Genomic DNA, 263,110 nt, shown 5'->3' with positions numbered 1-263,110 from the left:
TCCCCAGTATTATGTTCTTACATGGTTTGAAGCAATATCAGTAATCAGAAGGCTCAAGATTTTTTCTTTTTCAGAATTATTTTAAAAATATATGTGGTCAAAATCTGTTGTTGCTTTTTTAAAGTAATGTAAAATTATTGGCCACTACTTACCAGGATTTACAATAAAGGAATCAATACACAATTGGAAAACATTCCGATGACTACAAAGTTACTGTTTTTCCTGGCTTCTGCTAAACTAGCAAACCAAATATTGAAAAGACTGAGTCTACATGTAAGGAATGAGTTAAAGTAAAGAGAAAATGTGCAAGTCAATATATGATAAAAGTTGTTCACCCATTTATGACAGCAGGTTCTAAAGTGCCAACATCTCCAGCCATCTGATTGAGTTCTTATAAGCCAAGTCTTACACATCCCATGAATCATTACCTTTCAGTCAATATAGCATGGATTTCAACTTTTTGTCAAGGAATGGCTTGTTAGAGGAATCTTTAAATGTCCATTAAACTAAGTCTTGTTTAGATAATTAAAACACAGCAGGATCTGTCTAGCTCCCTCATCTGGTTGGGGACATTGTTGGCAGTAATATAATTATTCCTTTTAGGAATTTTGCAAACAAACTGGTCATTTATATGACTAAAGGTATAGATAGGGATTCTTATCTGGCTGCTTTTAAATGATTCAATTTAAACTGTCCAATTAATTATAGAATCATCTGTTTAATTTGAAAGGTATGGAAAATTTTGAATTTAACTTGATGTGATTTATTTCTTAGGTATTTTCGTTTTGGTGAATGTTTAAAAACAACAACACAAAAAACCATTCACAGATGAAATTTATGCATACACACACACACACACACACACACGCACACAGAGAGAGAGAGAGAGAGAGAGAGAGAAAGAGAGAGAGAAAACCCGGAATGGTCCTTAGGCTAAACACAAGTTCTGACTGAGTAATGACTATGGAAATTTTCCCCAACATTTAGAAACGCTGTTCTCTAATGCAGAGGAAATAATACAATACGATATCAAATATTCTTTTATGATAAAGGAAGCAACTACAGAAAGCTTTTATTTGTTCCAAGTAACCAGTGGTACCAACGGAAAATAAAAGCACACACATACAAACCCAATTCTCCCAATACTACTTTTAAAATGAACATATCAAAAGTGATTTTCATTAGAATGCAGTTATTTCTCCCCACTTGTAAATTAAAAGCCAAGACCCAGATTTATATATATGACACAATGCAAGCAATTATTAAGCTTCATCTTCTGCACAAGAATGCCAAGTTTGTCTTTGCAAAAGGCAATTACAATTTCAAGACACTTCATATTTGCCTCTTTTGCCAGCACCAAGGCAGCCTGCTGTGAATATTTCCATTTTAGGAGAAATGTCCATTCTCCACTGCTGCCTGTAGAACCAATTACTCTTTCAGGATCAAGATGTGCGGTGAAGCCTCTTGCTTTGTCGGCAGCATCTCTTTCCTTCTTGGATTTGCTGTCATTAGAGTCAGTGTCCGATAAAGATTTTCTTTTTGTACTTTTTTTTTTAAATCAACTTTTTGAGAATTAAATATTTCACTTAATGCTGGACAATCTAAATTTTCTATGGGTTCCCAAGTACTGTTAACATCCGACATCCCTTCCACTTCAGGAAATACTCCACCTTGCCTTTCACTACACCTGAATCCAGTGCTTTTTCCACAAGTTTTTTTTTTTTTTTTTTTTTTTTAAAGAGTTTCACGGTGATGGCCAGGCTGGTCTTGAACTCCTGACCTCAGGTGATCCACCCACCTTTTTTTCCACAAGTTCTTCAGGTACTGCCTCTGACTTTTTACCCTTTCATTCTGTTTTTCTTTCCCCACTTTTTAAAATTATTTATTTATTTACATGTCTTGCAATGTAGTTTCATTGAAGGCTTTTGAGTTTGTGTGTGGGTGGCGGCGGGAGTTGCTTCTTGTTTGTTTTCGGCAGACCTGAAGGACTATTATTCTTACATATATCAGGTCCTCTAAGCCATTCCCCTCCAGGCTAGACTTTCCGTGTCCTGAGGTCTATAAAGGCCAGGAGCCGCCCTCCACCAGGGAGCGCTGTCTTCATGGTCCGTGCATCCTCGAGGAGAAATAAAGGCCCAGAGTACCAGCGGTTCAGAATGTCCGTGCTCCAGGGCACCGCCACAGGGCCCACACCTATGCCCCTGCAGCCCAGAAACCAAGAGTGCCCCTCACCCGCAAAGCCTTGGGACAGAGGACAGCGCCGCGGGCCAAAATCTGTTGTTGCAAGATTTAAGACTGTGACCTCTGTGAATACAGAGATTGTTCAAATGCCCTGGGGTTCTAGGGAGGCTTCTAAGATTACTGAGCATTTGCCAACATTACTGTTAATGTTCGTCAAATAATTAAAAGACTGGATTAGTGAATGGTTAATGATATAACAGTGTTCCATTGATAACTGGAATTGTTACAAGACGCTTTTTACAGGAGGAGATGGAAAAATCATAGGTAACATTTAATTGAGTACACACTATTTACCAGGCACTGAATCACTTACAGATTTATCTATACATATTCAAACCTTCCAACAAGGGGGGCACTATTTTCCTATTTTTCTGATGAAGCAACTGAGGCTTTGGAATATTGAGTATAACTTTCCTAAGCTCTTACAGCTAGTGAGTAGCAGAGCTGGCCTTCAAACCCAGGTGTCAATTTCAAAGGACTGTGAACGGATGAGGATGATAGTGGTAGCAACAATGGTGGTAACACTAATAAAAACAATGGGATGTCTTTCTATTTCAGACTCAGACTCTTTTCAAGACTACATTAAGTCCTATTTGGAACAAGCCAGTCGGATCTGGTCATGGCTCCTTGGGGCGGCAATGGTAGGGGCCGCCCTCACTGCCCTGCTGGCAGGGCTCGCCAGCTTGCTGTGCCATCGCAAGAGAAAGGAGCTTCCTGAAGAAAAGCAGCCACTCCTCATGGAGAAAGAGGATTGCCACAGCTTGTTGTATCAGAGCCATGTATAAAAAAAAGGCTTAGGCAATAAAGTAGGGCCAAAAAGCCTGACCACACTGACTCAAAGTAATGTCCAGGTTCCCAGAGGATGTCTGCTGGTATCTTTCTGTAAAGACCGTTTGCAAAATTGTGACCTAATACAAGGTGTACCCTTCTTCCAACTCAGGTGGAACACGTCTGTCTTTGTCTTGCTGTTTTGACTCGGCCCTTTTAACATTTTTCCCCTAAGCCCATACTTCTAAGGAAAGGATGCTATTTAGTAATGAGGAACTGTTGCTTGTATCTGAATTAAAGTGCTCTTATTAAAAAATTGAAATAATTTTGATTTTTGCCTTCTGATTATTTAAAAATACATATTTTTTATTGGCCCTATCTTTATTTTAAGAAAACAGTGACAAATCTACTTTAACTGACTCCTTCAGGCTTGAGAAACACATTTTTATTTTCTTCAGAAAGCATGATATTTCCCTGTATTTTACATTTCTGCTCCAAAATATATTATGGACTTCAAATAGAAAACAACCTTCACCTCTTTCCTGTCATAGCTCTGATGATATTTTTTAAGGTCACTGAGAACAAGGTCCCAGCCTCTACAACACATCCAGCTAAGTGCCTGTCTCAAGATGTGTCCATTAAATATTTTAATGATGATAATTATATTAACATCTTTTCGAGTTCTAAGAACTATTTTATTTCCCAAGTTTAAATGCAACCAAACATTTGAAAGTTAAAAAATCATCTGAATATTAGCCTTTCTGTGGTTCTAGTAAAATAACTCATTTCTATTTTCCTTGGCTATTAAGTTTTAAACTAGGATGTTCAGATATTCCTACTACTTAAACTTTGGGGCCTTATTGATTTCCAAAAAAAGTTCAGTTGGTATTATATTTGTATCATAGCTATGCATAGCATAAAAGACTAGGACCAGTGGGTAGAAGTTATAGTGGGCCCATTTTAGTTCAATAAGAGGAAACTAAAATTTAGAACTTCAGAGAGTTCTAAAATTGAAATGGACATCTTTGGAAAACAGTAAGTGGTTACTACAGGAAGTCTTCACACATTGGATTGAGTGGCTGATTTGACTTGGAATCTATGGAGAAAACTTAAGCAGTGAGTCTGTATTATATTTATATACATTGGCTCAGGTTTCTTACCAACTCTTTCCCCACTGTAAAGCAAAGCTAACCATGCTCTATAGAAAGTGGCTGTTACTCTTCCACATTATTTCAAGGTTTTTCACCATTCCTTCTTCCAGCCTTCCAACCAAATTCATGTACTTTGTCCAGGTGTCCCTAGTCTCTGCAGTTTCCTTACACCTAGTTGTGCTTATCTGCTTAGGGTTTTCAAATAGCATTTCAGTTTGGCTACTTTTGTGTCAAGGATCATCTCTGAACACCATACTTTCTCTGTCCCTTGGTGGCATATTAAAGGCAGACCTACTCAATTCAGGCTCCTAGAAACTTCTCTGGGCCTGGCATCTGAACCTCTACATCTCCAGAAAGGTAGTTAAGACAAGGCCCGCAGGTCTTTATGGGGTTCCTTTTAGTCACAATATTCTATAACCACTAAAGGGTCTGAAGCATATGATTCTGACAGTTTAAAAATAAATTGGCTGAAAAATTTGAGCTCTTGGAAACACCTTTATCTTTGTAAGACTGACTGAAAATCAAGAAAACAAATTTTTTAAATGATTATTTTTCATTTAGTCCTATTTTAGATTTCAAAGAGGCGCAAAAATGATCCTACTTTACACATGGGTCAAGTGATTTTGGCTAATTTTAAAATCTACAATAAATAAAAATTTATAATTATTTCTGAAGTTATCTTATTAATGATCAGAAATTACTAACAATTACTAAACTCGGTAATCCTGACTCCTATTTGTTATTAGACATAAGCTAGCATGTCTAATTTCTGATAACTAGTGGAGGAAAATCTGGCAAGAAGTGGGGAGCAACCCACATGGACACAATGGAAGTCTGTGGGAAGAAACAATAAATACCAGGGATTATATCCTCAAGTTAGTACATAACCAGCAAAAAAGACTTCAAACAGCTCATTCACAATGGTGTCTTAGGATTAGAGTTAATCATATATGGGGATTGCACTAGTTAAATAAAGAAAAAGAAGGAATGGGAAAAGAAATTTGCACAATAGGTTGTAGAAGATCCTGAAGAAGGAATAACAGTGATTGGGGGCACTTTAAGTCTCAGAGCACACATGTGTGGGTGGGTCTACCTTACCTAACAGGGGCCAAGGTGTTGTGGACACTGCAAAAGAACCCTATGTGGATTACTTATCTAGGACTGATGTGAAGGCAAGATTTTAGTCCAGGGTGGTATTTTTAAATCATTTTACAATGCATTTTGAATAAAAGTGCACCTAAGAAATTGTCATTGTTATTGACAGGGAACCATATAAAGTCATTTTTTCCTTTGTCACAGGCAATTCCCTTCTTCATCACTGCACCTCAATACAGAATATTGTTTTATTTCTCTACAGACTTGAGGTGTCTGTTTGTATAGAAGCAGCATCTATGATAAAACCACCGTCACTTTAATTCCATGGTTTTCTCAATATGGCATAGAAAATCAGTCAAGTACATGACTGATAGTTTCTTTAAATTATAATCAACATTATGTTCTATGGCTTTTTTACCGAGGCCTTTATAAATTGCTTCTTTTATGTTTCTGCTTTGATTATTTTCCATTGCTACCTTATAAGCCACATTTTGTTGAAAAAAAGAGAAGCAGCTGCTCTTTTTTTATTCTTTCTGTGTTTTGAAAAAAAGAAAACGTATTTTTAGTGCCCAACCTTTCCAACAAGTCAAATATATAATTCCACATCTGTAGAAATTACATTTGCAATTAGTACAAGTCATTTCAGCCAGTTTCTCAAACTGGCTAACAACTGGCATTAATGGTGGATGCTTTTAGCCTTTTCCTTGTTTGCACAGGCTTTCATTTTTGTGGGATTTCCTTGTCATCATAAAAAGGGCCTTGCTGGGGCCACCTGTTGTGAGCTTGTTTTGGAGGGCACGTCAGTAGAACAAAGTTCCACTCCCCCTCTGATTAGATTCCTTCTGAAAGCTGCTGAAATGCAAATGTGAAAAGAGTTTTGTTTTTGTTTCTTAATAAACATTCCATTGCTTGTTTTGAAAAGCATTTGCCATTTTGAACAATGTAATGAAAATTAAAATTGGCTATGAAAACCACTTAGACCTCAAGAACTTTCAAATCGTTCAGCTATTTAAAACAATATTGGAAGAATTCAAGTATTTTTTTTAAGAAAGTCTTACCAAAACTCTATATAGTTTATGTTTATCTTATTGTTTTATGATTTCTTTTCTTAATAGCAATGTAAGAAATTATTCTTATAACTTCATGTTCATCTTCCAATTTTTATGTTTCATAATCATGGTCATAAGGCATATTCTTATGATTTCTAGTTTGTTAATTAGAAGTAAATAACAACGATGTTACAATTTACTGGGTAGTTGTGAAAGTCAAAGAACTGTGCTAGGCACTTTCATGTATGTTAACCTCTTTAATAATCTACTGTTACCAATGTGAGAATAAGTACTATTCATATTCTCAAGAGAGGAAATTGGTTGAAATAGGGTAAACACTTTCTCAAGTTTACATGTCTGCTCAGTAGTTTAGGTAATTTTTCTTGAATTTGAATTTAGTTCTTCCTAGGTGATTCTTCTTATAAATTTAATTGTTACATTTTACTCAATTATGTTGAAGTGTAATAACCAATTCCTTGCTACTCAACAGCTTTGATTTAGCTTTTGCTGCCATGGCTGTTGTGTTTAATATGGTAATGCATATCTTGGTGCACAAACCATTTTATTTCTCTTAAATTATTTTCCAGGAGTAGATTCTCTGGGTCAAAGCACATGAATACTTTCATAACTTTTCTAACGGACTGCCACAGTGCTTTTGAAAAGGGTTGTATGGACTTAAAAATGGAAAGAAAAGAGTCTAAAAACAAGACATCAGAAAGAATAAAGGCAAAAAGGTAAAGAACTTAGAAGACAGAGACATGCTGCAATTCTCTTTGAGGGGAACTGAAGAGCCTTATTTCCTTAAGTTAGAGAATTAACTTCATGTGAATTTAACATGGTATAGGCTGTGACATTCAGTGCATTAAAGATTTGAGAAAATTTTTAACATATGTGGGGTCTCAAGTCAGACTCCATGAATTTGATTCCTGGCTCAATCTCTTATTAGCTGTATAACCTTGTGTGAGTTATCTTACCTCTGTGTGCCTCAGTTTTACTATTGTTAAAATTCATGTAATAATAGTACTTTCTTCAACATGTCCTGGAGAGTAAATGTAAAGCCTTTACAGTAGTGCGTAAGTATTCATTATTATTTCACATGTTCTCATAGAGTATGTTAATTCATCATGTTGCCTGTTTTAAGAACAAAGAAAAAATATATACCCACACATTTTGTTTTTCAATAATTTCACAAAATTATGAGTGGTAATGTACCTGTTTAATAAAACGGTATTATGATAAATGTACTTTTAAGACAGAAACATTTGAGGCATAGAAATATTAATCATGCAAGTAACAGACTTATAGGTCATAAACAAAAGTTGGCTATTAAAGCACCTATAATGTGATACTGGGTTTGAACCTAATGCACACCCTAGGTCAACAGCCCCTAGCAGGATAAACTCCTCTGAGTGAAAGAATGATGGTTCACTTTTAATCATTCACTCATTTATTCAAGGAACAAGTCTTTATAGGACACCCCCTCTCTCTTGGCACTGTGCTAGAGATACAAATGTTAATAAGATTCAGTCTCCATTCACGGGAAAATCACAGTACTCTGAGGGACAAGACTATGAGCAAATCATTGCAAAATTATAAATACCATCATAAAGGAATATTTCATGTCTTATAGAGGTAATGAATACTTCAGAGGTACAATATCATCAGGGGAGCTATAGAAGATTTCAAAGAAAAGCTAATAATTGAATTATATTCCCAGAAGTTCACCACGTAGATGAGATGATCAATAATCTGAGCAAAATGGTAACACGAGCAAATATAAGTGCAAACAAGCTATGGATAACGGGCTAAATCCTGCCTGCCAGTTGTTTCTGTAAATGAAGTTTTATTGGAACACAGCCAAACTCATTCATTTAAATTACATATTGTCTACTGAGGTTTCAGTGTTACAATGGTAGAGCTAAGTAGTTGCAACAGTAACCACATGGCCCAAAGCCTACAGTATTTACTATATTGCCCTTGATTGAAAAAGTCTGTTGACCCCTGGCATAAACTAAATCAGAAAAATTTAGATTAGGTGAGGACTGATTAACGTAGGTAAAAAAAATCATGAAAGAAAACTTCACCTTAACAACTAAGACAACCATATTTGATTACGGTTTTTGTTATTCTGTTGTTTTGCTGGTTTATTTTAAAGATATAAAATGCTTTGGTGCAGATATGTAAATACAGTAACAGATATACAAACACATACAGACACACACTGAATTATCTGAATAAGATATGTGGGCTTTTAAATATTGTTCTGCCATCAAGTCTACAAACTTCCTAGATTTTTGTTTTATTCATCTTTTCATTCCCTACTGTATTAGCCAATTTTCACATTGTTGATAAAGACATACCTGAGACTGGGCAATTTACAAAAGAAAGAGGTTTAATTGGACTCACAGTTGCATGTGGCTGGACAGGCCTCACAATCTTGGCAGAAAGCAAGGAAGAGTAACACACTTCTTATGCGGATGGCGGCAGGAAAACAGAGCTCGTGTAGTGAAACTCCACCTTATAAAGCCCTCAGATCTCATGAGATTTATTCACTATCACGAGAACAGCATGGGAAAGACCTGCCCCCATGATTAATCACCTCTCACATGGTCCATCCCACAAAAAGTGGGAATTCAAAATGAGATTTAGGTGTGGACACAGCCAAACCATATCACTCACTTACTATTGCCATTAGGTTTCCTTCCTATTGAAGGTCCATCTCTGTAAGCTTAGGATCGTAAACCTTGTGAATTTCATGAGTTTTTTTGTTGTTGTTGTATTGTTTTGTTTGTTTCATTTGTTTTGAAATGGAGTCTTCCTCTGTCACAAGGCTAGATTGCAGTGGCACGATCTCGGCTCAATGCAACCTCCACCTCGTTGGTTCAAACAATTCTCCTGCCTCAGCCTCCCCAGTACAGGTACATGCTACTGTGCTCAAATCTTTTTTTTTTTTTTTTTTTTTTTTGCATTTTAGTAGAGACGGTGTTTCACCATGTTGGCCAGAATGGTCTCGATCTCCTGACCTCATGATCCACCTGCCTTGGCCTCCCAAAGTGCTGGGATTGCTGGTGTGAGCCACTGCACCCAGCCCCTGAGTTTTTATTTCATTAGTTTTCCTCATTCTTCCCTGTGTCTTCAACTCTTCCCATACTGTAGGGTCCTTAACACTTCAGCATTCATACATGCTTTACTTAAAAAAGGAAATCATTCTCCATTAATAGCACATTTCCATTCAGCATTTCCCCTAATTTTTTTATAGCCAAGCTTCTTAATAAGGCTGCTTATGTTTATGGTCTTTACTGCTATGTCTCCTGCTGACTACTTAAGACACCTCAATTTGTTTTCTGTTCTGCCTTTCCATAGGAACTTTCCTTACCGTGGTCACCAAAGGTGTCTATGTTGACACATCAGATGACATTTTTCGTACTTATTTTACCTGACTCTTTCTTCTACTTGAACACTCATTCCTTATGGTTTCTGAGCAATAACCCACCTGTAGTCATTTTCTTCCTTTCTGGTTTTCCTTTCTTGGCACTTCCAAAAGTTTCAACTCTTCTACCTCTAGATGTTAAAGGTATCTTAGTTAGGGTTCTCTAAGGCAGTAGTTTGCATGCAGGTGGTTTTTAGAATATGCTTGTAAAATTTATCATCACTCATAAGTAGGAGCTCAATAATGTGTACATATGGACACAGAGTTTAGAATAACGGACAACGAGGAATCCACGGGGTTGGCAAGGGGATGGATGATGGCAGGTTTCTTGGTGGGTACAGTGCACATTGCTCCAGGATGGATGCAATGAAGGCCCTGACTTCACCGCAAGGAAATATGTCAATATAGCAAAATTGTACTTATATCCCATGATTATATATAAATAAAAATTCTAAATAAAAAAGAAACTAATAAAAGAAGAAAAGGCAAAATGCTTGCAGAACTAATATCTCTAAGGGAGTAAGAGGAGTATGATGTGGAAGGAAGAGAAAAAGCAATGTGGTAGAGACCTCAGTCAACCCTATGGGAAGCTCTGCAGCTAGGAGGAATATGAATACACACACACACACACACGCACACACACAAACACACACACGCACACACACATATACAAACGCACACACGCACACACACGCACATGCACACACACATGGACACACACGGACACACACGCACACGCACAAACGCACACACACACATACACAAACACGCACGCACACACACACAAATGCACACATGCACACACACGCACACACGTGCACACACACACACATATAAGCATATGTGTAAACTTTTTATAAGAAATTTGTCTCACACAATTTTAGGAGTTGACTATACCAGCCTGAATTTGTAGGACAAACCGGAAGGGAAGATAACAACCTGACCGAAACTGGAACCTCTAGGACATGAGCTAAAATTAGTTATGCATAGACGAGGGTTTCTTTGACCAAGGAAGGCCAAACCCTTTTTTAAAGACTTTCCAAAGGATTAAACTTCACACTTCAGCTTAAATTGTAGATCCCTTGGGTTCACAATTCACTTTAATCATCCCTAATCTTTCACTGTTTTTTTTTTCAGCATCAATATATCAATAGCACTCAAAGAGAGCCATTTCCTTTGGACTTCCCAAACCCCCAAATTATGCTTTTGTTACAGGTGCATTCAATTCTTCTCTAAGCCCATTCCAGTTAATTCTGGTAAAAATTTTAACAAATGCCCACTATAGCATGCTAGGAACTATCCACATTCCAACTACTAGTGATGGAGTTTTCATTGCCATTAACTTGTGGATTATCCAGCAACAAAATCCTATTTCAGAGACTGTGTCCTAAGACTACTTTTGGCACCAGCAGTCTTCGGGTTCCCCAGAAGTCTCAGGTGATCCGATAGCTATCTGCAGCTGGTATGGTCTTTTAGAACTGTCCCACATGAAAGCAAGGAGCTTCAGTATTTGTTTTCCCACATTGTCCAATCATTGCACATGATAGCACCAGGCAGGAGACTCAGGCAGGAGACTCCCTTCTGTGGGCACAGTTCCTGAAGGGGGACTCAACTATGAGTAATCAGCAGCCAACACCAACAGTAGCTGGGAAATTAGTGCTTTGCTCCTTAAGGAACAATCTGTTCAGTACAACAGAGCAACCACTATAAGTGAACGATCTTATCATTCTCATCTTTCCATTCTACTTCCTTCTTGAGTATCCTTTTCCAAAATTCCAGAATTGTTGATGACACCCAAGCTTATGTCTCTAGTCCAAGCTTCATCTTAGAGCTTCTGATTGATATATCCAATTGCTTATTTTAAAATTTACTTAAATATTTTATGGCAATTAAAACTGTACACATCTAAAAGTGAACTCTTACTACCATTCTAAAAATCAACTCCCAGTGAAATTATGTCTTTAGTAGCAACATGGATGGAGGTTATTATCCTAAGTGAAAAAACTCAGGAACAAACCAAATACCATATGTTCTCACTAGTAAATGAGAGCTAAGCCACATGCCACGCAAAGGCATATAGAATAGTATAATGGACATTGGAGACTCAGAAGGTGGGAGGATGGGAACAGGATGACTAATTTAAAAGGTTACCTGCTGGGTATTACACACACTATTCGGGTGATGGGTACACTTAAAACCCACACTTCACCATTTTACAATTTATCTACATAACCAAAAACTACTTGTACCCCTAAAATTATTGAAAAAAAAGTTTCTCTTCCAAACTTCCACAACTTAATAAACGGCACCTGTACCCAGGTTATTTCTCATGCAATAAACTTGGAAGTCTTCTCTGATATAGTTTCCCCCTTTGCTTTCCATATCTAATCTATTTGCAGTAGTTTTATTTATGCCTGCAATATACAATAACTTTGGCATGTCTCCGCTTCATTCTAACATGTACTCACTGCCACATCACAGCAATCTCTCTATTTCAGTTCTAGACTAAGACTTCCGTTGTTGAAACTACTGCAATAGCGACTTGACTTAATTCTAACTCCCTCACTTGCCTTCCTCTAATCCACATAGCAATTAAAGTAACCATGCTTGTGGCTGGGCGTGGTGGCTCACGCCTGTGATCCCAGCCCATTAGGAGGCCAAGGTGGGCCGATCACGAGGTCAGGAGATCAAGACCCTCCTGGCCAACATGGTGAAACCACATCTCTACTGAAAATACAAAAATTAGCTGGGCATGGTGGCACACACCTGTAATCCCAGCTACTTAGGAGGCTGAGGCAGGAGAATCACTTGAACCTGGGAGGCAGAGGTTATAGTGACCTAATGCCACTGCACTCCAGTCTAGGTGGCAGAGCGAGACTCCATCTAAAAACAACAACAACAAACAAAGGAGGATGCTTATAACACCTCAGAAGTTCAACATTTCTCTCCAGTTAAACCAAGAACTCCTGTTTTAGCCCCTGCCTGCCTTTCCAGTTTTATTTTATGCTACTCTGCACCTTACTTGTACTACTTTGGCAAGTAAATTCAAAGGTTTTGTTTCCACTAGATAATAAATTTCATAAAGACAAATTCTGCACTAATTTTGAGAATTTATATTCCCAAATGCCTGGTCCCTAGTAAGAATAGGATAAATATTAAACAGAAGAAAGTAAAACTCATCAAAAAATTAAATCTAAGCAAATAGAGAAAAGTAAAAACAGAAAAAACAACGCTTATGCTTAAAAAACAATAAGATCTAGCTCTCACTTCAGTATGTCAAGGACATCCAAAAAGTGAGGGCTGCTGATAGTTCTAAAAGAAGTCCAGGTTGCACTAAAAGAGGTATACTTCAACTGAAAGGAAATACAGAACTCAAACTGGTAAACACAGTGACACTGTGAAGTGGGAACTGCTTATAGAAAAATCCTCCGTAGGAGTTGAAGGCATGCTGATGTGATACATGTTCCAGTTACTCTAAAAAACAATGTTCTTAGACGCAGATGGTGAACATTTCCATCAAAGCTTCCATAGCATGATAAATCAGAAAGATATTAATAATAGGCAATACTGACATAATTCACAAAAATAGCTTACCACCATGGCACGTGTATACCTATGCAACAAACTTGCGCCATCTGCACATGTCCCCCAGAACTTCAAGTATAATAATTAAAAAATTATTAATAGCATGTAAAATTTACTTTGAGAGCCTAGACACCTTCCATCTTATTGACTCATGTAACCCTTCTCCTATAGATAAAATCTAAAGCTGAGAATTGTTCTTATTGTATTTTATTTTTTATATATTTTTAAATATATTTTATTGTGTTTTAGTTTTTGGGGTACATATGAAGAACATGCAGGACTGTTGCATAGATACATACATGGTAATGTGGTTTGCTGCCTTCCTCCCCATCACGTATATCTGGCATTTCTGCCATGTTATCCTTCCTCAACTTCCCATCCCCCTGCTGACCCTCCCCAAGTTCCCCCCTCACAGACCTCAACCGAGCTCACACTGGTGAAGGCAGGATTTTAACTCAAGCAGTGTGACTTTAAATTTTAGAGAGTTTGTCTCAGAAGAAATTGTAACCACCACATTATATGGTCAGTTCTGGAATACGATAGGTTCAGAAAGACATCAATCTATAAAGTCAATTGAAAGAAATTATCAGCCATCATCTTGACAGAAACCTAAAAGCTTCTGAATCAGCATCAGTGTGCCATTTATGACCTTAAAATTTCTGTCTCAGGCAAAGTGTTTATTCTGAATTAAAAAAAATAAAGGCTGGCAGAAAAACTAGTCACTAGTAGTTTATAAAACCATAATAAAGAACAGCTGATTAGGTATATTCTATTTTTCCTAGGAATATAACCTGTTGTCTAGGTTAAAGTTAGAATTAGGAGATTCAGTGAAATGAGATAGGTTGTAGAACACAGGAAAGATCACTAAGAGAAGAAAGGATACCTTGGAAAAGCTAATTCTACTAACACAGATAACATCTACCACAATCTACTTTTGAAAAAGATGGGAAGAGATGGGTTGAGTAGAAAAAGGAGAGAAAAAAGCAAGGAATATTAGGGGGTTAGTGATACAGTAATGTTTCAATTCTGCCCTGCCATTCACCTCTGTTTTGTGTTAGGGAACTGACAGAGAAATATACAATAAACAATACGCAAAGGGAAGCGAATATTCTATTAACACCTATGTCAGTGGCTAATCCCAATTTGGGGTTCTCTGGTAAAGCTAGGTTGGTGCACAAGACTTAAGCAATAGTCTCAAGTGAAACTTTCGACGGTAAGAAGAAAATGACTCCACATCTGGGGCACTTATCACCCTTCGTCTATCAAATTGAGAAACGAAGGCAAAGAGAAAAGAAACACAACAAAGATGACAGCAACCTCATTGATGGTCCAGCATATGTCTGGCATAGAAGAAAAGGAAAAGAGAGTGAGAATATGGGATAAGTTCCTGCATCCTGTTTCCTTCCAGGGACAAAAGACAATGAGAGATGAAGGTACTAAGTAAGAGGCAAGCAAATTGTGTCAGAGTGCCCAGTATCCCCCAGGTTTACTAATTCCCTAAGAATACTCAAAGGTCTCAGTATAGTTTAGGGTTCCTAAAGACCTCCCACTGAAGTAGTTTGTCAGAATAAAACAGTTTGTCACACACACACACACACACACACACACACACACACACATATGATAAGCTTTGTTCAGGAATAAGTTCAATGTTAATGAATCAACAATATGTATTAAATCAGGTGTCTTTAAAGAGAAACACACATATACAACATTATATATTAAAAGGTTGATGGAAATTTGATCAGAGGCTCGCAGGAGCCTATCTGAGAGTAACAATTTGCTATTCACTAATTCAGTCTGTGTGGCAACTTTATAGAACAAAAGTACCATAAATAACAAGAATTGACTCCACTTTAAACATGACTTCACACAAAGAACCTCCACCTACCATAAAGTCACCGAGTTCTGCATTTCAAGGAGCTATAGCAACCATGGGCACAGAAGGGCAGTGACTGGGAAGGGCCAATGCCTCAATGACTCCTCTAAGCCCTGGGGCAAAGAAAAACCCATAATCAAGGATAAAAGTTTAATTCAAGTGCTGAATTGGGAACAGACAAACACAGAGCTAAGATGAATCCAAAAATCCAAACAAATAGGCTTTTGCCAAGTGTGGGATTAGAACTTGGGTCCTAAAGTCTGTAGTTGGGTTATTAACTAACAGGGAAAAACAAAGTTCAGGGTTAAAGTTAGGTTCAAGGAAATAGGTGAGGAAAATAGTCTATATCAGAGAACAAAAGATAAGATGTAGTAATAGTACAGTTCCAGGGCACAGCTGTGGCTCTCAGGGCTCTATCTGTTGGTTCTAATTTGAAGCACTCTTCTCCTTACTGGCAGATAAGGGTTAAACAAAAGGGGCAACTGCCTCAAAAGACAAGACCTAACAGTGTCCACATGGTTATAACATATATTACTAGATATTTTGTTTCAATCTTCTTTGGAAGACAGGTACAAGGTAACTATGCCCCTCAGTATTTTTCAAGTAACCCATTAGAGATTTAAAATAAATAACTAAACAAACCACTTTCTACCATCACTATAAGAGAAACCCAAGGCACAGAGGCTATTTAAAAATCTTGAAACCTGACTTTGTCTACCAGTCAAAACCTCCCATTGAAGTCTTTTGTCAAAATAAAACAAAAATTTAATTTCAGAAATCACCTTATCAAAATGCTCGTGCGTGTGAAATCTGTCATAACTAGCAGTTACTCTAAAGTGTATCTTTTCACACAATACTTTGAGTCTATATCTGAAATGCACAGCCAATTCTGGCCTACACGCTTACATCTCCCATTTGATTACACATTTATCAGCAAGTTGCAAACATGGCCTCTGCAACACAAGACACTTAAAAAGATTTCTCAGAGATTTTCTTACCTAATAACAAGTCTGATAAGAAACTTGTACTGTCACACATTTTCATACTTTTTAGCCCTAGGAAACACATTCCTGACAGGTGAATCAATACAAATAAAGGAAGACATTTTAGAGGAAATTTTAGTCTTCAGAATTGAGATTTGCATCAAGGCCTCACTGATTTGTGCATCTTTCAAATATTTTTTCCCCAATTATCTTCTGTGTTCTTCTCTCACTAGCTACTGCTGAGTAATTTTATAACACTAGCGCTATTAAAGCATGCACTCATGACCCCATTGTGACACAAAGCAAATAGTGCTCATAGGGAATGCAAGCACATAACTGCTAATCTTGCCTTTTAAATGCATTTGAACTTGACCTTTTAAAGTGCCCATTACAGAATGTATGACAGCTTGGCCAAATACAGGGGGCAAGACACCATCTCAGGAAAGCAGACTCTTTGAAAATAAATCACTTGAAAGACTGCAATGTGGTAGGAATTGATCGAAAAAATGCAGTACCACATAGTGAAGTAACCTGCTTAAACCCCACAAAACAAGTAACTACTTCTAAAACCTCTGTTAATTAGAGCTCAGTGGCATCTAATTTAATCCAAGAATGACTCTTAAACAAAATAATGACTAATAATTTAATGTAAAGAGCATAGGTTTAGAAACATCAATAATAAAATGTCTTGTATTCTGAAGCAAATACATTTTCTTTTTTAAAAAATTTTTTTTAAATTATTATTTTTTAGACGAGTTTTGCTCGTCACCCAGGCTGGAGTGCAATGGCTTGATCTCAACTCACTGCAACCTCCACCTCCCAGCTTCAAGAGATTCTCCTGCCTCAGCCTCCTGAGTAGTTGGGATTACAATTGTGCACCACCACGCCCAGATAATTTTTGTATTTTTAGTAAAGACAGGGTTTCACCGTGTTGGTCAGGCTGGCCTTGAATTCCTGACCTCAGGTTATCTGCCTACCTCAGCCTCCCAAAGTCCTGGGATTATAGGCGTGAGCCACTACGCTCAGCCAGCAAATATATTTTCATGCTGCTGATGCGAGAAGGCATTTCAACTTAATATACCATAGGCATATCTTAGTATTTATGTTTATTGAAGCATTTTTAGTCATCCTTTCTACTATAAAATTATCAACTCTACTGAGAGTCGAAGTCAACACAGAAAAACAAAATATAATGATTCTCAGAGAACATTTCTAGAAAAAAGTCTGATCTACATTTTACTGATGGGAAGAGAAGTTTTCAGACGGTATGAAAACACTGGCCTCCAGGACAGGGCTTATGGCGAATGGTTCATATCCCACCTTGGTAAATACCAGGAGTACCTGATAGTATCTCTACTATTAGTCTTTATTTTACATAATTTGAAAATTTCAAAAGAGGAAGATTGTGATGCGCCGAATAAAATTAAAATCTTTAAGCAGGAGTTATTACATGTGTGTAAATATGTATGGTATATTCAATATTTAGGTAAAATTGACTCCTCAGAGATCAAACATAAAAACTAAACATTTAAACTTCATAATGAATATATTGTTTTATTAATTTTTTGTGCAAAAATATATATAATTTTTATATTTTAAAATTATATAAATATTGAATGTTACAATCTTACTGGGCACAATTATGAGCTTTAAGAATAATGCCAAGAAACAAACCAAAAATAAAACCAAAATCCCAAACCTGGCATGTTAAATTTAAATATAAGAATCCTGGGTGGCTCCAAGATGGCCGAATAGGAACAGCTCTTGAGTGCAGTTCCCAGTGAGAACAATGCAGAGGGTGAGTGATCACTGCATTTCCAAACGCGTTATTACTGCCCACAGACCGGGAGATTCCTGGGCTGAAAAGCGCCATAAATTTCTAGCATGGCTGCTTCAGCTGGCGCAGCAGGTCTCCTCACAAAAACTCACACAAATCTGGGCGGCTGTTTCAACTAGTGCCTGGAATGCCTGGGAGACAGAGCTGCCCATTCCACTGAAAAAAAAGAGGACTGAAACAGGGAGCCAGGTGATTTGGCTTGGTGGGTCCCACCCCCACAAAGACCAGCAATCTGAAACGCTCTGGATTGAGAGTTTCACAGCAAGTACAGCTGGACCCAGAAACTATGGTAGAGACAGTGAGGGGTAGGGAAGTTGGGGAGGGATAACATGGGGAGAAATGTCAGATATAGGTGACGTTGGGATGGAGACAGCAAACCACACTGCCATGTATGTACCTATGCAACAATCCTGCATGATCTGCACATGTACTCCAGAACCTAAAGTGCAATAAAATACATATATATAATTATATAAAGTGCAATAATATATATATTATGGCATTATATTTTATATAAATATATATAAAATATAAAGTGCAATGTCCCTATCTTTTTAAAATTTATATATATATAAAAACATAAAGTGCAATAATGTATATATTATTTCACTTTATATTTTATATATATATATATAAATTTTTTAAAAAGTAGGGACATTATAGAAAAATAGGAAAACATGGAAATGCTTTTTGAGTTTAGGGAAATTGGAGAATAAGAACAACATGCTTCACAGGTACCTTGGAGTTTTCACCACAGTGCAGACTGAGAGCTGAGGCATTTGAAAACTAGGTGAATACAGACTTCCTAGGAATTCAGATCCTAAGAAGAAATAGATTAAATGCGATCATGCAAATGGTTGGATCAGAAAATATTTTAAAACCCAGAGAATTCAGTTATCACATTAAAAAAGACCTGGTGCCTACACTAAAATTTATTTATATTTGCCCGTTTGGGCATTGTTCCTAAGAATGTTCTTATCCTTATTACATTTCGTCCCACCTCTTTAGACTTCAGTTTCCCCATCTGTATGTTGAATGAGTTGGACTAGATGACTTCTAAGCTCCTTTTCAACTCTAAGCCTTAATAAGTTTTTTAGTTTTTATTGAATTCAAGATCACACTTGGGAATGCCTTGGTCTCATTTGCTATGAAGAAGGTATTAGAAATAACAACGCTGGTAGCCATAGCAACAACAGCAACAAAAATGCCTGTAGAATATGCTAATTAGCTTGATTTAGCCATTCTACAAAGTATACATACATCAAAACATCATGTTGTACACCATAAAATATGCAGTTTTTGTCAATCAAAAATAAATTTTAAAAAATATCCATGACCTCAAAAAGTGGCAGAAAGGAAAAAAAACTGTCATACTCCTTACTATGAATAAGGAAACTCATGGAGGACTTCCACACTTGATAATGTGGAAGTAAGAAAGTCGTTGAGAACTTGTGTTCTAGCACCTCATATAGACTTGAGGGCTCCTGGAAAAGGACCTTAAGTCTTTAACACATTCTTGGTGATTTGCATTGTCGCTGAACATTATATCACCTGGGTTTAATGCTTTTGAGGAAAACCACTATATTAAAAATCACTTTAGGTAGACTTATACAACTACTATTGTATAAGGGGAATTCAGAAAGCATATACTAGATTTAACAAAAGACTTTATCAGGAGCAGAACAAAGACAGATAGTGGTGCTGGTTTGCTGTAGGTGTTTCTATACTTGCCTAGAAAATTAAATTAAAGAACCAGTCTTTCAGGTACAATGGACTGCGACTCATAAAAGCCTGAGTTGTAATTTCTTACAACAATGTTTGATTTTTACTCTGTTATAAAAAACCTACTAAGAAAGATTTACCTAGGAAATCTCTCTCTTTACCACACTTCTCCTCCCCTCTTCCACATTTTTGCCACACTGCATCCCTGTCCATTAAGCAGAGGTAGATATTATTTCCATTTTTATGTAAGTAGTCTAATATATTTTAGGGATGAAGGCTCCAAATTTTCGGATTTCTCTCTCAGAAGCCTATTCACTCCAACACCATTGGATGTGGCTGAATAGAATGGTAACACTGGCACACTCTCAGGGTAGAACAGCATGCCATCCAATTGTATGCCTGATTTTTGAAGTGATTTCTACTTTTCCCACCTTTGATGTTAAAACAAATTTTAATGAGAAGAGAAACAAAAAGATAATCTTCTGCTAATGCCTTTCGGAGAGCAGATAACTGTCATCTTTAAATAAAGGTGTCATTGTACCTGGTGGGCACCCAGTTCTGCCAGTAGAGATGCCAAGCTGACTCAAGAGATTGTATTTTCCTAAACCTTATAGTCCCTGGGAACCTAAAGAAGAAACTGTGCAGCACGTCTAATCACAGAGTGCAGGCTATGTCCCAGGTCATGTTCCAAAATACATGTGGTAAGAAGGTATTTTACATTCCTTTGAGGTTCAGCTGCAGAGAAAAACCTAGAAAATTTAACAGCTTTGTCTTTAGCCAGTGTGTTGGCTGCAGTAAATTTTTAAGCAAGTAAGCAAACCTTCCATTTTATGCACTGTGGATATTTCTCAACACTAAAATGAGTTACACAGTCATACTAAGTTGATACTAAGTTCAAGTGAATATGCTGATATGAATGAATAGACACACTGTTATGATACAACAGAGCCAACATCTGTTTCTCAATGTCTGCAATTGTTAAGAAGGTTTACATTCCCCCGGTGGAAACATAAGGGTTGTGAAATATGACCTTGCAATAACAGTTTTAACACATTGTGTATGTGACTAGAGCAATGCATGGCATCCTGGCCTTGTTTAATGCTAGGTATATTAGAATATTTTGCAGTGCTGGCTCTCATCTAAGTGTCAGGTTCTTCTCTAGGTCAAACAGCAGCTCATCAATGCTTTATTTCTTAACGAGCCTAGATATAATTTTAACCTAAAATAAAGCTTCTTACTAAAATTCTAATGTCAGTGAAAATGTGAAGGTTCCCTAAAATCTGGCCAAACATCACATTTTTTTACATTCTTCCAAACCAGAGTAATAGCCAGTTTGCCATATATTTAAGCCTCTTTTGAGTTGTAAAAAGAAAAGCATTATTATGTCCTGATGTGTTAAATAATTTTGCTTTCTTTGATAACTTTTCTTCCTCCTAGTTTTCCTCCTATGACACGTTTCTTGCCCTTACTAGTTCTGAAAATGTGAATTTTAACACTTTGCATCAAATTGTTGGTCTCTGTTCTAAAACAACATTAAACTTTCTGCTAAGTTTAATAAAAGATCCACATGGCCTTTTTTTCTCTTATCTTTTAATCAACCCTTCTTTGCTAAGTATTAGATGTTTTCTGCATTTTCTCTTTAGAAAGTTTAGTTTAGCTAGTATTTGCAATTCTGTCCTTTGAGAATAAAGAATATAATAGTATAGAATAGAATAAAGAGTCATACAGAATAGAATAATAAAGTTAGGGCAATAGAGAGGATATTTAGAAGAGAAATAACAGTCAGTTCTCATTGTCCTGAAGGGGCTGAAGTAAATGCCAATCTCATTATACTAGATTTCATTTATTTCCTGTCTCACTAGTTTACAAAAGGCTGACTCTTCTCCTGGACAAAAAGTGAGTTATGGTCATGTGAGTAATGAGGTGAACAATAGTCATTTGTTTTGACACCAACTTTTCCTGGGTGGTTAGATAGCTGGTGAAGTTATGATTTTCATCTATGAACTTCAATTTAAAATTATAGAATTAGCATTTCCTAGAAACTACACTACTACAGATTTTCCCAAGGTAAAACTCTGGAGAACACAACCCCTTTAGCACAATTATTACACTTAAAAACAGGTGTATGAAAATGGATATTCGTAGGCAAAACATATAAGACTAACAAATTTGGAATAAGAAGTTAGATTTGTAAGAAAAGAATAATTTTCTGAATCTGAATCTGGAATTACCTCTCAGTATCTTATTTTCCACATGGCACTAAATAAGGTTTAACGGCCGATTCAAACTCACAGGGCACGATATTTTTCTTAGATGAAGACTTCATGGGGGAGGTGAAGGGCCTTTCAATAGAAGAGATTTAAAAATTTGAGCACCAGTCTCAACTCTGCTACAAACTCAACAGATGACTTGAAGCAAATCTGGGCCTCAATTTTTCCAGCAGTAAAATAAGACTACGCCTACCTTCAATATTTTATATTCAGTAATATAACTGGATATGAAAAGGTCCTAGGTAGCACAAAAAACAGAAACTGCTTAAAGTGAACAGCAACTTAAAAATCTTCCCTTTGGTTTGTTAAGAAAACTCACCTTTTGGCTGATATAATCATCCTTGAGAAAGAAAACGGTTTTTTCCTTAAAATTTCTTCTCTTTTATGTAACGAATATTCTTCATCACCCACATTATCTGTTAATGTTGACAGTCCATTTGCCTCCAGTGAGTCTCTTTAACAATGGCTCATAATTTAAATCCATTCTCCACTGTGAATGCTCCAAGTCAACACGAATTTATGGGTTTATAAATCACTTGGCTGTGTAGATCAAATCTATTCACCCTGTTCCTTCTTTACACTGCTTTTATGCTGCTGTTTTAAATGCCTATTATCACAGTCACCCAACCGGCATTTGAAAGTCACTAAATGAAGAACTACCAAGCATTTCACTTCTAACTTGAAATTTTTAAAAAGGCAAATGAAGTCCCAAATGTATGCATGTACATGAAAATGGATTTTAACAAGCAAAACATATAAGACTAACAAATTTAGAAAAAGAAGATAGATTTGTAAGAAAATTATAATTTTCTGAATCTGAATATGGAATTAGCACTCAGTATCTTATTTTCCACATGGCACTAAATAGGGTTGTATGAATGTGTATGTATGAATCTTAGTTTTTTAGAATTATTTATATGTAAAAATCGTAGCCTTTCCTTGCATAAATCAGGAGATCCAGCAAGATTAAAAACCGATGGAAAGTCCTATAGGATTCTCTGTTTGGGAACATATAACGAGAATGCCCTTGTTCACAAAATAAATGTTTTAGCATAACCCTATACAAATTGGTAGTTTGGGCCAGGCGTGGTGGCTCACAACTGTGATCCCAGCACTTTGAGATGCCAAGGTGGGAGGATCACTTTAGCCAAGGAGTTCAAGACCAGCCTGGCCAATATGGCTAAAGCCACGTCTCTACTAAAAATACAAAAATTGGCCAGGTGTGGTGGCATGTGCCTGTAGTCCCAGCTAGTTGGTAGGCTGACATAGGAAGATCACCTGAGTTCAGGAGGTGGAGGTTGCAGTGAACCGAGATCGCATCACTGTACTCCAGTCTGGCTGGAAGACTCTGTCTCAGAAAAGGTAAGAAAAAGAAAAGAGATGTATGAGTAGAAAGACCTATAGCAACAGCCATTTTGCTATTGTTGTTTTAAATGCCTGTACTACCACAGAGACCCTACTGGCATTTTAAAGTCACTAAATGAAGAACTATCAAGCATTTCACTCTGAAATTTTTAAAAAACCAAATGAAGTCTCAAAAGTATGTATGTATATGTATGGGTTTATGTAGCATGTATGTATAAATGTGTAAGTATGAATCATTTTGCTATTGCTATAGGTCTTTCTGCTCATGCACCCTGTTTTTGGATCATGTTTGTAGGTTCCCCAAAGTTATAGGGATGTGCTATATGTCACACTATGCATTTTAATCAGATTCTCAAAAAGATACATTATCCAAAAAATTAATAATTACTGATCTAATCCAAATGATACATTTTAATCTATGTATGAGAAGTAATTTGCCTTAGTCACGTCATTAGACTGTAACATTGAAAGTTCCAGACCTCAAATTCCTAAGGCTTCTCATGCTAGTGTACACTCAAATGCTAATTCCTGAGAAGTAGAGTGTTTTTCTTAAACTTGCATCGTCTTGTGAACAAATGTTGAGGCTTTATTTGTTTCAAAGTTAGAGTGAGCTTACAGAAATTTCAAGGACACCATTTCAATTTTAACATTTATTGCTAATAAAATCAGTGACTTTAAGGCTTATATTTTAAGAACTGTCCCCAGAGAAATAATTCCTCAAAATAAAACAAATTTCTCTTAAACATGCAAGATGAAGGAAGCGCTGTAGAAGCAAAAACGACCTATGTTAACATTTAACATTTGAACACCTACTGGAACTTAAGTAAGCCAGGAGGTTCATCTAGAACAGCAGACTGGCTTTGAAACATCATCTTTCTTTTGAAAAATCTTCTACCTGTTTTATTGAAATTAGATACATTAATGTAATCACATAAAGTATGATCAGTATAGAGTCAGTATTGGACATTAAGCCTGGACTAACTCAAAGTTTCTTTCTACTAGTTCTTTCTGTTATACATTTTCATGAAAATTCTTTTTAATCTAGAAAATGTTGTCAAGACGTACTTATTATTAAATATGCCTTCAGAGCTAAATCTGCATGAACATTGCACATTTCCCATCACTTTTGTGGATTCATCTTCTTTCCAAAGAAATGAGAACTCCAAGGAGAGGAAGAAATACCAACAAGTAAATATCATTCAATATGGGTTAGCATGCTTGATTGCTATTGATGAATTATAGCAAAAAATGACAGTTGCATCTACCATGTTATATTTTATGTAACAATTTAACAATGGCAAGGCAAGTCACACTGCTGATTTCAGCAATGTGTTATATTTGATAGAAATTGATGGTTGACTCCCAAACAAAATCACTAAATCATACGAATCCCTTAATTCTTAAGATAGTAATGGGGAATATTGTTCTGAGCCAAGAATATGATAGACAGGGAACAGAAAATGATAAGATCACACAGTGTAGTTCCAACAGTGACTTTAAACCCAATAGTTCCCTATGGAAGCTCAGGATACCAAAAAGTGCAACAATAATATTCTGGATTATAAACTTAAATTTGAATAAGAATACTGTATTTCCTTTTATGTAGAAGGTAAAATACAGGTTTTACTGTTCAGGAATATGACTATACTTTCAATATCTCCATCATAAACCAATGTATGACAAAGGAGATAAATCTTATATTCAGTGCCTACCGACAGACATAATGTCCTTTGGTCTCAAAGTGCAAATTAACTAAGTATCCTAAGAGGCTACAGCCTAAGACAAATTGTACCTGTGAAAAAAATGAAATAATAATAATGAAGACAAAAATGCTGAAAAAGGAAAAACTCAGTATATATATGTCTTTATAATTTATAATAGGGATATTTTCCTTTCCATGCAATAGTGATAGATTAAATAAATTAAAGATGAAAAGGACTTATTAAATCATTATGTCTAATGCATGCTAAGGGAAGGCATATTTCCCTAGAGAGAGGAATAAAAAGAAAAAAATATATATAATTGGATACTATAACAACATTTGAGGAAGGTTCAGTTAGCATATAGTCTACAGATATCAAATAGAGGTATTAGCATAAATAGTAGAGACAATTAGATATTGACACAAAGTACCCGTATCAGTACAGAGTCTTGTGCTGTGTTTTCAAACATCTAATATATTTGCCTGGAGTGCTTGCAAATTAAAGCTACTCTGTTTATATACAACATAGAAAATGGAATTTGAGCTTCAACGAATTTTTAATTTTGTTCAATCTTGCATTTGTTCAACCAAAAACAATATAAAGAGGAACAAGATGATCAGCCTTAGATTGAGCAAGTTCAGCTCCTCACTAGGGAGTTCTTAAATCCACCATAAAAATCAACAGTGTGCATCTAATAGTTTTCCTTTAATTGGAGAACTGAGAAGTGAATCATCACATCAAATATTCTTCAGGGTCTCTTTGGTTTCCAGATTAAACATGTAATGTGACCACTCATCTTGCCACATTCTCACACTTCCATTTTAAATAATCATAAATAAGAAAACCTTGCTACTCTTTGGCATAACACAGCTGTTTGATTCCACTGAGTTTCAAAGTCTTAGAAATTGCACTCATTCCTTCCTTAAAGTCCTGCTTCATGGCAAGGATTTTCAGCTGAAAGACTCTTTATTGTATTCAAATCTTGTCCCATATGAGTTGTTCTGGTTACTCAGCTTATGAAGAGTCTTAGATAGTGAATTGGGCCCACAACAGAAAACACCAACTGTTTTCCTAGAACAAGAGAGGGGGAAACAGAAAATCAGGTGTAAAATTAGAACATAACAAGAAGTATGCTTTATGAGCATGGTTTAAAGTCAGCAGTTGGCTGGGCGCGGTGGCTCAAGCCTGTAATCCCAGCACTTTGGGAGGCCGAGGCAGGTGGATCACGAGGTCAAGAGATCGAGACCATCCTGGTCAACATGGTGAAACCCCATCTCTACTAAAACTACAAAAAATTAGCTGGGCATGGTGGCGCGTGCCTGTAGTCCCAGCTACTCAGGAGGCTGAGGCAGGAGAATTGCCTGAACCCGGGAGGCGGAGGTTGCGGTGAGCCGAGATCGCGCCATTGCACTCCAGCCTGGGTAACAAGAGCGAAACTCCGTCTCCAAAAACAAAACAAAAAAAAAATAAAAAAAAAAATAAAGTCAGCAGTTGATAGATGTCAACTGCTAATCAGCTGACATCTAAATAGATGTTCAGTCCACACTGGACAACGTAAATTCTTCTTTTATTAGACATTTTACACATAGTTATCTAAAGTTCCTACATGGATTTCCAAAAGCAGTGATGAATAAGGAAGGAAAGCAAAAAGATATTACCAATTTGAAATAATAATTTTAAGTGACTAATTTACATTCACAGTAAACAGAAAACATATTCATCTAATTGTTTTTTATGTATGCATTGCAATAATGGCAACAAATGCCAAGCAGCTTTAATTATTCTCTAATATAAAATTTAGTAGTTAAATAAGACATATCTCTGACAAATAGACTAAATAAATCTCAGCAAATGAATAATATTTCAAATTGACCTTCCTCCCAAATTTGTTGATTTGCATTTGATTCTTCTTTGGATGTCAAAATGATTAATATTTCATATCATATCTTGAAAACTCCAGTATTTCTTAATTATCTTAGAATAATTAGTGCTGAATAAAAGACACTGAATCCATTAAAATTGGTACTAAAAATTAATAGTAAATATTGAAAAAATATTTTAGTCAAACTTTTTACCTTGAAAAAACAAAACTAAAAGCTATGAAAACAGAATTTTACTTGCAGTCATGATGGGGTAAGAAGGACTAGATATACCCCCTTCCATTAAAAATCTAGAAAAAAGCAAACAAAATATATGAAATAAGTATTTTCAGATACTGAATAATAGGTAGCATGGAGCTATGATCCCTGAGAAAAGGAAGGAAAACAAGCTAAGTGCAGTCACTGTATCTGCTTATGGCCTGGAGGTAAACTACCCCTACCAGCTGCAGCACAGAGAGGGGGAACTCAGGCAAAGATTGATGATTACACTGAGGGGACAAAGAATGGAGTTCATTGAGGCCAAAACAGCTGGAATTTGTGGAGCAGAATATGGAAGGGAAGGGAGATCACAGAAAGAAGCCTTGGACATTGGTAGAGGAGAATCCTCAAGTCTTCGATTGATTAATAATCTGTATATGAGAAGAAACTTCATGAATAAAGAGCTATCAGAGATCAAAAGTTCAAACAATTGCCAGACTTTACACAGGTCTGCAAATAATTTGTATTCCCACCCTTCAGAATAGAAACCCCTATAAATACATGGGCAATGGGTTGTAGTCTTAGAAAGGTGTCACCTTATTTGTAAGGAGTAGAGAGGATATTAGTAAAATTAGCCTTGGACAGAAGGCTGCTCTGGACCTGCACTAACAAATCTTAGAAGTGAGCCTTGTAAAGATGAACCTGAACCCAAGTAACATAACTGCATGCCAGAACAAGCCCAACACTATTTAAATCAATCAATCAATCAATCAAAATTTGACATCTAATATTTAAACTTTAAAATGTAAAGAATTTAATTAAAAAAATGCCAGGAATGCAAAAAGTAAGAAAATATAAGCTATAACTAAGAGTGTTATGGGCTGAAGTATGCCCCTCCAAAACCCATAGGTTGAAGCCCTAAACCTCAGTGCCTCGGGATGTGACTATATTTGGAGGTAAGGCTTTTAAGGAGGCAATTTAAGTTAAAATGAGGCTACCAGGGTAGGGCCTAATCCAGTCTGAATGGTGAACTTATAAGAAGTAATTTGAACACACAAAGAGACACCAGGGATGTGCATGCATGGAGAAAAAGCCTTGTGAAGAAGCACTGGGATCACAGCCATCTGCAAGCCAAAGAGAGAAATCTCAGGAAACCAGTTCTGCCGGCTTCTTGATCTTAAACTTCCAGTCCCCAGAACTATGAGAAAATAAATTTCTGTTGTTTAATCCACCCTGTCTGTGGTATATTGCTATGGCAGCTATGGCAAACTAATACAAGGAGAAAGAGCATTCAACAGAAAAAGGCCCAGAATGACAGAGAGGACAGACATACATGGTCTTTGAAACAGGATATACAGGCTTCATATATTCAAAGAAAAGTATCACCAAGATAAGAAGATAAATGAAATATTTTTTAAGACCCAACATAAATTCTAGAGATGGAATGCAATATTTGCAATGATAAACATATTAGATGAGTTAATAAAAGAATAGGCATTGTCAAAGAAAAAGTAATCTTGAAGAAAGAGCATTAGAATCTATCCAAATTGAAGCCCACAGAGAAAAAAACTGGAAAAAAAAAAAAGAAGAAGAAGAATAGAGCATCAGTGCCTCGTGGGACAATATCAAGTAGTCAAAAATACATGTAATTGCAGTCCAACATGACAGAAGACCAAGGGAAAAGAAAAAAAATAAAAGAGCTCATAAATTTCAAGGAGAATAAACACAAAGAAAACTGTACCAAGGCAATTGATAATAAAATGCTAAAAGCGACTGACAAAAAGAAGAACATAAAACCAAACAGGCTGGGAGAAAAGACACATTACAAATCATCAACAGAAAATATAAGAAAGGAATATAAGAATGAACGTGAACTTCTTGCCATAAACCATGCAAGTCAGAACGCAACGAAATGATATTTTCAAAGAACTAAAAATATAAAACACAACATCACTATTATATACCAAGAAAATTTTATGTCAAACAAAATTTTTTTTGAGAAATAAAGATGGAATACAAACTTTTTATACAAACACAAGCTGAATTTATTGCCAGCTAACCAGCACTATAAGGTATATTAAAGAAAACTCCTCAAGAAGCAGAAAAAATAAATTAGATGGACATTTGAATCTAACCAAAGGAAAGAACACAAAAATAATAAAATCTGTGAGTAAATATAAAATAAATATGTACTTTTACTAATTTCTAATCTTTTAAATATATGTTTGATGTTTAAAACAAAAATACTAATAATGAGAATTATAACTTATGTATATGTAAGATGAATGACAACAATAGCAAAAGGATGGATGTAAATAGAAGTACCTGAAGTGTTATAATATTATTCAAAGTACCAGCCTGGCCAACATAGTGAGATCCCATTCCTACACAACATTTAAAAAATTAGCTGAGCATGGTGGTATGCAACTGTAGTTCTAGCTACTCAAGAGACTGAGGTGGGAAGAGCTCTTGAGCCCAGGAATTCAAGGTTGCAGTGAGCCATGATCCTGTCATTGCATTCTGGCTTAGGCAACAGAGAAACTAAAAAATAAAAATAAATATAAAGATAAAAAATAAAATAGGCTGTGATAAGCTAATGATGTACACTGTAAATCTAGAACAATGTTTCAATAATTTTGGCCTCATAAGAATCATTTGAGAGACTTCATAGAACACAAAGAGCTAGGTCTCCCCATCCCTACATTTTCTGATTTGGCAGATCTTGGATAGGGCTCAAGAATTTGCTTTTCTAACAAGATTCCAATTGTTGCTAGTCAAAAAAATGCGGTTTAGAAACCAATGATCTAAAGCAATTACTAAAAAGAAAAAAAAATACAGAGGTATAGCTAATATTAGAGAAAATTGGAATCATAAATAATACTCAGCCCAAATCAAGGTAGAAAAATAAAACAGAAAAAAAGAACAAATAGATAAGCACAAAGCAATGGTGAACTGCCAGATTTAAACCCAACCATATTTTCATCATATTAAATGTAAATGATTTAAACACTAAAATTAAAAAGCTTCAACATACATAAAGCAAAAATTGATGGAACTGCAAAAACAGATAAATTCATAATTATGGTTGATGATTTCAATACTCTTCTCTCAGTAATTAATACAAGTAGACAGAAATTCAGTAAGTATATTGAAAACTTGAACACCACTATTAACCTATTGGAACTAATTGGCATTTATAGAATGATCTATCTAACAATGATGGAATACAAATTCTTTTTAAGTGAATATGGAACGTTCACCGAGCTTGAACCCATATTTTGGGCAATAAAACAGGTGTCAATACATTTCAAGGAATTAGAATTACAAGGAATTTGTTTTTAGATCAAATCTCAATTGAACTAGAAATTAAGAACAAAAAGATATCTGGAAAATTTCTGCATATTTGGAAATTGAACATTTCTAAATAATCCATGGGTCAAAGAAAAAATAACATAAAAAATAAAAAACATTTTGAATGATAGAAAATGCAAACAAACAAATCAAAATTTATCTAGCAAAAGTGGTGTTTAAAGTAAAACATGTAGCATTAAACTCTTTTATTAGGAAAAAAAGATCTGAAATCAATGACCTATGTTTCCATTTTAAGAAACAAAAAAAAGAAAAAGGTAATTAAACCCAAAGTGAGCAAAAGAAATAAAAATACATGAAAATGAATGATGTTATACTTAATACAATTTAAATTATTATTGAAACTATAATGTAGCTTCCATTAAAATGAAAAGAGAATTGAGACATTTTGTTTCTTTGTATAAACTTTCTGTCAACACTGTATGACGACAGCAGGATACCATTATTTTGTTGATTGGCTTTGACTGGGCAATTATAGAGCTAGCTTGGCAAGTTTTGCAGATTTCCTAAAGATACTTCTTAAATAATAATAAAATCAAGTATTAATTATAAAATAAATAATAATAAAAATCATTATTTTTAAACCACCCAGGATATCATGATTTTCTAGCTGTTTTTTTAAGTTTCATTTACAATTATTAACCACTTTAACGCGGATATCCTTTGTGTGTCTGTGTGTGATTTGAGGAATTCCCTAACGTCACTCTCACTAACTTAATGATATCTTACTTTTTTTTTTCTGATTTCTACAAGGACTCTTTGCAATTCGTTTGTACTAAATTTGCATTAGAGTACTGCAATCCAACAATTATCTGGAGATTTGTCTACATAATCTTTGATGGAATGGGTGGAGGTAGATTTGGGCACTAAGTAGAAAATGTGGTTTGCGGGGTAGATACTAGAAACAAGTTCCATGAATATTCATACTTGCTTTTCATGTAGACTGGTAAATGCAGAATCTTAAGTAATGAGGACTTAATCACTCCAGACAGCTTATTCACTCCTTGTATTACAGATCCAGGAGGACTGAGTCGCTAGACTCAAGGTCACAGGAGTAAATGTGAGAGACTAAACCTAGTTATTCTAAACTTGTCTTGTTTGAGAACACTACAAGGCAGTAAAATAATCTCAAACATTTCACTTAATCCCAGAGTAATAATTCTCTACTCAAAAAGCCCAATAAAGTTCAACTTTTCTTTCTCTTTTTGCATAATGCATAAACTTCACAGCTCAAAGCATGATATACATTTTAATTACAAACAATAGGAAACCAAATTTGGGTTAGATATAACAAATAATTTTCTGACAGGTTATTAAACACTAAATGGTTTGCAACATAATATTTAGAATATCTCTATTTCAAAAAAAATTGCTGCAGCATTCATAGTGAATATGGGATATGAATATGAATATGCAGCACCTCCCTCCCTCCCACCTAAAGGGAGCACGGTAAAATAAGATTGCTATTCTTTGTCTATGACGAGCTGACTATGTCCTGTGGTAAAGCACAATGAGCTTGCAGTCAGGAGATTAGCGTTCATATCTGCATTCTGGCTCATTGACTGTGGCTTTTGATAAATCATTATATTTTGAAGTCCTAGCTTCTTCATTTGTAAAATAAAGATGAAGGCATGTTGACTCCAAAAGCTCCTTCGCTTTCCATGATCATATCGCACCATCACATAATTCATTTTCTGAATTTAAAAAGGCAACAAAAGAATGACTGTCATATACATGTGGAAAGTAAATTAATTCTGACTTTTAGCTTTTGTAAAGCAGTACCTAAATGTGTATACCTGTTGAGCATTCCCAAAGATCTTAATCTACTGCAATATTCTCACATAAGAAAGTATGTACAAAGATAATTACTACAGCACTGTTTTTAACTGTAAGGAAATAAAAGTAACCTAAATATAAATAATTAGGGTAGTAACAGTCATGTTGTTCATACTATAGAATACTGTGAGGTACAATTACCCAGAAATTGTCTATGATCAAAAGAAGTACATCATTAAAAATTAGCTGGTTCCTCCTAGCATAGCCAAGAAAAAAAGAAAACAACGACAACAAAGGAAGTTGAAGAATTCGTTGTCATAGATTCTATTTTTATTAGAAAACCAAGGATTAGATTTTAAAGATATACGGTACACACACACACACACACACACACACACACGCACGCCTGCACATACATAGGTTTACATATACTTTTCTACAAACACACACACTCACACACAAACTTACATAAGCTTCTGTAAGAATACATAACAAAGACTTACCAATCATTACCTCTGGACCAGCAGTGTTTAATCCAATTTAAATTTGTATTCTACATAGTATAGTACACTAATGCCTGCTGGTTTAATAAATAATCAGTTTCTGAAAGTTAAAAAGTGTTGCCCAACATATTATATTTTAAAAGTTCAACTTATATGCCTGTCTTCCCTGCTATAATCTTTATATGCTTTCAGCAATCTATGTGCATGAGGTTAATTTAAATGCTACATCTTAAATGAAATCGTTCATTTACACAGTGCCTTTGTCCAGTTAAAGAAACCTTAAGAACGTTGATCCATTCTTCTCCTAAGTAGGCTATATAAAAGTCCTTCAAAAAATTTTTTAATGCATTTCAGGCAACTGCCTGACAACCAACACACAAAGTCAAAAGTCAAAGTGTTGCACAAAATGTCAACAGCAGATGGTGCACATTTGCTCTTCTTAAACCACTTTTCCATTTTTTCCAGAAAAAGAATGAACTACCAAATCACACACACACACACACACACACATCACTCTAAAACACAAACAGCCTAACAAACGAGACTTCTTGAGAACTAACTGTAGGAACCAACAGCTTCAATATCTATTTCCCTGTAAATAACCTGCTTTTTATGGATTTGGTTTCTGAATTCAGCCAAAGAAACTCTCAGTTTTCAGCAATATACTGTGAAAATCTACAAAAAAAAATTCTTCTCAGAAGTCAGTAAATGCCACTATTAAGAGGAACATGTCTGCAATGCATAACAAGAGACAGATGAGTATGACAAGATCACCACATCGAAGATGACTTGTTATTGGAGAAAGATGGGAAAGGAAGATGGCCAAAAGTTGGTTCATATCATTTTTTTCTAATTTCAACTCTGAACATTACAAAGAACTTCTGCTTTGTAAAGCATGCTTATATTTTCATCCCAAAACTAATTCATCAAGGGAAGGGAAATACTACAAAAGTAGTTTAAACATGGCTGTAATCTGAATCACGTGGGTAACTTTATTCCTTTTTAAATTTCACTTCCCAGGACCCATTCTGTAATTTCTAAAACAAAATCTTTGAAGGTAGAGATAGGAGCCATCTTGAATCAATGATGTCTTCAATAAATAACATTCATCCACCAGTTCCTAAATTGGATTTTTAAAAATATATACATTTAATAAGCTGGCTTGTGCATTTATAATCAAATATCCTTTTGATGTTTATAAGAACATATTTTAAAATTTATGAAGTGGTCAACTATATACTAATAATTGTAATGATAAGCTAGAAGTAAAAAATAATACTGGAGTCTATGTTTACAGGAAATTTTCAAATAAAATATTTATGTGCATTCTTGTTGTAGAAGTATGATTAGAATTAAGTTAGCAATAAAAATATGATTAGTTCAAATGAAAAAATATATAAATTATATGTGCTAATGGGAAAGAAATACAAGTTAAATGAAAGAAAAAGAATGATGTAAAATATCCAACTGCTAAGAGTTTATATATTTTTGTAATAAATGACATTAGTATCATCTAGCTATATTTATATTCCAGGGGGTATGTTACAAGAAATTACGTTAATTACTAATGTCAATATCTTTTGCAACTATTTAAACTTATGATGAAGCTATTTAGATGCAAACCTAAAAATATGTCAGTCGTTAGACACTTTTCAAAATCTTCTTAGAATTCTTATAGATCAGTTCTCTGCACTATGATAAATTTACAAAAGACAAATGGGCTGACTGGTCTGTGCCCTAAAATGAAATGGAAGCTTTCCTTCCATAGTAATTTCTTCAGATTATCAACACATAGTCTATAAGAACAAGACTCTTTATACAATTATAGCTTCTAAATAATATATTTGGAAATATTCCAGATTTAAAGACTGCATAATACAACACAAAAAAAATTTTTTTAAATGAACAAAGAAAAAATACATATTCATTCTTGTAAAAAGGTACAAAAATGTGATTTTTAAATGAATTCATTGTTAGAACTAACGTGAATTCTTTGTTTGCAAACATGATTTTGAAAGCTTTTCCCATGATCACCTGATATATGCTGTGAGAATGAATACTGATTTTTAATACAGGCCTATACAAATATATAATCAGGTGGGAGAGTTGAGCTCATAAATACATTATATGCCATTTCTAAGTCAAACTTTAATTATTTGGAATTACAGAAATGTAGGGCAATACCTGTCTTACTTCCATCTTTGATAGTGAAAGAGTGTTTCAGTGAATTTGTCATTTGTAAACTCATTGCCAAATCACTTTTTAAACTTCATGTAAATATTTGAAAATATTTTAATTAATTTATTAGCCTCATGTCAAATTTTTGAGGTATAGAACTTACCCTCTGTTACATTTTGCTATTTCATCAAACAGAAGTTTCCACCGAGGACGTCCAATAAAAAGTCTTGAATTCAGTATGTGATATTTTTCTCCAATTCTCTTTTGCCAAAAAGAAAACACTACATTATTCAAGATTTAGATAAGTAACCTATTTCTCTAACATCATTTCTGCTGGTGCTGTGATTTCCCACCAAACTGCTGTGATATAAAGAATGTTAAGTATCAAATGGCAACCTATTTCATACAATTATTTCAAAGTATCATTTCCTTTACCTTTTCCTTTAAAATCCATTATCTCCTTGAATTCCATGTTTGTTTTTAAACAAACAAACAAACAAAAATCATTCTGGTAAAAAGGTAAAAAAAATATGATTTTTAAATGAATTAATTGTGAGAACTAATTATTAGAACTAATCTCCTTGAATGCCATTCTGACAAACGGCTAATTTTCTTAGACTTCAGTTCGTTGCTTCATCTTTAAAGAACTGCATTGCAAGACAAAAAATGAGTTCTAATTGCTCACTCTCAAAAAGGCTCAGCACACTAACTTCATTGAAGTATTTGGCCACCATGAATACAGTTGTTATATATGGCTCATTATATGAGTAAATACTACAAACTGTCATTGTAAATTTGGGGAAATGATCCTAGACAAGACAGCTCAAGACAGCAGAACTTCAAAATTGGGTCTATCGACAAATGGCTGATAATGGGCTCCTGTTTGCAGAGTGAAATGCAGAGAAAGGAGGAAGAGTCTGAGTCTCAGGCAGGCAAACTGAGAACCAAATGCAAATTATGCTTCAGCCCTTCATTACAGCAATACGAGGAGGAAAAGTGATGTTGACTTACTTCATGAGAGTAGTAAAATGAAATATATTTTACATGCCAAGTAGGGTAGAAATCAGACTGGAAAAATTAGGGTTAGCTTAGTTTTGAGGTAATTGACAAACATTAATATTTTCTATTCAAAGTATTCTGAAAATGTATAACAAAAGTACTAAAATAAAATTTGCAAAAGCAAATGAATGCCTAGATTTCTACACCCGTCCAGCTCTTCAATGCTCTCTTCAAATATTAGTTTCATCATCTGCAAAATGGGAATATCATCTACTGCTTGACTCTGTTTTTATTACATAAACTAATATAAGTGAAATTGAAATACTTAGCACAGTGCCTAGAACAGTAAATAAACAATTCGTGGTAGCTATTATTACTGTTAGTTTTCCTTGGCTAGAAAAAAGCTTAATTGTATGCAAACTCATCTTCTCTCTCCACATAAAACATCCCCTCAATAAAAAGAAATCACAAGCTGTTCATGTGTAGTCTGAATTTCAGAAGTAAAGAACTTGAGGTGATGATAGTGAAGAGGGAAGGGGCAGACTCAAAAGGTCTGTTCCAGCCCCTTGTGAGAAGGACAAATGGAAGGCAAAATATGGTTGACTTCAAGGACAAGCCATCAGTTTTCTGGACATACTCCAAAGGAGCCCTTGCGCTAAGAAACTGTTCAAACCACCTGCAGGAATTTTCTTCCACCACAGCTCCTACAGTAAATCTATTATCAAGAGAATTGTTTAATTTACAGTAACATTCAACCACATACCTGTATCCCATCTGTTCGACTGAGGTACAGCTGGATGTTGACATAGTCAGGTCTGTTCTCTTGCCAAAACTGAGAGGACAGAAAAAGGAATAGTCTTATTGAAATTCTGTGGGCATACTCAGATTTTCTCCTATTCTAACATAAGTGATTCTAGAATTTAACACAACCTAGCTTATCATAGTCATTATCTATCAGAAAACAAATATATATATATTTCATATTACAAATATGAAAAAGGAATAGTCTTATTGAAATTCTGTGGGCATACTCAGATTTTCTCCTATTCTAACATAAGTGATTCTAGAATTTAACACAACCTAGCTTATCATAGTCATTATCTATCAGAAAAGGAATATATATATACACACATATATATATAAAACAAAAGCAATATATTTCATATTACAAAAGCAATATATATATATTGCTTTTGTAATATGAAATATATATATATATATTCATTTTCTGATAGATATTGACTATGATAAGCTAGGTTGTGTTAAATTCTATATACATACGCACAAATATATATATAACAGATCTAACATTAACAATCTGGCCTCTTGGTATGAATTAGGTCTGATCGTGGTAGATCTTTATAGATACAAAATTTAGCATGCTAAATGGTATACAAATATTCTCAAATATTAGTCCTTCTGAAATACTCCTTATTTTATTCTTAAAAGTCTCAAAATGTTACCAGTTTACTCATCATGAACATGATTTTCTTTAGAAAAAAGACAATAGTGATTTAGCTTATGCATGCTAGCAAATATAAAACAAAACAAATAACAAAAACAAATAGATGCTTTTTCCTGATCTTGCCTTCTGCTTATTCAGCAAGGGGCTCTGGTTTCTTGTGTACAAAAATGCATGAGGCAAAAACATACCTGCAAAAATAAATAGTCTAGAAAAAACATATGGATCAACAATTCCTCATTTCCCCTTCCCTGAAGGTAACCTGAAAGGATTTTACTGTATCTGAATTATTTACAATTTAATTTTTTTTTTTTTTTTTGAGACGGAGTTTCGCTCTTGTTACCCAGGTTGGAGTGCAATGGTGCGATCTCGGCTCACCGCAACCTCCGCCTCCTGGGTTCAGGCAATTCTCCTGCCTCAACCTCCTGAGTAGCTGGGATTACAGGCATGCGCCACCATGCCCAGCTAATGTTTTTTGTATTTTTAGTAGAGACGGGGTTTCACCATGTTGACCAGGATGGTCTCGATCTCTTGACCTCGTGATCCACCCGCCTCGGCCTCCCAAAGTGATGGGATTACAGGCTTGAGCCACCGTGCCCGGCCTACAATTTCTTTTTTAGCAATGATGTGTATTCTATTCTACCTCCTTTCTCTACAAATTAAACTATTCTAGGTACTTCCTATAAGTGGAAGCATAATATATTTGTTCTTTTGTGTCTAGCTTAATTCAGTTAGCTTTACGTCTTCAAAGTTCCCCGATGAGGTATGTGTCAGAATTTCTTCCTTTTTAAGGCTGAATAATATTACACTGTATGTGTACACCACAGTTTGTTTATCTATTCATTTCTTGATGAATATTTAGGTTGCTTCCATCCTTTGGCTATTGTGAATAATACTTCTATGGGCATTTGCATACAAATATCTGCAATTCCCTGCTTTTAATTATTCTAGGTATATACCCAGAACCAATCTTTTTATTTATTTTTTTTTGCATAAAGTCTGAAGGCCTTATGTAATCTGCCTCTTCCCAGAAAAAGTAGACGCCACCTTTCTAATTGCCTTTCCTACTATTCTTCCCCTTGCTTATTTTGCTTCACCCACAAAGACCACCTTTCCCCTCTTCCAGGACATCAAGTATACTGCTGCATCAGGGACCTTGCCTGTGAAGTTAGGTTTGTCTATCTTGAATTATTTTTCTCCAAAGTGTGTGTCTAGTCTGCTCATTCACTTCAGTCAAGTCTGTTCAAATGGCATTTTGTCTGATGGGTATTCCTCAACAAGCAATGTAAATTAACACACTCTCTACTGTTTATGCTGCTTTACTCAAGACGTAGTAATATACTGAAAAAGGAATTTGCATAAATAACATAAATAGTATGATAGGACTTACAGAACACTTAAGAGTTACCTCTGTTTACACAGATTAGGTAGGGAAGGTAGTAAGAGAGGATTTTACTTTACCATAGTTGTTTGAAATATTTGTAGCAAAAATGTATAGGTGTGTTACCTGTATAATTTGAATAAAGATAAATAGATCAAATGTTACAGATAGGATAGATAAAGATGCCTGCTTTATCTCTAAAAATTAAAACACAGAATTTGGGATTTTTGAGATTTTTGTGTTGTATACCAAAAAGTCTGGTGATCTGAAGTATTAAAGGTGGCAATCAAGGATAAGCGCTATCAGAACAAAGCATGGAAGATGTTAGAGCAGGTGTATTCTGGTATTTCCCTTCATCGTCTTTCAGCCATATGCATACATTTCTACGTGAAACACCCTATGTTAAAACATAGAAATTAACGTCTCTATGTTAAAATATGTTTTATATATATATATATATATATATATGCATCCTCACAAATATCCATATCTGAAAAGATGTGCACCTAATTGCTAACAGATATTATCTCTGATTTTTTCTGTTTAAGAGACTTATTTCTTTCCTTGCTACTACTTGCATAATTTCTATAGTTTATTCTATAGCAAACATTCATTGCTTTTGTAATATAAAAGATATAATTGTTTTTAATTTGAAAAATTGCAAAACCAGAAACAACCTTAATGTTACCTTGTTATGCAACACACAGAGTAAGTCTGCAAACCAACAGAAGGACTGGATATCTCGGCATACCCAGATAAAGTATAGTCGTCTAAGCTTGTATGGTTTCCAGTCATCCCTTTAAAATTAAAATAACATGGTAGTGATTAGGATGGCAAACAAAAATATTAAAGAATCCCTATATTTTTGACACTTTGCTTTTCATTAGTAAGCAACAAATAGAAAAAATCAGTCATTTACATTCCAGCATCTGATACAGCACTTATCATGAGACCTAAATGAATTTAATACGTAATATACTGACTCAAGAATATGACATACTTCATGAATTTAGGTGTTTAAGTGTTAAATGAACTTAAGTGTGAATAATATTTATAAGTATGCATATCATCCATTTCCAGTTGAATTCCGTAACTGGACTGGACCAGAATAATACTGGACCCTGCATCTCAGAAAAACAAGTTTTCAAATTTCAGTAAATTTGATCACAGACTGAGTAGGGCTCCAAAGGTCATCCAGTCTTGCTCTGGCTTTTTGGCAAAATTAGCCACAACCATTCCAGAGATTCGGTTGTTTATCCCCTCTTAAAAATCATTAAAAAAGAGATTTCACAATCACATACGATGTAATGCATTCCAGCAACTCATAATTCCAAGTTTGGATCCCCATTTATAAAGTAGGCTTGAGGTTAAGAAAATGTTCTTCCCTTTTCATAACATTAGGTGTCCAAATAACTCATAATGTGTTGTCAGAAACAAATGATTTTTGGCTTAGAACTTGGTCATTTTTGTAAGAACTGCCAGAAATTACCAAATTTACATCTAGTATTTAAAACTGAAATATCATTCAATCACATCACTTAAATTTATTATTTCTTTTTTGGTACTCCAAAAAAAAAAAAAAACCCAGATGTTTAATGTAAATTGTATCTACCTGAAAAGTAAATGGGATAGATTTGAGAATAACTTCCTACTGTCATTTTGCTTTGTGTTTTCATTTCAATTAACTTTTGCTTATAATCTTGAAACTAAAATAAGTTTTAGTTTAGTATTTCCTGGTCAATTGCCCCCCTTCCTTTTTTTTTTTTTTTTTTTTTTTTTTTTGGCAGAGTTTCGCTCTGTCACCCAGGCTGGAGTGCAGTGGCACGATCTCCAGTCACGGCAACCTCTGCCTCCCAGGTTCATTCAAGCAATTCTCATGCCTCAGCCTCCCGAGTAGCTAGGATTAGAGGCATGCGCAACCATGCCTGGCTGATTTTCGTATTGTTAGTAGAGATGGGGTTTCACCATGTTGGAAAGGCTGGTCTTGAACTCCTGGACTCAAGCAATCCATCAACCTTGGCCTCCCAAAGAGCTGGGATAACAGGCATGAGCCAATTATCCAGCCGCAATTTCACCTTTGAAGTTACTTTTAGTCTGTTGTAAATTTGCTAAGTAATAAATGAAGGAATTATGTGTTAATTTGTCATCTCAGAAAAGCTTTCCCTGATATAATTTTATTTATGTTTATTGCTTTATTTTTCACCTTCCCCATTTGAATGTAAGCTTTTTAAGGGCAGGAACTCTGTTTTCATTCATTGCTGTCTTCCCAATACCTATAAGACCTATTGGCACATGGGTGCTCAAAAGTATTTGTTGACTGAATGAATTAGTAGATTCACCACTGATGAGGATATAGAGAAATGAAGGATGGAGGTGAATGACTTTTAACCGAGGAAAAGGACAGAGGAGTGCATAACTGTGGTATGTCATCTTTCTACAAGAGAGTATGCTGGGAGCCACAGACCACATGCTGAGAATCTCTGAATTGTTACCTTCATTAATCAGTAAATGGAGATCCTTGATCAACAAGTAGAATAATTTAATAAGGAACTGTTTTATACTAAAAAGATATCTGAAATACTGGCAGTTCTCTATTTGGATTAATAAAGTAGATCCAAATGACATACAGCAGGGTGTTAAGTATTGATGCAAATGGAGTTACTCCGATGCCTCCAGCCACGCACAGGCTGACCTCATAGTTCAGTGATTCCTCAAATGGACTTCCAAAAGGACCATCAATATACAGCCTGTAGAGCAGTCAGACAAAGGTGGGAAAAAAATGAAATAAGTTAAATTAATTTTCTGTGCCATATAGCAAACATGATGAATACAATCTCCAGACTTTGTGATGTCTCAGGCCTTATTTCCCTGTTTCTCATAGTGATCAGCCTAAAGGGGTAACAAATGTTGTTTATGAAGTGTCAATATTAAAACAAGTACATCTGCTTGTAAGTATGCCTTTTTAGAGGAAACCGCTAATTAAAAGTACAGAGTAATATAAATAGAATCATGCCAGATAGCTAAGGACAAGTTAAAGTTCTGATCATATTAGATTACTATATTTGACTAAATTAAAATAAGAATTGCTTTTCTGTGTCTAAAGTCAATAAATATTTTTTCAATGGCTAGATCAGTAATCGAAATACTTAAACATGTACTACGTGAACAGAAAAATAATAGGAGTAAGGAAAAGAATCTACCACTGTTCCTCCCCTTGCCCTAGTTGTTCATAAGTATAGAGCTTTACTTATGAACTGACAGTGTTTTATCTGTAAAGCACAATCACAAAGGAAGACCTGAGGCTCTAATCACTCAGATCTTCCTTTGTGATTGTGCTCATATTTATATATTCAAGTGTGTGTGTGTGTGTGTGTGTGTGTGTGTGTGTGTGTGTGACAGAGAGAGAGAGAGAGAATAGAGAAATCCTTTTTAACTGCAATAGAACTGCTAATTGTTCATAAAATATTCATCCTTTCATTCTTTCTTAGTAATAGAAAATTAATTTTATTTAGGGAAGCAAAATGTCCAGCCAAAATACTGTATTTCCCAGACTCCCTGCATCTGTTTTGGCTGTGTGACTATATTTTGGCCAGTGCTCCCTCCTTCCTACACATCTGCTTTCTGAGCTACACACCCACATACACACCCTCCCCACTCCCCACAAAGCTACTCTTTGGTGTTTTGAAATAAGTTTGGACAGGACAACTAGAACTCAGCGTTCTAGTCATTTATTGTAATGGGATTCCAGACAAGTTACTTGTCCTCTCTAATCTGGATTTCCTTCATCTATAAAAGGGTCAATAAGATGTGATGCTACAGAAAAAAGATGTCTGCACAGATTGTAGAGGGCCACACAAATATCAGAAATACGCTTTGTTAACGGCATCACTGAGTGCCTACGGTATACTGACAGGCCTTCTGGGGGGCCCAGCATCGATGTAAGAAATGGGCTAAGTCCCGTATGAGCTGGGAAATATAGATGGGAATTGGATTTAAGGCCCTTCAAGAATCAGTTGTTTTTCATTTGAAATTTTTTTTTTTTTGTATCAGGTGAGACAATATTTTGCTTTTCTTGGAAAAAATAGGAAGATAAAATTACCAGTAGTTGATTACTTTGCAACATCTAGTTTTCTGAGGGAGATGAAAACAGAAACTGCTTAAATCACTTTTTTACATGTTTAATCTGATTAATGTGCAGAATACACTGCCTTGAATTTAGGAGCAGTGACTTTCTCCCTATAGTAGTACATAGTCTTTTAAAAGAATGTGTGGCAATTCCTCAGGGACCTAGAAATAGAAATATCCTTTGACCCAGCAATCCCATTACTGGGTATATACCCAAAGGATTGTAAGGCATTCTATTATAAGACACATACACATGCATGTTTATTGTGGCACTGTTCACAGCAGCAAAGATTTGGAACCAACCCTAATGCCTATCAAGGATAGACTGGATAAAGAAAATGTGGCACATATACACCATGGAATACTATGCAGCCATAAAAAAGGAGGAGTTCATGTCCTTTGCAGGGACATGGATAAAGGTGGAAACCATCACTCTCAGCAAACTAACACAGGAACAGAAAACCAAACACTGCATGTTCTCACTCATAAGTGGGTGTTAAACAATGAGAACACATGCACACAGGGAGGGGAACATCACACACTGGTCCTATCTGGGGTGGGGGGCCAAGGGAGGGATACAAGGCAGTGGGGGGATAGAGGAGAGATAGCATCAGGAGAAATACCTAATGTAGATGACGGGGTGATGGATGCAGCAAACCATCATAGCACATGTATACTTATGTAACAAACCTGCATGTTCCGCACATGTACCCCAGAACTTAAATTATAATAATAATTTAAAAAAACTCATGTTGTATATAATAGATACAATTTGTATTTGTCAATCTAAAAGGTAAAATAAAAAAAGAATGCTGTTACTATTACCATAATATATGTAACCAGACTGTAGAAATTAAAGGCAACTCTTCAAAGTCTTGCTCCAAAAGTAGAGATGAAATCAACTTGACACATTTATAAACTTCAGTTGATAACTAATGAAAAGATCCTTTATGAAGGATTGTGGATCTAAGATAATTCTAAGAATAATAGATATCTTCTTCTCTGATCTACCCCAAAATACATAAACAAGTTTTGAAATTTAAGTTTTTCCCTTGAAAGAACTTATTTACATTTAAAAAACTGATTTATTAACATTAATGAGTTTTAAGCTACCTTTCTGTTTTATGTGGCTGAATGCAAATATACTTTTAACATGGTGACTGAACATAGTTAAGAATCTGATAAATATGAGATATTTAAGAATAATATAATTAATATTATATTATTGAAAGTAAAGGTTTGGAATTTACATACACTTAATGTTTATATAAATGTAAATTTTGGAAAATTATTTGCCTTTAAAATCTTTTCTGATCAGCTGTGACTTTAAACAGTTCTTTTAATTAATAAAATATTTCAAGGGCCTGGTACAGTGGCTCACACCTGTAATCCCAGCACGTTGGGAGGCTGAGGCAAGAGGATTGCTTAAGGGCAGAATTTTGAGTCCAGCCTGAGCAACATGATGAAACCCTTGTCTTAAACATTAGCTGGGCATGGTGGCACATACTTGTAAGCCCAGGTACTAGGGAGGCTGAGGCAGGAGGATGGCCTGAGTCCAGGAGATTGAGACTGCAGTAAGCTATGATCACACCACTGCACTCCTGCCTGGGTGACAGAGTAAAACTCAGTTTCCAAAAATTTGTTCTTTTTCAATAAGTGCCCAAGACCCTTACCTCAGAAACTAAAATAAGCTATAATAACAATGGGTACTCTTTGCTGAACATTTAATCCAGGGTTGATACTGAATGTTCTATATATACCTTCACTGTTAATCCACACAACAACTTTCATAGGAAAAGTATAATGTCTATATTATTGCCTTGGGAACTAAAACTCAAAAAGGTTAAATACGTTTCTTAAGGCCACACTTATATTAAGGGAGGAGGACTGTTACTAAATTCATTCTCAGATTGATTCCAAAGCTTATTTTGTTAATAATCAGATAATAATCATTACAGCTATCAATTAGTTTGGTGAGGGATAGTATATAAAGGTAAAAACAATAAAGGTTCTGGGACATCCATCATCTAACAATTCTCTCTTCATGTAGGAAAAAAGTGATGTGATTATTCCTCAGGAGAGGATGGTACTTCAGTTTTAGATCATTTGAGTCTCAGGAGAGAATCTTATCAATAGAAATAACAAGCAAAAGGAGTGAGTATAAAAAGCCTGTGATCGTTTTCCCTTGATGGTTTTCAAATTAGTGTGTATCAGAATTTCCTGGAGGGCTTGTTAAAACACAGAATGCTAGGCCCTACCCTGAGACTTGCTGACTCAGAAGTCTGAGCACTGTAGTGTCCACCATCCCCCAGGTGCTACTGAGTTGCTGACAGAGGATGTAAGGAGGGTAAGGAGTGAGCTGGTGCAGGTGGTGATTTGAAATACAGGGGGTACCCAACTTAGAATGCTTCAATTTAAAATTTTTTGACTTTATGATGGAGCAAAAGCAGTGTGTATTCAGTAGAAACTATACACAAAATTTTGAATCTTGACCCTTTCCTCGACTAGTGGTATTTGGTACAATGTTCTCTCATGATGCTGGGCAGCTGTCACAGCTTCCAGTCAGACACATGATCATAAGCTTAAACAACCAATACTGTACTCTACAGAGTATAGCATTCAATGCATTGCATTGAATAACTCAGGCTTTGCATGGCCCAACAGTAGGCTAACTTAAGTGTTCTCAGAAGGTAGCCTAGGCTAAGCTATGATGCTCTGTAAATTAAATGTATTAAATGCATTCTCAAGTTAAAGTACTTTCCATTTATGATGGGTTTATAGTGACTAATCTCACAGTACATTGAGCAGCATCTGTATAATGATAAGTGTCCTACCTTAACCTTTGTGTTAAGAGTTGTGAGAGGTTTAACGCCCTGAAGACTTTAGCAACAATTTAAGAAAAGAAACCTTACCAGCAGAGGGCTAAGGCCTCTCTGTAATTAATTTGTAATTTTTTTTTATTGCATTTTAGGTTTGGGAGTACATGTGAAGAAAATGCAAGATTGTTGCATAGGTACACACGTGGCAGTGTGATTTGCTGCCTTCCTCCCCATCACCTATATCTGGCATTTCTCCCCATGCTATCTCTCCCCAACTCCCCACCCCCCGCTGGCCCTCCCCTATTTCCCCCCAACAGACCCCAGTGTGTGATACTCCCCAACCTGTGTCCATGTATTCTCATTGTTCAACACCCACCTATGAGTGAGAACATGCGGTGTTTGATTTTCTGTTCTTGTGTCAGTTTGCTGAGAATGATGGTTTCCAGGTTCATCCATGTCCCTGCAACGGACATGAACTCATCGCTTTTGATGGCTGCATAGTATTCCATGGTGTATATGTGCCACATTTTCCCTGTCCAGTCTATCATTGATGGCAATTTGGGGTGGTTCCAGGCCTTTCCTATTGTAAACAGTGCTGCAATGAACATTCGTGTGCATGTGTTTTTTCAACTTTTATTTTAGAATTGAGGTGGATGTGTAAGTTTGTTACAAAAGTATATTGTGTGATGCTTAGGTTTGGAGTATGACTAGATCTGCCACCCAGTTCGTAAGCATAATACCTCATAGGTAACTATTCAGTTTCTGCCCCTTTCACTCCCCTGTCTTGTATTCCCCAGTGTCTATTATTCCCATCTTCATGTCCATGTGTACCCAATGTTTAGTGTTCTGGTTTTGCACATAAACAGAAATAAAAACAAATAACTTATTATAGTCTCAATAGATGCAGAAAAAGTTTTCAATAAAATCCAACATCCCTTTATGGTAAAAACCCTCAAAAAACTAGGTATATAAAGAACATACCTCAAGGTAATAAGCACCAGCTATGACAAACCCACAACCAACAGCATCCTGAACTGGCAAGAGATGGGTGCATTTCCCTTGAGAACCAGAAAAAGGCAAGGATGCCTACCCTTACCACTCCTATTCAGCATAGCACTGGAAGTCCTAGCCAGAGCAATCAAGCAGGAAAAGAAAGAAAAGGCATCCAATTAGGAAAAGAAATCATACTATCTCTCTTCGCTGATGATTTGCTTCTATACCTGGAAAACCCTAAAGACTATCAAGAGAACTGGTAAATGACTTCAGTAGTTTCAGTAAACAAAGTCAATATAAAAAACTCAGCAACATTTCTATATACCAAAAAAGTTCAAGCTGAGAGCCAAATCAAGAACTCAATCCCACTTACAATAATTTGTAATTATTATCTAATTTAATCTCATGTTAACATTGTTGGAAAAAAAAAAACACTTTGACGTTTATCTCTTGGAATTCTGAATGATTCAGTTAAGGCCTTAGGAATTAATTAATTTAAGGTCTTCAAGGATAAAAATTCTTTGGCAAGGAGTCCCTATAAAACAATCATGCTATCAAAATTATAATCGTATTCCCATAACCATTATGAATTGATGCATTTAATATACGAGTTTTAACAAAGGAAGGACTTCAGGCTCCTTTGTCAACTGACAATTTCTGCCTAAACATAACAAACCCCAAATAAACAACAAAAATCCCTCAAACCTAAAAACTAAAGGGTCTGAAAAGATGTATTCAGCTGAACGCAGGATGGGGTAGCAAAGAAAGTAAATGGCTCTCCAAGGCACTAGTTGGAGAACCACATGTGTTTAATCTATCTCCAGAAAGTGGCTACCTGCCCAACTTGTTCTGCGATTTCAGCCACCTAACCTCCAGCTTTAGACTCAGCTTGTCCCTATCCGTCAACCAATTGTTATCTGAGTCAGAATGAGTGGTGCCCCCAGTCAGAACTACGGCGTGTTTATTGCTTGCTCATCAGCCTTGCACTCACACAGTTCTTGACTTTCATCTCTGAGCCAAAATCTTTACAATTTAAGCAACGTGTCAGTTTTACAATCCTGATGACAGCGTTTTTCCTTGTGAATCCCCGCCCAGGGGTTGGGATCCACTACCAGCTGACCTTTGGACATCTTACTCGCCTAGATTTGCAAATATCTATAGTGTGAGGCTTTCTTATAATTACATTCCACACTCTAGTCAGAATACTACCCTTTAGATCTCTTGCCATGCAGGTACGGGAATTTCACATACTGTGTAAAAGAAAGCCTAACTTTATGGATAAGAAGATGAAAGACAGTAATTCTTTAATGAAGGACATTATGTATAGTGTGGAAAATCTTATGAATTACTGTGCTTGTAGAAACTGTACTAGAATAACCTTACCACAAATAGGAAGACACACAAGGGAAAGGGCTCCTTCCTGACTATTCCAAGCAGAGCGTATCAACCAGAGCCATCTCTACCAGACAGAACAATGCAGCCCTTCAGACAGGATCTAGAATGGACTGAAGACATAAAAGCAGCTCACATGGTAGAGCCTTTCCCCCTGCCCTGAGGCAAGCAATAGCTTTGAGAAATGGCAGAACAGAGCTGACTTTGAGAGTGCTGATGAGAATTCACTTTTGCAAGAAGTCAGGTGCTTTCTATGATTTTATTTAAATGTCACAAAGACTTACAAGAAAGAATTGTGTCAGGCATTAGGCATTCCTCAAAGCAACATTAGAAGGAAAGTACCTCCATTATCATCATTTGTAATATGGAACAAAAAGTCAACATAAAGATGCTCAGATTGCCACTCTCCCTCCATCATGAAAACTTAAACCAGAACGTGACTCAAGTGAAAAAGCTTGAAGTCACCCAAAGCTCTTTCCTTCTTGCTCTCTCTCCACCTCTCCTTGCCTAATAGTCATCTCATTCTGTTAATTATGCCGCCTAAGACCTGTAGACATCTATCTGATCTTTCATATTACTATTACCACAGTATGAATTCATTATCACTTCCTGCCTGAATATGAAATTGCCAACTAGCTAATGTGGGGGCCCCATGTCCCTCTTTAGTTTCATAAGAAACTTATAAAAATGTAAGTCTGATTATCTTTCTCCTGGGCTTAAAATCCTTTCATGGATCTTCATCATCTTTACAACAAAGTCCAAGATCATTTAAATGGCAGTCCAAGCCAGATGCAGTGGCTCACATCTGCAATCCCAACATTTTGGGAGGCTGAGGTGGGACGATTGCTTGAGACCAGGAGTTCAAGACCAGCCTGTGCAACAAAACCAGGCCTGTGATAGCAATGTGTTAAGACCTATGTCCCTGGCTGGGCGTGGTGGCTCATGCCTGTAATCCCAGCACTTTGGGAGGCCGAGGCGAGTGGATCATCAGAATCAGAAGTTCAAGACCAGCCTGGCCAACATGGAGAAAGCCCATTTCTACTAAAAATAGAAAAATTAGCATGCTCCTGTAATCCCAGCTACTTGGGAAGCTGAGACAGGAGAGTTACTTGAATCTGGGAGGCAGAGGTTGCAGCGAGCTGAGATTGCACTTTTGCGCTCCAACCTAAACCTATGCCTCATAAGCTAGGCCTGGTGGCACACACCGGTGGTTCTAGCTACGCTGGAGGCTAAGGCAGGAGGTTCTCTTGAGCCCAGAATGTTGAGGCTGCAGTGGGCTATGCTTGCTCTCCTGCACTACAGCCTGAGTGACACCTTGCTTGAAAAAAATAAGGTATTCTAGGCCTTGCCCACATTTCTCCTTACACACAACTCCAAGCGTATGTGCGCGTGTACATGCATGCACGCACATGTTGTACACATACACAGTTTTCAGCCACCTGAAGGTAATCCCTCAATGACCCACCTACTTCTAAGTTAAGTGTAATTTGAAGGGCCAAAGAAATCTGGATTGGAGACCTAGCTCTGCCATGTGACTTTGGGTAGGGCACTTACCTCTTTGAATTTCAGTCCTCTTACGTGTAAAATTAGGGAAACAGTACTACCTAACTTACAGAGGAAAAGTAAGAATTAAATTCATACTGCATATAAAGCACAATTCTTGGCATGTGTAGTGTTCATTATGTGTTACTGTTATGAATGAAAATAACTTGGCTCAGGCTCAGATGACAGGTACATTACAGACATGCAGACTGAACAGAAATTGTTGAAGACGGTGATGGCTAGAAAAGGAACTCAAAACTTGCCTAGGAAAGACAAAGGAGGATAAGTTGAATAACAGACTGTGGAAAAGTCATCTGAGGCTTTGCATTTAAGGGTAGTGCCCAAAATCACCATTTGGAGCCATTTTTAAGCAGCCCATTAGAAATGAGATTGAGCTAGGACATCGTTTTTATTGTCCAAACAATCAAAGCTGTTCTTTGATAGCAAACCAAGTCAAAATAGAACAGCTCTAAAAGTTGTCATAAATGATATTCCTCTCTCTAAACAGCTCTGATATTAAGCAGCTCAGAGAATTTGATCTTTATGAGAACCGAGTAGAAATAGTTCATTCTTGTATTTTCACGATATTTTAACAAACATTTTGATTAAAACTTCCAGAGCCATTGGGTCATGTTTTACGGGCTTAACTGCCAAAATGGTAGCAAGTAATTTGTGGATAAAATTATGGCGGATGTACTTAAACATTTTACATATCCATGCTGTACTGATAAGGATAAAAATATAACTACTCTCTAGACTACGTATGTTATGAACCTAAATCCTTCAGAGTTCATTAGCAATAAAATTTATTTCTTCATCTCCACTGGTTTCCTTCCACCTACAAATCAACAATATGCACTTGGCATTAGATGCACAATCTTTTTTTATTCATTTTCACTCATCTGTCTCCTTCTGACAACTGTCATACCTGTTCCTGCTCTGAGAACCTGATGAGAATGAATGCCCGGGCTTTGGTAATGGGTCAAATAAGAGTTCACAAATGTAGAAATGTGATTAATGAACATTCTTGTATTTTAGAAGAGTGTTTCCAAGCACCATTTCAGGTGATATTTTTTGAATGGCTTTCCCTTAAACATATACACACATACACATATACATTTCAGAAAGAGTTCTCTTCATGAATATTTTTTATCTAAATAAAGGACACGTGTTTCCATATTTCATTATTTGTTACATGTCTCTTGGTAACAGGAAGCTAAAGATTATAGGGACACTATGTTGAGTAAATAGAGACCCCAGACCAAATCCAAATTACCACAGCTCACACTAACCAGTGCACAACGCATCTATGTTAGTGATGTTATGATCTACATCGGTCATGCTATGCTCTGTAAATATCACTCTGTGACATGATATAATTTTATAGGGCAATGAAGTTGCATTGTAACCCATATTTTAGGTGTCAAAACATATTTCAACCAGAAAAATGAGGTAAAAATCTCAATGTAGATATATACATATATATATCTGTGGTTGTGAATGAAATAAATTCTAATTGTTTGACTCATTTTTTAACTTTCCAGAATTTTTTTATGTTATAAAGCTACAAACTCTTCGACTTTCAGTTATCTGGAATGATAAATAAATGTGTGTGTTCTGACTGCACCCACCAACCATTTCTCATTATCATTCCCTTACCTGGGACCATCCTGTTCTCTGAGACAAAACAATATTAAATTTAGGTCAGTTACCAACTCTAAGTTTCAAGAGAAAAGAAGAGTAACATGTCTCTTACTTCTATCAATATCTAGACACGATTAAGCTTAGAGAGGAGGGCATGTTGAAAGCTGAGACAGGCATAAAGTTAGGCTTCTTGGGGCAAACAGTGAGCCAAATTGCTTATGCAAGGGAAGAAGGTTTTGAAGAAAATTAAAAGTGCTCCTTCAATGAACACATGAATAATAAGAAAGAAAAACAGCCTTACTGCTGATAAGGAGAAAGTTTTAGTGGTCTAGATGATAAAATCAGCCACAACACAACATTCTCTTAAGCCAAAGGCTAATCCAGAACAAGGCCCTAACTCTGTTCTATTGCATGAAGGATGTCAGAGATGTAGAAGCTGCAGAAGAAAAGTCTGAAGCTGGAAGAGGTTGGTTCATGAGGCTTAAGAAAAGAAGCCTTCTCTATAATATAAAAGTTCAAAGTAAAGCAGCAAATGCTGATGGAGAAGCTGCAGCATATTATCCAGAAGATCCAGATGAGATAATAGATGAAGGTGACCATACTAAACAACAGATTTTCAACGTAGACAAAACAGCCATCAAGTGGTAGATGCCATCTAAGGCGTTAACAGCTGGAGAGGAGCAGTCAATGCCTGGCTTCAAAGAGTCAAAGGATAGGCTGACCCTTGTCTATGGACTAATGCAGCTGGTCAATTTAAGTTGAAGCCAATGCTCATCTACCATTCTGAAAAACTGAAGGCCTATAAGAATTTTGCTAAATCTACTCTGTCTGTGCTCTATCAGTGAAACAACAGAGTCCAGATGAAAACACATCTGTTTACAGATAGCATGGTTTACTGAATACTTTAAGCCAACCAGAAAAAAAAAAAAAAAAAACAAGATTCTATTTAAAATATTACTGCTCACACGGGCAGTAAGCAAAGCTCACACGAGAACAATACAAATGAAATGGAATCAACCTAAGTGTCCAACAATGGATGATTGGATAAAAAAAAATACAGTATATATACGTAATGAAATACTATTCAGCAACAAAAAAGAACAAAATAATGACTTTTGCAGCAACATGGATAAAACTGGAGGCCATTAACCTGAATGAAATAACTCAGACACAGAAAGTCAAATACTCCATGTTCTCACTTAGAAGTGGGAGCTAGATGATGTGTACACATGGACGTAGAGTATGGAATGACAGACAACAGGGACCTGAAAGGTTGTGGCAGGGTGGGGGGCTAGAAAGTGGGTGAATGATGAGAAATTACTTAATGGATACAATGTATGTTATTTGGGTGATAGATACACTAGAAGCCCTGATTTAGCCACTACACAATCTATCTATGTATCAAAATTACCTATGTACCACAAAAATTTATACAAATAAACGTTTAAAATTACTGCTCATTGACAATGCACCTAGTCAACCAAGAGTTATGATGGAGATGTACAAGAAGATGAATGTTGTTTGCAGGCCTGCTAACACTACATCCATTTTTCATCCGTGAATCAACGAGAAGTTCTGACTTTCAACGGTTATTATTTAAGAAATACATTTCATAAGGCTATAGCTACCATAGACAGTGATGCTTCTGGTAGAGCTGGGCAATGTAAATCTAAAAACATCCTGAAAATTACTCACCTTCTAAGTATTATTAAGAGCATTCATGATTCATGGGAGGAAGTCATACCACCAGCATTAATAGGAGTTTGGAAGAAGTGACTTGAGCCCTCATGGAAAACTTTGAGGGGTCTATGACTTCAGTGGAGGAACTAACTACACAGTGTAAACAGAGAACTACAATTACAAGTGGAGCCTGAAGATATGATTGAATTATTGTAATCTCATGATATTATTTGAATAAATGAGGAGTTACTTATAATGGATAAGCAAACAAAATAGTTTTTTATTTTTATTTTTTCTGAGATGGAGTTTCACTCTGTTGCCCGGATGGAGTGCAGTGGCACAATCTCATCTCACTGCAACCTCTGCCTCCTAGATTCAAGCAATTCTCCCACCTCAGCCTCCCAAGTAGCTGGGACTACAGGTTTGTGCTACCATGCCTGGCTAATTTTTATATTTTTAGTAGAGATGGGGGTTTCATCATGTTGGCCAGGCTGGTCTTGAACTCCTGACCTCATGTGATCCACCTGCCTCGGCCTCCCAAAATGCTGGAATTACAGGAAGAAAGCAGCTTTTTTTTTTTTGAGATAAAACCTATTCCTGCTGAAGAAGCTATGAAAATGCTGAAATGACAACAAAAGATTTAGAATATTACATCAATTTACTTGATGAAGTAGCAACAGGGTTTGAGAGGACTGAGTTCAATTTTGAGAGAAGTTATGCTGTGGATAAAATGCTATCAAACAGCATCACAGGCTACAGAGAACTCTTTTGTAAAAGGAAGAGCCAACTGAAGCAGCAAGCATCAATTGTTCTATCCTAAGAAATACGTGCAGGTAGCCCAACGTTTAACAACCATCATCCTAATCAGTCTGCAACCATCGACATCAAGGAAAGAGTCTCTACCAGCATAAAGTTTATGACTTGCTGAAGGCTTAGATGATTGTTAGCATTTTTAACAATAAAGTGTATTTTAATTAAGGGATGTAATTAGTATTTCTAGACATATCTGAGCTACTGCATACTTAAAAGGCTACAGCATAGTGTTAAAATTACTTTTATGTGCACTGAGAAACTAAAATAAAAAGTGTGACAGCTTTATTGCTGTATTCACTTGTTGTAGTGGTCTAGAATCAAATGCACAAAATCTCTGAGGTATTCCTGTAGCTGCAAATAGATAACCACCTGAGAAACTCCTATGACTACCCTCTTCAAGCAAAGGCATTAGGCGAACAGAAAGCCTAAGAGACCGAAAAGCAGGCATCATCATCCTCTGCCAACGGCTGCTGTAAAATACTAACAGATGTGCATCAAACCTTTCGGGCACTTTCATGCTGCTGGTCAACATGTAGGTATAGAGCAAAGTATGCATGCAAGGCTGTATAGGCACATGCATGTCTTTGTGTGTGTTATCAGGGGACTGAAAGTTTATTGCTAAAAATTAAGCCTGGATTAATATTTGAAACAATGTACAAGCAATATAATTAGGATTCTATATATATTTATTTTTGTGATTATAATTAAGTAAGCATTATCAAAGCTAAGTATTAGAGGGCAAATAATTTCCCCAGAAAGCAAAGCTTATGAATACTTGAAAAAAACTCTCAAAGCAATCAAAGAATTTGGCATAGTGATTAGATGAAATATATATAAGCCAAATTCTATTCCTTTAAGTTGATGGTCTTTCTTTTGTATTTCATCTATTAGTTTATTCATTCTTTAGCCTGTTGCATACTAACTATTGAAGAAAATTAAACTCTCATAGAGGAGGCCCCAAGATGCCACAGGAAGGATCAAGATTCAGCATGCATCAGCTTTTAGGGAAGGAGATGTGTTATAAGAAGCCTTGTATTTCCTTAACCTTCAGGAAGATGAAGGCATATTCCCTCAACAAGGAAGTATGCTTATGGCATCAGTGAGAAGAAAACATCTGCCTCATATAACAAAGAGTCAGAAGATTTCACTTCAATTTTTCAATATAAATTGAATTGTTAAAATCATACCTAGCCCATGGCTATTTTGAAAATGACTTGCTACAATATAAATGAATCCTTTCATTTAAAGGACAGTAAATAGAAAACGAGTATCACTGACGAAATACTGTCCCTGTTGACACAGCATCAAGCCAAAAGAACCAGACACAGATGCACACAGCTTACTGCCCGCAATGTACAGCAGCTCCTCAATCAAAGCTGGGTTGCAATTAAAAGTAAGTCTCTTCTATGACCCAGCTGCAAAGAGCCTGAGGGATTGTATTGCAGAAGATATCTGAGTTAGTTAAGGTAAGTTATTCGGAATTTTCAGAAATCTCAAGGAAGATTACATTTTGTCTTTGCCTGCCCAAATCTCTCCCAGAACTATGCCCATTGCCTTATCAGAACCCAGTAAACTCCCTTTGCTTACTTGGGATAATTTCTAGATTGAATGAAGGGCAGAATTTCAGAGTCTTGACTAGATGGAGGCAGTAGTAAATCTCGAAATCGTTCTGTCAAAAGAAAAACAAAGATCAAGCTGTGAAAATATAAAAGTCATGAAAACAATTTCAAAATGGAAGTATTTCCTATTGGTTTGTTTTGTTAGCCATTTTGACTGCATATCCATCCTTAATAAAAAACTTACCCATCATTTTATGTATTACATATATATATACACACACACACATTTGTGTATGAATGGGTTATAATATTTTAATCATAAAGATATATGTAGCCATTAAGGATAAATATATATAAATATATTTTATATAAATAAATATAAATAATATATATTCATGTATTTATTTTAAATATATAAAATTAAGCCTGGATTAATATTTGAAATAGTTACATTTATTTATCCTATAAATTTGTATAATATAGACATTTCTTCATGCATAGACTGTGGCCCAACATTTCCATTCACAGGGATACACCCTGCAGAAACTTTCACATGTCTTAGACAGCAAGTATGAGAATGTTCACAGTAGCACCACTCATAGAACAACATAAATGGAAGCAGCTCAGTTGCTCATTGACATGAGAGAATGGACATTCGTGCTTATTCACAAAATGAAGTATTAACTGAAGTGAAACTGAATGACTCCAGTTATAAACAAAAACATAATGAATCATATTAATATAAGGTTGAATGGAATAAAATCCCAGTAGATTATGTATAACAGAACATAATTTTTTATTGAGTTAAAAAAAACTAGGCAATGTATTATTTAAACATGCCATCTATGAAATAAAGCAAATCAATTAAAAAGGAAGGACACACACAGTTCAGAATAATGATTACCTTTTAGGAAAGGTAGTGGGATGAAATGGGAGAGAAGCAAAGGGTAAATGTAAGTAATTGTTGGTGTTTCATATGTAATAATTTTAATAACATAAGTGAATGAATGAATGAATGAATGAGGGCCTGGAAAAGTCCAATGATGACTGTATATCATGAGCTAAACATTGATTTAATCAACCGCAGTGCAATGAAGTTCATAAAGAAGAAAAGAGAGTGAATAGGAGGGAGAGGGGAAAGAGGAAGGGAGAAGGAAAAGGGGGGAAAAAAAAGAAGGACAAAGGAAAAATCCTAGCTGTTACCTTGGAAATAATGTTGCATAGCTATCCAGATGGCATAGAGTATGCACATTTTCAGGAATAGATATGCATTACTTCTAGAGTCATACCTACCGAAAGTCTTCCTTGATCCCTCCATTACTTTTCATTCTCTCCTCCTGCCTGATTTGGAATAGGCTGGCCCTACTGTGTACTACCACCACACCTGTGCTTACATTTTCACAAAATTTATCACACTGTGTTTTATTGTTAGATGCATGTATCTCTCCATCCCTCTTTCTCCTTCTAGTAGATGAGTATTGTGCCACCAAGATACAGAACATTATCTGACACATAATTAAGGTGCTGGATAAATATTTGCTGAAGAACTATTTCCAACATCTATTTTTACTGGACAGAGAAAACCGTTTGTCAAGGTTAATCATAATGACTCCCAGACGAGACCAAATGGTCATCTATCAACCATGGATATGGTTGGATCCATACTCCCATCTTGACAAAGTCACACAATCAGGCTGAGATAGAATGCAAAGCTAACTAACACTCCCCACCTGCAGTAAATCCATCACTAACTAAAGGTGAGCATTTCCACAAAATAATGAAAATCAACGCTGGATGACAATTGCCATTTCCTAGTTTATGAATAGTTGGATGTTACATTATTTGTGAATACAGTGGTCACATATTAGCCAGTGCTTACTGAGCAGGAGAATGTATATTTTATCTTCACATTTATTAAAACATATAGAATCAGAGATATATAATTGGCTTCTGCTGTTTTTTTTCCCTCACCATTCTGACACTTCTTATAATATAGGTGAGGAGGAGCTAATGAGATCCAAACACAGATGTGCTTGTACTCTGAAATATAGAAATACAAAAAAGTAAAATGTGTTTTTTCTCTAATTATACTTACTATTTAATTTTAGCTCATATTTTTAAATACTAAATTATATTATTGGTTGATATTACTATTTTTACTATTTTATAAAATTATTTTCAGTTAAATGTCTACGAAACTGTTTGATAATAAATAACCCTTGGTTTTCAGTCCACTTGCCAATTTATGGTGCACTCATTAAATGATTGATGTGCAATACCTTATTTTTTGAATCTTTTTCTCATTTGGCCTTTTCCTAAAATGGGTCTTGAAATATCAAGCCCAAACTCCACAGCAAACAAGAACTTTACATATCAGGTAAAGAACCGTTAAATCAAACAGCTATATTGATTATGATATTCCTTGAAAGCTAACAGTATAAACTGAAGTTTAGTGAATATCTCTCAAACTTATTAAACGCAAACAAAAATCAGAATCCTTAGTGCCCACAACTATAATACAATACATCCTTTTAGCAGCAATAAGTTTTTCTCTTTTCACATAATCATAAAAGACATATGACTATAAATCTGGAGAAAAGAACCTCTGGAGATGTCATATTGACAGGACTAAAAACACATACACAGATGCACATGTGTGCATGCATACACACACAAACACAGAGCAGAAGCAGCATAAAAGGCATCACTTATAAAGCCATAAGGAAATCTATAACTAATGTTCCTATATTTGGAACATCCTTTAATCAGATTATCATAAATACAAAGATTAACAAGCAAACATAGCTCAAATAGCTATCATGATTGTCAAAAAGAGTTCATAGGCAGGGATTGGTGGCTCACGCCTGCAATCCCAGCACTTTAGGAGGCTGAGGTGGGTGGATCACCTGAGGTCAGGAGTTGGAGACCAATCTGGCCAACATGGTGAAAACTCATCTCTACTAAAAATACAAAAAATTAGCCAGGCACAATGGTGGGCACCTGTAATCCCAACTACTCAGGAGGCTGAGGCGGGAGAATCACTTGAACCCGAGAGGCGGAGGTGCAGTGAGCCGCAATCATGCCTTTGCATTCCAGCCTGGGCAAGAAAAGCAAAACTTCATTTCAAAAAAAAAAAAAAAGAAGAAAGAAAGAGTTTATATATACATAAAGAGAAAATATATATACTACTTGAAAAGTATGTTTTAAACAATTTTTATTTTTATCATATTAATAAATTCTTAAATATAAACAATTTTATCTCACAAAGGCATACTGAGTATTCATTTTTTCTCTATAAAAATAAAGATAAATGATAACAACTATCTTAGAAAATTTCAAGTAAATGGAAAAATTATTTATAATTATTTAGTCCTTTAGTCCCACAGATTTTTCCCTATCAATTATTTAATTAGCATCCTATTCTCTATTTCATTCTGAGGAAAAGACCAAAATAATTTGAAGTTTTATTTGTTAAGTTAAAAAAAAATGGTATATTAATGCTACTTCTTTTGCAGCAAAATGTCAAACCAGATGATCTTCCTTCTCAGCAGGCTCAAACTGTTTCTTAAGAAAATGGCACAGTTATCTAAACACTACAGCTCAGTCCTTTCACAGGACTACTTGGAAGAAATTCATTAAAGCCACTGGAAAAAAAATAGGATTTTCTGCAAAGTGATACTGTGATGAGCTGACTAACGATGTGATAATGTCTGAACATGATTTTCTACCAGTAGGAGATGGATCTTAATTAACACAAGCTTTTCTAGACTTTCACCCACTCTTCCTTTCTCCCATTCAATCAACAAAAAGATTATGAGGGTTTTAGACCTGGTTGACATACTGCACACAATTACGTTAATTTGCATGATCTGACTAATCAATTGTGACACGATATACTTAATTATTTGAAAATGAAGATGAGAAAAATAAAATACTCTTTTCAATTCTAATTGAAACTTTTCTGTATATTTTTGGGGACCAATGTGTTTCATTTTATCCTTTGCAGATAAATGGCCAATTTCTAATCCACCCAATACGCAGACTACACAAAATGCAATAAGGATTTACGTAACAATAAAAAGCACTATGCTCTTTTTTTTCTTTTCTTTTTTTTTGAGATGGAGTTTCGCTCTGTCACCCAGGCTGAAGTGCAGTGGCGTGATCTCATCTCACTGCAACTTAGCAGCATGCAAATCTATTCCTGGGATAAGAAGAAAATAAAACCTCTTATCACTACAAAGAAAAAAAGAAAAGAAAGAAAGAAAAAAGAAAAAATGAACACTGATTAATGTTATTCTTATATAACCTAAAGAACCTTTGCCTCTAGAGAAGCGATCACTGCCACCAATTAGTTTTTTCGACAGCAACCTAAGAAGGAGCAATTGTTTGCTAGCGGGACCCAGAAAGGTTTTGCCAATTCCAAATCATTGCTTTCCTTCCAGTAATCTCCCTTACCTAACTGCTTTTCTGTAGCCTCCACTATGAAAATGAATATTTTAACTGTTTTGAGTGTTAGATTTTCAGGGCTATAAAAGAAAGTCATAAAATATTTCTAAGTGAGACGGTATTGCTCTAAAGAAAAGGAATCTAAAAAGTTCTCTGTGTTTTTATAAACAGGTAATTTTTTTTCATTTTTCTCTTGATGCTCACATTACAATAATTTGCCAGTTTTATTTTTTTTTCAATGACACCAAAATGAATCCTTAAGGGATATTAAAGATTAAGATCCTGTTAAAGTCTTTATCTTAGTTTTAAAAACACCTAGTATATTCTAACCTATTAATAGTATCAGAAGTTATATTTCAAGGAACCAGACAATATCTCATACTCTAAAACAAGGGCAATAAGATGACTGTACCATAATATTGATATTATTTCACATTTTTTGGCAATATAAGTTGAGGATTACTTCTTAATGGAGGACATGCTATCAGAGCGTATATACAATAAGGGATTACCAAAGGACAAATCTCTCTTCTCTCATACAGTTTGCAGTATTTACCAGGAACAGATCATGAGAAAAAAGACACTGTTGCCAATTAGACCCCTTTTTTTTTTCCACATTTGAAAAGCAATTTATTTTTTTATTTTATTTATATTTTTAATTTTTTATTGTCATGAAGCCAAGTAGATCTTAAGTATTCTTACTACATACAACAAAGGTAATTATTTGGGGTGATGAATATGTTAATTAGCTTGAATGTGGTAATCACATTACAATGCATATGTGTACCAGACATGTACTCCCTGAAAATACACAATTTCACTTGACAATTTTACCTAAACAAAGCAGGAAATAATTGCTCTTGAAAAAAGAAAAAAAACATTCAACAGGTTGTCAGGCTGGATTCTTGACCTGTATCTGCCATTGTTCTTAACTCCTTTTCTGAACTGACAACTGAGTCAGATTAGTTCATTGATCTTTAAGCCACCTTTCAAATTTGAGTTGCTGAAAAAATATTTGCTTATATTCTCAAACTATGCATCTGACAAAGGACTAGTATCCAGAATCTACAAGGGATTCAAACAAATCAGAGAGAAAAAAACAAATAATCTCATCAAAAAGTGGACAAATGACATGAATTGACATTTCTCAAAAGAAGATATACAACAGCTAGCAAACATGAAAATATGGTCAACATCACTAATCATCAGGGAAATGCAAACTAAAATCACAATGAGATGCTACCTTACTACCACAAGAATGGCCATAATTTAAAACTCTAAAAACAGTAAATATTGGTGGGGATGTGGTGAAAAGGGAACACTTTTACACTGCTGGTGGGAATGTAAATTAGCATAATGACTATGGAAATTCCATGGAAATTTTAAAAATAACTAAAAGTAAAACTAACATTCAATCCAGCAATCCCACTATTGGGTATCCACCCAAAGGAAAAGAAGTAATTATATGAAAAAGACACATGTACATGCATGTTTACAGTAACACAATTCACAACAATAAAGATTGGAACCAACCTAAGTGCCCATTGACTAACAAGTAGATTAAAAAAATGTGGTGTATATACACCACGGAATACTACTCAGCCATAAAAAGGAACAAAATAATATCTTTTGCAGCAACTTGGATGGAGCTAGAGGCCATTATTATAATTAAAGTAACTCAGGAATGGAAAACTAAATATCCTATGTTCTCACTTATAAGTGAGAGCTAAGCTAACTTTTGAGGATGCAAAGATAGAAAAAAGATATAATGAACTTTGAGGACTCCAGAGCGGGAATAACGCAAAGAGGGTAAGGGATAAAAAACTACATATTGGGTACAGTGTACACTGCTTGGGTGATAGGTGCACTAAAATATCAAAAATCACCACTAAAGTATTTATCCATGTAACCAAAAACTACCTGCACCATAAAAACTTGAAACAAAACAAAACAAAAAACAATATTTGTTTAAGGAATGAAAAGATATCTTGTTAAAATCACGGAACGGAAGTGGGGCCATGTGTCTCTGTTTGACTGGGACTATTCTGGTTTATGCCTGCTGTCCTAGCATCCTGCTTTACTTAGTGTTCACACGAGATTTTATTTTTAACTAAATATTAATAAGGAAACAAGCTAGGGGTCATGTGGTTGATGTAGAGAAGTATCCCCCAAGAGCCTCCTCAGTGAAGAACTTCTTGCCCAGCTGTGAAGAGTGCAGGTGGCAGGCAATCTCCAGCTGTCAGCTCTATCAGGGTTGACCTCAGATGCAAAGCAAATACCTTTCACAGAGCAACTCACATCTAGTGACTAAACAGGCAAAGAAATTTCAGTGCTACACAGGCAACTTTCTTGGGCAATATTTGCTCTAGATCTTCCTACCAATTTGGCTGGAGTTGTTGAACCTGCTTTGTGGTTCAAATTCTTCCTTCACCCAAACCCTGTTTGTTATCTTTCCTGTCATGCGTATTGATCCCTAGTAAGCATTTTATATTCTCTCTCTCTCTCTCTCTCTCTCTCTCTCTCTCTCTCAACACATACACACACATCCCTTCTAGGTAATCTAGCCCGCAAGAGAGGTGCTTCATAGATCTTCACTTTGCACTGAGAACTTCTACCAAGTTCTCACCTACTACTGGGTGTGATGCATGTGCACATGTTTAAGTAGAATAAAGATCAGCAATAAATAATTTCTCTTTTTCTAGAACTTTCCAGCTGTTGCATAAATATCTCTGTGGCATGTGTAGGTGGTCACTGCCAATCCACTTTGATTACTCTTCCAGCCATGCTGCCCAGTATGCTGATCATGCCCACCTCGAATCTAACAGTTACGTATTTCCTGTTGGCTCCTGATCATATATAATAACTTTTTATTTTATATATATCTTGTTTGAATTTTTACGTTTTAGATTTGTTTGAATCTCAATTTTTAGTGCTTATCTAAAAGTTATCTATCTGTCATCTGTTATATGTGTGTTTGTATGTGTATATATTGAAAGAGTAGATACAGGGCATGGATGTGCACACTACCACACATGAATATATCTTCAAAAGTAGTTCTCATTCATACTTCCCATATTACAGATCTTGGTGTAGTATCCCCTCCTCCACCTTCCAAGGAAAACACCACACCAATACAGACACATGATACACACACACACACACACACACACACACACACACACACGCACTGCTTGAAATAGAGGGTACAAATTAATTTTCTCACATTTAGGAATTATTACTTAAATATATAAACACAAAATGTGAACATCTAAAATAAGTAATTTCTCAGTAACATTTCTGATCATGCACTATAAGTCAGGCACCAAGTTAGGTTCTTAATGGGCTAAAGGTCTAGCAGAGAAGACACACGTATTATCAAAAGACAGAAACACTACAAGTAAATACGTGCTAAATGTATGCTCGGAGAGGTCAGAACAGAGCAGTCAACTTAGCCTGGATAAGCAGGTAATAAAAAGCAAAAGAAGTGCAGAAGTGTTATAAAAAATACAACAAACCAACAAAGTAAGTCCTTTTGAGCCATGGTGCTAGATAAGGTGAACACTTTTGCTCTGTTACATATGTATCAATAATTCATGATGACATAAAATTTAGAATTGGAAGTAAAATCAATACTTTGGATAATCAGAATTTCATCAGTTAAATCATGCTTTATTCATTTTTTCACTCATCTAACAAACTTTTGTAGAGCACCTATTATTTGTCACATACTATGAATAAAACAAATTATTATTTCCAAGGCAGCTCTGCTTATTACACATACACAAATGCCAAGACAACAAAAGAACTTCAATGCCATTATAGCTACTTGAAAAGGTTTAGAATGTAATTACAAAATTATTTTTAAAAGGGAAAGAAGTACATTCTGTCTAGGGATTCAAATAAATTAATGATTTGTCAAAATTTGGTTTCATTTCCTAGGAAATATGCATATTAATCTTAGAAAAACAAATTACTTCTAAAAAGAATTAAAGGGCAGACTTAGAATATATTCGTACCACCTAGAAAGGTATGGAGCATACATTTCTCTGCCTGAAAAGTTTGTTTAAATCAAGTGAATGCCCTTTTTTACCATGGTAACTCAATACTAACAATATTTGTAATAGTAACAATAGTTGCTATTTAAACTATTACTTTCAAATCAATGTGAGAGGCACTCAAATTAGTACTACTTTACATAAACCAGGAAATCAAGTTGCACCACAAGAATATTTTCTTATTAAAGATATAGGCATGCCAGGTGTGGTGGCTCAGAGCTACATTCCCAATATTTGACAGCCTGAGACCAGGGATTTGAGATCAGCCTAAGCAACACAGCAAGACCCTGGCTCTTCAAGAACGTTTAAAAAATTAGCCAGGTGTGGTGATGCACATCTATGGTCCTCACCACTTGGGAAGATGAGGCAAGAGGATTGCTCAAGCATCGGAATTTGAGGCTACAGTGAGCAATGATTGTGCTACTACACACCAGCCTAGGTGACAGAGTGAGACCCTGTCTCTGTGTGTGTGTGTGTGTGTGTGTGTGTGTGTGTCTATATGTTTATATACACATACATATACATATATATATATATGCCTACATATATATTACATGTGTAGGCAAATCTTGTATCATAAGATTCTAGGATTCAAATGAAAATAATTTATAATTCTAGAAGAAAAAATGATTTATAATTCTAGAAGATAAAACCCTATCAGTTACACGCTCTGCTTACATAAATTTTTTTTTTTGCAAATATTAAGGCCATGTCCAAGTAATATAAAAAACAGTATTTTATGCTGCCTTATATAAGGGGGGGAAAAAAAACCTAAACCCATACATGTAATTTTCAGAAGATGACATGTGTGTACAACCAGAGCTAATAAATGAATAAGAACACCAATAAGAAAAAAAAATAAGCCACATAAAAATCCTTTACTTGATATACATCCTTTACAACATTTCTGTAATATTTTCTGAACTACACCAAAATTGATCTACTATCATTCCCACTTTAAGCGGAATTCAATTGACCATATCCTAGAACTTCTTTCTTCAAAAATAATTACACCATTTTACGGCAATAATGAACTGAGAAATTAGGAAACAACTCCCTCAGTTTGGTATATTGTAGACAAGGAAACTAAAAACCAAGCAGCTGGCTGATAGTTCCACAGTCACATGGCTGGAAAGCGGCATAGATATTTAAACACATGATAAAAACAAAACAAAAACACTCACAGTCCAGGGTTCTTTCCATTGCCATCATCTTGCCTTATTCTCTCCTGAGAATATACTGTACTCCCTTTCTCCCCTCCCTTTTTTTACTTTCTTCTTGCCTAAGGATTACAGGGTAAGAGAAAGCTTAGCAGGGTCATATGCAATCTGCATGCCTCAACACCTGGTACTTTTAAATACCGTAAGGTCTGAAGGTAGGCAATGCAGTATTACACAAAGAAAAATTATTTAATGGATCCTTTGATTTTTCAGGGGGAGCAAAATGATGAAAGTCTATTTCTGTGATACACATTATTTTGCTTCCTATTTGTTAAACACACTACTTAAAAAAAATCAAAAGCAGCTTTTGAAAGAACTACAGACAGACTTCTTGGCCTCTAGATACATCAATGAATCAATGCCTAGAACTGGATTTCTTATAAAAATATAAACTCTCTTTTATTGCCGCAGAGGCTAACCTATAACAAATGAAGGAGGGTTAAAAAAAAAAAAAAAAAACAGTTTCAAAGGAAGTGAAAGCAAGTAACAGAGGCATTTTTGGATAAACACATTATTGCTACTAAGCTTTCTACAATGTGCCTTTTAAGTAAAACGTTATATTTTCATTTGTCACATCACATGCATTTTTTAAACAATGTTGGCTTTCATCAAAAGAAACACCTCAAACTGATCAAGACTCAGCTCCATACAAATTCAGTTCCCGGTTTCCACACAAACTGAATACCTCCTAGGTTTATATTCAAGAAAAAACACACCATTTTATCCAAGACCAAGAGTCCCCCCAAAGCCAGGAGATTTTATGTTTTTATGAAGTTCATATCCAAAGACCCGAGCAAATAAAATCTAGCCATGCAATATATGGTCCTTTAAAGCCAATCAAAATCAACCATGTAGTGAGTCTTTTCTGTTCTTAAATAGAGGATGTCTTGGCCAAAGACCAAGCCTATTAATCAGGGAAAAGCAACAAGCAAATACATACAACGATTAGCAAGTGTGTCAAGAAAATGAGTACTTAAAAATGTTCCTTATGATAAGGATAATCGCACAAAACCCTTGCCCTTTTGCTTCCTGTGAAATTATTTCGTCCATTAACACTAGGCTCACTTGGCAAAGTGACATGTGCCTTCTTAGCCATACAGTACATTATGTCATGGTTTTGACATTGATTAAAAAGTTATGTTACCAAGAAAATATCTCATAATTCTTATTTTCTTTCACGTTACATAGTCAAATCAAGTAGAAAATAACTGGATAACAGAGACTCTACTTTTACCAACAGAACAATTCTAATAAAAACATAACAATCCATAAAACAAACCACTTCACTATAATTACTCTACTTCCAGGTCCAGCAATTATATAATTTGTTTATAAAAAGTAACATTTTGGCCAGTCACAGATCACTCCTATGGTCACAGCCCTTTGGGAGGCTGAGGCGGGCTGATTGCTTGAGCCCAGGAGCTCCAGATTAGCCTGGGCAACGTGGCAAAACCCTGCCTGTAGAAAAAATAAAAATATTAGCTAGGCATGATGGTCTGCGCCTGTAGGTTCAGTTACTCAGGAGGCTGACATGTGAGGATCACTAGATTTTGGGAGATCAAGGCTGCAGTGAGCCACGACCACATCACTGCACTCCAGCCTGGAGACAGAGCAAGACCTCGCTCCAAAAATTGTTTTAAAAAGTAACATTTTAAAAACTGGATAGAAAACAAAAATTTGGTATTTATTCCTGCGTTTGGGTTTGCAAAATGGCTGGAATGAATAAAACTTAATGACTAGTGAATTCTTTTATTTACTAAGCAATTTTTATGTTTCCGTGGCATTTTAAGTGAGTGGTCACCTACTAAAAGCATGACAGCATATATTTAACGTTCATAAAATGAGAAAACAAGGAAAAAAACAGTTTATCCTCTCTCCTGAGAACAGACGGGCATTTAAATTGTAGTACACATATAATGTGCCTCTCATTTTCTTGATTAAAAAATTTCCTTGGTTTCTGAAGCTGCAGAATCTATGCCCAGCTCACATGCATTGAATGATTTACTATATTGTGATAGTACATAAACCGTGTTAAGCTTCATCAGATTAACTCATTATCTTTAATGATTCCCACAGAGACTCACACGAGGCTAGAACTACAGTGTTTCATTATACAAAGCATATATAGTTTAAACAAACAAGCCCATTCAAAAGTGGGCAAAAGATATGAACAGACACTTTACAAAAGAAAACATACATGAGGCCAACAAACATATGAAAAAATGCTCATCATCACTGGTCATCAGAGAAATGCAAATCAAAACTACATTGAGATACCATCTCATGCCAGTTAGAATGGCGATCATTAAAAAATCTAGAGACAACAGATGCTGGAGAGGATGTGTAGAAATAGGAACACTTTTACACTGTTGGTGGGAGTGTAAATTAGTTCAACCGTTGTGGAAGACAGTGTGAAGATTCCTCAAGACCTAGAAATAGAAATTCCATTTGATCCAGCAATCCCATTACTGGGTATATATCCAAAGGATTATAAATCATTCTATTATAAGGACACGTGTACACGAATGTTCATTGCAGCACTGTTTACAATAGCAAAGACCTGGAACCAACCCAAATGCCCATCGACGATAGACTGGACAGGGAAAATGTGGCACATATACACCATGGAATATTATGCAGCCATCAAAAACGATGAGTTTGTGTCCTTTGTAGGGACATGGATCAACCTGGAAACCATCATTCTTAGCAAACTGACAGAAGAGCAGAAGATCAAACACTGCATGTTCTCACTCATAGGCGGGTGTTGAACAATGAGAACACATGGACACAGGCAGGGGAGCACTACACACTGGGGTCTGTTGGGGGGAAATAGGGGAGGGATAGTGGAGGGTGAGGAGTTGGGGAGAGATGCCAGATGTAGGTGATAGGGAGGAAGGCAGCAAATCACACTGCCACGTGTGTACCTATGCAACAATCCTGCATGTTCTTCACATGTACCCCAAAACCTAAAATGCAATAAAATAATTAATTAAAAAAAAGATATCATAGGTTAAGCCCCATCTTGACACAGATCCATCTAGATATATACATAGGTAATTGCATCTGTATTTGCCACTCATCTTCCCCTGCTAATCACAAGCCAGATCAGTATAAAATCAATCATTCTCATAGTTCAGGGGAAATGTAGAAACAGGAAGAATTTAGAAATAGGTTCATTTTCTATGTGCCTCTTTTTATACACTAACTCTCTCTACTTACTGTTCTCCAATGCACTAATTAATTCACAGCAATCAGTACCACTCCAAACCTTTCCTTCACATCTTCCTAATGACATAATGTTTATGAGGCTAACTGTAATACTGTTCAGTCCTATTTCATTGGACACCATAGATCACTCCTTTCTAAAAACTCAAAAGATAGTCTTCCATTTTCTTGACACCAAAAAATCTTTAATGTGATAACTTTGCTTCCAACCTAGAGTTCTTCCTTTCTATTTGATATAACACTGGCAGGGTGACCAATATAAAGGGCAAATTTGATTTCAGTTCTGGTTTAAAACTCCTCAATATTTCACCAGCATCTTTTTGGAAAATACCAAGTTTCATAGCAAGACCTACAAGCTCTTCCTTGGCCTAACATTTGGATGGCATCCCAGCCAAGCCTCCCAAGAGCATGACATTTTCCTGACATTCCAAGCTAGGTCATCCTTCTGAGCCATTCAAGCTATTTTTCTCCCTGGAATAATCCCTGACTCTAGGCAAGTTCTATACACCTCTAACCCTCGGTTTGAGCCAGAAAAGCTTCCCAAGTTTTCCTCCCAGAAACTTATACATCTTCCATGGCTCCTGGAACTATATCCTCAATTTCTCCAGCAACATAAACCTCTACTTCATTCTCATCATTAAAATAAGTGTATAAATATATGATAATATACTTAGTATACTATTATTATAAAATAATCACATACCTTTAACTTATATCTTCCTTGTCCTATTTTCTTCTTTCAGCTGTTTTTTCTTTATTTCATTTTACATACAAACTTCTTAGAAACTGTCCACTGGTATTCTGGCAAATATTTAATAGCCAGGTCTAATAATAGATAAATACATTAGGCCTACTTTACTGTTGTCTTTGTTAGAGAGCTGCTGTAACAAAATACCACAAATTAGGTAATTTATAAACAATTGAAATTTATTTATCATAGTTCTAAAGGCTGGGAAGCACAAAATCAAGGCACCAGCAGCTTTGGTGCCCGGTAAAGGCTGCTCTCTGCTTCTCAGATGGTGCCTTATTGCTGTGTCCTTACATAATAGAAGAGCGAAGAGCAAAGGGAGGAATATACACAGTAGAAGAGCGGAAGAGAGTAAACCAACTCCCTCAAGCCCTTGGTAAGGCACTAATCTCATCCATAAGAGCTTTATTCTAAATGTCAACTCCAAAAAGTCCCACCTCTTAATACTATCATATCGTTGATTAAATTTCAACATATGAATTCTAGAGGACACATTCACACCACAGGAATGATGTTCATCAATTTCTGTGGAATAACTACTATCACTGTGAGTGATGGGAAGCTATTCAGACATGACTACACTGACCACAGAGGTGGGAAGAAAAGCACCTTCTCTCAAGCCCTAGGAGCCACCCAAGCATGCTGCCAGATTTGTCTAGACTTACCAGCTCCATGTCCTCTCCTACTTTTATTATTTCTTAAACTTATTTCAATTAGACCTTTGTTCTTAACAATCTATTAAAACCACAGCTCCCAAAGTCATTAAGTCAGCCCTCATGTTACTCCACTTCTCAGCAGCATTTGATAACATTGATCAATCCTTCTTTTTTTTTTTTGAAACACTGTCCTACGGTGTCTAAGAATCAAATACTCCTGATTCTTTTCTAACTTTGGTGGCACTCCTCTTAGTTACTTTTGACAAACACTGCATGTTGAAATGTCTCAGGGCTCAATCCTCTGTTATATCTCTGTCTATCCCCATTCCTCAAAGCAGTTACTCCTAATGGGACAGCGCTACTTCCCAGGGGAGGTTTTGAGAACTCGTGGAAGCAATTCGGTTCTCAATAATATTCTGAAGTTACTAATATATAGTGGGTGGGTTTGAGGGACACTAGGCATTCTCAATGCTGTGGAGAATACTGTGGAACAAATAATTGTTTCACTTCTTGCATGCTTTACAAATGACTTGCTGGATACTCATGTAAATGTAAAACTCATTTACGATTATGAAAAATACAAAGTTTTTCCATGATTTTAATATGCAATGAAACTTCTATGATTGCAAGCATCCTGGAAACTAAAGGAATACTGAACTCTGTTGTGTATAGAATTTAACCAAAAGCTGTTCGCCATGTTGGAAAAATCACAACATAAGTGCTGTGATTTGAATTTTATCTCCCCAAAAATTCATACATTGAAGTCTTCACTTTCAGTATGGCTGTTTTGGAGATAGCACCTTCATGAAAGTAATTAAAAGGGGTTATAATGGTAAAGCCTTTATCTGATGTAGAGTCCTTATAAGGAGAGACAGGAGACAGCGAGCTCTCCTCTCATTTCACAGTTGTGTGGTTCATGTCTCTCATGAAGGCTCAATGACAAGGCAGCTCTCTCCAAGCCAGGATAAGAGCCCTCACCAGAAACTCACCAGGCTGGCACCCTGATCTCAGACTTCTAGCTCCTTAAACTGTGAGAAAATAAATTTTTATTGTTTAAACGCAGGCTACAGTATTTTGTCATTGCACTCTGAGCTAAGAAAGTGAGAGAAACAGTGCTCACAGCACTTGAATTGTATTTGAAGCCTGTATTTAGAATGTCTTATTCATAATCATTCTATATGTGGGTACAAGTATCTACCTACTTTATACTAATTCTAGTGGAGTCATGTCTGAAAATTTAAATATCCACTGAAAATCATGTATTATAAATTAATTTACGTTAATAGCTTCTTTATACTTACTAAATTAGGACCTTATATTGACTTTGTTGTGCCTAATGTCTATAAATTTCATTTTCAGACTGCAAAATGGGCACATAAAATGTTATTAAACAAAGTGTTGGATCTAACAGAGATCAGAAATACTGCTGTAGGTGATCCCATCCAGCTGCAATACTTTAAAACTATCAATATATAAATGATTCCCAAATAAAATCTCTAACCCAGACTGCTCCCTGATTTGCAGACTTACATATGCAAATGCCTATGCAAGCTCATCTTTTGGAAATCTAAAGGACCTCTCAAATTTAATATGTCTAAAATGGAACTCTGTCTACCCTTGCCTCTCAAATATGCTGTAGTGCTCTGCATCTCACTAAGTGGCAGCACTGCTGCTCACTCACTCAAGCAGAAGCCGTAGAGTCTTCCTTAATTCCTAACTTCTCTTACATCCCTCATGTAATACATCAAGAAAACCTGTCAGATGTACCTTTAAAATCCAACCACTTCTCATGAGCCAGTCACTACTAACCTAAGCCAAACTAGAGTTTTCTCTAATGTGGACTTCAGCAAAGGCCTCTCTCTTAACTCATCTCCAAAGTTACGTATATTCTTACCCCTACCATATAGCAGTCAGAGTTACCCTTTCAAAATATGAGTCAAGTCCTGATCAAAATCTTCCAACAGGTTCCTGTTACATTTGTAATACAATTGAAGTCCTGCAGTTGCTCACCTGATCTGACTCATGGGTATTTCTCAGATCTTATCAACTACAACTTTCCCACTTAGTGTCAGGAACACTGCACTTCTTACTGGTCCTTGAGAACAAGTATTTGGCTTACTCTGGGTTTTTGCACTTCATGAAATGCAATTCCCCTATATATTTCTCCTCTTTATTCAGGGCTCTGTTCAGAAAGATTTGCTAACCTGTGTTACAGTGCAGATCTGCCAGAAACACGACTGTATAATTAAAGTGGAAGAAGTTCATTACAGGGAACTAATGACTTAGGTGAGGGAAGAAGTGAGAAGCCAAATTGAGGATGGTGAAAAAAAATCCAGAGAGTAGCAGAAAACTACTACCATCCACAGGGGCTGGTAGGACATGGGGTGTAGGTGAGGCTGCTACAATCTCTAACCCACAGTCAAATGGAAGGAGATAGAGTCACACCAAAACATCTCCAAAAAAATGACAAATTTCCCATGGACCAAAATACAATCTCTCTAAGAGCAGAGGCATGGTCATTTTTGTTCAATGCTGTATCTCCAGTGACTAATACATAGTATGGAACACAGTAGGTGTTTAACACACGTTGGATTATTAGCCAAAGCTAATAGTTTACATATTATTTTACACAAATGACTAATCATTGTAATTCACTAGTCATGGCCAAAGTAACAACAAAAAGAGTACTTCCAGGCACTCCTTTGGTTATGTAGTAGTTGATAATAAATATTTATTATAAGCTTAAAGTTTACATTATATGAACATGAACTGTGTAAACTCTGTGAGATTACATATATCCAAATACTATTTATTTATTTATTGGATTTTTGCAGCAACCAAAAGACATTCAGTTATATCTAATGTAAGGTGGTTGACGTAATTGGCCTAAAATACGTTGCCATTATAAAGTAATAACATTAATATAATTTAGTGTGGTCATAATCTGACTTATAAGGAGTTTCCAAAAATGAAAAAAAAAAAATTACTTTAAACACATAACACGTTTTAATCTTTTCATGAAAAAATCTAGATAAAGCCTGACACATGAGTGGGTTCTACAGTGATATAGAAACAAATAGAGAGTTATCAACTCTTGTGTGCCCCAGTCCTTAATTAAACCTATATTTAACATTACTTGTACTGTGAGTAGTCAATATATCATGTGACTAAGGCAAATCCACAATAATATATGCCCCGTCTTCTCATTTTTAATCCTAAAAGATAACCATATCTTTGGATTATAGAAAGCTTTTCCAGTAGACGATATGGGTATTTATATCCAAGATTCAAAGAAACGTTGTCATGTGATACATGCTACAAGTCCTTTATTGAATATTTATTCACAATTATTACAAATTCATTAACTACTGAAGGAATCAATGGCAGAAATTTTACATTAATTACATGTGAATGTTATGTCTTTAATTCTGTTGTAGTACAACTCAAACATCTCTGGAATAAGTGGCTATTCAGACCACCAAAATAAGCAAGGGTATAGCATTATCTCAGACATTAATCAATACTAATCATATGTAATGAAGAAATTAACAAAACATTTTTGTACACTTAAAATGATTAGTCAATAGTCTGTGACCATATGTTTGAAACTGGAAAGAATGACTACTCTAGAAGAGCAACAAGATATTAATTCAATTAGAAGAGACACATACTTGGGTAATCCAATCCATCCACTCTACTACCATCATTTCTTTTTTTTTTTTCTATTTTTTTTCTTTGAGACGGAGTCTCGCTCTGTCGCCAGGCTGGAGTGCAGTGGCGCGATCCCAGCTCACTGCAACCTCCGTTTTCCGGTTTCAAGCAATTCTCCTGCCTCAACCTCCCGAGTAGCAGGGACAATAGGCATGCACCACCACGCCCGGCTAATCTTTTGTGCTTTTTTTTTTAGTAGAGATGGGGTTTCACCATGTTGGCCAGGATGGTCTCAATCTCTTGACCTCGTGATCCTCCCACCTCAGCCTCCCAAGGTGCTGGGATTACAGGCGTGAGCCACTGTGCCCGGTCTACTTGCATCATTTCAAGAAACCTGAATTGTATCTAAAGTGTTTCAAGAATCTTCTAAACTTAACAGGTCTTCCACATATTTAGGAGATGCAGCCAGAGGTCTGGTAAAAATGAAAATCTAGACAACAAATACGAGAGTTTGATGCTTCTTTGTCTTGTGCTACATAGCTGTTTCGCTTACTTTTCCAGCACTCGATAGCTAGGTACAGTTAATTAGTCTTAGAGAGATCATTTATGGACCTACTTTAAACCTGATCTTCAGTCTCTGTACCCTGCCAATGCAAAACATATTTCAACAAATAAAAAGTCACTATTGGCTGGGTGCAGTGGCTTATGCGTGTAATCCCAACACTTTGGGAGGCCAAGGCGGGCGGATCACGAGGTCAGGAGTTCAAGATAAGCCTGACCAACATGGTGAAACGCTGTCTCTACTAACAGTACAAAAATTAGCTGGCACAGTGGCATGTGCCTGTAATCCCAGCTACTCGGGAGGCTGAGGCAGGAGAATTGCTTGAACCCGGGAGGTGGAGGTTGCAGTGAACCAAGATCACACCACCGCACTCCAGCCTGGGCAACAGAATGAGACTCTGTCTCAAAAAACAAAAACAAAAACAGAAACAAAAAACAAGTCACTATTAAATATCTCTAAGTCAGTTTAAAAAAAACCAAACTTTGATATTCAACCTCTTAGGTATATCTTTGATATTTCCTATACCTACTGCTCTTAATACTGAGTTTTAATAAATTCTTTTAGAATAGAAACCAATGATTCTTGATCTCAAAGATAATGCTCCTATTTTTCCTTCAAAAATTGTAATTTCATTGTTGTAAGGCAGCTAAATCTCTTTCAACTACAGTGTCACACAGTGACACGATTATTTAGGGGTTCTCTGCATGAATGCTTATTTTTTTCCAAGTCAACAAATATTTCAAATCAACAACAAAGAAGGTCTATTAATTGAAAAGCATCTGACTGGAACTGAACTCTCTAAATAGAATGATCTCGTTTTTCTTAATGGCATAGTACATTAAAAAAGGAGGATAAAATTAACACTATTAAGTGTTCCTAATAGAGATGATTAAAATAGTGAGACATCCTTTATTTTAATGAGCTACTGGTAATAGAAAATCACTTTGTGAAGAAACTTGGTAACAATAGCTAATAATAAACCATCAGGAGTTTCTGCTTAGTCTTATGAATTAAATTTTGTTTTCATTGTGCATTTTCTTTCAAATATAGAATTCTACCAATTTATCATTCATGACTGAACTTAATGCCTACTATATTGGGATTCTCACCAGAAAAGAGCTTTCCTTATTCTTTATTTCCAAAACAGTGCAAAAACAAACAAACAAAAAACTGTGATTATTTCAACTGATTTTGGGCATACTGATTATTCATTTGTTCATATTCCACCAGTGTATATCTATCAGAGGATGACCATGATCTCTTTTCAATGCTACCACCTGAAAATTATCCATGTAAGCCTGGTTTTTCATGACTCTGAATGAGTCATTACCGCTCAAAGATCTTTTTAATTCATTTAGATGTTTGCCCATAGAATCCTATGTTGTAGATTTCCTTCCTTTTTTTCAAGTCCCTAATTCCAAGCTGACTATCTTTTCTAAAGACATTAAATTTTATACCTACCACTATTATTTTTTAACTATATGAAATAAGCTCTTTATATCAACTACTGTAATCCTCATTTCAAACTCGTCTTTCTTATTATTCAACATATTATCCCTCTCCGGTTTTTACTGATACTAGATTCTTCCTTCTAATGCTACCTTCTTAACTTGTGTTCACAAATGCATAACTTCCAGTTTCCATCCCGCCTCTCTACTGCCTCTTTTTCCCTCTGCCTTTAAGTACCTTCAAGTCTTCCCTTGATTTTAATCTATCTAACTAGCAACTTATAATACTATTTTCATCATGGTGCTTCAAATGCCTCAAAAGTTCTCTAAAGTCTCTCAGTTACTCCAGTATTTTGCTAAGGCATTCATGATCTTCACCAGGTTGGCCCTAAACGGCTCTTCTATACTACTCTCCAGAACAAAATCTTTGCTTTTGTTTGATTGTTTTTGTTTCATTTTGTTTGATTGACTTTGCTTTTGTTTAATTTACTAAAGGCTGATTGGATTCATCCCTTCCAAAGAGAGTTTAAACATTGCCTTTCCTGATTTTTGACAATACTGTGAATTTCACTTAAATTACCTACATCTTTCTTCATTTGCCTGATTTCTAAGCTTCAGCTCAAATTGTCTTTTCTATGAAGTTTCTCTTACAGGCCTAGATCACATTTAAGCTACATTTTTCTCGTTCCCTATGGATTTTACATGCCAACTCCTTGTTTAGCACCTAATTATAAGAATATTTAAATTTACATTTGCATTTATGTTTATATCTGCATTCTTTCCTGCAGCAACAACATAACCAACCAACAAGCCAACAGTTACTGAGTACTCGTCAGTTATTCTGGTGGGTCACAGAAATATTAATACAAGAATGAATAATGTTTCTTTTATTTACTCAGAGCTCTTAGTGCAATGCATATCTCAGATAATAAAAAGTATTTACTGAAGACAAGTAAAGTATAACCAACAAGCCTGCTGTTAAAAGTATCTATTCCAAAGATACTGTGAAGTTGCTATATATACAGAAATACAACAAAAAAATGTCATGAAAGAACTGGAAGATTCGTGTGATCTCAATACCAGGTGTTATTTTGAGAGTCAAACCAAGCACATATTTTAAACTCACGTTTTCTAAGAAACACATTTCAGCATTCCCACTATTGCCAGTAAACCTGATAAGGAGGTAGAAACCTATTATTTGCAAGCATATTGAACAATATATTACTAATAATTACTGATATCCAAGATATTCTGATTGCAAAAATGCATCTTAAAAGAGAAAATACAGATGTCAAAACTGTACAAGTAAAAAACAAAACCAAAAAAACAGAACAGCTTAAAGCATACACACATTTCTATACATGCTGGTAGTTACAATAAAACACATCCAAATTGTTACGTTCCATTATTTTCAAAGAATATATCTTAAAATTGCGTGTTCTACATACCTGTCCAGTCTCCTACTATTTTAAGATGAACCCCAAATGTTGCTTTGGTTTCAGTAGGACACTAAAAAAAATAAATACTAGGATCAATTGTGATTAATAATTACATAATGCGAGACTATAATTCAATTATAACTTTTATCCTGATAGCAAGTCCTCCAAGTCAATACATAATAGAAAGGAACAGACTAAAATCTATGTAGATCCTTATCAGTGGGAAAAAAAAGCAATGTCAACAGGTCAATAAGACTATTTACATTTCTCTAGAACCTATAAATACTTATATGAAACAATACATTACACAGGTTAAAATTGCTAGTGTATTTCATTTAACTACAAATCCTGCTAAAACATCTTCTGAGTTAAAATACATATAAGAAAAGCCAGGTTTTAATCACAAAGGAAGAAATAAAAGCTAATGAATTTTTGTGTCCTTTTCTCCCTAGATATTATATACCTATCCTAACGAATTCCAGGGAGAAAAAATTCTTAATGTGATATTAATTTTCCATGCCCAACAATTATGCTCCTACTGAAATAACTATATCATTCCCACCCTTAGTTCTCAGAAGAAATCTGGAGTGGTGAGGGTACCTGGGGAAGGGGATGGGCTGTGGAAGTGTAGGCTAAAAAAAGTGCTGTGGTCCCCTATTTAGGAAACCTAGAAGACATCCAGGTAGTCAAAATGAAAGAATAAAATCTAGTTTACAGTAAGAAAAATGTAAAACCTCCTCTTGTTTTCTGGATTCCTACTCCCTTATCCTCAATTCCAAAATTCAAATAATTTTTTTCATAGCTGATTTGGTAACAATATCTGACTTGAATTAATGGGAGGCTAATATTTCTGTGTACAAATTCATACGTAAGTATTGTCCTACAGAATTATCAACTTGTTTAAGCATGCTGACTAACATCCTGTTGGAGATATTAAGTACTATATAAATATGTATACCTTTTAAAGTACATAAATTCTGAATTCTAAAAATGCATCTAAACTAATGGCTATGGGTAAGGGACCATCTGCCTGTGATTACCCAGCTTTCATCAAGTACCCACGTGCCATGGGAAGTATTAAGTGATTTATTTTTTAAATTTACAATAACTTTAGAGACTTGTTTTTTATAGATAAGAAAATGGAGTCATTGAGGCTTAAAAGATTGACTTGCCCAATAAAAAGACAAGACAAAATTCGTATCCAGGCTTGTTAATTCTTAATTATAGCAGGCCACTGTCTCTATTAAAGCAAAGATACATAAAACGAGTGAGTTGCATAAGAAATCAAATGGAATAAGAGGAAAAAAGGCATGTGTTGATCATTAGTAGAATCCGTATGCCACAATAGGAATTAAGAGGAAATAGGGGCTGAAGTCAAGGCAAAGATGAAAGAAAACGGCAGTGGAAGGACCCTCTGATCAGTGATTGGGTTACATAAAGCAAGACCAAGACTTCAGAGCTCACTGTGTTGACTAGCTAATGGAGGTCATATGGGGATGCTATAAGGAGAGAAATAAATGAAGATGAAGGTACCATGAAGACATGTTAACAGCTCATTAGGCAAAAAGGAAAAGTAGCTCAACAATCAGTGAAAACACTAAATATGTATTTATATAGATAGGTATTATACTATATATATATAATGTTATATATAATATATATAATAAGGTAGTTATTAGTCATTCATAATAAATTATAAACAAACTAAAAGCACATAATCTATGTTAAAGGACTGGAGTTAATGTACTATGCAATGTGCAAACTACTACTTTACAATCTGTTTCTGATAGGATTATTATTGCCAATAGTAGCATAAAATATTGAAGTAAAATGAAATATATTAAATGACATTGTTTAAACATTTATACTATTAAAATTATATTTTTCTTTATAATTGTGATTATATAATTAATTGTTTTATTTACATTGTAACTTTCTTTGTTACTGTTGTTGAGATGGAGTCTCGCTCTGTCACCCAGGCTGGAGTGCAGTGGCGCAATCTCAGCTCACTGCAACCTCTGCCTTCCAGGTTCAAGAGATTCTCCTGCTTCAGCCTCCCAAGTAGCTGGGATTGCAGGCGTCTGCCACCATGCCCAGCTATTTTTCTTGTGTTTTTAGTAGAATTAGGGTTTCACTATGTTGCCGAGGCTGGTCTCAAACTCTTGGCCTCATGTGATCCATCCACCTTGCCTCCCAAAATGCTGAGATTACAGGCATGAGCCACCACACCCAGGCTACACTGGGATTTTTAATAACTGAAAGCAACCAGTTTTGTCATCAGTAAATCTCCAAATAAAAGGACATTATCTACAAAAGCCACCCACGATTTTACTATATATTACTAAAGGCTGGCCAGAGTCTCGTATAATAAAACTTGTAGCTCTCAAAACGCAAAATACCCAACAAAGATCTGAGCTACCAAACTGATAGTCCACATGACACTGGATGTCCTTCACTGTGAACTAGGTCTCAGGTTATAAAAAGATGACCTAAAATCAAGAAGAATCAAAATGGAAAGCAAAGAATGTTCGTTCTTGTGTGCCTGAGGGTACATGTGGCTTGAGTTAATCTCATAATGCATTCTAAAATAAAACACATATTTTGCCAAATATTAATATCTCTGTTAAATTCTTTCGAAGCAGATATTGTGAAAGGTAATTGCACACAATGTTTAACATCTCTTTGGGTCTCATAGGAGACTGTAAACTTCCCTTTTCTAAGTACCAGTTCAAAGTATCAATATAGCTTCAAATGCTGGTCTGATGTTGAATGGTTAAAACATAATATTATTTGACTCAATCTCTTGGAAATGATGTCTTTATAAGTCACTGATATTTCTCCAAACTAAGAACTTTAACAGTCTTTATTTAAGCATGTAGCCTCATATTTGCAAAGAAGCTTCACAGAATAACATAAAGAATGACTTCAGTATTTGTGGTTTGAAAACTGAAGATCTTAGAATCACATTTTAGCATCTTTGCATTAAAAAAAATCCAGATTCACTAATATTGCTAGAACACATTGTAGTGATCATTGTTTTCTCACTGTCTTTTTGTTTCACAAAACATCTCAAAGGGACGAAATAGTACAAGCATTGATATCTATAGCTTTGTTATTTCTGCTAAAACATGAATAAAAAGATATGCTCATGGATATTTTTCAGTTAAAAAAGTTACAGAATAATATGTGTAGTTTGGCACATATTAATATTAAAATAAAAAGACAGATATTTGTGTTTTTTTCTCATTGAAGACAATATATAATAAAAGTTTAGGAGGCCGGGCGCGGTGGCTCAAGCCTGTAATCCCAGCACTGTGGGAGGCCGAGGCGGGTGGATCACGAGGTCAAGAGATCGAGACCATCCTGGTCAACATGGTGAAACCCCATCTCTACTACAAATACAAAAATTCAGCTGGGCATGGTGGCGTGTGCCTGTAATCCCAGCTACTCAGGAGGCTGAGGCAGGAGAATTGCCTGAACCCAGGAGGCGGAGGTTGCGGTGAGCTGAGATCGCGCCATTGCACTCCAGCCTGGGTAACAAGAGCGAAACTCCGTCTCAAAAAAAAAAAAAAAAAAAAAAAAAAAAAGTTTAGGAATACTAACTTGGGAAGTATAAATAATGACAGAGAAGTCTCACAAGTATTTCATATACATATATATCTATGTTTTAAAATTGATCCAAGTCTTTGCTATGATAATAATTTTTAAGTATTTTGAAATTTTAATTTAACTGTAAACATTAAGATATTGCTGAATCTCTTTAGTTTTCTCCAAATAAAAAATAAAGTTTGGATCATGTTGACCTTAATGTAAATAATAGAATATATATTCACCTAATTCTAAGAAAAATAAAAATTGACAATTCGACTGTAAAAACAGATCTGGAGAAATATGTACTTTAATGTCCTTGAGAAAATATAACTTTAACTTCCAATTATTTCTTCAGTATGGCACTGGGTTTTTAATGTGCACAAATGGCTAATAATTTTATAACAAAATATAAAAAGATATTTGTAACTTGTCATGTTTGGGAACTAAATTTAAAAACAATGTCACTTGATGTCTCCACACATTGCTTTTGAATAAATATGAATTTATACATCATAAAACAGTTACAAGCTGCATTTTTATTTGTAAATCAAGAGCCTTTTAGTAAAAATTAAAAATGATTCCAAAATAGCAACTTTTCTAGAACTAAATGTGTTAAACCTGAGAAAATGATCACAGAATATAATGTTCTTTAATCATTTTTGTCAAATCTTTATTTTAACCCTTTCTTCCCAAGTTCTTAGTTTCATACTTTTGACTGCCTGTTAGACGTTTATACCTGAAATTCACTCTAAATTTACCATATTTAAAATTAATGTTATCTTATTAATACTTCCAAAACTATCCTCTCCTTCTAATTCCATATATCTGGAAATAGAGCCTACATCCTTCTCAGAACAGAGACTCAAATCTCTCTGACAAATACTACTTATTTATCTTGCCAGCATTCAATCACCTTTCATTTCCTTTCCAACAGGCTTCCCAATGAAAATGTCTGATCACAGCAATCTCCTATTGATTAACCTTTTGTGTTCCTCTGTGAAAAAACACCCATATTCTTTGTGTCCTATGGCCTATGGCCAAACACATCTGTTTCAAATTCTTTCTGGCTTTATATCCATGTTTCCCCTTTATTTACTCTAATCGAGCTAAACCAGTACTTACCAACTAATACATTCTCTAGTCCCTTCATCTCCCTACATACGAGCCTACTCATTTTGAGTGACTTCTTTTCCATGTCTCATATTGAATCCTAGCAACTTTTCAAGGTTTATCTTAAAAGCCCCCATTTTATAAAGATATCCTGATTTTTCCTGCCAAGAAAATTCTCATTTCATTTCCCTGAGTCCTCAAATTATGAGTATGACTTTTATGTTCCTTATTACAGTCTAGTTCTTTATTTTTATGTAATTTTTCCTGTATTAATAAACTGTAAATGTCTTGAGATCAAGAACTACTTCTAAATCATTATTACATATTCTACAGCACCTTGCACATCGAGGGTATCAGTTGAATACATATTATAATATCAATTGAATAGTAAGTACTGGATGAAAAATACAGGAGAATTAACCTGAGAATGAATAAAAATGTCAAAGGTGGGCAAGTACTTCTAGAATTTATTTATTCACTCAAGAAATATTTATTTAGTGTCCAAAATACTCCACAGACTATTATGCTAGGAGCTCATGCAATTTCACAACTGAAGACTGTTCCAAAAGTCTACAAAAAGACAAGAACATGGAACACTGAATCTTCCACAATTAATGAAATGTCATGACAGTAATCATTTTGACAAATTAAAACTTTAATGCTTTTGCGTTTATATGAAAGAAAAAAGTGTTTAATTGTATATTTGAATGAAAAATATGTTAAATATTAAAAATAAAGATTCTGGAAGAATATGTAAATGGAATTTTTATTAACTTGGATTGAACATGTTCATTTACCTCAGGTTCCTTAGGCAAAGGGAATACTAAAATAACAGTTTAGAGATATAAAAATAGATAACCACAATGGCAAAAATAACATGGGGAGTGATAAGAAAAATAAAGAGATGTCAACAAATTTTTGAAAAGTGACAAGTGGATGACGTGGTGGTTTACGAACTGGCTGAAGAAAACATATGAAGCCAAAATCCCACTGCCTTCAAACAGAGATTACCTTGAGAAACAAGACCATCTTTTGATCAGAACACTGGAGAAACTCAGGTCTTAAAGGTAATAGGAGGAAGTTAGAGTTGGGGATCATTATTCAAAAAAAAAAATCTGTTTGTGTCTGTATATGAGTTAATTTTATCCCAAAATTCACTTTGCTCTGATCACAGGCTACGTAACTACTACTCCACAAACGCAAGACAAGGAGGGTAGAACACAAAAGGTTCTATGTATAGAAATAACTGGTCATGGAAGGCAGGGCTGAGATGCCAGTCATTAGCTGAATAAATATTTAATGAAAGCATTCTAAGTGTCATCTCAAAATAACACATCCTAAGTGGAGTTGCACAAATTTCCATCAGAACCTCCTCTCCATCCCCAACCTTCCCTACCTTAATGAAATTCCAGCTGCTCAGGCCAAAAACTTTGGAATCAGCCTTGACTTCTCTTCCTTTCACATTATATATACAATCCAGGGAATAAATTTTGTTAACTCTAAAGTATATTCATAATATGATCATTTCTCACACTTCCACTGTTATCACCCTGGTCATAACCATCATCATACCTCGACTGGACGACTGCAACAGCTCCTAACTGGACTCCTAACTGGACATCCTGCCTCTGCTCTTGCTTCCCCTTATCTACTCTTAACACAGCAGCCAGCGTTATCCTGTTGAAAAGTAAGCCATATCACGTCATTTCTCTACCCACACGATTCCATGACTCCTTTATCCATCAAAGTAAATCCAAAGGCCTAAATGTTCTGGAAATATGAGCCTGAATTGCAGAATTAAAATCCGGGCTGGGAATATAAATTCGGGACGTGAAAGCAATACAGATGATGAGGGAGACTACCCCAGAAATATGTACAGCTAGAGAGGAAGAGATGTTGAAGAAATGGACATTGGTATGTTCTGATACTTAGAGCTTCCAGGAATGACCAGGAACAACAAAAATAGACTAAGTAAAAGCAGCCAGAAAATGTGGAGAAAAAAACAGATAAGTGGAAAAAAGTGTTTCAGTAAAGTGAATGATCAGCTGTATTAAGCGCTGCTTATTGGTCAAGCCCACTGTAGAGTGAGAACCTAAGAATAACATGGTCATTGCTGAACCTGGAAATGTTTTAGTGGTGTGCTGTGGGCAAAAGTTGGTTGATTTAAGAGAATGAGAGGAAAGGAACTGGATTGCTGAGACAGGGAGCGATAGCTAGAAGGGATGTGACTCAAGAAAGAAACTTTTATTCATCATTTCCTTTGGGTCCTTAGGTAAAAAGAAGCATCCAAAAATAAGGATTGGATAAATTAAGCTCAATATTTAGTAGATTTACTCTAAATACACTAACCTGCTAAAGTTCATACTTATCATGCAAACTCTCATTAGACACTAAGGGACTATTTTTATTTCCCCTGGAAAAAAGCAAAACTAGAGCAGTTAGATGATGTTTAAGTCTCAAGAGACTGAGATGTCCCATTAATTTTTCATGAACATTAATCATCTTCTCTGGTAATTTTGACCACTTTGCTTCATCTATGATTAAGATACATTGTTGCCATGTTAACCTATCATGTATCCAAGCTAGTTCTGGTCAAGCAATAAAATTGGGAAACCACAGAGCAAAGCAATTTTTAAGGTTTAAATAGATGAGAGCAAGACCAGAGATCAAAACTGCTGCAGACTTCCTGGTTTCATTTAAACCCACAAAATTAAATAAACAATAGCAATAAAATGTTGCCAATATTTGTAAGATCCATAGCCATTCTTGCCTGGTTTTCATTGAAAACTGGAAAATCTATTCCCATAGTGACTGGTTAAAAGATTAAAAACACAAGGTAGAAAAATGATGGCTAGTGCAGCTATGCTATGTAAAAGTGCAGACAATAACAAACTAACAGCTAGACATGCTTCTGACTCACGGAAAAATATGTGAAATCAGGTTATTCAAGCTTAAAAACAATGAATCATACAACGGAGAATACAGATGTCAGGAAACCACGTTTGTTCCTGACTAAAAATAATAACAGAAGAATAAAGAGGTATTCATGTAAGCATCAACTCGTTACTACTATTTAAAAGGCAGACTCTAAATTATTTCCTTAATTGAGAATCCATGAAATTAGTGTGAAAATAATGTCAACCTCAGCTAAATATGAAGAGAAGCTATATTGTGTAGTAAGCAGTAAGTTTCATGCTCTCTTAACTTAGGGCTTTTTCCAATTATCTCTAATTTATATAGCTAAATTAGGTGAGAACATACCTTAATATAGGATTTGATTTGGTAGAAAATCTTAAATTTGGTAATTGCAGAGCACAGCTGGAAAATACTTGTAGACATCCGTTACAGAGTTGAAGAACAAAACATTACATTCTACACAGGTTTTAAATCAATAAAGGTGTAAAGTGAGAGAAGAGTTAAGAAACGGGTTTGGTTCGAACTATGTTATTGATTGTATTATTTGGGTTTCTTTGGTCTCTTCAGCAATCTATGCTTTAGACCTCTCAAATGTAAATAAATTTGTAGTCTGGACAACAGACTTTTGAAGTTCAGTTGGCGTAGACCTACTAGAATTTATATGTACCTCAAATTTAATTTCTAGTGTTAAAAATGGAGAATTATCTCATAAAAGGTATATGTTTTTAAAACCTACTTAAAGGATACCTTGTTGCACTGCTTAGGCCCTTTCCCTTCCCACCCACCTCTCAACTTCCAGGATCAACACACTCATCTGCCATTCTTCCAAGCTTCTGAAGGGGTTGCCTCGGAGGGCTCACTACTGAGACCTGTCCCCGGAATAGCTATCCATAGAACAAAGCTTCCTTGCCTATGGCAACCTGGAGGTATCTCAAATCCAAGGATTGGTCGATTGGGGGTTACAGGTTTGGGCCCCTGATTTCAAGACAGGACCACTGCAAGCTGTCATTTCATCTGCAGAGCTCCCGTCAGATCTTCTGAGACTTCTATGCAACTGTATTACATAATTCAGGTTCTGCCTTGTCCTTTTAGTCAATCGTTATTGATTGTCTTCCTAAGCATACTTCACAACAAATCTGCTGCATGCAATATGCCTCCCAGCCTGTTTCCAAGGAAACCTAACCTAAAACATCATTCATCCTTAAGGCTAGAAGACCATAAAAGGTAAGTTAGTCATCAGTCCCCCAAAAGACTGTTTCTAAAACAATCTGTAGCCAAAGCTTAGTCAGTTACTACATGCTGAAGAATAAGGGGAAAAAATCTTAGTTTAATCCATGTCTTTGGTCCCTCAGTAACTATTTGAAACAACCATAACAAAATCTATTTACAGAGAGTTTGCTATATGCCAAGCTTCACACATACCACTTAATTATATCTTTTTTATTAATAGTAGAGTAACTCCATGGAGAAGTTGCTATTATTAACTACATTTTTATAAAGAAGTAAACCCAACATTAAGTATGTTAATTTTCATGTTCACAGTCTTAATATCAGAAACTAGAGCATATAGGACTCCATGCCAAGCTGTAGTATTCTAAAATCCATGATCTGATACGACACAATGTCCTATAATTTCCATCAGTTTTGTCAGCAAATGTGTGTGTGAGGTTTTACCATGAGAGAATATAGGTGTACCAACAAAAAAACAGTCACAATTTCCTTGGAAAACTCATCACATTACGATATCATTCTTGTGTAGGGAAGTCAATGTTATGTGTTAAAAATAGTGAAGCACTTTAAATAATCAAAACTCCAACTCTTGCACTCCCAATAAATCAGTGCTTAAAGCTTAGCTTTACCTTGACTGAAATAGTGTTTCTGTGCCCTATCTTTTGTACTTTGAAGTTGTACTTTCAGTTTGAAAAGCTTAATCTCCATCTTAATTAGTGAGATTAAAAAAACTACTGAATGTGAAATAGTGGTATATATTATCAGTTTGATTCTAACTGGCACAGTAATGAAAGTAAGTATTAGACTTTTACAAACAGGTGACTTACTCAAATTTCAACATTTCACAGTATTAAAAGAGCTTAGTAGTATGGACAATCCAAAGCTTTCATATTTCTGTAGAAAACACATATTTGAGTTTTCAATAAACCTCAGTTCCAAATGGTAATTTTAAACTTATATTTGTTTTCTGACTCCAGCAACATAGATGTTCAAAAATAATAGCAGTGTTAGGAATAAGAAAGCCCTCAGTATGGACGGATGGTGTGGCAGGAGAAAGACAGTGCAGAACAGTTAATGACATGCCTCAGACCGACAGGTCTGTGTTTGTATTTCACCTCTACCACAACGAAATGTGTGACTTTGGGCATGCTATTTAGTCTCTCTGAGCCACATTCCTTTCTGCATCACTGACTTAACAATACATGTCTCATAGAAACATTATAAGAATTAAATAATGTAATATTCACAAAAGCTATGAAAGAGTCTCTTAGGCACTTAATTAGTAGGTACTATTATCTTTGACAAAGATGTGATACTTACTTTTAAGTGGGGATCACCAAATGGGAAACTTTGTTTTATTTCAAAGGAACTCTTAAGACAACTATGCAGTGAAAATGTTTGAAAGCATGCATTTTACATTTCTAAGTGCCAAATAGAAGTAATTAGACAAAGAAGAAATGGCAGGAAAAGACTAAATTAGCATAACTAATGTAAAATTTGGCTTAGAAATCTTTGCTCTATTCAAATTCATTTCTAATCAGCAGCAATTTGCCTATATTCCACTTATGAAAACAAAAACTCCTTTGGGGGATAGTACAAATGAGCAAGCTTGCAACCCCCCAAAACTGGGAAAGGTATAAACCATTTTCTAAGCCTACATGATAAACAGGTGGTCTGATAAAAATAATTTCTTTGCCTTAAAATTTTATTTAGAGCCAACTATTATAAAAATTTAAAATATCTATGAGATAAAGTGGTTTTAAGAAAACAGTATTTAGAATTGAGGTTTAATAAAACTTAAGTAAAACATGCAAAAACTGATGTTTAAAAAATGATTGAACGTGAATACAAAACCTAACCTTGTAGAGTCAAGGTCTATTTCAACCTACAAGATACTACGTGAATCTAAGAAATATTGATAGGATTTGTCATATAAGCACAGATGGAGGAACAAGTAGTTTTATGTTGTTTTGCCTGATCAGAGAGGTGATGTGAAAAATGACTTTGTCATAGACCAGATATAATCCACAAATTGTGTCTATTTGTCTTTCGTGGTTCTTTCTAAAGACCTTTGCCATAGGTAGATTTTCCTTTCCTCTTTTGTTAGAGAGAAGTAAGTACCATCACCTAAAAGATTAGACTTTAATTAAACACTCTACTCTGACTCAGTCTACTTCAAATGAGAGCCACTTTGGAAATAAGTATTTTTCCTTTCTCCTTTATCCCTCCAACATTTCCTTTTCTGTAGTTGCACCCTCTAAGAAAGAGTGTGCTATAAAGAGATGAGGGAAGGAATATCTATCCACAAAGCACTTCTCACGCTAGGTCCTGAACTCTATATATGAGGTGGTTTTTACTCTTTCAACAGATATGCATCTATTATGTGCCAGATACTGTGTTATGAATTCATCTTTCAAAGGGCTCATGAAGCGTATGGTCTCTGAGGAGAACAGAAATTAATTAAACAAATAATTTAATGACTGGTGTTGAAGAGTGCATGTGGGATGCTCTAAAAAGAATGAAAAAGGTCAGGATACTTAATCTAATTGGGAGGGTCAGTGGAGGCCGCTCAGCAGAAGTGATATGAAGATGGGATGTGAAGGATGAATGAGAGTTCCCAGGCAAAGAGAATGGGTGGAGTTTAAGGGGTAAATACGTGAAAGAAAATGAGGTGGTTCCCAGGGTGAGACCTAAAAGCGGGAAAATGGGAAAGCATTAACTAAATGAGTTAACAAAATGTAATAGGATTGGTGGCATGGGATGGTTCATGCCTGTAATCCCAGCACTTTGGGAGGCTGAGGCAGGAGGACTGCTTGAGGGCAAGAGTTTGAGATCAGCCTGGGCAACATAGAGAGACCCTATCTCTATAAATTAAAAAAAAAAAAAAGTAGCCAGGCATGGTGGCATGTGCCTGTAGTCGCAGCTACTCAGGAGGCTAAGCCTGGAAGTCTAGGCTGCAGTAAGCCATGATCACACCACTGCTCTCCAGCCTGGGTGACAGAGCCAGACTTTGTCTCAAAAAAAAAAAAAAAAAAAAAAAAAAAAGAAAGAAAGAAAAAAAATAATGAGATTATATATTAAAGAACTTCTCAAACCCATTAATATATTAGTAGGCACTATGCATATTAAAATACATATTAAGCAGCATTTTCCTAACTAAGCCATTGGAAATGTCTTTTATACCTCCCTCCTTCCCTCCCTCCCTCCCAACCTCTCTCCCTCCCTCCATCTCTCTCCTTGTCTCCCTCCCTCACTCTCTTTCCTTCCTTCCTTCCCTCCTTCCGTTCCACCCTCTCTCCCTGCCTCCCTCCCTCCCTGCCTCCCTCCTTCCCTCTCCTTCCTTCCTTCCTTCTCCTTCCTTCCTTCCTTCCCTCCTTTCCTCCTCCCTCTTTCCCTTATTTCCTTCCTTCCTTCCTTCCCTCCTTCCTTTTCACCCTCTCTCCCTGCCTCCCTCCCTCCCTGCCTCCCTCCTTCCCTTTCCTCTCCTCTCCTTCCTTCCTTCCCTCCTTCCCTCCTTTCCTCTTTTCCTCCTCCCTCCTTCCCTTATTTCCTTCCTTCCTTCCTTCCCTCCTTCCTTTTCACCCTCTCTCCCTGCCTCCCTCCCTCCCTGCCTCCCTCCTTCCCTCTCCTCTCCTCTCCTCCCCTCTCCTCTCCTTCCTTCCTTCCTTCCTTCCTTCCTTCCTTCCTTCCTTCCTTCCTTCCCTCTTCCAATGCCACCTCCCAACATCTGGGATAATTTTCAAAGAACAACATTTCTTTAAAGGAATCAAAGAAGTGGTCTCCAAAACCTGGTTTACTACAATTATCCTTTTTTCTCCTTTTTGTCATTTTGGTAAAAAATTCTTATACAACCAGAAGAAATAAGAAAATTTTTTCTTAAGTGAAAAGAAAAGAAAAACTATGATGGATATAGACTGCAGACATCCAACCTCTTTATGTTCATCTCATGCACTTCTGAATCTGAATCTTCTGAAACAAGCCTGCAATGGACTCAGAGCCTTCATGCTGAGGGCTCCCTGGGCTTCCTCAAGAGTCAAGGCCCAGGGTGAGATGTCCTTTGCTAGAGAAGGCAACCCACAGGCTCCAGAGCCTCATACACCTAAAGGAGCTTCCCTGAAGTGAGGGAAGCTCTCTTGTCTTTTTCCACCAATTAAAACACATTATTTCCCAAAGTGTTCACTAAACCAATATTTGTTCTCCAAGAACAATGTACTGTTCCTATTTTCACACTTTGAGATCCCATAGGGGGAAAAACAAAGCTTTCATTTATATGACAAAAATATCAAGTACATGAGGCTATCCTCGTGTTATTTTAATTCTTGATGAACTTGTCCGATATTTATACTGCTCTCCCACTTTTCTTTTTGATTCATATCCAAACTGTTATTTGGGCATTGATGACAGTGCATACAAAAAAAAAATTTTTTTGAATTTGAAAAGTAATCAAATTCTCTTTCAAAGGTCTACATCACATGAAAGCATCAGGAATTCATGGTAACCAAAATAATTTTCATGGAATTCCAAAAAGGATTCTAGTTGAGTATGAAAATATGTTTTTAGATGATGATGTTTATATGAGTACTTTAGCAGAATCCCCCTAACAGAGACCGTTTAAAAGTGAGCTGTTCTCACTGATGTGATTGGTGTCTCCAGAACACAAGCTAAGCACTCCCATCCCTCAACTTCTCTATTGTCCTTAAATTCTCCTTTCTCACAGTGGCCTCTAAAAGAACATCCTGGAGTCCTTCAGGATTGGAAGCTGTGTTGACCAACTACTGATCTAATGCGGTGGCTGTCAACTATAGGTGATTTTGCCCCTCAGAAGGCACCTGGTTACATCTGGAGACAATTGTGTCAGTCACAGTGGGGATACTATTGTCATCTAGTGGATCAATGCTAAAAAGGCTGCAAAACATCCTATAATACACAGCACAACACATCCCATCAAAGAATTATCTGATCCAACATGTCAATACTGCCATGATTGAAAAAATCCTGATTTAGTGCAATCACCCTTGCAAATACTCCTGTGAGACAGCTCTTTGTAATTTCTAGAATGGTCTCATTGTTAGAAATGTCTTTATTATGTTAAATCAAAATGAATTTTCCTAAAACTTTTTGCCTATTGGGATCCTAAAAGAAAAAAAAGATCCTTCACCCATAGGACAGATTTTCAGATAACTGAAACTACTCTCGTATTCCCAGTTTCTCATTTTCAAGTTGAAAAACCACATGCTCATGTCTTGTACTTACTTCTTAAAAATTAATAATTTCATAAATGAAAGCAATAATCCAAGTTAAAACCAGATATTTTAAGATTATGAAAATAATAATATCTTTATTACCAAGTACTGACCAATAATGACATGCCAAGGGTTTTACACACATGATTTTGTTCACTAATATTGACAATATCAAGGATGCCCCTCCAGGTAAGTATCACTAGCACTGTTTTGCAGATGCTGAAACTGAGCCTTAGCAGGGTTGAGAGATGTACTCACAGACACAGCAGTAACAACGGAAGGAGCTGAAAATGAATTCTAATGTTTTTGCCCTTTGTGTGAACAGTTACTACTATTTTATGTCACATATAATTTGGTTTTCCTTTCTCAGCCATCTCCTACCCCCGGTTCCTTTTCTTCTGTCTGTTACCTACATTCCCTTCTCTCCTTTTTCTTTTCTTCCCATCTGTGCCTCAAGCTGGCTACAGAGCTATCACACCTGTTACCATAATCACCCTTTAAGAAGCAGGCCAGGCCACAGAAGGCACTGACTTAAAAGCCCTTCCAGCTCTACACATCACTTCTTTGTATTTTGCCTTTGCCTTGTGAAAAGGGCCTAGGCCTGTGGAAGGAAATTCGATCTAGAAGCCGCACTTCAGTATGAATATAGGTGAAAAATTCTTTGACATACTGTTTTAAGAAAGCCAAAAATGTTTTAGTGATAGAGTATATACTAAAAAGTCAAGTATCCTCTATAGTTTTGATAAATACATAAGGGTTCTTTACACTCTTCTTTCTACTTTTGTGTACATTGAAAAATAGTTTTCAAAAGTAACAAAAAATCCTCTCTTCTCTGTACTTGGTATTTAGCAACTGATTTATTTTCTTATTCCATATTCTCTATTTAATGCTGAAGAAATAATTTTCAAAATTAAGTTGCCAACACAAGGGAAAGTTAAATTCTGAAGTAAATCTCTTATGACCCCAGGATTAGGCCAAACTTCTTAAACTATTTAAGTAAAGACAAACTTGTGTATTTTCTCTCTTTTCAATTATTCCCTTCTATTTTTGTGTTACCAATTTTACATATATGGGATATATGGATGCAGATAGATGGGAACATGTTTTACAACTATCAGAAATAAAACATAATTCAGCTGAAAGCCCACACCTGAGCATGTGTTAGTAAGGTATATTGCCCAAGCCTCCTGGAACAAAGATAGTTTTATTAAACCACCTTGTAAGGCATGCATATCCTACAGGAAGGATGGACATGATACGGCTGTTTAGTTTCTGAAGAGAGCTGTGTCCTAAAGACACGAAGATCTCAATTTTGTATTCCATGCAGGCAACTAAATTTTCTCTATGCCTCCTGATAACATATTTATCCTCTTACTCCAGCCAGCCACAATGCAGCCCCAGATGAAATGGGGTCTGGACTCATCTATCATTATTATTGGGGAAACAATTATCAATTAATTCAGTCCTCATGGTAGATCAGTTTTGCTATATTTCTTGATACAATCGAATGTTGCTCATTATGTCACTGGATGTCAAACTTCTTCCTAATCATTAATAAACAAGTTTACTACACACAGAATGCAAAACTTGAAGCAAATGAAGCAGATATCATTTTTTTTCTTTTTAAGAAATGCTATCGAATGAATGGCTTCTGGTTTGATTTGACACTTCCCTTCTGTCTCTTTGGTCCTTTAAATATGGAACTTTCTGGTCTAGCTGTCTGCACAAGCATATATTTCTCAAGGGGTAAACTCTGAAAATCAAAGTCATAATAATTGCTACCATGTATTTGCATGTACCTGACATTTTCTTGTTCCAGGAGGTCTTCTACATGCCTTAGTTTATAATGGTTCACTTAATTCTACAAAAAGTATCTATGAATACGTAGCGTCTTTATCTCAATATTACACTGAGGAACCAAATTTACAACCAACTGAAGAAATTTGCCCAAGGTTTCAGAATATTCACTTGAATATCAGAATTTTCAACTTGAATAATACATCCAATTTGAAAATGATTCCCATTCACAGTACAACCCTACTTTCAAATCTCAGCCCTTTGTCATTAGTTATTTTTTTGCCTTTCCCCACACCCCAATTTGTTTGTCTTAAGCATACATGTAAATATGTGGTCTCGGTTCTCAAATGTCTTTCTTAAAAATTGAATAAAGTCCAAATCTCCATCATCAATGAGAATATCAAATAAATTACAATACTTTCCCACTGTGGAATATTACACAGTCATTAACATGAATGAGGCACATATAGTAATATGGGAAGATGTCCATCATATGTTGTTAGGTGAAAGGAGCCCATTACAAAACAATATGATCCAGTAAACAAATGTTAGACACTCATATATGCAGAAGCAGATGGGAAGATATCTGGAAAGATACATCAAATTTCAGAGTAAAGAATTGGGAAGTGGGGAAAAAATAATTTTAAGTTTCTATTTTATTTTATAACTGTGAATTGTCTAAATTTTCAAAACGAGCTCATGCTATTTTGATAATAATATTAAACAATATGCTGATTAGCTAATCATATTTGATGCTGTCCATTATTTAGCTAGATGCCCTCCCATGCCATTATTTACTCCATTTGATTTTTCTAATTTTACTTCCCATTCTGTCTCCCATTACACTGGATTTTACCTTTTCTAAACACTGTATTTTTTTTTAATGCTTCCACCCCAACCCAGAGTATTTATATTTCCCCTAAATTCAATCACTAAAGAAAATTGTGTAAATATCAGATTTTCCATATAAAAGGAGAAGAGTAAATATTCACAAAATTTTTTATATATATATAATTTATATATATATTTCTTTTTTGGACAAGGTCTTACTGTCTTGCCCAGGCTAGAGAGCAGTGGTGTGATCAAGGCTCAGTGAAATCTCAAACACTGGGGCTCAAGGAATCCTCCTCCTTCAGCCTTCCTAGTAGCTGGGACCACCACACCTGACTTCTTTTTTTAAAAATTTACTGTAGAAAAGGGGTCCCCTTATGTTGTTCAGGCTGATCTTGGAATTCTGGGCTCAAGGGTCTTCCTGCCTTGACCTCCCAGAGTGCTGGAATTAATAGGCATGAGTCATTGTGCTTGGCCTACATTTTGAATCAACAAGCTTTAATACATTTCAATTCACTACTTCCTGAATTGTAAGGTGTCAAAAAAAAATAATAAAGAATAATTACAAAGTTCTCGAACAGATAACTATTTTCCTTATAAAAGGACAGTTACTTGAACATCAGGAATACTATGATAGCCTTGAATACCTTTTAGAATGAGATAGGACACAAAAAAGAAAAAGATACATAGCACCCTACAAATGTGAAAAATCAAGAGATATGTTTCTTACCATTGTGAGGGTAAATGGATGATTTTCTAATGCAGATACACTGGGACAATGTAGAATAATATACTAAAAAGCAACAAACAGATAAGTTTTAAATGACCAATTTAGAATTTCAACTATTTCAATGATGCGATGTTTGCTAAATTCCAAAAATTACATAAGGATAAAGGCTATTTAAAAAGTTGCTAACCACTGACTCACCTGGCCAGGTCTTGCTTTAAAATTTTCTTTGACCATTCGGATTTCCATGACATCTGAGGGATGACTTATGACGGAAATGATGGTGACTGGCTTATTGCTCCGGATATACCTGTAAAGCCTTTCAGCACAGTACAGGCACAAAGGTCCAGAAATCCAAAGCCAAGTCTAAGATAAATTTTTGAAAATAAACTTCAAGAAACTCTCATATTGTAGAAATCTACACCCTTCCCAATTGCTTATTGCTTACACTATGGTAATAATATGTTAATTTGTATTTTAAATCAGAAAACATAAAAAAAAGAGTAACAAATATTAGATGTTCACTATCATTCAAATAAACAAAAGTATAAAATAAAATGGAGAGTAATATCAAAACCTACCCTCAAACTCACGCTCTGGGTGTAACTACCACAAACAAATTAGTATATATTCTTTTATACACCTTTTCATGCCTACAGATATGTAATGTATATAGACAATATATTTAATAAAAGAAGAAAGGAAAGTTAACAATGTCAGATAAATCTGGGGATAATTTCAGAAACAAAGCATGAGTCTCATGTTTATTAAAAAAGAAAGTCCTAGATTTTTAATGTATATAATGTATATGCATAATATTCATACATATAATATGTACATGTTAAATATGTATTGTGCATATTTTTAAAAAATGCAATATGCTAGGCATGTTGTTTACCACTTACTTTTATATAATATAAGAAGAACAGAAAATAATATTTAAAAATGGGAAACCATGAAAATTTTGAATATGTGTTACATGGTTAGCCCTGATCCCAGGATAAGTACACACTATGAAAAGTGCAGAAGCCTACGTGGCTAACCCTTCTCCTAAAATTACACACTCTTCTCTCACATCCCTTTGAGGCCTCCAACTAAAACTTTTTAATGGCCACCTTTTTAAGCCTCACTTTAGTTGTTTCAAATCTTCCTTATTTCATGCAGACAGATCATGCCTCTTCTGCATATAACAACATTTGGCCCCACACTGTGTTATGGGTAGCATTGCCCGACAAGCTCTGCAATGTAGCAGCCTCAACCTTTGAGACAGTCACTTACCCTTTGAGTAACAGGTCCCACATGAGCAAAAGTCACCATACCTGTCTTGTCTAATACTTGTGAATATTATGTGAAACTCAGAAAAGTTCAGAAAATTATAGAGTCTAATAGGGATCTAGAGGGTTATTATTAATAATATAACAAACACAAGACTAGTACACTATTCCAAAGTCATCCACAAATTCATCCTAACTTTTCACGTCTCTGTCTTCTCTTCCTTATTGAGACATTTGACATCACTATTTCCTATTTCCACCTTTTATAGATGAAGAATAAAAGGTGTAATTTGCCTGGGGGCAGTTCCCACAGACACAGAGGAAGATCAGGGCCCTTGCTGAACCAATTGCTGAATACTTATGAAAGTTTTCGAGGAGCAAGCATATTTGTCAAAGACCTGGGTTTGCATGCTTCTTCTGTCACTTACTAGTTTGGAGACTTTGATCAAGGTGAGCACAATTTCTTTATTAGACAATTGAGGATAATATTAATTACTTGTGAATACTGCAAAAAACATTCTGTATGCCTAATACATGTTCTGTACTAGGCATACAGGATATTTTAGCACAATGCCTAGCAGATAATATTCAGCATTCAATAAATGGATTCTGCTATTTACTATTTAAAATATTATACATAATATTATAATAAAGTAAAACAATAATCAGTAGTAGTAGTGGTAGGTTTTTTTTTTTACTACTATTTTTATTATTCAACCAACTTTTCTCAACTAATGGGAAAATGTTTGTCCTCTCTTGGCTACAAGCACCAGTGCTATTATATGCAAAGGTCATATGGTCAGTTAAGTAGAAATCTTATCTATCCTCTAATATCATAGATCTTTTGCCTTGAACTGTCAGGTACCTGTAATGGAATAATAGGCACTCACTGTTGGAACATCTTGAAATATCCTACTATGCATGAATATATAGCTTGAAAAGTATATTTACATGTGATGTTGATCAATCACATGGAAACAAATTTTGTAGAGATCAAAACACAAAATCAATCTGACCTGTGGAAAATTAGCTTGGAATCTGGGCTCTTCCACACAAATCTTCACAAATGTGTTCTGAGCGAACTCTTCTGATTTTGAAAATCCTTCAGGGAAAGGTTCATGAAAATGTTCTGAGAAATACTCTGGTAAGGAAATATTCTGAGAGCTGGTTCGGTTAAGATTGATGCAGCCGGGAGGGTGGGTATCTAAATTAGTTTGATACTTCAGCAGTCCTCTAAAATTAAATTTAAAACAAACAGAGAAATGAAAAGATATTGAAATCAGTAGGTACAGGACATTTTTTTTTTTGCTAACTTTACACATCATTTATCTAAAAAGTGTTCCTTATGTATTATATTTAGGAGAATTTGAAAAATCTTACAAATTTTAAGAAATTCTATAAGACTAAAACAAAAATTTTAGCCCTCCAAACAAATGCTACAAATATGTGGTAGAGGAGAATACGTGCAATCATCCCAGGTATTATTGAATTTGACAGTCTTCACTTCAAGGCTATTTAGGCATTCATATAATCACATACAAGCTTTCACTGCAGTAAATAGCGTAATGATGAATATTTTGCTTGATCTCCAAACATGAGGGAAAAATACAGGGATCATATTTAATTTGGCCAAGCCTGGATAAAACAAGCCTTGCTGGTTTGCAGAGAAATGTCATTCAGAAATAACTGGAAGTGGAAGTTTGTCTCTCTTGTGGTCTGAAAACAATGTCTATACAGCAATCAGTCCCTAAATCTGTTTACTTTTCAATTTTTCCATAGACAGAATCACATAAAAAGTTCAAAATAATAAATCAGGCAGGAGAGCCCAAACTATAAATATCTCATTCTGATTGTTTCTTACTTTGTGAAAAGCCAAGACAAAGCATTCAACTGTCTTGTGTTCTGCCTTTCTTAAAATAAGTGGTTAACATCTACCTCGTAGGGATAATCTATAAAATGACAGATTGCACAGGGCATCAACAAGATCACTGCTGCATAGGCAAAGACTGCATGACAAAGCAAGATTTGGAAATGCTTTAAACATTTTGCAGTGTATTTTATTATTTTGAAGAATCCTAAGGAAAAATTTATTTCCAAGATTATCTGTTCTTCGTTGGCTTACAATATGTTATTTTTAAATAATCCTTCATGCTCCGAAATACTTGATTTTAGTCGATTAAAAAGATATATTTTTAAGTATGTCACAGCTATGATGCTTTTACAAAAATAATATTTTTAAACAAAAAGTGAATAATAATACTAACAGATTCATACATGAAGGTTAGGAAAGCAATGGCCAAGCCAGCCTCTGGTGGCATTCACCCTCTCCTCGTCCTGATCACTTTGTGTTCTTCCCTCTTTGCTTATGCTCAGTAGATATGGCCTAAGTATGAGATAAATTTTTATATATATATATATATATATATATATATATATATATATATATATAAAATACAAATATGAGTGAAATTTTTGTCACTAATCATTTATAAGTTTCTGCTTACACAATACAATTGCTGGGATATGATACCTAGACAGCCCATGAATTTGATTCAACTTTTTTTACATTAATAATTTACCCAATGTTTTGTTTGTATTGGCCATCCGAAGAATAGTGGCTGATAGGTAAGTAGGTAAAAAAACCAAAAAACCAAAAAAAAACAAAACAGGCATTTATTCTACTGGCCAAAAGTTGAACAGGCATCAGCATAATGTACTTAGCACTACTCCAATGATGCTTCAGAATTCAACAGAGTTGAATCTGGTTCCTCCAGAAACTCATGATCTCGTTTGGAAGACAGCTTCAGAGAAGCTGAACATAAGTCAGACTACATATAGTAACTGGAGTAGAGTGCTTTCATAATAGCTTAGTAATATATGGAGAACACCAGGGCTAGCACAAAGAAATTTATATACACTTTACATTATCCTCACAAAAACTGCATGAACTAGGAATTATTATTCCCATTTTAAAAATTTAAAAAGTATTATAAAAGATAGAATAATACCCCAGGGTCACACAGCTGGTAAGTAGCAGAGCCAAGATTTGAATTCAGATCTGATTCAAATTCTGTGCTCTTCACCTCTCATGATATATTACATCAGTTCACTGAATCCTCACAAATAACTTTGAGAAAGGTAAGGAAGGGGGAAGATTAATGCTTACTAAGAAAGTATCACTTCAGAAATTTTTAGAACATCTATTTCTCATTTAAACTTCAAAACAAAATAATCATACAAGGTAAGTATCTTTATTTTTATTACACAGATGAGAAACCTAAGGCTTTTATTTAGTTAAGAGATTAAGTATAGTCAAAGCATGGGGTTCAGAAACCTGCCTACCTCACTCCTTTCCCCTATGCCATGCAAAGCAAATCAGATGGTTAAAGAGGTAGACATTGTAAAAGGGGTTCAAAATAAACAAAAGTCAGATTGTGTGTGCGTGTGTGTGTGTGTGTGTATGTGTGTGTGTGTGTGTGTTGGAATGGAGCTGCTTATAATTTAGGGTCCCAACACCAGGCAAATGAATGTTGTTAATACCTTCTCCTATCATAACAACATACAAGTGGATGTAACTCTCCCATGCTCTAGGTCCTCAGAAAAGTGAATGATGCTACTCTACAGTAAAGTTCTTCAGGCCAGCCCAATCAAACAGTGTTTCTGCTCTTGGCACATAAAGTGGAATGTATTATTCTAAAATTCCTTTTAATTTTGAGAGCTTTGTGTCATTGTAAGCTACACTCAAGCTAAATAGCATAGGCAATCTCTGTCTTAAAACTCCATTAAAATTGTCCTTACTTTGTCTTTTTTTTTACTTCCAGATTTCAAACTTTATTTCAAGACTATAATAACAAAAACAATATGGTATATGCATAAAAACACAAAAAACCAACAATAGAGAGCTCAGATTACTTTGTCTTAGGTATAATTGTTGTCACCAAAGAAATATGGATAAGATCTAAAGACAGACAATGATTAAAACAAAATCATTTATCAAAAAAACTCAAGTATGAAATCCCACATCATTTGGCTATAATAGGTGGCGAAGGTAATGAAAGGCCACTGGAAGGCAGGTTTTTAACTCCGTATTGAAAGGCCATATACTGGGCATGCTAGACAGTTGCTTGTTACTTCTATGGTCATTTTCATAAACTTTGTAAAAGACTTGTATGGTAAAGATCAGTGACCTCAGATTTGGAATACTTAAGCATCTCCCAACACAACAATGTCAGTCAGTGGCAAAGCTGGGATTGAAAGCCCAGTTAGTCCAATTCCAACATTCATGCTCCTTCCCCTGTACCAGGCCTATCCCCCTTGCAGAATATCCATGCCATTTTCTGGACAACCTTTAAATCGAAGACCAATGTATATATTGAGCAAAATTTGATGGCTTTATATGGCTATGGACTTAGAAAATGAAGGAGTATATTTTACCAAAAGAATAATTTTATGTGTTATTTTTCAAGCTCAAGTGAATACAATAACTTACTTTTTCATTGTATGAGTAAAGAATAAGAGTGCTCATTTCTTGAGTGTTAGTGCAGAATTTCTTAGAATTCTTATATATGAGGGCCATTAAAACAATCTTTTTCTAAGTAATTTTGAATAGAAATGTAAACTAGATATTATGGATATTTGAACTGATAGAAAAAAATCTGATATTATCTCTCTAATCTGTTTACTTCACTGTGGCCACATTTATTAAAATTTGAGGCACACGTTCTACATGATTTTTATGCTATTTAAAATTCCTGGTACCTTTATTTATTTTAGCAGATATAACATGCATGCCTTTCTTTAAAGTAGAATGCAATCTTCTCAAATAGAACAGAACCCACTCAAGATAACACAAAGCTCTGTGTCTATTTGCCAAACAATCCTGACCCTGCCCTTGCCCCACACCACCACTGTGATATAACTCCTTTAGACTTATTATTTTATTAATTTTGGAACCTTATTAGTTTCAATATTATGGCCACCGCCTTCAAAGATGTGCACGATCTACAATAGCACTGTCCAGTAGAGCCTTCTGTGATAGTGGAAATGATATAAGTCTCTGATATCCAACACAGCAACTGTTAGAGAAATGTGGCTAGTGAGAAATTGAATTGAAATGTGGCTAGTACAGGTGAAGAACTGAATTCTTTTTTTTTTAATGGATGGGGTTTCACCATGTTGTCAGGCTGATATTGAACTCCTAACTGTGTGATCCTCCTGCCTCAGCCTCCCAGAGTGCTGGGATTACAGGCGTGGGCCACTGTGCCTGGCCTAAGAACAGAATTCTTAATACTACTTCACTTTAATTTAAATTGAATGCCCACAGCACTGATATAATGGGTCAAAGTAGACATAAAAGCAAAAACAACAATTAAAAGGGGCAAAATGATTAATGCCATATAAACATATGATAACCTCTTGAGAGTACAGATGGGTAATGAACTTTGATTATAAAAGTCCAGAATGACTTCATAGAGAAGAAGGCAGCTGAGCATGTAAAGATTCCAGTGGTTAGAGACTAGGAGAATGGCATTCCAATATGAGGAAGTAAGATGTACAAAGGTACTTGATTTATACCTGAATTAGTAGAAGGGATCATGACTTATGCATTTATCCCTCATACATTCATAGTCCCTGCCAAACCTCAGCATCCCTCTAATATGGTTTTCGCACATAATGGATCTCTAATGCATTTCTAGAGAATTGACTTTAAAAGTAAATAATAATCACATAATTTGTTTTAATACAGCAAGTGTATGTAGGAATCAAAAACAGAGAATTCTCATATGTATTGTTGTAGCTTTCATAAATAAATCACAAACAATTCTAAAGCAAGAAACAAGAAGGGAAAAAGACATTAGCGAATGGTAAACAGAGAGCTTTGCCAAATTAAGATAATGACATGGCAAGGGATGAGGAAAGGAGGTGCACAGACTATGTGGAAATATAAGTGCTTATGATTAATGTTTTAAGTTTCATTGTATGTGTTCCAAATATAAATTTTGAAGTATCTGTAGAACGTCTAGTGTTCTCCTATCATGAGAAATAAAGAATTTTATTGGGTATCAAAATTGTTTTTGCACTCATAAGGATCTTTTTTTTTTTTTTTTTTGAGACGGAGTTTCGCTCTCGTTACCCAAGCTGGAGTGCAATGGCACGATCTCGGCTCACCGCAGCCTCCGCCTCCTGGGTTCAGGCAATTCTCCTGCCTCAGCCTCCTGAGTAGCTGGAATTACAGGCACGCGCCACCATGCCCAGCTGATTTTTTTGTATTTTTAGTAGAGACGGGGTTTCACCATGTTGACCAGGATGGTCTCGATCTTTTGACCTCGTGATCCACCCACCTTGGCCTCCCAAAGTGCTGGGATTACAGGCGTGAGCCACCGCACCCAGCCCAGGATCTTCACATGTGCTATCAACATCCAACCAGTTTCAAAGTTATATGTTTCTTTTTTTTACCTTGTTTCCCTCAGGAGGCATTATAGTTATTCTATCTATAGTTATCCTATTTAGGTTTTTCGTTTGTTTGTTTAGCTTTCTGTTTGTTTGTTTGTTTGTTTGTTTTTAATATCTGGCTGTGACAAAGTCATATAAAATAATACAATACATTAAATAAATCCTACTTAGTAACAACATTCAAATCATAACATGATTTTATGACAAAATATAATTATAAAATGCCACACCTGACAAAAGGACAATCACAGAATTATCCCTACTTAATTTCATGTTTAAAATATCCCACAAATGCAGTGTTGTTGGGAAAAGTAGCAAAGGAGAAAGGACTTACAGAGTCCCTACATCAATTTGTTATGAGTAACACATAAACAAGGAACAGCAAACTGCAGAAGCCACAGGAGGCCTCTGAGGAGGAAGGCCTCTCCGTGCCTCATGTTCCGGTGCAGGGTGACCTAGGCTCTGTTACCATAAACATAGTGCTCAAGGACATAAACCCCTTCGTAGCACCATGATGTAGCCAGACTTGTAGGCTCCTTGTAAGGCTCATGCTCTATCTGCTGTACATAGATCATAAACTAAAGATAACCACATGTGCTTGTTTTGTGAAACTCCCAAACTGCCACTGTCATCAATCCGTAGGATGACACACCGGTTCTGGCTCACGGATTCACTTCCGGCTCACTGATTCACTCCACCATCACTCCACCCCTACCCTATAGATCAAAGTGATTGTAATCAATAAACAGTGTGGCTGATCAGAGCTTAGGGTATTCACTGCCTTCAGTAATAAAGTGATGGCCCCCTGGTCCCACTGTCTCTTTTAATCTGTCTTTTTCTCATTCCTTGGTCACCACAGAACTCGGGGTACCCACAGGTGATGCAGGGCTGGCTCCCTACATTCTGGTGCCCAACGTGGGGCTCATGGATCCCTACATTCTGGCACCCAATGTGTGGGGCTCATGGATTCCCTATGCAGTGCCACTTACGTGACCTTTATATTTGTGGTATTTTAATCTATTTTTAAGGAGGAGAAAAAAAATGTTTTTCCCTTAGGAACCTACTTTTTTCCTAATATTCTATAACATGATTTTTTTTTCTTCATGGTAAAAATATAACTTGATTCTGACTGCCACTTTTATTTTGCTTTAAGCACAAAGAAAAAGAACTGAATTCAAAAAATAAAACCAAATCATTTATTTTAAAATTCATTGCAGTTCTCTAACTTCGTGGAATTCACTAGAATGTACACTTCTTAAAGTCAGCGGTTTATCCTACTCCACTGCTATTTTTCTAGTGCTTAAAACAGTGCTGATTACTTATAATAACTGCTCAATAAATATTCATTAAGTTAGTGATCAGAAGTGTATAAACAACTTTTGTTGTGATTGTTGTTAAAACACGTGACTAGGAAGTCACCTGGTTTTAACAGACATTTGAACTCATTTTCTACCTTCAAAAAGGAAGTCTATGTTTTAGCAAATGGTACGTAGTAAAATAAACCACGTATTTGCATTTGCAGGAAGGTAGCATTAAATCTGTCTGCAACTTATATCAGCTCTCTTCACCAGTGGGTACCTCCGAGTCTAGCCTAAGATCTCAGTCCTGCCCTGACACTGAGTCACTCCTAACCTACACAGACAGTTATCAGGAAAGTCAAGTCTACCTGACTTGGCTTTAATGTTAGGTACATTTAGAAGTCGAGTGCTGGCCAGGCGTGGTGGCTCATGCCTATAATCCCAGTGTGCCTCTAAAGATCCAGGGCACCGAAAGAGATCCTGAGCATCTGGGTACCTCCACCCCTACCACAGCTTTTACCCCCACCCCCACTTTGTTTATTTGGCCTAACAGAGTTCTTGCCTCTGTATTCTTTCCTGGCTCTTGCCTCTCACAGCTAAGAGTACTGCCATCTGCAGCTTAACCACAGCAGGGATTGTGTCTAGCTTTTACTGGTGAAGTTGTCCAAGCTTACAAGACAGGGATAGCATCATGTGTTTGTAATCTGTGCAGGTACACTTGACCTTGCTCTTTACAAAGGCCCTGCCATTGGTTTACTGCACTGTTCTCATCATCTCCAAATACTTAATAATTTTTGATCAAGGAATCCCACATTTTATTTTGTAGTGGGTCCTGCAAATTAAGTAGCTGATTCTGCCAATCTCTGTGCAGCTGACTGATGTACAGCCCAGGGTTTCAAGGGCTTAGAATCAACACTTACAACTTCCTTGAATACCTGAAGTAAAATAGGTCATTTCCTTAAGTTTCCTTAACTGAAAAAGAGAAATAGTATCTGTTCCTCTCCACTTCATGGATATATAAAGGAAGAAGCTTGGGCCTCTTGCAAAGAAAAAAATATATAAGCACCCATTACTTCTTATTATTTCCTCAGCCTTCATGCTTCACTAAAACGACCGTGGAGGATAAAAGAATTATTTCATGTTTCAGAAAAACAGTACGGTACTGAAAATGTTTCTTAAAATTAATACAGTCCTTTTTCCTTCTCCTTTACCCCAACTTTCTCACCTGTTATTCCAGCTATAAACACTTGCTAGTATAAAAAAGTTCCCTGGAATGAAACTGAGATAAAAAAATATATGAAAAAGTATTTGGTCTGAAGTCCAACATGTCTATCTCCAAAATTAGGGAAAATTTAACTTGTAGTTTGGAAGTTTAAAAATCCATTGATATATACAACTTATGGCATAAATAACTTCATGTACATGAAAATACTCTGTATATACTATATCTATGTATATGGGTAGACATATATACACACAAATTAAAGAACTATAATTCATCTTTATGAGAGAAAATACCACATTATCTCAATCCCTACCACCAACTGGCTTACAGCATAAAATACCAGCAAATGTGAATAAACCATAAGATCTTAGTCCATAATTACTATAGAGAAATACTACTTTTTACATAAAATTTTAAAATCCTATGGGAAAAAAACTTGAAGTTGACAAACAAAACTGGAGGCTGCCAATCAAAATTGGAAGTTTGGAAACAAAATATATAAAGGCATAAAAAAATATATATATATATATCATATACATAAGATATATATGATATATATATGATATGATATTAGACGGAGTTTTGCTCTTGTTGCCCAGGCTGGAATGCAATGGCACGATCTTGGCTTACTGCAATCTCCGCCTCCTGGGGTTCAAGTGATTCTCCTTCCTCAGGCTCCCAAGTAGCTGGCATTACAGGCATGCACCACCATGCCCGGTTAATTTTGTATTTTTAGTAGAGATGGAGTTTTTCCATGTTGGTCAGCTTGGTCTCAAATTCCCGACCTCAGGTGATCTGCCCGCCTTGTCCTCCCAAAACGCTGGGATTACAGGCATGAGCCACCGCACCTGGCCAAAAAATCCTTATATCTTAAAGATCATAGTTTTATAGGACATTGTATTTATTAACATATCGAACACACGTAAATATTATGGAGGAGAAAATTTGGATTCCATCTAAGAGAGATCTAATTACTCAATATTTTTCAGCCCATATATTTAACTGGAAAATTGAAGAACCAATGAGTGAAATAAAACCAATCAGGAGAGCTGGGACGGAGCATACTGGTTCTTGCTTGTAAACCTAGCACTAGGGAGGCTGAGGTGGGAGGATTACTTGAGGCCAGAATTTTGAGACCAGAATTTTGAGAAAGACCATGTCTCAAATAAAAGAGAGAGAGAGAGAGAGAGAGACATGGATTTTTTCTTTCAGAATTTTTAGCCACAGAGATAGGCAAAGACCCCCAACAAAAATGTGCCAGTCTATAATAAAACCAAAATAATCAAGACTTAAAAGCTAATACATGGGAATTAAAAGCTAATGGCATGGGAATCAATATACTGGTTGCCATAATAACTAATTACCTAGATAATACTAAATATAAATGATAGTTACAAAATGACAGTCCAAGTTATAGTTAAACAAATTTAGACATTATCCTTTATCATCTGTAATACTTTGATATTTGAGGAAAACTGGAAGAGCCTAGAAGGAAAATACATTCCTAGCTTAAACTAATTAATGCAATTCAGCTTTATCCAACAAATACTGAGTGAGTGACATGTGAAAGGGATTCCCTGCACAAAGATGGGTAATAAACACTCCTATCCTCAAAAACACTATAGTTTTCCCCATTGCTTTCCTAGGATGTGGCACAATGTACTATTTTCTTTTTCTTTTTCATGTTGGAACTCACAGATATATAACAGGGTTAGAGAGAAGAGAACACAGTGTTGCCCTTTCACAGTGAAAAGCAACGCCAGGAAGAACTCAGCCAGAGTCCATGGAGGGTGCATTTAGAACTAATCCTAGCCAAAAAGGAATTGCCCATTCTGGTGTGTGTATAGTGTCAATTTTATGTATAACAGCTAATATTTCTCTTCTAATAGGTCTGTGAAATATAATTATTTTTCTTTATTTCACAAATCAGGAAGCTCTATAGAAAACTGATTTGTTCAAGACTACATTAGTGATCTTCTAGCAATCAATCCTGTTTCTTCACTATTATAACCCAGGACATTTCACTATATTTAAAGTCAACACGCCAAAATGTGTGAGACAGCAAAACTATGGTAATTCATAAATCGCATGCTTACTTGGGTTTGTTTATATATTTACTTTGGAATTTCATTATCAAATTTATCCTTCATATTTGAATAATAACTTGATGGGTAATCTAATATTTACAGAAAAATCATAGCAAAATTCTAAAAGGTATGGGTTTTTGAAATTTGTGGACTTAACAGATTTTTCTATATGATGAATAATGTGTTTTCCCCATTGCTTTCTTTGCTATGTTTTTACTTAATCTTTTTATAAAGATGCGCTGGCAGTGATACTGACAAGAATATCTCTTCCACAACATTTTCATCAGCTTAGAAAGTTATTATATTACTATGTACCTCAACAAGGTCAAACATTTTAGGAAACATTTATAAGGCAGCACCATAAAGAAGTAATTTTCTTCTCACTCCATTTTCTGGGAGCTAGATTTCACCTTCAAAGCCTTGAACTTTATGTAACCTGAATCAAAACTGAACTTCTTATTCAAAACAGGCAAACATATATGTATACATATTCACCAACTTACATAGATATATAGAAAAGTATATCCTAGAGTTTTACATGATATAAATATTTTTATATATATTTATATATATTTTTATTCATAAGCAAGAGTACTTTCTAAATGATGAATAAATAATTCAATAATTCAAGAAAAGGGTAGAAATTAAATTCTGGGGTCAGATTTATGAGCTCAATCTTAGTTTTATCAGGTATTAGCTGTGTGGCTTTGGACAGTTGCTTAATTTAATCTTTTGTGCTTCAATTCTTCATCTATAAAATAGAAATGATAGAAAAATTTATTGTACTGTGCATATGTGTATGTGCATGTGTGTGTGTGTGTTTGTGCGCGCGTGTGTAAAGTGCTAAGAATAGTCCCTGTCACATATTCAACATTATCTAACACTAGGGAATTATGGATAGTATAATTATTATCCTCTAAAATGATAATGCAATTGTCAAATTGCTCATTATATTTGTCAAGCTCTGTTTCCAACAGTCTTCATGGGAGAAAAAAATTGCCAGAGTAGTTTTATGTTTCCCCCAATCCAGTATTTTTAACTCTAAATAAAACTTAATCAGGCTATATAAAAATGTGTCAATGTGATATTAGATCTTATAGCTCTTTGTTTAAAATCTTGCTTTAAAAACTTCAGTTTCATATTTTTATAAACTTTTTTGACCACACAAATTTTAGGGTATCTAATGAAAGCTGAGAAACCTTCTTTTAAACAAAATTTACATGTGTCTCAAAATTACACATATACATAAATATACAGATATATGTGTGTATGTATTTCAGAAACTAATGGATCCCTCAATCCATTCAATGATTCCTAGGGATTATGGAGCCATGTTAAAAACACCTATTCTACGGAAGGAGAAGTAGAATTTTGTGACAGAAATAGTGGACACCAAACTGATAATGAGTATACCAGACTTATTAAAAACTAGGCATCTAGGAAGTATTAGAACAAGTCACCTGTATCAGTGACAGAGAGTTTATAAAAGATTTTAACCACTGTCATGAACATCCAAATCCTCAGCCTTCTAATGACCAGGGTAGTGGACATCTAATTACAATCTCTAAAGTGAGACAAAGCTAGGCAAATCTACAGTGTGTATTATTTGAAGGTTCTGGTTCTCAAATACACATGCAGGGATGCTATTGAAGGTTAAGACTCCTTTTATGGCTCTAGCTAAAAGTCTAAATTAAAACAGTATATTAGCCTCTCCTAAAGCTTCCCCGCCACCTGCCTAGGAATAGGTAGAATACCTATGTGACCTGGTTTTTCTACAGCCACGGCTGAATTATCAATAGCATCCCCATTCATTCTCAAAAATATCTGATTTGAACAATAAATTACATAGTCACTGCAAATGTACAGGCAAGAAATGGGAAACTGAAAGGAATGAAGAGGAAAGTAAGCATTTTCTCCCTCAGTGATGGAACAGAATTTTTTAACATACAACTGTGGGCCTTCCATTCAAAATGCAATTTGATTTTCTTTTTCTTTTTCTTTTTTTTTGAGATGGAGTCTCACTCTGTTACCCAGGCTGGAGTGCAGTGGCGTGATCTTGGCTCACTGCAACCTCCACCTCCCAGGTCCAAGTGACTCTCCTGCCTCAGCCTCCCCAGTAGCTGGGATTACACGCGCCTGCTACCATGCCCCGCTAATTTTTACATTTTTAGTAGAGATGAGATTTCGCCATGTTGGCCAAGCTGATCTTGAACTCCTGACCTCAGGTGATCCACCTGCCTCAGCCTCCCAAAGTGCTGGGATTGGAGGTGTGAGCCACCGCACCTGGCCAAAATGCAATTTGGTTTTCTAAGAAGAGCAAGTGCCTCCCACCAGTAGTGAGATAACCAAGCCTTTCCTTCTGCCCCATCAGTGTGGGTGAAGAGACACTTCTGTGAAACTGGCTTTTAAAAAAGAAGATACCTGGGAATCAGTAACTCCTAATGCTTCACTATATTGCATAAATATCTCTATCCCCTAACAGTATATCCTTAATGTCCTCCTCCTAAGGCCTGAGGCAATAACATAGGGAGGGATATTTTCCAGTCAGCACAGTAAGCCGATTCCCGCAATATCCGTCTAATCCTGGTTAACGTATTGAGTCTAAACCCCTATGATGTTCCCTGTTAAACTACCTGCCTGTGTCACTGCCTGGGTTCATTAATGTCACTGTTGACAAAGCCTGCCCATGGTGTTCCCCTGGCGTAAAGAATAAATGTTTTTAAAAACATGCACATAAAAATACTCCTCATAGATTTCCTAGAAAAATGATTCAAGTGGAATATAAACCATGCTCTATGTTTAACTATTGCTAACAAATAGTACCAAATGGCAAAGAGGTCTACTTAGAAGAAGAATTCAGATATCATTCATATAGTAGAAATGGTCTGAGAAGTGCAGTAGAGCTAGCACAAAAAGTTATTTGCGTTATTTGCACTATTAATGTGCTGTCATTGCCTTCCAAACATCTGAGGAGGACTTTCCCCTCTATCATTCCCAGAATTATCACATTATAGTCTCTCTCACACACTTAAATAAAGACATAAAATACAATCACCACCTATGCAGCACTCTCCAAGCTAAAGCCAGTGGGAGTGTTGACTATGGTAAGATTGCAGAAGCCAAGGTGCCAAATCTCATTTACAAAGCATTCCCTCCACATTTCTTTGAAAGGAGCTGGGTTAGGCTGTTAAGCAGAGGCTCTGTGACATTCATAATTTATTTTCCCTCCCAATATTCTTTTTATCAGCAAGTGAGAATAGCAGTATGCACCTCCTTCTAATGAGTTTAAAAAAAAAATGAAGAAAGAAATATCCAGCTGTATACATGTTTGGAAAGAGGAAATGGTTTTGTTTTGTTTTGTTTTCACCAGGTGTCTTAGGAATTGGGTATCTTTAATGCAGCACACCAAGAGCAACCTCCTAAAATGGTATACTAAAAATTAAAAGCAAAAATTCCTCCATAGGAAGGCTTCTTTTACAAAGATAAAACTTTATTGCTAAAAATCAATAAAATTTTAGAGACCTTAGAATGTTATAATAATTGTTGCCATATCAAGGAATATTCTTTTGAGCTGCTAAGCAGTTTTCACTATATGTTCATCAAATTACTTTGCTGATAAGAAAATCTGGGATCTGCATTTTTCAACAGTGTTGTATCTTTATCAAAAAACAAAACAAAAAAAACCACCCTGATTTTTGAGTTAAATGTGGAGTTTCTTTCTTACAAAGCTATTAATATTGGTAAGAGTATATATTTTTTTGCCAACATTTATTGAATTTGTCTATATTCTGCCTACGTTGCTGCATTTCCTTATTTAAACCCGACAACTCTATGATGTAAGTGATTTTATTAATCCCACTTAATAGATAACAAAAAGAAAGGTCAAATTATCTGCCAAGTTTGCACAGGTATTAAGTGACGTATCTTTTAACCACTATGCTATTAATAACAACTTGGAGAAGAAAATTAATGTATTTTAAAGATGCATTTTAACATTAAAAAGAACATCTGAATTGAGTATACATGAAATGTTATCATTTTAGGGTGGCATGCAACGGATTTATTTATAAATAATAAAGAGAATTGCTAAAATAGACAACAAGAATGAAAACCAGGTTAAGCCAAGGGCACAGTTAATCATGATACAAAAAAATGGGGTCCTAAATAATAGTGATTGCAATATTTGTAACAAAGAAAGTGAGACTTTCACTCTGCCAATATCAGATCACATATTCTAACAACACTTAGTTTGGTTTACAGTTTTAAAATGGATACAGAGAAGTGTTGCCAGATGGGGGCCAGCATAATTTAGTGGTTAAGAATGTGAGTCTGGCACCTGATACTTGGGTTTGAACTGGAAATCTACTTACCTGCCATGACCCTCGTAACTTATCTTATCTCTTACTGCTCCTATACTCTCAGCTGAACATTCAGAATAACAATAATAATAATAATAAATTACAGGGTTGTTAGGAGGATTTAATGAGAGCAAATGTTAGTAAAAGAAAAGCATTCAATTAATATTAATTGTTAGTAATTCAAAGAAACAGATGAATAGAATTTAGAAAAGTGGGGGACTCAATTCCCACGGACTCCGGAATCACAGACTTTTAAAGAACTAGACAGAAATTACAGTAAAATAATTCTAGCCAAAAAAAGAAAGAATATTGTGAGAATTAGAACTTCCCCTAAGACAGAATGGACATCTTCAAAATTAGGCATTGACTTAGTACATATATTGTAGAGAAGCTTAAAAGAGGTTTCATCAAGATATCTTTTAAGATTCCTTTAAAATTTAAGATTCTATGAAAAACATGACCTTAGACAATCATATGAAGCAACTTCTCTTACTATAAAAGAAAAACCAGTCAACAATGTCTAATCACCTTGTCCTTGAAGCCTAATATTTTCTAAAATTTCTAGCTCACATTGATCCTGCAATTCTCTGAATTGTTAGCATTCACGTAAATAAAACACAGATGTTTACATTTTTAAAATATGCAGTTTTATAATATGTCTAGCTTTTCTTTTTCAAAATTCCAAATCAGTGATCAGTGCTGAAAGACTAGACAGCATGCAATATATTGCTCTTCTTCACCTTATGGTACTAAGTACATTGTTAGACAGAGAAGTTAATGCTAAGCAAATCGTGATTTTCTGTTCAGATTTAAAGCATACTGTTGAACAGAAATTTCAATATAAATCCAAGAAATTTACTTGGAACAACCGTACTTTACTTGTATAATCAAAAGCTGAAGAAGAAAGTTATCTAGGCATTTCAGAAGTAAAGATACCTTTGTTTCCAACATTTGCACAAATAAATAGACTTAATTATAAGCCAATCCTTTATCAATACAGTGTATTTTTTTTATTTTCAGAAAATTGTAAAATGATCAGTAGTAACATTTCTCATTCCAGAAGCGTATCTATGTTGCTTTTTTAAAAATTAAATTTCCTGAAAAAAATGTCCACTGTAGAATCCTTAATGTATTATGTATGGGTTGCATCACATGTTTCAGAATTAGAATAACTGCTTTCTTCATTTCTCCTATAATAAAAACCTATTCATTTAGATTAATAATTGATTGATTATATAATTCATCCTATAGAATGCCTATTATTTCTCTGCATAAATTAAAATCACTTTGTCTCTTTAATTTTGACAAAGTGTCTCTTTAACTTTGACTCTTTTCCTACGAAAGTAAAATCGAAATTTAAATATGCATTCCTTTTACTTCAAAAAATGTAGAGAAAAGAACTCTCAATGTAATCTTCCTCTTTAAAAAGAAGTCTGTTTGAATTGCTGATCCTTTAAAAAAACTGACTCTATTTTGATTTATGAAGAAATGGTTTTTTTCAGAGTTTTAATTTCACACAACATAAAGGCAAAAGAATATATAACTAATTACACTAATAAATGACTGCATTTTTCTTTTCTATATCTATCTGATATAGATAAATACACAGATGGATAGACAGATCACAATTAAAGATCACAAATAAAGGCATTTAAACAAATATTAAGTTCAAATTCTAAGAAGTACAGAACTCTCCAAAAAAACACAGCCCTGTAGTAAAAACTTAGGAGTTTCTGAATCACAATGCCTAGGTTTCAATCTAGGATCCATCAGTTAAGTAAACTTCAACAAGCTACTTAATCTTTCTAAACATCAGTGTTTCCCCCTCTGAAAGAGGTTTCTCAATGTTATTTATTCTCATAAAATTCTGAGCATTTGATAACATAAAGTATCTAAAGCATTTTGAATTTATACTTAGCGTATAGTAAGCATTGTGTAACTATTTCAAATTACTGTTATCATTAGTAGTATCTGGTTATTCATAGTCCACTTAAGGAGCACAGCCAAGCCATTTAAAGAGCAGAATATAAAGCAGACTCTTCTCCATCGAGGGCTTTCTTGGTGCCCTGAGGCTTCAGAGAATGAATTATAATGTGTGGCTATGTTTCCAATGCTCTACAACTACGTGTTCTAGAACCACGGTACTGAACAAAGCTAACCAGGACATATGGGATAAACCCATTTGATACTGCTGTCTTAACCAGCAGTCTCCAAAATCAGAGGGAAAAAAAAAGTAAAGCAACATTTTGAACATGCACCTTGAAATAAATACATGATCTATGCAAACGACACACTGTAGTAAATAAATTACATAAAAAAACATTCGAAAGAAAGAACTAAACAAAGATCTGAACCTTTCTTCAAATCATTCCTCTGGAAATACTTCAGGTTAAGAAAAATAGGGACTGTCACCTCTGTCACCAGCAACATTGTTTATTATTGGTGAAATGCATCCGGACCAAAAGGACTGTGATTAAACTATACAATCATTTTGGGACTCACAGACCTCAGCCTCCTTGTGTACAGTGTGTTCTTGTTCCCAAGGGCATCCCTTGAGGGAACATCTGCTGTTCCCAAGATACAGGTTCCTGGGGAGTATGAATGAGCCTTACTCAATGCAAGGTGGTCCATGCCTACCCACATGGTTTCCTCATCTTAAAACAGAGGTGCAACACAAAGGAAGGAAGTAAATCTTTCCTGAGCACTTATAGGGACTCCTACCGAATAAGCACCTGATATCATTCTGTTAACATTCTGTGTTTCCTGCCCTGTATCCTGCTAAACCAAGTAAACCCACTGCCAGGCCTATTATGTCATGCAAGTGTGAATGTCAAGCCAAAGCCACCTAGTTACTGCTGGTGGCCATACAGACACAGGCTTATACAAAAATACATTATGCTTTTCATCTACATTCATGTACTGTTTTAAGCACCATGCTTTTGAGTGTACTGCTTCGCTACACATACTCTCAGAATACTTTAAGTATACTGTTTGTAATAAGCTTAGGATACGGTCTTTTTTCACTTCATGATTTTTTTTTTATTTAGTGATTTTGACAGATCATTCTCTTTGGTCATTTTAAATCTCTGCCTCTCTCTGCAAGTATTACATCCTATAGAACTTTCAAAACGAAAAACCGGAAATTCCATTGTTAAAAATCTTGCCTTAACAGGACAGTTTCAGGAAATACAAGTACTAAAATATCTTCCTGATGTTCTTCATTCTGAAAATTTTTCCTTTAGAAGATATTAGGATATACCCATAGAAGCTTTAGAAACTAAAAGGTTGTGGGAGATGTAACTCTAAGTTTTAAATTTAATATACTTTATATTAGTTTCATTAAAATATGCTATGCTAGAAATAGCATATTCTTCCATTCTTGATACTATCCTGAACGGTAAAGAAACGATTTATTCCACTCTTGACACTTTTACCACTTCCGTGAAACTTCCTATAGAGCTGTCTTTCATTACCCCATTTTGGGGCACAAATGGTTTTAAATACATTTATTTTAAAACTTACCCTGAAACATGCAACATCAGCAGCATGTAGAAGACAAAGAAGAGGTTATGAGTATACCAGAAGATATCATAGTTAGAAACTCTGCAAAAACAAATAAATTCATTTTAATGCGACTTTACATTCTATCTTACTAAAAATATCAAAAATATCACGTATCATTTCAAACATATCTCACAATTTTAGAAAGCTAACATATGAATACATCTGATATTTATCTATTAATACCAAAGTATTAACACATCACATAGAGAAAACTGACAAAAATTATGAGTAAGACTTTAATCACATGGAAATGTTTATTTTCAAGTTATTATAATATAAGGCTAAGAATCAGATAGTAGTCTGCTAACATGTAGCTTGGCTTTTATTTTATCAATATTCTCAATTTTCAAATAATTTCCAAAAAATAAACAATGTTCCTCTTTCAATATATATTTTGAGAGTATTAAGGAAGACATAAAAAGGGAAAAATTTAAATAAATGATAATCAAAGTATTGTATTTTTCCCTGGACAGTGTAACAAGAATGATACCTTGATGTTATTGCTCTGGGGGAGGACAAATACTCTGAAAAGAAAGGGAATGAGAAGCATAATCTAAGGAATGTTTGAGAGAAGTAAAACAGTAACAGTTATTTTACTTCATATGTCTAGAGTGGATTTTATATATTAGAATCTTGGAAGCAGAGGGCAGATACTTACAAAAGCTTCCTATATGGTTCTGATACTTCCCCTAGACTCTTAGAGAAACCTTTATTTAAGCAGCAGGAAACTGCTTCACATTTTCTCCACTCATAGTATTTGCTATCATAAACAATATCACTACTGCCCCTTACAATATATATAAAATTCTGATCCTTTTTTTAATCAAAACTATTAGAAGTTGAATTGTAAGATTAAGAGATACACATTTGTAATGCTTTTAATACACACTGCCCATTGCCCTCTAAAAATATATTTATTAATTACAAACCCAACCATAGAGTAGGAGTGTCTATATCCCAAAACTCAGACCAAATATTATGTTTTCATTATTTTTTATAAGTAGGATGGGGTATTATTTCATATGTGTATTATTCACTTTTAATTCTTCGGTGACCTTTCTGTTCTTAATCATTACCCATTTCTATGGAGGATTTTTAATTAATATGTGTAATTGATCTAGACCTACATTTGCTTAAACTTTACTTTCCTCATAAGCTTGTAATGTCGCCTTTATTATCTAGCAGGTTCTTATATACAGTAAGGTCATTTACACGGCTTTTTACTGACTTTGCCCCTTGGTTCAATGTGTTGCTCATTTTTGCAAGTTAATTTCTACTCTCTTTTAAGTTACTGAAGTTTAATCATTTTAATGTTTAGTAAGGTTCATCCCTCCTTTTACTCCTCTTTTGAAATATGTACTTGGATGTGCCCTCAGATGAACTTTGGAATCACTTTGCTAAATTAAAAAAACAAGCAAAATAACCTGTCTGAGAATGTTACTGACATTGCAACACTCCTAAAAAAAAAAAAAAAAAAAAAAAGAACTGAGGGTTCAGCCATGGTGGCTAACGTCTGTAATCCAACACTTTGAGAGGCAGAGGTGGAAGGAGTACTTGAGCCCAGGAGTTCAAGACCAGCCTGGGCAACATATTGAGACCCTGTCTTTACAAAATAAATACAAAATTAAAATTAGCCAGGCGGTGTGTGCCCGTGATCCTAGCTAATAGGGAGGCTGAAGTGGGAAGATCACTTGAGCCTGAGAGGTCAAGGTTGGGGCTGCAGTGAGCTTAATCTCACCACTGCATTCCAGCCTGGATAAAAGAAAAAGACCCTGTGTCAAAAATTAATAATAATAATAAAATAATTAAAAGGAAGAACCATGCTTTATAGTATACAGCCTTTATTCAAATCTCTACGTATCTCTCAGTGAACATATTTGTTTTGTCTTTAGATATTTTATGTTTTGCTGCAATTATGAGTGGTATATTTTTATTTTATTCAATTTTTCAAACTGATTATATCTAATATACAGAAGGATTGTTTTTATGTTTGTTTTATATTCAGTTACCTTTATCAATTCTTTTTGCTGGTGTTAATATCAAATTTTTCCAAAATTCTCTTGGATTCTCTTAGAAACCTAATAATTACCATTATTTCCAGAAAGAGTAGATATAATTCCAGAATTATATCTTGAGATATATCTTGGGGGTGTTTTTTTTCAAAATTCTCAAGAATTATATCTACTTTTCTGTAAATAATGGTAATTTATTGTTGCATTTTTTCTAATAATTCCAAATGTTTCATTTTTTACTGTATGTAAATATTGGTAGAATTAAAAATACTTAGTAACTGCCATTTTAAAATCAATTGAGATGAGAATATGTATTCCCATCATCTAATAATGGGATATATTAATTATTTTAATAGATTGATCTATATTGAACTCTCCTTGGATTGGGAGGCTACATTTCACCATCAGAAATCAAACATTGGGGACATATTTATTCACTTGGTTTGTCTAATGCTTTAGTTTCTCCATGGAAAAAGAAAAGGTAAAAGAAAAGAGGTATCTGTCTTCATGATCCATTGAAGAATTTCAAGGTTCTAACAATAACACTTACAGAAAAGCAAACTAGATGTTATAATCTTGTTTAAACAAATTATAATAAATCATAAAGAGCACGGAACATTAAGGAGTGCTAAAATTGTTTATGAGAGCAAGTGTAAAAGCTCAGTTCAGAATAGAAGCTAATCTTTTCCATTTGACAAAGCTATACCTCAAGGATTTCAAAATAACTATGTCAGATGCTCTAATTTTCCTTCAAGAACACCTAACATTGAAAAAGTGAGATTTTAAAAAAAAAAAAAAAAGATGCCTCTATCTAAATAAAATAAAATTGCTCCCCACAAAATTGGCACTCTCATATACTAAAGTTAGTGAGTTGCCTTTATGTAAACCAATTTTTCATTCTTAGGAAAAGCTTTAAAAGTATTCTTACAATTTGACTCAGCTATCCCACATCTAAGAATTTTTCCTTAGGACATCATTGAAAAAGTATGCAAAGACAGCGATGGGGGTGCTTGTTTCAAAACTGAAGTACCAAAAAAATTAAAATCTGCCCAAAACATAGAGTAAGATGGGTCCGAGAAAATAATGTATAAAGACCTATATGGTGATGTGCTGTGCCATCACTAAAGAGAATAATAACAAAATATTTATTAATGTGAAAAATGTTCATAACATAAATGCAGTTTAAAAGTAAATTAAAGATAGTATTCTAATATGGTCCTATTTCAGTAAAATACATAGGCACATGAGAGACAAAGAATGATCTGGGGGGAGGTGAATTAGTGAAAAAGAACAAGAAGGATTTAACATATAAAAATACACTGCATATGTACAGTATTAATCTTTGGTTAGTAAGTATACTTACGTGAAATTTTGGGGTGTGTGTATGTGTGTGCACAAATGTTAAGAAGTATAAGGACAGATTCATTTAAGTATGTTACTGGGCAATTATTTTCAAAGCATATATACATATATATTTCGGTATTTCTATTAAATTTCACATTTCAACAAGTAGAACAACTTAAGACTTTTGAAGATTAGAGGAAATATATGTTATGTTTCTCATTTTTCTTTTTTGCTTTAAGTAAAAATTTTATTCAGAAACATAGATACTACAAATATTCTGAAAAATTGAATATGTCTATCAGAAAGGACATGTGAAAGTGTTCCTGATAATGTATACTTCATTTTGCTCAAAATCTCTTAACTATAAGAATCAATATGAATGCAGATAATTTCTTACCAATCCAGAAAATTTGCTAATGCAAAGATAATTTTCAAAAACAAAAAATCACATATAGAAACAGTAAACTTCACTCTTAGTAACCCAGAATAGTTCATTAACCAGGACACTACAATGGTTAAATACTTTGGTTACTCAAGACTTTTGCTAAATAACCTGACAAATAAACATCAAAATAATTGACTCTGACACTTACCTTATTGCATAAGTAGAAGCTGTGATCATGAGGAACAGCACCACTACCATGCAGACCCCTGTCAGGCCAGGAACTATAAGAATGTACACAAGTACGTTTTTACTTAAATCATAGTGAGAAAAAAGTACAAAAAATGATTATATTAGACTCCAAAATACTATGCTGTTCTGTGGGAAGCTGAATTCAAATCCCATATCTACATATATGTTGTCCCTCAAACAAGCCTTTTATTTTTCTATTTTTTAAAATAATTTTCTTAATTGACAATAATTGTACATAGTTATGGAGTACATAGAGATGTTTCCATACATACAAGGTAAAAGTGATCAGATTAGATTAATTAGTATATCCATCCATCATCTCAAACATTTATTATTACTTTGTGTTGGGAATATTCCATATCCTTCTTCTAGCTATTTGAAAGTATGTAATACATTACTGTTTACTATAATCATTCTACAGTGGTATAGAACACCAGAACTTACTAAAATCAGCACAGTTTCAAAGTCTTTAAGAAAAATCAGGGTCTTTTATCTATTTTACAGAAGATTATATTTTTTTATTCTCAAATATTCTATCCACAATGGCAAATATGTACTTACTTCTAAAGGTACATACTAAATATCAGTAATTAACACAACAGGACAGGGTTAACATTCAGCACCCTTAGTGTTTTGGTTTTAGCCACCATAGTACTAAATCTCCCTTATGCTCTCCTTTGTTTTACGAAACTAAGTAGTGCCTTCAGTTTCAATTTCAATTAACTATTCTTAGGCTTCACTACCTAGAATAATTTTAAACAGAAAATAAGCAAAGCCTAAAGTGTCTTCAAAAACCACAAGGCACAGAACAAAAAATTGTAGATTTCTAGAATAAACAACAATGTTGATGTTTTCAAAATACTTGCAAACACATTTCTTCTTAGTATGAAAAATATGCTGAAATCAGTGCTACAGATATGGGATAAAGTTTTTTTTTTAAAAAAAAAAACAAAAAAGAAAATGTACAAATATACTGTCAAAATTATAATGGCAGGATAGATTACCACAAATCTATCATTAGCACATATAGCATGTGGAAATGAATAGCTAGCTGAAAAACCATATCCTAAATAGCTAAAGTATTAATGGTTTCCTTTAGTATCATATTACTACAAAATTAAATATCCTGTCAATAAGTTACATCTGTTTACATTCACAAGCAACAGTAAGTCCTGAATACCCCAGCTGAGAGAATTTTAAATCAGACTACAACGAACGATATTGGGACAATTCCACCTGGAAAAGTGACAATCCTCTGCTTCTTGTCTTATCAAGGAACCTGCTATGGAATAGAAGGGTTGTCACGGACTATGCGTCACCAGCAGAAGCAGACACCTTGGGTACAACGTAAGAGCAACACAGGTGTGCATCATCAGAATTCCCGAGATAGAATCACCGGAAAATAACAACATTTGAAATCTCAGTACAGTAGAAACAAATTTCACTTATAAAGCACCACATGAAAAATAAGAGAATTAGTCTATAGATTCTTAGCCCTTGAGTATGTGCACTCCTCACTCTCCCAGTAGACAGTTTTGGAAGCCTAGCAAAAGGAGCCCTTATGTACCTAATCCAAATCATTTCTTCTCTACGTTTCCTTCCTAGAGTACTTCCTTACCCATTGATTTTTCCATTTCCTTCAGGTGAGTGCTTACTTTGTAGAAGTAAGAGATGAGCAAGATAACTAGCCTACTTCACTCTAAAGAACTAGCAGCGTGAAAAATACACTATTTTAGAAAAATAGCATGCCTGCAAACTAATCCAGCCATTGTGATTCCAAGTATTTACCCAAAAGAAACACAAACATATATCCATGCAAAGACTTGTTTAAGGATGTTCATAGCTACTTATTTTTAACAGTCAAAGTCTATAAACAACTCTGATATTCTTCAACAGATTAATAGATAAACAGTTGTGGTACTATCTGTGTCTGAGAAATCAGCATTTAAAAACCATAAACTGTTGATATATAAGCAATGACATAGATGAATCACAAAATTATTAGACTGAGTAAAAGAAGCTAGACCACCCCAGCCCCCAAAAAAAGTAAAAACTCTATGATTCCTTTTATATAACATTCCAGAAAATTCACACTATTCTTCAGCAATAGAAAGCAGATCCATTAGTAGGAGGGGTAGATGGCAGGATGCATTACAAAAGAGCACAAAAATCTTCTGTGATAATAAAAATATTTATCACCTCGCTTTTGGTGAGGGTTCCACTAGTGTGTATGTATGTATATATGTATATATGTATATATCAAAATGAATCAAACTGCATACTTTATATGTGTATAATTAGTGTACTTCAATTATAATTTCATTAATTTGAGAGTAAAAGGAAGAAATTGGTCTCACTGTTTCCAGGTGTTAAAAAAGAAAACCATTATTTGATCAAAAGAATAACTAAATGATAGAATCTCGGATGGCTACACAGTGTAAAATTATAGTTAGAAGGGCCATTCCAATATTTTATTGGGTGTTTATTAGCATTCTATGTCTTCATACAATTTCCTGTATGGTTCTGAAAATGCCAAGATTAGTCACGGAATGTCTGCAAATTACTTCATCGAAAGAACACCTGAAAAAACAGGATATGTTTGGAATAGAGCCATAATTTCCAAGCTGTATTATTTGAAAATTAATTCCTTGAAATGCTAATTTCTATTACTCAAAAATGCTATAACCATTCCTTAAACAGTCACAGGGTACACTGATGTATAAAAGTCTCTGAGAAGTATTAAAGTCAAGAAATCTGATTAAGCTTAAATATTTTCTTAAACTTATTAGACCAGAGAATTCCTTTTAGGTCAGAACATGAAAACATAATGGAAAGACTTAGAGGAGATGAAAGAGTTTACTTTAGTCAGTTGAGGACAAAGTAGGAGCCCCAGACAACCAGCCAATGATGTATACGGTCTGGGATTACATTCTTGTTACTGTCCCTTAGGCAAAACTCCAATCTCACTGAATCTCATCTGCAAACTAAAGAAAATAAATATGATCATTTTCCATGTTCCTTCAGATTTATAAAGTTATCTCTTTTATCTAAAGAATATGCTTCTCCTTTTTATTTCCCAAAAGTAAAAGATCAAAGTGTATAATTAATAAAGTAACAGATTTCAGATCAATGAAGAACTTACTATTAGCAAGGGCAAAAAAGTTTACTATAGGCAGACTGGTCAAAAAGTCAGGGGTAACTACCTTAAGAAACCCACTGGAAACACACAAGCAAAGGCTGGCTAGCCTATTATCTGGGATGTTACAGAGAACATCTATGCATCAAATAAAAAAGTTAAACAAATGACTTTTACACACTCAATGAATGGTTTGTAGGCATCTACAGTGTACTGTTAAATGCTAGAGATAAAATAAATTCTTCTCTACAAAAAAAAAATAAAATAAAATCCCAGTCCACTGGCGGAGACAGATAGGTTAAGCAGGCAGTTGCAACACAGGGCATTAAGTGCTCTGAAGAGAGCTAAGCATTGAGTGCTTTCAGGGCACATCAAAGGGCACCAAGCTAGCCTTGGTTGACAACTCAGCTAAGTCCAATACATTAACCTTATTACTACACATTCCAAGAATCTGCAAACGCAGGCTGGAAATCACTGGGCTAGTCTAATCTCACTGGGCAAAGTTACTCGTCCAAGTGAAGTACTTTGATTCTCCTGTGAATTTTTTTAGTCCTTCAAGTTAGGAAGCCAAACCAATACTAGTCTCCTTAGCAAAACACTTGTTTATATGTTTATTCTTATGGCTTTATGTTTATGGATATTAGTAATCAGTAGTTTTTAAAATGAATAATTTCATGACATTGTAATTTCTAAATGAACCTGAAAGATTATTTTCATTCATACCCAGGTGTGGTCAGAAATATACCATTATCTGTTCATTATCCTATTTTCCTAAAATAATTGGAAACATACTTATATTTGTTTATAAGGGTTTTTAAAATTAAAATTAGATATTATGTGTTTTATTCTCACCATATAAGGTCTTACCAAATTTGAAGATATGTAGTAAGCATTTTTAAGTGAACATTTAGATAATTCAATCTATTAATCTTATCTTATAAATCTTTAATTGGAATGTTTTTAACATTTCTTATGTAGTAAGTTTAGCCACTATATTTTGTGTCACTTTTATAGCCAAAATCTTTTCCTACAAGATAATCTTAATTTGTCAGTACTAGATTCCATTGAAAAAATTTCAATACACAGACATAAAAGAGTCTATGTAACATTAAACCAACTAAATTCCATGAAATCTGTTAACCAATAAAAATATTCTTTATCACTAGAACACCTAAAAACAAACATGCTTTCCTTCATCAGAAACTTAATTTCTCCTAGGTGCTGTGCCTGAGAACATTCAGAAATGGCTGTGAAATAGTTTTAGTCAGTATTAGTGATACAAAGCTGGATTAAGTTCATTTGTAGAAAACAGTGTCTTTCATCCCATTACCATCCTTAGACTCTACTTTGCACTCTGACCTGTTATTCATCAGTGAGGACAAACAGATGCCTCAGGAGCTCCAGACTCACACTTACGGAGCCCTGTGTCTGAGCCCCAGCTCCAGGCTGATGACCTGGGAAGTGAATGCCTCCTGATGGCCAGCATAGCATTTCTTTCTTGAAATTATGTGAGACTGTGAGGGAATGTGTTCGCTTTCCGGGTCCACGAAGGGTTGTAGTTTTAAGGGCAAGAATTTCCCAGTGCCATGCCTCCTCTCCCATCTCTCTCCATCCAGGAGATTTAACGGTTTATGTTTGAATTTCGCAGGCACGGGAAGAAACTAAGAGTCAGTCACACCAGTGGAAGTTTAAAGAAACTCCTTTCATTGGCCAGAGGAACTTGGGAAGGTGGGAATTTCTCCCAGGATAAATTCCCCTGCTCCGACACTGGATTTCCAGCTCTCTGGAATCCCGTCCCAGATGATGGGCGCTCCCTTTCCCCTCTGGATTTCCCCTCTGGAATCCTCTTCCACACTCTTCGTGTGGAACTCTTTCTCTTCTTCTCTTTTCTCTACCTAAATAAAATCACCTTTCCACAACACTTCTTGGGTCTGATATTTACTTTTACAAGCGGACGGCACACCTGCAGTGGTCCCATCACTTATTCTTGAAGAGAATGGAGACCAAGAACCCACAGCATTCTCTCGGGGGAGCTGTTCGTCACCAGCACCCAAGAAAATAGCCGGTTACAACTGGGCCACCAAAATCTTGCTAATTTGCTGATTTGGGTGAGTCAGATTGTTTATATTGCTAGAGGCCATAAAAAATGTTACCTAAGACCCTGCATATTCTAGAAGCAGCACTTCCCAACCCAAGAGAAGCTCACCTACAAGTGGAAAAGACACTATATGTAAGGAAATAAGCTTTTCTACAACACAGTATTTTCAGTCATCCTTCAGTATCCATGCGATTGGTTCCAGGACGCCTCAAAGATACCAAAGTTTTAAAATGCTCAAGTATTTATACATAACCTGTGCATATCCTCTCACATAATTTAAATTATCTCTAGATTACTTACAATACCTAATACAAAATGCAGGTACTAGTGAGATTGTATACTCAAGAGTATGATGAGGTGTTCAGTAGTGACAGGACAGCAGCTCCTGAGGTACCAGGGAAAGTTAGTAAAACATTTTGCCAAGTCTATCCCAGAGACACTCTAAGGTAGACCTAAAAAATTTGTATTAAATGTCTTCTCTACTTAGTCCAACACCATGCGCAGGGACCTCTGGGAAAGAACACAGGATGATGAGGTTGCACACTAGGTAGAGAAATTACCTGCTTATTAGAAGTATTAATTATAGTAAGTGTCATAATGTAATCTTAGTCACATAACAAATCTTTTTGTATCTTTGTAAACTAAAGTTTTTAAACTTTTTAAAGCACTTTAAAGTTTCCGAGGCTTCAATTAAACTTATGTTTTAGAAAATAATATTAAACAAAGTTTTTGTTTTTCTCTCATTAAACCAAAAAATACATGGATTCATACATAAGGTTTTGTTTTTCTGTACTTTTGTTCTCATCCAATTCTTCTGGCTTAAATGAAAACATGTTTTCAATGAGCAAAGTTGTAAGCAAAAGTAAATTGTGTTCCTAAAGAGAAAATTGTGAAATACTTTATGAGTGGCAAGTATTATAAATCTATAAGCAAAATAAATAAATAAATACATAAATCTATAAGCAAAAGCAAAATATATTTTATAAATCTCAATATATAGCTTTGACATGAATGGGAAAAGCACTAGAATTATTGTGATTTTTCATCATAAAATTGATTCAAAAGAAAAACAATGCATTTGACAGGCCAACACGCCTCAGTCCTATATGCAATTCTAATACTTAATTGGGTATTACAGTCAAAAATTTATGATAGATCATTTCAACTATGCAATCATCCTTGTCCCTGAAACATGGGCTAAAAATTTTCCAAATGCATCTTTCATCTTTATAAATGTTAGGTTGGAAAAAGAAAAATTTTAGTAAAAATTGTTAAACATCAGGGGAAGTTCTAAGATGTTTAAACATACTTTAACAAATTAATAGTCTAGACTGGGATTTCATGGACAATAAGCTTGAAAAGGTAAAATAAATTACAAATGAAATAGGAGACACATTTCAAAGAAATAACTTATTTTAATGACTGTTTCTCCTCTTTGTTGTAGATTTTAAGATTATAAAATGTTACACTAAAATGACTGAATTATAAGAACTATATGGATACCCACAGTGCTTGGTGTTTCTTTCCAATACAGTAAGGGCAGGGGCCTGTTCCACGTGCTTTATCTCCCACAGCAATTACTACGGCAGCCGGCACAAAGCAGGCCCTTCATAAGCATGAGGTTCTATTGTTTTGATTGGAAGAATATATGACAGTGAAATGTATTTGCTTATTTTTACCCTCCATTCATTCACACCCCAGTGTTTCCATTGTCTCTCTGTTCTCATTGCAACGTTATCTTTGAACTCCACACAAACTTACTCTTATATGCAAATTTTCCATTATAATTTGATAATGCTTACTTTTAAAGATGTTTCTGAATCTAAAGAAAAGACTAAGAATAACAACTTACCAGTTGTGAAGAGAAGTTTTCTAGGATCCTGAGAAAAAGGATAAAAATTAATGACTGAAAAATAAAGCACTGATGATTCTATAAAGGGTATGCAGGATCTACATGCCATATATTGGTCAGGTAAAATACTGTTCACCCAACGGAAGTGAGAAAGACTCAATTAAGTTTTGTAACATTTTTACAATGCTAGAGGAGATTACAAGTAAAAACCCAACTCAGTGAAATCTATCCATCTGAGGCAAAATACTGGATGACTCAAAACACCTAACCATTATTCTCAATGGCTACCTACAAGCTAGTAACACTGGTTTTAAGCCCATCTTTGACCATTTTGAGACTCAACATCTTAGTCATGATGTTAAAGTATTAGTATATACTCCGTCTACCATAACTGTGAACCTACATCACAAGATGTGAAGACAGAATTAAAACCAATAAAATATGTAGGGCATTTTCACATTGTAAGCTCAGTACAAAGATGACTAACTGAGAACTTTCCATGTTTCAAATATAGTGAAAAGTGATGAGAATACTCAAATAAAGATCAGTTTCTGCTCTTGGAAATATGAAACATTAATACTGTTATAATATTGTACAGTTTCCCTTAAACTATATCTCTTGTGCTCTAATGGGTTATAGTCAATTCCCTTCTACCTTCTGGAAAACCCATCCCCACTAGATTTGTGGATTTACTTTTATTTGCATGGTGCTTAATATTTCACAAGCTTTTGAATTCCTTTCCTTGTGCCTTCAATGAATCTGGGGTCAGGCCAGACTATATACTAAGAAGGAAACCATTTATATAGTGTCATTTTGGGGTCTTTGAATAAGGACCACTTGCCCAGGAATAGATCCTCACCTGGCTTAACTCAATTGACTTCTATTCCAACTATTAGAAACATGGCTATAGGGTGATCTAGGGAAACGGAACACATAAACAACCCATAAAAATATAATATGAGCTGAACAAAGTATAAGGCTAAAAATGTGAATAAATACCTATAGAAACCCAGAAGATGGAACAATTAATATTGCTAGAGAAAGAAAATGAAACAGAGTGAGAGACGGTTTCACAGTGGCAAGATGAGGCTTAGCTGAGCTATCAAGAAAGTGCAGTAATCACAAACTGGAAGATGAATCCTTCCATGCAGAGTAAAAGCATAAAACAAGAACAATAGGGTATATGGCACAAACCATCTTTTTCAAAGCCAGTTCACAAAATAACATATGTGTTGATCGTGTATGTGTGTGTATACATATATATATAATCACTATATAATATATAACATATGCATAATATATATGCCATATTTATTAATATATTTAAATATATATTATTATATATACACACTTGTATTTTCATCTATATCTAATGCATTGCCTTGTACCTATTAGATGCTAAATACATATTTATTAAAAAGAGGGAAAAAAAGAATAAAGAGAGACATGAAGGAAGGAATAAAAGAAGAAAGTGAAGGTAGGGAAATATTAACTTAAAACAATGAGTTGCCATTTTCATCCATCAGGATTGGGAAAAGAAGAACAGAGATGAGTTGTAAAAATAGGCATTCTGATATTGGTTAGAAGTGTGGAAACAGGAGAAGACTTTATAAAAAGGAATTTGGCACTGTCCATCAAAACTAAAAATGTGCAACTTTTTAAACCAAAATTCTACAACTATGTATCTGTGTAGCAGAAGTGGACAAAGAAATACATTTACTGGAGCGTGGTTCATAACAAAACCTTAGAATCAACATAATGTCTGAATAAGAAAAAGACTAAAAATAAATTTTAGCCCTGTGATATGGAGAGAATGAGAAAGACCAAGATATTTTGATACAGTAAGGCATAATACGTATATTTGTAGAAACAAGCAAATTGCCAAGGAATATATATCATAAAATGCCACTCAAAACATCAGAAAAATACATAAGAAACTGTGGCTTGTTTTGGAGGAGAAGCTTTCACTTTTAACTTCACTTATTGAGAGTTTTAAAATATTTTATATTGCACATGTATAACTTTTCAAAGAAAATAAATTTAATAACTGAAAACCTTGAAATCACTAAAAATACTGGAACTTCAGCAAAAGCATATTCTAACCAAATGAGAAAACCACTGAAGTTATTAATGACATGAATTCTGAAAAGAGACAAAAAGAAGGAAAAGAGAATCAAGGAAAATATTATAACAGGGGCAGGAAACAAGTAGCTAGTGATTTGAGCAGAGGGCAGCAGAAGAGAGGGAAGCGGGAGGGAATGAGACAGGGAGAAGTCAAGGCTGGGTCTGAAATCTTTACATGTGAAAAGCTGTCACTGGCCTGACAAGGAGTTGAAATTTTTCAGTGGTTCTCGGTGCTGGATTCACTCTACACACCCGGTAAGCTTTCAGAAAATACCAATGCCTGCCTCCCAACCCAGACCAATTAGATCATATTGGTATTTTTAAAAATACCCATAGAGGCAAGGGCTATATGAAAGGTTGCTTGCTATGTTGGTTTTGTGATTTGTTTCCGTGTTTGTTTGTTGTTACTTTTTCCTTATTTTGAGAGGAGGTCAAGCACACGATCACAACAATATTAAATCTAGAAAACTCTGGTGACCTGTGGAGGACAAAAAGGCGTGGGGAAGATGGGAAAAATCTGAATAAGTCACTACCAAACTTAGTCTGCAGAACAGGAGAATAAGGGTAGGGGATGCTGATTAAATGGGACAGAGCAGTTTGGTTTGGATGTAGTCTTGGCATTGTGAAGCAAAGGCAGCCTGAGGACTGTATGAAAGCATCAAGCAACAGAGACCTAACTGGGCTGAGCATGTGCTGTTCGTCAGGCCCTGGGCTGCACCTTGCACATATAATTTCATTTCACGGATGGCTTCACACGGAGAAAAACACTCTATGTCAGATATTGCCTGCTACAGAATTCAATTCAACATCACCAATTTGAGGAATTTTTTAAATGAAAGAATCATGAAAACTCACTAATATTTGTTAAGTCAAATAAACTGATTTATCCAGGATTCACAAATAATCAATCTACTTTTCTTCCCTTTTCCCCCAAACCCCGTATGTTAGTTATAAACTATTTTTTCCTTGTAATGGCACTGTCGACATTCTCAGCTAAATGACAGGAATTAGACAAAAGCTGCTGGGAGTCAGAGGCAGACCTGAGTGGCAACCATCTGAACATTGCAGAATATAGAAAGCAGACATTCTACCAACTCCTACTTTCAGCAGGAGAGACTATGAAATAGTAATTACTTATATTTTCTATTGAAAAGAAATAAAACTCAACTTGACAACTGCATTTTAAAAGCACTCAAAAGAAGTAGGTACAAATTTTCAGCGAAAATCACAGACCCTCATCAGTCATCTCATGACAAATGAAAGGAAAATGGGAAGACAGAGACCACCCACCTCATCTCGGTATCTTGCTGCATTCAGTTCAACAAAATCTTCACTGTAATTCACTGAGAAACTGAGGGCATTCACCAGATGGGCAGCCACGTGCACGCCTGCAGAATTGCACCATGAGCAAGTTAGTGGGATTTTCATACATGCTGTATGTCAAGGACTCTGTTCTCCTCTCCATGAGTAAACACAGGGTCAAGCTTTGACAGCTATATGGGCGATGCAATAATACATTGAAAGGTGAAGTTTTAAAGAAACAAAAAACTTAATAATACTTTACCAAATTTTCAAAGGCTATAAAGTAAGTCAGCAATAAGAAAAAACATATACACACACATGTCCTCCCCCTCAACACACACACACACACACACATCCTCCCTCAACAGATCCTCCTCCCAACACACACACACAACTTCCCCCCAAACACACATATGCACACACGCGTCCCCTCCCCCAAGACATACACACATATCCTCCCCTCAAAACACACACACACACACACACACACACACACACACATTTACATAAATGTGTGTCTAATGATATGATTATTTATTTATTTACTCAAGCAGGATATTTTAGGTATTCCATATCTTTCACGTCTTCCATAGCTCCGAACCTGCTATTAATATATATCTTGCATACTTCCCTGTCCCACAAGGTAAATTATAGGCCCACTGAAAGACTTTCAACCAGTAGAAATATTTTACAATCCAGAGATTTAAATCATAATATTTTTAACCCAACAGAAAAAGTGTTTGGAATCACTTCAAGGGACAAAATTCAGGAAAATAATAATCACAGTAAACAGAGTGCTAGCTCATATGAAAAACAGGAATGTTAGGAAATTACTAGAGACGTGAAGACAAACATTTTGGCAAAGCCAGGGTAATAAAAATCATCTTGCAGAGGCTGGCTAAGGAAGAAGAAAGTGGGATGTGCATGGGCCCATCACAACCTCCCCCTTGCCCAATCTTTGCTTGTAAGCAAAATAAGGTGTGAATTAACAGCACATTTTAATACATTGAAAAGTACAACAGGTAACTCACTGGAAAATTTGTGATCTTGGTCATATTACTTGCCTCTCAGGGCCCTTAATTTACTTCTCTATAAAATGATGGTGACAGAAACAAAAGACTTAATGAGATAAGTGATCTGAAATTGTTTAGTAAACCATTTCAGTTCACAATATATGGAGTATGGTGGTTCAAAAGAAGACATAGCCTGGAATCTAGAAAACTGTAACTTTCCACAACCCATAATACGAGATGCAGAGGGCTTAGAGTTCTAAAATACGAAAAACAATGAAAATGAGAGAGGACTAGAATGCTAAAATGCCTGAGAGTTATTTACATGACTTATAAGGTCCTTCAAGTAATCAAATTAGAGGTGGAGGAAGAGTCAGAACTTATTATAAAGTTATAGTAAACAAGAATATATAGTCTTAGCAAAGTAAAAGAAAAATAGGTTAATGAAACAGAATGGAGAGCCCAGAAATCCACCCACATAAATACAGTCAAATGATCTTTGACAAAAGAGAAAAAGCAATACAAAGAAGAAAATGACTTTGTCACTAATGGAGCTGAAACAAGGGAACATTCACATTTAAATAAATCAACCTAGACATAGACTTTACAACCCTCACAAAAATTAATTCAAAATTAATCACAGATCCAAAAGTAAAATGCAAAACTATAAAGCTCCTTAAAAGAAGCACAAAAAAGTCTATATGACCTTGGGTTTGGTGATGACTTTTTAGATACAATGCCAAAGACATGATCCATGAAAGAAAGAATTAATAAGCTGGACTTCATTAAAATTGAAAGTTTCTGCTTTGCAAAATATATTGTAAACATATGAGAATACAAGCCACAGATTGAGAAAAAGCATTTGCAAAAGACATATCAATAAAGGATTGTTATCCAAAATATGCAAAGAACACTTAAAATTCAACAACAGGACAACAAACAACCCAATCTAAAAATGGGCCAAAGATCATAGTAGATCCCTCACCAAAGAAGATATGTAGATGGCAAACAAGCATACGAAAAGATGAACCACATTATATGCCATCAGAGAAATGCAAATTAAAATGACAAGTTACCACTATGTACCTATTAGAATGACCAAAATCCACAATTCTGATAACACCAAATGTTGGTGAGATTGCAGAGCAACAGAAACTCTCATTCATTGCAGGTGGGGGATTCAAAAAATGGCACCACCACATTGGAAGTGAGTTTGGTGGTTTCTTAGAAACTACCCGCACTCTTACCACATGAGCTCACAATCTCATTCTTTGATATTTACCCAAAGGAGCTAAAAATGTATGCCCACACAAAAACATGTACGTGAATATTTACAGCAGCTTTATTCAGAATTGCCAAAATCTGAAAGCAACCAAGATGTCTTTCAATAGGTGAATAGATAAATAAACTGTGGTACATCCAGACAAGGGAATGCTATTCACCACTATAAAGAAATGAACCCTTAAGCCATAAAAAGTCACAAAGGAAACTTAAATTCATATTAATAAGTGAAATAAGCCAATCTCAAAAGGCTACATACTGTATTATTCGAACTATATCACATTCTAGAAAAGGTAGAATTATGGAGACAGTAAAAAAAAAATCAGTGGTTGTCAGGGGTTAGTGGGAAAGAAAAGATAAAAAGGCAGAGCAAAGAGGATTTTTAGGGTCGCGAACTATTCCGCATCATACAATAATGGTGGGTATAGGTCGTTACACATTTGTCCCAACTCATAGATAGTATAGCAACAAGTGGGAACCCTGATGTAAAGCTTGGACTAAGGTGATAATGATATGTCAATTAATGTAAGTTTATTGATTAAAAAAACTGTACCACTCTGGCAGGGGATGTTGATAATGGGGGGAGGTTGTACATGTGTAGGGACAAATGATATATGAAAACTCTTTATATTTTTCTTTCAATTTTGCAGTCAACCTAAATTTGCTCTTTAAAAGAAAAGTCTTTAAAAAAATTTTTAAGAGAAAAAAATGGACAGGAAGCAAGAATGAGTTAACTAACATTCAAGGATAAGTTTCCAAAGAAGTAAAACAAAGGGTGTCTAGGTGTGACACAACTATAGCACAGGTATAAAATACTATTTAAACAAAACTGTCTGTGTCATATGGCTTCATCAATACCCAAATGTATAGTAAAATAATCCTTTGATTTTAAATTAAAAGTTTATATATTAACTACATGCTCTATGGCTAAAAAATACAGAGTCATCTATAGAAGAATTACTATTCTTTCTGAATGTCTCTGAAAAAAAAATGTCATTGGTAACAGCTATAGAAAATATATCATTAAGGGATATATTCACCTTTTTAAAGGACCTCTCAGGTCAAAAGAATTTAGAGCTCATAATTTTAGGCAGTAAGGAAGCAACTAAACTAAGCACTTTGCATAGATTTTCTCCTTTGATTCTCAAAACAAAACAGTGTGGTAGATAGAGTCATCCTTATTTGGCAGGTAAGAAAACTGAGGTAAAGAAGGGTAACTTAGCCAACGTGAGACAACTAGTGACTGGCAGAATGCAAACCCTCTGGAACACAAGCTCATGCTAACTCAGTCTCTTCATTGTTCTCCAATTGAACCAGAATTCTTGGACATGATTACAGTTTAGGACAAATTGAGTCATGAATATGCTGGTTTCTTGATCATCCTCCATTTCTGACCTTTCACCCTCCCTCTCCCTAATCTATCTCTAACACTTACCACACCCTTGGTCTGTATCTCATCCTCACTGAAGTGCAAATACCATACCAGAGTCTCTTCCCATTACCTCAGAGGTGGGACTACCAACTGGAAGATATTTAGGGATAAATCAGTGAAGGTATCTGTTTAGACAATGCTTGGCAATTTTTTACAAAGCTAAAAGTATAATGATTTCTTGGCAATAGCTGTATCAAAACATTCCTGAATCAAAATGGCCCTACTATCAAAACAGCTATGTCATCAAATAATGGCCAGGTGAAAATACCAGGTGCTATGCACTGAAATAATTAACCCTTGCGATTGTAAATTACAATTAGTAATTCTGTCCTAAGAATGTCTATTCATTTCTCATTTTAGCCTTAAATCTATGAGGCAAGTCCTGTTGTCAATCCATTTTACAGTTAAAAACAACAACAACAGCAGCAACAACAACATATTGAGGATCAGAAAGGTAACATCACACCTTAAAATAGAAGGGCAGCTGGGAATAGAATATAAAATATATAGGGCAGCTCTGAGGAGTCCATGTATTTAATCACAATGTTTATTTTTTTCTGTTGCAAAAATTTAAAAAGGATCATCTAAAAGCTCAGGATCAAAATGTATTTTAAAAGGACTTACAATAACAAAAAGATCATTGCTTTATTTGTTAACATGGAAAAGAGCAGGATAAAGCTTCACAAATTTTGACATTTGTTTTCCTACCAAGCATTAATACCAAAGAAACATTAATCACATATAATTTGGGATGGAATCCTAATCTACTAATGAGTATTTTACATTCTAATTTTCATTCATGTGGCCAGGCACATTGGCTCCTGCCAGTGATCACAGTGCTTTGGGAGGCTGAGGCAGGCAAATTGCTTGGGGTCAAAAGTTCAAGACTAGCCTGGGCAACATCACGAAAGCCCATCTCTACAAAAAATCCAAAAATAAGCCAGGTGTGGTGGCACACGCCTACAATTCCAGCTACTCGGGAGGCTCAGGTGGGAGGATGGCTTAAGCCTGGGAAGTGGAGGTTGCAGTGAGCTAAGATTGTGTCACTGCACGCCAGCCTAGGTGACAGTGCCAGATCCTGTTTCTAAATAAATAAATAAATAATGTTCATGCATTTCAACTCATATTATATCATCACTTTCACAGCTTGAAAACTTTTAGTCTGTTTGTTCCAGTATTTCTAAATAAAATTACTTACTTTAAGGAAACAGTCATTATAAGCTTAGGGGCCAACTTTTGGATATCATGATGTAAAAATTATAAGACACATCCATTTTCTGTAGTTCCCTGTAGACAACCCTCTTTAAATACATGGAAAATAACTACTAAGCTATTTAATAAGAAAATCTTAAATTGCTAATAGCAAAAAATATACAGAACAATAAAAGCACACATTTTCTATATATAATTTTGAAGAGGGAGACCCAGGCATCTCAGACCAACTTCTCCTTTTCATTCCTAAGACTGTAAACCGAAGCCCTTTTCATTTGTGATTCCTGAGAGTGTAAACTGAGATCCTTTTCATATGTTAAGCTATAAACCTAAGATTCTTCCACATGTAACACCTAAAGTATAAGCCTATATAAAGAAGGAACCTTCCTTTGTTATGGGAGCTTGGCTGTTAGGCAAGTATGCCACCTTGCTCCCAGCCGAATAAACTCCTTCCTCCTGTATTCGCTGTCCGAGAGATCCGTTTCCCGCAGCCACTCCTGCTAAAATTTTACGTGTGGTTTAAAACACAAACCACATGACACTCTTATGCTGTTCAACATTAATGACATTTTATGTTCATATATCTGCAGGCAGTTACCCCAAATTGTCATCAGTGGTTGTTCTGGAAGAATAAGATTCAGGAAAACTTTCTCTGACCATTCTGCATATTTCTGGAATGTTTACATTTTAAGTGTCTAATTCTAGCAAATTATTTAATATCTTGTGGCTTTCTCACCTGAGAAAATACAGATAGTAACACCACAGGTAATATGGAATGTTCTGCTTTTATCCAACAATCTCCTGGTTCTCCTGCTTGGAACCTAAGCAAAAATCATTTAATATGGTAAAAATAATGCAACAAATGAGATATCTGTATATCTTATATATGCATATATTTTTTACAAAGTTTTTCAGTATAGCATTGTTCGTTATGTCAAAATTATTAAAATATGGCAGAAGCCTATTAATCAAAAGTTGGTGAGATTAATTTTGATCTATCTAGTTAACAGAACACCTGAACCATTAAAAAATATATGTGGGAAGGCTATATTGTTGATGGGAAAAGATGTTCAAGACACGTTGTTAGGTTAAAAAAGTTACAAAACATAAACCACACTGTGATCTTATAGTGATCAACATTAATGGCATTGTATGTTAATGTATCTGCAGGCACTTACCCCAAATTGTCATCAGTGGTTGTTCTGGCAGAATAAGATGAGAGAAAACTTTCTCTGATCATTTTGCATATTTCTAGAATGTTTAAGTTTTAAAATACTCATGATTTCCTTTTATGGTAAAAAAATAAGATTATTTTTAAATGAAGCAACATCTATAGTTTAAAACGCCTGCTTGATCTTATAACAAAATAAAATGTCAAGCACCTTTGAATCACTGTTTCACACTCGGGACAATTCTTTAAGAATTATTAAATACTGAGAGGCTTATGTGGGAATTCTTCATTCCCTGCCACTTATCTTCTCTTTCTCCAAGCCAAGGCAATGGCCAGCCACGGGGATCAAAACCTAGCAGTTTAAATGGTAGACAACCTAGAGAGTTATTTTCACAGATTACTGCATTAAAAGGAGAGCGTTTCTAAACGTAATTACATAAAGAGGTTGAAAGGTTTTCCTAGAGTAAATCTGCACATGTTAAATTCATAGAACATCAAAGTGATCTCAAGTTAACAACTCCTTTTAAAATATCAATATACAACCAGCAGAGCCTTACTCAGTGAACCCTAGGGAGGAAGAATCAGCATTCATACACACACACTTACACATATACACAACAATAGTCAAAGATGAAAAAGAATTTTTGTGAAGTTTCAAAAGAATGGCTGTTTTTTCTGTTTTCTTATATACTTCATTTTACAGCATTATGTATCACACATGACATCACAATTTAATCAAGACGTTTCTCAAGCCAATTACACATTTCAGAACGAGTATGTATGTTAAGCAGAGATACGTTTTTGCCAACACCAGCAATCATTTCATGTATTGCTCAGAGTCCAAAGGACTCTAGTCTGCTCACCTGGATTTAGCTAAGTAAAATACAGAATCTCAATGAGACATGATATAATGAAAAGAACTTAAATTAGCATTCAACTTAACTCTGTCATTCACTAGTCTCAAAGTTACTCAAAGTCTCTATGCCTGAGGTTTCTTGTGCATGAAATGAAATTAACAATATCTAATTGCAAAATCCCTGTAAGAATTTACCAGTATATATGTGAAATACTAAGCACAGCACTGGAAATCCCCTGTTAACAATATTACTATTATCTTCTGCCCTTATCTGGTGTTGCAGAGTAGCTCACAGATCATCTTGACAGGTGACATTGCTTTCACCACCATCTTAGAATAAATTACTCCAGCCAAAAGTCAGACTATGAAAACTAAACAAACTAATATGTGACTGTTACACTTGATTTTTATGCTGGAATTTGTAACTAGGACTTTTTTTTCTTACCTTCTGTGACCCCCGGAGGTAAGCCAAGAGCGTTCGGCACATGGGTAAAAGGATAAGGCTGCAGTTGAGGTTAAGAACAGATGCGGAGGCTCTGCTTAGACACAATCCTAGCTGAACAAATAAGGCAAGGTCAGCACACAGGTAAAGACAGTAGTAAAGCCCTGATCTGGCTCTACAAGCTACAGGTTTCACCTTATTGCTCTTTTAAGAATCATGCCACATACCAACTCCTTCAAGAGCCTTGAATAGTCTTTCCCTTTCCTCTCACTAAAACCCCCAAGGAACAACTAGTTTCTTTCTGTTCTGCGCTGCCATAAAAGTCAGTACTCCTCTCATTTATGCTACTGTTACAATCATCTGAAAACACTGTTCTGGCAGAAATTCCATTTCTTGTTCTGCTCCTACCCCACTGTTCTGGCTGTTGCCTTAGAGAGTTTACTCCACATTCATGCGGTGTCGGACCCTTTGTTTACTGATAAGGTCACAGTTTTAAATGAAGCTTTTCCATGTGTGTTCTCTCTCTCTGGAACACTCAGTCTCCACAAAACCCACAACACAGCTTTTCTACAAGCTCTGCTTATCACTAACTCTACTCATCTTTCTGGTCTCACAGTAAGCATGACTCTTCTAGATTACTTTTCTGATCAGAAACTAGGAGAGAACTCACCAGTATACATGTGCTCATTGCTTTCTGTACTTCCCTGATTATGTCTCTAACCCTCTTTCTAATCTTTTTTAAAAAAATTATTTTATTTTTAATTGACAAATAATTGTATATCTGTATCGTTACAATATGATGTTTTAATACATGCATGCATTGTGAAATGATCGAATCAGGCTAATTTATATACTCATCTCCCAAAACACTTATCATTTCTTTGTAGTAAAAATATTGATTTACTTTATTCATTTATTTATTATTTGAGGCAGGGTCTTGCTTTTTCTCCCAGGCTGAGTGCAGTGGTGCCATCAGAGCTTGCTGCAGCCTTATCCTCCAAGGATCAAGCTATCCTCCTGCCTCAGCCTTCTGAGTAGCTGGGACTACAGATGCAAGACATGTGGTTAGAATATTTAAAATCCACTCTTAGTTGGGCATGGTGGAATGCACCTGTAGTACCAGTTACTCTGGAGACTGTGGCAGGAGGATTGCTTGAGCACAGGAGCTTGAGGCTGCAGTAAGTCATGTTCATGCCACTGCAGGCCAACCTTGGTGACAGGTCAAGACCCTGTCTCAAAAATAAAAAAGAAGAATAAAATATACTTTTAGCTATTTTGAAAAATACAATACATTATTTTTAACTATAGTCACCATGTTGTGCCATCGATTACCAGGTCTATTTCTGCTAACTGAAACTTTGTGCTCTCTGTGCGCTCCCATCCCCACCCTCTGGTAACCACGCTTCTACTATCTATTTCTATGATTTTAAATCTTTTAGACTGAAAATGTAAGTGAGATCATACAGAATTTGTCTTTCTGTGCCTGGCTTATTTCACTTAGCATGATATCCTCTAGATAACCCATGTTGTTGAAAATGACCAATCTTAAATAAGATAGTACCTTAAAAAACTGAAATTCATGTATTTGACTATGTCTTGGGAAGAAGATATATCCATTCTTTAGAGAACCATTTTCATTTGGTAATAGCTAACTTAAAGCATTGTCTTCATATATTCACACTACATGCATTATGTGCACATTAAAACAAATGAAGAATATAATGGAATAAAAATGCAGAGATGTTAACAAAAGTACACCTAACTCTTATTAGCCACACATGGTGTGGATCCATTTACACTTATTAATACATTAAACCTCTTTCTTCAACCCTAGGAAGTAATTAACAATATTATCTTCCTTCTTAAAAAAGAAAGAATATTCAGTCATCGTGAAGTTAAGAATTTACAGAACATAATACAATCAGAAAGTTGTGGAACCAGAATTCAAGCCCAGATATTCTGGCCCCAGCATCTATACTACTAATGACTACTTTATCCTGTTGCTAAACTGCCTTTAAAAAGAAAATGTCCAAAAGGCACGTGTTAGGTAATAAATATTTTGTTGAATGACTTGATGATTAAATGAACATTTGAGGTAAGCGGTTTTAGGCAACCACCCTAGATAAGACTTCCCACCTAATAACCCTTTCCAGTGCCAGAAAGTTTATTGTTCTTGTCCTTTTATCATCAAAAAAAACCCTGAGGTATAAATATTTGAGAAGCACTAGAGAAGGTCACAGCCTCACATTCATTAAAGATTGCCTACACAGCGTGATTAGGATGGGATTCCTAGCATAATTATTCTGTTACTTCCATTTAGTGTATAACACGTTACCTTGAATTTTTCATGTTTTAACCTATTTCTCTAAGTAAATGTTAAACCCCTCAAGAACAGGGTAAATCCTTCTACAATGTTTTAATATTACCTTACATTTTAATTTTAATTATCTCATTATTAATTGCTTTTGAATATATTTTTATTGTAATCATCAGATCTACTCTGACAGGCTGAGTAGATGTTATAATTGCCATTTCAGAGATGAAGAGCTGCTACAAAATAATAATAATTAGGTCCACAATGAGAAATCCTGAATTCAGTGACTTGGGGTAGTGCTTGAACACTGACATTTTTGAAAGCTCTCCAGATGATTCTAACATGCCACCTGGGTTGAATACCACTACCTAAGGCTATTTAGCTAAACTATACTGTTTACGAGTTACGAAAAAATGACAACCATTAAATTATAATAAGTAAATATAAATGCATATTTCCAAACTTACTGGCCAAATAAAGCTTTAAAAATAGCTCTTTTTAATATTTAAAGTACAACTGCAAATAGTCTAAGCACAAATACAAACAAAGCAAAAACAGCAAATATCTCACCCACAGAAAGCTGACATAGTAAAGTACAACAAACAGGTTTACCGTTTTTTTATCATCCAATGTAGAACAGTCACTAGATTAAGCATTTTTAATGAACAACTGAAAATATTTTCAAAAACTTTATAGAGTAAGAACTATTATACTCATTTTACAGATGACTTGTATAAGGATCTTAGAAGCTGCATACCTTGTCCAAACTAGTTGAAAAGGAATTCTGTACCCTGGACCCTATGACTCTTTCATCTCAGGGTTGAAACCAAGGCAAAAAAAGCACTGAAGGATATGGAAGGATAAATATTAACTTGAGAGACATGAGAAAAGTCTGCTCCAATAGCTCCCATAGGCCATATACATTGTGCTTAGTTGCCAGTAAAATATGTTACTTAAACAAAGGTCTTGGTTTTCATCTTCCATCAAGCCTGACTACTTTAGTTTATTACTTAGTTACAAGTTACCTCTATCATCATAGCCAGTAGTTACAAGTTACCTCTATCATCATAGCCAGTACCATTTCCTCTTTAGTTGTTAAATTGATTAATGTGTTTGTGGCTTATAAGACATCAAACTTTTCTGACCTTCTCTACACATTACCTTGATTCTTATGTATTATCACAAGGACATTCCAAGGAGAAGCAGAAATCCCAAGGGTACCTCATTTCTCCTTACAACTGCCTCTCAACTCTAGGATCTGGCTTACTCCTCCTTTCACTCTTTTCCTGCACCCAGGTAGTAAGTTTTTCAAAGGCAGCATCCTTTTTTTAAAGCTGCATATCCTCAGCCCTAACACAATGGTAGTATTCAATAAATGCTTGTTGAAATAAACTGAATCTCTAAACACATGTACCATGCTCTGATAGGCATTTTATTTGGTTACAATTCTCAACTAAGTTCAAATATTTACAATCTTAGTGGTTATTTAATTTGCGAAGCTTGTATGTCACCAATAACTTTAAAATGATCAGCTTGCAGTATCATGGAAAATATTATGAAGTGGTCACTGAAAACTCCCCACTGTTATCAAGAAGATGAAGTCATTATCTATCTATCTATCTATCTATCTATCTATCTATCTATCTATCTGTCCATCCATCTATCTATCTATCCCGTACAAAAAGCAGACACTTCAAGAAAATTCCTAGTTATATTATGCTTACTCCCAGAATCTGTAGGCAAACCTATCCATCAAAATGGACAATCAATAAATCTTGAGTGAATACACATATGGGAACTAAAAACAAAAGAAATTGAACTCATGGAGACAGAGAATACTGATGGCTACCAGAGGCTGAGAAGAGTAGTGGGAAGTGGAGAGATGAAGAGGCGATGGGAAATGGGTACAAGAAAGCAATTTTATAAAAGGAATAACATCTAATGTTGGATAGCACAATAGGGTGACTGTAATTAATAATAATTTACTGTATATTCCAAAATAACTAAAAGAGTGGAATTACAATTTTCCCAACACAAAGAAATGATAAATGGTTGAGGTGATATATATCCCAACTACTGTTATTACACATTGCATGTTTGTATCAAAATATCATGTGTACTTTATACATATATACAATTAATGTAATAACTGAAAAAAATTAAGAAGGTAAATCTAAGCAAGCCTCAGAAAGAAATATTGTGTGAATAAATGACTGGATGAATAGAAATAAATATGAAGTAAATTTAGAATACATATATTTTGACAAATATAAATGCACAAATATTTCTAATAACAGATTTTGAAAAGACTAAAAACTAATCCAAAATGAAAGTAGAAAGAGACTCCAGATGGCTGACTAGATATAGCCAGGAGGAACATCTTACACTGAGAGACCAGGACATGGGAAAGACTAGAAAACTCCGAGCAGATCTTTAGCAGGAAAGCATTGAAAGTGGATAAAGAGAGGATGCAGACACTGGGCTGAACTTGGGGAGGAAGCTGGGAACCCTGTAAGGGGATGCTGAGTACTGGGGTTCATTCCTGGCCCACAACTCCTAGGGAAGGAGTGAGTTAAACATGTGAGGAGTGGTCTGTTCTTACCAGGAACCTCCAAAAATCCTGGCAGCAAGAGAGCCCATGACTCCCACAGACACTTGAGCTGACAGAGTTGTTCAGAGAGGTAGAAGAAACAGGATTCCATCCTGTGTAGAGCCCAGGCATTTGGCAGAAGAACAGCTGCAGTAAAGCATGGCCAGGGTGCCCATTCCCCCACACTCTCCATGCTTCTCTAAGAGACTTCAACCTTTGAGAAACTGTCAGGCCTGAAAAGAGCACTGTGGTGTTGCAAATGGGATGGGACCAGTCCAAAGTGCACATCCTATGTCTGCTGGCCTCTCCTGGGGCCCCAGCCTGGCTGTACCTGCTTGAAACACTCTGATGCCCAACCAAGTTGCTTCCCTGGGGTTATCATCATAGCTCCTTCACTGGAAGACCATGCCTGATTGTTGGAAAGTTCCAGTAGACCAGCCCCTGACAATGCCCACTAGCCAATCTGCAGCCTTGCCCCACTACAGTCTCTGTCTCCCCATGTAGGCAGACCTTCCTCCCTTACTCAGCCAGTACATGTGTGTACATGCACCCCACTGTGCCACCACAGCTGGTGCAAGTAGAGTTCATTGTCCAACCCCCACTGACAGAGGAGCCACCCTGCTACACTGCCACCACCAGCACAAATGCATACATGGATGCTGGCAACCCTGCCTCTGCCTCTGCCACCCCCCTACACCAGCCACACTGCCGCTACCATAGGCATGAGCATACACAGAACCACTGCAGGCTCACTGCCACCGGTGCCCCACCCAAGCCCCACTCCAACAGGAGTGAACCCTGCCAGCACCAGCATTGTAGAGTTGTGGCCAGAAGAATGGGATACCTCAGCCTCCCAACAAATCAGATTCTAAACCTCAAAGGGCCAGAGACCAAAGCTGAGGTCCTGGTATAACACCCTAGACTTAAACATGCAGTCCAGGAGTGCTGAGCTAATACTTGGCCCCCTAAAACCTTCCAGAAATAAATTCGGTCTATTGAACCTACCTTAAACCAGAACCAAAACTGTAAAAGCATCAAAGAAAATTAAAAAAAAAAAAAAAGTCACCTGAAGAACAATAACTCCAAAGACTTAGGGAACATCAGTCCATACAGATGAGAAGGAACCTGGCAACTCAAAAATCTAGAGTGTCTTCTCACCTCCAAATGACCACACCAGGTCCAAGGCAATAACTATGCTGAAATGACTAAGATGTCAGAAATAGAATTCAGAATATAGACAGAAACAAACATCATAGAGATTCAGGAGAAAGTCAAAACCAAATCAAAGGAAACTAAGAAATGCAATAAAATGATGCAGGAAGTGAAAGAAGAAATGGCCATTTTAAGAAAGAACCAAAGTGATCTGATGCAGCTAAAAAATTCACTACTAGAATTTCATAATCCAATCACAAGTATTAACAGCAGAATATACCAAACTGAGGAAAGAATATTAAAGCTTGAAGGCCAGTTCTCCAAATTAACTCAGATAAAAATAAAGAAAAAAGAATGAATGAGAACTCTAGGAAATATGGTATTAAGTAAAAGGACCAAATCTATGACTAATTGGCATCCCTGAGAGAGAGTAAGCTAATTGGAAAACATATTTGAGGACATAATTCATGAAAACTTCCCCAACCTTGCTAGAGAGTCTATCACTCAAATTCAGGAAGTGCAGAGAACCCCTGTGAGCTCCTATGCAAGATGACCATCCCCAAAACATAGTCATCAGATTCTCCAAGATCAAAATGAAAGAAAAATCGTTAAAGGCATGTCAAACTACAAAGGGAATACTTTCAGGCTAAAGTGGACCTTTGCACAGAAACCTTATGAGACAGACAAAACTGGGAGCTTATATTCAGCATTCTTAAGGAAAATAAATCCCAACCAAGAATTTCATATTCAGCCAAACTAAGCTTCATAAACAAAGGAGAAATGAGATGCTTTTCAGGCAAGCAATTGCTAAGGAAATTCCTAACCACAAGACCTGCCTTCTAAGAGATCCTGAAGGGAGTGCTAAATATAAATACAAAAGACCATTACCAGCCCCACTAAACAAACTTAAGTACATAGACCATTGACACTATAAAGCAACTATACAATAAAGTCTTCAGAATAACCAGTTAACAACATGATGGGGATCAAATTCACACATGTCAATAATAAGATTGAATGTAAACAGGCTAAATGCCTGAATTAAAAGACACAGAGTGGCAAGCTGGAAAAAGACAGAAGAGCCAACTGTATGCTTTTTTCAACAGCCCCATCTCACATGCAATGACATCCATAGGTTCAAAGTAAAAGGATGGAAAAATATCTACCAAGTAAACAGAAAACAGAAAAAGCAAGGGTTGCTATTCTAGTTTCTGACAAAATATACTTTAAACCAACAATGAACAAAAAAGACAAAGAAGGACATTACATAATGGTAATGCTAAGTAGATATGAACTCAACCCAGGAGCACCCAGATTCATAAAAAAGTTCTTAGACCCCTATGAAGAGACTCAGATAACCACACAATAATAACAGGAGACTTCAAAACCCCACTGATAGTATTAGGCAGATCCTTGAGTCAGAAAACTAACAAAGATATTCAAGACATGATCTTGATCCTTGACCAAATGGACCTAAGAGACATCTACAGGACACTTCACCCAAAAGCAATTGAATATACAATCTTCTCATATGCACATGGCATATATTCTAAAATTGACCACATGCTCAGCCATAAAACAATTTTCAGCAAAATTTGAAAACTAAAATCATAGCAATCACACTCTTGGACCACAATGCAATAAAAGCAGAACTTAATACTAAGAACTTAGCACTAACAACTTAATACTTAATCTTAGTATTAAGGTTTAATTTTCATGGTTTAGTTTCCACATAACCACACAATTACATGGAAATTAACCTGCTTCTGGATGACTTTTGAATAAAAAATGAAATTATGATAAAAATCAAGAAATTATTTGAAACTAAGAAGAACAAAGATACAACATACCAGAATCTCTGGGACACAGCTAAAGGAGTATAAAAAGGAAAGCTTATAGCACTAAACACTCACATCAAAAAGTTAGAAAGATTTCAAGTTAACAACCTATCATACCTAAGGGAACAAAAAATAACAAAAATCAGAGATGAACTGAATGAAACTGAAAGAGGAAACATCATACAAAAGATTAAGAAATTGTAAAATTGGTTTTTTGAAAGAATAAATAAGATTGATGGACAGCTAGCTAGACTAATACAGAAAAAGAGAGAAGATCCAAATAAACACAATCAGAAATGACAAAAGAAACAGAATCACAGACTTCTCAGAAGTACAAAAAACAGTCAGAGACTATTATGAACATCTCTATGCACACAAACTAGAAAACCTACAAGAAATGAAGAAATTTCTCGAAACATAAACCTTCCAAGATTAAACCGGGAAGAAATTGATACCCTGAACAGACCACATAGTAAGTTCCAAAATTGAATTAGTAATAAAAAGCCTACCAACCAGAAAAATCCCAAAACCAGACAGATTCATAGCCAAAATCTACCAGATGTATAATGAAAAGATAATATCATTCCTACTAAAATTACTCCAAAAAAAAAGTGAGAAGGGACTTCCCCCTAGCTCATTCCGGTACCAAAACTAGCATCATTCTGGTAGCAAAGCCTGGCAGAGATACTACAAAAAAAAGAAAACTTCAGGTCAATATCCTTGATGAAAATAGAATCAAAAATCCCCAATAAAACACAAATAAATTAAGTCCACCAGCACATCAAAAAGTTTATCCACCATAATCAAGTAGGCTTTATTCCTGAGACGAAGGCTGGTTCAATACACACAAATCAATAAATGGTATACACATCACATAAACTTAAAAAACAAAACATGATCATCTCAATAGATGCAGAAAAGACTCTGAGTAAAATTTAACATTGTTTCATGTTAAAAACCCTCAACAAACTAGGTGTTGAAGGAAGACATAATAATAAGAGCTATCTATGACAAACCCACAGTTAACATCACTCTAAAAAGCGAAAAGCTGTAAGCATTCCCCTTGAGAACTAACACAAGACAAGGATGCCCTATCTAACCACTTCTATTGAACGTAATACAGGAAGCCCTAGATGGAGCAGTCAGCTAATAAAAAAAATTAAAAACATCCAAATAAGAAGAGAAGAATTCAAATGATCTCGGTTTGCAAATGATATGATTCTATGCCTAGAAAATCCCATAATCTCTGCCCAAAAGCTCCTAGCTCTAATAAACAACTTCAGTAAAGTTTAAAGATTAAATAAATGTACCAAAATTAGTAGCATTTCTATACACCAACGATGTCCAAGCTGGGAGCCAGATCAAGGTCACAATCCCATTCACAACATCTACAAATATAATAAAATACCTAGAAATACAACTAACCAGGGAAGTGAAAGATCTGTGTAAGAGAATCACAAAATACTGCTGAAAGAAATCAGAAATAATACAAACAAATCCAAAAACATTCCATGTTCATAAATGAGAAGAATCAATATAGTTAAAATGGGCATACTGGTCAAAACAATTTACAGATTCAATATCATTCCTATCAAACTACCAATGCCAGCCACCACAGAACTAGAAAAACCTATTTTAAATTAATGTGCAACCAAAAGGAGCCCAAGTAACCAAGGCAACATCAAGCAAAAAGAATGAAGCTGGATGCCTCACATTACCTGACTTCAAATTATACTACAAGGCCACGGTAACCAAAGCAGCATGGTACTGATACAAAAACACACACATAGGCTAATGGAACAGAATACAGTGCCCAGAAATAAAGTTGCATACCTACAACCATCTTATCTTCGACAAAGACAACAAAAGAAAGCAATAGGAAATAATGGTGCTAGGATGACTGCAACTATATCCTCCTAGCATCAGTATGATGGTGCTAGGATAACTGGCTAGCCATTTGCAGAAGATTTAATCTGGACCCCTTCCTTAAAGCAATATAAAAATCAACTCAATATGAATGAAAGACTTAAATGTAATATCTAAAACTATAAAATCCCCAGAAGATAACCTGGGAAAAATACCATTCTGGACATAGACCTTAGCAAAGATTTCATGATGAAGACAACAAAAGCAATTACAACAAAAATGAAAATGGACAAATAAGATCTAATTAAACTAGTAGCTTCTGCACAACAAACTAGAAACAGAAAACCTGCAGAATGGGTGAAAATATTGCAAACCATACATATGACAAAGGTCTAATACACAGATTCTACAAGAAACTTACACAAATTAATAAGCAAAAAACAATTTCATTAAAAAGTGGGCTAAGGACATAAAAAGACACTTTTCCAAAGAAGACATACATGTGACCAACAAGCATATGAAAAAAAGTTCAACATCATTAATTATTAGAGAAATGCAAATCAAAACCACAATGAGATACCATCTCACACCTATCAGAATGGCTATAACTCAAAAAACAACAGATGCTGGGAAAGTTGCAGAGAAAAGGGAACACTTACCTGCTGTTCATGGGAATGTGAATTAGGTCAGCCCCTGAGGAAAATAGTTTTGCAATTTCTCAAAGAACTTAAAACAAAACTATCATTGAGGCAATTCCATGATTGAATATATACCCAAAAGCATATAAGTCATTCTACCATAAGGACACATACACACATACATTATCACAGCATGGAATCAACCTAAACGCTCATGAATGACAGACTGGATAAAGAAAATATGGCACAAAGATAGCACAGAATACTGCACAGCCATAAAAGTGAAACAAGATCATGTCCTTTGCAAGAAATATGAATGGGGCTGGAAGCTATTATCCTAAAAGGAAAAGAAAACCAAATGCTGTGCACGTGTTCTTACTTACAAATTGAGAGTTAAACATTGAGCAGACAGGAACGGAATGAATGGAGCAGACACCAGGGTCTAATTGAGAGCAGAGGGTGGGAGGAGGGTGACGTTCAACAAACTGTCTAACTGGTACTATGCTTATTACCTGGGTGAAAAATAATCTGTACACTAAACCCCCAAGAAACAATTTATCCCTATAGCAAACCTGCACATGTAGCACTAACCCTAAAATAAGTTTTAAAAATATTTTAAAAAAATATTTTAATCCAATATTGACATTGTGGAAGAGAAGAAAGTGGACTGAGGGAACCAAAACCTTATTAAAGAACATCTTATACGTCACTGGTCTTAAAGTAAAACTGACCAGTAAAATCCCACTATTATCTCTTTCAAGTCATGGAAAAATTATATAAATGTTCTAATGTTTGCATTACTCATCTGCCAAAATGAATACATATAATATCACTGTGTGAGGAAATTCAGCTGCAAACTATTTGTAACATGCCTCCAAAATGTTTTCTGTTCAGTAAGTGCAATCCTTAGTAAACTTTTGTTTTATTCTGCTACTTTTGGGGAAAAAAGAAGAAAGGGAGCAAGTGAGAATAGGAAGGAAGAAAGCTACTTAACTGCATTACTATATAACAGCAACAAATATTTTGAAAAACATATTGTAAAGATTTTATTTTATAAAAGCAATAAAAAACGTAAATTGTTAAGTAACAAACTTAACCAAAAAAAGTACAAGACACATGTAAAAAAGGAACCTAAGAGAAGAGCTAAGTAGATAAATAATATACCATGTTTCATGTAGGAAGATTTAATATTGGAAAGATGACAATCTCTCAAAATTGATTTATAAACTGAATGCAACTCCAATCAAACTCCAATAAGTTTTCTTCATAAAACTTGATAAGCTGACTTTAAAATGTATGCAGAGGCTGGGCGAAGTTAGCTTATGTCTGTAATCCCAGTACTTTGGGAGGCTGAGGCGGGTGGATCACGAAGTCGGGATATCAAGACCATCCTGGCCTACGTGGTGAAACCCCGTCTCTACTAAAAATACAAAAATTAGCCAGGCGTGGTGGCATGCACCTGTAGTCCCAGCTACTTGGGAGGCTGAGGTAGGAGAATTGGTGAACCCGGGAGGCAGAGGCTGCAGTGTGCCGAGATCATACCACTGCACTCCAGCCTGGGCGACAGAGCAAGACTCCAACACAAAAAAAAAAAAAAAAGAAAGGAAAAAAAGAAAAAAAATGTATGCAGAAATGCAAAGCAGCAAAAACAAAGTAAAACACTAAAGAGAAGAAATAATTTGGCCTCCACATAACAGAGCTTAGTATAAATTTACAGTAATTCCTAATGTGTTTCTTGCATATAGATAAACTGACCAATGGAACAAAACAAAGACCCATAAACAACTACATAGATATTCAACTATGATGTGTGACAGAGATGGCATGTCAGATTAATAGGGAAAGAAGAGTCTACTTGATGAAGGAAAAAATTGGTTATCATAAGGAAAAAAATATCATATAACATCCTTGTTTCAAATCACCCCAAAACATTAGATTCTGAATAGTTAAGAACTTAAATATCAAAATTAAAAATTTTAATAGAACATAATATATGAATCTTTCGGATATTAGCATAAGCACAGATTTCTCAAGACATAAAAAGCTCAAAATCAATCAAAACAAGTAATACATTAAATATATAGGCAAAATAAAACTATTTTTTTCAATGCCAGAGAAACTCAAAATTCACAATAGTGGTAATCTCTTGCAGGAAGAGGGAAGAAAAAGATAGACATATGATGAGATAACCAAATGTACAGAAGTAAATTACTCATAATGTTCTAATTCTAGGTGCATCTACAGATATTCATTATATCATAAGTAATTTGTATAAATAAAGGAGGGTCATGCCTGAATTAACAAATTGGGATAAGAACTGAGGAATATTAGTAATCAGATTCTGTCCATTTAATATAAACAAATAAAAATAATTATGCATGTAAATTGTTTAATTCAATGCCTGTCATATAGCAAGACTTCCTATTAATAATAATGAGAACACTATTTTCTGGATTACCACTAAATTCTACATGCCAGATCAGCTGTGCTTCACAGAAACTAATTATAATAACATTACACAACATAATTTTCAAAGAAACAGTCCCCTTTGGTATTGATGCAATATGTTTTGGCAACCAAGTTTGAATCATATTCTTGCTAGCTTGTCACTAGCAAGTCTAGCTATTGCTGTCTAGTACTATCCACACTTTTTATATGAATACTGTATAAAAATCTAATAAGAGATGTGTCCTATCTGCATAGCTTTCCTGAAGTAGGCTACAAACAACTCTATTTTAATGACACTGACTAAGGATATGCGTAAGGCAGATGCTTTTCTTGGACTTGTTCATGCCCTTGATAGTTCCAACTTTACTGTTGGCAAAATTCCAACTTTGAGTTTCTTGTCAGCATATGAATTACAGTTCCTGAAAGGGAGACAGGATAATAAATAGTGTTTTCAGGAAAGCAGTAATTTTCATTGACTAATATAAAAAGCAATTAATATGTCCAGTTAGTCTATTTCTACATCATAAGTTGGAACACCTTAGGGATACGGTTTAATGAATATATCAGTAAGAGGACAAATAGATATAATACCTTCTGGACTATCTAAAATAGGTAAAATATTTTCTGGGCTCAAATACTTATCATTTGAGAATAATCTCTCTTTTGATCTGGAATTTGCATAAGATAAGAACATTTTAGCTCAAAGGATTATAGATGACAATTGTATTTGTATCTGAACAATAGTTATGTATCTGAACAATAGTTTTAATGTATCTGAAAAATAATTTAAAATATATCAGCTAAAATCTATCACAATAGCTCAAGACTTAAGACAGAAATAAATCATCCATATTTCCTTTGAGATTCAATGCTTTAAAGAAAAACTTTGTATATCTTCATTGTCTCACTATATATATTGCATGTCTGGAAGTGTTTTATTTTGTGTTTACATTAAATCCCACAGTAATTTAATTCAAAGTGCCTTAAAGTGTCCCCTTGGGATAAATAGAGCTTATTTTAGCATTCAACTTCTTTATGATTCTGCAAAATCCAACTGGAAATTTTATCAAGAACCCACTTCCTCATACATGTTTGTTCTTGAATATACTTTGCTTTTCAAACTAGTAAGAAAACTTGCTTTTACCAGCTTCTCAGAGTATAAAACGTTCTCAATCAGAAGCAGTGGTGTGAGGAAAATGGAGATGGACCCATTTTTAAGTGTCAAGATTATAAGAAAACATTTTACCTAGTTACTATATGGACAATATTCTAATAGCTAAGTATATTGTTTGATTATTAATCCATGAGCTTCATAAGCATCAATTACTTCAATTATTAATTTTTTTAAAATGACTGCTTTATGTGTCCAGTCCATCCCATGTGAATGATTTATTTTACCCTTCCCAGCTACTCCAGAATTTTTTAAATTTAATAAGGTCAGTTGTTACTAGATGGAAGTGATATTTTCAAGTTTCAGGTCCCACCTGTCAAGCGGTCTAAGATACATAATTAACTGAGGATTCCATATGTAATTTTTAAAACTACAAATAGATTTTAAATAATACATGTAAAAAAACATAGTTTGGTCTTTGTGATGAACTCAATGCCATTTCTTTCCAAAATTCATTTGTTGAAGCCCTAGTCCCCAGTGTGATGGTATTTGGAGTTACAGCCTTTGATACAAAATTAGATGTAGTTGAAGTCGAGAGAATGCAGTCCTCATGATAGGATTAGTGCCTTTATAAGAAAAGGAAGACACCAGAGTACGCTGTCTACTTCTCTCACTGGCTTAAGATACAGCAAAACTGCAGCCACCTGTAAACAAGGAAGAGGGCCCTCATCAGACCCTGAATCTACCGGCACTGTAGTCTTGTACTTCCCAGGCACAAAAAAATGTTTGTTGTTTTAAGCTGCCTAGTCTATGGTATTTAGTTACACTAGCCTGAACCAAGACAATCCTATAGAAAAATATATTTTAAATGCCATTTAAAGCAAGTTATTGAAGAGCACAATGTCTAAGTATGCCAAGTATATGGAGAAACATTCCATGTTCATGGTTAGGAAGAATCAGTATCGTGAAAATGGTCATACTGCCCAAAGTAATTTACAGATTCAATGCTATCCCCATCAAGCTACCAATGACCTTCTTCACAGAACTGGAAAAAAAACCTTAAACTTCATATGGAACCAAAAGAGACCCTGCATAGCCAAGTCAATTCTAAGCAAAAAGAACAAAGTGGGAGGCATCACACTACCAGACTTCAAACTATACTACAAGGCTACAGTAGTCAAAACAGCATGGTACTGGTACCAAAACAGAGATATAGACCATTGGAACAGAACAAAGGCCTCGGAGGCAACACAACATATCTACAACCATCCGATCTTTGACAAACCTGACAAAAACAAGCAATGGGGAAAGGATTCCCTGTTTAATAAATGGTGTTGGGAAAACTGGCTAGCCATCTGCAGAAAGCAGAAACTGGACCCCTTCCTGACACCTTACACTAAAATTAACTCCAGATGGATTAAAGACTTAAACATAAGACCTAACACCATAAAAACTCTAGAAGAAAATCTAGGCAAAACCATTCAGGACATAGGCATAGGCAAGGACTTCATGACGAAAACACCAAAAGCATTGACAACAAAAGCCAAAATAGACAAATGGGACCTAATCAAACTTCACAGCTTCTGCACGGCAAAAGAAACAGTCATTAGAGTGAATCGGCAACCAACAGAATGGGAAAAAATTTTTGCAGTCTACCCATCTGACAAAGGGCTGATATTCAGAATTTACAAAGAACTAAAACGGATTTACAAGAAAAAAACTAACAAGCCCACTCAAAAGTGGGCAAAGGATATGAACAGATACTTTACAAAGGAAGACATGCATGAGGCCAACAAACATATGAAAAAATGTTCATCATCACTGGTCATCAGAGAAATGCAAATCAAAACCATATTGAGATACCATCTCACGCCAGTTAGAATGGCGATCATTAAAAAAATCTAGAGACAACAGATGCTGGAGAGGATGTGGAGAAATAGGAACACTTTTACACTGTTGGTGGGAGTGTAAATTAGTTCAACCATTGTGGAAGACAGTGTGGTGATTCCTCAAGGACCTAGAAACAGAAATTCCATTGGATCCAGCAATCCCATTACTGGGTATATATCCAAAGGATTATAAATCATTCTATTATAAGGATATGTGCACACGAATGTTCACTGCAGCACTGTTTACAATAGCAAAGACCTGGAACCAACCCAAATGCCCATCGATGATAGACTGGAGAGGGAAAATGTGGCATATATACACCATGGAATATGATGCAGCCATCAAAAACAATGAGTTTGTGTCCTTTGTAGGGACATGGTTGAACCTGGAAAGCATCATTCTCAGCAAACTGACAGGAGCAGAAGATCAAACACCGCATGTTCTCACTCATGGGCGGGTGTTGAACAATGAGAACACATGGACACAGGGAGGAGAGCACTGCATACTTAGGTCTGTTGGGGGGAAATAGGGGAGGGCCAGTGGGGGGTGGGGAACTGGGGAGAGATAGCAAGGGGAGAGATGCCAGATATAGGTGCTGGGGAGGAAGGCAGCAAATCACACTGCCACATGTGTACCTATGCAACAATCTTGCATGTTCTTCACATGTACCCCCAAACCTAAAATGCAATAAAATAAAATAAAAGATAATAGTTTTAAAAGAAAAAAAAATCTCAAATAGTTTCTTATCTTAAATACTCTACTTAACAAATATTAATCTTGAAATAGTTAATTGAGAGGGACACAATTTTCTACCTATAAACATAACATAATCCTAGCTGTTAGGGCTTTTGTGAAAAGTAAAAACAGTCTCAAAAATTCAGGCCGTATATAGAATTAACTTATTGCCCTAGGATCCCTGTATCACAACTTTTCACTAAACATTCTATTCTGTATTTTTAAAATAAGTACTATCTGTTCCACTGTTCCACTTATATTATCAATTTAACACATATTTATTGTGATAGGCACATATTGTGGGGCCCCAGGAGTTCAATCGTGAAGTAAAAACATAAAATTCCCTTCCCCTTAGGCGGCTTATGTTTTAGAAGGGGAAATACATGAATCAAATAACTTGATAGGCAAATATAATTTGTAACAGTGATAAATGAGAAACAGTATGAATATGTGTAACAGGAAATCAGATCTAAATGGAAAGTTCAGTAAGCCTTCCCCTATTAATGGAAAGTAAAAAGTAAACTGAGATCTGAAGAATAAAACTAGAAGTCAGCTAGAAATAAGAAGGGCATCCATGCAGGAAAAAAAAGCAGCATGAAAAGTGAAGTGTAGCAAATGGAAATATGGTGTATAGATAATAAATAAATAGTAGGCCAATATGGTGGCTTGGAAATGGAGGGTGATGCAACATAGAGCTGGAGAAGCTGATCAAGGCAGAACCTGCTGGACTTTGGATGTTACGTTAAGAATGTGTCTTTATCTTAAAATCAGTGCAGTGTCTCTCTCAGTCTGCTCTGGATGCTTTAAGAAAATGCCATAAACTGGGTGGCTTAAAAACAACAAACATTTATTTCTCATCATTCTGCAGGCTAAAAGTTCAAGATCAAGGCAGATTCAGTGTCTGGTTAGGGTCTACTTCCTCATAGACAATGCCTTCTGCTGGTATCCTCACTTGGTGGCTAACTAGCCCTCTGAAGCCTCTTTTATAAGAGCACTAATCCCAGTCATGAGGGCTTTACCTTCGTGACCTAATCACCAAATCACCCAAAGCCTCCACCTCTTAATACTATTGTCTTAACGGTTAGGATTTCAACACATGAATTTTGGGGGGACACAAATATTCAGTCCATAGCACAGAATGATTGTTTAAAGCCAGGAAGTGGCATGAAGGGATTAGTATTCGATAATGATTATTCTCAATGAAATGTGGACAACAGAGTGTAAAGGAAGTAATTTTGGCAATTACATTACTTTGTATAGTTAATCATCACACCAGTAAAATTTTGTTAGAGACAAGGACTACATTTCAAGTTAGTTATGTGTGAGTTACATAGAGAAGGGATTCCATTTTGACTAAATATTTTACTTATCAGTAAATTTATTTTGCTAAATACTAAAACATATAATTCTGAAAAAAACTGAATTGGCCTAGCTCATATCCTACTTCCTACCCACTGTTTATACCACTTCTCTGACAGTCTCCAACCAAAGGTAACTTACAACTCTGTTTGAATTCTCCCAGAGACAACAGGATGTCCCACTGTTCTATTCTGTTTTCTTACACTAAGATGAAATCTGTCTCTTTAACTTCTACCCATAGAGCTATTCTGCATAATAATTTTCCAAAGACAGACATTCAAAACCTGAAGACAAAAGTGGTATAATTTCCTAACCCAAGCTTGCTTTTTCCATGCTAAATATAATTAGTTGCCTTTACAATTCTTCATATAATTTTAAGACTCATTCATCATCTTTATGTACCAATATTCAGCGCATTCTTAACATAAGCTCATTGCCCAGAGCAGTGCTGAAGACCACCATCTCTGCGACTATGGATGCTATCTGCTCCTTTTAAGACTACGTTATCATTTAGGGAAATCATGTCACATAAAGGGTCATCTTGAGTTTGCAACATGTAGGTTTTCTTCACATGAATTTCCTATTAAACAATGATCTCTTTATGTTACACCCAAAAGAAAAAAATGAGGATGGGTAAGAGAAGGTGCATAAATGCAAGAATTAACCTATTTATCATATTGGTTGTGAATCCTATATTCTTATATTTTTCCCTCTCATCTTTATCTCTGCTGAAAATTTTATTTGACTGTCATTTACTTATTTATTTTTAGAGACAGGATCTCATTCTGTCCCTTGGCTGGAGTCCAGTGGGGTAATCACAGCTAACTGCAGCCTGGATCTCCCGGGCTTGGATGATTCTTCCACCTCAGCCTCCAGAGTAACTGGGACCATTGCAATGGTTTACCTATTCATCTCCTTGTTTGCCACATAAAGCTAGCAAGGGGCTGCATGGGAAGTGGCAAAGCCCAAACTGCCTCTTACCTTTGAGGACCTCAAAAATGCATGGTTATTAATAAATAAAATTGTTTCTAATAAGTACTCTTTGGGAAAAATATGTTCTGAGCAATGAAAGTCAAAGAAAAATTGTCATGAGACAGATACATGAACAAAAAGAGAAACCCCATGAAATAGGCTATACAATTTTCCAAGGCTATGGTAAGCATATTTTTATTGCCTATATAGTAATCAAAAGGGCCTATGGCAGAAAATCAGAAAAAGATTATTTTTCCTATGCATATAAGTCAAAATTATAGTCCTAATTCAAATGTTTAGTTAATATCATTAATAAATTATAATAGGGATGTAAATTTAGAATATGGTAGACATTCCATGGGAGCAAGACTGCACTTAAGAATAAAACTGACATATTCAGTGAATGGCTAGTTACTAAGCTTATTACCTAATTTTTTAGGCTTGTTTTGGGTTTTTTTTAATTGTTTATATGTTTGGTTTTTGGTTTTTGGTTTATTTTTTTGAGACAGAGTCTCTGTCAACCAGACTGGAGTGTGGTGCCATCTTGGCTCAGTGCAACCTCTGATTCCTGGGTTCAAGTTATTCTCCTGCCTCAGCCTCCCGAGTAACTGAGATTACAGGTGCATACCACCACACTCTGCTAATTTCTTGTATTTTTAGTAGAGACAGGGTTTCATCAGTTGGTGAGGCTGATATTGAACAGTTGGCCTCAAGTGTTCTGCCCACCTTGGCCTCTCTAAGTGCTGGGTTTACAGGCATGAGCCACTGAACTTGTCTTTATTACCTAACTATTTTGATAAGATTATTTTGATAAGGTTTCATGTGAAAACAGTGATGAAGAACATGTCATGGGTAACCAATAAATGGTAATCATTTCTTTTAAAAGATTTCTGAAAGGAAACTACCAATTCAGTGCTCTTGGGTTTAACCAAGCTCATGTAGGTATCTTAATGCCGTAATAAACCACAGTTCATTCCAAATGATCCCAGCTCATTTCTGTCAACTAGCTTCCCTGGAGATTTTTAACTATGATGTAATTTTTGACTCAAATTGACCTATCTTCTCATCTATAATCTGCTTTTTCTTAATACTGTCTCCAAAAGACTGTATCAATTCTAAAGAAAAATATGGTGAAGTTTTTTTTTTTCATAAAACTAAAGGTACTACTAAAAATATATAGTTCATTCTGACTTTATATCCAGATTTCCTTAAGCTTAACTCAAATCTTTTCTATCTGTTATACATCATCATGTTTTGATCTACCCTTTCTAAAAATGACATTCTTCCATTTTCAGTGGGAATGTGGCTTTTCCCTAGAAAAGCTATTAGGTCAGAAGGACACATAGCTATTAGAGAGAAGAAAGCAACATTATATCATGATATTTTTGTCACCATTTTGTCTACCTTGTCTTTCCTGTGCCAAAAGCACAGAGGACAGAAAACACTCACTTTCTAGACTCTGTGTCTATCTGGCAAAGTTAAAGTTCAACAGGAATGGGATTCAGAATTGCATATTAACACTTCCAGGGGTTTCTAAGGACAATATTGTTTAGTGAACAGTTCACCAGGTGAAAAAGGTTATGAAATTTTTATCACAATTACCTGTTACCTCTACCAAGGCCACATGTCTCCAGAACCTAGAATTGAAGAATTTAAACAATAGTAAACTCTGCCGTCACTTTTCCTTACAGAAATGTACCAAGTGAAAATGGTTTGACCTCTTTGGCTGAAAAACATTACTGAAGTGGAAATAATTTTTTAGTTCACCTATTAAGTTCCTATCAATATTTAGGCCCATCCCTTATTCTATACACCTTTCTAATGCCCAACAACAAGGTTTCAAAAGTTACACAGCATTTGATTTTATATCACTCTTACATCTTCCTCCTTCTACAGAAATTATCTGTGCACAGAAGGCATGGAGAAGCTGAACGTGTTTTGCAGAGCATGGTTGACTGGACAGCTGAAAGAGGCCTTGTCTCTCCTACATCACGGGTCCAGCACATCTGATGACAATTACTGAGTGTTTAGTTACCTCTCTGCTACTCCTCATCAAAAACAATCATTCCAAAATGTTGTCTCATTCCTCTTTATCTTTACACCATTTTTAATTTTTCAACATTCCTCTGAAAATTAGAAGCCAAAACAGATATACTAGTGGCCTGAACAAACAAAAAAAATTAAGGGAAAACAGAAATAGCAATGATATCTCCTCACTGATTAGAATTTTAATCAGATTGTCCATAATGATATATATTAAAACTCATATAGTGAATGTAGGATATTCAATATAATGATTTTTCTCTCATGTCTCCTAAGCATATCCGACTTAAACATATTGTCTATTTTACTCCTCCTGAACTCAATCCTATTTCTTATTAACTCTTACTAATTGAATCTACAAAATTGTCTTTAAATTCTATCTCTGTCCTCAAAACACTAGCAATCTTAGCTAACTTGGCATGTCTTTTAACTATGACTTTTAAATGAAGTCGACACTCTTCCAGTCTTTCCTTTGGGAAAAAAATAAAACACTGCCTCCAAAATAAGCTATCAATTTGAAGATAAAGAATTCTGTATGCAAAGAAAGCCAAAATGCCTAACACAGTGGGTACTCAAATGAATGGATAGTTTGATAAAAAACTATTTTCTTAAATTTCCTGATAAATACATGTTAAGTTTCTTCTGATAAACTCTTCACAAAGTTTAATGGGCCAACACGTGGTAGACCACACTAGTTCAGTTGTAGGGAAAATAATATTTAGGTTTGTGCAAAATCAATTGCAGTTTTTACTTTCCATGGCAAAAACCACAGTTACTTTGCGCCAATCTAATAAATTAAATCAAATGTAAGATGACATATTTGTAGTCCTCTTTTCTCCAACTGACAATCACTGTATAGTTTCCAAATGTTACAAATAAAAGTTTTACAACACCAGTGCCACATTTTTACAAAGACAACGGTTTGTAATAAAACAGAAAATGTAATTCAAATTTAATCTTTTTTTTTCTCTAAAAGCTAATATTGAGTATGACCAATGCATCACATCTTGGAATTTCTTCAAAAAGTAAAATGGCATACAGAAACACTTTTCTAATTGTACAAGGATATTCACTGCCCTATGATCTGTAATACCAAAAAAAGGAATTAAAGTTATCCAACAATCGAGAAATGCAAAATAAATTATGGTGCACATTATGGCACTATGATGCACTATGTAGTCATTAAAGATAAAATAAGTTAGCCTCACACAATGGGAATCAAATAGTAATATCCATCCTATATTACTGAATTAATAATATGCACACATAAATATGTGTATTTACATATACAAGCATTGATATATAGACATAAACGTAAATGAAATAGATAAAGGTGGTTACTTCTAAGATGTGGAAGGAAGTTTCTAATTTTTTCTATTGTATTATCAGTGCTTAATATACAAAATCCGGTATTTCTTTTGAAATTTAATATATTTTAATAATTAAGTACCAAGAATTCAACGGATAAATAAGCGATACAAAGTCACAATAAAAGAAATTAAATGGGTTAATATACTTTGAAAATCTAATAACATATCCAAAGGACATATGAAAACAGAAGGGTGTTCTGTACAATGACGTTTCTCACTGCATTTTCTAGGTCAGTGAAATAACGAAGCCAATTGTATTTCCAGAAAAATGGAAATGTTTAAGTTTTGTGTTTTGTTTATTCAGTGAAATATTTAAAAGAACCAACATATGCTTAACAATGAGTTTGTGACAACAGAGATAAATCTAATGTGATACACTACATTTTAAAGTAGGAAACAAAACTGTTGATTCTGAATGATCATATTGCTACTTAAAAAAATAAAAAACTTGTACTGAGGAAATGCACCAAAATGTTAATGGTGGTTATGCGTGTGTGATGATATATATAACAATTTTTTCATTTCCTCTATTTTCTATAATAAATATGAAAACAATTAGTAAATATTCAAAAGCTATAAGAAAAATATTTTTCTTAAGAAAATAAAGTGGGGCAAGTCTTAAAAATAAAATTTGAAGAATAAGATTAGCTTCAAATAATGATAATATTTGAAACTTTTCCATTTCTGCTTTTGTGCATTTTTCACTTTTTTCCCTAATGGTATGCATTATGTTCATACTGGAAAATGTGTGATAAACATTAAAAAATTACCTTGAAAATATTTAATAGCTTGAAATGGAATCTTTCAGAAGAAGGGCATTAAGCCGCTGATCCCTTTTCTTCTAGACTTTTTATAAATAAGAACACATTAATGCAAAGTGCAGGTTTCAACAGGATAGGTGGATGGAACAGGATGGGACCAGACAAGACAGGATAGAACAGGAACAGGGAAGAGAATAAATTATAATTATTTGATATTATACTATAGCGATCTAAGAAACAACAGGGACACCAGGTAATGTAAAGAAGAACTATTAAGGCACTGGGAGGGCATATGTGACAGAAGTTACTGACCCTTTAACACCACTACTAAACAGTTGGCCCCAAACATTAAATATTATCCAACCTGTGGTTCCCTGGTCATACCATATTTCTATAATATATTTCTTATGGCTTGAATTTCTTAGGTGCTGTTAAGACATTTAACAAACAATTTTGGAAAAAAGTATTTTAATGTATATTAAAATTTTAATAAAGAAAATCCTAACAACCTGCCATGTACAAAACAAAACACTTCCACTCATATTCCATCTCACAACCTTCCTAACCAATGATTGCTCATTAGGGTTGGTACAAGCTATCTACTATACTGTATTTTGCAGTATAGAAAAGTTAGGCTTTTCTATAAAGTTAGGCTGAGTTGTTTTCCACTTTTTTGTTTACCCATTTTTCAAGAAAATCCATTCTACTATTTGCACTTATCCTTTTAATGTCCTGTCTTATATTTTTTATTCCACTGCCTAGTACTCCCAAGCTTTATGTTATATTTGTTAGGCTTATTGTTTTTACTGTAACTACATATATACACACACACAGACACACACACATATATATATATTATATATATATGTATTATATATATGGCATCTTGTTGTTTAAATTGTTACTATTATTTGCAGTTCATTAGAAAGATATGTAGAAATTAAATCATACTTAAAATACTGACTACATTCATTCCTTATGTCACACAATATACTTTGGTTTTTCTCACTGAAAACTAGTTATTATAATCAAATATCTTAATATTTGTAAACTTGTTCCACATGTTAATATTAATTTCATATTTATCTTAATCTGACTAAATTTAACTGCTATAACAAGTAGCTAAAGAAATAGTATTTTTTTTTTTTTTACAAAAAGAACAACTTATTTGTGCTCCTTTTTTAAGAAAACCGAGTAGGCAAAACCAACAAACTACCCTATGATATTTATATTACAATAGTATTCGTTAGATTCATGATGATGCTATTTGAAGCAGCAGCAAATTAGAGGTATTCTGAGTTTGCACACTTAGTAGAATGGATAAATAAAAGGTGGTAGATGCAAACTACAGAATACCATGTAGCAGTTGGAAGCAAGAAACAAAAGAAGCAGATAGCCATGTAAATAGACTTCAAAAATACAATACCAGATGAGAAAAATTCAGAAACTAAGTAAGTCCTATGATCCAATACCATTTTTGTGAATTAGAAGATACATATACATAAAACACCAAAAAAAAAAAAGATAAACATCATTTAGCTCCCAATTAGAAAGACTGCTGTTGTAAGGAAGAGGATGCAGTGGTCTCAACCTTTCTGGCACCAGGGACTGGTTTTAGGAAAGACAATTTTTCCACAGATTGGCAGAGGGGGCAGTGGTGATTTCGGGATGATTCGGGTGCATTACATTTATTGTGTACTTCACTTCTATTATTATTACATTTTAATATATAGTGAAATAATTTCACCACTCACCATAATGTAGAATCAGTGAGAGCCCTGAGCTTGTTTTCCTGGAACTAAATGGTCCCATCTGGGGGGTGATGGGAAACGGTGACAGATCATCAGGCATTAGATTCTCATAAGAAGCTTGCAACCTAGATCCCTCAGGTGTGCAGTTCACAGTAAGGTTCAGTCTCCTAAAGAATTGAATGCCACTGCTGATCTGATAGGAGGTGGAGCTCAGGTGGTAATACAAGCGATGGGGAGCTGCTGTAAATACAGATAAAGCTTTACTTCCCTGTTAGCTGCTCACCTCCTGCTGTGTGATCTGGCTCCTAACAGCCCAGGAACTGGTCTCTGTCTGTGACTTGGGAATTGGGGGCTCCTGGGAGACTGGGATTGGATAATGGAGAATGATTAAATGGATGAATGAATAAATGAATGAAAGATGAAGAAAGCAAAAGGGAGCCTTGCACAGACCCATGAGGGTAGTGTGTTATGAACTTAGATAGATGTATAATTAAATACCCTGTACTTCATATCAAAAAAAGTTTTAAAAATCTTTTTTTTGTTTGTTTTTGTTTTTTTTTGAGACGGAGTTTTGCTCTTGTTACCCAGGCTGGAGTGCAATGGCGCCATCTCGGCTTACCGCAACCTCCGCCTCCTGGGTTCAGGCAATTCTCCTGCCTCAGCCTCCTGAGTAGCTGGAATTACAGGCACGCGCCACCATGCCCAGCTAATTTTTTTATTTGTAGTTTTTTTAGTAGAGACTGGGTTTCACCATGTTGACCAGGTTGGTCTTGATCTCTTGACCTCGTGATCCACCCGCCTCGGCCTCCCAAAGTGCTGGGATTACAGGCGTGAGCCACCGCGCCCGGCCAAAAATCTTTTTGTTTTTAAGGAAAGAATTCACTGTTACTGTCCTATAAAATGGTCCTTTTCATATGTATCTCAATTTATGAGCTGCTTGACAGAAGGTTTAAAAAGGCCAAGAAACTGGGAGCTAAAGTCTGGAAACCAAAGCCAACTGGCAAGCAATTAATTGAGAGCTTAAATATTTTAAAAATTCTAATTAAGAAAATAATATATACTGTCTTTGGAAAAATATTTTTTTCATATACCTTCAAAATGCATGCTTTCCTCTAAACTAGAAGATATTTTCTCTTAGCTGTTGGAAATTTTATAATCATTTTATAATCATTAACAAATGTTTATAAATAGATTTCAACTTCAAAACAGTCTTAACTCCAAAGATGTTTTCTGAAAGAAACAAGTCTTAGCATTGTCATAAATTTGTCTACTATAACTTGCCATAGGATGAAGGAAATTAACAATTTTTGAGGGCCTTAAACTCATTTTTTCCTCACCTTGGTTAATCTTTTCCTCTCTTTCCCTGCTCCTCTTTCCCCCCACCAACAATCCTATAAGTGATATATTAGGATGTTAAACTAAACACAGGTTAAACTAAATTGTTGTTTTTGTGAGTCAAAATGTTTCTATATTGAAACGTTCATGTAGTTCAATTAATAAGGCAAATCTCAGTTGAAAACTGAGGAAATTGAGGATTTCAAAGTTTTAATAATTCACTTAAACGTATATTTGTTAGGAGGTAAAGCTGAGATTTCAACTTAAATAAATTTTCCACAAAATTCATGTTCTTTTCATGATATCACGTCACTCTCATTGATATTCGCAACTTTTCACAGATGTTACCATAGTTGATATTTGAGCTGATACACATTATGTGCTCAGGAAAAGGTGACAGAAGACACTTGATTTTAACAAGAATCAGAACGATGATCACAAAGAACTTTAACAAATTAACTTTCATATATCTAAAATGTGTGCACTGAACAAAATGTATTTCTCCAAGCATGACACATTCAAGATTTAAATCCATTACAAGTCTAAAATTAAACTCTTCCAAGATTTACATTTGACTCATTCTTTCACTCTTAAATGTTTTAAAAATGTACAAAATCAAAATAGTAAAACAGTTAGTTCAGTGATAGTTTCTACACAGTCCAAGCCAATCTCCAACACCAGAGAATAATCACTTCACCCAATGAGTTTAAGGCTATAGTGAACTATGATCGTGCCTGTGAATAGCCACTGCACTCCAGCCTGGGCAATATAGTGAGATCCTGTTTTGTTTCATCTTTTTTTTTTTTTTTAAAGGAAATGTGGCCAAAAAAAATTAGCCAGAAATAAAAAACTATTCTCATCCTATCTCCTAAGTATTCTCAATAGGTGGTTATTTTCTTGTTCTACAACTTTCTCGCCTTATGAGATCCATCCTCACCCTCCTTGAAATCCATGCTTTCATATAAGGTAGAGTAGCAGCGTTTTTATTCAGGATAAGATGTTAAAGGAAAAGCACATAAAGGAAGGCAAATCTGGGGAGAAGGAAGCTCACAAAGAGAATCACAAGTATAGCATCGGGATAAAAGAAACTTCTTTGGATCACTGCCACTCCAGATCCTCCGGCCAGACCTGAGCTTTGTATGATCACATTAAATGAGATTATTTGCAATTTGAAATCAGGTATTCAAAAATCTGATCATAAAGAGATATATTCATAAAGGCATTCCATATAATATTTTCTTAATTATACCCTGTTGTTAAGCCTCCATTAGAAAAGAAAAAAAAAAAAATCTCAGCTATATAAAATTATTTTGCTTTGGTTAAATCACTCATATCTTCTTCCCTTAAAATTTATCAGACCTCTGAAAGTCTTGACATGTGTCTGGAGACCTTGAACAATTATTTCATGTATTTCCATATCCATGAAAACCTTTGATAGTTTCTATTTAGAGAGGAGAGCCGTTGTCAAATTCAACTTTCCAATTTCTAAAGATGAACACAATTTCTACTGAATGAACAAACTTCTTCTTTCCTTTACTTACTTTTTCTTTAGTCTCATTGTTAGAACTGAAAATAAACTGCTTTTCACTAGACACTAACTTTTTATCACATTGCTTGACTTTTATTATAGCACAAAGTTGAATATCCCTAGGATATGCTTCTAGCAATCACATAGACTCACTCCCTACCTATGTAATTTGTTCTTTCAGTTGTCCCTTGGCATATGCATGGGGCTGGTTCCAGGATCCCAGCATGTACCAAAATATTCAAAAATGTGCAAATTCAAGTGCCCCAGTGGGCCCCGTGAAACTGTTCTCTAGGAAAAGTAGGTCCTTAGTATTTGCGGGTTTCATATCCTGCAAATCCACATTTGGATGAAAACAATCTGCATGTAACTGGATTTGCCCAGTTCAAATCTTTGCTGTTAAAGGGTCATTATATACACTTGTTTTACTATTATTTACAACACGTCACGGACCTTCACGATCTCACTTCAACAATCAACACTGCAAATGTAAATCATATTGCATGTTAAGGGTTGACTGTGATTTTTTTTGCATGAAGACAAACATCTCATTCCTTTCTTAAAACATTCCTTAATGAAGTCCAGGGGAACAATGTCATGGCACCATGGCTGAAGCCTTAAAATCTTTGTGAAATGCAAATCAAAACCACATTGAGATACCATTTCACTCCAGTTAGAATGGCAATCATTAAAAAATCTGAAGATAACAGATGCTAGGGAGGATGTGGAGAAATAAGAACACTTTCACGCTGTTGGTGGGAGTGTACATTAGTTCAGCCATTGTGGAAGACAGTGTGGCCATGCCTCAAGGATCTACAAATAGAAATTCCACTTGACCCAGCAATCCCATTACGAGGTATATACCCAAAGGATTATAAATCAATCTTTTATAAAGACACATACACACGTATGTTCATTGTGGCGCTGTTTATGATATCAAACACCTGGAACCAACCCAAATGCCTATCAATGATAGAGTGGACAAAGAAAATGTGTCACATATAGACCATGGAATACTATGCAGCCATAAAAAAAGATGAGCTCATGTCCTAGGGACATGGATGAATCTAGAAACCATCATTCTTAGCAAACTGACACAAGAACAGAAAACCAAACAACACATGTTCACACTCATAGGCGGGTGCTGAACAACGAGAACACATGGGTACAGGGAAGGGAACATCACACACTGGGGTCTGTTGGGGGCTGGGGAGCAAGGGGAGGGACAGCAGGGGGTGGGGAGGTTGGGGAGTGATAACATTGGGAGAAATGCCTGATGTAGGTGACGGGAGTGGAGGCAGCAAACCTATGTACCTATGCAACAATCCTGCAAGATCTGCACATGTATCCCAGAACTTAAAGCACAATTAAAAAAAAAAAAAAGACAAAAGCTTTGTGAAATGATAGGAGACAGAAACAGTATCTAACAACAATCTTTCACATTCATGGAATTAAATTCTTCAAACTACTTTCTTATCTATTAAGTCATCATACTCAGCACAATATTCTGAGACAAGCAGAATATTTATATCATGTTTTCCTGGGGTATAAAACAGTAAGGTGAATTATTGTATGAGGCTGTGAAGGATAAGAGCAAAGGATGGAAAGAAGACAACTGATATTTTTAGATCTCCTATTACGTAATAGATTTCATGTTAGGTACTTATAATCAATGAGAAAATTGCTTACAAATTACGTTCTTTAGCTTTCTCTTAAGAATAGAACCTACCTTGCAGAATAGTGGAGACTGTAGCAAGGAACATATCAGGAACTTGGCACAATGTCAGGCCCATGAAAATATTGCAATGAAAGCTAGCTCTAGCTATTATTATTATTTATCTTAATTTCCTTTAAAATTTACAATAATCTGAGATAGGTAATTATCTAGTTTATCTGTTGAAAACTCCAAGATTCAGTGAAAATTAATAAAAAGTGTTACATAATGTTTTATTGAATGAAATGTGTTCCACTCAAACTAAAATTCCACCCAACAATCATAGCCAAATTGCCACAAACTTTGTGCCAATAACAAATAGCAGCAAATAGCCTGTCTCTCTCTCCAGAGGATCAGGGAGGCAGCCAGAGGTCAACCAAAGGACTGAAGGTAACGTGTTCCAACTGACCAGCAGACATGCAACCTCATCATCAAACATCCATTTATTAAGCACCCGTGAGCCCTGAAATAATAGAACAAAGGGTAAATCTCTGCCCTAGATGTCATCTCATATGCTTAGCATCTGTATGCTCAGCAAATTCCTTCTATCTTTATGACTCTGAATTCTTTTTAACAAACATATACACATACACTTATATGCATATATAAAAAATATATGATAATATCCTTTGGGACTATTCATAGTATTGATGCCATTAATACTAATTATCATTATTTAATATTTGTAGTAACAGTTACCAATTCACTGAGTGCCCATGTACCAAGTGTTAAGCATTTCACCTGCATTTTCTCATGTTATCCTTACATCTAACCTAAGAGTAGGGCGTAAGCCCTATTTTATGAGTAGAGTTTACACCTAGGCTGAGAGAAGAAGTATGTAAAAATCACAAAGGGAGAGAAATGCTTAACCACAATTCAAACTCATATCCACATAGCTCCAAAGCCCATGACCTTTTCAGTAAGAAATTATAATTATTTTTGTCTCCAGAATTACCAGAGCAATTTGAAAATCAGTTTTACGATAAATACAATGCTTAGCATGATGGACATGAAGAAACACTGACCAGGAGTATGAAGACCTACAATCCATATTCAGCTTTGCACTGAGCATAAATAAAGCATTTAATTATATGAATGTATCTATCAAATGCAATAAATGGACTAGAGCAGTCCACAGCTCTACAGGCTTCTGTCCCTGCAGGCTGAGTGTTGCTCAGGAGAACGTATACACAACTATGACTAGAACTAGAACTACGACAACTACTACTATCATTGGCCTCAACAGTTTGCAAAGTAATGTAGTTACTCAATGTTCACTAATTCCTTTTCTGGGAGTCATTTCCCTGAATTCATACTCTTGATGCCAAGATCTATAAAATCAAAATAAGATACTGACGCTGCTCCTCCTAGGTGTGAATTTATCTGATTTTCTTCTTTGGGGTCATAGAGGGAATAAAGGGTTGTGTAAGAGCATGTTTGAAATGGTTGTAGGGTGGGGATAAGAATAATGCTCTACAAACCTCTGAGGAGGAATATTGCAACACCTTCTTAAAAGGGCCTGGGAAGGGCCCTTGTGCTATGTCATTCTAGAATGCTACTGCTCAGCTGGACTTCTACAATCAAGGAGAAAAAACCTACATTAACCTCAAATTAGTTTCTCAGAATGCATGCTTAGCTTCCAAAGGAAGACTGACAAAGTTGGTAGATGTACCAAATTGAACTTACCTCACAATGTGACTGTATTTGAACACAATCTTTAAAGGGGTAATGAAGGTTAAATGAGGTCGTTGGGATAGGCCCTAATCCAATATGACTGGTGTCCTTATAAGAAGAGATTAAGACACAGACACACAGAAGGAAGGCCATGTAAAGACACTGGAAGAAGAGAGCCAATTATAAGCCAAGGAGAGAGGTCCTCAGAAGAAACCAAGCCTGCCGACACCTTCATCTTGAACTTCTAGCTTCCAGAACTGTGAAGAAATTTCTTTCCTTTAAACCGATGGTTTAAAGGAAATAATAATATAATTTTATCAAAGAAATATAACTCATTTAACCTGTCAATACACAGGAAGAAACTGTTTAAACCTGTGGTTTAAAGGAAAGTCTGTGGTACTTTGTTATGGCTGCCCTAGAAAACTAACAAAGTCCACCTCATATATAAGTTATACAAGTCTACCTCATATATAAGAATAATGCATATATTCTTACCTTTACTTCTGATCGAGTGCTTCTTAACGAATGCAAAAACACACTAATATGCAGAGGGAAACACATGCAAACAGTATATTCAGAGCCACCATGGTAAAATGTATAAGGACCTCATATAAGACTAGAGAATTCCAGGTTCTAACAATGTTTCAGAACCTCACCTGGAGAACAGAGTGGTTGAGAGCATGATCTTCAGTTTCAGACAGATGTGGGCTCAACCTGGGCTTCTCTATTACTTAGCTATGTAACCTAACTACTCAGAAAGTTACCTAACCACTCAGAATCTCAGTTTCGCAATTCTGTAAAAGGCAACGAGTTCCTAATCTAAGTTTCCCAATTCTATAAAAAGCAATAATTCCTATCTTCTACAATTGTTACAAGGATTCAATTAAATATAAGGATTAAATGGGATTATAAAAGTAAGGGGCCAAGAACTGTTTCTGACACAACACACACAATCAATAAATGGTAACAGTTGCTATTAGGTTGAACCATATAAAATGGCTGATATTTGACTGTTTTTGATCTATCAAAATGGCAATTCTATATGGTTCAATCTAATATTAATGTTGCAAAGAGATTACACAGCACAATGCCTCACAATACAAATTTGGTCAACAGATAAATAGATAAAGAAAACATGGTATATATACATAATGAGATACTAATCAGCTTTACAAAAAAGAAAGAAATCCTGTCATTTGTGACAATATGAATGGACCTGAAGGACATCAAGTAAAGTAAAATAAGGAAAGACATCAAGTAAAGTAAAATAAGCTAGGCACAGAAAGACAAATACCACATGATTTTACTTACATGTGGAATCTAGAAAAGAATCTAGCTGAATTCACAGAAGTAGAGAGTAGAATGGAGTTGGTGGAGGTAGGAGGGAGCTGGGTAGATGTTAATCAAAGGATACAAAATTTCAGATAGACAGAAAGAATAAGTTCGGGAGATCTATTATACAACATGGTGACTATAGTTTATTACAATATACTATATTCTTGAAAATTGCTAAGAGAGTAGATTTTGTGTTTTTATCACAAAAAGTGATTAGTATATAAGGTAATATACATGGTAATTAGCTCAACTTAGCCATTCCACAATATACACGTATTTCAAAACATCATGTGGTACACAATAAATACAATTTGCATTTGTCAATTAAAAGTTTATAAAACCAGCATACAAGTTCTGGAAACAGGATCTTTAGGCTAGAGTCCTGTCTCTGTCCCTCACTAGCAAGTTATAGAACCCCTCTAATTCAATTTCTCAGCTACAAAACAAAAACTTGAAAACATGCCCTCCATACTATGTATGAGAGAATTAAATAATCAGTTCAAAGCTCTTAGACTAATGTCTAGCATTAGCCAGCTCTCACTGAGTATAATCTGTTATTGATATTATTAAAATCATTCATAAAAAAATGAAGATTTGACTGTCTCTGTCATTCATTCTAACTTCCAATTCTATACAGTTTGGAAGGATACTGATAAAGAGAATTATGCAGTTGACATTTTATCTAACAAATGGGTTAAATATTGAGTCTTAGAATTCTGATAAATATTGTGAAATCAGAAATAATTTAAATAAAAATGTCTCATAATTCCTTCACAATTTATCTAAGGCAAGTCTCAAACAAGTATAATGCTAAAAATATATTTTTTCTTGCGGGTAAATTAATCATTTTCCTTAACTTCTTAATTTAACTTCTTAAATTGCTAGACATTTTAAAGTATCATTTCACCTAAAAAGTAAAGCTAGTAGTCCATACAGGGTGGGGTTTTAAATGTTCTTGCATATGTTCATACAGCTGTTCATTACAGCAGGCTAATATTGGACTAAGGAGAGGAATAAACTAAATAGCGACCAAGCCACTAATTCAGTCGGTGATAGTGAACAAATCATTTCAATCTCATTTTTCTATTTTGGAAAATGAAAAGTTATCTAAGTAAAGATGCCAAAGTTCCCTTCCAAGTCTAAAATTCTATGAATCACTATCTATTGTAAGCAGATGAAGAATATAATATAATTTCATCAAGAAATATAACCCATTTCACCTGTCAATAAACAGGAAGAAACTGTTTTTAAATAGTGGAATGTTAAATAATACTAACTAAAAATGTCACCTGAATTGGAACCATAACATGTGCCTGAGCAACTCTAGCTAATGACTTTTATAGTCTGTACAATTAAGAGTTAATGACCACATCTCTTCTGAAACTAACAGGGAGGACACATTCATTCTCAGCAGAATTAAAGCAGCCCAGACCAGCTGTGAAACCAACACTGACTTAAAATCCTAGGTCCATTTGTCCAGAGACTCTAGTCTCTGACCTTAAAGAGTTCACATGACATCAGATGTCTGTCTCTGTAAAGTGTTATGATATAACTTCCAGGACTCTTGAGAAGGTAAATTAGTTAATGTTTCTAACTGATAATGATTGACTAAAGAAAGATAATCCTGGTGTTTCACTAGAAAGAATCTGAATGCTCATAACTTTCTTCCAGAAAGCATAGGTATTTCAGTAAAAGTTAAAAAAAAAAGCTTCATGATTACACAGCAGGTCGAAAACAATATTTGTGAATAAAAGCAAATTTCAAATTAAAATCTCATCATGATACCATGAGAATAACTAGTTTGAAATTGAGTAGTTTGGAGGGAAAAAATATACATATTTATGTATATATGAATGATATATATATTTTTAATATAAATATGTATATATAAAAATGGGCAGTTTAACTCAAAACACTGTCTACAGGAGCTCTTGAATTCATCGTTATCTGTTTTGAGTTGTGTTGTATATATATGTGTGTATATATATATACACACACGAGTTGTGTATATATATGTATATATTTATATATACATATATATACATATACATATATATGAAACATTTATCGAAAAATGTCCACTTAATTGGAATCATAACGTGTGCCTGAGCAACTCTAGCCATATGGGACTACTCATAACCTGATGTCTCTTTTACTGCCTGGTTAGTTGGCTATATATTATTAAAATCAATGCCACGGGCTTCTTTCTCCTTTCTTAAGTTATATTTATATATCACTAAGACACATTGAATCTGGTATCATAAAATCGTTCTCTTTTCAAGTTAAAATGTTTATGGGAATTATATGATATTCTTTAATAATTAAATTGTGAAAAACACAACTCAAAACAAGTAAACATGAATTTAAGAGCTCCTGTAGACAGTGTTTTGAATTAAACTGCCCCAATATTTAAAAAAAACAAAATAGAAAACTACATTTCTGAGAGCTGAACACAACCTACTGCTACTTTCTATAAAGTGCAAGCAACTACACTTTCCATTCATAAATAAAAATAGACTAATCTTAAGCAATTAATGAAGCCCTTTATTTAAAAGGTTGCTATGGGAGAGTGGAGCAGGCTATTATTTGGTTTGTTTGTTTGCTTGTTTGGGTGCTTGTTTTAGCTTCTCTCAATAGATTTGTTTTTCCTCAACTAATTTTAAGATTAAAAAACTCACAACATGTGACAATTGAACATCGCGAGGAAGTGCACAGTCTGATTAGCACATTAACTCGGGCATAATAAACCAGCCGTGACCACGTTGCCTCCAGTCTGGATCAGACCAGTCTGGGAAAGGATAATCATGATGAGAACCCCCAACGAAACATATTAATCCCAATGTTATTTTATCTTCCAACAATTAACATCTTATTTTTTCTGTCAACCGTATGTAACTTTTTAATTTTACTCTGAGAACAGTAACCCAGAAATAAAAGCGGATATTCTAGTTCTGAGAAGGAAACACTTTCATCTTCATTCTCAAGGGTTCCCACCCTCAGAAAACTCAGATGAGACAGAAGTCACAGAGATTTTTATAGTTCTATAACAATAATATTTATTTATTTTAAAAGGAGGATCTGGCCATGTCACCCAGGCTGGAGTGCAGGGGCCCAATCATAGCTCACTGTAGCCTCCAAACTCCTGGGTTCAAGCAATCCTCCTGCCTCAGTCTTCCAAGTAGCGACAGTTACACAACTGTGCCACCACACCCAGCTAATATATATATATATATATATATATATATATATATACACACACACACACACACACACATACATACACACACATATATGGATGTGTGTGTATGTGTGTGTATCTGTAGAGATGGGGTCTCACTTCGTTGCTCAGGCTAGTCTCAAACTTCTGTCTTCAAGTGATACTTCCACCTTAGCCTCCCAAACCAATAATTTTTCTAGTTCCACAACTTCCCATCCATTGACAATTCCTGCTTAGTAGAGGAGGGGCAAGAGGACTACCCATATCCTCTTTAATAAAAGATGTCTCTTTTATTGCCTGGTTAGTTGGGTATATATTATTAAAATCAATGCCACTGGCTTCTTTTTCCTTTTTTTAATGTGTGACTGAAAAACTTTAAATTATGTATATTACTTGCACTTTGATAAGTCATCGGACCTCATCTGATAATTCAGCAGACCTCATGGGAGACTGGATCACTTGAGGTCAGGAGTTTGAGACAGCCTGGCCAACATGGTGAAATCCCATCTCTACTAAAAATACAAAAATTAGCCAGGCATGCTGGTGCATGTCTATAGTCCCAGCTACTCGGGAGGCTGAGACAGAATTGCTTGAACCCAGCAATTAAAGGCTGCAGTGAGCTGAGATCACGCGATTGCACTCTAGCCTGGGTGTCACAGCAAGACTGTCTCAAAAAAAAAAAAAGAAAAGAAAAGAAAATGCAATCTCCTTGTACAAAGCAATATGCCCTAAGTAACACTATCTTCTGTTAAGCAGTCAAATAAGAAGGGAATGGAAAGGAAAAATGAGATAAGAAACATCATAGAAAAGAAAAAATATTAACATAAATCAGAAAAAAAAAGTTTTGCCCAATGTCTTTCTCATATTATACTAGAATACTGGGATATCATCAGCCACTAACCCAAAGCAAGCACTGAGAACTGTCCAGAAATGAAAAACCCCATTAGACCCATGCTTTGTGAGAGTTGTCAGTAAAAGCAAACAGTGCAGAAATCTTCTGGATAAGCTCATGAGCAGGCTAAAAGCACTGATAAAGTATAAACTAAAAGCTTGTCATTAGTTGGTCCTCCTGGTGAATCAGATCCTTTAGAGTACTTAGCAAGCCAGCAATAGGTAGCAACTTTTTTTTCTTTCATTCTTTGTTTCTTTTTTGAGATGGAGTCTTGCTCTGCTGCCGAGGATAGGGTGCCATGGCACGATTTCGGTTCACTGATACCTCTGCCTCGCGGGTTCAAGCAATTCCCTGCCTCAGTTTCCTGAGTAGCTGGGATTACAGGCGCCCACCACCACACCTGGCTAATGTTTGTACTTTTAGTAGAGACATCGAACTCCTGACCTCGTGATCCACTCACTCACCTTGGCCTCCCTAAAGTGCTGGGATTACAGGTGCAAGCCCCCGTGCCTGGCCAAGTAGCAACTTTTTTAAGGCACCAATAACCTAGTCTGGCAGGTTCATTCATTTCACTTCAGCTGACACTACCTCCAGTTCTTGAGAGAGTCAATCTTTTTAACTTGTACAAGTGCGAATGATAAATCAAGAAAATGTGATCACTTTAGAGAACAACAAATATTTCTAAAGTGAACAGCATTTCTTTAAGGAATGGAACTGACCAAACCTGTAGCAATGTCTGCCTGTGTTAAACCCATTCCACCAAATCATCCAAGTTCAACTTACCCCCAACATCTGGTGGAGGTAGTGATACTCTGGCCCTTGGTTATACAGCAAGAAGGTTTTCCAGAAAAGCAGGACATTCATGGAGAGCCAGATGAGCTAAACCAAATAGATGTGAGAGACAGAAAACAAAAATGAAAAATAATCATTACCTGATGAGTAGAAACCACAGGTAAATTCCCTGGACACAGAGCTTTCAATGGAACCTAAATCAGTAACTGCAGAAAGCATTTTCAATTAGCTAGCAAGCTGAAAACCACTCCGAGGAAAACAAATCTGACTTTACCCAGCCCTTTCACCTGAGACTAAGCATTTGGGTTCCAAATAGGTCTCCTAAATGATTTATAGCTATCCCCTGCCATACAAAATGAGATTAAGAAATTAATGACATCACTGTATCCCAAGCAAAGAGAAGTAATCTGGGAAAAGAACAAAGGGGGAAAAATGTTTAAAGGGTAAAGGAAAAGAGGAGTTCACTGAAAATGACGTCTCTTCCTCCACATTTGCTCTCCCATCAATGTCAGAAAAATTCTCATGAATTTGGGGGACAGGCACGCGGGGGTTGGGGGTGTTCATTGTTATCGCCAGCATAAAGTTTTGTTAGTTGAGAATGTTCGCATTAAGACGAAACTTCCACTTCCAGCTTCCCACCCATGCACTCTCACAGAATGAATCAAAATCGCGGCAGGACAGAGAAAACGCACGGAGAGCCTAGCCCGCCATCCTACCAGGCAGAGGTGTTTAACCCCTTCGTTGGCGAGCCAGCTCCTCCAGGACACAGCCATGCCGCCGGCCCCGCTGCGCCGTGCTCTGTGCCCGCCGGCCCAAAAAGGAACGGGCGGCGGCCGGGGCAGCGGTTACAGTTACGCGGCCTGTGGGGCCGCGGAGTGAGGACGGAGGGTCAAAGACTGTGTGGAAGCCCGAAGGCCCGGCGCCGAGCCAGCCCGGGAGGGGTGTGCTCCCCAGAGCCGGGTTTTCCGGGCGCCCTGACTCCGACCCGCGCCGGGTCAGCTCTGTCCACTCCGTGGCTCTGACCCCTAGCACTCCAGGCGCGGCCCGGCTGCCCCGTCTGCTCCGCGGCTGCCCCGGTCTGCTCCGCTGCCGCGCCGGCCCCTTTGTCTGGGGGCGAGCCTGTTGTTGCGGCGGCTGCTGTTCAGGATGTCCCGGGTGGGAACTTGGAGTCGTCCCCCGCAGCCTCTAGCCCGGCCTGCCAGCCTCCAAAATACGGACACACATGTGAACAATGATACTCAGACTAAAAGTGGGAACCCTCCCCGCCCCCTCGTACACACACACGTATCCAGTTCTTTTGGACTGGTTGTTTTCCCCCAAAAAAGTTCATCTCAAAGAGGCTTGGTAAGGACATTTGAGACGGAAACAGCCTTTTGTGTACTAGCTCCCTGTTCTCCAGCGTTTCCTCAGCAAATTATCCTACTCCCAAAGGAAAGTCCCCAGATAGCACTTAACTATGGCTTCCCACTAGCCACCAGTTTCTTTATCTCCTTCCCCGCCCATCACATACTGATCAAAAAGCCTTTAAAACAGTACTGAATAAGAGCCCGGGCAATTAATGGTTAAAGCTGACGTAATTCTTAGGGGCTGTAGGGGAACTTAGATTCACGCTCTTCAGGAATCTTTTTGTTTTACTGCCTAGTCTGTTTAGCAGTAATAGGAATCCTCCCAACCCTGTACCAGAGGCCCAGTGAAGAGTGAGAAGCCTGTGGAATTGACACAGGTACCTACCCGACAATGCAACAAATCACTATTAGAGAAGAGAGGAAAAAATGTCATTCATATAGAAAAATATCTGATGCAAAATAGATGTCCAATAAAGGTTTGTCCAATAAACCAAGAACTTTTCCAAATTTAACAATTAATGGGTGACAGAAAAAGTTTACTGCTAGTTGCCTAATGGCTTTTAAACTCTTTTAAAAAAAAATCTTACAACATAGGCCATAGGATTAATTAAAACTAAAATTTCAAAAAACTACTACTACTCTGACTACATGCAATATACTTATTCCAATTAATTTAATGAACTAATGATTGCAGTCCTCAGTTTGCAGTCCTCAGTTTGAAAAATCAAAATGAATCTATATCAAGTCCCAGTTAGACTTCACACAGTTTTCTAATAGACTGTTATTCCTGTTTCATGCATGACCATATCCAGAAACCTGTCCTAAATCTTTCTGAAGTTAGAGAGCATATTATCTATATTACCATTATTTATAAATAATGGTAATACTATGGGTTTTTTTTGACCATGTGATACGTAAAGGAGAAGGAAAAGAGCACACAAAGAACCCAGGGAGTCTCACCACTTGAGGGAAGTCAAATTCTGGGATGCTCTGGTGCTCCTAAGCTTTAATTCCAATAGATGGGAGCAGGTGGTTCTTGTCATGAGTTGAGAAGTGTGAAGCAACTGAAGAATAGTAAAATAAGAGACAATTTTTAAAAGCGCAGAGGCTTTCAGAACAACAGCAAAAGTGACAAGAAGAAAAAAGATTTAAAAAATGGTTCCAACTCTTAATAATGTACCTACTAAGTACCAGGCCCTGTCTTTGCTACTTCATATACAAAATCTCACTCCATTCTCACAGTAGCACTCCCTGTGGATGTTAGGACTCCTACTTTGAAGATGAGAAATGGAAGCTAAAAGAAATGAAGAAACTTGCTTGAGGTAATGAAACTGGGTTTGCTTACAATTAAAACAATCCATAATCAGGTACTTTTGGAGTTCAAGCAATTCTCCTGCCTCAGCTTCCTGAATAGAGTAGCTGGGATTGCAGGCATGTGCGAACATGTCCAGCTAATTTTTGTATTTTTAGTAGAGATGGGATTTCACCATGTTGGCCAGGTTAGTCTCGAACTCCTGACCTCAGGTGATCCACCTCCTTGGCCTCCCTAAGTGCTGGGATTACAGATGTGAGCCACCGAGTATGGTCAACCAGATTGTTTAATGACAGTAGTTGCTGTATTTCTCAAACTAGGAAAGGCTACTCTTGAAAGTAATGAAGAGAGATTTCTGTAGCTACATCAGTATTTAAAATATTATTATAAAAATCACACTCTTGCCAGAACAGACTTCGTAATAAAAACTCAAATGAAAGATACCCTTGATTTTTGGCTGAAATAACGGTAAGCTAGTAGTATAACACTGATCATCCTATGTTAATTATAAAACCTATTAGCAGTTAGAACTGTTCTTGACCTATGATATATTACTTAAACACAGAAACTTTTTGTAAACAGTGTTTTTCAAAATGTGAAATGCACTGGGGAAATATAATACTCTTTGCACATAATTATTACTGCATATTTCACAAATTAATTTGATTTGTATGTGTCTGTCTAATTCTCCTACTCAACTGAACTTCTTAAGGACAAAAATTCTGTCTTATTTCATTTTTATTCTAGGACTTAGCACAAACCTTGACACACAGTAGGAATTTACACAATGTTTATTAGATGAAGGACTAGTGGTTAAGTATAACATCTTTCTTTCCTTGCCTTTCTCAAATCCCAGTTTCTCAAGCGTAATTTTCCAGTCATGCAAAAATAGTTTCTGCTCAGCATGATAATTAATTACCAGAAAAGGTGGCAAAACAGGGCAAGAACCCCTTAAACTGAATGTTACCGACCCCACAGTTTAAATGACAGGGATTTAAGACAGTGAGCACTTGTATTCGTTTTCTATGGCTGTGCTAACAAATCACTACAGACAAAATTTTCATCTCACAGTTCTGAATGTCAGAAGTCTGAAATCAGTATTATTGGTTCAAAAATCAAGGTGTTCACCGGACCACAATCATTTCTTTTTTTGAGACAGGGTCTCGCTGTGTCACCCAAGCTGGAGTGCAGTGGTGCAATCACAGCTCACTGCAGCCTTGACCACGCAGGCTCAAGTGATCCTTCCTTAGCTTCCAGAGTAGCTGGGACTACAAGTGCACACCACCATGCCTGTTCATTTATAGTTTGTTTGGTTTTTGTTGGTTTTTGTTTTTTTATTTGTTTTGGTTTTTTTAAAGGCGGTGTTTTGCCATGTTTCCCAGGCTTGTCCCAAACTCCTGGGCTCAAGTGATCCACCAGCCTTAGCCTCCCAAAGTGCTGGGATTATACGCATGAGCCACCACGACCAACACACCATCTTTTCGAAAGTGCTAAAGAGAATCTGTTCCTTGCCTCTTCCAGATTCTGGTGGCTGCTGACAATCTTTGATTTGTGGCTGTATCATTCTAATCTCTGCCTCAGTGGTCACATTGCCTCCTCCTCTTCTGTCTGTGTCTGTGTCAAATCACCCTCTGCTTCTCTCTTACCAGACACTTGCAATTGTATTTAGGGCACACCCAGATAATCCAGGGTAACTCCCCGTGCAGGATACTTAAATTTAATCACATCTGCAATGTCCCTTTTTCCTTATAAAGTAACTTTATAGGTTCCTGGAATTAGGACCTATTATCTTTAGGTGACTATTATTTAGCCTAGGATAGCACCTAAATTAACCTAGATCATCTTAATTTTCTTTCTCTGATTGGATACGGTAGCCTTAGAATAAGACATCTAAAGAAATCTGCCTTAAAGAATAAATGTTTGGGACTCCTAGTTAGCATTTCCATCAAGAAGTCAAAAATTATAGACCAGGAAACAGGCCTGATAGAATTCGGTAAGATTTCTTAACCATGGTAACTTGATATAGTTTACCATTTTTGTTATTCCACGTCTGATTACCAGGAGGGATTAGTATTCAACTTCAACTTAAAAAAAGCCTGTGTGTTTTTTTCAGGAAGAGAAACAAGGAAACTAGGAAAGCTCCTTTCCAGTATGCAGCATAAACTGGTAGAGCGGGTAAAAGAATCCTAGAGGTATGAGTAACCGAAAGGGACAGTAAAGAGAAAAGGAAACTCCACCATGTCCCTGAGGCCCTTGCAAGGAAGAAGAGCCCACCAGGGAGCCAGTGAAAAGTGGTCCAAAGGTTTAACATTCCCAAGTCAGGGGACAAGTTCCAGACAGTGACTCATTCTCATTTCTATACAAAAACAAGTGTAGACCATCATCTGATTCAGTCATTTAGGAATGTCTACCGTGCACTCACATGGCTAGGCTAGCTCCTTGAGAAATCCTGAAGAAATTGGAGAGGTCCTTATACTCTTAAGGACCAGATACTTTGTTGGAAAATAAGGCTGACAAACGTGAAGGCAATTTAAGAACTTAAAAATGAAGATGTTCAGTAAAAGCTCATTGAATAAAACTGAATAAATTTTTGTTTAGAATTGCCCTACATTAGGTACTTTTCCAAACTCCTGGATTTCATAGACCAATAAAATTTCAAAAAGAAAAAATATGGTAATCATTTCACAGTGTATATGTATATGAAAACATCAAATTATATACCTTAAATATATAAAATTATATATATCAATGATAGCTCAATAGAGCTGTCAGAAAAAACAACACAGACTAGTCAAATTTTGCAGCAATTAGGGCAATTTTTAAAATACAAACTAAAAACAACAATAACAAAAATACCATTCACTTCCATATTTATTAAATTCATTTTTTACAAATTAAATGTAAGAAATACTGTCTTCAGCTTCCAAAGAAACTCTCTCTCTCCTCCCTTTGTCTTTCTCTCTGTCATTTCACAGCAACCTTACTGTTTTTCTTCATTTGTTCCTTGAATCTATAAGGTAAGAAGGTTGGTAGGCCATTATTTTCTTCATTCTAATTTTGTAGATGACAGAACTGGGGCACCTGGACAGTAACTAACTTGAACCACCAAGGTAACCACGTATTAAGTAGTAGATTTCCAGGAGCCAATATCCCTGCTCTTTCCTCTGCTTCGTGTAGTCACTGTTGAACCAGGACTTTGACAAGTTCTGAGTTCTAATGCTTAAAGTCACAAATGCAGCTGTGGTTGGCAACTCTCTCCAGTCATCCCAGGTGTGTAGAGATTTACCAGTGGGCCTTTGTGCTGCCAAGAGATTGCACACTCTCAAAAGACTGCTATGTCTGTTGTTTATATCGTCTGTACTTTATCTTGCATGGCATTTCCTTAACACAGCTATTAACACAATAATTTCTGTATGTTTGTGAAATTTGACTGTTCTTAAAGTTTTAAGCAGAAAAGTCTGAAAAAACATTTTTAATATCTGAATCCATGTTTTCTAGTTGCATCTTCAAACAGCTTTAAAATATTAAGGAAATATGACTGGACTTCTATAGTCTCACTTTACTTTCTGAATATATTATGAAAATCTGAAACCCAAACTATCAGAATCCATGTTAAATTATATGAGTTTCAGAGTCACGAAAACACTGGAATTGGAAGAGGCTTTGGGAAGCATCATAACTTTAACTATAGAAAGGAAATTAAAGCCATTTTCTCAGCTCTTTGAGCTCACCAAGCAGCTTCATGCTATTGCATCTTTGCACACTTGGATGGTGTTTATTTTTGTACTTATTGATGAGTTTATTTGATTAATGTCTATATCTGTCTATATTTGTCTAAATTGTGAACTGTTTAAAGGCAAGTCCCATGTCTGTTTTGTTCATTCTTATTTTCCCAGAGCCAACCACAGGACTTGGAACATCAGTAGAGGCTCCGTAACTGTGTTAATGAAAGAAATGAAAGACAATGGGAGAATCTAAACTCCTGACTTCTCTTTCAATAATTTTTTCATACTGACATTTTCTTTTTTCGCTAACATGATATTCTGTACTTCTTTAATTCTTTTTATTTCCTAAACATATCCTGTTTTCTCACATTTCCATCTATGTATGTGCTATTCTTGTTTCATGGCACACCTTACCTGGAGATACTTACTTAGTCTCCAAACTCAAGACCAGTATCCTTTCCTGCTAAAGGCCTATGTAGACTCCTCCCAGCTACATCAGAACCCCTTCTTTGTTTCCACTGTGTGCCACTCTCAGAGGAGTTATTATGCCACATTTTTTTGGTGTGTTTTCTAGGTTGTTTCTCCAAGTAGACTATAAGTACTTTGAAGAAAAGAAGTTTTTTGTTGTTTTTTAATGTATTTTAATAGCAAACTTATGGGACCAGCACAGAAGACAGATAACATTAAAAACATGTATTTGCATGTGGGACAACTTAGAAAAGGGTAAAAGGATAGAATCTACTGTATGATAAAAATTCTACAAACATGATTTAGTTGCTGTCAGTAAAAAATGCACTTGCCAAACCATTGCCAATCCAAATTCTGGCGTTGCCCAGAATAATTTAGCAGGTTTCTTTATAATTGCTATAAAGTTGAATTGCTGAAATTTGTTCACTGAAACATGTTGATTTGCATTAATGCTTCACGTCCCCATGTTTATATTAAAAATTCACATAAAAATGAAAATAGAAAAACTGGTAATAACTGATTTATGTGCCCTACTTTTCCACTTGCAAACATATATTTGAGTACCTTTTGACACCATGGGGAAAAAATAACATTCAGAATAATTAATAATACAAAGAAAAGAATTTGGCAGGGGGATGGGTGGATATAAAATGCTTCCCATCACAGTGGATTCTTAAGCATGTTTTCTACATTTGTGGCATGCTAGCTGAACGTCTTTTGGCATAATTGTTACACATCTGGCATGGATAACACATGGGATTGGGACTTCAAAAAAGCCAACTAGTTAGGTCTTCACTTGCCTCTTGCAAAGCACCAATAGCTGCACTCTGGAAGCACAGACCTATTTTGAAGTCTTGTGCAATTTTTCACATCAGACACTAGAAAGAAGGTTTTGAATCAGAAGTTCAGTGGGTTTTTGATAACGTCTAATATCATGAAGCACCACAGTACAAGGCTGGTCCCAATGTGGTTATTTCACCCCTCCAGTAGAGCGTGCACTCTTGCAAGTGGCATTTGTAGCTACTTATTGATAGCTGGTTGCTTCCTGAGCAGCTTACTATGGGTCATTTGCAAGCAGTCCACTTTATAAGAGCCATGGAATAGAGATTTCCTTACTTATACCCCCCCGTCCTTTGGCTGCAGCTCAGTGAACTAGAGGCTGCACTGGCATTAGAGTGAGAAATTTTTCTTCATTACATATATCCTGGCACATAGTAAGTGCTCAAAATATATTTAATGAACAAATGACAAATAAATTAATGTCTAACATATGAAAACAGTTTAGGTTATTTTCCAAATAAAAACTCAGTGTTCACCAAATACTCTAATTGCCAACTGTGTGGCAAAGGTTTTAGGTTAGAACTTGTTAAAGAAGAAGTTCAGGAACAAGAGAAATAAATAAACAAATAAACTTCACATCTGTCTTGTCTTCTTCCTCAACAATCTGCCATGGAATTCAGCCTTCAGCCAAACTCTCCTACTCTCCAAAAATTTAAGATTGGAAATTTCAAATTATTTTTTGTTTTTGTTTCCATTCTCACAATTGACTCACTCTTACTTATACTGATATACCAGCTTAAATGTCTCCAATGTTAGTGCATTTCACACTGTATAATACTTTCGTTTATCCATCTCCCCATGGGAATCAGACAACTGGAGGTCAAAGAAACTGTGGAATTAATCTTTGTAACCCCATGTCCTAGCAGAATGCCTGGTTCATTATTTAATCAATGGATATTTGATTTTTTTTTAAATAATGCTTAAGCACCTCTTTTATATGACTTATCATTCTAACCTTGGGCTTCGATACTGTGTTACCTTGAGAGAAAAACTATTATAGGAATAAGATTCTATTAGAAAGGTAAATTACCTATATGGTATAACATGTAATATCTGTACTTCAGATGTTATGCCGGTCATATTTCATTACTGTTCCTCCTAAGAATTCACTACCTTAAGTAACATATTCTATGTCGCCTAGCTTATCAGGACTATTCAATATCTTTGAAAGATTACTGTGTAAGATCAACTGTTTAAAAGGAGAATGATCTTGCATTAGGGTCCTACATTATTTTCTACTATTGAAACTTTTGGTTAAGAAGAAGTTTTGTAGCCTTGATTTCTTTTTACCTTTTCTCTTGGTTCTGTCAATTCTTTACCTGGACACGCTTTTGATTCAGTCTCCTACAGAAGGCAGCACTATGCCTCGTTTGGTATTTCACAGTCCTTTGTTAAAATTTACATGTGTTCAGTTATTCCACGGTGATGCGATTATTTGTTAACCAAATGTCTTCATATCAGTGGAATTTCACTGGAGTAGCACACAGCCTACAGATTCTCCATCATTCTGTTCTTCTTTCTTTTAGCAACAAAACACCCTGAGTTTCAGCTGGATTATAGCTGCCAACTAGCTATTACTTGTTTTAGCTTCTCTTTCTGTCAAGATTAAATATTGACCATGTTTCTACAAATGGGATGTAAGCAGAAGAGATTTAAATGTCCTTTTACAAAGGACATTTCTTCCGCAGTTTCCTTTTTCTTCTTTCTCACAGGTTGGAAATATGCTTTAAGCATGAATGTAAGGACAATGAAGGATAATGAAAGATATTATCTGAAGAATAATGAAGAAATAAGATATTAAAAATCTGGATGAACTTGTAGATGAGTCGTAGCTAACTACTTATATGGTTCACTTCTTCGCTGTTATGAGAGAGAAATAAACTGTTTTATTCAAGGCACTATATTATAGATTATAGCTGCTTAACTTATTATAGTCTATTATTATAGAAATTGGTTCCTGCAAGTGGGGCATTGCCATAATAAAACCCAAAATACATGACAGTAGTTCAGCACATTAGGTGGCAGGTAGAAAGAACCTGCAGGCTAGAAAGTGATGTCCTTTGTTATGCCATTACAAAACATATGCCAACCTGGAAACATACCGCACTGTTACCAAGCTCTAGCCCTAGGGGAACAGGATTTTTTTTAATGTCATATTTTTGGTATGTGTTGGCTGCTACTTGAAACTTGTAACAAAATGTTACCAGAGACATGAAACAAAGTTAGGCAAGAAATGACCCATTTGCAAACGGAAATGAAAAGAAATAAAGCTCTGGTAATGCAAAATCTCTCTGCCTGTGATCTGCAATTTAATGGATTAAAATTCCCCTAATTTGAGACTTCAGAAGGTAGAAAAGCTGTTTCCATACCCCAAAGAGCATAATATTAAATTGTCTCTCAGAGTCAGCTCAGAGGTAAAGAGTGGTAGTTTGGGATGGTATTAAAGTAGCTTATGTTAAGTTAAGGGAAGGAAAGATGAGCAAAAGGAGAAGATAATTAAAAACTGAGAATCTGTAGACTCTATAGACATTTGCTCAAAAGATTGTTTTTGCTGTGGTTATTCCACATGGAACTGATTGGAAGCAAACAGACACGAATCCTACTAAGGGTCTGAAGAATTTTATCATCATGAGAACCACAAGGCTGGTATACAAAGGCCTTTATTGTTATAGCTCTAACACAACCCTCTGTCCTTTAAAGATGCACCAGAAAGAGAACACTCTCTCATCACCTTCTGACGTGGACAGCGGACAAGGAAGTAGCCCCCAAACACACAAAGTTAAAGCTGCATGGAGCAACGGACAAAGAAAATACTCACTAAGAGCAGAATTAGAGGTTGGTTAACCCAAACAACTAACACACCAGCAGGAAGGGGAATATTCATGATTTCTACCCAGGAGAATTTCAGATTTACTCTGAGCCAGAAACAGCTGGGTGCTTTTCAGTTTTTACATTTCTGAATGGGAATTTTTATTGCAGTTATCCTGTCCCTACTCCACCATTACATATCAGGACCAAGGAAGATTTGTAATTTGTTTTTGCAAGTTTGTAAGTTGATGCCAGAGCACAAGGAACCACTTCCAGACCTGAAAGAGAAGACTGCATTTTACTCCAGTCCTGGATTTTCAGCTGCAGCAGTAACTGAAGAAGATTTTATGTGGGCTCCCTTGAAGAAAGTTTGAGTATATTTGTGAAGAAAGATAAGGGTGTATGGATATCTGGGTTGTTAGAAGGACAAACGGACACGCTGATGCTTATCCATAGTTACTAATTCTCCCCAGTCCACTTACTAATAGAAACCCATGAGTCTTATCTAAACACAGAGCTACTCAGAGGCTACACTTTGCAGCCTATTCAGGTGGGTGTGGGCATGAGACTACATTCTGACCGTCAGACATTAGTAGAAGTAATGTGTTAAACTTTCTAGTCATATTTGTTTAAGATAAAATTGCTTATATTTCATTTTCTCTCTTTCCCCATTCATGAGATTGGAACACAAATGTGCTGATGAACTCTCTTGGACCAAGAAAAAGAAGACCATGCTCTAGGAGACAGTTGAGCAACTTGATAAGAAACTGGGTTGCTAAATGGTCTCCTAGAGCAAAGGTCCCTGCTAGCCAAGATTGGATGGACTCATATAAGAGAATAAAACTATCACCTTGATGAAGCCACCACAGTTTTTAGAATTTTCATGTCACAGTAACTTAGTCGATACTCTAGATGCTGTAACTGAATTACAAAAATATGAATTGTCCGGGCATGGTGGCTCACTCCTCTAATACCAATACTTTGGGAGGCTGAGGAAGGTGGATCACCTAAGGTTGGGAGTTTGAGACCAACCTGACCAACATGGAGAAACCCCATCTCTACTAAAAACACAAAATTAGTTGGACGTGGTGACACATGCCTGTAATCCCAGCTACTCGGGAGGTTGAGGGAGGAGAATCGCTTGAATCCGGGAAGCAGAGGTTGCCATCAGCCGAGATCACACCATTGAACTCCAGCTTGGGCACTCTGTCTCAAGAAAAAAAAATAAATTGATGACAGAAAAATATTTCTGATGTTGAGGAACACAGCCATACTAAAATGCTAAATGTTTACTTCACATCTTATCAATAATTCAGGAAACATATCTTAATATTTATATTCCTAGACTTATATGACTTGGTAATGAATTCATATTTCTTTCATTAGTTAGTCAAATAATTCACAAAATGACAAAAGCAAAATAAGAATGATTGTATGGTTCAAAAGCTTCAAAAATGAACATTAATTCTGTTTCTTCTACCTATTAATTGTAGTTGTCACCTTAAAGTCTAGCTTTGTACCATCTTCTCAAAAGTTGAACTGAATTATTACTCATCATATCTGACCTATCTAAATGAAAAATGCCCTTCATCATTATTTCTTTGTTCTAGACTATTTAAATCATTTATTTTAACAGTAAATTTGGAAGAACAATACTAGACCAAGTGTTTGGTAAATGTGGAGAGGCACTTGTTAGTAAAAGATTTCAAAATTCCTTTTTATATATTTGGAATCCCATAGTCAAATTTTCAGTAGCAAATTCCATGCCACTGAGCGTTACTCCCAAATATTATCAGGTCACAGAGATATAAGTCTTCAAATAGATTCTACCAGACAGACTAATTCAAACAACAAAAGAGTCTAATTCTATTTATGGTAATTATCTGAGTGATGACACTCATTAATAAGATCTCTAGCAGAATATAAACAGGAAATATGCACGGGGAACACTGGAATAATATAACTGTGTCATAATATTCAACATTATGGCAGAAAAAAACTGCCATTAATTCTACTGTTGATGATCAAATTATATTTCCTTTTTTCAGCTCATTAATACTAGATTTGGTGTTGTTTTTCTCTATAAGTAAAAAACATTAGGTTGTGAGATTGAAAATGTATGTCAGGGAGGGAGTCTGATTTACTGGACAGGGCAGTGAATTGGGAGCTGGAATTCCTGACTTCCACTGAAGCCTGGTGCTCTGCCATTGAATTTTTTATTAACTTTAGACAATAATTTAATCCTTTTAAGCTTCAAATTCTGAATTTAAAGATTAAAGGGATGGGCTAGACAATAACTAAGGTATTTCTGGTTCTAGAGTTTTGTGATTCTAAAAATTTCCTGATCCATCCCATAGCATTGAAATCTCACCAAATATATATTAATTGAGCAATACACTTTGGGTTAGACATCATGCTAGATCAAAGCTGAGATAAATGGCCACCATAGACATGATCCCTATCCTTCTGGAACTTACTATCAGGTGGAAAGACAGAGACTCTGGTAATAATTATAACATGAAATACTTATATTTGTGGAAAGTTACACACAAAGGGTACACAGTGCTGTGGGGTACAAATAAACAAAACCTTTGTAGTCTAGAGTGCCATGGAATCATCTCTGATGAATAAACTTTTAAGGTGAGATCTGAAGGGCAATAGCCAGACAAGGAGGAGTGTTAGCAGAAGGGATGTCTAGACAGAGGAAATCATGAGCAAATTCCTTGTGGTGGAAGAGGCCCCTTGGCCCAGTTAGGTTGCTGAAAGTAAGCTAGTGTTGCTGGAACACACAGGGTCAGGGAGAAAGTGATACAAAATGACACTGGGGAGACACACTGGGTCAGTTCACTTGGAGCTTTATAGCCCAATATGCATTGTGAACGCCATACAAAAATACAATATATGGGACAAAATAGATATGTTTTAGGTAGGGAGGCAATGTCATTGGTTTTCAATTTAAAATATCACTCTAACATTGATGAATATGTAGGAGATGGCAATAGTGGGTATGGGAAACCAGAACAGAGGCTATTGAAGTAGACAGGTGATAAGGAACAGTGACTTTATCAAGTGTTGTTATAGTCACAATGGAAAGAAATGGATAGATTTTTTACCTATTTGGAAACCAGGGTCTACCAAAATTGTGAGAAATCAAAGATGATTCCATATTCAACTGTTAGTCTATGTCCCATTGTGAATTATATGTCAGGGTATTTGTAAATATAATATTATTTTGTGAATTAATGCAGATGTCTATTTTACTGCATCTTTAAGCAATGATCATACAAACTTTGAGCACCTCCAATTTCAGAGAATTTATTGCATTTTAAAGAAGACAGTTAGTTTGTGGAAATTGTGAACGTTAGAAAGATCTTCCTGATAGTGTGTCAAAATTCCTTGACTTTAATTATTGTCCTAATTCCCTATCTCACCTAGGAACCCCAAAGCAATAGAGAATATGATGAGTTCTTCTTTGGTATGGCAACAGTTCAAACATGTCTTGCTGGCTTTCAGTTGCCACCTTGCCTTCTAGCCCCATCTTCCTCCCCTACCAAGCCTCTTTTCTATAAGCTAAGTGTACGAATTTCTGCTTTATGGCCATAATCACTCTTTGTTAGCTATTACTTACCTTCTAGGTCTCAGATGAAGGACTACTTTCCCAGAGAAGTCTAGCACAGGAATACTAGGTGCCCTCATTATAAACTCTTAAATCTCATTAATTTTCTTCTTTATTGCACTTTTAAAGTTAGAAATCATTAATGTCTGTCTTCCCTGCTAGACATAAAGTACATTAAGAGAATTTGGTCTGCAATGGGGAAAGACAAAGCCTAAGTCACTGGCTATGAGGAGATCATGCTCTAATGAGACGGATAAGTTGTTAAATGAGTAAATAAATTAACATATAATTAGAAACAGTATAAATAATAATATTAGGTCGGTGCAAAAGTTATTGTGGTTTTTGCCATTAAAAGTAAACATAACTTTAATGGCAGTGTGAGGATCGGGAAAGGCCTTTCTAACCTGATAAGTAAGCAGAGACTCAAAGGAATAGAATTTAGTTAGGTGAAAATTTGGGTTAAGGATATTTTAGAAAGAGAGGGCAGCATGGAAGAGGTCTCTGAAATGTAGTGTGCTGATATGGCTAGGGTGCAGTCACCGAGGGGACACCTGGAAGTAATGTGCAGCAAAGAGAGTAAGCATTGTGTGGTATTTGATGGGAGTGCAATGAGAGGAGAAAACAGGAATTTTAGAGTTGGAGTATTTGCTAGTGTAAAAGAAACTGGACAGATATCAATTCCATAAAATAAGTACATTATTTGTAATCACTATAAAATATTAAGGTACCATTAATTGGATTTTTGCTTTCAGATAAAATAGTAAAGCCAGAAATAGATTTAGTCTCCCTCCTGAATTAACTGTAAAAACAGACATAATATATGAAACAAATGCTTTCAAGACATTGGACATGAACCGATAAAGAACAGTGATCCCTGATAAATGGAGAACAAGTAGGATGAGCTTTATGATTGTCCCTGCTACTGTCTTGAGAGGGTTTCTGTGTTGAGGCAGTATGTACATTTACGGTATTGATAAACATAGATATAAAAGTAAGTATAGATAAACCAATGGAACTGATTAAAGCCTGCAGAAATAGATACACACACATATGGAAACTGATGTGTGACAATGTTTGAAGTCAATTCAGTAGCGAATCTGTAGTCTTCCTAAAAACAATTTTAAAGTATTTGGGTCCATATGTAGAAAGAAAGAAAAGGAAAGAAGGAAGGAATGAAGGAGGGAAGAAAAGAACAAAGGAACAAAGGAAAAGATAAAGGAAGAAAATTATTTTCATCCATATCTTACACCATATGCAAATATTAATTCAAAATGGATCATGGACCTAAATGTAAAGCCTACAACTATAAAATATCTAGCAATAAATACAGAGAAAATTCTTGTAATATTGAATTAGTCAAAAAATTCTAAAATATGACACCAAAATCATGATCCATAAAAGGAAAAACTGATGATAGAGTTTACTAAAACGTATAACTTCCTTTCTTCAAACGCTACTGTTAACAGAATAAAAACAGAAGCCATAGACATGAATACAATATCTGTAACTCCTACTTCTGATAAAAACTTGTATCTAAAATACTTAAAAGACCTTTACAAGTTAGTGATAAGAAAACAAACAGTCCAATGACAAAAAAAAGACACTTCACCAAGGAAGATATATGGATTGCAAATAAGCATAGGAAAACATACTTAAGCATCATTAGTTATTAAGAACAAATAAATTAAAACTACAACGTGATAGCACAACATACCAATCAGAATGGCTAAGATTAAAAAGGCTTTAAATGGTGTTGAGGAATAAAATAAATAGTATCGTTGAAACTGTGGTATACCCAACAATGCAATACTATTCACCAATGAAAGGAATGAGCTCTTGATCCATACGACAACATGTATGAATCTCAAAGTAATTATTCTGGGTGAAAGAAATCAGATGTAAAAAATAGGTATTGTATCATTCCACTTTTTCACAAAAAATGATATTCTATATTTATAGAAAGTTGATGAAGATTTTCTGTGGATGGGGTGGGCTGGGATAGCAAGGGTGGTCAGAGACGGAGTACAAAAAGCATTGAGGAATCCTTTAGTAGGGACAGATACGTACATTATCTTGATTGTGGTGATGGTTTCATGGGTGTATGCATATATCAGAATATCCAATTGTACCTTTTAAATAAATGAAGTTTATGAGGTGTTTTAACATTAACTATGTCTCAGTAAATTTGGGTATGCATGTATATGCACATGTATATGCTTCATAGTATATAATACACACAATATATATCATCTATAATATACATAATATATAATACACATTTACACAAAAAAGTATGTAATATACATTGCAATATATACATATATGGAATGAAGATTAAAACTATGTGTGCATATGTAGGTATATAAATGACTTTTTACTAAAAGCTATTCTCGAATCTATCACATGGTACAATTCAGTATCCAAAACAAATGTGGTTATTCCACTTTAAAATACCTCTTGTGTAACATTCTGCTTCATTATGGTTATTTTCATTTTCTTTTATTCTCACGTTTCTGCAGTGCCCCGCTTAGTCGTTTGCACATGGTTAATGTTAGCTAATTCAAAGTTGAGTTCAAGATAGGTAAGATTCTAATGGGAATTATTTTTTACCACCAAAGAGAGTTACGGGTATTTAAAAAAATAAGAATTTCTTAGAAAAGTCATAGTTTCATTCAAAGGTCAAAGCATCTAAACAAATAGGAATTAAAATCCAAATACCAAACATTCTCTCTCAGCTAATCACATTCAAAAGTTATATTTGCCTTCATAGTTTATATAAAAGAAGATTTATTTTTATACGAAGCACCCATTCATTGATAATATTTACAACCAGGAAGATCAAATAAATAAACATGCTTTTAAAAATAATATAATGCAGAAACTGTTGGTTTGTAAACTGACTTTCCCGTAACCTCCCAAGATACCTTAGGTATGAGAAACTTAATATCATACTGATTTACAGGCTATCTAATTCATACCTACATTAGGTAGAAAAACAAACATGCTCAGAAGTGACTTTCCCAAGCTGCCACAGTCAGGATGTCTGTAAATGTGTGTGATGTCCTGTAAATGAGGTCCAGCTCTCTGACAAGTGTCACTCTTTGGCTGACCTGTGGCCAGACAGTCCAGGTCAGAAGTGTACTTTTGTTCAATCCACTTGATGGTAATTTTAATCACCAGTAACTCTAAACTAGTTCTTTTCTTGAGCCTTTCTAACAGTACTCATGTTGAGAAGATAAAGGTAATTATATCTTTAAAAACTATTCATGGTATTTTGAATGTGCCAGATTCTAAGCAATGAGATAGGACATGCTCATGTGACAAATGACATGTCATAACTTTTCATATTCTTTGATATGGTGAGACTACCCAAACAGGGACTTTTTTGGAGGGGATGGATATAAAGAGGAAGTTATGGAGAGAGGATGGGAGTAAAAAGGAAACTAATATTAACTCAGTGCCTACAATCTCCCTGGCACCACGCTAGGCCTGTTCTTGATGCTGTGTTATGCAGTGCTCACAATATTTTCTCAGGTAACTCTAATCAGCCCCAGTGTACAGGCTGAAAAACTGAGGATCTGAAAGGTTAGGCCACTTGCCGCATTCACAAAGCAACAAAGTGACAGAGTTGGTATTCAAATCCAGGTTTGTTGAGCTACAAATGTTCTATTGCACACAGCCTTCCAGTCAGAAAGACTCAGCACAGAGGTTAAAAAAACTGGTGGTTTTCCTACTATCTAGGAAACATAATTTAATTCTCAATTCAAATCATGGTGTCACTGACAACTTTATGAAGATAAGACTCTTAAAATGTTTTTATTTTTTTAAATGATGAATGTCATAATTCTGTTCCTCAAAAAAAAAAAACCCAGAAATAATAGAATAAGAAACAATAAGCACAATATACTTGTAAATAATAAATCATTCTGAGCAAACCTAATTACCTTTTTTCTTCCAACAGAATTGCATGGCCAAATGATAATGGAAGTTTACAAGAAACAATATATCTTGATTACTAATATAACAGATAGTGTCTCTTTGACATTAACTAGCACAATTAATTGAAAATAGTCTCAATCTGGAATATAAATTGACTCCACGGGAACCAAAGGGCAATGTCATCGACTGTCAGGGGTTAGTCTGGGCTGTCTGTCCTGGCCAGCTCCAATTGCTATTTATAATGGTACTTGTAGGGGCAGCAATTGTCTGAAATTACAAAGAAGATAAATTCTTCTGTCCAGTACAGACTTTGCCTATCTTGAAGACTCAACATACTTTAGATAGAGGTAAGAGTTGGGAGCAACCAAGTTACACACTAGGAAAATGAGTAGTGATTGTAAGATAAATACACAAAGATTTAGGAAAGACGTGTGCAAAGCCACCTTAAGGACCCCACATGACTTCTAGAATGGTATTTGTTAATTAATTTAAATTTATTTTTGAAAAACATCTGACAAAAACATCTATCAGTCAGAGGGGAAATTAGCCAGCCTTGAAAGCATAGAAAAAAGAACCACCAGGGAAGAAAGGAAGCCATTTGGATTTAGCAAGGTGTAATAACCTGCCCTATGACACACAGCAATCAGGGGCTGGAAGGAAAACTAAAACATGATGTGTCCGTGTCCACTGACTGTAATCAACTCAAGGGCTCTAATGGCACTCTACATAAAGATGAAAAATGTCCATTCAAACTTCTCTGCCTCCTCTATGCCAGGCACTGCTAGGTGTTGCAAGACAAAGAGATGACCTGGTGAAGATGGGTAGTAGGAATATAAACAATCTCCAATAATGCAGGTAATTTCCTGTGTTCTTCTTTGGAATCTGTGGGTTGTTTTGAAACAATTAGATATTGGTTGTATTAGAAGGCATAAAAAGCCTACTGTGCAATGCACCTATTGGACATCCGGACAGGAAAGAGATGGTCAGGCTTTCCAAAGTGATGGCTGTTTTAAGCTTAACCTAGAAAACACCCTGCTCATTCAGATCTTACAAAGTGACAGCTTGAGTTACTTATTACGAAGGTGAAGAAAATTCCTCACGAATCATGCAGAGCAAAGCAGCTTATATTTTCTATTTACAGATTAAAACATGCCCCAAGACATAGCTTCTCTTTGCCTTAGCTGAGATAGGCAAACACACCCTAGGCAAAAATAGGAAACCTACAAAATACTCTTCCGTATCGCTGAGATCTTCTCTGACTTAAGTATGAATATGATAGAGTGAGACTACTAAAGTTCCCGATCAATGGTTCTGAATATTGCTCAAATGAGACAGTAACATAGAGTCACAGTAATTCTTGCAAAAGAACATGAAATACTGTAGTTTTAATTACTAACAAATTAGGTAATTTTTACAGAATCAGAAGCCACTCCATACTTGAGTGTAGAACAGATAAATGATAGTGGGCACCAACATTTTGAGAAAATTTCAGAGAAAACAAAAATGCAAGAGCTTTTTATAAACTTAAACTGTTTGATAATTTTTTAATAGGATTATTTTTCCATTTTAGCAGCAACTGGCTTCTGACTTACATGGTACCTATGCATACTACTTGAGAAATATTGGTTTGGATCCAAAAATTGCTTAATTTATAAAATGCTACTCTAGTACTTAAACTTTGTCCATTCCCAAAACAAATTTACACAAGACCACCACGATCTGGTCTTGTAATACATCCTCCTCAATATCTAAGGACAGATGATGTCTTTTCTCCTAATTTTAACACAGTCTTTTCTCCTCCTGCGTCAAAAGTCCCAGATAAACATTTTCTGAAACATTTGACATTGCATTATTTTTTCTAAACATAATTGTGTCATTCTATATGCAGGTATGGTACCATTGTTTCTTTGGTGTTCTTATAAATTTTGAAAATTTATTTAAATTGACAAACAATAATGATTAATATTGCACTTATGAAATACAATGTGATGTTTTGATCTATGCATACATCATAAAAAGATTCAATCAAGCTAATTCACATTTTCATCACCTCACCAACTCATCATTTTTTGTGAGTTGTTTTTTGTGGTGAGGACATTAAAAATCTATTAGCAATTTTTGGAAATACAATAGATTATTATTGATTGTGGGCATTACAGCACAACAGATCACTAAAACTGATTCCTCTAGTCTAATTAAAACTTTATACCCTTTTTTCAACATTTCTCTTTTTTCCATCTCTATCTCTTCCCCTTATCCCCTGGTAACCACCTTTCCACTCCCTGTTTCTATGATATTTACGAGATTAACATTTTTAGATTCCACATATTAATGCATAGTACTGGGGAAGGTTTTACTGGTAGGTATTTCATAACTAGAAGTTATTGATGAAGGCTATTTCTGGACAGTCTAATTGCTAATAGAAATTTTGATGACAAAAATAGGATCTTGACTACAAATATCTGTGTATCAGAGACAGTCTATGTCCTCTTTAAAATAATATCAAATTTGGCCAACTCCTGAAGCTGGAGTGGAACCTTCCTAAAATCACTTCTTTGGAGTATATTTAAGGGTTCAGAACCACTTAAACTATTTATCAGGTTTCATGTTTTCAGAAGTTTTCCTTTATCTGAGCAAACTAAAGTTTTCCAAAGAGAAGAACCAATCTCCAGATTTCTCATGGAGTCCACACATACCTCACACAATGCTTGTTTATAAACAAGCCTTAAACCTTTTAAGACCAGGACAATTTACTGAAATAATAAACATATTAAAGAAACACACTTCTCACCAGGACCATCAATCTTCTCTGTTTGCAGATTACAGATATAATTAGTAGGTGTTTGTACTAGTGAATTTGGCTCTGAGCTCAATAGAAAATTTTTGTTTGAGTTTTTTACCTGATAGGTTATGAGCTTGCGTTACATACTGCATCATTTCCTCTTGATGAAGCCAATATATTAAACTTTTTAAACATCTTTATTAAAGTGTAACTGATACACAAAAAAGTATACATATTGAACGTCCACATTTTAAAGCGTTTGTACATATGCAGAAGCCCATGAAACCATGAACCACAATCAAACTAATAGACCTCTCCATCGTTGCCAAAATTTGCTGTTGCCTTTTTCTTTTTTTATGATACAACATTTAATATGAGGTCTACCCTCTTAATAATTTTCAAGTGTACAATACAATATTATTAACTATAAGTGCTATGTTGTACAACGGATCTCTGGAATATACTTACATTGTACAACTGAAACTTTATACCATTTGACCAACTCCTTATTTCCCCTCCCTCACTCTAGACCCTTGTAATCCCCATTCCATTCTCTGATTCTATGAGTTTGACCTTTTCAGGTAACTCATGTAAGTGGAATCATGCTATATTCACCCTCTGTGACTGATTTATTTCACTTAGCATAACATACTCTAGGCTTAGCCTGGTTGTCAAAAATGGTGGAATTTTCTTCTTTTAGGCTGAATAATATTACATTGTATGTACTTACCATTTTTTAAATCCATTCATCTGTCAATGGTCATTTAGGTTGTTTCCGTATCTTAGCTGTTGTGAATAACGCTGCGATAAAACTTAATCTTAGATTAAACATCACTTGACCATTAAATTCTTCCCTCACTTTTGCCATACACTTCAAAACATCCAGTGATTCTTGCTCACTGATTATATTTGCAGTTACTGGTCTGTATATAGCATTGCAGATAGGTAAAGACCTTCAGAGTAGGATTCTATCTTGACTTGTGCACCACCATATGAGCAGTATCTGGCAGGGTGCTGAGAACATACTGAGCACTGAAAATATGTTGAGGAAGTAAGTTATATGATTGAAGTCTTTGGAGGAATATTTATGAAACTCTTTGAAACTATGTTATAATATTTTCACATTCGATCTGGTACAATGGCTCACACCTGTAAGCAATTTGGGAGGCCAAGGTGGGTGGATCACCTGAAGTCAAGAGTTCCAGACCAGCCTGACCAACATGGTAAAACCCCATCGCTATTAAAAGTACAAAATCAGCTGGGTGTGGTGGCACTTGCCTGTAATCCCAGCTACTTGATTTAGGAGGCTGGGGCAGGAGAATGGCTTGAACCCAGAGGGCAGAGGTTACAATGAGCTGAGATCGTGCCATTGCACTCCAGCCTGGCAACAAAAGTGAATCTCCATCTCAAAAAAAAAAAAAAAAACCAAAAAAATTACATTCATGGAATGAATTCCAACAGAGCTTTGTCTTAACTCTCTAGATCCTGTGGAACACTTGACTTTAAATCTCACTGAAAACCAAATAACAAAAATCCAAATCAATGAAAAAACCTCTAGCTAAAGAGAATGTGTCATGATACGCCACAAAAATTAAGGTATTTGTTTATAATTTTTCAAATATAAGCAAAATAATCTTTGCAATACAGCAAGTTCAAACAAAAAAAAATAGCTTCCAGAAGAAATACAGATTAAAAACTCCTGTTTATGTTCTTAATGATTACATATCAATGTGCCAGGAGATTTAAGAATGCAGAGCAGAAATTCTGCCCAAATAAGGACTGTCTTTGGAGAAAATGATGCTCAATTTCCTTGTAACAGGATTTCTTAATCTGATGAAACATGGATTTGCTTCAAAGTCCATAAACCTCCTAAAATTGTGAGTACAATTTCAAGTGTGTCTACCTTTACTAGGGAGAGAGTAATTTCCTTATTTCAGTCTCTAACCCCCCAAAATGAACTACTTTAGTAAAGTCTAGAAATCATAATGGCAGGTAATATTACGTGCCCTTGGGTGATATTGATTATTCACACATCAGTCACTCAAATCTCAGAAATCGTATAATTTTCAGATTTAGTTCCAGAGACCTTAGGACCTGGCAGCATTCCCTGATATGTGTACAAATGATTTATCACAATGTATAGGTGGATATCTTAATGATATACAAGGTATAATCATTAATCATTATATCACATTAATCTGATATTTGTAAAGATATCAGACAGGGCCTTTTTCATTAGTTTCCTTATCAACGAAATTGAGAGCTTTTCAAATCCCTCAATGTAACAATTTACTAGTGCTATTCAAACATGGCTATGTTGTTTCAGTATGTATTTATCATACCAAATACAATATGAATTCTTTATTAAGAAATTCATTTGTTACCCTATATAGGAAATAGAAAAACTTCATGGTAAGAGTATTACTATATAGTCATTATAACCACGAACGTAGTTACAACAACTGAGGAAAACAGGGTTTACTATTGTAAGCAGGAAAATTCCATGTGTTTTCAGCAATTAAGGCAATTTAAGTTAGAACCTCTGATTAAATATCTTAATATTTTAATTATTTGAACACTAGTTAAAAATAATTTGTACTGAAATCAAAACTGATGTTCTTAGGGAAAAAAGTACAGTTTTTGTTCTTTCCTATTTGACATAAAATAAATGTTGAGTGTCAAGTTGATCGGATTGAAGAATGCAAGGTATTGTTTCTGGGTGTGCCTGTGAGGGTGTTACCAAAGGAGATTAACATTTGAATTAGTGGACTGGGGGAGACAGACCCTCCCTCAACCTGGATTTTCACCATCCAATCAGTGGCCAGTGTGGCTAAAAAAAAGCAGGTAGAAGAAGGTGAAAGGAGCTGGCTTGCTGAGTCTTCTAGCCCTCATCTTTCTCCTGTGCTGGATGCTTCCTGCCATCAACATCAGACTCCAAGTCCTTCAGCTTTTGGACTCTTGGACTTATACCAGTAGTTTGCCAGGGGCTCTTGGGCCTTCGGCCACAGACTGAAGGCTACACTATCAGCTCCCTATTTTTTAGGTTTTGGGACTCATACTGGCTTCCTTGATCTTTAGCTTGCAGATGGCCTATTGTGGGACTTTACGTTGTGATTGTGTGAGTCAATTCTCCTTAATAAACTCTCCCTCATATACACATCTATCCTATTAATTCTGTCCCTCTAGAGAACCCTAATACACTCCTATCTGACATAAAATAAATGTTGCATTTTTAAAAATTATATTTTATTTAATTCTCAGAACAAACGTGATGCATATATTATTATCTTTATTTTATAGAGGAGAATACAAGTTTGGTGTGGGTAATTTTCAGATCACTGAATGAATGTGCAAGGAAATCATAACATAAATCCATATCCCTGTCTACTAGTCAATTTTTTCTGTTATTCATATCATTTTAAAAAAATAATACTTATGGAGTTATAATTTATGTCTAATAAGCTTAACCCATTTTCATAGTATAAATAAATGAATTGTGATAAATATATGCAGTCATGGAACTACCACTACAATTAAAGTATTTCCAGGAGAACATTTCTGGGATATTTACAACATTCCCCAAGCTTCCTTCTCTCTCTTTTCAGTAAATCCTTCCTCTACCCCAGCTCCAGATAATCATTAGGGTTTTTTTACCCATATAAAAATTTTCACACCTTTATGGAATATAATTCACACACTATAAAATTCAACAGTTTAAAATGTACAATTCAATGCTTTTGGTATGTTCACAAAGTTGTATATCAATCATCATATTCTAATTTTAGGATATTTTATTATTCCAGAAAGAACCCCCATGCCCATTGTCAGTTACTCACTATCTCCACACCCCCACTCCCCAGACCCAGGGAAACACTAGTCTACTTTTTGCCTATTCTGTACATCTCATATAAATAGAATCATATGATACATAGACTGGTATCCTTCACTTAGCCTAAGCAAAAGTTCATCCATGTCATAGCATGGGTCAGCACTTTATTTCTTTTTACTGTCAAAGATTTCACTTTATAGATATTCCACATTTTATGTACCTATGCATTATTTGATGGACATTTGGGTTACTTTCACTCTTTGACTATTATGAATAGTACTGCTATAAGTGTTCATATATAAGCTCTTATATATATATATAAGAGCTTATATATGAATACAAATATATATATATTTGTTTCTGTTAGGAATATACCTAAAGTGGGACTTCCAGTTTCCCACTTTAGAAAATCAGATGTTTCCTTGATTCCATACCTTCCTATAGCTAAAGTATGCAATCAAGAAAACATCTGATTTCATCTGGCTATTGGGATGGTACAATGACAAACATGGGGATACAGCTTAGATATACTAATTTCCTTTTCTTTGGATCAATATCCACTAGTGGGATCCCTGGATTGTATGTTATATATCAATAAAATCTAAACAAGAAAAAATAAAGGCTGAACGAACTGAAAATCAACAGTCCTTCGATCTGTCAGAGAACTAAGATAACAAAGCAAACTACTGCCCTGAAAATTAGAGACACAGACAGGCAGATACAGAGAACTGCAATAATAGAGTAGATGCCTACTGCCAAAATTTCCAAGAACTACACTAGATTAGGACAAAAGTAGCCACTTTAAAATACTTTCATTTCGAAGAGCATTCTGTTCTTCTAAACAAGGCCTACCCTCAAAAGAAACTACTTCACCAAAGCCTAACTAGCTGCGATTTGAGGCTAACCAAGCTGGGGGAAGGGAAGTACCTAACTGCAGTCTGCTCTAGTCTTCAAAAAGGGGAAGGGAATTATTTAACTTCAGCTCCCTATAGCCTTGTCGCAACTAAGTGGGTAGAGAGGAGGGAGACTAAGAACTTGTGAAGATCTTAGCCAAGGGGCAGAACCTCACTGAAAGACCGAAACCAAACCATAGACTATAGAATCCTTTCCCTTGTGGACACCTTAACATCATATCAACAGGGCTCCTGCATAATGACAGGGTAATATAATAAAACTGAAAGAACTGCAGTCTCAATCCTTATGAAAGAAGTTTCTAGGGAATCCCAAAGCCAACAGGGAGATATTAACAAAACCAGCAGAGGAAATGTTAGCAAACAGTATACATGGCCTAACCTCCATTCTAAAGGTCTATTCAACCCAGTTCTTTTTTTCCCAGTATATCATGTCTGGCTTTTGACAAAACATAAAGCATACTAAAAGACAAAAACACAATTTGAAGAGACAGAGCAAGCATCAAAAACAGACTGAGATATGACAGAGAGGGAATTATTAGGCCTGGAACTTAAAACAAGTTAACATGCTAAAAATTCTAGCGAAAAACGTGGACAAAATGCAAGAACAGACAGATAATAAAACAATCAGCCCAACATGGCCAAGTAGAGAATCAGTGAGCTTGAAGAAATGTCAATGAAAACTTCCAAAACAGAAATTCAAAGAGAAACAAAAATGAAAAGAAAGAAAAATAAAAACCAGAACATAACAATCAGGAAGCCTGGAGCAATTATGAAGTGTAAATACACATAATGAGAATATATAACGGAAGAGAAAGAGAAAGGAACAGAATAAGTCTTTGAAGTATTAATGACTGAATTTCCCCAGATTAATGACAGATTTAGAATAGAATTCCTGAGTCAGACAGTAACTATGTGTAACAATCTGGGTAATTACCAAAAAATTTTCTAAAGTGACTGCATCAGTTTGCATTCCTATCAGCAATATGAATGTTCAATTTTCTCCACATCTTCTCCAACACTTGGCATTTGTCTTTTTTAATTATAACTAACCTGGTAAAAGTGAAGTGATAGGTCATTTCTATTTCTCTAATGTATAACAACATATATCTTTTCAGGTCAGTGCTGGTCATTTGTAGGATACCCTTGTAAGAAGTCTTTAGAAAAATATTCATTCAAATCCTGTGCCTATTTTTTAACTGGATTGTCTTTTTTTTTTTTTTCATGTGTTAAAAATTTAATCTCCAGATCTACAGTATTGAGAAGTAGGACCTGAAAGAGATAATTAAGTCAAGAGAGTTCTACCCTAATGAATAAATTAACGATGTTATCACTGCAATGGGTTAATTATCAAGAAAGTGGGTTTGTTGTGATTGTGTGTTTGAACCTCTCTTGATCTCCTTTACTCTCTCTTTCACCCATGTGATGCCTTCTGCCATGTTATGACCCAAAAAGAAAGCCTTGACCAGATGTGGCCACTTGATTCTGAGCTTCCCAATCTCTACAACAACAGGCTAAAGAAATTTCTGTACATTATAAGTCACCCAGTCTGTGGTAATTAATTAAAGCATCACAGAACCAACTAAGACAGAGAATATTGTCATTTTAACAACATTAATGCTTTTGCTTCATGATCATGGGATGATTTTCCAATTATTTAAAGTTTATTTAACTTTTCAACATTCTTATGTAGTTTTAGCACATGAGTATTATACTTTTTAAATAAAATTTATTTCTAAGTAGTTTTTTTCTTTTGGATGCTGTTGTAAATGGAATTTTCTTAATTTCATTTTCATATTGACATTACTAGTATATAGATTTACATATAATCCTATAAAGTGATATTTTATTCTAAAGCTTTCTGAATTTATTTATTAACTCAGTTTTTATGCAGAAGCCTTAGGATTTTCTAAATACATAATCAAGTAAGTACAATAAAGATAGTTTCCTCCTTTATAATTTTTTTTTATATTGGTTATTTTATCTTCAAAACTAGTTTTTCTGACAACAAACTCTATTAAAATGTTTATTAAAAGTAGCAAGAACAGATAACCTTGTCCTGATCATAGTGGCAGAGCATTCAATATTTCATATGATGTTACCTCTGGGTTTTTCATAAGTGCCCTTAAATTGTGGGTTGGTTTGTTTCTTTTATCATGAAGGGGTACTGAATTTTATAAAACACTTTTTCCGTGTCTATTATGATTATCATGTTTTTTGATCTGATGATGTCTTATATTGATTTTTGTATGTTAAACTAACCTTGCATTCCTTGGATAAATTTACGTTAATTTTGCCTATTCTTGAGTGTCATACATATAATCATTCAATATGTTCTCTTTTGTTTCTGTTCTTTAGGTCAGCATAATGTTTTTCAAACTCACGCTCTTTTGTATGTCAATAGTTCAATTTGTTTTTATTGCTGAGGATTAGTCCATGGAACAAATATGACATGACATCTGTTCACCCATACACTTGTTAATGGACATATAATTTGCTTCTAAGTTTTGGCTAGAATAAATTAAATTGTTATGAATATATATGTGCAAGCCTTCGTATGAACATTTACCTTTATTTATCTCTGGTAAATATCCAGGAGTGCAATTGCTAAGCCATTTGGTACATAAAAATTTACCTCAATAAGACACTGATAAATTCTACTTCAAAGTAATTGCACCCTTTTAAATCTTCACCAGCAGTATATGAATGTTTCATTTGCTCTACAACATTGCCAAATATTTTTTATTCTCAGTGAGGATTTTTTTTAAACAGTTCTAATAAGTATTTGTAATGCTGAACATCTATTTCATATGTTTACCGCTATGTCACTCATGTATCCTTTTTTGTAAAATAGCTGTGCAAATTTTTCTCCTTGTTATTGTTCTGTTAAAAAAATCTTATTGCAGTGTGCCTGTTATACATTTATATATTTTGGATTCAAGTATTTTTTTAAATACATGCATAACGAATGTTTTTTTTCTCACATTCTGTGTCTTGCCTTTTTCATTTTCCTAAATATGTCTTTTTAAAAGAGTGTAATTTTTATAAATCCCAGTTAATTAATATATTTAAGATTTATGTTTCTCTGTTCTATTTAAGAAATATTTGCCTACTCCAGGATTGTAAAAACTTTGTTTTATTCTAGAAATTCTATAATTTTTATCATTTACTCTTAGGTCTACGTTTTATGTCAAATCAATTTTTATGCATGGCATTGGATGATTACAGATATTCATTTTCTTCCACATAGAATCCTGTTGTTCTAGCAATATTTACTTAAAAGTTGTTTGTTGAAAATCAGTTGACCACATATATGCGAGGCTGTCCCTAGACTTTTTATTCGGTTGCAGAAAAATTATCTGAAAATACCCCAAATTTCTGGGGAGAAATATGTATTACATTGACTACATCTTCTTCCCTCTCTATCCCCCTGTTGAGTTCATCCAAAAAATTTGTCGTTTCACCTAACAATTTGCATTGGCTTTTTGTTTGTTTTCCTTTAGTTTGTACAGTGGTATTTCTTATGTATTACATATTTACTTATTTAATATCTCTAATATTCTTTATTAATTTCTTTAGAGCTCAGTTGCCATATAATGTCATTCCTCTTTATCCTTATAAAATATCAGGATCTTTAATCAATACATTCCCATTCACTTCCCGAGTAGTACTGTATTATCACATGTACTGCATGTATATACATTATAAACCTCAAAATATAATGTTGTCGTTTCGGCTTTAAACAGTCACATATCTTTTAAGAAAAGTTCAAAGAGGTAATAAATTAGTAAAACTAAATACAGATCAATAGAAATTAGAGATTCAATACGCTTCACAAGCCCTATTCAGATGAAAACAAAGAAAAACACTGCCAGGTAAGCTATCATCAAACTATGGTTTCCTGATTGTAGATTCCTCTCTAAATTTCAGCTGCTTTGCCAACCTCAGGCTTTATCTCTGATATCTCAAGACAATATGCCTTCAGCTTTCTGAACTCCATATTGATTAGGAATGTATTCAGTTAAAAAGTAGCAAACTTACATCTTACCTGGTTTAGCACTATATTTCAAGTGTGAGTTTCTCTCTGCTCTCTGACTGCATTTCTTACTAGGACCCTTGAGGGCCTTATCTACATGTGAAGTCTAGTTGTCAAAGTGGTGTTTGTGCAGGGTTTATAGTCAGATTTTGGGTCTTACTCCTGAAATTCTCTCAACGCCAGATTTTTCTTCTTTGAACTTCCAGCTATTATTTTAGGCATAAACAGTATTCTCTGGTACTTTGAGCCAGTAAGTCTAGGGGTGTCTGCTTTTCTTGCCTGATGCCATGTTGGTTACTGGGGAGTGCTTTCTACCAGAAGGCCTTAAACATATAATGCTTGCCCCTTCACCTACAGTTTTTTGAAAGCAAACTCAATGGCATTGGCAGCTGCAGTTTCCTCCTCCCTTCCTCCTCCTCCCGCTCTTCTTTCTCCTCCTCATTCTTCATGTTTTCTAAGATTTTGAATAATTATCTTTACTATTTGGTTCACTGCATAATTACAGTCTGCAAAGGGCTTAAATGACTACTCTCCACCACTACCATAAATACTCTGTCTTAAATTACTTTGATGTTATTCAAGCCATAAATGTATTGTATCTAAGAGTATATGTCAGACATATCTAAAAATGCATTTCTAACAAGGACCTTTTCCTAAAATCTTTTTATTTCATTGGCCAGGATTATTAAAATTGATGTAAAATGTCCTGCTACATTTCTTAAGGTCTGGATTAAAATTTATATGTTTGTTATTTTTAATATCAGAGTTCATCAAGTTTTTAAGTTATTTGGTTGACAACTTATCAATATATTAATATCTTGTTAAACATTACTTCACCAAGCAATCTTTACTTCTTTTATGTGCTTCAAAAGCACACTGTACCGTTTGTTAATGCTTGTCTTCTTATTCATTCATTCATTCATTCATTTTTAGAGGCTGCTTTTTGCTGTGTCATCCAGGCTGGAGTACAGAGGCACAGAGGGATAATCATAGCTCACTTCAGTCTTGAGTTCTTGGGTGCAAGTGATTCTCCCATCTGTCTTCTGAGTAGCTAGGACTATAGGTATATGCAATCACAGCCAGCTAATTTTTTTAATTTTAAAATAATTTTTGTAGAAATAATGTCTCACTATGTCACCCAGGCTGGTCTCAAACTCATAGCCTCAAGCAATCCTCCCACCTCAGCCTGCCAAAATGGTGGATGATTTCTTTAATATAGACTTTTCTCAGAGGAAACAAACACCATCAAATAGGGATTATGTTGATCTTGTGTATGACTATAAGGCCCGTGCCCAGCATGTAGCCTGGAAAACAACAGGTACTTAATAAACGTTTACTGAATGAATAAAGTGAAATCTATGGAGGAATATTTGTAATATTCTATATTAAATTGACTTAATTAACTTAAAAAACTCTATATCTAGCCTTAATAAAGCAATTCCAAAAAAGCACCAATGGTATAGAAACTTTTACTTTAAATCTCTTTGGAAAACAAAACACAAATTAAATCCAAAAATAATAAAGATTAAAGAAACTGGCTAAACAAAGCTAGAATTTTTAGACTTTGAAAAACATTGACACAAAAGTTGAGACTCACTTAAGAATGTGCCATTAGTAATAAGTAAAGAATAGAAATAAAAAGAAAAATTAAAACAAATCTATTTTTGGAAGAGACAAATATTCCATCAAAACAAACTGCTTGTACTTTAACAGGAACAGACCATAATTCATACCAAGCAAATTTTGGAAATGTTTTATGGACAGCTATAGAAAATGATCACAGGAATTTAATTATCAAAATTCTTAAAATGACTACAGGAAGTCTTGGGGAGGGGCGTAAAGATGGTACTTGCTTATAAAGAAAACAAAATCAAGAAACACATAATCAGAGTTAGTATCTACTCAGACTAAAATAATAGCATTATTTAGGAATTCTATATTAGTAATTCCTATTTTTAAAAATGATCTGCAGTAGTCATGTGAGTTTTCTTTGCAAGAGTATGTCACAGGCATTTGGTCTGGGTGAACTCTATTCCTTTGACATTCTGGTAACTGAAACCTGAATCCACAGCAGTTTCTCCTCCCTTGAGGAAAAAAAAAAACATGTGAAAAATAACTGCTCTGCACTTTTGCCAAATTGGATAATCCAATACTAACAGAAAGCTGTATGATATAATAATGGAAATGAAACAAGGTTGGTCCTTAATGAACCATGTGACATGGAATAATTCACCAGTTTTCTGATGCTTAGTGCTTTCAAGATGACATCTAAGATATATTCTATTTTTTATAATTTCTTAATTTCTCATTTAAATAATTTTTTAAAGATCCATCTGTGATTATGGAAAAAAAAAAAAAAAAAAGCACTTCATTCCCAGAGAGAACAAAGCAAAGGGTGAGTGATCACCACATTTCCAAACGAGTTATTACTGCCCACAGACCAGGAGATTCCCAGGCTGAAAAGTGCCACAAGTTTCCAGCACTTCTGATTCTGCCAGTGCAGAGGGTCTCCATACAAAAACTCACACAAATCTGGGCAGCCATTTCAACTGGTGCCTGGAATGCCTGGGAGACAGAGCCGCCCATTCAGCTGAAGAAAGGGGACTGAAACAGGGAGCCAGGTGACCTGGTTCAGTGGGTCCCACCCCCACAAAGACCAGCAATCTGAAACCCTCTGTATTGAGAGTTTCACAGCAAGCACAGCTGGACCCAGGAGGGTCCAGCTCTGTAGGGGGAAGGGCGTCCGTCATTATCCAGGCAGTCCACCAGTACTGAGGCAGTCCACCAGTACTGAGGCAGTCTGCCATTACCGAGACAGTCCACCATTACAGAAGGAGTCCGCCACTACCAAGGCAGTTCTAACTACACCTCTATAAACAAAACCTAAAGGAAGTTCACACAGCAGATGGGCAGAGCCCATGGCAGCTCAGTGAGGCCTCGGCTGGCAGACTGTGACTAGGCTGCCTTCTTGCTAGGCAGGGCATCTCTGAAAAAAGTCAGCAGCATGTGAGGATCTTATAAATAAAGCCCCAACTTCCCAGGACAGAGCACCTGAGAAAAAAAGATGGTTATGAGTTCCACTGCAGCAGACTAAAATGGACCTGCCCAGCAGCTCAGAATGTAACAATGGAGCTCATAGCTCAGCAGTTGAGCTCCTATAAGGATCAGACTGTCTCCTCAAGCAGCTCCCTGACTCCCGTATATCCAAAGAGAAACCTCATAGAGGACAGCTCAGGCAGACATCTGATGGGTATCCTTCTGGGACTAAGATAACAGAAGAAGAAAATGGCAGAAACCCTCACAGTTCTGCAGCTGCCACAGGTAATCCCAAGGCAAGCAGGGTCTGGAGGAGACCTCAACCAGTCCTACAGCAGAAGGGCCTGACAGTTAGAAGGAAAACTAAAAAACAGAAAGAAATAATTTCATCATCAACAAAAAGGACATCCACTCAGAGACCCCATCTGAAAAGCCACCAACTACAAAGACCATGGGTAGATAAATCCTCAAAGATGGGAATAAACCAGTGCAAAAAGGATGAAAACACCCAAAACCAGAATGCCTCTCCTCCTCCAAGGGATCACAACTCCTCACCAGCAAAGGAACAAAGTGGGATGGAGAATGAGTCTGATGAATTGACAGAAACAGGCTTTGAAAGGTGGGTAATAACAAATTTCTCTGAGCTAAAAGAACATGTTCTAATCCAATGCAAAGAAACTAAGAACCTTGAAAAAAGGTTTGACAAAATGCTAACGAGAAGAAACAGCTTAGGGAAAAATACAAATGAATTGATGGAGCTGAAAAACACAACAGGAGAACTACGAAGCATACATAATAGTCAAATAGACCAGGCAGAAGAAAGGATATCAGAGACTGAAGATCAACCCAATGAACCAAAATGAGAAGGCAAGATTGGAGAAAAAAGAGTGAAAAAAGATGAACAAAGCATCCAAGAAATATGGGATTATGTAAAAAGACCTAATCTACACTTGATCAGTGTACCTGAATATAACAGGGAGAGTGAATCCAAGTTGGCAAACACTCTTCAGGATATTATCCAGGAGAACTTCCCCAACCTAGCAAGCCAGGCCAATATTCAAGCCCAGGAAATACAAAGAACAAGACAAAGATATTCCTCAAGATGAGCAACCCCAAGGCATGTAATCATCAGATTCACCAGGGTTGAAATGAGGGAAAAAATGCTAATGACAGCCAAAGAGAAAGGTTAGGTTACCCGCAAAGGGAAGCCTATCAGACTCACAGTGGATCTCTCAGCAGAAACCCTACAAGTCAAAAAAGAGTGGGGGCCAATATTCAACATCTTTAAAGAAAAGAACTTTCAGCCCAGAATTTCATATCCAGCCAAACTAAACTTCATAAGCAAAGGTGAAATAAAATCCTTTATGAACAAATAATTCTTGAGAGATTTTGTCACCACCAGGCCTGCCTTACGAGAGCTCCTGAAACAAGCACTAAACATGGAAATGAACAACCAGTACCAGCCACTCCAAAAACAAACCAAATGGTAAAGATCATTGACACAATGAAGAAACTGCATCAACTAATGGACAAAACAACCAGCTAGCATCAAAATGGCAGGATCAAATTCACACACAACAATATTAACCTTAAGGGTAAATGGGCTAACCGCCCCCAAAAGACACAGTCTGGCAGATTGGATAAAAAGCCAAAACCCATTGGTATGCTGTATCCAGGAAACACATCTCACATGCAAGGACACACATAGGCTGAAAATAAAGGGATAGAGGAAGATTTATCAAGCAAATGGAGAGCAAAAAACAGCAGAGGTTGCAATCCTAGTGTCTGATAAAATAGACTTTAAACCAACAAAGACCAAAAGAGACAAAGACAGGCATTATATAATGGTAAAAGGATCAGTGCAACAAGAAGAGGTAACGATCCTTCACATACATATATATACACCCAATACAGGAGCACCCAGATACATAAAGCAAGTTCGTAATGACCTACAAAGAAACTTAGATTCCCACACAATAATAGTGGGAGACTTTAATACTCCACTGTCAATATTCAATGAGACAGAAAATTAACAAGGATATCCAGGACTTGAATTCAAATCTGAACCAAGCAAACCTAATAGACATTTACAGAACTCTCCACCCCAAATCCACAGAAAATACATTCTTCTCAGCATCACATCACAACTACTCTAAAACTGACCACATAATTGGAAGTAAATCACTCATCAGCAAATGCAAGAGAATGGAAATCATAATAAACAATCTCTCAGACCACAGTGCAATCAAATTAGAACTCAGGATTAAGAAACTAACTCAGAACCTTGCAACTTCATGGAAACCGAACAACTGGCTCTTGAATGCTGACTGGATAAACAATGAAATGAAGGCAGAAATAAAGATATTCTTCAAAACCAATGATAATGAAGATACAATGTAACAGAATTTCTGGGACACATTTAAAGCAGTGTCTAGAGGAAATTTTACAGCAATAAATGCCCACATGAGAAGCAAGGAAAGATCTAAAATTGACGCCCTATCATCAAAATTGAAAGAGCTAGAGGAGCAAGATCAATACAACTCAAAAGCTAGCAGAAGACAAAAAATAACTAATATCAGAGCAGAATTGAAGGAGATAGAGGCACAAAAAACCCTTCAAAAAATCAATAAATCCAGGAGCTGGTTTTCTTTTTTGAAAAGATCAACAAAATAGACAGACCACCAGCCAGATTAATAAAAAAGTAAAGAGAGAAGAATCAAATAGATGCAATAAAAAAACGATAAAGGGAATATCATCACTGATTCCACAGAAATACAAACTACCATCAGAGACTACTACAAACAACTCTATGCACATAAACCAGTAAACCTGGAAGAAATGGATAAATTCCTGGATACTTGCACCCTCCCAAGCTTAAACCAGGAGGAAGTCAAAACCCTGAATAGATGAATAACAAGGGCTAAAGTTGAGGCAGCAATTAATAGACAACCACCCAAAAAAAAGCTGAGCTCCAGATGGGTTTGCAGCCGAATTCTACCAGACATAAAAAGAGTAGCTGGTACCACTCCGTCCGAAACTACTTCAAACAATCCAAAACGAGGGAATCCTTCCCAAATTGTTTTATGAGACCAGCATCATCCTGATACCAAAACCCAGCAGTGACTCAACAAGAAAAGAAAACTTCAGGCCAATATCCATGGTGAACATTGATGCAAAAATCTTCAACAAAATACTGGCAAACCGATTGCAACAGCACATCAAAAAGCTTATCCATCACAATCAAGTAGCTTCATCCCAGGGATGCAAGGCTGGTTCAACATATGCAAGTCTATAAACGTAATCCACCACATAACAGAACCAAAGACAAAAACCGCATGATTATCTCAATAGATGCAGAGCAGGCCTTCGACAAAATTTAACAGCCCTTTATGCTAAAAACTCTCAATAAACTAGGTATTGATGGAACGTATCTCAAAATAATAAAAGCTATTTACAACAACTCCACAGCCAATATCATACTGAATGGGCAAAAACTGGAAGCATTCCCTTTGAAATCTGGCACTAGACAAGGATGCTCTCTCTCACCATTCCTACTCAATATAGTGTTGGAAGTTCTAGCCAGAGCAATAAGGCAAGAAAAAGAAATAAAAGGTATTCAACTAAGAAAGGAGGAAGTCAAATTGTCTCTATTTGCAAATGACACGAATGTATATTTAGAAGACCCCATTGTCTCAGCCCAAAATCTCCTGAAACTGATAAGCAACTTCAGCAAAGTCTCAGGATACAAAATCAATGTGCAGAAATCACAAGCATTACTATACACCAATAACAGAAATAAAGAGAATCAAACCAAGAATGAACTGCCATTCACAATTGCTACAAAGAGAACAAAATATCTAGGAATATAATTAACAAAGGATGTAAAGGATCTCTTCAAGTAGAACTACAAACCACTGCTCAAGGAAATAAGAGAGGACACAAACAGATGGAAAAACATTCTGTGCTCATGGTTAGGAAGAATCAATATTGTGAAAATAGCCATACTGCCCAAAGTAATTTATACATTCGATGCTATCCCCATGAAGCTACCTATGACCCTCTTCGCAAAACTGAAAAAAACCACCTTAAACTTCATATGGAACCAAAAGAGAGCCCACATAGCCAAGTCAATTTTAAGTGAAAAGAACGAAGCTGGAGACATCTTCCTGACTTCAAACTGTACTACAATGCTATAGTAATCAAAACAGCATGGTACTGGTACCAAAAGAGAGATATAGACCAACGGAACATAACAGAGCCCTCAGAGGCAATGCCACACATCTACAACCATCTGATCTTTGACAAACCTCACAAAAACAAACAGGGAAATGATTCCCTGTTTAATAAATGGTGTTGGGAAAACTGGTTAGTCATTGCAGAAAGCAGAAACTGGAACCCTTCCTGACACCTTACACTAAAACTAACTCCAGATGGATTAAAGACAGAAACATAAGACCTAACAACCATAAAAACCCTAGAAGAAAACCTAGGCAAAACCATCAGGACATAGGCATAGGCAAAGACTTAATAACTAAAACACCAAAAGCATTGGCAACAAAAGCCAAAATAGACAAATGGGATCTAATTAAACTCCAGAGCTTCTGCATAGCAAAAGAAACAATCATTAGAGTGAACAGGCAACCAACAGAAAGGGAAAAAATTTTTGCAATCTACCCATCTGACAAAGGTGAATATCCAGAATCTATAAAGAACTAAAATCAATTTACAAGAAAACAAACAAACCCATTCAAAAGTGAGCGAAGGATATAAACAGACATTTTTCAAAAGAAGACACATATGAGGCCAACAAACATATGAAAAAATGCTCATCATCACTGGTCATTAGAGAAATGCAAATCAAAACCACATTGAGATACCATCTCAAGCCAGTTAGAATGGCGAACATTAAAAAATCTGGAGACAACAGATTCTGGAGAGGATGTGGAGAAATAGGAACACTTTTACACTGTTGGTGGGAGTGCAAGTTAGTTCAACCATTGTGGAAGACAATGTGGCGATTCCCCAAGGACCTAGAAACAGGAATTCCATTTGATCCAGCAATCCCATTACTGGGTATATATCCAAAAGATTATAAATCATTCTATTATAAAGACACATGCACACGCATGTTCATTGTGGCACTGTTTTCAACAGCAGAGACCTGGAACCAACCCAAATGCCCATGGATGATAGGCTGGACAAGGAAAATGTGGCACATATACATCATGTAATACTATGCAGCCATAAAAACAATGAGTTCATGTCCTTTGTAGGGACATGGATGAACCTGGAAACCATCATTCTCAGCAAACTGACACAGGAACAGAGAATTAAGCATCGCATGTTCTCACTCATAGGCAGGTGTTGAAAAATGAAAACACATGGACACAGGGATGGGAGCATCACACACTGAGGTCTATTGTGGGGGACTAGGGGAGGGACAGTGGGGGGTAGGGAGTTGAAGAGGGATAATGGGGGAGAAATGCCAGATATAGGTGACAGGGATGGAGGCAGCAAACCACATTGCCGTGTATGTATCTATGCAACAATTCTGCATGTTCTTCACATGTACCCCAGAACCTAAAGTGCAATAAAATACATTTAAAAAAATACAAAATTAGACGGAAGTGGTGGCATATGCCTATAATCCCAGCTACTCAGGAGGCTGAGGAAGGAGAATCATTTGGACTCAGGAGGCAGAGGTTGCAGTGAACTGAGATGGCACCATTGCCCTCTAGCCTGGGCAACAAGAGTAAAACTTCGTGAAAAAAAAAAAAAAAAAAAAAAAACAGACACATCTACCACTGAACCAGAATAGGTAACACTAAAATAAAGCCACCCACCTATAGTCATTTGATCTTTGACAAGTCAACAAAAATAAACAACAGGAACAGTTCTCCATATTCAATAAATGTTGCTGGAATAACTGGTTAGCCATATGCAAAAGAATGAAACTGGGTCCCTACCTTTTACCACATAAAAACTTCATTCAAGATGGATTAAAGATGTAAATAAATGACTTCAAATTATCAGAATCCTAGAAGAAAACCTAGGAAACACCATTCTGGATATTAGCCTCAGAAAAATAAAATATGATTAAGTCCTCAAAAGCGATTGCAACAAAAACAAAAATAGACCAGTGCCACCCAATTAAACTAAAGAGTTTCAACAAAGCTAAAGAAACAACCAATAAACAGACAACCTGCAGAATGGGAAAAAGTCATCACAAAATATGTATCCAACAAATGTCTACTATCCAGAATCTATAAAGTACTTAAACAACTGAACAAGCAAAAAACAAACGACCCCATTAAAAAAACTGTCAAAAGATATGAACAGGCATGTTTATGTCTTCTCAAAAGAAGACATACAAACAGCAAACAAACATGAAAAATGCTCAACATCACTAATCATTAGGGAATTGCAAATCAAAACGACAGCAGGATACCACCTCACATCAGTCAGAATGGTTACAATTAGAAAATAAAAACAGCAGATGCTGGCAAGGCCATCAATAAAAGGGAAAGCTTATATACCCTGTTGGAGGGAATGTAAATTGGTTCAGCCACTGGGGAAAGCAGTTTGGAGATTTCTCAAAGAACTTGGAACAGAACTATCATTTGACCCAACAATCTCTTTGCGAAGTAAATATCCGAAAGAAAACAAATTGTTCTACCAAAAAAGACACATGCACTTGCAGGTTTATTTCAGCACTGTTCATAATAGCAAAGACGTGGAATCAACCTAGGTAGATTTGGTAAAGAAAATGTCATACATATACACCGTTAAATACTACGCAGCCTTAAAAAGAAATTACATCCTTTGTAGCAACATGGATGCAGCTAGAGGCCATCATCTTAAGCAAATTAATGCAGAAGCAGAAAACCAAATACCACATGTTCTCATTTATAGATGGGAGCTAAACATTAGGTACTCATGGACATAGATGGTAGCAATAGAAACTTGGAATTACTGGGAGTGGTGAGGTTTGAAAAACCAACTATTGGATACTATGCACAGTAACTGGGTTTATGGGATCATCTGTACCCCAAATCTCAATATCATACAATATACCCTAATAATATACCTGCACATGTACTCCCTGAATCTAAAATAAAAGTTTAAAATTAAATAAAATAATTTAAGAAATGTTTGAGATTGATTCAGATGATTTTATAAGGTTTTTCATGAAATAAAAGTAAACTTAATTTTTTAAAATATAAATATTGTATCTACCAAGAAAAGTAGAATCAATCCTTAGGTATACCCAGTTTATTGCTGGGTACTTCCCAGGTAACCACAGTCATTCAGAAGGTAAAAGAAATACAAAGCCCTTTAATAAATCAAACTAAGTATTCCTAGGACTCATGGGTCACAGAGAGGTCTCATTCAGAGTTTCACTATTACTTATAACAAACTTAACTCGTTTAGAGTTAGACCCGATCAGTGGGAAAGTACAGGTTATACCCAATAGGTAGAAAAGTATAGAACTCTTAATAGCAGTTATATTAATAATTACCTATATTATATTAATAACTATATTAATAATTATTAAGGTAATTATTAATATAGTTATTAATATTTATATAATAGAATATTGATATAATTATTAACATTAATAATTACCTGCTATTAAGGTAATTATTAATATAGTTACCCAATAGGTACTAATGTACAGGTTAGAACCAATAGGTGGGTTACACAGGTTAGTCCCAATATAGTACAGGTTAGACCCAATAGGTGGGAAAGTACAGAACTCTTAATTGCAGGCATATTAATAATTTCAAAGAAGGGCAAAAGAAAGCTCAGCAATGAGATAACAAACATAAATGAGAATAAATGTAAAGTAGTCTGAGGGCGAAAGGATGGTACACAAACAAATGAATTAAAAGATGCCATCTAAATGATAGTATTTTGCTGTGTAAAAGACACATAACCAGGCTTTGTTATTTACCTGTTCATTATTTGGACGTATTTTGTTATTTTTTTCTCTGTAGAAATTGAAATAAAATAGATTCTTATTACACATCCCAATCCTAGGTATTTAATGGAGAGAAAATAAAAACATATGTCCACACTAAAAAATTTCATGTGACTGTTCATGGTGGCTTTCTTGTCAATAGCCTCAAATTAAAAGCAGTTCAGTAATCCATCAGTGAGTGAACAGATAAACAAGACATGCTATATGCATAGAAGGAAACCTATCCATCAGTAAAAAGTAACTAACTGCTGGTACATCTAGCAGCTTGGATGAATAATTCAAAATCATTATACAGACAAAAGGAAGTAGGCACACATATATATAGCGTGATTTTATTTACACACAAAAATTTAAAAATCCAAGCTAATCTATAGTGATTTAAAAATAAAACAAAACAAAACAGATCAGTAGTTCCCTGGGGCCAGAGGCAGAAGGAGGATGAACTGCACTGAGGTCATGGAAACTTACAGGATGGGAAAGAGGGTGGGATGCAAATGTTCCATATTTGTTTGCTATGGTAGTTTATGGATATACAAATCTGTCAAAATCTTTCTAGTGCACACTTTAAGTAGATGTTGTTTATTCTCCATAAGTTCTACCCTCAAGAAAGTCAATTTAAAACAAGTTGTTTCTGAAAATGTATTAACCTTAAACACAAAGTAGATCACTGTTTAGTGCCTACTTACTACAAATGTCAAGTAGGTTTAAGTCAGCATCCTTTCTGGAATTGTTTTGGAAATGATTCTTATAATTTAAGGCCTATCAAAGGCAAGCTATGTCATTATTTTAAATAATGTAAGGAGAAAGGAACAAACAAGTAATGACTACCTACTAGGTATAATACTTTAGTTATATCATTTATTTTAATATGACAGTTGTAAACTAATCCACATTATAAGTGAGAAACATCAAGGCTCAGAAAGCACAGAAAGCTTGTCTAATTTTCTTTGGCTATAAGGCCATATCAGACCATTGATCCAAACTCCTATGTAAGATTTGAATTATCAACATATTGAGGTTCACATAACATAAAGTAAAAGTCACCTACTTTAAGTGCACATTCCAAAAAGAGTTAATAAATTTATTAACTCATGCAACCATTACAGGCAAAATACAGAACATTTTCTTTCTTCTTATAAAAAAGTCTATTATTTTTTAATTGATAAAATTGTGTGTATTCACTGCATGTACAACATGTTTTGATATATAAATACATAGTGGAATGGTTAAATCTGACTAATTACCAAATGCATTACCTCACATAGTTAACATTTTTGTGGTGAGAACACCACACAAACATTTTCCTGTGCTATTTCCAGTTAATTGTTTCCACCCCTGGCCCTAGTCAGTAACTAATTTGTTTTCTTTCATTATAAAATAGTTTGCATTTTCTGCATTTTTAATGAGTAGAATCATATTTTTTGTGTATGGTTTCCTTCATTCAGTTTAATGATTTCAAGATTAATACAAACTGTTATGTATATTAAAAATTTCTGCTTTTAAATTGTTGAGTAGTTATCCATCACATGAATATACTTCATGATTAAAAATTAAATCACCTCGTGAGTGATATTTAGATTCATCCTAGTTTCCAGTTTGGGATTGTGACAAATAAAACTGTTATGAACACTTGTGTATAAATCTCTAGGTGAACATCTCTTTTTATTTTTTTCCTTAAATGCCTACATGTGGAATACCTGCCTAGATGTGGAATAACGGTCACATTGTAGATGTATGTTTAACTTTATAAGAAACTTCAAAAGAGCTTTCTAAAGTGGTCGTACCATTTTAAAGTTCAAGAGTAGTGAATAAGAGCCCCAGTTGCTCTATCTTCTAGTCAACATTTGGTATTTTTTTTTTAAATTTGGTCATTCTAACAGATATGTATCTCATTTGTAATGTAGAATGTAATGTATCTCATTTGCATTTCCCTAAAGTTGAGCACTTTTTATGTGCTCGTTGACCATTTATTTTCTTTTACAGTATTTCTTCAATATTTTGCTCATTTTTATATTGGTTGTTTCTCTTATTATGTTGTAACAGTTCTTTATGTATTGTGGATAAAGGTTATTTGACAGATACATGCTTTATAAATCTTTTGTCCTATTTTGTACATTATCTTTTTATTTTCTTGATGTTTTTTCTAGAGTGAAAGTTTTAAATTTTGTTAAATTTATCTGTTATGGGGGATTAATCTTTGTGTGCTAGATAAGAAATATTTACCCACCTGAAGGTTTCAAGAATTTGGCTCACATTTTTTCTATAAATTTTATATTTAGATTTTATATTCATGTCTATAATCCATTCCAATTTAATATTTTCTGTATTGTATGAGGTCAAGATTGATGTGCATTTTTCCCACATGGATATTCAGTTTTCTAGCAACAGTTGTTGAAAGGATTCTCTTTCTCCATTCAGTTACATTTGCACCTTTTTCCAAAATTAACCATATGTATGTGAGTCTGTTTCGAGTGCTGTCTATTATTACCATTAATCTTTATGTCAACAACACATTGTCTTAACCAATACAGCCTTATAATAAATCTTGAAATCAGTGTGTATAAGTTCTTCAGCTTTCCTTTTCTTTTTAAAATTATTTTGACTAATCTGGGTCATTTGAACGTTCATATACATTTTAGAATCTGTCAATTCATTGAAAAGATTAATGCATTTAATTTTTAAATTTTATATATACATAATAATTGTACACATTTATATGGTGCATGTGGTATTTTGTTGATGCAAGCATTCAATGACTAATGACCAAATCTGGGTAATTGGGATAAACATCACCATAAGCATTGCTACTTCCTAATATTAAACATAGTTCCCTGAACTTCAATCTCCTTTTTTATAAAATAGAGTTTAAACTATCAATTTTCAAGTCTTATATAAGGAATATCTATGATATGATTAGGCTTTGTGTTCCCACCCAAATCTCATCTTGAATTCTAATCCTCATAATTCCCATATACCCACGTGTTGAGGTAGAGACCAGATGGAGGTGATTGAATCATGGGAGCAGTTTCCTTCATGCTGTTCTGGTGATAGTGAGTGAGTTCTTAGGAGATCTGATGGTTTTATAAGAGGCTCTTCCCAGGGATTTCTTTTCCTGCTGCCTTGTGAAGAAATGCCTTGCTTCCCCTTTGCTTTCCACCATGAACGTAAGTCTCCTGAGGCCTCTCCAGCCATGCTGAACTATGAGTCAATTAAACATTTTTCCTCTGTAAATTACCTAGTCTCAAGCAGTCCTTTAGAGCAGCAAATTAAGGCTGGAGAAAGTGGGTTGTTGCTATAAAGATATCTAAAAATGTGGAAGTGACTTTGGAACTGGGTAACATGCAGAGAGGTTGGAACAGTTTGGAGGGCTCAGAAGAAGACAGAAAGATGTGAGAAAGTTTGCAACTTTCTAGAGACTTGTTGAATGGCTTTAACCAAAATGCTGATAGTGATATGCATAATGAAGTCCAGGCTGAGGTGATCTCAAATGGAGATGAGGAACTTCTTGGGAATTGGAATAAAGGTGACTCTTGCTATGCTTTAGCAAAGAGACTGGTGAAATTTTGCCCCTGCCCTAGAAATCTGTGGAATTTAGAACTTGAGAGAGATGATGTAGGGTTTCTAGTGGAAGAAATTTCTAAGCAACAAAGTATTTAATAAATGACTTGTGTGCTCTTAAAAGCATTCAGTTTTGCATTCACAAAAAGATGGTTTGAAATTGGAACTTATTTTTAAAAGGGAAGCAGAGCATAAAAGTTCAGAAAATTTGTAGCCTAACAATGCAATAGAAAAGAAAATCCCATTTTGTCAGGAGAAATTCAAGCCTACTCCAGAAATGTGCGTAAGTAATGAAGAATCAAATGCTAAATTCCAAGACAATGGAAAAAAATGTCTTCAGGGCATGTCTGAGGTCTTTACAGCAGCCCTGCACAGCACAGCACAAGAGGCCTAGGAGGAAAAACTGGCTTTGTGGGATGGGCACAGGGCCTTGCTGCTTTGTGCAGTCTTGGGACTTAATGCCCTGTGTCTCAGATATGGCTAAGAGGGTCTAACATATAGCTCAGGCTGTTGCTTCAGAGAATGAAAGTTCAAAGACTTGGCAGCTTACATATGATGTTGGGCCTGTGGGTGCACAGAAGTCAAGAACTGATGTTTGGGAACTTGCGCCTAGATTTAGAGGATGTATAGAAATGCCTAGATGTCAGGCAGAAGTTTGTTGCAGGGGTGGAACCCTCACGGAGAACCTCTGCTAGGGCAGTGTGGAAGGAAAAGGAAGGGTCAGACCACCCACACAGAGCCCACACTGGGGCACTGCCTAGTAGAGCTGTGAGAAGAGGACCATCATCCTCCATACCCAGAATGGTAGATCCACCAACAGCTTGCACTGTACACCTGGTAAGGCTGCAGGCAGTCAATGTCAGCCTGTGAAAGCAGCCAGGAGGGGGACTATACCCTGCAAAGCTGCAAGGATGAAGCTGCCCAAGACCATGGGAACTCAACTCTTGCATCAGTGTGACCTGGATATGAGACAAGGAGTCAAAGAAGCTTATTTCAGAGCTTTAAGATTTGAATCCCCTGCTAGATTTCAGACGTGTTCGTTTTGGCCAATTTCTTCCACTTGGAATGGGTGTATTTACACATGCCTATACCCCCATTGTATCTAGGAAGTAAATACCTTGCTTTTGATTTTCCAGGCTCCTAGGCAGAAGGAACTTGCCATGTTTCAGATGAGGCTTTGGACTCAGATTTTTAGGTTACATTTGGAATGAACTAAGACTTTGGGGGACTGGTGGGAAAGCATGATTGGTTCTGAAACATGAAACAGACATGAGATTTTGGAGGGACCAGAAGAATGATATGGTTCAGATTTGTGTTCTCACCTAAATGTCATCTTGAATTGTAATCTTCATAATATCCACATGTCAAAGAAGAGAGTAGGTGGAGGCAATTGAATCATGGGGGTGGTTTTTTCCATGCTAATCTTATAATACTAAGTTCTTATGAGATCTGATGGCTTTATAAGGGACAATTCCCTCCTTCACTCAGCACTTCTTGCTGCCTTGTGAAGGAGGTACCTCGCTTCTTCTTTGCCTTCTGCCATGATTGTAAATTTCCTGAGCCCTCCCAAACCATGCTGAACTATGAGTCAATTAAATCTTTTAACTTTATAAATTACTCAGTCTTGAGCAGTTCTTTATAGCAGAATGAAAATAGACTAATATAATCTATGTATCTATCTATCTGCCAGCCAATGTATCTACTGATCAATTGATAAACCAATCAATTTATCTATCTATCTTTATCACTATAACTTGAATTATGCTGGCTACTATTATTATGTGATAGGAAAAATATTAAGCAACAATTATCACAATGCCTTGCTCCCTCCTTTTCTATGAAGAGTGATATTTGATAAAGACAACTTCTACTTTGTGGACAGGTAGAAGATAAGAATACAGACAGAGGAAGTTAAATCCCCTGAAAGTGTACAAAAAGAAAGAATAAAAAAACAAAGAAGAAATGTGTGTGGCTGTCATAAATTTGACTTGAGGGGAGGTAATGAATGAATAACTGGAATTGATAGAAAATTATGTGTCTGATGCTCCTTCTAATCCCTTTCACAGTGTCCTCAGAAGAACCTCAGTAAATATACATTTTTCAAGGGTTTTTGCAGGTATATTTGTGTTTATTTTTAATATGACTTTGTAATAAGACTAGTTTTAAGGAAGGAACAGGGAAATATAAATGTGTTCAATTTATAATCAAAATCAAGTTAACTAAAACCAAACTGCAAATGTTGGAGCAGACAAAGAAAGGGATGCACTGAGAAAATCAGTGAAGTAGCCCGATTACACAGACCATCACTGTACCATATAAGCAATCATACTGGAAGATATTTAAGCAGATAAGATACCTGGGAACAGATCCTAGACAGTCCTGAAGCAGAGGCTATTTGTTAAAAAGCCACACATAGGATGTTTGGATACTTTATTTCATTTTAATTCCAGGATGTATCCTGAGATGTTTATAAACTTAAGATTCTTGAAAGAGTTATCAAAAGAACAGGAGATGAAATATCAACCAACAATCACTTCAAAAAGAGGTAAACTGTGGCCAAAGGAGATATACAAACTCTTAAACTCTGTCTCTAGACAGTTTAATGCTTTCATTCTTCAGTGACACACTGGAAAGCTTTCACTAGTAAATATATCCAAGACAGGAAAATAAATCAGAGGTGTTTATCAAACTAGACACAATGTGCAAAGACTAGACATGATGAAGTTATGTGGGTAATAGTCATAGGATAATGGTTCCCATTTCACTCGATTTGGAAGTAATCATGTCTAAATAGTTTTGGGGGGCAATGAAGCTTACTTTACACATAGATAAAACAATTAGAAGAAACAAAAACACAAGAAAAGAATACTAATGGCAAATATCAGTTTTTAGCACCCCACTCTATCCTAGTTATTTTATATATTTTATTGTTAAATATCACAGTAATTATGAAAAGTAAAAATTATACTTAAATATCACAAAAAATAGATCTGAGTTTATTTTAAACTGAGCTTAAATGATCTGTGCAAGGTTACATGAATTAATGAGACAATATCCCAATTCAGATTAGCTTGGCTCCAAATCCCATGTTCTTTTCAGCTGTAGGCTGTAGGTATTGTCAATGTATTAGTAGATGTCTTCAGAGTGTCTATGTAGCTCACAAGGCTTCCATAATTGCCTTTACCTCATTCTTTCCATAATATCCCATTCTTAGTTGATCTTTACTGATTCTAAATGTCTATTTTCTTTTTTTTTTTTTTTTTTTTTTTTGAGACAGGGTCTCACTCTGTCGCCCAGGCTGGAGTGCAATAGCATGATCTTGGCTCACTGCAACCACCACCTCCTGGGTTCAAGTGATTCTCCTGCCTCCGCCTCCTGAGTAGCTGGGATTATGGGCACACACTACCACATCAGGCTATTTATTTATTTATTTTTGTATTCTTAGTAGAGATGGGGTTTCACCATGTTGGCCGGGCTGGTCTTGAACTCCTGACCTCAGGTTGCCCACCTTGACCTCCACCTGCCTCAGCCTCCCAAAGTGTTGGGATTACGGGCATGAGACACCGTGCCTGGCTTAGATATCTATTTGTTAGGATATGATTCACTTCATTGCCTGAAGTACACCAGTTCTCTCCTTCTGGGCCAGAGTTAATTGATCTAGGGGTAGGTTCCTGATATAAGCTGAGCTAATTGGAGTCTTTTCTCTAGGTATTTAAAATTAATGACAAATAAATAAAATTAAGCAAAATACATGTGGCTTTGTAGACCAGGGAGAAGAGGAAGCTAAACTGTAGAGAAAATAAGAAACATAGGTACAGCGAAAAGTGAAGGTGAAGAGAGATTTCCTCCTGAGTTCTTGATTATTTCTATTCCCAGAATATAATTCCAATCCTTCCTGTGACCCAGCAGCACTCTTCTCACTGGGTTGCATGACACTCTCTTGTTACATTATAATCTGCTGCCCCATTTTGCTTAAGCTAGTTTCAGCTGGCTATCTTTACTTGTAATCTAATAGTTCTAACACCAAATATGCCAGGATTTATTTTCATCAAGAGGATAAATGGGCAAAATTTCTCCAATCTCAAAGATCAAGTTGACCCCCAAGGCTTCTGTTTCTTCTTACAAAGATCTACACAGCTCTGGGTAGATCTCTAACTCTGCACTTCTTTTTACGAGGCCCCTGAAGGCCATCGAACTCTCATCAACACATTCAACCTCAGCCACGACCTGAAGACTAAACCTCTTTCAAAGCAACAGTGATTTTAAGACACCTAGATCACCAGCCGAAATGAGTTAACGTTAAGACACACAAAAACTTTAGGTCAAAAGTCCTGAATTTGAATACAAAATGCTAGCTGCCCAAGCAAACCTGGTAGTCACTTAGTTTTACTAAGAGTGACATTAATGTGGTTTGGCTCTGTGTCCTTAGTCAAATCTCATCTCAAGTTGTAATTCCCACATGTCAAGGGAGGAACCTGGTAAGAGGTGATTGGATCATGGGGGCAGTTTCCCCCTGCTATTCCCATGATAGTGAGTTCTCATGAGATCTGATGGTTTAAAAGTGTATAGCAGTTCCCCACTCACTCTCTCTACCATCACCATGTAAGATATGCCTTGTTTCCTCTTCACCTTCTGCAAAAACATCTCCAAGCCATTTTGGAGATCTTGGTGGCAGGCCCTTCCATCACAGGCCCAGAGGCCGAGGAGGCAAAACAGTTTTCTGGGCCAGGCCCAGGGCCCTGCTGCTTTGTGCAGCCTGGGGACATGACGCCCAGTGTCCCAGTCACTTCAGCTCCAGCCATAGCTAAAAGGGGCCAAGGTACAGCTCAGGCCATTGTTTCAGAGGGTGCAAGCCCCAAGCCTTGGCAGCTTTCATGTGGTATGGGGCCTGTGGGTGTGCAAAGACAAGAGACGAGCTTTGGGAGCCTCTACCTAGATTTGAGGATGTAGGGAAATGCCTGGATGTCCAGGCCTCGTGGAGAACCTCTAACTAGGGCAATGCAGAGGGGGAAATGTGGGGTTTGAGCGTCCACATAAAACTCCGCACTGGAGCATTGCCTAGTGGAGCTATGAAAAGAGGGACACTATCCTCCATACCCCAGAATGACAGATACTGTAGGCACTGAACATCAGCCTGTGAAAGCCATGGAAGGTCTTCCCTACAGAGCCACAGGGGCAGAGCTACCCAAGGCCTTGGAAGTTGACACCTTGCAGCAGCATGCCCTGGATGTGAGACATGAACACAAAGGAGATGATTTTGGAACTTCAAGATTTAACAACTGTCCTCTTGGGGTTTGGCATTTCATGAAGCCTGTAGACCCTTTGTTTTGGCCAATTCTCCCATTTGGAATGGTAGCACTTATCCAATACCTGTACCCCCATTTTATCTAGGAAGTAACTAACTTGCCTTTGATTTTACAGGATCATAGGTGGAAGGGACTTCCCTTGTCTCAGATGAGACTTTGGACTTGGACTTTTGAGTTAATGCTGGAATGAGTTAAGACTTTGGGTCACTCTTGGGAAGACACAATTGTGTTTTAAAATTTCTGAAGGACATGAAATTTGGGAGGGGCCAGGAGCATAATGATATAGTTTTGTTCTGTGTCCCTACCCAAATCTCATCTCAAATAGTAATCCCCACATGTTGAGGGAGGAACATGGTGGGCTACAATAAAATCATAGTAGTGGTCTCTCCCATGCTGTTCTCATGATAGTGAGTTCTCATGAGATCTGATGGTTTAAAAGGGTGTGGCATTTCTCTGTTCACTCTTGCTCTCTCCTGCCATCATGTAAGATGTGTCTTGCATGCGTCTTGCTTCCCCTTCGCCTTCCACCACGATTGTTAGTTTCCTGAGGCCTCCCCAGACATTCAGAACTGTGAGTCAATTAAACCTCTTTTCTTTATGAATTATCCAGTCTCGGGTAGTTATTTATAGCAGTGTGAAAACAAACTAATGTGGACAATTTTTAAAAATGGAGATAATACTATGTGTCTCAAATTCTGGCTCCATGTATTGAAATCAAACTACAGGAAGTGCCCAGCACAGTGTGTGACATATAGTAGGCACTTAATATGAGGTATATTTTGATTATTTGCTACAATTTTGATCTTGTTTTTCTTATTGTTAATAGGTGACATACTCATGTACTTGAATTTCTCAAATCAGTGTTTTATAAATTCTTCCTTTATATCAGTCTTCCTTTTCCTTTTGTTGTTCCTGCCTCAAACATTTTTTACTACCTCTAACACAAAGTAAAGATACAGTTGCTGCTTTTAGGAGTTCACAATCTACTGGGAGAGATCTCACAGCAATACAACAGCACAAGCCAGGTTTAATGACAGATGACAGTTTGGGGGGGTGACAGTGACTCAACATAAGGTCATTCTAACTTGGACTGCAGGTTCAGAAGAAATTTACTGGTGCCATAGTTCCCTCAGTTGCTACTTGAAAAAAAGCTGCACTAGAGGGCTGTTAAATCTGTTTCACATGCATTTTGAGTGAGAACTAAAATTCTTTTCTGTTAAGCCTTTAAGATTTGTTAGTTCTTTGTTATAGATAACAGCTAAAGAAATTATCTCGAATAACTTAGTTCCCAAGAACTAGAGTCTCATCTCTGAACAAAAGACTCCACACCATGGCTATCTGCAGGTAGACTCAGGAACATGTTCCTGCACAGACCTCTGCCTCTTGTTTTCTGTAAAGACTGTTGATTCTACCCAGCTTGTCCTGAATTTTTTCTTTTGCATCTATCCCAGGTTGTCTCTTTTCACCACTATCCACCTCCTTCCCTCAACACAGGTACCTACAGTGATGATGCCTTGAAGTAGAGCATTGTTTCAAGCTTGTCTCAGGCCTGTCTCAAGCCTCCGTCTTGTCTCATAGACAAATATATTGAGAGGTCGAATAGAACAAAGTTCCTATTACAAAAAGGATAGCTTTAATTCCTTTCCCACTTACTCCCAGTCTCAAATTTCGGTTTTAGTACTTTTCCTTATTCTCCACTGGGGCCTCAGTCGTGCTCACTGTCAGTGGCACTGCTCTGTGATTAGACAAGGCAGGAAGATTCCTAGATGTTCTGTAGAATGGCTTTTGTTGTGAAAATAAGCATAGGCCTTGTTTTCCTGCCTTTGTGCTTCCTGATACCTTGAGATTGGCCATGACACGTCACACCTGATATGTATAACCTGGCTTCAGGTAAGGTCAGAAACAAGAGATTTATCCAGATGTTGTATGCCAAGGATAAACACTGAACATCCTTGTCAACTTTTCTGAGTCACGATATTTTTTCTCTTTACCTGATTGGCATAATCTATAGACTTGGCCCTTCTCTTTACTCTCCACATCTTTTCTCTCCACCTCCCTTCCTCGTCAACAAACATGTATTACCTGCTCACCTCCTATCATAGCTAACATGATTCAGTCTCAAAATAGTTGAATTTCCCACAGAATCTTGTTTTGTCCTGTATCACATCCCACTGGGCCAGGTTCAGGTTCTTCTGTTCAGCTCTTGCCAGGGTCTTATCCCCGGGACTGGATCCAATTCTCTGAGTGAGTGAAAGTGCTGTTTGAAAAGGAAATCAGCTTAGAATGGCATAGAGTTTTGCCAGATTCTCCTCTGTTAAATAACATTGCCCAGTAGACTGGACTGCCCTGGAATCTTGCCTGAAGCCACACCTGAGCTTGATGAGCTTCTAGGATGTGATGCTTTGGCAAGCTTGGCTGTCCTTCTGGATTCTCATTTCACAGTACTCCCACCCTTTTGGTTTTACTGTTCATATCCAGTATAGCTTGCACATAAGGCTGTTTACATTGTGACTGCTTGTGTCTAACAGTAGGCAACTATTGATTCTCAGGAAGAATTCTCTAAAAGTCTGAACTTTCCCCCCCAATTTGATTGCCTTGAATTTGAAGTTCAATTTTACAAAACTAAAAAGTGACTTTAAATAGAGCTTTATTACAAGACGTTAATCTGTCTTTGAAATCTGAGAATTTTTAAATTTTTTGTTCCTGTTATATTTTTTCTTTATCAGAGTAATATAAACATGTTACAAGGAAAAAAGGGAAGAAAAATTTTTCTAAGAAATCATTAAATATCAGTCCCCTTAGATAAAAAAATTAGCATTTTTCTACTGTCCTTCAGTCTGTTTTTATGAATATGTGTTACAGACATATTTGTGATCACACTTAATATTCTTCTTAAATATAATTGTAACTAATTATGCAACCCCATTTGGGGTTTTAGTTATTTGACTATGTGCTCTTTAACTGACTTTCACCCTAATGTTTCAGTCAAGAGACACATAAATGTGTTCTCATGGGACTCTCACTGATTTTTCAGCTGCATCCAAGGCCAAATAACTGTCCAAGAAACCGCATTCATTTACACACTAAAGGAATGAAAAATGATTTTTTGTACCACCCTTAAACAATAATCTGAACAGCACCAATGTTGTAGCAAAAGTCTGCATCAGATCATTAATGTAATTTATTTTGATCAATGTCTCCTCCTTTCTGCTTTTGGTTTCCCTCTTCTATCTCACTCTCTCTCCCCCCGTTCCTTTCTCCACTTCTTTTTTTCTCTCTTCCTGTCTGTCTCTCATCTTCTAGACATAGGCCCTATGCTCTGAGATACAGAGATACTATATTATTTACTTAAAATTCTACTTCTTCATTTAAAAAGTAGAATTTATACAACCTTTTAAGTGAATAACATAGTATTTATACAGATTCCAAATTAATAATTATAATCTTTTTTGAAATTAGATAACAAATATAAAAACTAATTATAGCCACACTGTCATAATATATTACAGAGTAATTATTCTCCTAAAACCTAATTCAAAAAGCAATTGAAAATAAAGCAGTATATTTATTCCAGCCATGGAGAAAGGTAAATTTCCAAAGATAGAAGCACTGAGTAAAAAGGAAATCCCACAGTCTCTGCTTTAGTTCAAGCCTGTACTTTCTCTTAGCTAGAAAACTTTACTAAACACTGTCTTCAATCTGCTCCTGGCTTATCTTTCGATCATGTTAGTTTTTTATTTAATTGCCTTTGGTAGATCCCTGTCACCCATTCAGTAAAGTTCAGTGTTCTCAAGCAATCTGTCTTGATCTGGTCCTTCTCTACCTGTGCCGTTCCATATGATCCTTCTGCCTCCTTTTCCCAGTTCTACTTTTCCCAGTTCTACAACAAACTGTTGTAATGTTGCTGCAAGAATTAAATTGATTTAGACATTCAATACTCCAAATAGTGCCAGTGCATCAGGAGTGACTCAATAAATGTTACTGTAAATTCTATAAACACTACTTCCATTGCTACTAGCACTATTATTGCTACTTCTCCATCTACTGTGGCTACTTCTTTTCTCCTCCTCCTCATTATTATGATTATGACTATAGTTATGGTTATGATTACAAATAGCTAGATACTATGCCTGGCATAAGGTGAATGTTACAATTCCCATATTTTACTCAAGAAAGTAAGACTGGGAGACGTTAACTCAATTGCCCAATGTTATGAAGCCAAAATTCAACTGCAGACTGCCTGGTTCAAAACTCGAACTCTTTCTTGCATACCAGAATCATTTCCAATGAGAATTATGTGTTGTGTGAACATTCATTTTGAAAAAACTACGTAGTTATTGGAGAACTTCAGGTTGTACATCTGAACTACACAAATGGGATTATGCCCACTTCTGAAAGTAACGATCTCAAAGTAAGCTGTACTGGAATCCAAAAAGCAAGGCATATCCAGAGCCAATGAGAGCAGCTTGGCTCTTCATATTTTGAATTTTTGCCACTGTTTAAAAATACAAAGACAGAATGTAACATGTTGGAAGTAAAATGTCAGCCAACGTCCTTAGTCAAAACTAGGAACTGCTTTATTTTTATAATGTGCTAAAATGATGTTAAGCAAACATTATGACCAATTGAGTATATTAATTGATTGTTTTCATATTGGTCATTAAAATATATATTAAGGTATTTTAATTTTAAAAGCATATTTATATTTGAAGGGAAAAATAGCTCTCGTATAGTCATTATACAATGCTTGTAAACACCCTTTCATACATGTTGTATAAAAATTGTACTAAAAACGGATATATTTCATTTGTTCTGCTCAACTTTATCATACGATAGTTAAATTTCAAAATGCGTGTTTTAAGAAAAAGCAAAGCATAGACACTCAGCCCCCCGCCCCCTGCCAAAGCCAAACTACTCATTTTTAGATCTAGTAATGTTATTTACCTAATGTTTACCTATACTATCAAATTGAAAAAAAAAAAAATCAATCACAGATATTGACTCTTCCATTTGAAGGCCAGTTCTCAATCCTGGATTTAACTTGGTACAACACTATGATATTCTCTGCTAGATTCACACTTTGTCCACATTTTTAACACTAATTCCAGGCAACTGAGCACACACCGCATAGAAGTGGACAGTAGCATGTCTGTTTTTCTTCTCTAGCTCTGACTCAAATCTCTATTTCATCTGCCTTGTCAGTTTCCCTACACCAACCACATACTTTGGTAACTTCTCTTTTACTTTTCTCATCCAATCTTAAACCAGAATAGGATTGGAACAACTAGTGCTTTTTTGCCCTATTCCTCTGGATTCTGAATCTCTGCTTTTTTTTTATTTTTTTTTTCTGCTGTCTTGCTTTGTTTTAACGAGTTAACATGTCACTTAGCATGGACTGGAGCCTGCCCTCATGCTGAAAACCATAAACATGGGGAAATGCACCCCAGTTGATTCATCTATGTGGCAAACAACTTCCAAATCCTGGTAACATTCACCTTATGACAGGCATAGCATCTAGCTATTTGTAATCATAACCATAACCAGAGTCATATTTGTTTTCTCTTCATAGCCTAGATGTAGTTATTTCAATATTTTGTATAGAATTTATAACTTTCATCTATAAGCAAGTTAATCTGATAAGACCTACTTTTCATGTCCTGAATAGAAATCTCCTCAATATGGTTTTAATTTTTACTTTTTAAAGTCAAATTTCTGACAATCTTCTTTAAACTTTAAAATTGAATAACCTCAATAATTATTTATTTGAAGCATCTTATAACACTGATACAAAATTGTTTTTGAAATTCTGCTTCTCATAATGGAGGCAACATGTTAATTAACTAGATCTTCACTTTTCATACATGCCCAGCAAAACTTGGAATTGAAATAGAATTAAATTAATTTGGAACACTCATTTGATCTAAATAGAAAATGATGCTTCACAGAATGATAATGTAAATGCCTTTCTACATCTTCTGTTTGGGGTTTGATTATGTATTAGTAAGTAATAAATTTCTCCAAAACTCAGTGCTTAGTGGCTTAAAACACCTCACTATGTTTTTGTCATAGTTTTTTAATTTTGCAATTTACTAGGTCATATGTTAAGAATAGGGCCGGGCGCGGTGGCTCAAGCCTGTAATCCCAGCACTTTGGGAGGCCGAGGCGGGTGGATCACAAGGTCAAGAGATCGAGACCATCCTGGTCAACACGGTGAAACCCCGTCTCTACTAAGACTACAAAAAAATTAGCTGGGCATAGTGGCGCGTGTCTGTAGTCCCAGCTACTCAGGAGGCTGAGGCAGGGGAATTGCCTGAACTCAGGAGGCGGAGGTTGCGGTGAGCCGAGATCGCGCCATTGCACTCCAGCCTGGGTAACAAGAGCGAAACTCCGTCTCAAAAAAAAAAAAAAAAAAAAAAAAAAAGAATAAAGTGTGGCAGGGAGATCTTATCTCTGCGCCATGATATATGGGGCTGGATGTTATGGACTCGGTGTTTGTGTCTCCCCAATTTCATATATGGAAACCCTAACCCCCAATGTGATGGTGTTATATGGTAGGACCTCTGGGAGAAAATTAGAGTTAGATGACATCATGCTGGGGGTGGAGTCCACCTGATAAGTTCTTTATAAGTGGCCAGAGAGCTTGCGCTCTCTCTTTCCCACTACCCCTAACCCCAACACTTAAAAATACAGCAAGAAGACTGCCTTCTGCAGGCCAAGGAGAGACCTCTCACCAGAAACCAAAGAGCCTGACACATTGATCTTAGACGTCCCATCCTTGACAGCTATAAAAAATAAATTTTTGTTGTTTAAGCCACCAAGTTTATGGGATTTTGTTACGGCAGACCAAGCCAACTAAGATAGAAGGCAATTTCCCTCTTCCCATTTGCTCTGTGTCCCTTTCTCTCTCTTTTTTTGCCTTCCCCTCTCTCTCCCTTCTTCCTCACCCAGGCTCCTTCTCTTTCTTTCTCTAACTTCCTCAGATAATGAGTGCCTTGATTCAGGGCTTCCAGAGTCTTTTAAGAGACAGGAAATACAGGCTGACAGACTCCTAAGTTTTGATACCAGAACCAGTACAGTTTTAATTCTAGTATATTCTTTGGTCAAAGCAGTCAAAGATCCAACCCAGGGCAAGGGGAGCAGTCACGTATCCAATCTCCCCATTGGAGGAGTGTCAAATAATTTTCAGCCATTTTAATTCACCTTAATCTACCTGCTGGTCATAAATTTCTTACATCTTCGCCTGCACAATATACCCTCTCCCTCCCAAGCCTCCCCAGATTCCCACCTAACTGTGGAAACAGACTCAGTCTTGAAGTTCAAGATCTCATTACCTAAATCTGGTCTAAGAACAGATTAGGCAGCTCAAGTATCAATCTTTTCATTGTAAAAACTTGTAAACTAAAGGAACAAATTACCCCTGTCCTCATACATGCAATGTAAAATGCTAAGACAACCATGGGATAACCACAATAGATGCTCTCATTCAAAAAATAGATAAAGAAGCCATGTAGAAATACTTAGTCCATATTAAACCTGAAACCCAGCTAATACACGCTATCAGTTCTTTTATTAGCATATGGCATTGTTCCCTGGGAGTGATTCTTTGTCTCTTCTTTTTGCAGCTAGGTGCTTCTTTCATCCTCTGAGTCATTCTTCCATTCCTACAAGAAATTGTCCAATACTATATTGAATAGGAATGGTGAGAGAGGGCAGCCTTGTCTAGTGCCAGTTTTCAAGGGGAATGCTTCCAGTTTTCACCTGTTCAGTATGATGTTGGCTGTGGGTTTGTTGTAAACAGCTTTTATTATTTTGACATACATTCCATCGATAACTAGTTTATTGAAAGTTTTTAGCATAAAGGGCTGTTGAATTTTGTTGAAGGCCTTCTCTGCATCTATTGAGATGATGATGTGGTTTTTGTCTTTGGTTCTGTTTATGTAATGAATTACGTTTATAGATTTGCAGATGTTGAACCAGCCTTGCATCCCAAGGATGAAGCCTACTTGATTGTGATGGATAAGCTTTTTGACGTGCTGTTGCAATCTGTTTGCCAGTATTTTGTTGAAGATTTTTGCATCAATGTTCATCATGGATTTTGGCCTGAAGTTTCCTTTTTTAGTTGTGTTTCTGCCAGGTTTTGGTATCAAGATGATGTTGGTCTCATAAAATGAGTTAGGGAGGATTCCCTCTTTCTGTATTGTTTGGAATAGTTTCAGAAGGAATGGTACCAGTTCCTATTTGTACGTCTGGTAGAATTTGGCCGTGAACCCATCTGGGCCTGGACTTTTTTTGGTTGGTAAGCTATTAATTACTGCCTCAACTTGAGACCTTGATATTGGTCTAATCAGGGATTCACCTTCTTCCTGGTTTAATCTTGGGAGGTTGTAAGTGTCCAGGAGTTTATCCATTTCTTCCAGATTTACTGGTTTATATGCATAGAGTTGTTTTTAGTAATCTCTAATGGTAGTTTGTATTTCCGTGGAATAGGTGTTGATATCTCCTTTATCATTATTTATTGCGTCTATTTGATTCTTCTCTCTCTTCTTTTTTATTAGTCTGGCTAGCAGTCTGTCTAGTTGATCTTTTCAAAAAACCAGCTCCTAGATTTACTGATTTTTTTGAAGGGTTTTTTGTATCTCTGTCTCCTTTAGTTCTCCTCTGATCTTAGTTATTTCTTTACTTCTGCTAGCTTTTGACTTTTTTTTATCTTGCTCCTCTAGCTCTTTCAATTTTGATGATTGGGTGTCAATTTTAGATCTTTACTGGCTTCTCATGTGGGCATTTATTGCTATACATTTTCCTCTAGACACTACTTTAAATGTGTCCGAGAGATTCTGGTATGTTGTGCCTTTGTTCTCATTGGTTTCAAAGGACATCTTTATTTCTGCCTTCATTTGTTTATCCAGTCATCATTCAGAAGCAAGTTTTTCAGTTTCTATGAAGTTGTGCAGTTTTAAGTTAGTTTCTTAATCCTGAGCTCTAATTTGATTGTGCTGTGGTCTGAGAGACTGCCTGTTACGATTTCTCTTCTTTTGCATTTGCTGAGGAGTAATTTACTTCCAATTATGTGGTCAATTTTAGAGTAAGTGTGATGTGGTGCTAAGAAGTATGCATATTCTGTGGATGTGGGGTAGAAAGTTCTGTAGACGACTATTAGGTTCGCTTGATCCAGATCTGCATTCAAGTATGAATATCCTTGTTGATTTTCTGTCTCGTTGAGCTGTCTAATATTGACAGTGGAGTGTTAAATTCTCCCCCACTATTGTGTGGGAGTCTAAGTGTCTTTGTAGGTCATTAAGAACTTGCTTTATGTATCTGGGTGCCCCTGTATTGAGTGCATATATATTTACAGTTAGCTCTTCATGTCGCATTGATCCTTTTACCATTATATAATGCCCTTCTTTGTCTCTTTTGATCTTTGTTGGTTTAAAGGCTGTTTTTTCAGAGACTAGGATTGCCACTGCTGCTTTTTTTGCTTCCATTTGCATGGTAAATCTTCCATCCCTTATTTTGAGTCTATGTGTGTCTTTGCAAGTGGGATGGGTCTCCTGAATACAACACACCAATGGATCTTCATTTCTTATCCAGTTTGCCAGTTTGTGTCTTTTGGTTGGTACATTTGGGCCATTTACATTTAACATTAATATTGTTATGTGTAAATTTGACCCTGCCATTTTGTTACTGGTTGGTTGTTTTGCCCATTTGTTGATGCAGTTTCTTCATTGTGTCATTGATCTTTACCATTTGATATGTTTTTGTAGTGCCTGGAACTGGTTGTTCCTTTCCATGTTTAGTGCTTCTTTCAGGAGCTCTTGTAAGGCAGGACTGGTGGTGATGAAATCTCTCAGCAATTGCTTGTTCACAAAGGGTTTTATTTCTCCTTCACTTATGAAGCTTAGTTTGGCTGGAGATGAGATTCTGGGTTGAAAGTTTTTTTCCTTAAGGATGTTGAATATTGGCCCCCACTCTCTTCTACTTTGTAGTCTTTCTGCTGAGAGATCCACTGTGAGTCTGATGGGCTTCCCTTTGTGTGTGACCTGACCTTTCTCTCTGGCTGCCCTTAGCATTTTTTCCTTCATTTCAACTCTGGTGAATTTGATGATTATGTGCCTTGGGGTTGTTCTTCTTGAGGAGTATCTTTGTGGTGTTCTCTGTATTTCCTGGATTTGAATGTTGGCCTACCTTGCTAGGTTGGGGAAGTTCTCCTGGATAATATCCTGAAGAGTGTTTGCCAGCTTGGATTCATTGTCCCCGTCATATTCAGGTAGAGTGATCAAGTGTAGATTAGGTCTTTTCACATCATCTCGTATTTCTTGGAGGCTTTGTTCATTTCTTTTCACTCTTTTTTCTCTAATCTTGCCTTCTAGTTTTATTTCATTGAGTTTATCTTCAATGTCTGATATCCTTTCTTCTGCTTGATTGATTTGACTATTGATACTTGTGGATGCTTTATGAAGTTCTCGAGCTGTGTTTTTCGGCTCCATCAAGTCGTTTATGGTCTTCTCTAAGCTGGTTATTCTCATTAGCATTTCATCTAACATTTTTCAAGGTTTTCAGTTTCTTTGCATTGTGTTAGAACATGTTCCTTTAGCTCAAAGAAGTTTGTTATTACCCACTGTTCGAAGCCTGCTTCTGTCAATTTATCAAACTCCAGTAAAGTCTCAGGATATAAAATCAATGTGCAAAAATCACAAGCATTTCTATATACCAATAACAGATAAACAGCCAAATCATGAGTGAACTCCCATTCACAATTGCTACAGAGAGAATAAAATATCTAGGAATACAACTAACAAAGCATGTGAAGGACGAGCAACCAACAGAATGGGAAAACATGTTTGCAATCTACCCATCTGACAAAGGCTAATATCGAGAATTCTACAAAGAACTGAAGCAGACTTACAAGAAAAAAAAAATCCCATTCAAAAGTGAGCAAATGATATGAACAGACACTTTTCAACAGAAGACATATATGAGGCCAAGAAACATGAAAAAATGCTCAATATCACTGGTCATTAGAGAAATACAAATCAAAGCTACATTGAGATAACATCTCATGCCAGTTAGAATGGCAATCATTAAAAAATCTGGAGACAACAGATGCTGGAGAGTATGTGGAGAAATAAGAACACTTTTACACTGTTTGTGGGAGTGTAAATTAGTTTAACTGTTGTAAAAGATAGTGTGGCAATTCCTCAAAGATCTAGAAATAGAAATTCCATTTGACCCAGCAATCCCATTACTGGGTATATATCCAAAGGATTATAAATCGTTCTATTATAAAGACATATGCACATGTATGTTCATTGCGGAATTGTTTACAATAACAAAGACCTGGAACCAAGGCAAGTGCCCATCAATGATACAGTGAACAAAGAAAATGTAGCACATATACACCACGGAATATTATGCAGCCATAAAAAAGGATGAGTTCATGTCCTTTGTAGGGATATTGATGAATCTGGAAACCATCATCCTCAGCAAACTGACACAAGAACAGAAAACCAAACAATGCATGTTTGCACTCATAGGCAGGTGCTGAACAATGGGAACACATAGGCCCAGGGAAGGGAACATCACACACTGGGGTCTGTTGCAAGCTGGGGAGCTAGGGGAGGAACAGCATGGGGTGGGGAGGTTGGGGAGGTATAACATTGGTAGAAATACCTGAGGCAGGTGATGCGGAGTGGAGGCAGAGAACCACCACGCATGTATATACCTTCGCAACAATCCTGCAAGATCTGCATATGTACCCCAGAACTTAAATGTACAATTTTAAAAAAGGAAATTGTCCAAGAGCCTTTTTTTAATTTTGAACTGTTGTTGCTCCTTTTTGTGCCATGCTCCTAATTTCTTTAAAAATTTTGAAAGCTTCTTAGGTATCTAATGTATCCACCACATTAGACAAAGGCCACACCCATTTTCTTTCTAAGATAGGTCCTTCTCTATCTGAAGTTCTACTTGAGGAGTTCTGTTGTTTAACAAACAGAATCCAAAAGGTAAACTCTTAAGACACTAGTAATGGCCTTTTACTTGAGGAGTCAATGAAAGTACTACTTTACATTTTTCTGAGGACTTACCAAGGTGTTTTACAGTTGTTTATTCCTTCTTTGCCCTGAGGCAATGTTTTATTTAGAGAAACTTTTGTTGACTGGAAACTCACCTTAGGCCTTCGAAATCCTCTAAAATTCTCTTTGAAAACTAACAGTTTATTCTTTTGTAGTTCATTTCTTCATATTATATTTTATCATAGAAAGCTAGAAGAAGCAGTTAAAACTTTTAAAATTCTGCCTGCAATTTTCTATAGCTAGATCCTTCACTTAGTGAGTACCTTTTCTGTTTTCTGCCTTATCTCAGACAGCAGTGTTGTTGAAATTTCCACCACTACCTAAGAAGAGTTGTTGTTGTTTTTTTCTCCCCCCGCTTCCAGCAGTATTTTTCTCCCTTTCTTCAAGTTTTACCAACTACCTCCTCCAGGGGCTTTCAGTCTCTTCCAACCACCAGGTCTCAATGCCAACATATGCTTTGGATTTTAATTATAGCAGCATTACACTACAAGGTATGAGATTCTTTTAAGTTAATAACTAACTTTTAAACATATATTGATTTTTTTTTCAGGAGTACGTGTTGTCTGGTTTTCAGCATAGTTGATACTGAATTAGTCATCATTAGCATTCTTCAGAAGTGAACATTTACTATCGAATTTGTATTAAATGTACTGAAAATGCACTTTAAAATTTTTTCTTGAAAAGTTTTTACTATAAAATACAAGCATGTTACTAAATCAAAAAAAAGTATGTCAGTACCGTTTGATAAATAACAAAAATCTCTGTAGCAAGATTCTCTAAAATATACTATTTATTAATTAACTTATTTATTATTAAGATAGAGTTTCACAATGTCACCCAGGCTAGAGTGCAATCAAGACTCACTGCAGCCTCGACCTCCTGGGCTCAAGCAATCCTCCCACCACAGCCTCTCAAGGAGGAGGGGGTAGAGGTGCACACCACCACATCCAGCAAATTTTTGTTTTTTGTAGATATGGAGTCTGGCCATGTTGCTCAGGCTGGTTTTGAACTAATGAATGCATGCAATCCTACTGCCTCAGCCTCCCAAAGTGCCGGGATTACAGGCATGAGGCACCGCACTTGGTCCAAACTACTGTTTACTTACGGTGTGATTGTTCTTCATCTACTAAAAGAAGGGTTATATGTCTTTTTAATACATTGAGTCTGTGCACAACATAAGATTGATTCTGCTTCCTATTACTAAGAATTACTAAGAATGATTTAAAATAAATAATCATAAACTGAAAATAATAATATCTAATATATGTCATCTAATATTTATCTGGCTTTTAGCCAACAGTTCTATATAACTGGTCAATCATTCAGATACCTCAGGGTACTCTTCTTAAATAATTTATAATAACCTACTTAGAATTTACCATTTAAAGTTAGGAGTTATGTGATTCTTTTAAAGCGTTATTAATTAAGGCTATGGCAAACTTTGTTGATTGTGAGCCAATATGCATTCTTCTTTACTTGTAAAGTAATAAAATATCAAGCCAGGCAGATTCTGTCTAGAATACAAATCCTGTTCCCCCACATGCCCTAAAGCTGGATGTGACCATGAGAATAAGAACTACTCCATGAAATATAAGATAAAGTTTCATAGGGTGGCTTCTAGTGGTGTTCTTTATCCTCTCCCCTTTTTATTCCTTTCTTTACTGCCTAGAACAAGAATACCATCATCTTCTTCCATGTAATGAGCATTGAATCCTGTGGGCAGGAACCCAGGTCTCTAATTACTAAAATTAAAGTGTTAAGGAAAAATTAAGGCATTTTTAATTAAAAGACTAAAAATTTTTTCTTCTCTGACTCCTTAGAAAAATAGCAAAAGATGCACTCCAACAAAATAGGAAAAATAATTCAAGGAAGATATAAATTTAAGAATGCTAATAGCTAACTTTGTAGTAGGGAAGTATACGGAAATTCTGAGGAGCAGACTTTCACTAAAGTAGGAGATCTATAGAAATGCCATTATGTAGAAAATTAAAGCTCTTTAGAAATGCCATCTTGTAGAAAGTAGATTCCATAGTTTCAACACTATAAATAAGGTAGGAAAGCTAGGTGATAGGATGAAAGCAATGTACATTATTTGGGTGATGGCTGCAATAAAAACCTAGACTTCACCACTACGCAATATACTCACGTAACAGAACTTCATTTGTACTGTCTAAATCTATTAAAAAAATTTTTAAGAAAAAATAAATAAGCAAATCAGTGAATGATTTTCAGTAATTGACATGATAGAAGAAAGAGATTTTATGTGATCTCGACAGTCGGAACGTTGTTGTTCAAATGGAAAGGATTTGGTGATATATAATCATATATATGTCATAATTTTTCCTATTGTTCTAAATATTATTCGTTCCTCAATAAACAACATGTTGATTATACTTATCAGTTTTTCATTTACAGCTTTAACACAGAAACAAATTAGAGAAGAATGGATTTTAGCTACAAAAAAATAAGTATTCTTTATCCTCAAAATAGAAAAGCAGTATATATTCCTGATAGAATTTTAAAGAAGGGTTTGAGGAGGAAAAGTGATAGAATGATAAATATGCAAATATCTTCATTTTACATAATAGGAAGTCAAGGATGCTGTCTAAAATTGATGCAACAAAAAATTTAGTATATTATAAATTTATATAAGAAGTTGGTATAGTTCTAATAGAATCATCAAGAACCAGCAAAAGTATGAGGATGACAGATAGTGTAAATCAGCTAACATTAATGCCTCAATTGTCACTGTGGAAAGTAAATAGATATTGCCTGAATTCGATAGATCAAGAAATAGAATTATATACATTTTATTAATAGTCGAGGTGACCACTGTAAGAAATTATAAGTAATTGTTAGGTAGTAAAAGTGGAGAGGTAAAGAAAAAGGGAACCTATTCCTTTTCATTTATGTAATCCTGTGCTCTTTTTTGTAACCACATAAATGTATTATTTTGAAAAAAATAGAAGTAATAGAAGCCATTTTCCTGATACTATAGACTCTTTCATAATAGAGTCAACACATAAACCCTGTGTTGCTAAAATTTCAGGCTCAGCCATGGGTAATGATTTGATCTGCTTTATCTCAATGTATTTCAACCAATATTTGTTAAGTTTCTACTCTGCTAAGCCTATTCCATTCTTCCTGAAATCTATGCTTAAATTTTTTTTTTTTTTTTCTCTGAGAGGCTATTTCTAGCTTTATAGTTTAGGTTATATCTTTCTAATCTCTGTTCCAATTTTATGTGTTTAATAATTGCCCGCTTTCCCTCCTAGACTTTAATCTCTGTAAAGGTAGGGACCACCACTTTTAGTTTTATCCTGCTCTACAATAGGATTAAATCATTTTCTGAATTGCAGTATAAATAAATGCAGAACTGAAAACTGCTGACTCGGAGATTCACAGTGCTTTAGCAAAAGAAGGTGAAAGTCAAGAAGTAAAAGAAGTGTTTAAAAGTGGAATAAGCAGCATCGTATATTTGTATACTGACAATAATAACATAGTCTAGACGGTCATCTTTTAAGGATTCCTGCATTGAAGAAATGTGTATTGCATACCTAAGAAGTTTTAGAAAAGATGAATCTTTACTGACAGAGACTTTCTTAATCTTTACAACATTGTCAGGTATGTATAACCTCTCCAGTTTTGCAGGAAAGGCCATGTTGGGCTGAGTGGCTCAGTAATTTGCTGTATGTCATACAGCTAAAAAAGTTTAGAGTCTGAATTTCAATTTGCATGTGCCTTATTTCAAAGCCACAATGACTTTAAACTTTCAAAACTCATATTATAACACTCTAAAATTTGCCCTTAAAGAAATATATATCCTATGACTCCACCCAATTACTGAATGTACCAAGAAAAAAAAAATTGGTAGCAGCATCACCAAGTCCAGATGCTCAATCTCTTTTGAGTAACAGGATACTTATTTAGCAAAGTCTCATGAACTTTTATATTTAGATTAGCCGGTAATTTGTGCTCTTGGTGTTGCGGTCTGTAAGCTGAATAGAAGGAAACGAAAATAGCTTTCATTTTTTTGTCCCATTTCTGTCTGTACTTAATGTGACAGTTATTGCAGAACAAGTGCTGTTCCAAATGATTTTTTAGCAAAAGGTCATCTTATCAGGTGCGAGGCATTTAGTTCTGTGTGTTTTCCTACTTTGACTATGATTGTGAAAATGAGGCTGTTCCTGTTCAGTAGAAACCTTTGAAAGACTATGTTCTGAGTCTCAACTTGACAATCTACCTATTAAAACAGTAAAAATGACTTTTCTGGTTTGTAATTTACAAACCTCTTCTCTGCCATGACTCTTAAATGAAAATCTTTAGCAGATACAATTTCAGAGCCTTCAAAATAACATTTTTAACCTCTGCAAATTATAAAAATAATATGTGATCATTGTAAAAAAAGCTTGCAGTACACAAAATATATATATGAATTTTCAATGTTTTTACAAATACACTTTTAGTAACTTTTTAATAACCTTCAATGTAATTATTAATAATGTCACAATAGAGAAATTTACAGATGACAATACATCACCAGAATTACATTTAGACACCTCAAATATATATATGGTTGAGGTATCATAGCCCCTGGACTAGAGACAGTTTGGTAAATATTCAAATTTGGATAACAGAAGTACTGTTTAAAAACAAAAAACAAAAAACTTCTTACCATCATTATTTTATCTCTTCCCTGTAGCATTATTCCATTGTCGTGATGAAAAAAGCAGAGTGCCAGATTTAACTAGCATCACAGACCCACTTGATGCCAGTCCTCTGACTTCAGAATCAGAGCTTGACCCCACAGTCCTTAAGCTGTATAGCACCTGTCTGATCTGGAAAATGAGTCTGCCTGTGTTGTATGACTTACGGCACACCCATCAGCCTCTGTATGCCTATTACTTCCTCTTTGGTTTTCCAATGGTAAGTGATATTAGAGTCAGTCCTTGGAGTTAAAAAAAAAAAAAAAGTTAAAAAACTGCATTTTAAACATTGCAGTCGTTAAAAGTAACATCAATTATAAGCCTGTTGAAAATTTCTTTCAACTAGGGCTTTCATTTCAACCACTATCCCGACTGTCACTGCCTTAGTTCAGACCCTCAAAATTACTCTTCTGCATAACTATAATAGCAGTCATTTATTCACTTGATAAATATTTATAACTGCTATATTCCAGCCACTGTGTTTGGTGATAGATGTAAAAGACATGTTTTTAGTTCTTAAATGATATTGATAAGCCTATGAAATTGCAGCAACTTGAAGAGAAATTCTAAGTGGCATGAAAGCCTCCATTCTTGCCCTGTCCATATCCTTCATGCTGCTGGGAAATCTTTCTGAAATAAAGATTTGGATCATCTTTCTCTTGAGTTTAAAAGCTGTCTTTGACACTCCATTCAAGCTTGTTCAGGATAAGGGCAGGAACTCAGAAGAGAGATAGGGGCTTGGCTCTTATCACTTATTAGCTATGGGATCTGAATCCACTTAAACAAACTTTTCAGTTTCTTATGGTTTCTATCTTAGTCTGTTTTGCATTGGTATAAAATAATACCACACACTGGGTAATTTATAAAGAAAAAAATTATTTCTCACAGTTCTGGAGGCTGGAAAATCCAATGTCTATATGCTGGTACCTGGTGAGGGTCTTCTTGCTGCAACATCTCATGGCAGAAGGCAGAAAGGCAACAGAACAGGCACATGAGAGAGGAAAGAGGTGGAACTAATTGTTTTTCTTAATAAGGAACTCCCTCCTGTGCCAACTAACCCACTCCCACAATAACAGCATTAATCCAATTACAAGGGCAGAGACCTCATGAACTCATCACTTCTTCAAGGTCTCACCTCTCAACACAGTTGCATAATGAATTAATTGTCCAACATACCAACTTTGGAGGACACATTCAAACTATAGCAGTTTCTAAGCTACCTCATCTATCATTTTAACTGGTATTTTATTCTTGTACACCTGGTGTGGGGATTAAATTAAATAATGTATATAAAGCATGTAACAAAGTGTCTGAGAAACAGTAAGTGTGCAATGAATTTCAACATTTTTGTTATTCAATGAACTGTTCCTCCTCCCTGCAGCCTTGCCTCTCGCCCCTTGCCTAAATGCCCCCTACTACTAATTCTACCAAATTACTTGTAGAATTAATGTACAGAGTCCCTCATGCCCTATATATTGACATAAAATCACATGGCGAGGGGGCAATCATTTCCATTAATTTAGTTAGCTGAATCAGGTCCCTGATAAACCACAGTAAGCAAATATTAGTGAGATATAGTAAATTCTCTGACATGGCAAGGTGCTCTTTATTTATCAGCATCTAAAACTAGAATATACTCATGTCATAATAATTTCTCCTTGATACTTGAGTAGAAAATAGCATTCAGAGGACAATAAACTGGTGAGATATAATTAATTTTAAATATTCTAGGACCTTGCTATTCAAAGTGTAGTTCCTGAACCTACAATATCTACATCTCTTGGGGGCTTAATAACATGATCATCAGGTGATTAATATAACATTAAAGATTGAGAAGAAGTACTGTCGGGGACAGTGGTTGCCAAACTTGGCCACACAGAGGAATCAGTTGAGAAGCTTGCAAACAAAACAGACACACGGTTTCAGGACCCAAGCTCAGAGGCTCTACTTTGAGACAAGTTTAAGCACTTTAAGCATGGGTATTGTTTAAAGCTTTTCAGGTAATTCTAATGCACAGATGTGGTTGAGAATCAGAGCTGGGAGGGTATAGCTATATAAGGCAACAATGGATTCCCAATATTTCTGTACTTTAAGCACAGATCCAGTAATTTATGGGCCCTCTCACCACATTCTATCCGCATAGGACAGGAGTTATGAACAAAGAGATATGGCCACTCTTCTGCAGAGCAACCGTGAGAAAAGAAGAAACAAGTCTTTGACATTTCATTAAAGTTGAATACTAAATGAGGTGCAGGGAGACTAAAGATGCTCAATTTTTATACAAAGAAGTGATTCTAGAGAAAATGAAAAGATACAGTGCAATGGGCTGTTTACGTCTTCTTAAAACTCATATGTTGAAGTCCTAATCCCAGAGCGTTGGCATTTAGGAGGTGGTGCCTTGAGAAAGTAATTAGGTCATAAAGGTTGAGCCCTCATGAATGGAATTGGTGTCTTTGTAAGAAAAGACCAGAAAGCTAGCTACCACGTGAGAATACATGAGAAGTTGGCCATCTGCAGACTGAATGTCAGCCGTCACCAGAAGCCAGCAATGCTGGCAGCCTAATGGAACTGCCACTTCCAGAACTGCGAGAAATAAATTTCTATTGTTTATAAGCCACTGAGTCTATGACACTTTGTTGTAGTAGCCTGGACTGACTGAGACGTGGACATTTGATAGCAAAAAAGAGCTCATGACTGCAGGGTGTGGAGAAGGGATCAGAAACTTGAGGAATGAGGAAGGTATACTGGAATCCTTACAGTGGGGCTTAGAGAGCAAGGTCTTTTCTCTAATGGGGTAGAAAGGAGTAAGATATTTGACTTCTTCTCTATTTTTCTTGCTTTTACCTGCCATCCCACCCCACCACATACTTGTAGATAATTATTTGAACATCTTAAGAGCCTTCACCAAAATCTGGTATTTTATAAAAAGATGGGTGAAATGTGATCTGCACTAGAGAATAGTGTTTCTTTCTTTGCACCACAGGCTGGAGGCTGCTGCTGTGTTTGCTATCTGCAGACACCGGCAGAAGAAACCATAAAGTTTATCTCCAGACTCACCCCACCCTACTGGAAATTCAACCAAAGGTTCATTCCCTATCAGACAGGGGAAAAAGTCTCATAAAGGTTTCATGTGTTCTATGTAAGTACAATATATAATAAAACGCAAACCTTTTCTTAAATTAGAAAATGTTTCAAGAGCAGTAAAACTTTAATGTAACTATTTTACCTCCTTCCATGGAGCAAACTCAAAGGCCTGGAGCTGCTTTTCATCGTTCATTGTAATTTTTCTGTGGAAATCATCTTGCAAATTTCTTGCTTTGATTCGATTTTTATGTGATTTACTATCATTTAGCATTATAAAGCAATGTTACTGTGTGTTACTAATTATAGTTGCAGATTAAGTTCACATTTAATTTTCTACAAGTTAATTATTTTTAAAACCAACTTTTTCTCAGATTTTATCCCTTTGGTTCTCTACCATATGCAACATCATTAATCAGCCTATCCTTGAAGCTCTTCCCCCTTGATTTTTGTGGCATGCCTTGTTGTCTTCCAATGTGTTCGTATCATATAAAATACTTTATATGTATTACAGAGTGCTGCTTTTTCAAACTTGTTTTAAAGACAACCCATAACAAGAAGTATATTTTATTTTTTATTATACTTTTAAGTTCCGGGATACTTGTGCAGAACATGCAGGTTTGTTATATAGGTATACAAGTGCCATGGTGGTTTGCTGCACCCATCAACCTGTCATCGTCATATGGTATTTTTCCTTATGCTATCCCTCTCCTTGCCGCCAACCCCTGACAGGCCCTGGTGTGTATTGTTCCCCTCTCTGTGTCCATGTGTTCTCATTGTTCAGCTCCTACTTATGAGTGAGAACATGTGTTTTTCTGTTTCTGTGTTAGTTTGCTGAGAATGATGGTTTCTAGCTTCATCTATGACTCTGCAAAGGACACGAACTCATGAACTCATTCTTTTTTATGGCTGCATAGTATTCCATGGTGTATATGTGCCACATTTGCTTTATCCAATCTATCACTGATGGGTATTTGGGTTGGTTCCAAGTCTTTGCTGTTGCGGATAATGCTGCGATAAACACACCTGAGCATGTGTCTTTAGAATGTATAATCCTTTGAGTATATATCCAGTAATGGAATTGCTGGGTCAGATGGTATTTCTGATTCTAGATCCTTGAGGAATTGTCACACTCTCTTCTTCAATGGTTGAACTAATTTACACTCCCACCAACAGTGTAAAAGCATTCTTATTTATCCACAGCCTTGCCAGCATCTGTTGTTTCCTGACTTTTTAATGCTTACCATTCTAACTGGCGTGAGATGATATCTCATTGTGATTTTGATTTACATTTCTCTAATGACCAGTGATGATGAGCTTTTTTTTTCATGTTTGTTAGTCACATAAATGTCTTCTTTTGAGAAGTGTCTGTTCACATCCCTTGTCCACTTTTTGATGGGGTTGTTTTGCTCTTATAAATTTGTTTAAGTTCTTTGTAGATTCTGGATATAGCCCTTTGTCAGATGGCTATATTGTCAAAATTTTCTTCCATTCTATAGGTTTCCTGTTCACTCTGATGATAGTTTCTTTTGCTGTACAGAAGTTCTTTAGTTTAATTAGATCCCATTTGTCAATTTTGGCTTTTGTTGCAATTGCTTTTGCTGTTTTAGTCATGAAGTCTTTGCCCATGCCTATGTCCTGAATGGTATTACACAGGTTTTCTTCTAGGGTTTTTATGATTTTAGGTCTTATGTTTAAGTCCTTAATTGATCTTGAGTTACTTTTTGTATAAGATCTAAGGAAGGGGTCCAGTTCTGCTTTCTGCATGTGGCTAGCCAGTTTTCTCAGCACCATTTATTAAAGACGGAATCATTTCCCCATTGCTTGTTTTTGTCAGGTTTGTCAAAGATCAGATGGTTGTAGATGTGTGGTGTTATTTCTTAGGCCTCTGTTCTGTTCCATTGATCTATATATCTGTTTTGGTACCAGTACCATGCTGTTTTGGTTAAAGTAGCTTTGTAGAATAGTTTAAATTCAGATAGTATGGTGCCTCCAGCTTTGTTCCTTTGCTTAGGATTGTCTTGACTATACAGGCTCTTTTTTAGTTTTATATGAAATTTAAAATAGTTTTTTCCTAATTCTGTGAAGAAAGTCAATGATAGCTTGATGGGAATAGCACTGAATCTATTACTTTGGGTAGCATGGCCATTTTCATGATATTGACTCTTCCTATCCACTAGCATGGAATGTTTTTCCATTTGTTTGTGTCTTCTCTTATTTCCTTGAGCAGTGATTTGTATTCCTCCATGAAGAGGTCCTTCACATCCCTTGTAAGTTGTATTCCTAGGTATTTTATTCCCTTTGTAGCAGTTATGAATGAGAGTTCACTTATGATTTGGCTATTTGTCTATTATTGGTGTATAAGAATACTTGTGATTTTTGCACATTGATTTTGTATCTTGAGATTTTGCTGAATTTGCTTATTCGTTTAAGGAGATTTTGGGCTGAGACAGTGGGGTTTTTTAAAGATACAATCATGTCATCTGTAATCAGAAACAATTTGGCTTCTTCTCTTCCTATTTGAATACCTTTGATTTTTTTCTCTTGCCTGATTGCCCTGGCCAAAACTTCCAGTGCTAGGTTGAATAGGAGTGGTATGAGAGGGTGTCCTTGTTTTGTGCTGGTTTTCAAAGGGAATGCTTCCAGCTTTGCCCATTTAGTATGATACTAGCTGTGGGTTTGTCATAAATAGGTCTTATTATTTTCATTTAATTTTTAAACAAATGATTCCCTTACACAAACACAAACACACACACACACATGCAATCACTAGAATAAAGTGTTATAAAAATACTTATTTTTATCATGAGTGATGCATTCTACTTTCCTCTTCCAAATTATTCTTATTAAAATGCTGGTTGTGGGCCGGGCACAGTGGCTCATGCCTATAATCCCAGCACTTTGGGAGGCTGAGGTGGGTGGATCATGAGGTCAAGAGATCGAGACCATCCTGGTCAACATGGTGAAACCCTGTCTTCACTAAAAAATACAAAAATTAGCTGGGCATGGTGGCATGCACTTGTAGTCCCAGCTACTCGGGAGGCTGAGGCAGGAGAATTGCTTGAACCCAGGAAGAGGAGGTTGCGGTGAGCTGAGATTGCGCCATTGCACTCTAGTCTGGGTAACAAGAGTGAAACTCTGTCTCAAAAAAAAAAAAAAAAAAAATTGCTGGTTGCTCCTCATTCAATTATAAAGTTAATTTCTCATGAAAAAGGTACAACCTGTAGTTTTAAAACACTAATTTTATAATACATTGCTGAAGCAAGTACTGGTTTGTTCTCTTTTACACAAAAGGAAATTGAAAATAAAAATCATGTACAGTAACTTGAATTCTAGACAATGTCAGATCTGAGACTTGAATTTAGTTCTCATAGACACCAAAATCCATATTTTTATCTGCTGTACTATCTTGTGTCAATCATTGATCATTTATTTGTCATTTTAATTTAGCCTTTGCAGAGGCACTTATCAAGCTCCTTTGATTCTTTCTGCAGTTTAACTTTATCTTCCTATTTCCATCTCTATTATGGCAAACTTCTTATAATTCATTGCCTCACATTTAAACTATTACAACAGATTCCTTAACTTTTCTTCCTTTCTTCAGATCTGCCCACTGCCATTCATCCCCTAGGTAAATTATCAACTAGATCAAAGAGAGAGAACAATGCCTCAGTTACATTTATTTATGTTCTTTCAATCCCAAGCACAGGTCTGAACACAGAATAGCAGTTTAATAACTACTTAAAGGCTATTCTCTTGAGTTCATTTGATTTAGTTCAGTCTTTAGATCAAAGTCTGTAGAATCCAGACATTCCATCAGATTTACTGGAAACAGACTGAAAGAAATCTAGGATCTGATCGCACAGTAAGAATTCTGCTGAGAAGAGGTGAGCCTGTAGGACAAAGTTTATCAAGTAACTCACTGTTGAGTCCAAATCATAGTGGAATTCTCAAGACTCATATGTGTTTATTACATATCTTACTATTATTCCAATACCAGTTAGGCATGAGATCATGCCCCAAATTATCATTAGTAATAACATTTTGTTTCAAGTCAAGCAGTAAGAAATTCTGGAGACAACCTTCTTGGTTTTAATCCCAGCTGATAGAAATCTCCTACCACTCCCCCAGAGCAAAGCAGGCTAGTTAATCTGCCCCATCTCAATCCTACAGTATTCTACCTGACACAGGGTCCCAGTCAGAATTCCAACCCAGGTAAGAGAACCAATGTAAAAACAGGGCTGATAGGGGTTTGGCTGCATCCCCAACTAAATCTCATCTCAAACTGTAATCCAAATCATAATCCCTACATGTCAAGGGAGGGTCCTGGTAGGAGGTGATTGGATCGTGGGGACAGTTTCCCAAGACCTTTCTCGTGGTGGTGAGTGAGTTCTCACGAGATCTGGTTGTTTGATAAGTGTCTGGCAATTTCCCCTGCCTCACTCTCTCTCCTGCTGCCACGTCTTGCTTCCCCTTCTGCTGTTATTGCAAGTTTCCTCTGGCCTTCCCAGCCATGTGGAACTGTGAGTCAATTAAACCTCTTTTCTTTATAAATTACTCAGTCTCAGGTATTCTTTATAGCAGTGTGCAAACGGACTAATAAAAAGGCTATTTACAGCAGAGGAAATCTGTATTAGTAATATTGCTGATAAAATCAAAATCATCTCTCCACCTAGACATCTTTCCTGCAAAAGTAGTTGAGAAACAAAAAACATTTCATTATTGAATAAGAATTAATCTAGAAAATGAGCATATCACAGGCAAACCACTAAGATATTGCAGAGACAGAAAGAAATTTTATATAGTCAAGGCAGATACGGCCCATTACATGCATATTATCAAGATAAATAATAAGTAGTCATTGAGTAAGAGGACTTGACAGCATCATTTTAACTTTACCTTAGCTAACTGACTTTACTTGAAAGAGAAACAAATATCTTTTTTTTTCTTTAATGACAGGAGGTAGTTTTGCAACTTGGAGGGAGGTACCTACCCAAGTTAGACTCCTGTACTCTCACAGAAACTGTGAGGCAGGGTGCTAACTCCTTTGATGTTTACATTTCAAAGACAGCTTCCAGGTCCTTGAGAAAGACTTTCCTAGATGATTAAGCTGAAAAAAGTCTCACCTAGGTTTCAAAAGGATGTTTATTTTTTCAGAGATAGAATCACATATGTATAATTACAAGTTTTCTAAAGTAAATGCTGGGGGGAGGGAAGAGGAGGGGAATCTCTTATTTTCATAAAGCATTGATCTAGCTTTTTAAATTGAATTTATTTTTCCAAATGGCTAAACAACGGTGGTCCTAACACTATTGAGAAATTCTTTTCACCGTGATCTGAAACTCCACCTTTAATCATAACTCCCTTCACATATGTATTTTTGAGTTTTATATTCCATTCCAGTTCTCTTCATCTAATTCACTGATAAACCAATAGTATTTTAAAAATTATTTTAGCTGTATAAAGTGGTTTAATATTTTAGAGTGCTATTTTTTCTCATTTTTCTTCTCTTATTGAAGATTCCTATTCTTAGATTTTTTTATTTTCACATAATTCATTTAAAAATAACTTGTCTAGATCCAACAATCCCCCTATTTTTATATATCTATATCTAAATAGATATTCAGGTATCGTTACAGCTATAAATATCTTGGAAGGAAGCATGCAAGAGACTTCTAGATGTTACCTAATTCAGTATCCCATCTTTAGGGTAGATGAAATATCTTTCTAAATCTATTAATGATTCCCAAGAGTACATGGTAGATGTTGACATTTAGTTAGCAATGGGTAGAAAGGCTTTTACAGATTACATTTTTGAAAACCAATCTGTTCTGTTTTTAGAGGGGTATAATTAAAAGGCATAAATACACAAAGGATCCAATTTATCAAGTTATCAATATACTCAAATCAAACTCTATGCTTTATTATTCATCTAGGTCTGGTGTCCCTTGAAATTTGGTGAAAAAAATAATCCAAATTAAAATAATTTGATGAGAAATACTACAGAATAACCAGTATACTTTTAATGCTAGCCAATAGAGCTTTTAAAATTTATCTTTAAAAAAATCAAAATGGCATTAATAGTGCTGCTCGAGCTAGTATAGTTTCCTGCCCCAATTCTCCTTACGCTGAGGCACTTCCCCCAGAGGTAATTAATTCCATTCTCTGCTGTTTCTGCTGGAATTCACTTCCAGAGTTACCAAAAAGAAAATGCTTTTAGTCTGGGAGCAGTGTAAATCCTGGAAGGTCGAGGCGAGGCAGGGGAATCGCTTGAGCCTGAAGTTTGAGGAGCAGCCTGGGCAGCAGAGCAAGATACCATCTACACACACTCACAGATAAGACAGGTATGGTAGTGAACATCTATAGTCTCAGTTATTGGGAGGCCAAAGCAGGAAAAACTTGAACACGAGAGGTTGAGGCTGCAGGGAGCCATGAAGCCATGATTGTATCACTACACTCTAGCCTGGACAACTGAGCAACAACCTATCTCAAAAAAAAAACCAAAAAAAAAAAAGTGTTTTTAGTGTGATTTCTTATCCTTTATTTATCCTGTTATTGATTTATACTGCTATGGTTATATAACACTTCAAAAAAGAAATGATATTTGAATTGAATTTTGAAAGATGAGAGCCTCTCCAGTTCTTTGGCAGGAATTTGGGATGGGAAAGGCAGGGTAAGTATAAGGAGCAATATGAACAGAGGCACATACCACGGACACCATTTGAAACTCCTATAGGAATCTCTAAATGCAACGCCTAAATTATTGATCAATCAGGAAACTTGTTTCTTACCTTGTGTCTGTATGTGTAAGCAGAGTAGGAGAGTGCTGATATGTGTTATCTCATATTTAATAGCCATTAAAATCTGCAAATAAACATATGGAGGTTATATACAGGAACTGTTCTGGCACTTTCTGGTTGTTGGTTTATTCGTTCAAGTCTTTAGCTCAACAAAAGAATGTTTAAACAATGACATGGGAACAAAAAGTAAACTAGCATTATTTGCTAATTTATAGAACTCAACAAACAGTTTGTGTGCTAAAAAACAAAACAAAACAAACAAATAAAAACCTTGGTGAAGGTATCTGCTTCACTGAAATACAGAAAATTTGGCCAAGAAAAGGGTAGTCAGCAAGAGCTTACATCTCTAATCAATTAATTGTTGCTCTTGCTTACTTGGGATCCTGCAATATAGTAAACCATAATAAATATTTATCAATTGAATAAATAAATGATCGCATGGGCAAATAAGTATAATCACAGCCCTAAACCAAAGGAAACATAATGAAAGTTCTGGAAAGTAGGCATGAGGAAAAAATAAAAAATAACAAAAAGGAGGCCAGGCATGGTGGCTAACGCTTGTAATGCTAGCACTTTAAGAGACCAAGGTGGGTGAATCACCTGAGGTCAGGAGTTCAAGACCAGCCTGGCCAACATGGTGAAACCCTGTCTCAACTAAAATTACAAAAATTAGCTGGGCGTGGTGGCACATGCCTGTAATTCCAGTGACTCAGGAGGCTGAGGCAGGAGAATGGCTTGAACCCAGGAGATGGAGGTTGCAGTGAGCCAAGATAGCATCACTTCACTCCAGCTTGGGTTAAACTCCATCTCAAAAAAAGAAAAGAGAAAACTACGTCTTCAGGAGTAATAGCAACACTACAAATCCATGGGGAGTTATTTGAAGAAACATCCTAATTCGGGAAGAGGCAAGGTAAAGAAAGTAATTAAAACCATGCACTGAAAGAAATGGGAGGGTTACCTCAATTCAAGAGAACAGTAATTAGTAGGATTAACCTTAGAGATACATCATCAGCTCTCTATTCGTATACGTTAAGCCTTGAATACAGGTCAACTTCTATCTCAGAGGGATCAATAATGAATGCTGTAAACTCTAAGAAGTTTGGCTCTGAAATCTGAAATCTCTTGGCATCATTATGGATAGGGTGAAGGCGCCAACCCAGCAACAATGGTCTGGGCAGAAGTTCATGCAAATATGCATGATGTTTTAATGAAAATGTGATGTTAGCAATGCAAACTTCACACGTGTAGTCATATTACCATGACAACCAGTAGCTCTCTAGAGTTCAGATACAGAGTCATGACTTGCTTAAGCCTGAACATTTAACTTAACAGTTTTTCATGCTGCTAACAATGATTAAATTGAAAAAGAACTCTGAGCCAAATATGACAGATATGGGAAAAACTCATTTCTGAAAGCAATATGTGAAACAATTGCTGGCTACATTTGCTTCCTAATTCTTAGAAAAAAAAAAGTATTCCAAACTGGGTGGCAATACAAAAGGCTTGCTTATGAGTTTTTTTGGCGGTGAATGCTAGAATTGTTAAGTGAAGATGATTTTGCATCATGAACTTGAGTAATAATTGCAACCAGGGCAGTATTTGAAACACTTCACTGACAACTGCTTCTCCAGAAAAGGAGAGACCCAAGCCAGGTCAATTAATTATATCTCTAAAGAAATCTTTTCTCCTGGAAGACTTCTTGTTTTTAATTCATGCCACATCACTGGCACATTGTTGAGTAGTAAATTACATCCTTTAAAAACTTATCATGTTCCTTGGTCCCTCGACTGCCCTCTGTTGACTTTTTAAGCATAAACAACTGCCAGGTACCGACATAATTTAAGGGACAAGAGAAAAACAGGTTTTGTTTGTTTTTCACAGCTGAGACTGAGCGGGTTTATTGCCACATGGAAAAAGGTAGCAGTATTTCATGCTCCCTAAACTTAGTCTTCCTCAGCACTTACTCACGATACCTCATAAAACAAAATACACTTCATGATTAATTACATGGGGTGGGAGGTACACGGGGTAGTGCAACGAGAACAGGGTAAATGACTCTAGGTTATCTATTCAGGTTCTGATGGAAAGACACTTGTAGAAATAAAAGTTGAACTAACTTGTCTCCAAGGGTAAGGAAATCCAACTTAATAGTGGTATGGGAGGGACAGGAAAGAGAAGAAAAGGAGAGGTTTTTGGGAAGGAAACTAATTTGTGACAGCTGTTAAGGTTTCAGACACAGCTCAACGTTTTTATGTAAGATTTTGTTTAATCTTTACCTCAACCCCAGGACCCAGAATGATTGTACAGGTCGCTTCCTGTATTTGGAGACCAGCAGTCTTGTGCCCTGAGTATGAGCACCAGCAACAAGAAACCATCTTTTTATTTATGCAAAAGAGTCACTTTCTGGCCAAGCCATTAGCTAGAGGGACTGCATTTGCTCGGAGTGGATGCCCTTTACTAATTTATGCAAAACTCCTTTAAATGTTAGTGGTGGTCTCCTTTCCCCATCAGGTTTGTACTGTTACCTGCATTTAAAACATAGAGAAATCGACTGCAGAAAGATTAAGTACATTACTGAAAGTCGTTTAATAAACTAAGAGTGAATTTTAACAACTCAATATGTCTACGTTCAAGACTCTTACTCTTGCCATTTGGTCATGCTACATCTAGACCTTTGGTAACCAAGACTAGGGATGGAATGAATGGCTCCCTAACTACTGCACATTTATTGGTATTTAATTGAAGCCTGGAAGCCAAGAGTAGTGCCTACTTCTTCTATCTTAGGCTATTTTCCAGGCTCAGTGGTACCCTAGAATACTTAAAGTATGCTGACCCATCCTCCCATTGAAGCCATTTATTATTTTCATTTCTACATTGAGCTCATCTTATCTCATGTAGCTGCTTAAAATGAGGTCACCCAAGGATTCACTGGCACAAATGTTCAGTCAGTACTATGCCATAGGTTAGTTTGCATTCCTTTCTTCCATTGTCAGATTCTTTTGTTAGAATAAATTCGTTACATTCTAGGAAACTCTCACTGGTTCACATCTCTCTTTACTTCAATTGTCCCCTGCATCTGATTAGATTATTAATCTTTACCATCACAAATCATAAGTGCAAAGAGGCAGGAAAAATAGATACCAAGGAATTAACACTCTCAATTTTCACCTAAATTTAATTACACATCTTAGCAGGTAACTTGGTACCTTTTGGTCATGCTTTAACTTTGCCTGATCATCAAACCTAATATGCTATCTCATAATTTTGATTTTCCATTTATTCTTCAAATGCATCATAAATATTTAACAAATACTTATTAAGTGCCTATCATATGCTAAAGGCTGTATTTCTGGACTAGAAATAAGCAGCAATACAAAATCATGGGTCCTGCTCTCAAGAAACTTAATTAGAGAGAGAAACAGATGACAAAAATTGGTTCCAAGAAGAATAGAAAAAGGAATTCAGCAAGAGAATAATGAGAGGAAGGGGTCTATTTTAAGTGGGTGCTATGGAAAGCTGCTCTGAGGGGATGAAGATGAGGCCTAAAGTAAGTACGGGAATTAATCGGTATATCTGGCAAATATTTAACAGCTGCTTCTCCAAGAACAAAAAATTCTGACCCGTACTGGTAGTTGATTTCTGTGTTATGAATACATCCACGTTGTGGCCAATTTCAAATTACCAAGTTGACTTCACGGAACATGGATTTAAGGACAGATATAAACACCAATATTTTATATTTCTATTATGTAAATATAATAGATGCAAATAATCTAAAGAGTACAGATAGATAATAGTCGAATGTAGCAAAATAGCTAGAATTTGTTGAGTTTTTAGAATGCATTATCATTGCTTTAAATGTAATTAATTATAACTTTATACATTTAATTTTTAATAATTGCTGTTTGGTAACTGGCTTCTGAAAATTTAACAATTGACTCTCAGGAGCTGTTTGAGATGGCTGCAGGACAACACCAGAACTTGAGCAAAGAGTGGGCCAAAAAGTAATGCAGACAGGGGACAATACATGGGAAGTCTCTGAATTGAGAAAGAGCTTGATTTATTAAACCCATTATTAGCAATCCCATCATGCTGATGCTTTCCACCTGCTATGGGTTGCATTGTGTCCCCCAGAAATATAAGTTGAAGTTCTATCTTCCGGTGTCTGTGAATGTGATCTTATTTGGAAGTTGGATATTTGAAGGTATATAATCAAGTAAAGATGAAGTCAGTTAGGGAGAGCTCAAATCCAATATGACTGGCATCTTCGCAAGAAAAGAGACATCTGAACACAGACTCACACACATACATAAAAGATGGACACATTAAGATAAAAACACACAGGGAGAATGCCATGTGATACAGAGACAGAGATTGGAGTGGTGCATTTCTAAGCCAAAGAATGCCAAGGACCAGTGACCTCTGTCAGAAGCTAGGAGGAGACAAGGAAGATTTTCTCCGACAGGTTTCAGAGGGAGAATGGCCCTCCCAGTATCTTCATTTGGACCCTTGGATGCTGGCATCTTTATTTTTAGCCTGCAGAAGTGTGAAACACACAAACTTTTGTAGTTTTATGCCACCCAGTTTGTGGTATTTTGTGACAGCAGTTGTGATGGTTAATTCTAGATATCAACATGACTGGATTAAGTAGAAATTAGAGAACTGACAAGGCATTATTTCTAAGTATGGCTGTCAGCGTGTTTCCGAGGACATGGGCTCATGAGTTGGTGAACTGAATGGGGAAAGATCTGCCCTAGCGTGTGTGGTTAACATCCAATTGGCTGTGGACCCAGGAAAAACATAAAGGCAGAAGAAAGGCAAACTTTCTCTCCCTCTTTCTCTCTCTCTTCTGGAGCTAGGACATCCTTCTTCTCTTGCCTTTGGACATCAGAATTCTAAGCTCTCTGGCCTTTGGACTCCAGAACTTACAGAAGCAGCTCCCTGAGTCCTCAGGCCTTTAGCCTCAGGCTGAGTTACACCATTTGTTTGTGTGGTTCTGAGGTTTTCAGAGTTGGACTGAGTCATGCTATCAGCATTTTAGGATCTCGAGGTTGTAGACACCCTGTCATGAGAGTTAACTTCCCTAAAAAAAAATCCCATTTAATCTCTCTCTTTTTCTCTCTCTCTCTATATATGTCACATATACACACACACATATATATATATATATACACACACACACACACACACACATATATATGTTGTTGGTTGAATTTTTAGAATGTATTATCATTCTTTTAAATGTAATTAATTATAAGTTTTTAGAATGTATTATCATTCTTTTAAATGTAATTAAAGTTTTTAGAATGTATTATCATTGCTTTAAATGTAATTAATTATATGTGTGTGTGTGTGTGTGTGTGTGTGTGTGTGTGTGTGTGTGTGTGTATCTCCTATAGTTTTCTCTCCCTGGAGAACCCTAAAAGAGCAGCTCTAGGAAACAAACACACCACCTATCTTTCAAAGTTTGTCCTAGCCTATCCATAATGTCATTTATGATAATTTCATAAGGGATTATAATACATTTAATCAGCTGGCAAATATATAATGATAATTCTGCACTTCTTCAATATATAGGCAGAAGGTGGAAGAAAGTTAAGGGATACAAGGCAGATGAAGTGCGATCTAGAAAGTAAATTGCTTGGAAACCCGGATTTCATCCAAATATAACAAATCACCATTTGTCAGAAAATTATTATTCTATCCATTAGCTACCTGACCTTCAATAATCTATATAACTGTCTGCAATATGTATCTTACAGCATTGCTGTAATGACTGGAGCTAATTTATACGTCAAAGCATAGGTTTATAAAAATAGCACTATAATGATAGCGATAATAATTGCTAATGTTAAGTTATATTCAGCAAGTTGTTGAATGTCTCTAGACTTTAATTTCTTTAGGTGGAATTATTTTTGCTATGTTTTATAGGAATATTATTTACTCATTCATTCAATAAATATCTCCTGTGCATCTACACGGTGCCAGACACTGTGCTTTGTGCTGGGGGCACATAGCGGTGAACAAAACACAATTCTTGCTCTTGTGGAGCTTCCATTCTAGTGGGAGAGGCTGACCATAATGAAGCAAATCCATCGAATGGAGATAAGTGCTGTGAAGAAAAGGGGAGCTGATTTGGAGGTGGTAGGAAAGTGAGCAGTGGCCTTTGCTATATTATATTGGGTAGTCAGAAACAAGTGATTTTGGAGATCACACATAAATATGCCCTGTAAGTATTTGAGGGAAGTACATCTGAGGCAAATCGAACAACAAGTGCAAATGCTGTGGGCTGAGGAGCACCTGTTTTGTTTGATAAACAGCAATAGGGTAAGTTATTGAGATCAAAGAGTTACTTCCAAAAACCTTCAGGCATTAGGACTCTGTAATCCAAGGCATTAATTAATAAGCACGTATATTGAATTGTTACATGCTAAATATTCCTAACATTGGATTAATTATAAATATTCTTCTTTATACAATCTAATGAAAACCATATCAAAGCAGGTGTAAGTTCACATGAGACATAAATTTAAAATGAGAAAACAGAATTGAGACTTGGGGGAATTAGAAAGGAGTAAATGAAAAAAAAGGGACCTTAAGAAAAACTATACTCTGCCTAAATTCCATGGAAGCTTTTTGTTACATAGTAAAACTATGGTTTAACCTCTCCTCTCCCTTCCTTTCTCTGACCCTTCTCCTCTTCACCCCTTCTATCCAATCTATCCCACTCACTGATACCCATATAAGTAACCTGCTCATTTCTCTCTCTTCTGTTTAAAAATCAGCTGATTTGTTCCTACTGTCTTCAGCCTAAAGAACTTAACATGGCTCATAAGTTAAATCAAAACTTGGTCTTTATTTCTGATCCTGGTTTTTTATTGCCATAAGACTCAAAAGTTAACTATGTGAGAGTATTTATTTGTCATCTGTCAAGACCCAGCTCAAAGATTCTTTTCTGAAACTGTTCCTGACATTCCTTGTAGAATGGGCTCCCCCTTCTTCCATAATTTTATGGTACTAATACTATTATGAAACTTTTCATCTGTTTTGTTTATTTATAATCCTGTCTCTACAATAAAATCATATAATACAGTCTGACTCTGTATCCCCAACCAAATCTTATCTTGAATTGTAATCCCTACATGGTGAGGGAGGGACCTGGTGGGAGGTGATTGGATTATTGGGGGGCAGGGGGTTTCCTCCATGCTGTTCTCATGATAGTGACTGAGTTCTCTCAAGATCTAATGGTTTGAATGTGTGACACTTCCCCTTTGCTCACGCTGTCTCTCTTTCTGCTGCTGCCTTGTGAGGAAGGTGCCTGTTTCCCTTTCACCTTCCACCATGATTGTAAGTTTCCTGAGGCTTCGCCAACCATGCAGAGCTGTGAGCCAATTTAACCTCTTTTGTTTATAAATTACCAAGTCTCAGGTGGTATCTTTATAGCAGTGTAAGAATGAACTAATACATCACAATAGTCTCAAAAGAGATCCTACATTTCATTTTCAACACTCCATTGTCAATGTGCATGGGACCTGAAACGATGTTGAACTTTATATATAATTTTTATATAAAGTAACTTACAAATAGAGAAAATCTGTCTAAGACAATCAAGGTAACTGCTCAAAAAAAGGACTGATCCAGAATCAGTCAAGGACAATTTAGAAGGTACTAATGATCTCTGGTCAAAGAAATGAGTTGTGAAGACCACTAGGAGTAACCTTGAGAAAAACCTAGAAAAGACCAATCTTATAGGTAGAGAAGAAACTGTTAAAATAAAATGAAATAAAGAGTTAGAGATTGAAAAATCATAATAGACAGATAAGCTGTTAGATCTCTAGTTTGTAACAAACACCACTGTGAAGAAATTTTTAACAAGATCATTTTTAAGTTCACTGCACGTCTGCCCTATCAGTTAGAGACATGAGATAAGCCCAGCAGACTTTAACACGTGCCTGAACATTGGAGCTGAAACTCCAGAGCTATAAAAGATAATTCCAAAAGAGAAATTAATTCCTGGAAAGACAATAACACGACTGATTGCAAAAAATGTTGCCTTGAACTGAGGGCTTATTCTTTGCTCTGATCAAAATAACTGTCAACAAATTGATCTTCTCGCTACTGTCTAATTTTATCCATCTTTACTTGCAGCATATTTATGGATGCAAGAAGTTCTATAAATTCAGTCAAGACTTCAATATAATCTCCAAGTTTTCAGATTTTGTTTTGTTCACCCTATAGTTTATAGATATTTTTATATGAAGGACTGCTGAACTAGAAGCTAATGTACTTTTCTTGACAAAGCTGAAAATGTTTCCATGATGGGCTTCCTATCAATACCCTCTAATAATCAACAGCAAATCAGCATACTACCTTTCAGTCTATTGATTTTCATGAGAAAAATTTATAGGAATCTCTGTGTTAAACTAATTTGTGAGCAAACCCAATTGGTTATTAAAAGTTTATTTTTAATGGAAAGAATGCTGAACTTGGATTGAAAACCTAAGATTCAATCTTGTTTTCGCTACTATGTGACTCTGGAAATATTATGTGAATTCAAGGATTCCTGATCCTTCTCTGTAAATATTACGATACATGGATTGCTAGACTAGATTCAAAATGGATTTTTTTTAGGAGAGGTGAGGAGGAAGGGAAAATGAACTTGAGACTCGAGACTAGATAGTGAGGAATTCATTCAAGTAGATAATTGTAGAAACAAGTTAGGGCAGGGAAAAGAGAATGGTCATGAAGAGATTGATATTCTGGTAGGACAGCAGGTCATTCAGAGATTAGGGTGTTTTTTTTTTTTGAGATAAAAAGATTTTATAAAAACAGAGAACCAAAAGAAGTGTCAATACAAAGTGCTGTGTTGTGTGAAGTCAAATAATTTTGTTTGATGTGGTTTAGCTTTTACTATCTTTGTTAACAACCCATAAATACCTCTTGTTAAATTACCAGAAGTTTCTACTGTTCACACGGACAGGAGATGTAGTTTGCAGGTGGTAGAGAGATGATTTTGTGCCACCCTTATTTCTGGCTTGATTTCTACATTCTGAACCTGGGAAGCGGCTCCTGGGGAGACTCCAGCCATATCACTTGTCTCTGCCTCTAAACCTCTTCTCCAACCCCATTTGATCTCTCTGGTATGTATTTTTGCCTTTCCAAATGCTTTCTAACAAGAACTTTCAAAAAATACAGAAAAACATGATTTTTTAATTCCCTGAACTCATTAAATAAAACCAAATCTTTCAGAGTCTTTAAATTTTGTATGCCAAATTTAGTAACTTTGATAGACAGATTGATCCCTGCTTTCACCTCCAAATTTTGAACATGTAATTTTCATTTTCCTCTGATTATTGTAGAAAACGAATTTATATGGGTGAAATTATAATTCTGTTTGTTATATTATTTGTCTTTCTTAACGGTACTTTTTTTTAGTAGTCGGAAGCTTTTATTTCCAATATTAAACTTATGAGAAATAAATTTACAGTATTTTGGAAATATAGAAAGTGACACTTGCAAATTTGTCAATTCAACTTTTCAAAACAAAAGGCTTCATTTTTCAGCTTTTAGTCCTTTACATATAATTTAAACTTATTCTAATGGCATTCTAATTTAAAGGAGTTTACTGAACAGCAGCCTTGCCTTTGACAGGGCAAGACCATTTAGATAAATAAAAGGCTCTGTGTTTGGGGAGGAACATATTTGAAATGTACCGTATTATCAAAGATCTACTAATAATACAGAGTATTATAGAATGCATCCCATGTTTCCTTAAATTGCAAATCCTGAACTGTATTAGTATGTTCTCACAATGCTATAAAGAACTACCCGAGACTGAGTAACTTACAAAGAAAAGAGGTTTGATTGGCTCACAGTCCTGCAGGCTATACAGGAAGCAGGCTATACAGGAAGCGCGGCAAGGCCTCAGGAAACTCACAATCATGATGGAGGGGCGAAGTGAAAGCAGGCATGTCTTACATGACAGGAGCAGGAGGAGGAGAGCAAACGGGAGGTGCTATACACTTTTAAACAATCAGACTTTCTTTTCACCTTACGCGCTATCACAAGAACAGCAAGGGGGCAAATCCGCCCCCAGGATTCAGTCATCTTCTAGCAGGCTTCTGCTTCAACACTCGGGATTACAATTCAACATGATATTTGGGCAGGGACACAAATCCAAGCCATATTGTGAATCTTGACTCTTAGGGTAGTGACAAAGTGGGTAACTGGGTAGCCTTTTCATAAAAATAATATGGAGCTTGCTTGTTTGCAACTCAGAACTTGACACATTTGCCAAAATATCAACATTACATTTATTCAGGGAAATGGCAATTTTGGTTATCTGACTAATTTTGGATGTTTTTTTTTTTTTTTTTTTATTTCTATAGCTTCCCATCCCAATGTGCATGGTGGGCTCATTCTTCCCTTTGTAGCACTTTTGCAGTGCCTTCAACCAGTATTAATAGCCATTCGTCTAGAACCAGATCTTCCAATTATAGCTCAATATTTCTGTTCTAAAGGATATGAGGAACTTGGAAGAGCCAGTCATGGAAATATCCTGTAACTTGGCTCAGTTGTGTGAAGTGAAAATTCATCCCCCAGTTTTCTTGGCCATATTTTGAAATAAAAGCAGGCTAACTTAAAAGTCTTCTTACTGATATCTAAAAATACCTGCTGAAATTTTGACAGGGATTTAACCAGTGAACATATAGCTTCATTTGAAGAGAACTGCCGTCTTTAACTATTGAGTCTTCCTATCCATGAACATATATTCCATTCTCTTTAAGTCTTCCTTAACTATGAATATATATAAAAGATTTCTCAATGATTTATCATTTTCTCTGTTGAGATTCTTGCAGGACTATTTTTTGGTATATAATATGTGAATATCATATACCAAAAATTTTATTTCCAATATTAATTACTGCTTCATACAAAAATTCCCCAGTTTTGATATATTACCTTGCACAATCATCCTTGCTAAACTTCTTAATAATCCTGACAATTCATGTGCAGATTCACTGGATATTATAGATACATAATCATGTATTTTGCAACTAATGAGCATTGTATTGCTTTCTGTTTAACCCTTATAACTTTTTTCCTCTTGCCTTCCTGTTTTGATAAAAATGTGTAGGATAATTTGAAAGAGAAATAATAGTGGGCATTTTTTTCTAATTTCTAATATCATTGTATAATATTTTAACAATTCATAACATTTGCTACAAGTTTTTTCAAAATCTTTCTAATAAGAAAAATGTCATCTATTCCTATTTTGCTAAATACTGTATCATAAATGATTACTGCATTTTATCACTAGCTTTTAATTTTTATTATCAGTAGTCTTTTCTGCGCACAATTGTTTTCTGCTTTATTTTGACATAAAAGTAAATTACACTAACTGATTTTTTATTATTAAGCCAACCTTCCACTTCTGGAATAGAGCTTGCATGGTTGTGATATATTGTACTTTTTATGTATTGCTGGATCTGTGCACTAATAATTTAAGATAGTTGCATCTCTGTATATGAATGAAATGAACCTATTATTAATACTTTCTTTCCACATAATATATGTGTTTGGTTTTAGTATTATGTTTATGCTGCCCTCATAAAATAAGTTGAAAGTATTTCCAAGTTTTTCTATTCTCTATTCTCTATTCTCTAGGAGGTTTTATGTAAGACTTCTCTTATTTCTTATTGAATATTTAATAGGATTTATTAGTGAAGTCATCTAAATTAGGTGTTTTCTCTTTAGAAGATATATACATAAAAATACACACAAAAAAAAATTAAGAAGAGCCATGACAGCCAGCTAGACACAGCAAGGAAAAGCATCTCCCATGGCAAGACCAGACCATCATGAAGTCTAAGGAGATCTTTAGAAGGAAATCACTGAGAATGGAAAGAGGGAGCATACACTGGGCTGAAGGGGGAGGAAGCTGGGAACACTGCATGAGACTGTCAAGCACCAGGACTTGTTCCCAGCCCCCAGTGACGCCTTGGAAGGAGTAAGTTAAATAGGTGAGAAGAGGCCTACGGACTTACCATAGACCTCTAGAATATTAACCATAGGAATCTCTATGACCCTCATATACATTCGAGCTGGCATGGAGAGCTGCTTGGAGAAGTGTCAGAGACAAGAATCCAGCCTTTGTGGAAACTGAGGGGGTTGGCACAGCATGATTGCAGCACAGCACATCCAGGGATGTCCATCCTCCAAGGTTCACCACACACCCCTAGGTGGCTTTGGCCTTTGTTGACTGTCAGACCTGAACAGAGCAGAGCTGTCTTGCCTATGGGATACAGCCAGTCTGGTCAAAAAATGCCCCTGTTTACTGGTCCTTTTCTGGGACCTCTCCCTGGCCACATCCATTTGCAGGGCAGACTGAGATCCCCAACAGAGGCATTTTGCAGCAGCTGCCACCATAGCTGCCATCTGTGGTCCCTACCTAACCATCAAAGAGCTTCAGCAGACAGGCCTGGCTGACACGCACCTGCCAGTGGCCTCCTACCACTGCTTTGCCACCAAGCACTTGCCCATGGCCTCTTCCTACTACTATGCTGTGGTGCACACGCATGCAAACCTCACAACCTCAGTCTATTAGTCCATTCTCACACTACCATAAGGACATACCTGAGACTGGATACATTATACCGAAAAGAGGTTTAACTGATTCACAGTTTCGAATGGCTGAGAAGGCCTCAGAAAACTTACAATTGTGGCAGAAGGGGAAGCAAACATATCTTTCTTCACATGGTGGCAGAAGAGAATGAGTGTACGGTGAAGGGGAAAGTCCCTTATAAAACTATCAGATGTTGAGAACTTGCTCACTATCATAAGAACAGCATGGGGGAACCACACCCATGGTCTAATTACCCCCATGAGGGCCCTCTCCCAACATATGGGGATTACAATTCAGATTACAATTCAAGATGAGATTTGGGTGGAGACACAGCCAAACCATATCACCCAGTACTACAGATGCATGCATGTGGAACCCACCACCACAAGCCAGCTTTTGCTCGTACCTATGTGCATGCAGACCCACCACCACTAGCATGAGCATGTGTACACAGACTCCATCACCCTGCCATCCGTCTGCTGTCAGCATGCATGCATGTGTGGACCCTGATGTCACCATCCTGATGAAGTGCTTTTTCCAGCACCCTGCATCAGTGTTGGTGCC

General features: G+C 35.8%; 2 protein-coding genes across 5 annotated transcripts in view; one reads left to right on the top strand and one right to left on the bottom strand.

The window, feature by feature from the left end:
• TYR (tyrosinase) overlaps positions 1 to 3,418 on the top strand; it is a 102,962-nt gene extending 99,544 nt beyond the window's left edge. The window contains exon 5 of the mRNA XM_032295813.1: positions 2,800 to 3,418. Coding sequence (XP_032151704.1) covers positions 2,800 to 3,026 — 227 coding nt within the window. The 3' untranslated portion in view covers positions 3,027 to 3,418. The remainder of the gene's footprint in view (positions 1 to 2,799) is intronic.
• A 20,592-nt stretch (positions 3,419 to 24,010) lies between these two features.
• NOX4 (NADPH oxidase 4) lies at positions 24,011 to 174,990 on the bottom strand. Of its 4 annotated transcripts, none has more exons than XM_032295811.1 (18): positions 174,490 to 174,990; positions 173,765 to 173,860; positions 136,455 to 136,565; positions 134,719 to 134,803; positions 129,036 to 129,133; positions 125,622 to 125,649; positions 118,495 to 118,567; positions 114,504 to 114,584; positions 96,577 to 96,793; positions 94,488 to 94,652; positions 94,290 to 94,352; positions 76,851 to 76,911; positions 55,420 to 55,501; positions 41,452 to 41,571; positions 39,513 to 39,621; positions 36,745 to 36,813; positions 35,146 to 35,243; positions 24,011 to 26,149 (listed from the first exon to the last, which is right to left on the bottom strand). In XM_032295811.1, exons 1-18 carry the CDS (start codon positions 174,544 to 174,546, stop codon positions 26,029 to 26,031), a joined length of 1,734 nt encoding a protein of 577 aa, XP_032151702.1. In that variant the 5' UTR covers positions 174,547 to 174,990; the 3' UTR covers positions 24,011 to 26,028. The 4 variants fall into 4 exon arrangements, with proteins under 4 accessions (XP_032151702.1, XP_032151703.1, XP_032151700.1 ...); XM_032295812.1 differs by having other exon boundaries at positions 136,455 to 136,561; positions 174,490 to 174,985; XM_032295809.1 differs by lacking the exons at positions 173,765 to 173,860; positions 174,490 to 174,990 and adding an exon at positions 141,368 to 142,635.
• Between the last annotated feature and the right edge of the window lie 88,120 nt (positions 174,991 to 263,110).

Source organism: Sapajus apella, unplaced genomic scaffold (assembly GCF_009761245.1).
Source record: "Sapajus apella isolate SASKATOON/1434 unplaced genomic scaffold, GSC_monkey_1.0 scaffold34, whole genome shotgun sequence".
Classification (NCBI taxonomy): domain Eukaryota; kingdom Metazoa; phylum Chordata; class Mammalia; order Primates; family Cebidae; genus Sapajus; species Sapajus apella.
Note: the sequence above shows the minus strand (reverse complement) of the source record. Positions and strands in the feature narration are given on the sequence as shown.

Bases quoted from the DNA above. Each gene is read 5' to 3' on its own strand.
- NOX4 (XM_032295809.1), bottom strand. From the start codon at position 141,643: ATGTGCACTTTGGACTGGTCCCATCCCATTTGCAACACCACAGTGCTC. The intron at 55,502-76,850 runs GTATGTAGAACA...TTCTTTTGACAG, and splicing joins AATAGTAGGAGACTGGACAG to AACGATTTCGAGATTTACTA. The intron at 26,150-35,145 runs GTAAGTTCTATA...CTCTTGTTCTAG, and splicing joins ATAGCAAAATGTAACAGAGG to GAAAACAGTTGGTGTTTTCT.